Genomic DNA, 236336 nt, shown 5'->3' with positions numbered 1-236336 from the left:
GCAGAAGCTTTTTAATTTGATTTAGTTCCACAGGTTTATGCTTGTTTTAGTCTTCTTTGTAATTGGATTCGTTTCATTGGAAATGTCTTTAAAATTCATGCGGAAAAGAGTTATGCAAATATTTTCCTCTAATCTGATAGTTTGTGATCTAACATCCAAGTCCTTGATCCACTTGGAATTTACTTTTATATTTGATGAAATATAGTGGTTCAGTTTCATTCTTCTGCATGTTTCAACCCATTGTTTCCAACACTATTTGTTGAAGAGACTCTGGTTTCTGCATTTAATGGTCTGGGCCCCTTTGTCAAAGATTAGATGTCCATAGGTGTGGGGGCTTACTTCTGGGCTCTCAGTTCTATTCCACTGGTCAGTATGTCTATTCATGTTCCAGTACCAAGCAGTTTTGATGACAACAGCCCTATAATACAGTTTGAGATCTGGGAGTGTGATGCCTCCGGTTCTGTTTTTTTCCCTCAAGATTGTTTTGGCAATTCTAGGTCTTTTCTGGTTCCAGATAAACATTTGTAGCACTTGTTCTATTCTCCTAAAAAATGTTCTTGGGATCTTGATGGGGATAGCATTAAATGTGTAGATGGCTCTGGGTAATATATTCATTTTGATGATGTTAATTCTTTTTTTTTTTAATTTTATTTATTTATTTTCCCTTTTGTTGCCCTTGTTGTCTTTTTTTAATTGTTGTTGTAGTTATTAAAGTTGTTGTTATTGATGTGGTTGTTATTGGATAGAACAGAGAAATGGAGAGAGGACGGGAAGACAGAGGGGGGAGAGAAAGATAGACACCTGCAGACCTGCTTCACCGCCTTTGAAGTGACTCCCCTGCAGGTGGGGAGCCGGGGGCTCGAACCCGGATCCTTACGCCGGTCCTTGCGCTTTGCGCCACCTGCGCTTAACCCACTGCGCTACCGCCCGACTCCCGATGATGTTAATTCTACCAACCCATGAACATGGAATATCTTTCCACTTCTTTGTGTCTTTTCAATTTCCTTGAGTAGTAACTCATAATTTTTCAGTATACCAGTCTTTCACTTCTTTGGTTAGGTTTATTCCTAGATATTTTTTGTGGTTTTTTTAAATTTTATTTTTATTGGGGAATTAATGTTTTATATTCAACAGTAAGTACAATGGTTTGTATATGCATAACATTCCCCAGTTTCCCATATAACAATACAACCCCCACTAGGACGTCTGCATCCTTCTTGGACCTGTATTCTCCCCACCCACCCACCCCAGAGTCTTTTACTTTGGTGCATACGCCGATTCCATTTCAGGTTCTACTTGTGTTTTCTTTTCTGATCTTGTTTTTCAACTTCTGCCTGAGAGTGAGATCATCCCATATTCAGCCTTGTGTTTCTGACTTATTTCACTCAACATGATTTTTTCAAGGTCCATCCAAGATCGGCTGAAAACGGTGAAGTCACCATTTTTTACAGCTAAGTAGCATTCCATTGTGTATATATACCACAACTTGCTCAGCCACTCATCTGTTGTTGGACACCTGGGTTGCTTCCAGGTTTTGGCTATTACAAATTGTGCTGCCAAGAACATGTGTGTACACAGATCTTTTTGGATGGATATGTTGGGTTCCTTAGGATATATCCCCGGGAGAGGAATTGCAGGATCATAGGGTAGGCCCATTTCTAGTCTTCTGAGAGTTCTCCAGACTGTTCTCCACAGAGGTTGGACCAATTGACATTCCCACCAGCAGTGTAGGAGGGTTCCTTTGACCCCACACCCTCTCCAGCATTTGCTGCTACTACCTTTTCTCTGATGCATGACATTCTCACAGGAGTGAAGTAGTATCTCGTTGTTGTCTTGATTTGCATTTCTCTGACAATCAGAGACTTGGAGCATTTTTTCATGTGTTTCTCAGCCTTTTGGATGTATTCTGTGGTGAATAGTCTGTCCATGTCCTCCCCCCATTTTTGGATGGGGTTATTTGTTGTCTTGTTGTTGAGTTTGGCAAGCTCTTTATATATGTTGGTTATTAAACTCTTGTCTGATGTATGGCATGTAAAGATCTTCTCCCATTCTGTGAGGGGGTCTCTTGGTTTGGGTAGTGGTTTCTTTTGCTGTGAAGAAGATTTTTAATTTAATGTAGTCCCATAGGTTTATACTTGCCTTAGTCTTCTTTGTAATTGGATTCGTTTCATTAAAGATGTCTTTGAAATTTATGCAGAAAAGAGTTCTGCTGATATTTTCTTCTAAGTATCTGATAGTTTCTGGTCTAACATCCAAGTCCTTGATCCACTTGGAATTTCCTTTTGTATTTGGTGAAATATGGTGGTTCAGTTTCATTCTTCTGCATGTTTCAACCCATTCTTTCCAACACCATTTGTTGAAGAGACTCTGGTTTCCCCATTTAATAGTCCAAGCTCCTTTGTTGAACATTAGATGTCCATAGGTGTGGGGGCTCACTTCTGGGCTTTCAATTCTATTCCACTGGTCAGTGTGTCTATTCATGTTCCAGCACCAAGCAGTTTTGATAACAATGGCCCTATAATGACAATGGCAGTTTGAGATCTGGGAGTGTGATGCCTCCGGTTCTGTTTTTTTTTTCTCAAGATTGTTTTGGCAATTCTAGGTCTTTTCTGGTTCCAGATAAACATTTGTAGCATTTGTTCTATTCTCCTGAAAAATGTGCTTGGAATCTTGATGGGGATAGCATTAAATGTGTAGATGGCTCTGGGTAGTATATTCATTTTGATGATGTTAATTCTACCAACCCATGAACATGGAATATCTTTCCACTTCTTTGTGTCTTTTCAATTTCCTTGAGTAGTGACTCATAATTTTCTATATACAAGTCTTTCACTTCTTTGGTTAGGTTTACTCCTAGATATTTTATTGTTTTTGTTGCTATAGTAAAAGGAATTGATTTCTGGATTTCAATTTCTTCTAGCTTAGTGTTTGCATAGAGGAATGCCACTGACTTTTGAATGTCAATTTTGTAGCCTGACACCTTACTGTATTGCCTGATGATTTCCAAAAGCGTCTTGCTGGATTCCTTAGGTTTTTCTGTGTATACTATATTGTTATCTGTAAATAGGGAGAGTTTGACTTCTTCTCTTCCAACCTGTATGCCTTTAATTCCTTGCTCCTGCCTGATTGCTATGGCAAGAACTTCCAACATTATGTTGAATAGTAATGGTGATAGTGGGCAGCCCTGTCTAGTACCTGATCTGAGTGGAAATGCTTCCAGTTTTTCACCATTGAGTATGATGTTGGCGGGAGTCGGGCTGTAGCGCAGCGGGTTAAGCGCAGGTGGCGCAAAGCACAAGGACCGGCATAAGGATACCGGTTCGAACCCTGGCTCCCCACCTGCAGGGGAGTTGCTTCACAGGTGGTGAAGCAGGTCTGCAGGTGTCTATCTTTCTCTCCTCCTCTCTGTCTTCCCCTCCTCTCTCCATTTCTCTCTGTCCTATCCAACAACGACAACAACGATAATAACTACAACAATAAAACAACAAGGGCAACAAAAGGGAATAAATAAAATAAATATTAAAAAAAAGAGTATGATGTTGGCTATAGGTTTGCTATATATAGACTCCACTATCTTCAGGAATTTTCCATCTATTCCCATTTTTTGTAGTGTTTTGATCATAAAGGGATGTTGTATTTTGTCAAAGGCTTTCTCTGCATCTATTGATATGACCATGTGGTTTTTGGTCTTGCTTTTGTCGATGTGGTGGATCACATTGATTGATTTACCTATGTTAAACCAACCTTGCATGCCTGGGATAAACCCCACTTGGTCATGATGAACAATTTTTTTAATATACTGCTGTATCCGGTTGGCTAGAATTTTGTTCAATATTTTAGCATCTATGTTCATCAGCGATATTGGTCTGTAGTTTTCTTTTTTGGTTGTGTCCCTGTCTGCTTTTGGTATCAGAGTGATGTTAGCTTCATAGAAGCTGGCAGGAAGTATTCCAGTGTCTTCAATCTTCTGGAAGACTTTTAAAAGTAGAGGTATTAGTTCTTCTTTGAAGGTTTTGTAGAATTCATTTGTAAAACCATCTGGTCCAGGACTTTTATTTTTGGGGAGATTTTTGATAACTGTTTCAATTTCATTGGCTGTGATGGGCCTGTTCATGTTATCCACTTCCTCTTTACTTAGTTTTGGAAGTTGGTAGGTATCTAAGAAATCGTCCATTTCTTCCAGGTTCTCTAACTTGGTGGCATATAGTTGTGCATAGAAGCCTTGCATGATATGTTGAATTTCTGTGGTGTCTGTTGTGATATCTCCTCTTTCATTTGGTATTCAATTTATTTGGGTCTTCTCCATTTTTTGTTTTGTGAGTCTGGCTAAAGGTTTGTCGATTTTGTTTACTCTTTCGAAGAAACATTTACTTTCATTGATCTTTTGTATGGTTTTCTTATTCTCAGTGTTATTTATTTCTGCTCTAACTTTAGTGATTTCTGTCCTTCTGGTTGCTTTAGGGTTCCTTTGTTCTTCTTCTTCTAGGTCTTTAAGTTGTGCAATCAGGCTATTTATTTGTGCTTTTTCTTGTTTCCTAATGTGTGCTTGTATAGCTATGAACTTTCATCTCAGTACTGCATTAGCTGTGTCCCAAATATTTTGATAGCTTGTGTCTTCATTTTCATTGAAATCTTGAAACATTTTGATTTCTTCCTTGATTTCCTCTTTGACCCAGAGGTTGTTAAGAAGTGTACTGTTGTCTACAGCCATACCACCCTGAACACGTCCGATCTCGTCTGATCTCAAAAGAAGTATACTGTTGAGCTTCCACATTCTGGGACTGTTACTAATCTTTTGTTGATTGTTAAGTGTTAGTTTAGTTCCACTGTGGTCTGAGAATATCCTTGGGATGTTTTCAGTGCTCTTGAATTGGCTGATGCTGTCTTTGTGGCCTAACATATGGTCTTTCCTTGAGAATGACCCATGTGGATTTGAGTAAAATGTGTATCCCAGTTTCTTGGGATGAATGACTCTGAAAATGTCCAATAGTTCTAGTTTATCTATCTCTTCATTTAGCTCCCTTATGTCTTTATTGATTTTCTGCCTGGATGATCTGTCAAGTTGAGATCGTGGGGTGTTGAAGTCCCCTACTATGACTGTGTTGCTGTTAATATATTGCTGTAGCTCTTTCAGTAGATGTTTGATGTATTTAGATGGCTTCTCATTGGGTGCATAGATGTTAATAATTGTTAAGTCCTCTTGATTGACTGATCCTCTGAGCATTAAGTAGTGTCCATTCCTATTTTTTACTCTTATCTATTTTAACGTCTATCATGTCAGATATGAGAATAGCTGTTCCTGCTCTTTTTTGTGGGCCATTGGCTTGTATGACAGTTTTCCATCCTTTAAGTCTCTGTTTGTCTTGTTGAGTCAGGTGGGTTTCCTATAGATGGCATATTGTTGGGTTTTGTTTTCTGATCCATCTTCCTACTCTGTGTCTTTTAGTAAGTGAATTCAGGCCATTGACATTTATTGATATCAAAGATTGAAGATATTTTAGTGCCATTCTTGTAGAGTTTTAGAGTGTTCTGATATATGTCCTATTTATGATGGTCTGACTATTTATAGGAGACCTTTCAGAACTTCTTTCAGGGCAGGCTTGGTGATGGTTGATTCCTTCAACTGTTGCTTGTTTGAGAAGCTTTTTATGTCTCCATCTAGTCTGAATGACAGTCTAACAGGATGCAGTATTCTTGGTTGGAAGCCTTTCTCATTGAGCACTCAATAGATATCTTGCCATTCTCTTCTGGCCTGTAGTGTTTGTGTGGAGAAGTCTGCAGCTAATCTTTTGGGCTTTCCTCTGTAGGTGACTCTTTGTTTTTCTCTTTTCGCCTCCAGGATCCTTGCTTTATCCTTATTCTTTTCCGTTCTAAATATGATGTGTCTTGGTGTCTTTAAGTCTGGGTTAATTCTGTTTGGGATCCTCTGGGCTTCTTGAATCTTTATGTCTTTGATGTTGTCTAGACCAGAGAAGTTTTGAGCTGTTATGGCCTGAAGAATGCTTTCTTCCTCTCCCTCTCTTTCTTCCTCTGGTAAGCCAGTAATGCGTATATTGTTTCTTTTGAAGTCATCCCATAGGACTCTGTTGTTGTTTTCAGTATCTCTTAATCTCTTTTTGAGATCTCTTACTTCTTTTTTAGTTGTCTCTAATTCGTCCTCGATCTTGCTTATTCTGTCTTCAGCCTCATTGATTCTATTCTCTCCCCCCTCTACTGTTTTCTGGAGTTCATCTATTTTGTTACCCTGTTCTGATACTATTTTGGCTTGTTCAGCTAGTTGTGCTCTTAGCTCAGCTATCTGAGCTTTCAGCTCTCTAATAACCTTGAGATAGTTAGTGTTTTCTTCCAGAGTCTCATTTGTTGTTTCTACATTTATGATTATAATTCTTTCAAACTCTTTACTCACTCCTGTGATTATTTCCTTAGCTAGTGTTTGGATGTTGACCTCATTATTTTGTGTTTCACCCTTTGGGGGACTTTTAGCTGGACTCTTGTCCTGGTTCATTTTAACCATTTTATATGTTATGTTAATGAGTTCTCTCTCTCAGTACTTTTCAAATTACTGATCACTATTTCCTGGATTGACTTGTGTCTAAGTAAGGTAATTAAATGGTTCACAGTGGTGGAAGTTAACAGTTGTTTCAATAGTATTTTAACCCCTGATTTGGAGCTCAGTGGCTTAAAAGCCTCTTTTGTGCTTTTTCTTCCCTGTAGGCTATGGGAGCCCAAGGGCTTTTAAACTATAAGTAGGGTTCTTAGCTTTATCACTGACTCCTGACCAAGAGATAAAGCCGGGTGTGGCAGAGATAATCCAGTGGTTATGCCAATGACTTTCACAGCCTCATTGCTATGCTGCAGAGGTATAGGTCTTCTCCTGAGATTCCTGGTTAGATCTCTGTCCCGTGGTGTCCCTCCCTGCTGCTGCTCCAGATTCTGAGGGCAATAGCAATGGAGACTCAGAGTTGCACTTGGTGAGTCACTGGGGAGTCCTCTCCTCCCTTTAGTTGTTCCCTTGTTGGTGGAACATACTGGAGGTGTTGTCTCAACTGATAAACTGCTGGATTGTTACTAGCCACTTAATCTCTCCCTAGGCTCCTCTCTGGCCACCAGCCACATGTGTTTGTACTTATCGGTGATTGTTAGCGAGCATAAATCAAACCACCATCCACTGTAAGGAAGCAAAGATGTTTATTGACGAATTGCAATCCGGGCCGAGATGGTGACTGGTGTTAGTCTACCAAGCTCGGCCCCGAACAGGGCTCAAACCATACAATTTATAGGAATTCAGACTACACTCAGGGAGGGGGAGCACATCACCTTATCAACCTACATCCAATAACAGGCTATAGCAAACACAAGATCCAATCATTTCAAACTTAGCAAAAGCATGATCCATTCAAAGCAAAGCGCGGGCTAGTTTCAAATATAGTAAGATCACACAACCAATAGAATTCAACCAGGCACATCCTCCTGCCATCGGCTATGACCACCCATCCGGTAGACAGCACACCACAAAGTCTGTTCAAAGGTCCTGATAAGGCTTGTCCCCATGTAGGGTCCTTCGAACAATGGGTGGCCTTCACTGATAAGGTCCTGATAAGGCTTGTCCTCAGGCAGGGTCCTTTGAACAATGGGTGGCCTTAACTGATTAGGTCCTGCTTATTCAAGGGGGAAGGGGCAAGGAATTTTCCACCTCATACTACAAGCAACTCATACTAAAAGCACTTAACAAACAACTGCATAAAAAGGGAATTTCAAGGCTACTGCCTTTTACAGTGATTAGGTGGGTTCTTGAAGTCGTTCTAGTCCTGTCTTGTTTCTGTCCCAGGTGGTCTCTTTTGGTATTCCTAGTTGATCCGGGAGAGGAGAGGAGAATTGGCAGAATTCTTTACCCTATTTAATTAATTAATATCAGGTTAATTTTTTCTGTCTATGCTCACTACACCCCCCTAGAGACATGACTAGCTAATGGGGGGCCTGACATTGACTCTGAAGGCTGGATGACTTGCTCCCCTGAGGCTCATACCCACCCTGCTTTCCTGTCAGTAACTTAAGATCTACTCAAGGGCTAGCTCCTTGTGTTGACTGTCACCTTTGTACAGTTCTCATTTTGCAAAGGGACACTGCCCTTAAAGTATGAGCAACCCCAACATTTTTGGAAAGGCCTCAGTATTTGAACTCAGGTCCTAGTTGAGTCCACTTGTACTAAGAGATGGTTCAGTCTGCAGAGGTCTTGGGTCTGGATCTCAGGATGTGAAGTAGAGTCCCCTAGATCTTGGGATTGGGTCCCTTGTAAGTATACCCTAATTATTGAGTCTGAGTCCCAGATATCCTCATTTCTTGGGTTAGAATCCCTTCTACCCCCCTATGGTGGGGGTTATGGTGGTGGGAATCCTGGGTATTAGATTCCAGTACTGAGTAAGTAGCTCCAAGAATTTGAACTTGGTCTCCTGGTTGACCTCTCTCAGTGTTGGGGGTGGGAGGTAGGTCTTGTCTTAACTCACTTCTGCAAAGAGGGGCAAGGGGCAGGGGTACCGCTGGTATTTGATTTCAAATTTATTTTCAGCTTTAGATTCAGAGAGGCAGAGAGGGACTGAAGGAAATGATAGCATCAGAGTTTTCTTCAGTGTAGTGGGGGCAGTACTGGAACCTGCACCATGTACATGGCAAAGCAGTGCACTATCCAATTGAGTTATGTTGGTGACCTAAGGGGGTCCTGTTGTGTGAGCCTGAGCTCCTGCTTGAGGGGAGGGGTGCTGTTTCAGTCTGCCTCTCTGTAGAGAGGGTTTTGGTTCAGGTCCCCAGTCTAGCCTACTTCTCCTAATATGGGCTGTCCTAGTTGGGTCTGAAAGTCTAAAATTTTGGGGCTGTGTTGTTTTCTCCGGGCTGGCTTCACAGGCGGGTAACAGATGACCAGGGACTCATGGTTGAGCTGTAGGCAGTATCTCTTTATTCATGCAGGACGCAGCACAATCTATACCAAGCTAAGCTAAATTAACTACAAACAATCTTGTCCTTATAAATATACTAGCCCAGTAGGGTGGGAACAGGATGCGACGCAGAGAGGGTGGAGAGAAAAGTGACTGGTGAAAATCAGGGTATGACAAGGAGAGGGGGCAGAGCAGGTGAGAATTCTACCACTAAACCACCAATGCCCTGGAGGGAAGGTGGTGCTTGTTAACAGAGGTTATGTAAATAGAATGACGTGGTTATGTAAATAGAATAGTGTTAAGCAGGGGGGTTAAACTAATGAAACAGAAGGGGTTTTTAGAAGCATACCAACAGGGCTGCATGGTGGTGTGCCTGTTTGAATGCACATGTTACCATGCACAGAGACCTGGTTCAATGCCCACCAGCAGGGGAAAAGTTTCATGATTGGTGGAGCAGGGCTACAGGCGTCTCTCTTTCTCCCTCCCTCTCTATCTCTCCCTTCTCAATTTCCCTTTGACTCTATCAACAAAAATAATAAGCAAATAAAATTTTTTTTAAAGTTTAAAATTCTTGTTTTGGCTGGTTGAGTATGACTCATGTTAATAGCTGAGGAATGTGTTAGATGACGGTTCTGACCTCTTCTTCTTTTTTTTTTTGAAATAGTTTACTGATGAATTGGTTTATTTTGATTTTTAAAAATGTTTGTTGTGTGGTCTGGGAGGTGGTGCAGTGATAAGGCTTTGGATTCTCAAGCATGAAGCCCTGAGTTCGATCCCCGGCAGCACATGTACCAGAGTGATGTCTGGTTCTTTCTCTCTCCTATCTTTCTCATTAATAAATAAATAAAATCTTTAAAAAAAGTTTGTTGTGTTGTCTGGGAGGTGGTGTAGTGGGTAGAGCACAGGACTCTCAAGCATGAGGTCCTGTGTTCAATCACTGGCAGCACCTGTACCAGAGTGATGTTTTGTCCTCTCTCTGTGTATCTTCTTCATGAATAAATAAAATATTTAAAAAAAAGATTTGATGTATTTATTACATATGAAGGAAAGTTTCACATGAGACAGAGAGGTGAGGGAGAGAGAGAGAGAGAGAGCACCAGAGCACCACTTTTGGTACCTGTGGTGCTGTGATTGAACCAGAAGTCTCTGGCTTGAAAATTTGAGGTGCTATTAGTCAAGTTATTTCACCAGCTACTGGTGAATTGGTTTGTTTTACAGACCAGCTTGTCTGGTCTGTCTGTCTAACCTAGTGGCATTGGTCTAAGGGCACCCAGTGCTCAGATGTGGGAAAAGATGGCAATGATTCCTTCACCTGTGACAGGTGACAACTCCCTAAACAAGTATTGTGGGTATGACCCACACTTGATGCTGGTTTCCTGGGAAACCAGGCCGCAGAGGCAAGTGGATGACTCTGGGGACCTAGGCTCTCAAGGTCCTACCACGCCATCCAGGGAGAAGGGTGAGTTAGACAATACTGTCCCTTGTGACTCAGGAGGTGGCACAGTGGCTAGAGCTTTGGACTCTCAAGCTGAAGTCCAGCACTGCATGTGCCAGAGTGATGCTCTGGTCTCCACCCCCATTAATAAATAAAACACATCTTCATCAATATCATAATAAAAATAAAGACAATACTGGCCCTCCCAAACCTTGTGGAGGACCATTAGCAATATGTGCTTTCCAACATTTCTAAGCAGGTAGGGCAGGAGAGACAGCATAATTGAGACTCTGAGTCCTAGGTTCAATCCCTTACATCATCATCAGCTAAAACTGAATAGTGCTCTGGTAAACAAAACAAAACAAGATAAAGATTTCCAACCTAGGCTGGTGAAATATGTCACTTGGATAGCATGCTCCTTTGCTATGTGTGCAAACCAAGTTGGAGCCCAGGCCCCACTGCAATGTAGTACTTCACTTCAGTGTTGTGACTTCTTTCACTCTCTCTTTATAACTCTGCTACTCTGGCTATGTTAAAAAAAAAAAAAAGATAGGGGGCCAGGTGGTAGTGCAGTGGGTTAAGTGGACATAGTATGAAGCACAAGGACCCACCCAAGTATCCTGGTATGAGCCCCTGGCTCCCCACCTGCAGGGGGGCTAGCTTCACAAGCGGTGAAGCAGGTCTGCAGGTCATCTGTCTTTCTCCCCCTCCCTTCTGTTTTCCCCTCCTCTCTCGATTTCTCTGTCCTATCCAACAACAACAATAACAATAGCAACAACAACAACGGCAACAAAATGGGAAAAATGGCCTCCAGGAGCAGTGGATTTGTAGTGCAGGCACCGAGCCTTAGTGATAACCCTGGAGGGAAAAAAAAAAATCAAGCTAAGACTCAGATTTCTTTTGCCTTGAGGTGGTCCCATGGGCAGGGAATCCGAAATCTCAGATTTCTCATGAGTTGCTCCAGTCTGAAATCTGAGTCTCCAGCTCTGTTTTTCTGTGTTGTCAATGTGTCCTGTGTTGAGAGAGAACTCCTGTGGATTTCCCGCTGGACTATAATGCAAGCCTACTGGATGAGTTGCTCTTACATTGGAAAATTGTTCTTTTTTTTTTAAAATGAGTAATTCTATTTATTTAAAATTCAAAACTGTCCTAGAATAGTGGCTACTTTGGGAAATGGATAGACTGGGATAAGTCATTAAGAAAACTTCTAAGTGAATTCTCTATTTTATTTATATAGATAGAGACAGAGAGTGAGAAAGACAGAGAAAGAATGAAAGAGTCTGAAGCTTCCTTCAATTTGATAGGGTCTAGGCTCGAGTCTGGGTCATGCACATGGTGCAGCAAGCACTGTCTAAGTGAGTTATTTCTTGGCCCAATTTTTTAAAAAGATTTATTGCTACATGTTTGTAAGAGAGAATTTCATATGAGAGAAAAAGGGAGAGATATAGCATAGTGAGAGCACCACTGTGGGAACTGAACTTTTTAAAAAAAAATTTGACCTGGAGCTAACTAAATGCCAGGAACCATTTCTCTGCTTGATAGATGATAAGCTTTGAAACAATGGAAGCCCTCGAGACAAGTTTTATTTCCCCTCTGGGCAGGCCATTTCCCCTCAGGTAAACCATTTATCAGTAATCAAGTGAGACAACACACAGTTGTGGTAATAAACATGGTTTCGGCCATTGTTTGTTGCAAGGAACATTCCACTTTGAAGTTTGCTCCCCCCCTCCAGCATCTTCCCCCCCTTCCCAAAGCCTTTTAATGCCTGTGAACACAATAAAATTTTGCAGCTTGATCAGAAACCTGTCTTGCTGTCATTCTTTCGTATCTCTTGTCCCTGTCATTCCAGGTATTTAGGTTCCTAGCCCCTGTTCACCGCCCCACTGGTCAGGGCAACTAAATATTTCTTTTATTATCTTTATTTATTTATTGGATAGAGACAGCCAGAAATTGAGAGGAAGGGGAGATAAGGAGGGAGAGAGACAGAGAGACACCTGCAGCCCTGCTTTACCGTTTGTGAAGCTTTCCCACGATAGGGGCTCGAACACGTGCTCATCCATGTGCACCAACACTCAGCCCCCTGAACTTTCAGCCTCTAAGTAACTTTTTTTTCTTTTTAATATTTATTTTAATATTTATTAGAGAGAGAACCAGAGCAGCCTCTGGCACATGCAGTTCTGGGGACTAAACTTAGGACCATGTGCTTGTCCAGTACTTTATACGCTGCACCTCCTCCCAGCTACTGTAAACTAATCTCCCTTCCCTCCCCTCCTCTCCCCTTCCCTTCCCTTGTACTTTACCAGAGCACTGATCAGCTCTGGCTTATGGTGGTGCTGGGCATTGAACCTGGAACCTCTGGTGCCTCAAGCATGAGAGTCTTTTGCAGAACCAATAGGCTATATCCCCTGTCCTCTAAACTAATTCTTGACAATGGGCAACATGACAGTTGTTGACACTGCTTAATGGTTTCTTTTCTTTCTTTTCTTTTTTTTTTTATAGGACAGAGAGAAATGGAAAGAGGAGGGGAAGACAGAGAGGGGGAGAGAAAGACAGACACCTGCAGACCTGCTTCTGCAGGTGGGGAGCTAGGGCTCGAACTGGGATCCTTACTCAGGCCGGCCCTTGAACTTTGCACCACGTGGGTTTAACCCACTGCACCACCTCCCGAACCCTGCTTGATGGTTTCTACAGTCTTGATTTACAGATACCCTCAACTTCAATTTTCAGATAAATTGGAAAAAATATATAAATTTATTATAGGACTTGTGAAAATTTCATTTTATTTTTATTATTAAAATATTCATTTATTAACATGAGGGAAAGAGAATTAAAGCATCATTCTGGCATATGAGATGGGATGCCAGATCAACCTCAGGACCCCATGCTTCCAAGTTCAGTCTTGTACTTACTTACTGCACTACTTCTGCAGGTATCTCTCTGTCTCTTTCCCTTTCTATCTCCCATCTCTCAATTTCTCTCTATCTCTAATAATAAATAAATTAAAGATAAAAAATAAAGGAAGAAAAAAAATCTTAAAAAAAAAGAAAAAAAAAGGCCACTGGGAGCTGTGGATTCACTATGTGGGCACCATGCACTAGTTTTAACCCTGGTGGCAATAAAAAAAAGTTTTATTTATTGATGAGAGAGGGAGAAAGAACCAGAACATCACTTTGACACATGCCATGCTAGGGATCAAACATAGGACTTCATGCTCGAGTCCAGTGCTTTATCCACTGTGCCACCTCCTGAGCCCTTACTCAAATCTTATTTATTTTTAATGAAACAGAGATGCAGAGAGAAAGATACACACACACACACACACACACACACACACACACACACACACACAGACAGAGAGAGAGAGAGAGAGAGAGAGAAAGAGAGAGAGAGAGCTAGAGCACTGCTCAGCTCTGGCATAATATGGTGGTGCTAGGGATTGAACCTGGGACCTCAGAGGCTCAGACATGAAAGTCTTTTTGCAGAACCATTATGCTGTCTTCCTAGCCCCTCTTATTTGAAAAACATATTTTTAATTAATTACATATGAGAGAGAGTGAGAAGTCAGAGTGCTATTCTGGTACATGAGTCATCAGGGATTGAATCGGAAACCTAAGGCACTAATGTCTGATGCTTTCCCAGGTAGTCATTTCCTTAGTCACGTAAGACTTAAATGTTAATACCAGAAAGCCTCTAAGAGTCAGTAGCTGCTAGGGGATTCCTTGAGGTGGATTCCTCATGCAGGCACCAACACTTCATGTTGTGCTTGTAGCCAGTCCCTCTGTGAGGGTCATGGCTTCCCTGGGCAGGTCCATCTTATTGCAGTGGGACTTGTCCATTTGATTATCCAAGTTTCCCATAGCAAAAGGTGTTAAATGAACTAACTGGGAGATGGTGCAGTGGGTGGAGTGCTGGACTGTCACTCATGAAAGTTTCCATTGGGATGTCCAGTATTAATTATGCCAGAGTGATGCTCTGAGTTCTCATGTTATAAAATAAAAAGTTTTTTTTTAAGGTGGAAAGTTATCAATATTAACAAAGTTAAACATGGATATGGAGCTATCTCGAGTCAGACTAGTGCCTGACAGTGAGCAGGTTGTTCAGGCTTGTACAGGTGCGCCTGTTTTTTTAAAATTTATTTTTATTTTAAAAAATTAATTAATTCATTTCCTTTTGTTGCCCTTGTTGTTTTATTGTTGTAATTATTGTTGTTATTGATGTTGTTGTTGGATACTACAGAGAGAAATGGAGAGAGGAGGGGAAGACAGAGAGGGGGAGAGAAAGACACCTGTAGACCTGCTTCACAGCCTGTGAAGCGACTCCCCTGCAGGTGGGAGGTGGGGGGCTCCAACGCGGGTCCTTCAGCTTTGCGCCAAGTGCGCTTAACCTACTGCGCTACCGCCCGACTCCCCTGCTTTTTAAAAATTTATTCCCCTTTGTTGCCCTTGTTTTTTTTTTTATTGTTGTAGTTATTATTGTTGTTGTTATTGATGTCATTGGATAGGACAGAAAGAAATGGAGAGAGGAGGGGAAGACAGGGGAGGAGAGAAAGATAGACACCTGTAGACCTGCTTCACCGCCTGTGAAGCGACTCCCCTGCAGGTGGGGAGCCGGGGGCTCCAACCCGGATCCTTAAGATGGTCCTTGCGCTTTGTGCCACTTGGCGCTTGGCGCTTAACTCGCTGCACTACCACCCGACTTCCGCTTTTTTTTTTTTTTAATTGTTATTTATTTATTGTCATCATCGGGGCCTTTGATGCTCTGGATCAATTTTTTTCACATAGACAAAGAGAAACAGAGACAGGGTAAGACATCACAGTGCTGAAGCCCTCCCCTTTTGCCCCCTGGGATAGGTGCACAATCCAAGTGAGCTATCTTGTTCACCCATGCACCTGACTTTTTTTTTTTTTTTTTTTTTTGCCTCCAGGGTTATCACTGGGGTTGGTGCCTGCACCACGCAGCCACTTCCCCGGGAGGCCATTTTTCCCCTTTTGTTCCCCTTATCATTGTTATTATTATTGTTGTTGTTATTGGGTAGGACAGAGAGAAATAGAGAGAGGAGGGGAAGAGAGAGGGGGGAGAGAAAGACACTTGCAGAACTGCTTCACCGCTCGTGAAGTGACTCCCGTGTAGTTGGGGAGCCGGGGGCTCGAACCAGGATCCTTACACCGGTCCTTGCTCTTCACACCTGTGCGTTTAACCCGTTCTGCTACCGCCCAACCCCCCACCTGGCTTTTTAAAAAAAATTAATTAATTTATTATTGGGTAGTGAGAAATTGAGGGGAGAGGGAGATAGATATGGAGAGAGACCTGCAGCCCTGCTTCACCACTTGTAAAGCTTTCCCCCTACAGGTGGGGACCAGGGGCTTGAACCCAGGTCCTTGCGCACCGTAGTGTGTGCGCTTAACCAGGTGTGCAACCGCTTGGCCCCCACCTGACGTCTTATTCAACTTTACTTATCTTTCCAACTCCAATGTCACTTTACTAAGGAAATTTTGGCTTAAAGGATTGTTGCTGTCACCAGGGTATGATTCCACACTTCCCGAAGATGTGTCATCAGTACTTTTCACCCTCAACCAAACCTAATCTGACCTTGATGTCTCCTCTGCCTAGAGGAAGCCAGGCAGGGCGAGCCAAGGGCCTCCCAGAGTGGGCGGCACAGCGAGGGTGAACTTTCCACCAATCAGAGCCGCACAGGCTGAGCCTTATTTGCATGAGTGCACAGGCAGCTGGGCTTCTGGCAGGAGGAGTGCAATCTCCTTGCCAAATTGTTGGGCGCGCAGCTCAAGCATCGTGTATCAATCCGCGTGGACTGATACTCTGCAGCTCCAGGTAAACACTCAGTTGTAACTTGTGAGCTCTAACAATACCAACAACAATCATTTAAAATATTTATTTTATTTGATAGGACAGGGAGAAATAGGGCAGGGAGGGAAAGGGAGACGGAGAGGGAGAGAGAGAGAGAGAAAAGAGATAAGAGAGAACTGCAACTTCTTCACTGCTTGTGAAGCTTCCTCTCCGCAGGTGGGGTCCGAGGGTTTGAACCAAGGTCTTTGAGAATGGTAATGTGTACACTCAATTCAGTGTATGATTGCCTGGCCCCCTAATAATATTTATTATTGTTTAATTTAATTTAATTTAGTTTTTTACCAGGGCACTGCTTGGCTCTGGTTTATTGTGGTGCTGGGGATTGAATCTAGGACCTTTGGTGCCTCAGGCATGAAAGAATTTTTGCCCAACTTTTATGCTATTTCCTCAGCTCTTATTTATTTATTTTTGCCACTAAAGTTAATCCTGATGGCCATGTATTATTATTGTTATTATTTTTTCCTATAGAGACAGAAATAGAAGGGGTGAGAAAGAGGGAGAGAAAAGGAGAGATGCCTGCAGCACTATTTTGCTGCTCATGAACCGTCCACTTTGCTTGAACCTTGACTGGGTGTGCCACCACCTGGTTCTTATTTTTAATATTATTTTAATATATTTTAATTAATTTATTTTACCAGAGTACTGCTCAGCTCTGGCTTATAGTGGTGCTGGGGACTGAACCTGGTACCCTTGGTTCCTCAGACATGAAAGACTGTTTACAGAACCAGTATGCTATCTTCCCAGCCCTTAGTATTATTTTTAAAATACTTATTGAGAGAGAATGCAATGGCAGGTATAATGTCTGGGGCCACACAAATGCTATCACTGAGCCACCGTCACACTTGCCGAACCTTAGTCAACACTAGATTGTGACAATGACCCATGATGATGGATGTTATTGGGTAGGGATTCTTTTTTTTTTTTTTTTTTTTTTTATCAGAGCACTGTTCAGCTCTGGCTTATGGTGGTTGGGGGACTGAACCAGGGACTTTGTTTTGAAGCCTTAGGCACGAGAGTCTTTTTGCATAATCATAACCATTATGCTATCTACCCCTGGTCCTTGGCGTTTTCCATAGAATACCTCCTATATAGAAATTGAAATCTAAAAATAAAAAGAAATTGAAATCTGTGCCTCTACAGAACCTAGGGTGATTTTAGCTCTAATTTGTGAGTGGCCAGGATTTTGCTAAATTGGCAAAATCCATTCTGCGTTTGGGCCAAGGAGGAAACTGGAAAGTCTGACCTTGAATTCAAATGACTTGTTTACCAACTTGAGTGCAGAAAGGTCTCAGAATAGTGTAGGGTGGGTTTCAGGGTAATGCAGCTATTGTAGACAAGCTTGCTGGCATTGCCTGTGCTGGGAGCCACTGGGTGAAACAAAGTGGAAGAAAAAACTAGTGCCAGGGCATCTGACAGACATGTTGGCCCTTGACCTTGGTGCCAAGTTTCAGAAGCTTCAGTCACACCCTTGGATCAAGAATCTACTAGTGTAAAGCCTTTCTCTCTCCCTTTCTTTCTTTCTTTCTTTCTTTCTTTCTTTCTTTCTTTCTTTCTTTCTTCTTTCCTGCCTTCCTCCCTACCTTCCTTCTTTCCTCTCTCTCTTTCTTTCCCCTTCTGATTTTCTTTTTCTAGTTAGAGGACAGAGAGAGATTGATAGGGGCTGGGAGATAGCAAGGGTGAGAGAAAGACACTGCTTGTGAAACATCTCCCCTGCAGGCGGGGAGTGGGGGCTTGAACTTGGGTCCATGTGCATAGTAGTATGTACACTCAACTGGGTGTGCCACCACCTGGCCCCTTTTTCTTATGATTTATAAAGATTGACTTATTTATTAACATGAGAGGAAGAAGAGAGAACCAGAGTATCACTCTGGTACATGCAGTGTCAAGGATCAAACTCAGGACCCCATGCTGTGGGCTTTGCTTCATTCTCAGTTAGTTGTGGTCACAGCACTCCCTGGCAGTGTCTGAGGCAGGTGATATTGTTCGCATTGTCTACATGATGATGCTGGACTTCAGAAAGGCCCAGTGTGTGGCCTTCTCTAAGGCCATACAGCTGAAAGCAAGCAGGAAATGGTCTGAGCTCATCTTGGCTCATTCATTGCAGTCATGTTGTGTCAGCCATTGTTCTGTGTTGCAAACATCAGAAACCAACTTCTGGTAGATTCTAACAGTGCAGGGATTTGCTGAAGGGATGCTGACTTGCTCACAGAGAGCTGGAGAGCCCAGCATGGGAATTCTGCAGCAAGACCCCGTGCTGCCCTGCTTTTGTCACGCCCCAGACTCCATGGCTGGCATCCTCACCCTCTGGGCTAGACACTGGACTCTGTGGGCACATACCAGCTCCTGTTTCTTCTGGCTGCAACTGCCACTGCTTCCAGATTCCAACATCTTCACTTCTTGGTGTCTCCTCTGGATTCAGAGCTTGCATAGATACCTCTGAGGGACACAGCATGAGTGCATGGACAGCTCCAGAGCCACTAGAGGGGCGGGGACCAGCTTTGATGCTCCTCCATCTGGAAATGGTCTCTGTCACCAAGAGTCAGATAGGAATGAACTTCCCTCATGGGATACACCATTGAATGCCGAACAGCAAGGCGATGGCAGCAAATGGTCACATGGCTGTCTCTCCTGAATAATGAAGGACAGTGTTGGGGTGCAGAGAAAATCATCCTGTACTCCTCCTGTCCTCTAGGCAAGCGAATGATCCAGCAAGCACCTAAGAGTAAAAGTCAGAAAAGTCCATTAAGAACACATACACTTCCTGCATACATGGAAGAGCCCCATTCAACTGAGTAATGCACCCAATGGCTTCTAACACCATGCTTTTTTTTTCTCTTCTTTTCCTTTTTCCTTTTCTCCCCTTCTTTTCCTTTTTCCCTCCTCTTCTTTTTTTTTTTAAAGCATCTTTTAAAAAAGTTTTTCCCCTTTTGCTGCCCATCATTGCTGTTGTTATTGTTGTTGTTGTTGCTGTCGTTGCTGTTGCATAGGACAGAGAGAAATGGAGAGAGGAGGGGAAGACAGAGAGGGGGAGAGAAAGATAGACACCTGCAGACCTGCTTCACCGCCTGTGAAGTGACCGCCCCCCCCCCCCCCATTGCAGGTGGGGAGCCCAGGGCTCGCACCGGGATCCTGATGCTGGTTCGCCATGTGCGCTTAACCCACCGCACACTTGTATCTTTTTTTAAGATAGAAGTAGAATGAGAGAGAGAGATAGAGGGACTGACCACAACACTGAAGTTTCCTTCATTGTAGTGGGGTTTGGGCTCAAACCTGGGTCACACACATAGCAAAACAGGCACTAGCCAAAGAGTCTGGCACCATCTTAAGTAGTTTTGTCAAAACAGAGGATGTTGGGGTGGGGGGTTTGGGGAGAAGGGGAGGTCAGTTATGGTAAATTTCCAGGAAAGGTATAGTAAACTTTATATTTATTTATTATTATTTAGATAAAGAGAGGAGTGGAGAGAGAGAAACAGAGCTCACTTTGGCATATGTGATGCCAGGAACAGGCTCAGAACCTCATCCCTGCAAGTTCCCCTCATTAAACCACCCTCAGTCTTCAAAGGCAGTGTTTCTGGTCACTGCTCTGTTCTGGCTCATGACCCAAACACAGCTGGAGGGCTGGGCTCTGTGGGGATGAAGCTGTGGTACTAATCCCCTCCTTTTTCCACAGGTCACCTGACTTCCCTGAAAACTGTAAGCACACCCTTGGCTGCATAGGGAGAATGAGGCAATCAGTGAAATTCCTCGTTCTCTAGCCTTGGATGGGGGCAGGGATTGTCCTAGAGTTGGGGGCATCTCTGGTCTGTAAGGCAGGGGGAGGGAGTTCCAGGCCCAAGGCTGAGCACCCTGCCCAGTGTCCTGGATCCCAGCCCCTTCTAGTCTGGAAGGGGTGTCTGCAGACATGCACCCTGTGAGCTGAAGAAGCAGAGGCAGCTGCAGCACAGGAGACAGGAGAGGCTGCAGGTCTAGAGAAAGACGGTTAGAGTAGAGGTGGGCTGAGGGGGGCTTGAGGGGGATAGCAGAGAGAATCACGGGGAAGGCCAGGCTAAGCTTTAGTTTAGAAAATCAACTGAAATAGAAGGCCCTGGGGGTGTTGATGGGGTGTTGGCTGTCACATGGTGGTGATGAGTGACACAGCTCTGTTTAACCATTGTTCTTAGGAGGGTTGACATTGAACCAGTAACCACTCACCTCTGAAGCAGCTGCTGTGGTATTTATTTGTTTGTTTTTACTAGATCAATGCTCTACTCTGGCCTATGGTGGCATTGGGGATTGAACCTGAAACCTCAGAGCCTCAGCTATTTCTGCAGCCCCAGGTACCTGTGCTTGTCAAATCCATTTAGTCCAGAGTCCAGAGGTGCAGAAAGCTGGGTCAAAAGCCCTGCTGCCCTTCAGGCATGGACAGAAGGCCAGGGATGTGGTAAGTGGCCTGGGGTCTCTGGAGATGTGCAGGGATTGTGTGTTTGTCCAGTCTAAGGGCTCCCCCTTCAGGTGCTGCTGGGTGCCCCTCTCAACCTCCACCACAAGTCCAGAGCTCTGACACAGGTGTGCTGGCTCTTGGGTCGTCCACCTCTCCTTGTGTCTTTTTCCCCAGGTCCCTTGTTCTGTTCTCCCTTTTGGCAGGGGCTCACGCTGAGCCAACTCTGCACTGCCCCTAACTACCCTCAGGCGTACCCCAATGAGGTAGAGCAATCCTGGGATCTGGAAGTGCCTGAGGGGTATGGGATCCGGCTCTACTTCACACATCTGGACATAGAGCTGTCAGAAGACTGCGTGTATGACTCAGTGAGGGTAGGTTCCTGCTGGTGGGACAGGCTGGAGGTTGGGGAGACTGTAGGTGGGGTTCCCAAAACCACACAGTGAATGGGAATCAGAGTATTAACACTGTGTTTTTCTGTACTCCATAACCAAATATTAACCTTTCCTGGTTTCTTTTTAAAATTTTTCTTTTTTTTTTTTTTTTAGTATTTACTTATTTATTCCCTTTTGTTGCCCTTGTTTTATTGTTGTAGTTATTATTGTCATTGTTATTGATGTCATCATTGTTGGATAGGACAGATAAATGGAGAGAGGAGGGGAAGACAGGGAGGGGGAGAGAAAGACAGGCACCCTGCAGAGCTGTTTCACTGCCTGTGAAGCGACTCCCCCTGCAGGTGGGGAACTGGGGGCTCCAACCAAGATCCTTGCGCTTTGCATCCCCTGCACTAAACCCACTGCACTACCATTTTTTTAATTTAAAAACTCAATATTTAATATATTTGTAGTAATATGAAAAAAATATATATCAAGGCTTGAGTTGTAGAATATACATGGGATACAGAAAAAAGATGTTCTGTTTTTCAAAGGAATGTCCCTCCCTACTCCCCAGGACAAAGAATGAAAAATCAAAAAAAAAAAAAAAAAAGAACGAAAGAAAAATCCAGGTAAGTTTCCTGTTTTCCTGTCTTTTCTATCTTCAAAGCAATTAACTATTACTATTATGGGATCTGGTCCAGTAGTTATATTTTCAGATTTGAAGTCATTGCCATGTCCAAATATTCTTTCTCTCCCTTTCTTTCTTTCTTTCTTTCTTTCTTTCTTTCTTTCTTTCTTTCTTTCTTTCTTTCTTTCTTTCTTTCTTTCCCAATGCTAGTTTTTATTGAGGGAGAGAGGGAGAGAGGGAGAGAGGGAGAAAGGGCAAGGGCACTCTGCTACCCAGCATTTGGAAAGTGATGGAAACAGGAAACAAGTTAGACCCACTTAGCTGTGTACTAGGGGGAGCTCTGTTAGGAAGGGAGTCACCCACCTATGGTTTAATAGCTCTGGGGAGGGGGTAGTGGTGCGGGGAGAAGAGACAGGAAGGAAGCTGGTCAGCAAGACCCAGCATGTTCTGGCAAGATCCTAGGCATCCTGGCAGCTGGACCTCACCATGGAGGTGGAGCCCATCCAGGGCACGGTGTAGATGTGGAAGGAGCAGATGGTTCTCTTTTTCAGCTGAGGCTGGTCATAGAAGCGGCAGTCAGCCAGGTTGGGATGGGACTTGGTACATGTGGTCCCACTGAGCGCCACATCCAAGATGTAGTTCAGCCCAGACACAACCTGCTTGCGGGTGCGCAGCACCTGCACCGAACGACTGTGGTAGGCGTCGTTGCTCGCCTTGTACTCCCTGAGCGCGAAATCCAGCGCCCTCTGCACGCCCTCCTCGTTCACGTCCGATTAGCCACGGGGACTTGGCCAGATGCTGGGCTCTCGGTCATGGCCAGAGCAAGCACCATGGCCAGAGCCAGGGCCAAGGCGGCCAGTGGGAAGTGCGGGAGACCAGACATGACTGCTAGGTAGCGCTCGGAATTGCCCCAATACTCTGTTTCTTTACACAGTTTCACAGTAAAATTGAACTTCATTTGAATTAGAAGACTACAAAGAAATCAGAGCAAATTCATATGAATGAAACCTAGAGGTCCAGAGCTGGGGAGACAGCATAATGTTATGCAAGAAGAGTTCCGTGCCTGAGGCTCCAAGGTCCCAGACTCAAACACCAGCACCACCAGAAGCCAGACAGCTGAATATTAATTTGGCAAAAACAAACACCCCCCCAACCCAGAGGTACAAAGATGTTACTGATTTAGTAGCAGTATCTCCTGGCACAAATGTTTAAAAAATTTTTTTTGTACTATCTTTATTTATTGGACAGAGACAGCTAGAAATCAAGAGGGAAGGGGGGTGATAGAGAGGAAGAGAGTCAGAGAAACACCTGCAGCCCTGCTTCATCACTTGTGAAACTTTCCCCCTGCTGGTGGGGAATGAGGTCTCAAACTTGGGTCCATTGTAACATGTGTGCTCAACCAGGTGCACCACCACCCGGCTCAAATCTTTTTTTTAATTTATTTTATTTTACTTATATATTTTGGATAGAGACAGAGAAATTGAGAGAGGCAGGGGAGATAGAAAGGAAGAGAAAGAGAGAGACACCTGCAGCACTACTTCACTGTTCGTGAAACTTACCCCCTACAGGTGGGGCCCAGGGGTTTGAATCTGAGTCCTTGAACACAGTGATGTGTGTGCTCAAGCAGGTGTGCCAATACTCAGCCCCAGCACAAACCCTCTATTTGTTCACAGAGAAAACATAAAACAAACAAACAAAACAAAAACAAGAACTGCAATACTAAAGAAAAGCTAATGTAATGAAAATGAAGCTCAGATGAAGTCCTCAAATATACCTAAATTGTCTTCAATATAAATATAATGAGTTTTCTAATTATCATCATGAAATCATTTGCTCCGCCCCACATTCCATCTGGTCTCAGAGAAGGTCAGATAATCACTGAGCAGATGCTGGCCCATTTTTTTTCTTTTTTAAAAAAATTTTTATTTATAAAAAGGAAACCTTGACAAAACCATAGGATCAGAGGGGTACAGCTTAGCACAATTCCCACCACCAGACCTCCATATAACATCCCTTCCACTGATAGCTTTCCTTTTCTTTAACCCTCTGGGAGTATGGACCCAAAGTCATTGTAGGTTGTGAAAGTTGAAGGTCTGGCTTCTGTAATTGCTTCCCCAATGAACATGGGTGTTGACAGGTGGATCCATACTCCCAGCCTCTCTCTCTCTTTCCCTAGTAGGGAAGAGCTCTGGGGAGGCGGAGCTCCAAGACACATTGGTGGGGTTGTCTGTCCAGGGAAGTCTGGCTGCATCCTGCTAGCATCTGGAACCTGGTGGCTGAAAAGAGAGTTAACATACAAAGTCAAACAAATTGTTGAACAATCATGGACTTAAAGGCTGGAATAGTACAGATGAAGTGTTGGGGGTGGGTCCTCCATTTTGTAGATAGCTAGTAGGCATATTTTAGTTATATTCAAAGGTCCTGTAGCTATACTAGTGTTTTTTTTTTTTTTTTTTTTTTTGCCTGAGCCTGAAATCTGATATGCAGGTGGATCCTAATTATTGTCTGGGGAGATAATGTCATGGCTGGAAAAAGGACCAGAAAGCTGGGTCAGGGAAGAGAGTAGATCCCTATTATGGGAAAGGGGTATAAATATTGTTGACTGGCTGGCCCATTTTCAACACAATGTCTGTGGGAAACTACTTTAGTGTTTCCCCCCCCTTTTTGACACCTGCAGACCTGCTTCACCGACTGTGAAGCGACTCCCCTGCAGGTGGGGAGCCAGGGTCTCCAACCAGGATCCTTCTGGTCCTTACACTTTGTGCCACATGCGCGTAACCGCTGTGCTACCACCTGACTCCCTCAGTGTCCCCTTTAATCCTGGTATTCTTCCTTCGTATTCTTCCTTCCTTCTTTCCTTCCTTCCTTCCTTCCTTCCTTCCTTCCTTCCTTCCTCTCTGTCTTTTTTGCTACTCTCAACTTCTATAAATATCTTGCCTTTGGGAGTCGGGCTGTAGCGCATCGGGTTAAGCGCATGTGGTGCAAAGTGTAAGCACCAGCATAAGGATCCCGGTTCGAGCCCCCGGCTCCCCACCTGCAGGGGAGTCACTTCACAAGTGGTGAAGCAGGTCTGCAGGTGGCTTTCTCTCCCCATCTCTGTCTTCTCCTCCTCTCTCCATTTCTCTCTGTCCTGTCCAACCACGATGACATCAACAACAACAGCAACTACAACAACAGTAAAAAACAAAAACAAACAAACAAACAAAATATCATGCCTTTATGAGAAAAAGACATATATACAAACCATGACACTTTTTTTAATAAGTGCTACCAGGGTTATCCCAGTGGCCTTTTTTCTCCCTTTCTTTTATTTGATAGGATAGAGAAACATTGAGGGGGAGAGGGAGGTGGGACAGAGAGAGAAAGACACTTAAAACACTGCCTCACCACTAGTGACGCTTCCCCCTGTAGGTGGAGGTAGGGGACTTGAACACAGGACCTTGTGTACTGTAACGTGTGTTCTGCTGACTGCATCATCGCTAGGCCCCCTCTGCCTTTGTTTCTATTACTGGTTTCTGATGTAGCTTTTTAGACCATATCTGAATAGCAAAGGGGGAATCAGAAGATATTTGTATGGTTCCAGCATTTATTTTTGTTGATCCAGATCAGAACTGGAATGCCAATGTAAGGAGTGCGTGCCATTCCCTTAGGCTAGATTTCCTTAACTGTTGATACCATGAGCCTCCAGGCAGTCAGAACTCACACTGCAGCTTGGCTTGTAGCTTCAAAGCCCTGAGACACAGCTGAGCCTGTCCCCCTACCCTTGGTAGCAAGTGTCTGACTCAAAAACTTGTTTTCTCTTAAAAATATTTACTTTCTTATCAGAGAGGGAGAGAGAGGGAGGGGAAGAGAGAGAAACAGAGAGAGAGACAGAGAAAGAGAGAGAGGACCCCAGTGGCTGGGTGGTGGCTCACCTGATAAAGTGCAGGTGTTATAATGTGCAAGGACCTGGGTTCAAGTTCCCGGTTCTCACCTGCATGGGGAAAGCTTTGTAAGTGGTCAGCAGGGTTGCAGGTGACTGTCTTTCTCCCTCGCTATCTCCCCCTCTCTATCTCCCCGTTCCTCTTGGTTTCCAATAAATAAACAAATAAAGATACTGCCCCCAAAATTCTACACTAGAGAGAGGTGGGGTAAAGGACTCTAGAGCATGACTTTGGCATATGGCTGGGAATTGAGTTCAGGACCTAACGCTTGCTAGTTCCACAGCTCTATTTGACGTGCCTCCTTTTGGGCGGCTCTAGTATTTTCTTTTACATATGGAGGATTTTTTTTTTTTTAAAAAGATCTATTTTTTATTTTCCATTAGTGAGAGAGAGGGGAGAGAGAGAGCACCAGAGCATCAGTGCAATGTTGGGGATGGAACTCTGGACTGTATGCTTGTAAGCCCAGTACTTTATGTACTGTGCTACTTCCTGGGCTCCTCTACTTTATTTTTGACATTTCTCTTAGATAACGTCAGGAGGACTTGAAATAGGAAAACTCTGTGGACAGAACCAGCAAGAATCCCAACTGCCCAGTTCTGGAAGAGTTCCTAGTCCCATCCAGTAAACTCCAGATGATCTTTAAGTAGAACTTCTCCAAGGAAGAGAACTTCACTGGGTATGCTGCGTACTATGTGGCTGTAGGTAAGACTATTCTTCTCCATGTGCTTATTGTTGTAGTTCAGAGACTACAAGTAGGACAGAGAGACAGTCAGGAAATGGTTCTCCCCCAGAAAACTAACATTATAATGAAATATTTCAGCAAATCTCAATAGAGCACAGCTGGGATTTCTTCTGGTTAAGAAAAAAACATCACTGGGAGTCGGGCGGTAGTGCAGCCGGTTAAGCGCAGGTGGTGCAAAGTGCAAGGACCAACGTAAGGATCCTGGTAGCAGGTCTGCCGGTGTCTATCTTTCTCTCCCCCTCTGTCTTCCCCATCTCTCCATTTCTCTCTGTCCCATGCAAAAACAACGACATCAATAACAACAACAATAATGACTACAACAATAAAACAACAAGGGCAACAAAAGGGAATAATAAATAAATATTAAAAAAAAGAAAAAAATCATTGTGTGAAAGTTGGTAGTTGTACATGGACAGTGGAAACAGGAGAGGAGAGAGAGAAGCCTCTTGTGGAGACACAGCTTTGCTTTGCCAGTGGGCACCACATCTGCAATTGCTTCAGATCCATGTGATGGATTGAAAGGGCCCACTTAGAACACCCAGGAACCACATGGCTTACGAAAAGTAGCTCTGAATGGCTGTTTAGAACTGTAGTGAACCCAAGGGAGCCATTCAGGAGAACCAGGGACCTGAACATTGTACCTTGTAGCTGTAGGGAAACTGTCCAAACTCTAAGGTGTCTAGCTGCCACAGAAACCCTCGTGCATGGGATCAGCACCCATCCCCCCCAAGACAGGGCTCCATTTAAGAGATATCAGTTGTCATAATACTGTATCACTTCTTCAAAATTCCTCCCTTCTCCTGAAACTCACATACAAAGCAGTACCCAGCACCTCCTGCTGACCAAGAACATAAATTCAAATAGAGGGGCTGAGTTGAGCACATACATTACAATGCACAAGGACCTGGGTTTGAACCCTCTGGTCCCCACCTTCAGGGGGGAAGCATTGCAAGTGGTGGAGCAGGGCTGTAGGTGTCTCTGTTTCCCTCTCTATCTTCCCTTTCGCTCTCGATTTCTGTCTCCATCTAATAAAAATCAAAAGAAATCAAATCTTTTTTTAAAAAGCAAAGCAACCAAAATAGATTAGGAAAATGCTGGTTCTGGAAATTCAACACATTCCACACACATATAAAGATACAGATTCAGAGGACCTCTCAGAGAGAAAATTTAGGACATACACTGCCAGAAAGTTTGAAGAATACAAAGCTTTCAATTTAATATGGAAAAACGAATAAAGGCAGGAAGCCATGATGTCAAAGATTCATCCCACAGGGTACTGAAAAACATGAAAACAGAACTACAATGTGAAAGACACTTTGAACATATTTCCATTTCTAGTAGCAAGTCAAGGAAGCAGAAGAGAGAACATCAGGATTAGAGGACAAAATGACCACAGTGTTTGACTTCAAAGTAGAAAAAAGGTGTAAGAAAAATGAAACAGCTTTGCAAGAGTGAGTCTCCATTAGAAAAAGGGCAATAATCAGAGTAATGGGCATTTCAGGACAGGGGAGAGAGAAGGGAGCAGAAGCCATAATAATAGTAGAAACTTTATAAATCTGGAATTTGGTCAGGATGTAGATATTTAGGAGGAAGAAATGAATAGATACTGGTTAAGCAAAGAATGGTGAGATAAGAACAATTTTAAAAGCACTCTCTTAGTTGTATTTATATAAAATACATATATGGTGGGCCAGGCTTTGAGCTCATCCTCTGTTTCTTCGCTCCTCTTCTTCTCCTCTCCTCTCCTCTCCTCTCCTCTCCTCTCCTCTCCTCTCCTCTCCTCTCCTCTCCTCTCCTCTCCTCTCCTCCCCTCCCCTCCCCTCCCCTCCCCTCCCCTCCCTTCTCCATCTTCCCTCCCCCCTCCCCTGCCCTCCCCTCCCCCATCTTCCTTCCCCTCTCCCCTCCCCTTCCTCCTTTCCTTTCCTTTCTTCTTTCCCTTTATCTTTAGTTCATTCCTTCCTTTTTTTCTTTCTTTCCTTCTTCCTTTCTTCCTTCCTTCCTTTCTCTCTCCCTTTCTTTCTTTCTTTCTATTTGCCTGTACTACGAATCCACTGCTATTTCTTCCCTTTTGTTGCCCTTGTTATCATTGTTGTTATTAATAGTGTTTTCATTGCTGTCATTGTTGTTGGATAGGACAGAGAGAAATTGAGAGTGGAGGAGAAGACAGAGAGTGGAGAGAAAGATAGACACCTGCAGAACTGCTTCACCACTTATGAAGCGACCCCCCTGTAAGTGGGGAGCTGGTGGCTAGAACTGGGATCCTTATGCCAGTCCTTGTTCTTTGTGCCATGTGCACTTAACCCACTGCGCTACTGCCCAACCCTCCTACCTTTAGTTTCTTTCTTTCTTTCTTTCTTTCTTTCTTTCTTTCTTTCTTTCTTTCTTTCTTTTAAAGATTTTATTTATTTATTAATGAGAAAGATAGGAGAGAGAGAGAGAGAAAGAACCAGACATCACTCTGGTACATGTGCCGCTGGGGACTGAACTCAGGACCTCATGTTTGAGAGTCTAGTGCCTTAGTCACTGCGCCACCTATCAGACCACTACCTTTAGTTTCTTATCATCACATTTCTGTTTAGTTCTGGCTTATGGTGGTGCTTAACATTGAACTTGAGACCCTAATGCCTCAGACATGAAAGTTTTTCACGTAATAATTATGCTACCTCCCACCCCTTGACGCTACATTAAAAAAATCTGGGGGACCACAGGTTTGAGTCCCCAGTCCCCACCTGCAAGGGGAAAGCTTTGCAAATGGTGAAACAGGGCTGCAGATATCTCTCTGTCTATCTCCCTTTCTGTCACCCTCTTCCCTCTAGACTTCTGCCTGTCTCTATCTAATAAATAAAGATACTAAAAAAATTAAAAAGAAAATGTGGGGAAGAGGCAAAGAGTTGTCAAGGAGTTTTATCCTTCATCATTTTTTGTTGTTTTTGTTTGTGTGCTCAAGGACTCTTATTACTATAGTTTATATCTGTTATCAAACAATTTGCATTTCTCTGATGTGGGACTATGTGAAAGCTTTGTAGAGTTTAGGGAAGCTCTCCCATCCTTGGATGGAGGTCTGGAAAGACACCCCACTAGTTAGCCTCTCTCCTTAGAGATGAGCCAAGAAGGAAAAGTCTCCCAGACTCAGTTTCTCCTTGTTAGTATCCCAAGCTCACAGAAAGCCTACAGGCCTCTCACACTTAGTTTATCCCTGCTAACAGGCCAAATGGCTGCCTGCTTTAGGGTTCACTCAAAGTTCACACATCCACTTTACCTTTTGATCACAAAGGAGAACACACTCTATCATATACACCTAACACCAGATAGTGAAAAGCCCCCAAAATTTTATTTCCTTGTGTCCTTTGATATCTATGATTTACATCAAGCTTTGTTTTTCTTTTTTTCTACCTCACCTTACAGGTTTAACTCCTATGCTTCTCTCAAATGCCTTTGGATAATTAACCTGCCTGCATCATGGAGAATAATCGTTTTGACCTTTATGTATTGCATCAATTCTTGTCATACCAGCCCCCTACCATAGGGGCAAGTTGACCTTTAAGAAACCTGCAATTTCTGACATATTTTAAAATTGTTCTTTGTTTAACTCTCTATATAAAACTGTACCCATCCCCAAATAAAACGAGTGTTTATATGAGAATACTCCTGAAGTCCTCCTGTCTGGATCGCGCAGACCTTGAGCTGGTGAGGGAGGATCAGTGACTTGCCCCCTGGATGGATCCCCTCCACAGGAGTGCCAGCACTCTGAAAGACAGATAATGGTTGATTTAGCTTCTGTGTACACTTTAAAAACTGAAATACATGAACTTGTGAAAAACGAACAAACTAAACTGAAGTATCGCTAAACTTTTGTGGGATCTCTGGTGGTTATCCTGGGGCTGAGGGTGGGTATGTTTGGTGGTATGTGTAGTGTAGGAGCCATACCCCTGTAGTCCTATAATTTTGTAAGACATTGTCACAAATAAAAAATAAATTAAAAAAGGAACAAGGACAACACTGAACATTGCAGTGAACACAGACTCTTTTTTTTTTTCTTTCTTTTTTCTTTTACCAGAGCACTGTTCTGCTCTGACTTATGGTGGTGTGAGGGATTGAACCTGGGGAATTTGGAGCTTCAGTTGTAAAAGTCTCTTTGTATCACCATTGTAGTATCTACACCTGCCTCACAGACTCTGTTTAAAAAAAAATCTGCCTGGGCTGACAGAATAGCTTACATGGATAGTGTGCTATTTGTTGTGTGCGTGGTCCAGGCTTGAGCTTGGTCCCCACTGAAGGAAGCTTCAGTGATGTGGTCTCTTTTAACTTCTCTGCCTCACTATCTCTATCTAACAAGAACAACAAAGAAATCTGGCCTTTCCCCCACACCTATGGACATCTAATCTTTGACAAAGGGGCCCAGACTATTAAATGGGGAAAGCAGAGTCTCTTCAACAAATGGTGTTGGAAACAACGGGTTGAAACATGCAGAAGAATGAAACTGAACCACAGTATTTCACCAAATACAAAAGTAAATTCCAAGTGATTAAGGACTTGGATGTTAGACCAGAAACTATCAGATACTTAGAAGAAAATATTGGCAAAACTCTTTTCTGCATAAATTTTAAAGACATCTTCAATGAAACGAATCCAATTACAAAGAAGACTAAGGTAAGTATAAACCTATGGGACTACATTAAATTAAAAAGCTTCTGCACAGCAAAAGAAACCACTACCCACACCAAGAGACCCCTCACAGAATGGGAGAAGATCTTTACATGCCATACATAGACAAGAGTTTAATAACCAATATATAAAAAGAGCTTGCCCAACTCAACAACAAGACAACAAATAACCCCATCCAAAAATGGGGGGAGTATATGGACAGAATATTCACCACAGAAGAGATCCAAAAGGCTGAGAAACACATGAAAAAATGCTCCAAGTCTCTGATTGTCAGAGAAATGCAAATAAAGACAACAACGAGATACCACTTCACTCCTGTGAGAATGTCATACATCAGAAAAGGTAACAGCAGCAAATGCTAGAGAGGTTTGGGGTCAAAGGACCCCTCCTACACTGCTGGGTGGAATGTCAATTGGTCCAACCTCTGTGGAGAACAGTCTGGAGAACGCTCAGAAGGCTAGAAATGGACCTACCCTATGATCCTGCAATTCCTCTCCTGGGGATATATCCTAAGGAACCCAACACACCCATCCAAAAAGATCTGTGTGCACATATGTTCTTGGCAGCACAATTTGTAATAGCCAAAACCTGGAAGCAACCCAGGTGTCCAACAACAGATGAGTGGCTGAGCAAGTTGTGGTATATATACACAATGGAATGCTACTCATCTGTAAAAAATGGTTACTTCACCGTTTTCAGCCGATCTTGGATGGAGCCTGAAAAATTCATGTTAAGTGAAATAAGTCAGAAACAGAAGGATGAATATGAGATGATCTTACTCTCAGGCAGAAGTTGAAAAACAAGATCAGAAAAAAAAAAAACAAACAACAAGACACAAGTAGAACCTGAAATGGAATTGGCGTATCGCATCAAAGTAAAAGACTCTGGGGTGGGGGTAGGTGGGTGGGGAGAATACAGGTCCAAGAAGGATGAGAGAGGACCTAGTGGGGCTTGTATTGTTATTTGGGAAACTGGGGAATGTTATGCATGTACAAACTATTGAATTTACTGTTGAATGTAAAACATTAATTCCCCAGTAGAGAGATAATAATAAAAAAAAAAGAAATCTGGCCTTTGTGAATTTCAAACATGTGATCATATCTTAGTTTGATGATGGCAGTAGTAAAACTAAATAATCCAGGGTAATTTACTGAGGACCTCCGTGACCTGGGCGGTGAGCTGGAAATTTTTAAAAATTTATTTATTGGGGGATTAATGTTTTACAGTTGACAGTAAATACAATAGTTTGTACATGCATAACACTTCTCAGTTTTCCACATAACAACACAACCCCCACTAGGTCCTCTGTCATCCTTTTCCAGGACCTGTACTTCCCGCCGCCCCCCATCCAGAGTTTTTTTTTTAAATTTATTTTTTATTTAAGAAAGGATAAATTAACAAAACCATAGGGTAGGAGGGGTACAATTCCATACAGTTCCTACCACCCAATCTCCATATCCCATCCCCTCCCCTGATAGCTTTCCCATTCTCTATCCCTCTGGGAGCATGGACCCAGGGTCGTTGTGGGTTGCAGAAGGTGGAAGGTCTGACTTCTGTAATTGCTTCCCCACTGAACATGGGCGTTGACTGGTCGATCCATACTCCCAGTCTGCCTGTCTCTTTCCCTAGTAGGGTGGGTCTCTGGGGAAGTGGAGCTCCAGGACACATTGGTGGGGTCTTCAGTCCAGAGAAGCCTGGCCTGCATCCTGATGGCATATGGAACCTGGGGCTGAAAAGAGAGTTAACATACAAAGCCAAACAAATTGTTGAGCAATCATGGACCCAAAGGTTGGAATAGTGGAGAGGAAGTGTTGGGGGGGGGGGTGTGTGTGTGCTCACTACACACTCTAGTGTACTTCTGCTTTCAGGTATATATTTTGCAGTAGTTTATGGATACGTGTGAACATAAGCTCTCTCTCACAGAACCTGCTGTATATCTAGGTTTTGGGACTTTCTTAGAAAGTGACCCACCTGGGATGGAATTAGAGAATGATATGAAAGGAAAGGTCTCACCCGAGTAATGAAGCTGAAGGGTTGTCATTCCACACCTGAAGTCTCTGGACACAGTCTGAGCTGAAGCATGTTGAGGTGGCAATCGCTGTGTTGATTAGGTTGCTATCGGCTGATGCAATATTACTTGATATGGATTGGGAGAGGCATGCGGGAAAGTGGGCCCTATCCTAAGGTTCCAGGACTGGGAGAAATATAGGCTCTATAGTGGAGATGTGAGGTTCCTGCCGTCTTAGGGTTCAAAAAGACAATGGATAGTTAATGTTATCATCACATTATTTGGTAATTGGGTTAACTTTGAAAAGTCCTTTTGTTAGGGTTTGCTGTATAGTACCCAGTATCTTGTAAATAGCTTTGCCACTGGTTGCCTCTGATCTACTTGGTCTAGGCTTTTGAGAGAGTCAGCATATCAAATACACAGCCTATATATTAAGAAGACTCAGTTTGTGTTTTAAAAACTTCGAGGCATACAATTAATTTTCCCCCTCTCATATTAATTAACTAGTGATTTATATGACTACACTTTACTAGGAGTGTACATAAACACCATTCCCACGACCAAAAGACTGTGTCCCATCCCACCCACCCACTTCCAGCCCCCACCAGCCCAGGAAGCCACATGTCTACCCCTCACCACAGGGTTTTTACTTTGGTGCTCTACTTTCAATTTAGTCAGAGTTTTTTTACTTTGGTGCAATACACCAATTCCAGTTCAGGCTCTACTTGTGTTTTCTCTTCTGATCTTGATTTTCAACTTCTGCTTGTGAGTGAGATCATCCCACATTCATCCTTATGTTTCTGACTTATTTCTTAACATGATTTATTTTTTTTAATTTATATTTATTTATTCCCTTTTGTTGCCCTTGTTGTTTTATATTGTTGTAGTTATTATTGTTGTTATTGATGTCATTGTTGGATAGGACAGAGAGAAATGGAGAGAGGAGGGGAAGACAGTGATGGGGAGAGAAAGATAGACACCGGCAGACCTGATGCACCACTTGTGAATCAACTCCCTTGCTTCATTTCTTTAAGCTCCATTCAAGATGGGCTGAAAATAGTGAAATCACTATTTTTAATAGGTGAGTAATATTCCATTGTCTATATATACCACAGTTTTCTCAGCCACTCATCTGTTGTTGGATACCTGTGTCGCTTCCAGGTTTTGGCTATTACAAATTGTGCTGCCAAGAGCATATGTGTACACAAATATTTTTGGATGGGTGTGTTGGTTCCTTAGGATATATCCCCAGGAGAGGAATTGCAGGATCACAGGGTAGGTCCATTTCTAGCCTTCTGAGAGTTCTTCTCCAGACTGTTCTCCACAGAGGTTGGACCAAATTACATTCCCACCAGCAGTGCAAGAGAGTTACTTTGATCCCACAACCTCCCCAGCATTTGTTGCTGCTACCTTTTCTCTGATGTATGACATTCTCACAGGAGTGAAGTGGTATCTCATTGTTGTCTTTAATTGCATTTCTCTGACAATCAGAGACTTGGAGCATTTTTTCCTGTGTTTCTCAGCCTTTTAGATCTCTTCTGTGGTGAATATTCTGACCATGTCCTCTCCCCATTTTTGGATGGGGTCATTTGTCTTCTTTTTCTTTTTAAATATTTATTTATTACTTTTTGTTGCCCTTTTAATTGTTGTAGTTAACGTTGTTGTTATTGATGTCATTGTTGGATAGAACTTAGAGAAATGGAGATAGGAGAGGAAGACAGAAAGGGGGAGAAAAAGACAGACCCCTGCAGGTGGGGAGCTGGGGGCTTGGAACAGGATCCTTACTCCAGTCCTTGCACTTTGTGCCACCTAGGCTTAACCTGCTGTGCCACTGCCCGACTCCCATTTGTTTTCTTGTTGTTGAGTTTGGTGAGTTCTTTGTATATTTTGGCTACTAAACTCTTGTCTGATGTATGGCATGAAAAGATCTCCCATTCTTTGAGGGGGCGTCTCTTTGTTTGGGTATTGGTTTCTTTTGCTGTACAGAAGCTTTTAAATTTGATGTAGTCCCATAGGTTTATACTTGCCTTAGTCTTCTTTGTAATTAGATTAGTTTCATTGAAGATGTCTTTAAAATTTATTAGGAATAGCGTTTTGCAAATATTTTCTTCTAAGTATCTGATAGTTTGTGGTCTAACATCCAAGTCCTTGATCCACTTGGAATTTGCTTTTGTATTTGGTGAAATATAGTGGTTCAGTTTCATTCTTCTACATGTTTCAATCCATTTTTTCCAACACCATTTGTTGAAGAGACTCTGCTTTCCCCATTTAATAGTCTGGGCACCTTTGTCAAAGATTAGATGTCCATAGGTTTGGGGGCTTACTTCTGGGCTCTCAATTCTATTCCACTGGTCAGTGTGTCTATTCATGTTCTAGTACCAAGCAATTTTGATGACAACAGCCCTATAATACAATTTGAGATCTGGGAGTGTGATGCCTCCGGTTCTGTTCTTTTTTCTCAAGATTGTTTTGGGAATTTTAGGTCTTTTCTGGTTCCAGATAAACATTTGTAACATTTGTTCTATTCTAAAAATGTGCTTGGGATCTTGATGGGAATAGCATTAAATTTGTAGATGGCTCTGGGTAGTATATTCATTTTGATGATGTTAATTCTTTCAACCCATGAACATGGAATATCTTTCCACTTCTTTGTGTCTTTTTCAATTTCCTTGAGTAGTGACATAATTTTCAGTATACAAGTCTTTTACTCCTTTGGTTAGGTTTATTTCTAGACAGTTTATTGGTTTTGTTGCTATAATAAAAGGAACTGATTTCTGGATTTCTTCTTCTTCTAACTTAGTGTTCGCATAGAGAAATGCCACTGACTTTTGAATGTTAATTTTGTAGCCTGACATCTTACTGTATTGCCTGATGATTTCCAAAAGCTTCTTGCTGGATTCTTTAGGTTTTTCTGTGTATACTATCATGTCATCTGCAAATAGGGAGAGTTTGATTTCTTCTCTTCCAACCTGAATGCCTTTAATTCCTTGCTCCTGCCTGATTGCTATGGCAAGAACTTCCAACACTATGCTGAGTAGTGGTGGTGATAGTGGGCAGCCCTGTCTAGTACCTGATCTGAGGGGAAATGCTTCCAGTTTGCCACCACTGACTATGATGTTGTCTATGGGTTTGTTATATACTGACTCCACTATCTTCAGGAATTTTCCATCTATTCCCCTGTTTTGTAGCGTTTGGATCATAAAGGGATGTTGTATTTTGTCAAAGGCTTTCTCTGCATCTATTGATATGACCATGTGGTTTTTGGTCTTGCTTTTGTTGATGTGGCGGATCACGTTGATTGATATATGTATATTAAACCAACCTTACATCCTTGGGATAAACCCCTCTTGGTTATGATGCACAATCTTTTTAATATACTGCTGTATCTGTTTGGCTAGAATTTTGTTCAATATTTTAGCATCTATGTTCATCAGAGATATTGGTCTGTAGTTTTCTTTTTTTGTTGTATCCTTTCTGCTTTTGGTATCAGAGTGATGTTGTCTTCTTAGAATCTGGAAGAGAGTATTCCTGTGTCTTCAAACTTCTGAAAGACTTTTAAAAGTAGAGGTTTTAACTCTTCCTTGAAGGTTTTGTAAAATTCATTTGTAAAATCATCTGGTCCAGGGCTTTTATTCTTGGGAAGGTTTTTGATAACTATTTCAATTTCATTGGCTGTGATGGGCCTGTTCATATTATCTAGTTCCTCTTTATTTAATTTTGGAAGTTTGTAGGTATCTAGGAAATCGTTAATTTCTTCCAGGATCTCTAGCTTGGTGGCATATAGTTGTTCATAGCAGCCTTGCATGATATGTTGAATTTTTGCGGTGTCTGTTGTGATATCTCCTGTTTAATTTACAATCCAATTTATTTGGGTCTTCTCCCTTTCTTGTTTTGTGAATCTGGCATAAAGGTTTGTCAATCTTGTTCACTCTTTTGAAGAACCAACATTTATTTATTTATCAGTGGGGCTCAGTGCCTTCCCAATGATCCCACTGCTTCCAGCAGCCATTTCTGGGAAAAGATGAAAGATTCATGTGATCTAAAGACCTATGTTTTCACTGATAACATGATCTGTGCTGGAGAGAAGGGCACTGACAGCTGTGGTGGGGATAGTGGAGGGGCTTTTGCTGTACAGCATCCCCATGAAGAGAATCCCAAGTTCTATGTAGCTGGCCTGTTGTCCTGGGGTGCCAAATGTGGAACTTATGGGATCTACATACTAGTGAAGAACTATGTTGACTGGATAGTGCAGACCATGCAAGAAAACAGAACCCCCAGGGAGGACTAGTCCATACACACCTCACCATCCTTGCCAAGGGCTTAGGCCAAACTGTTGCTTTCTGCTTCTCACAATATCTCCACTGTTTCCCAGGACAGGCAGGAATGACTATCTGATTTAAATGGGACCTGATTGTTGGGATATGGACTAGAGGTAGTTTGTGATCATGCTATTGTGTGGGTCATTCAGTGTGGCATGAGCTTGTGGGATTTCTCCTCTGAATCCCTGAGATGGAGACCAGCTCGTGGGAGCTGCCATCTTGTCCTGTCTCACTGGGAGTCCCCTGCCCTGAGGAAGGACTGCTGGTGTTATAGCTCTGACTCTGCAAGTTGATATGGGGCTTGTCCTTCACTTTTTGTTTGCTTCTACCTGTTTAAAGTTCTGTGTACTTTATCATTCTCAGTGTCTACTATCTACTTATAATAAAGCATGTCACTAAACTGGTTCTGGCTGATGTGTCTTAGTCCACATTAAGACCTGAGCACTGTAGAAGGGGCATGTGTTGTGAGGGCTCTTGAGTTATGAAAGTTAGGCTTGTAGCAGCTAAAATATAGTTGTCATGAAAATCTGAAATTCAGCATTCTCTCCTACTTGAGAGTTAAGTAAGACATAACCCAGTCTCATTCAGGAATCTACACATAGTAGTTTGAATGCCTGCTTAAGATCTGAAAGTCCTGTAGCCTGGAGGTGGTGCAGTGGATAAGGAGTTGGATTCTCAAGCAGAAACCTGAGCTGTTTTTTACCCCAGCCCCATTCCCTGGGCCTCTGTGGGTTCAGCCTGGTCAGGCCTTCCCCGCCATCACCGCTTCTAGCTGATCACCTTAGTGTAGAAAGTAGCCTTGGCCTCACTGGCACCCCAGGACATGATGCCGGGGGCCACCTTGTGCTGGCTGCTGGGGTCCTACACCACAAAGGTGCTCCCACAGTTCCCCTGTCCTACGCCCTGCAGCCACAGCCTGTGCCCTGCACAGAACATGGTGTGGGAGAAGATCTCTCTGTGTGTAGACAATACTGGCAGAATCTGATGGTGACTTCTGAGAAAGGGGTGCTACGACCCTGGAGGCCTGAGCGGCCATTAAGAGCTGAATCCTGGGGCCAGGGGTGGGAGTGGTAGGATAGCTGGTAAAGTGCACAAGCTGTCATGTGGCAGGACCAATCTCCACCTGCAGGGGGAAGTTTCACAAACAATGGAAGAAGCTCCACAGGTGTTTCTCCTTCTCTTTGTCTCTCCACTCCCTCTCTGTATATTTCTTCCTGTCTCCAACATAATAAAAAATAATAAACTGGAGAGGAATGCAAAAACTGTTGGATACTCTGGTTTCTCTTCAGATTACATGAATCTTTCATCTTTTCCCAGAAATGGCTGCTGGGAGCAGTGGGATCATTGGGAAGGCACTGAACCCCACTGATAACCATGGTGGCCAAAGAAGAGAAGCAACCACAACCACAATCACAACAACAACAACAACAACAACAACATACTTTATCCTGTGGGGCTGGGTCTGACATACTCTATAGAGGCATACGCTATCATGTGAGAGGAGCTGGGTTCAAGCCCCTAGTCCCTACCTGTAAGGAGGAAGATTCATGAATGATAGAATAGTACTACAGGTGTCTCTCCTTCTCTCTGTCTTTTACCCTCTATTACAAAAGTGGCCACTATGAATGGCTGAGACATGCAAACCACAACCCAAGAAATAAGCCTGGTGGCAAAGAATCCCTTAATCTGGGATTTCTTGCCAAGTTCCCAGCAAAGCAATTTGAACGGCTCTCTCTCTTACTTACTGTGTTTATGCAAAATTGAAGCTTTGTTTATATGAACTAAACTTGATTTGTGAATGATTTGGTTTTACTGTAATTATTTAGTAAATAAAAAAATTTTAGTTCTTCTTGTGTTTTTTTAAAGAGTTTCCTTTGTTTAAACTTTTATCTGTGATCTGAAACTATTTATTTGATAAGAGAGAAATTGAGAGGGAATGGGAGATAAGAGGCTGAAAGAAAGAGAGACATCTGTAGATCTCCTTCTCCTTCAGATCTGCTTGTGAAGCTTCCACGCTGCAGGTGAGGGCTGAGGACTTGAACTCAGGTCCTTGCACATGCTGATGTGTGCTCTTGACCCAGTGTAACACTGCCTGGGCCCCTGGCCCTGAACTTTTTCTTTTTTTGCCTCCAGGGTTATTGCTGGGACTTGGTACCAGCATTATGAACCCACTGCTCCTGGAGGCCATTTTTTTCTAGCTTTGTTGCCCTTGTTGTTACCCTTATTGTTGTCATTATTATTGTTGTTGTCATTGCTGTTGTTGTTGTTAGATAGGACAGAGAGAAATCGAGAGAGGAGGGGAGACAGAGAGGAGGAGAGAAAGATAGATACCTGCAGGTCTGCTTCACCGTCCATGAAGCGACGCCCCCTGCAGGTGGGGAGCTGGGGGTTCGAACCGGGATCCTTACGCGGGTCCTTGCGCTTTGTGCCATGTGTGCTTAACCCGCTACGCTACCGCCCTACCCCCCTGAAATTTTTCTAATGGCTGACTGTGGACTACTAAACTACCATTTCTGGCTTTTCTCATTTTTATTTCTTCCAATGAAGGGGATGGGCTATGGAGTCCTGGTGGTGGGAATTGTACCTCTCTTGTCCCACAATCTGGTCTATCATCATTAAATCACTAATAAAATAAAATTAAAAAAAAAGAACTGAGGCTGCCATGTTTTGGAACGTGGCACACTGGAGTAGGAGAGCTCAGGGTGGACATCAGAGAGACTGGCACACTGACTGTGACACCCAAGGCCCTCACTGCACCCCAGAGAGACTTAACATTGCAACATGCTTTAGCTTGCCACCTGAAAGCCTCTCCACTGACTGCTACTTAAAATTGCAAATGAGGGGGCTGGGCAATAGCACAGAGGGTTAAGCGTAAGGACTGGCATAAGGATCCTGGTTCAAGCCCCTGGTTCCCCACCTGCAGAGGAGTTGCTTCACAAGTGGTGAAGCAGGTCTGCAGGTATCTCTCTGTCTCTCCCCCCTCTGTCTTCCCCTCCTCTCTTGACTTCTCTCTGTCCTATCCAGTAACAACAGCAATAACAACAATAATAATAACAACAAAGATAAACAATAAGGCAATAAAAGGGAAAAAAATGGCCTCCAGGAGCAGTGGATTAGTAGTGCAGGCACAGAGCCCCAGCAATAACCCTGGATGCAAAAAAGAAAGAAAGAAAGAAAGAAATTCCCAATGAATTCTTGGCTTAACTTCCTTTGTCTTCATAAAAATATCTCTAATGAGACATAAGTTTAAGTTTTTAAAGTTATCATCCAAGGTTATTTATTTATGTTACCAGGGGTATTGCTGAGGCTTGGTGACAGCATTATGAATCCAGCACTCCTGGTGGCCATCCCTTCTCTTTTTCTTTCTATTTTTATTTCATAGGAAAGAGAGAAACTGAGTGGGAAGGGAAAGATAAAGAGGGAGAGAGAAAGAGGAACCTTTGCAAACCTGCTTCACCGCTCATGAAGCTTCCTCCCTGTCGGTGGTGAGGGGGGCTGGAACCTAGGTCTTTGCACGTGGTGATGTGCGTGCTCTTCTGGGTTAGATTTTGCAGTATTCTTGTGTTGCATGAACTTAGATCTTTCTGAAAATAAGCTCAGGCACCTGGGAGGTAGCTCAGCAAGTAAACCGGGGGTGTATGAAGTTATCCCTAGCACCGCAAGGCTCAGGGGGATGCTCTGGTGCTATCATTGTCTTGCAAATAAATAAATAAACAAGTAAATAAATAAATAAATAAAATGTTAGGTTCAGGAAATTATCATAAACAAAATTTTATTTATTTATTCTAAAGAGAAGGGGGGAGGGAGAGAGAGAGACACACACACACACACACACAGAGGGAAACAGAGCATCCCTCTGGAACATGTGATGCCAGAGACAGGCTCAGGACCTCATGCAAGTCCCCTTCTCTAGCACTGTGCGATCCTCTTATCTTCAAAGGCAGAGTTTCTAATCACTTCTCTGTTCTGGCTTATGATCCACACACAGCTGGAGGGCTCAGCTATGTGGGGTTGACCCCCCCCCCCACAACATGGTACTACCTCCCTCCTTTTCCACAGGTCACCTGACTTCCCCGAAAACTGTCAACACACCCTTGGCTCCTTGGCTGCACAGGGAGAGTTAGGCAATCAGTGAAATCCCTCATTCACCCCCTTTAGCCTTGGGTGGGGTGGGGGTGGGGACAGCGGAGGCGGGGGATTCTGGCCTAGAGTTGGGAACAGCTCTGGTCTGGAAGGCAGGGGGAGCTCCAGGCCCAAGGCTGATCACCCTGCCCAGTGTCCTGGCTCCCAGCACCCCCTGGTCTGGAAGGGGCGTCTGCCGAAATGCACCCTGTGAGCTAGAGAAGCAGAGACAGCTACAGCACAAGAGGCAGGAGAAGCTGCTGCCAGGGAGAGCCAGGCCGAGCCTCTGGCCCTGCCATCTGCAGGGGCCCCAGCATGTCCACTGTCCGTGGAGAAGGGACCAAGACACTCGCTTCTGCCAGTGCCTGAAGGTACCAGCCATGCAGAGCCCAGCAGAGCCTGGGTGGAAGCAGAGGGGTGTATGGATGTCTGGGCAGAAGTGGGGGGGCTAGGCAGCACAGGACCAGGCAGAAAGCAGAGCCTGGATGGTCCCTGGCTCTCAAGATGACCCTGCTCACTGCCCATCTCTGCTTCCAGGATTAGAAACATACTTGGCAAGACTTTCCTAGAAACTGTGGGAAAGGGGCTGGGTAGTAGAGCACTTAGTTAAAAGCCCATGTTACCACGCACAGAACCAGCATTTAAGCCTACAGTCTCCACCTGCAGGAGGAAGCTTCATAAATGGTGAAGCAGGTATGCAGGTGTCTATCACTCTCTCTCCCTCTCTCTCACCTTTCTTTGTGATAACCAACTAGGGCTATCTCTGGGGCTTGGTGCCAGCATACAGATTCACTGCTCCCAGTGGCCATTTTTTCCTTTCTATTTTACTATTTGATGGGAGAGAGAGAAACTGAGAGAGAGAGAGACCTGTAGACTTGCTTCACTGCTTGTCTCCACCCCCCCCCCCCCCCCCCCCGGTGGAGAGCAGGAGCTCAGACCCAAGTCCTTGAACATAATAATGTGTGCTCTCAACTGGGTGTGCCACTGCCTGTCCCTACCCCGTCTCTTCCTTCCATCCTCGTTTCTCTCTGTCTCTGTCCAGTAAGTGCATTTAAAAAAGAGAGAGAGAGAAGAAAGGAGAAACTGCAGAAAGGTAACTTGCTTGTCTTTTCAGTCAGTGAAAAGGAGGAAACCCTGAAAGTCTGAACGAATGAATGTAGGAGACTGTGTCTTATCATCAGGTGCCCCCAACCCCACCCCCAGCATCGTGCCCAGCTTTCTCTTGGGGGAGGAGACACCCTCACCCCCATTGGTGCTTAGCAGAAATACAGGCAAAAACACACAGTAAGATGAATGGCTCGAAGCAGTCAGGTGGTCTCTGTGTAGCTGGGGGGAAGTATCCTGATGCAGGCTCACAGTGGGGAGAGTCCTGACACTTTGGGTGGAAATGGGGACACATATCCTGCAAGTGCAAAGTGGGACGGTGAGAGTGGGGTGGGTGGGCAGCAAAGGACAACAGAGGAGGAGAGAGCTGGAAGAGGATTTTCTCATTCCTCAGAGAAGCATGGGGAGGGCCAGGCTAAGGTTTAGTTTAGAAAATCAACTGAAGTAGAAGGCCCTGAGGGTGTTGGTGGAGTGCTGGCTGTCACATGGTGGTGATGAGTGACACAGCTCTGTTTAGCCATTGTTCTTAGGAGGGTTGACACTGACCCCTTGCCTCCAAAGTAGCTGCTTGTATTTTTTAATTTTTTTTGTTTTAACCAAAGCACTGCTCAGCTCTGACTTGTGGTGATACTGGAGATTGAACCTGGGACTTCACAGCCTCAGGCATGAAAGTCTTTTGCATCACCACTTTGCTATTTCTGCAGCCCCAGGTACCTGTGCTTGTCAAATCCATTTAGTCCAGAGTCCAGAGGTGCAGAAAGCTGGGTCAAAAGCCCTGCTGCCCTCCAGGGATGGACAGAAGGCCAGAGATGTGGTAAGTGGCCTGGGGTCTCCCAGAGATGTGCAGGGACCGTGTGTTTGTCCGGTCTAAGGGCTCCCCCTTCAGGTGCTGCTGGGTGCCCCTCTCAACCTCCACCACAAGTCCAGAGCTCTGCCACAGGTGTGCTGGCTCCTGGGTCGTCCATCTCTCCTTGTGTCTTTTTCCCCAGGTCCCTTGTCCTGTTCTCCCTTTTGGCAGGGGCTCACGCTGAGCCCACTCTGCATGGGGAGATCCTGTCCCCTAACTACCCTCAGGCATACCCCAATGAGGTAGAGCAATCCTGGGATCTGGAAGTGCCTGAGGGGTATGGGATCCGGCTCTACTTCACACACCTGGACATAGAGCTGTCAGAAGACTGCGCGTATGACTCAGTGAGGGTAGGTTCCTGCTGGTGCAGGAGGTTGAGGGTGTGTGATCAGGACTCGGGGTGGGGAGAGGAGGATGCAGATGGGGCTCCCACACTCACAAAAGAAACTACAGCCACAGAGCCTTCCCGCCTTCCTCCCTTCCTTCCTTCCTTTCTTCTTTTCTTCCTTCATTTCCTAAGTTAAAAAAGCTGTATTTATTCATGTATTTATATTTATTTATTTAAATGAGAGAGACATACACAGAGAGAAGGACCAGAGCTCAGCTCTGGCTAATGGTGGTGCTGGGAATTGAACTTGGGGCCTCAGAGCCTCAGACATGAAAGTCTTTTTGCATAACCAGTATGTTGTCTCTCCAGAATGAGAATCTCTTTACAGAACGATTGTGCTATCACCCTCACGCCATAGTTTCTTTTTATACAGTTGTTTTTCTTTTTAAATATTTACTTGTTTATGGGAGAAATAGAGATAAAGACTGAGCAGGAATGAAAGCAAGTGAACTAGTCCAAGGCATCACTGGCATATGTGATCCTGGGATCAAACCCGAGACCACATGCTTCTAAGTCCAAACACTATGCATTGTACCACCTCTAAGACTTCCCTTTTGGACATTTCTCTTAGATAATATCAGGAGACTTTGAAGAAGGAAAGCTCTGTGGACAGAGGACCAGCAAGAATCCCAACTCTCCAATTGTGGAAGAGTTCCAAGTTCCATCCAATAAACTCCGGGTGACATTTACGTCAGATTTCTCCAACGAAGAGCGCTTCACTGGGTTTGCTGCATACTATGTGGCTGTAGGTAAGCCTCATCCTCTGTGTGTGTATTGTTCCAGCCCAGAGACTGCAAACAGGACGAACACTGAACAAGGCAGTGAACACTGAGTCTGACGACAGCAAAAGTCTCGATTTGGCTTAGGTCTGCGCATGCATTGCTTCTGTTAATCTCAAACACGTGATCCGTAGTTCAATGTCCATAATGATAATCAGCAGAGAATAATTTACTAAGTGCCACTAGGAACTGGGCAGTGAGCTGGCAATTTTCCTGTATTAACTCAGTTCTTCAAGGCATTATCATTTCATTTCTATTTAAAGATATGGAGAATGAATGCTTAAGAAAGTTAAGTGTGAGGGAGTCAGGAAGTAGTGCAGTGGGTTAAGCACAGGTGGCGCAAAGCACAAGGACCGGCATAAGGATCCTGGTTCGACCTCCCGGCTCCCTACCTGCAGGGGGGTTGCTTCACAGGTGGTGAAGCAGGTCCGCAGGTGTCTATCTTTCTCTCCTTCTCTCTGTCTTCCCCTCCTGTCTCCATTTCTCTCTGTCCTATCCAACAACGACAACATCAGTAAAAACTACAACAAGGGCAACAAAAGGGAATAAATAAATAAATATTAAAAAAAAGAAAGTTGGGAGTCGGGTGGTAGCTCAGTGGGTTAAGCGCACGTGGCGCCAAGCGCAAGGACCGGAGGAAGGATCCCGGTTCGAGCCCCCGGCTCCCCACCTGCAGGGGAATCCCTTCACAGGCGGTGAAGCAGGTCTGTGGGTGTCTGTCTTTCTCTCCCCATCTCTGTCTTCCCTTCCTCTCTCCGTTTCTCTCTGTCCTATCCAACAATGACGACATTAATAACTACAACAATAAAACAACAAGGGCAACAAAAGAGAATAAATAAATACTAAAGAAAAGAAAGAAAGTTAAGTGTGGATCCAGGTGGTGGTTCACGTTGTTGAGTGCACAGCCCACAGTGCATAAGGATCCAGGTTCAAGACCTGGTCCCCACCTGCATGAGGGAATCTTCATAAGTGGTGAAGCAGTTTTACAGGGGTCTCTCTCTCCCTCTATATCTTCCCCTTCCCTCTCAACATCTCTGTCTCTATCCAAAATAAATAAAACAAATAAAATTAAAAAAAGAGAGTTAAATGCATTGCCAAGAATCACAAATGCAGTGAATGGCAAGCAATCTCATTCAATGTATGGCATAAACACCTTAAGATTCTGTGTGTCTCTTTCTTTAATTTTAATTATCTTTATTTATTTATTGGATAGAGATAAAGAGAAATTGAGAGGAATGGGAAGATAGATAGATAGATAGATAGATACATAGATAGATAAGAGACATGCAGCACTGCTTCATCACTCGCAAAGTTTTCCCCTGTAGGTGGGGACTGGGGGCTTGAACCTGGGTCTTTGTACATTGTAATGTTTGCTCAACCAGGTGCGCCACCACCCATCTCCCTGTGTTTCTTATTTTATTTTATTTTTTATCATCACAGGTCTTCATCATTTCAGGCTGACAGTTTTTAGACAATCAGAGATAGAGAAACAGAGAGAGAGAGAGAGAGAGAGGTGCACTAGAAACAGAAACTGGGCTGTGTGAATGACAAAGCAGGCCCCTTTCCAGGTTTACTATCTTGCCAGCCAAATCCTCTCTTTTTTATTTAAAAAAAATTTTTTTTCATTATCTTTATTTATTGGCTAGAGACAGCAAGAAGTCAAAAGGGTAGGGAAGACAGAGAGGGAAAGAGAAAGAGAGACACCTGCAGCCCTGTTTCACCACTTGCAAAGCTTTCCCTCTGCAGGTGGGGACTGGGGGTTCGAACCTGGGTCCTTGAGCACTTGTAAAATGTGCGCTCAACCAGGTGTGCCACCACCCGGTCCCCTGTGTTTCTAAGTTATTTAACTTCAGGTAAAAATGAAGAGGAATAGGTGTTTGTTTATATTTTGTGGTGAAGTTTCATCATCCTATTACTCCTAGGCTGACTTTTTAACTCTTTTTATTTAAGACAGAGATAGATAGAGAGTTAGAGAGATAACCCAAAGCTGTTCTACCATCTGTGGAGCTCACTGGTGTCATAGTGTTCCCACGTGGTGCTGGGGTTTGAATCCAGGACTAGGTGTATGGGAAGGTGCACACTCTACCTAGGGAGCATCTCCTGGCCCCTGGAATGAGAGGTTCCCACATGTCATAAAGCCAAACTATTTCATAGATTCGAAAGAACCTCATATAACATAGTAAATGTACTGTTTTCACCTGCGGAAGATATATCATCATGTTTGGCTTGAACAGTGTCTTCTTTGCAGCTGAAATGCTCTGAATGTGAGAAAGATCAAGGGTCTCTGGCACTGAGAGCTCCCTTATAGATGTGCAACTGTAGGGTACAACAACCCTGGTCATATCACAAGGGAGCCATATAGAGCAGTTAGTTCTATGTGTGTCTGTGAAGAACAAGTTCACTGATGGGTTCTAAGCATCAGGTCTTTCCTACTTTTCCTGTTCGTATCATTTTGGGAGTAACCTAATTCTTCCTTTTAGGTCTCTATCTTTATCCTTGACCTTGCTCTTTCTCTACTCTTTGTAGACATAGATGAATGCACAGACTTTGTAGATGTCCCCTGTAGCCACTTCTGCAACAACTTCCTTGGTGGCTACTTCTGCTCCTGTCCTCCAGAATACTTTCTCCATGATGATATGAAGACTTGTGGAGGTGAGCATGGCATCGAGGGTGGGGGTGAATGTTTCCTTGGAGTAGAATAGCTCTATTCATTAAGGTCTTCATCTGCCCTTCTAGTTGATTATCATCAGCCTTAATTTGGTATCTGTTCTTAGTTACTTACTAGGTGAAGGAGACCCATGGAGGCAGGATTTGATTAGAAAAGAGAAATAGATGCCCATAAGTCAATCTGAGGATGTTTGCAACTATGAAATCTTCTATCATAAGCAATGAGATAGGAAATCCACAGACTTTAGTATCTTCATTGATGTGTATTAGGTGTAAATCACTCTACAGGGACTCAGGTTAAGGAACTTCAGGTTGTAAGGCAAGTGATAGAATAGGACAGGCCTGTCAATGGCCATGTTCAGTGGGGAAGCAATTACAGAAGCCAGACCTTAACACCTTCTGCATCCCACAATGACCTTGGATCCATACTCCCAGAGGGATAAAGAATAGGGAAGCTATTGGGGGAGGGGAGAGGATGCTGAGTTCTGGTGGTGGGAATTGTGTGGAGTTGTACCCCTCTTGTCCTATGGTTTTGTCAGTGTTTATTTTTTATAAATAATAAAAAAGAATAGGACAGGCCTTCTTTTGTTTGAACTTATATTTGATTCCACCTTTTTATTTTTTTTATTAGTCAATTGCAGTGGGGAAGTATTTACTGAACTGATTGGGGAGATCACAAGTCCCAATTATCCCAGTCCATATCCAGAGAACTCACGGTGTGAATACCAGATCCTGCTGGAGAAGGGATTCCAAGTGGTGGTGACAATGCGGAGAGAAGACTTTGATGTGGAACCAGCCGACTCTGAGGGCAACTGCCCTGATAGTTTAGTTGTGCGTGATGGACGATAATTTTCCTTCTTACTCACAGAATTCTCCTTGAAACCAAATGATATAGCCTTACACTTTTGCAGCCTACCCCATTTTTTCTTTCTTTCTTGTAAGAACATCTCTTTCATTAATTAATTACTAGTTAGAGACTGAAATTGAAAGGGGAGGAGAAGATAGAAAGATAGACACCTGCAATCTTGTTTCATGGCTTGTGAAGTTTTCCCCTTGCAGGTTGGGACCAAGGGCTTGAACCTGGGCCCTTGCACACTGTAATGTGTGTGTTTAACCAGGTGTGCCATTGCCTGCCCCTCAGCCCGTTTTTCTTCTTTTAGATTTCTTAGCCCCTGTTCTTTTTTCCACAGCCATTTTGCCTTTTACTTTTAGTTCTTTCTCTCTCTTTCTCTTAACTTTGTACTTTTGCTATGTCTTTCAGTTTGTTGCAGGAGACCGGAAGTTTGGTCCTTACTGTGGTAATGGCTTCCCTGGGCCACTGAAAATTGAAACCAAGAGTAACACTCTTGATGTCATTTTCCAAACTGACCACGCAGGGGAACAAAAGGGCTGGAAACTTCGTTACTATGGAGATCGTGAGTCATGTAGACCTTGTTCTTTGGTTGGGACTATGTGGGCAATGTAAAATCAGAGCAGGTAGATGTACTGATATGATAGATGTACAGGGATCCTCTACTTCCTTAGCTAGACCTAAACATGGCAGTGTTTCCTAGAAATGCCTCAACCTCTAGAGATCCTTTAGCTGAACCTGTGATTGTAGAGAATTTGGGGACTGTTAGGTAGTAGCGCTATTTTATTTGAGACAGCTTTATGTTGGAAGGTTTGATAACATTTTTTTCTCTATTCTTTCCAAGCAATTCCTTGTCCTAAAGAAACTGGTGCCCATTCTGTTTGGGAGCCTGACAAGGCAAAATATGTGTTCAAAGATGTAGTGAAGATAACCTGCATGGAAGGGTTTGAAGTTGTACAGGTAAGGTACCGTTGGAGGCTTCTCCATAAGCTTGAGTCGGGATGAGTGTGCAGGGGTGGCTCAGTTGCGAAGCACACATCCGTGCTGGAGCAGGTGTAGAACCTTTTCCATAAGCTGAGCTGTTCAGGCTCTGGTTCTTTGTGAGTCATGGAGAGAGTTGGCCAGTGTGTCATTCTCTTTTTGCCTTCTATTTTCTTTGGCAGGGGCTAGAGTTGTCTCTTAGCTCCACCTCCTGGGTACTTTAGGGGCTTCCTCTAAGATGACCCCGATACCTGCTTCTTAGCGGGTGGTGAAGATTGAGGCCAGAGATTGATTCCACCTTTGAATCTGGATTTCCCACGTAGCTCCTTATAAATTAATAAGATGTATCTTGTTCTCCAGGGAAATGTTGGCTCAACATCTTTCTATTCTACTTGCCAAAACAATGGACAGTGGAGTAATTCCAAACTGAAATGTCAGCGTATGTATCTCTGAGAAAGGAGTCCTTTGCTCCGTCTCCTACCCCATGCCCCTCCTCATAGGGAGCTGAGAGATCTGAGCACCAAGTTCTAGGTGCATGATTTCCTCATAGACATGTGAGAGAGTGGATGGGAGTTTTGAGGGAAGCCAATCATGGTGTTCCAGGATTGATCTGCTCCCAGCCACACTAGCACGTTTCTTCCCAGAGAAGGGGGTATGGGTTTGGTGGAGGTAAGAATGCCACATGGGTTGATTGCTGACATCTGTGTTGGTTTCCACTGATGGCTGAGAACCAAGTTCCTCCTTTCAATAGAATGCCTGAATTGATTGGGCTCAGTGAATGATACTTTTGGGCAAAAAAGCTAGAGAGGGAAGTGTGGGGAGACTTAACTCAGGTGTGCTGATGGTATTGGGGTGCAGGAGGAATGGGAAACATGGCTGAGAGCATTTGGCTGGGAGGAAGTGGCTTTCCTGGACAACACTCTCCTGCCATTGGTTCTCTCATAGCTGTGGACTGTAGCCTTCCAGAATCCATTCCACATGGTAGTTTTGAAGAGCCAGCAAACACTTTGTTTGGGTCTGTGATTCGCTACACCTGTGAAGAGCCCTACTACTCCATGCAGACCGAAGGAGGCGGTACGTGTCTCTAACAGAGAATGAGAAAGCGAGAGAGGGTGTTGGGGGACTTGATGGCCCAGTCTTTGTGAGCTGAAGAGATATGGAGAGGAGTGAAGGAGTTGGGGTGGATGCTGTCCTTCTTGGTCTCAGAAGGATGGTAAGGGGGGGAGGGGATGGGAGGGAGATGGAGAGGAGGGACTCTATGAGCTCAGGTCCCCTTCGTCTGAGGAGAGTTTTCATATGGGAGGTGAGACTCTGATGAATAGGTGGGGGGATGGAAGAGAAATGGCATGGTGATGAGTGTTTCCCCTGCCCCTTGTGCCATTCCAGGAGACTATCGCTGCACTGGCAATGGGAGCTGGGTTAATGAGCTGCTGGGCACAGAGCTGCCTCTGTGTGTTCCAGGTAGAAAGTGGGACTGCAACTGGGGGAGACTGCTGCTGTGGGTGCAGCTGGTGGGGGAGTGGGGGTTGTCTTCTGGAAGTAGCTGCTAATCTCTTGGGAGAGGACTTAACTGTCTTGGCCTGCCAGAATCTAGCTCAGTGAGATGGAGACAACATAAGGCCAAGGGTCTATTGCACCTTGAGGGGGACCCGCCCCCCACCAAAAGTCCAGGGTCAGGTGAATGGCAAGAAATGGGAAAGTCAGCTAGTGACAGATGGTTTGGTCATGCAGGTGAGGAGGATATATAGCTACTAAGAAGGGGATCAGAGGTGGGGAAGCAACACCCCCAAATAAGACTCAGAATACTCTTGCTGTTATATTAAATCAACTTGGCAACAATAAAGAAGAAAGAAAGAGATGAAGGGCTGCAGGCGGATCAGACTTAAGTACAAGAAGACTCAGAGACACAGCCAGAATCATAAGAAACAGTGGTCCTGACAGCACCACCTCTGTTCCTGAGAATATTCCATGCAATATTCTATGGGGAGGGTATTCTTTTTTTTATTTCTTTATTGGGAGATTAATGGTTCACAGTTGACAGTAAAATACAATGGTTTGTACATGTGTAACATTTCCACAGAGCAATACAACCCTCACTAGGTCCTCCTATGTTCCAGGGGTGGGTATTCTTAGTTCCATGTCAGACATGAGTGAATCGAGTGCAAGTGCAGAGTTAGTACAGGCCAGGGGTAGGGTTCAGAGTCAGGTCTGTTTGAAACTAAGGACATGTAGGCTCCACTTAGTGCATCCAGGCAGAGTAGTGTAGGATCAAGGGGTGGCGGTCAGAAGCTTTAGCTTCAGCTTGGTGGGGTGACAGCAGAGCACATAGACCTGGAGTCAGTCTGTGGGCTGAGTGGGGAGATGAGAGGAGGAAGCCTACTTCTTGCATTTCCTAGGCTGGCCTAAGTTCCATGGGGGCATCCAGCTACAGTCAGGATCAGTCAGGTGGGAGATAAACGTTTAATCTGGGCATCAGAAAAAGGCAGAATTCTTGCTTCCTTCCCATCCTTATGAGCAAAGAGTTTCCATGCACTGGCTCCTAGCTGGACCCAGGCCTGTGTGCTGAGCCTGGGGTGCATGTGCCCCAAGTGTGCTGAGAGACACTAGATCCTATGGACTCAGAAACCCACATGCTGCCTGAGTCTATCCAGTCTCTCCCACTGCTCCACTTGTAGCATGGTCTGTGCTTGATCATTGGATAATCCAAGATAGGTTGGGCACCAAGATGATTGGCTAAATAAAGAGTGGCCATATTTGTGGAGAAAAATTGAGAATCCAGCAGGGTTCTGGGTGGATGGAGGGCTTGAAGAAGGTTGCAGTCTAATCCCTGCTCCCTTCCACCTTGTCCTTGCTTCCTCCCAGTCTGTGGCGTCCCCAGTGAGCCTTTTGTAGGAACACAGAGGATATTTGGAGGCTCCCGCACAAAGATCCAGAGTTTCCCTTGGCAAGTCTACTTTCCACCCCCATCGAGAGCTGGTGGGGCACTCATCGATGAGTACTGGGTGCTGACTGCTGCCCACGTGGTGGAGAATAACCCTTATCCAGTGATGTATGCAGGCACCACCTCAGTGGTCACTTCCCACCTGGCAAACGCCCAGCTGCTCACTGCTGAGCAAGTGTTTATTCACCCAGGCTGGGACATGGATTCCAAGGATTCAAGGAAGAATTTTGACAATGACATTGCACTGGTGCGACTGAAAGAGCCAGTGAAAATGGGGCCCATGGTGTCCCCTATCTGTCTGCCAAGTAACTCTGTAGAATTTGAACCCTTAGAGGGAGAACTGGGCCTGATCTCAGGCTGGGGCCGAACAGAGAAAAGGCAGTCGGTCAATCAGCTCATGGGGGCAAAGTTGCCCATAGTTCCTTTAAAGAAGTGCCAGGAGGTGGAAGGAGATGGAGTGAATATAAAGACCTATGTTTTCACTGATAACATGATCTGTGCTGGAGAGAAGGGCACTGACAGCTGTGGTGGGGACAGTGGAGGGGCTTTTGCTGTACAGCATCCCCATGAAGAGAATCCCAAATTCTATGTAGCTGGCCTGGTGTCCTGGGGTGCCAAATGTGGAACTTATGGGATCTACACACGAGTGAAGAACTATGTTGACTGGATAGTGCAGACCATGCAAGAAAACAGCACCCCCAATGAAGACTAGTCCATACACACCTCACCATCCTTGCCAAGGGCTTAGGCCAAACTGTTGCTTTCTGCTTCTCACAATATCTCCACTGTTTCCCAGGATAGGCAGGAATGACTATCTGATTTAAATGGGACCTGATTGTTGGGATATGGACTAGAGGTAGTTTGTGATCATGCTATTGTGTGGGTCATTCAGTGTGGCATGAGCTTGTGGGATTTCTCCTCTGAATCCCTGAGATGGAGACCAGCTCGTGGGAGCTGCCATCTTGCCCTGTCTCACTGGGAGTCCCCTTTCCTGAGGAAGGACTGCTGGTGTTATAGCTCTGACTCTGCAAGTTGATATGGGGCTTGTCCTTCACTTTTTGTTTGCTTCTACCTGTTCAAAGTTCTGTGTACTTTGTCATTCTCAGTGTCTACTACCTACTTATAATAAAGCATGTCAATAAACCGGTTCTGGCTGATGTGTCTTAGTCCACATTAAGACCTGAGCACTGTAGAAGGGGCATGTGTTGTGAGGGCTCTTGTGTTATGAAAATCAGGCTTATAGAAACTAGTATTGATATTATGTTGCCATGAAAATAGGAAATTCAGCTTTTCTCTTCCACTTGAGAGTTAACTAAACATTAAGGATATTATCAACACAATACTCCTTTTGAAACTCATTAGACATTGCTGAGTCTCATTTATTAGTCCACATACAACAGTCTGAATCACTGCTTAAGATCAGGATGTCGAATCAGGTCCTTGGTCTTGCCTGGGCCACTCGGTTCCAGATGCTAACATGATGCCAATTGGACTTGCCTGGACAGATGACCCCACTGATGTGTCCTGGAGCTCCCCTTCCTCAGAGCCCTGCCCCACTAGGGAAACAGAGTCAGGCTGGGAGTATGGATTGACCTGCTAAGGCCCATGTTCAGTGGGGAAGCAATTACTGAAGCCAGACCTTCCAGACCTCCTGCACCCAATAATGACGCTGGGTCCATACTCCCAGAGGGATAAAAATAGGAAAGCTGGGAGTCCGGCAGTAGTGCAGCGGGTTAAGCGCATGTGGTGCAAAGTACAAGGACCAGTGTAATGATCCTGGTTAGAGCCCCTGGTTCCCCACCTGCAGGGAAGTCGCTTCACAATTGGTGAAGCAGGTTTGCAGGTGTCTATCTTTCTCTCCCCCTCTCTGTCTTCCCCTCCTCTCTCCATTTCTCTCTGTCTTATCCAACAACAATGACATCAATAATAACCACAACAATAAAACAACAAGGGCAACAAAAGGGAAAAAAATCAATATTAAAAAAAAGAATAGAAAAGCTATCAGAGGAGGCGATGGAATACGGAGCTCTGGTGGTGGGAATTGTGCCCCTCTTATCCTATGGTCTTGTCGGTGTTTCCATTTTATTAATTAATATTTATATATTTATTTATCATTGAGAAACATAGGAGGAGAGAGAAAGAGCCAGACATCACTCTGGTACATGTGCCACCAGGGATTGAACTCAGGACCTCATGCTTGAGAGTCCGATGCTTTCTCCACTGTGCCACTTCCCAGACCACTCAGTATTTCTATTTTATAAATAAATACATTTTTAAAAAAAGATTAAGATGTCTCATTCTCATTACTTGGCAGGTGGTACAGAGTATTGGATTTTCAAGCATGAGAGCCCTGAGTTCAATCACTGACATTGTAGGTGCCAGAGTGTGGTCTAGTTTTTTCTCTCTCCCTATCCTCATTAACAAGTATTTCTCTAAAAAGAAATCTTTAAGTCTAAATTTTGATGTAGAAGTGGTTCCAATATGTCTCTGGGAAATTCCCTTTATTCCTCATTTATAGAGCACAACATCATGACTTAGTCAAAAAGAAAACAGTCTGGTGTGCTTTCATCTTCTTTATTGGTTTTTTGGTCATTTTCACACAATGTCTTTTTTGCATTAGCCTCTGCAACAGAGTGGTATAGCTGAAAGTCCAAGACACGGTCGATCCAAAGATTCTCCCTTCTATTTTTTTCCCCTCAAGAGAATTCCTTCTTCTAATATGAAAATTATTATTATTGAGTTATTTTATTTCATTTTTTTAAAGTTCTTTATTTCACCACTCCCATGAACAAAGGTCTGTGCCCCCATCCCCATACTGATATCCCCATACTACTATAGTTCTCTCACAGTCTTGAAAATTGGTTGGCATGCTTTTTTTTTTACATTTGTGCGTTTGATTGTTTATATTCAACATATGAGTGTAACCATTCTGTCATTGTCCTTCACCTCCTTACTTGCTTCACTAAGCATAATTTTCTCTAATTTCATCTACTTTACCCAAAAGAATGCAAAATCATTCTTTTTATTGCTGTATAATATTCTGTTGAGTATATGTCCCATAACTCTTTTATCCAGTCATCTGTTTAATGGCATTTGGGTTGTTTCCAGGTTTTTGCTATTGTGAATAAAGCCACTTTGAACTAATGTTATTACCAATATGAAAAATTGTTTACAAAAATTACTGAAAAAGAAACCCAATCATGTAATGCAGAGACTAGTACCCCCCCCTGCACCCCACACTGAGGTTAGCAATTGCCTTTATGGTGTCTTACAAAAGCTGTGGACTGAGTATGAGTTTAGAAGGACTCTGGTCTGCTTGTTGTGACATGACTTTCAGGAAAGAGGTTTTTATTCCAAGCCAAAAGTTGCATATTTGAGTCCCATTAATAAAGTACTTTGATCTCCCACATAACAAATCCAACAATTGATCTTAGATCAGAGATACAACTCAGTGTCACAACTTGGATATCTGAGGCTGCAGAAATCAAAGGTTTAATGCCTGGCACTCTATATGCCAGGGCTAAATGGTACTCTGGTCTCTCTGATTCTCTTATAAAAGTAAAAAAAAAAAAACCCCAAACCTATGTGTGATCCAGGTTTAAACTTACACAGCATTGGAGGAAACTTCAGTGCTATGATCTCTCTGTTTACCTGAAAAAGTTGACCTGGAGTGGTGAAACCCCAGAGATGACAAAAAACAAACAAACAAAAAAAGACTTTAATAAAAGAAGTAATTTTTTTTAAATGACCTTAGTCTGGAGGGTAAACACAGGATGAAGTAATCAGAATTCTAACAGTAAAGTCTAAAGAACCAAAGGGGAATTATCACAGGGAGTCTCTGGAAGGAATGTTCAGTCAGCCAAGCAGGATAAAAGCAGTTAAAGTCCTTTCTTAACTCTTTCCTCTAGAGAGTAAAAAAGGAACCAGAAAATTGTTAGGATTTAAAATATATTACCAGTGTAAAACATTGGGACTTTCAAGCGTGAGGTCTTGCTTTAGTTCTAGGTGTTGCATGTATCAGAGTGAGTGCATGTATCTCTTTCCTCTCTCCCACTAATAATGTCTTTAGAAAATATGATATGTGATATAGGAATTTCTTTTCTTTTCTTTTCTTTTCTTTTTTTTAATGACTAGAGGAGTAGCAACATTGGAATCCTAGTAGTGACAGGAAGAGAATCCGTCCCTTCCAGAACCTTTAGTGCATCTGGGCTCTTGCTGATGGCTGGGGTATCGGGAGATGCTGCAGCCTCATGCAGTAAGATGATCATGGCTTCAGCATGGTTAACAAGATATTTTTTTCAGAGTGAGTGGCAGGGAGGGGCTCTGAATGAATCACTGTTAAAGTCTTCAGGGCTGGGAAGGGCTGGAAAACCACCCCCTGTGGTTTAAAAGCCTCATGAATCAAACAGTCATGCAAACGACTTGGGAACAATGTGTGTGTTAGTGCCTCCTGAAACTCAGGAAAGTGACTGAAAATTTAAGATGAAATTTGCAATTTGCATGGATGGACCCAGAGGGTATTATGCTTAGTGAAAGGAGAAATTCAAATATTCCCTTGTTTATGGTATGTAGGAAAAAACACAGATGGACTAAATAAAACAAAAATAAACTTGTAGACTATAACAGATTAATGACTAACACAAGAGAAGAGGGAGTATTGAATACTGAAGGATAGAGCTCATATGTTGATTTTGAAAAATTTCATCTCTATTTCTCTCTAATCTCTCTCTCTCTGATCTATCTAGATAGCAAGCTACTGGTATCTGTTTGTTTGTAACTAGAGCACTGCTTAGTTCTTGCTTGTGGTGGTGCTGGGGATTGAAGCTGGGACCTTGGTCTGTCAGACATGAAAGTCTTTTTGCATAACCCTTATATCATCCCCTGACCCACAAATGTTTTAACGAAACACACTTGAAACTTACATAATTGAAAAACAAGATCAGAAGAGGAAAACACTAAACAGAACTTGGACTGGAGTTGGTATATAAGAGGACTTAGTGGGGGTTGTATTGTTGTGTGGCAAAATGATAAATGTTATGTATGTACAAACTATTGTATTTACTGTCGACTGTAAAACATTAATCCCGCAATGAAATAAAAAAAGAAAAAAAATAAACTTATATAATGTTACAAAGCAATACTATTAAAAAAAGATCTTTTAGGGGCCAGATGATGACACACCTGGTTAAGCACACACATTATAGTGCACAAGGACCCAGGTTCAAGCCCCCAGCTTCCACCTGAAGAAGGAAAGCTTCACGAGTGATAAGTCAGGGCTGCAGATGTCTTTCTGTCTCTTTCCCTCTCTCTCTCTCTTCCTCCCTTCAATTTATTTCTGTCTTTATCCAATAACAATAAAAAAGACAGCTTTTCAAAATTCAGAGAAAAAGAAGACCATGGCTCCTCACATATACCAGGGATATGTTTTACTGACTAAAAACCTCAAGTTACAGAAAAAGCCGGGGTGGGGGGGCTAGATAGCATAATGGTTATGCAAAGAGATTCTCATGCCAAATGCTTTCTAAGTCCCAGGTAAATCCACTGCACCACCATAAGTCAGAGCTAAATATTGCTCTGGTAAAATAAAAAAAATAAAAAAGAAAGAAAGGAAGAAAGAAAGAAAGAGGTCTTTTTATTTTTGCTTCCAGGGTTATCACTGGTACTTGGTGTGGGCACTAGGAATCCACTGCTCTTGGTGTACATGCTTTTTTTTTTCCTTTTCTGTTTTATTCTCTAGGACAGAGAGAAATTGAGAGGGGAGGTGGAGAGAGAGAGAGAGAAGGAAGAGAGAAAGACAGATACCTGCATACCTGCTTCACCATTTGTGAAGCATCCTTCCTGCAGGTGGGGAGTGAGTGAGGGCTTGAACTCGGATCCTTGTGCATAATCATGTGTGCACTGAACTGGGTGAGTCACTGCTTAGCCCTGAAGGCTTCCTTTTCTCAACATTCTCACCATCACATTGTATCGTGTCTGTTTTGATCATAATCATTCTAGAAAATATAAGGTAATATTTCATCAATGGTTATTTTTTAAGTCTATAACCTATATTTAATTGATCTATTTATCTATTATTGATCTATGATCTATGTATTATCAATCATCCATCTCAAATACTAACCCATCATGTGTTCCTTTCTTTATCAACCTAATGACTAGGTCCTTCGTCAAGACTTAGAAATATGAAATATGGGACCCTTCTTGCCCCAGGAGCCAATTAAATAATGTCTGGCAAAGTCCTCTCACTGTTTCCCACCACCCCCCCAAAAAAAGAAGATAGGAAGGAAGGAAGAAAGAAAATGCAAAAAAAAAACCAAAAAAAAAACCCCACAAAAACCAGTGAAATAGCTTAATTGGGCTGTCATCTGCTTTGTCCTGTATGTAACCCAGCTTAGAACTCCTGGTGAACCACATGAGAGTGTTATGGTCCTGGGGAACCTTTGTACTGTGGTCTCCTTCCCACTCTCTGTTTATTTCCTCTATCTGAAAAAAAAAAGTGCAATGATGAGACACCAGCAAAGTGAAAAAAAAAAAAAGAAAAAAATTGACACTGCAGAAATCCAACATATCATGCGAGGCTGCTATGAACAACTATATGCCACCAAGCTAGAGAACCTGGAAGAAATTAACGATTTCCTAGATACCTACAAACTTCCAAAATTAAATAAAGAGGAACTAGATAATATGAACAGGCCCACCACAGCCAATGAAATTGAAATAGTTATCAAAAACCTTCCCAAGAATAAAAGCCCTGGGCCAGATGATTTTACAAATGAATTCTACAAAACCTTCAAGGAAGAGTTAAAACCTCTACTTTTAAAGGTCTTTCAGAAGTTTGAAGACACAGGAATACTCTCTTCCAGCTTCTAAGAAGCCAACATCACTCTGATACCAAAAGCAGAAAGGATACAACAAAAAAAGAAAACTATAGACCAATATCTCTGATGAACATAGATGCTAAAATATTGAACAAAATTCTAGCCAACCAGATACAGCAGTATATTAAAAAGATTGTGCATCATAACCAAGTGGGGTTTATCCCAGGGATGCAAGGTTGGTTTAATATACATAAATCAATCAACATGATCCACCACATCAACAAAAGCAAGACCAAAAGCCATATGGTCATATCAACAGATGCAGAGAAAGCCTTTGACAAAATACAATATTCCTTTATGATTAAAATGCTACAAAACATGGGAATAGATGGAAACTTCCTGAAGATAACAAACCCATAGACAACATCATAGTCAGTGGTGGCAAACTGGAAGCATTTCCCCTCAGATCAGGTACTAGACTGGGCTGCCCACTATCACCACTACTACTCAACATAGTGTTGGAAGTTCTTGCCATAGCAATCAGGCAGGAGCAAGGAATTAAAGGCATTCAGATCGGAAGAGAAGAAGTCAAACTCTCCCTATTTGCAGATGACATGATAGTATACACAGAAAAACCTAAAGAATCCATCAAGAAGCTTTTGGAAATCATCAGGCAATACAGTAAGATGTCAGGCTACAAAATTAACATTCAAAAGTCAGTGGCATTCCTCTATGCAAACACTAAGCTAGAAGAAATTGAAATCCAGAAATCAGTTCATTTTACTATAGCAACAAAACCAATAAACTATCTAGGAATAAACCTAAATCAGTTCATTTTACTATAGCAACAAAACCAATAAACTATCTAGGAATAAACCTAAATCAGTTCATTTTACTATAGCAACAAAACCAATAAACTATCTAGGAATAAACCTAACAAAAGGAGTGAAAGACTTGTATACTGAAAATTATGAGTCACTACTCAAGGAAATTGAAAGACACAAAGAAGTGGAAAGATATTCCATGTTCATGGGTTGAAAGAATTAACATCATCAAAATGAATATACTACCCAGAGCTATATACAAATTTAATGCTATTCCCATCAAGATCCCAAGCACATTTTTTTTAGGAGAATAGAACAAATGCTACAAATGTTTATCTGGAACCAGAAAAGACCTAGAATTGCCAAAATAATCTTGAGAAGAAAGAACAGAACTGGAGGCATCACACTCCCAGATCTCAAACTGTATTATAGGGCTGTTGTCATAAAAATTGCTTGGTACTGGAACATGAATCGACACACTGACCAGTGGAATAGAATTGAGAGCCCAGAAGTAAGCCCCCAAACCTATGGACATCTAATCTTTGACAAAGGTGCCCAGACTATCAAATGGGGAAAGGGTAGTCTCTTCAACAAATGGTCTTGGAGAAAATGGATTGAAACATGTAGAAGAATGAAACTGAACCACTGTATTTCACCAAATACGAAAGCAAATTCCAAGTGGATCAAGGACTTGGATGTTAGACCAGAAACTAACAGATACTTAGAGGAAAATATTTGCAGAACTCTTTTCCATATAAATTTTAAAGACATCTTCAACGAAACATATCCAATTACAAAGAAAGACTAAGGCAAGTATAAACCTATGGAACTACATCAAATTAAAAAGCTTCTGCACAACAAAAGAAACCAGTACCCAAACAAAGAGACCCCCCCTCACAGAGTGGGAGGAGATCTTTAAATGCCATACATCAGATAAGAATTTAATAAGGAAAATATATAAAGAGCTTGCCAAACTCAACAACAAGAAAACAAATAACACCATTCAAAAATGGGGAGAGGACATGGACAGAACTAGTTGTGGTATATATACACAATGGAATACTACTCAGCTATTAAAAATGGATATTTCACCATTTTCAGCCCATCTTGGTTGGAGCTTGAAGAAATCATGTTAAGAGAAATAAGTCAGAAACAGAGGATGAATATGGGATAATCTCACTCACAGGCAGAAGTTGAAAAACAAGATCAGAAGGGAAAACACTAAGCAGAACTTGGAATGAAGTTGGTGTATTGCACTACAGTAAAAGAAATTGGCAGGTGGTCAGGGATGATGGTTTCGGTCCTGGAGCAGGATGACAGAGGACCTAGTGGGGGTTGTATTGTTAAGTGGAAAACTGGGAAATGTTATGCATGTACAAACTATTGTATTTACTGTTGATTGTAAAACATTAATCCCCCAATAAAGATAAAAAAATAAAATGTTGGATGGATGCTTGGAGAGTCCCTCCTAGTCATCTCTTTTCCTCTCTCTACGCTACTGTGAATAGTCAGATGTTTTTGTGAAGATGTATTCATTTGCTTGATTTCAGGGTGTTACCCTGACTTTTCTGGGAACATTACATAATGGATATCACATTATATTTCTGAAATCTGTAAAAGTTTCAACTATAAAGTCACGTGGCATGTAGAGTGTCAGGGAAAGGAACAGAAGCCTGCATTTGAATTTAACAACTTGTCAGTGCCTGTGAGTGCTTTAAGTCTGCACTGATCTCTTTCAATTGTGTCTGCTCATGTAAAGTTGTTCAAACAAGTCCCAGATAAGTTAGTTGTTTAATAACTTTAGAATAACATTCTTGTTCTTCCTTCCTTCCTCTCTCTCTCTTTCTCTTTTTTTTTTTAAATTTTAGCGGAGTTTATTTATTTATTTATATTATTTTTATTTTATTTATTTATTCCCTTTTGTTGCCCTTGTTGTTTTATTGTTGTAGTTATTATTGTTGTCATTGTTGTTGGATAGGACAGAGAGAAATGGAGAGGGGAGGGGAAGACAGAGAGAGGGAGAGAAAGACAGACACCTGCAGACCTGTTTCACCACTTGTGAAGCGACACCCCTGCAGGTGGGGAGCCAGGGCTTGAACCAGGATCCTTATGCCGGTCCTTGTGCTTAGCGCCACCTGCGCTTAACCCGATGCGCTACAGCCCGACTCCCTCTTTCTTTCTTTCATTGCAACCATGGTTATTGCTGGGGTTCAGTGCTTACACAATGAATCCACTGCCTCTGGTAGTAATTTTCTTTCTTTTATTTGATGGGACAGAGAGAAATTGATAAGGGTGGAAGAACTGGAGAGGGAGGGAGGGAGGAAAGGAGGGAGGAAGAGAGAGTGAGAAAGATTGAACTGCAGCATTGCTCTACTAGTTATGAAGCTTTCCCCCATTCCCCACAGGTGGGGAGTGGGGGCTTGAACCTTGGTCAGTGCACATGGTAACAATTGGGTATATCACCACCTGACCCTCACAATAACATTTTACTATAAAGACTTGTACTATTCACTCTAAGTATTGACTTTCTAATACTCTAAGTATTTACCTTTCAATGAATCTTAAAGACTACATGTTATTTAAAAATATTGTCAATGATTCAAATGGAAAAAAATTCACATCACTTATCTTTATTTATTTATTCTCTTTTGTTGCCCTTGTTTTATTGTTGTAGTTGTTGTTGATCTCATTATTGTTGGATAGGACAGAGAGAAATGGAGAGAGGAGGGGAAGACAAAGAAGGGGAGAGAAAGATAGACACCTGCAGTCCTGTTTCACCGCTTGTGAAGCGATTCCCCTGCAGGTGGGGAGCCGGGGGCTCGAACCAGGATCCTTACACTGGTCCTTGTGCTTAGCACCACCTGCGCTTAACCCGCTGTGCTACCGCCCGACTCCCCACATCACTTATCTTAAAGAATGTTTAGAAATTTGAAGATGAGTTGTTCCTTCTAAAATATTTATTTATTTACATTTATTTATTTATTTTTACAAGAACACTGCTCAGATCTAGCTTATGGTGGTGCAGGGAATTGACCTGGGACTTTGGAGCCTCAGGCATGATAGTCTCTTTGCATAACCATTATGCTATCTACCCCCTGCCCTATATTTGGTTATTTACTACCTGAGAGAAAGAAAACAAGAGGAGAAAAGAGAGAACAGATCAGAGTTAATCTCTTACATGTGCAATACTAGTCATTAAGCTTAGAACCCCATGCATGCAAGGCCAGTGCTTTGTCCACTACACAGCCTTGTGAATCATGAAGGTGAGTTATTAAAAAAGCTGTTACCAGGTGCCTGAGAAGTGGTACAGTGGATCAAGAGTTCAGCTCTTGATCACTAGGTCTCAAGTTCAATCCTTGATATTGCACATGCTAGAGTATGTGATTCTCTGATTCTCTCTCTCTCTCTCTCTCTCTCTCTCTCTCTCTCTCACACACACACACACACTCAACAAACAAAACAAACAAAAAAAAGGACAAGAGCAATGAGCATCTTCAATAGCAGAGTGGTGCTTTAGTCTCTCCCTAAGACTATAAAAGATGTTATATTTGCAACAATATATGTGGGAAAGCCAGGATTTTCTTGATAGTATACAACATTCAGAATGAAATACAGAAATATTGATTCATTACCGGCAACTGTAATTGCAAATGTGTGTATCGACTTGATTGTTCTCATTGCCTTCATAAGTGGATACTTCAGATATGACTAAATGTTTCTGGAATGAGTTCCACTATATATGGGTTTGTTTTTCCCACACAGTCAAGCAAAGCAACTGTTCTCTGACATGAGCTGGCGCCTTATACTTCAGCTCCACTCTGATGCTACTTGCAGGCAGACGGCACCAGATTCTGCTGATGAAAATGGCTCATTCTCCCAAGAGCTCCCTTCACATGGGATAACAATTGCAAGTCCAGGCTATAGTCATTTGGGCTTCTGGCCAATTTGCTCCAAATCAGAAGGTCTCCTTGACACCTCCTTTGGGTCCATTGATTTTCCGTTCTTTTCTTTCTCTCTCTCTCTTTCTTTCTTTCTTTCTTCCTTTTTAAAAATTTTATTTATAAAAAGGAAACACTGACACAGCCATAGGATAAGAGGGGTACAACTCCACACAATTCCCACCACAAGAACTCTGTATCTCATCCCCTCCGCCGATAGCTTTCCTGTTCTTTAACCCTCTGGGAGTATGGACCCAGGGGGTCATTATGGGGTGCAGAAGGTGTTAAGGTCTGGCTTCTGTAATTGCTTCCCCACTGAACATGGGCATTGACAGGTCAATCCATACTCCTAGCCTAACCTTTCTTTCTTTCTTTCTTTCTTTCTTTCTTTCTTTCTTTCTTTCTTTCTTTGCCTCTAGGGTTATTGCTGGGGCTCCGTGCCTGCACTATAAATCCACTGCTCCTGGAGGCCACTTTCTTCCATTTTGTTGCCTCTGTTGTTACCTCTGTTATTGTTGCCATTGCTGCTGTTGTTATTGGACAGGACAGAGAGAAATTGAGAGAGGAAGGGAAGACAGAAAGGGGGAGAGAAAGATAAACACCTGCAGACCTGCTTCACCGCTTCTGAAGTGACCCCCCTATAGGTGGAGAGCTGGGGGCTCGAACCAGGATCCTTGTGCCCGTCCTTGCACTTTGTGCCATGTGCACTTAACCTGCTGTGCTACCACCCAGCCCCCAAGGGTCCATTGATTTTCTGTATTGACTCTCAGAACAAACTGTTTACTCACTAGTGACTAGTTGACTACAAAGCAAGTAGGAACCAGCAGACAGATGAAGAGGTACATAGGACAAGGGCCTGAATGAAGAAATTTTGGGTCTAGCGTGGCAGACATACAAATGTTCTGGTTCCGTACCCTGCAGCTCTTAAATACCTTATTTATTTTATTTATATTATTTATTTATTTTTAGTTGTGTCTCATTTTATTTTGCTTTATTATTATTACTATTATTACCAGAGCACTGCTCAGCTCTGGCTTCTGGTGGTGCTGAGAACTGAGCCTGGGACTTTGGAGACAGGCAGGAAAGTCTTATTGCATAACTATTATGTTATCTCCCCACCTTATTTATTTCATTTTAATAAGATAGGTAGATATCAGAGCCCTGCTAAGCTCTGGTTATGGTGATGCTGGGGATTGAATCTTTTCCATAATCATTATGTTGTCTCCCCAGCCCTAGATATCCCCTTAAGATACATATTTTATATAAAAATCTTATATTAATTTATGTATATTTGGATGGAAGCTTCATTACACAGGCATGGTTGCCTAACTTTGGCCATATGTGATTGGCTCCATCACCAGGTCCTCCTCCCTGGAAGTCAATAGTAGGATGAAAAGTTCCAGTCCTTTGCTTTTGACTGATTCTCCTGACACCCAGCCTGAATCCTTAGGTACTTTCCAAGCATTGCTTTATAACATAAACCTAGTTGTGATGGATGGGGCCTTGTCATCAGTAGGATACCCACTATACCTTCATGGCTCTGAAGCCTTTTTCAGGAGATGAGGTTAGGAGACCATGTGTAATAACAAAAGATGCTCCAGGGTGGGAGAGGTGGCTCAGTGGGTGAAGCACATCCATTGTTTGTGAAGAGTCCTGGTCTATCCCCAGCAATGTAAATAACTTAGCACTGCCTCTCCCTCCCTCCCCACCCCTTTCTCATAGAAATAAGAATAAATAAGCCCTCAAAGATGTTCCCATTGCTCTTACTTCTCAGGAAATTCCATGGGTTTGGTGTGCTGTGAGCCAAGAGGCATGAAGGAAAACCAAACATCCATGAAAAATATAATTTGGCTATTTGAATGGCCAAACATATGTTTCTTATAAAAGCCACACTATCGCAATGACCTTATTTGTGTTTTATATGCTGATTAAATACTTCTTTAACTCATCTTACATGTTGGAATTTCTCATAAAATTTTATGTAGGAAGAATTTTATTTAATTGAATATCAGAGTAAAAGTTGAAAAGGACAATGATAGTGACTGAACTATATCCTCTGTTAAAAAGATGTCATAGGGGGCCAGATGGTGGCACACTTAGTTAAGCACACATGTTATCATATGCAAGGATCCAGGTTTTTAAAAAAAATTTCCTATTATATTTATGTATTGATTGGATAGAGACAGTCAGAAATCGAGAGGAAAGGGAGGACTAGAGAGGGTGAGAGACAGAGAGACACCTGCAGCACTGCTTCACCACTTGTGAAGCTTTCCCCCTGCAGGTGGGGACGGGGGGCTCGAACCGAGGTCCTTGCGCATTATAACAAGTGCGTTCAATCAGGTGTGCCACCACCCGGCCCCCAGGATCCAGGTTTAAGACCACAATCCCTATCTGCTGATGGTGGGGTAGGAGGGTGTGTGGGTGGGCAGGGAGCTTTACAAGTGGCTAAGCAGTGTTACAGGTGTTTCCCATTTTCTATCTCCTGCTTCCTTCTTAATTTCTCCCCGTCCTATCAAATAAAAGAAAGAAAAAAAAAGGGAGGAGGGAGAGAAAAAATGTATGCTAGGAGTGGTGGATTCATTATGTGGACACCACGTCCTAAAAGTAACCCTGGTGTCAATAACAACAAGTTGTAATAGTGTGGTTCAGTGGGTAGTTTTTTTTTTTTTCTTTCTTCCAACCTGAGCCCCTAAATTCAGTCTTTGACATTGAATATGCCACAGTGAAGCTCTAGTCTGTCTTTCTCCTTACTCTTTTAAAGAAGACATGACAGGTCCCAGTGAAATTAGTCCCCAATGGAGTCACCTGTGCTAAGCCCATGCCATCAAACTCAGACTCAATATCTGACTTAATTTCAGTTTCTCTGGCCAGGTAGGATCTTAAACCAGCCCATCTGGTCAGCACCAGGGAGGTGGTCTGCCTGATAGATCCCTGCCTGATAGATCCCCAAGGGGACTTGACTTGAAATCACTCACTATTTGAGAAATTTCTTTCCCTCTTCCCTTGTCTGCTTTTAAAAGACTTTCATTCTGTGCAGCTCTTGGGAGTTCCTTTAAAAAAGTCTATTTTATTTGCTTCACAGGAGATAGATAGAGACAAAGACAGCCCAGAACAAAATTCTGGCATATGTGGTGCTGGATGTTAGTCCTGGTTAGTTAAATCCTGCACTCTACCCATTGAACCTTCTTCATGGATAAGATGCTCTTTTCTTTTTTAGAAGTATGGTGTTGGTGGTGCTGGGGATTGAGTTTGGGACCTCAGAGCCTCAGGCATGAGTCTTTTCTAGAAACATTATGCTATCTGCCCCCATCCAAGAAGTTTGTTCTATGCAGATGGGACAGTGATTCATGAAACATTAAGTAAAGCAAATAAAGCTAACATACACTCCACATAAATTTATTATTACTACTATTACTGTTATTAACAGTGGGGAGGTGCTCTTTGGGTTGTTTCAGGTGAAGAATGTAGGGTGGGATTATTTTATTATTTTTTATAGAGATAGACATACATTGAGAGGAAAAGGGAGAAAGGGCGAGAAAAAGAGAGATACCCACAGCATTGTTCCACAACTTGAGAAGCATCCCGCCTGCATGTGGGGACTAGGGGCTTGAATCCAGGTCCTTGGGTATTGTCATATGTGTGTTCTCTTGGGTGCTCCACCGACCAACCCCGGGGTGAGATTATAGAGAAGGACTGATTTCACACAGTGTCTTTCTGCATGAGTGATTTTTAATATGGATTCCTAGTGGTTGTAAGCAACTAGCCAGGTAGGTGTATTTATTTACTTTCTGGCATGCTGCCTTCTGGATTCTGAGCCCTTGAACTCTGGGTTTAGTTCTCCTCCTCCATCTCCTTCTTGATCCAGTCCACGTAGTTGAGGAGTTTTGTGTAGAAGCCATACCCGTTGCCACACCCGATGCCCCAGGACACGATGCCCGTGGCCACCCAGCGGTCATTGTCCTCATCGTTCACGGCAAAGACCCCTCCGCTATCCCCCTGACAGGCGTCCTGCTTCATGGTCGGGTCCCCGGCACAGAACATGTTCTTGGAAAAAATATCTGTTCTCTGCTTTTGCCGGAGCCATCTCTCACATGTCTGGCGCCTGGCAACGGGCAGGTGGACAAACTTGAGGTCTGGGGAGAGCCTGCTCTTCATGATGCCAAAGCCACTGACGTAGCCCATAAGGCCCTCGTCGTATAGAGTCTGGTTGTCGGGGAGGCAAATGGGGAGCAGGTAGGGACCCAGGGTGACAGGTCGCTCCAGCTCCAGCAGGGCAATGTCGCCCTCGAAGTTGTCTGCCTCCTTCTGCACGTAATCTGGGTGGATGATGACCCTGCGCACAGGGTGGTGGGACAGCTTCTCCAGGTCCTCCACTGTGATGTGGCCCAGGAACACATGCACAGAGGTGTTGTCATGACTCTGGCCGTCTTTGGGGTAGAGGGTGTGGGCGGCTGTGAGGATCCAGCGGTCACCCAGCAAGGCCCCCCCACCCCGGCCGTGGATGTTGGTGAACGCCTGCCAGGGGAAGTTGCCCAGCTCGGCCTTCTTGCCACCAATGATGCGCTGCTTCTGCTCCACCGGGTGGACCGGCTTACCGCACACTGGGGAGAGGGGAGGAGGACAGCGGGCAGGTCAGGGCAGCCAAGTCTCTTGCTGGTCCCTCCCCACCTCATTCCAGTACCCTCCTTCCTATTCTTGTTCTGTGTCTTTCTTTTTCTCCTTTCCAAATAATTTTTGATAAGACAGACAGAAATTGAGAGGGGAGGGAGAGATTAAGAGAGCAAGAGACATTGCAGATCTGCTTTACTGCTTGTCAAGCTTCCCCCCTGTAGGATGGGACTGGGCACTTGAACCCGGCTCCTTGTGCATGGTGATGTGTACTTAATCTGGTACATCACCCCCTGGCTCTTCTTTCTCTTTCCCTTGCTTCCTTCCTCCCTCTATCTCTTGCTCGCTGTTCCTTCCTTTATATTATTATTATTATTATATTGTCTCCAGGGTTATCGCTGGGGCTCAGTATCTGCACTATGAATCCACTGCTCCTGGAGGCTATTTTTTCCCTTTTGTGCCCTTGTTGTTCATCGTCGTTGTTGTTATTATTATTGTTATTATTGCTGTCATTGTTGCTGGATAAGACAGAGAGAAATGAAGAGAGGAAGGGAAGACAGAGGTGGGGGAGAGAAAGACAGACACCTGCAGACCTGCTTCACTGCCTGTGAAGCGACCCCCCTGCAGGTGGGGAGCTGGGGGTTCAAACAGAGATCCTTATGCTGGCCCATATACTTTGTGCGCTTAACCCACTGTGCTACCGCTCCCCCTCCCTTCCTTCCTTCCTTCCTTCCTTTCTTTCTTTCTTTCTTTCTTTCTTTCTTTCTTTCTTTCTTTCTTTCTTTCTTTAAATTTTGGTAGGACAGAGAGAAATTAAGAGAGGAAGAAGACAAAGAGAGGGAGAGAGAGAGACACCTTCAGCTTTGCTTCAATGCTTGTGAAGTTTCCCCTCCTCAGGTAGGAACTGGCAGCTCAAACCCAGATCCTTGTGCATGGTTATGTGTGCATTCAACCGGTTCATCATTCCCTGGCTCCTCTCTCTCTTTCTCTCCTTCCTTCCCTCCCTCCCTTCTTTCCTCCCTTCCCTCCTTCCTCCCTTCACTTCTTTTTCTTTTTCGCCTTCTTTCCTTTCCTTCTTTCTTCCTTTATCTATCTTTATAATATTCTTTTTTTCATTTTTGCACAGCCTGGTGCTTTTTCATACAGCCGAGAGACAGCGATATCACGGCACTGAAGGCCCCCCATGTGGTGCCAGGGCTTTAACCTGGGCTGGGTGCATGGCAATAAATGTCTCTGACCTAGTAGGCTGTCTTTCTGATGGTTAATTAATCTATTTCCACAGTACTGTTTAGCTCAGGCTTATGGTGGTGCCTGGAATTAAACCTAGGACCTGGGAATCTCAGGAATTAAAGTCTTTGTGCATAACCACTATGTTATTTCCCCTAGCCCAATCCTGTGCCTGTTTTATTCCCTGGTTTCCCATCTGCTCAGTGAAAATGCTGTAGTTCTGGTGCTACTGCCAGCCCTCTGTACCCTCTTTCCTGCTCTCCCTTTTCCCTCAGGCCTCCTGTCTTCCTCTGACTTGAAGCTAGAGAGTCTCTCCATTCATGTCCTGCAGGCCCTCAGGTCATCAAGGAGGATCTCACAGGTATCACTCACCAGGCAAACATCGAGGAAGCTTCTCTCCAGTCTTCTCATTTTTCCAGAGGCCTTGGGCAGTGCAGGTGTACAGCCCTGTGGGAAGGAGGGAAGGTGTTGTCAGGCTGGGCATGGTGGGCAGCAGAGCAGAAGGCAGGGGCTGGTGAGCACTGTGTGTGTGGGCAGGAAGGTGGGCATCTGCAGCCACTCTGGGCAAGGACCAAGGGGAGAGCTTCAGATACACAGGATGGATTTCAGTAGAGTCAAGAAGACTCCATACAACTGACTAACAGCTGGAATATACAACTGTATATACACTGCTTGAGAAAGTTGGTAGGAAATCGGGAAACAAAATTTCCAGATGTTACCAGTGGTTGTATCTTTGCAGCAGGCTGCAGAGAAATGGAAGCTCCACTTTCTGGATGCTGACAGTCTGCCTTGCTGGTGGCTGGGCACCTTCTCCACTTTTATTTTTTTTTCCTCCAGGGTTATGGCCCAGTTCCTGCACTAATCCACTGATTCTGGCGGCTCTTTCTTTCTTTCTTTCTTTCTTTCTTTCTTTCTTTCTTTCCTTCTTTCTTTCTTTCTTTTCTTTTCTCTTTTTTAAAGGTTTTATTTATTTATTTATTTATGAGAAAGATAGGAAGAGAGAGAAAGAACCAGACATCACTCTGGCACATGTGCTCCCAGGGATCGAACTCAAGACCTCATGCTTGAAAGTCCAAAGCTTTATCAACTGTGCCACCTCCCAGACCACTCGGCCATTTTTTCCATTCTTTCTTTTTTGTTGTTGTTGATAGGACAGACAGAAATTTAAAGAGGAGGGGAAGATAGAGAAGGGGAGAGAAAGATAGACACTTACAGACCCACTTCACCACTGTGAAGCAACTCCCCTGCAGGTGGGGAGCTCGGAGCTCGAAATGGGATCCTTGTGCGGGTCCTTGTGTTTCGTACTACTTGCACCTAACCTGGTGTGCTACCTGGTGTGCTACCGCCTGGCCCTCCACTTTGTCTTACTGAAGTGCCATTGTGACACTTTCATGATTATGCTTCTTTTACAGATAAGGAAATTGGGCCTGAATAATTTGCACAAGGCTGTAGAGCTTTTTTTTTTCTATATTTATTTATTTATTTATTTTCCCTTCTGTTGCCCTTGTTATTTTTTGTTGTTGTAGTTATTATTGTTGTTACTGGTGTCATTATTGTTGGATAGGACAGAGAGAAATGGAGAGAGGAGGGGAAGACAGAGAGGGAGAGAGAAAGACAGACACCTGCAGACCTGCTTCACCACCTGTAAAGTGACTCCCCTGCAAGTGGGAAGCCGGGGGGGGGGGGGGGGGAGGCTCGAGCCGGGATCCTTACACCGGTCCTTGCACTTTGTGCATGTGCGCTTAACCTGCTGCGCTACCGCCAACTCCCATAGCTTTTTTTGTTGTTGTGTTTTTTGTTTTGTCTTTGAAGCCATGGGGCCTTATATATGTCAGTTTATACCACTCCCGGTGCAATTTTATTTTGGAAATTTATTAGGTAGGTAGGTAGATAGAAGCAGAGCATCACTCTGGTATATTTGGTGTCGGGGATCAAACTCAGGACCTCATGCATGAAAGTCCAGTGCCCTACCATCCACATCTGTGCCTGGCCCAGTGGACCATGCCAACTTTTTTCCATTAATTTTACTTCAGAGAGAGATAGAGAGAGAGAGAGAGAGAGAGAGAGAGAGAGAGAGGGAGAGGGAGAGGGAGAGAGGGAGAGAAACATTGGACCTTCCCCTGGTACTGCAGTAATCTCATGTGATGCTGGGGTTTGAACCTGGGTCTTGGGTATGTACCCTACTAGGTGAGCTACCCCTCAGTTTAAGGTCACATAACTTTTCAGTGTTAGACCAAGATGCAAAGGGATATCTGACTTCAGATCCCAGTTCTTAGATGATTCCAACTATAACCCATATACAAGTATTTCCTTATTTTGCATCTTTCCAAACTAAAGTAGGTAATTGCTTCATTTTTCTTTCTGTTATCATTGAGGCTTCATTGCTATGGAATGACTTTTTCAGCTAGAGATAGACAAAGAGGCAGAGAGAATGAAAGAGACCACAGCCCAAAGCTCTAGAATGTGGTGAAGGCCAGCCTGGAGTGTAGGTCGCAGGCAAAGCAGCACACTATCAAGTGAGCTGTTTCACCAGTGCTCATGTGATTTCTTTTATTAAAAAAAGGTAGGGGTAATGCACCCAGGTCAGCACATATATTATCAGGTTCAAGAGACCAAGTTTGAGCCCCTGATCCCCACCTGTAGGGGGGAAGCTTCAGGAGCAGTGAAGCAGGTCTGCAGGTGTCTCTCTTCTTGCTCCCTCTCTACCCCCCCTCTCAATTTCTCTCTGTCTTATCAAATAAAATAGATAGAAAGAAAAAAAAATAAAGGAAAAAATGGCTTATGGGAGCAGCCTAGTGCAGGCTCCAAGCCCCAGCTATAACTCTGGTGGCAATAAAAAAAATGTTAAAGTGAGATTGAAAGTCATTTAAAAACCTCTCTGTAAAACCACAACATAGCACCATGAGGGTGGTGTGGGTGGGCTACTGGGGTGTCCCACTGCCAGGTCCGTAATGGTGATGGTGGTATTCCTGTTTTCGGTAGCAGGAGTGAATTCAGTGATAGTGGCAGTAGTGGTGCTGCTGGTGGTGAGAGGGCACTCTGACAGTTTATGTAGGGCAAGTCTTTCTTTGTATCAGCTCACATGCCTCCTACAGCCCTGGTGAGATACCCCTTGGCATCCTGCCTCAGACCCTGGAAGCCAGTGCCCTGAGCAGAGAGTCATCCTGGTATTTATTCCTACTGATTCTGTTGGAAGAAGCCTCATCTGTTTAGAGCAGGTGGGAAAGAAGAGACCACCCCCCACTGGTCTCTGCCACAGACCCTTACCTCGCTCTGCCTCGCTGCTGCCCTCTTTGGTCAGCATCTTATAATAGGGCTCATGGCAGTAGTACTGGATCCGTGCCTGGTAGGTGTTCACCCCCTTGGCTGAGGTGTAACTAAAGGCGCCATTTGTCAGCTTCTGGGGTTGGCCACAGTCTTTGACTAGGAGAGAGCACAGGGATACAGGAGGGCTGAGAGTGATGGTGCTGGAACTTCAGTAGGAGGAATGAGAGTTATTTGCTCACGGAATAGGAAGGGACCCTCAGACTAAGGTGAGAACTTCAGAGAGCTAGCATCAGGGACATGCAAAGGACATGAGTTGGGTGGGATGAAATTAGGCCTTGGGGAATACCCCACCCTTCCTGCTGAGCTTTGAAGGATGAGCTGGGGAAGGGGCTCTCATGGAAAGACAGTCCAGAACATTCTGAACGTTGGTCTCCAGGGCTGAGGGAAGGCAGGCCCTGGGAGTGACACACCCCTGAGCTGTGACTTACTCTGGCACCTGGGCATGGCTCGGTGCCATGTGCCATCATGCTGGCAGACAGCTGTGAAGGACAGCAGCACCTGCTTTCCCTGTTTGAGCAGAGGAAGAAGTACCATTAGGACAAGGACACCCTATGGTTTCCTCCTTGCCTAGACCCACATGGGAGCAGAAGGGCTCAAGCTCTCAGGCCTCAGCATCCCATCACATGGCTCTTTTGTCTTCCTCCCTTTTGGTTTCTGTCAGCCCCGAGTATCATATAGACACATGGAATCAGAATGTTAGATTAAAAAATCAGTCCTCTCTCTGGACTCTTTTCTGTTTGCACCAGTGGAACTCTTCAGTTTGTAATTAAGAAAATAACAAGGTTGGGCATTTTCTCTATTGGAACCAAAGGTTTTGCCCTGAAGGAGTCCTCCGTCTCTTTCCATTTGGAGTCCTGCAAGGCTGACCCTGTACCGCCTTCTCTCCCCTAGACCACAGCTCTCTTTTGTTCTTTCTCGCCCTCCTTTCCATCCTTCCTCCCTCCTTTCCTTTTTCTCTCTCCCTCTCTTTACTTTCTTTCCTTATTATTTACTGGGTAGAAACAGAGAGAAATTGAGACAGAAGGGGGAAACATAGAGACACCTGCAGCACTGCTTCACTGCTCACGAAACTTCCCCTCTGCAGGCAGGGATCAGAGACTTGAACCCAAGCCCTTGCACATTGTAACATATGAACTCAACCAGGTGTCCCATTTGCTATGGAGCAAGACACAAGGTACTGTGGTCCTAGTCCCTGCTGTGCACCATCCCTGTGGTACTAAGTGAGAGACTCTTTGCCCTCCACCTCCACCCCTGCATTTGCAGGGAACCACTGGGCTCAGTCAATAGTTCTTAGACTTGGCTGCACACCGGAATCACCCAGTCGCTTTAAGTTAATCTTGATACCCAGACCAAGGGGATCAATCTGGGAGAACCCAGATATCAGCATTTTTTTTTAACTGTGGCTTTCAAAGTGTAGTCAAGTTTGAGAGCTGGTAGACTAGTTGGTCCTTTCAGTTGAGCCATTACTGAGTCCACCTGGGGCTGAGTCTGAACTGACTGTGGGTTGACACCCCTGCCCTAGTTGTGGATATGGGGCTGGTTCTCCTTCCTCAGTCCCAGGCTCTTACCTCCACGAGTTGGTAGCCCTGTGTGCACCTGGCAATGAAGTAATCTCGGAACTCATACTGGGGCTGCAGGTTCTCAATGATGGTGAACTTGTCTAGAGTCTTGGGCTGAGGGCATTTGATGACTGTTGGGGAGAGCAGAGGACATGCTTATTTCAGGGCTGCTCTTGCTTCTTGCCCATCCCACTGAGGACCAGTGAGGGAGGCTCCCTGGGTGACCTCACTTTCAGTGGTATATCGCAGCTTCCAGCCCCGGCTGTCCCCAGAGTCATCTGTGAAGAACAGGAGGTCCACGGCATTGCTACTGGTGTCAATTGCAGACGGCTTTTGCTTTCCACAGAATTCCCCAATATTCTTCCCATTGGCATAGATCTGGGGAGAAGGAGAAAAGGTCACCTCCTCTTTTTAGACACCTTTCTCACTTGGCCAGAACAGGTGGGAGCCTGGCTGTCGTTGTGCTTAGCTAGATAGAGACAGAGATCTCAGGCCTCACTTATATGGAAACGGGCCCAGCCCTGATGTACCACTGACCCAAGGCCCCACCTCTGCCCCTTGCTGGAGAGAGGGGCCACCCCACATGGAGAGGGGGAGGGGGAAGAACTCTCTCCAAGATGACCATACCTGGAGCTGGTCATAGGGGCAGTGGACTTGCTGATGGTCATCAATCTCAAAAGGCTCCAAGAACTTGAGGTGGATATTGAGGCCTCGCTCCACCCGGATGCTGTAGTTGCAGCGCAGTTCGGGAGGGTAAGGCTTGGGGTACTCCAGGCTGGAGATGTAGCCTGAAGGCTCTGTAAACAGTTCGCTGCTGCACTCCACTGTGAACAGAGCCCAGACAGGGGGTTACCAGGAGACCTTCAGGCCAGCGAGCCTGCCCTGACTCACTCCCTGCCACCCTCCTATACCATCCCAGCCTCACCTCGACATGAATGGCCATCCTTTTGGAGCTCATATCCTGGGCGGCAGGAGCAGAAGTAGCCACCAATGTAGTTGTGACAGAAGTGCTGGCAGGGGGGCTGGAGGGTCTCTTCCACTGAGTTGCGCTGAGAAGCACATTCATCGAGGTCTGGAAGGGAGCCAGGGAAGAGGGGTCAGTTCCTGTCAGGGGCTGCTGTGGTGGTGCTAGTTTCAGAGAACCCTCTCAGCAGAGGACTCAAGACCAAGTCCAGGTCACCTGCCCCCCCCCCCCCGGCCTCTAGTATAAGCTAGAAATTTCTCACCCAAGGGCCAGAGAGATAGCACAGGTTCTGCAAATGACTTTCATGCTTATGGCACTGAAGTCCCAGGTTCAATCTCCAGCACCACCATAAATCGAGCTGAGCAGTGCTCTGGTAAAAGAAAGAAAGAAAGAAAGAAAGAAAGAAAGAAAGAAAGAAAGGAAGAAAGAAAGAAGGAAAGAAAGAGAGAAAGAAAGAAAAGATCCTTCTTGCCCAATGAGGGGGTGAGAGCACTTATTGATGGGTCTCTTCTGAAAAACTGGTTTGCTTGAGGGGAAACAGCACGAGAGCCAGGCTTCTCAATTCTTTGGAGTCAAGATTCTGCTTCCCCACCCCCTCCTCACATGCACACTTAACATGCCTGTGGTCAGAAAAAAGGGAAGCCACTCACCCACAGCTTGGTAGTAAGCCAGGAAGCCTTTGTAGAACATGATGGTGCCATTCTCCTCATTGGAGAAGTCTGTGTGGAAGGTCAGCAGCATCTTGTTCCCTTGGGACAGAAACTCCTTATTTCCTGGGGGGTTGCCTAAGGGAGACCCCAGCTGCCCACAGAATCTCCCCAGAGTTTTCTTATCAGCTGAGATCTGGAGGAAGAAAAAGAGGGAGGTAGGAGGAAGCTCTGCTGAGAAGACATTGCCCAGCAGGAATAGTTTCTCTCTCTTTTTTACATTTTTTATTATCTTTATTTATTGGACGGGGACAGCCAGAAATTGAGAGGAGGAGGAGAGATAGAAGGGAGAGAGGTAGAGAGACACCTGCAGCCCTGCTTCATGACTCGCAAATCTTTCCCCCTGCAGGTGACGACTGGGGGCTTGAATCCAGATCCATGTGCACTGTAATATGTGCACTCAACCAGGTGTGCCACCACCTGGCCCTGAGTCTGTTTTCTCTTGTCCCAAAGAGGGGACAGTGCTGGCACAGCCTCCTGTGGGTCTCCCGCTTGCAGGTGGTATCCCCCTAGTGCCCCATCAGACAACTGTTGGCACATCACCCTGTGCCTGGTACATGGCCCCTGCTCTGTTTCTTGTTCCCCAGCATGTTTCTTCAATCCCACCCTCTCCCATGTCCAGACATACTCTGGTTGTCTCCACCAGCCTTCACCATCCCTTCATTTGTAAAGCCAGCTTCATCTGCTTCATTTTTTTTAAAAAAGATTTTATTTGTTTATTAATGAGAAAAATAGGAGGAGAGAATGAAAGAACCAGACATCACTCTGCTACATGTGCTGCCAGGGACTGAACTCAGCACCTCATGCTTGAGAGTCCAGTGCTTTATCTACTACCTTACTTCTAGGACCACCATCTGCTTCATTTTTTTATCTTGTTTTTCCACTGCACCAGGGTTGAATCACCCATATCTAGTCAGGCCTCCTGATGAACATGGCTGAGCATGAGTCTCTGGGGTCTGCCATCTTAGCATTGCCTAATTCCCCATATCTCCTTTCTCACAGATCCTTCAGCTTCTCAGAAAGCAGAAGTCAGTGCAGTGGATAAAGCATTGGACTTTCAAGCATGAGGTCCAAATTTAACACCCAGAAACACACATGCTAGAGTGATACTCTGGTTATCCCTCTCATTACCAAACAAATATCTTTATGCAGACAAAAGCAGAAGTCATTCCCCCATAGCCTGCCCTCTCTTGGCATTCATTCCTTACTTTGCTTACCACCCAGTTCCCATCTCCAGCATTGCCACCTTATCAAGTACTCTGGGCTGGAAAGACCTGTGACTTTGGTGTCACCCTTTCATAACCTGAGGGGAGGGGGAATCTCCTGAGAGCATTGTGGACTGGAAGTGTAGGCTCTCCTTGACTCTGGAGTCTCAGTTTTATTGGTTCCAGAAAGATGGAGGTAGGCAGGGAGGCAGCCTTGGTGATTGTGTGGTAAGAGGACAGAGCCCACTGTCCCTGCTGAGAGCTATGTGGCCACCACACAGGTAGTCTCTCCCCTCCTCCAGGCCAGACAGCCCTGGCCATCTCCTCCACAGAAACCAGGAGACTGGGAGCTGCAGTTTCTCAAACTGGAAGTCAGCAGGTGGGGAAGGTTTTTCTGACTCTGTAGGCCAAATGTTTCCTGAAAGTTGGGTCTAGGCCCTCCCTTCTCTGTGTCCACCACCCCAATCTCCCTGGAGGTCATGGCCCAGGGTTTCAGACCCACAGAAACTCCCTTTAAGGCATCTGATGGCTCTCAGAGCACCCCCACCCCCCAGCCATCAGCTCCTCCAGGACTGGCAGAGTCCATGGAGGGGAGTACTGGGGCTCTAGAGATACCCCTTTTCCATGTCCCTCCTACCTTGACATAGTCATAGAAGCAGTCTTCTGAAGGCTCCAAGTCAAAGTGTCGGAAGACAAGCTTCACCCGGTACCCTGAGGGGACTGTGATCACGGAGGTTGTCTGAAAGTTACTGGGGTAGGGCTTGGGGTACAGGGGGGAGGTCACTTCCCCAAAGAGCTTCTGTGGGATATAGTTGGAGCCTTCTGCCCTGCAGAGCAGGACTGACACCAGCAGCCACAGGAGCCACCTGCCAGAAAGAAAGAGGGTGTTTGGAGGGCTGGGATACCCAGCTCCTTTGTGGTTTGGGGGGCTGTGCCTGGGTGGGGGTGCGATGGCCAGACTGCTGGGCATTTTTCTGCCCTTTTCATTTTCTGCCATGCTGGGAGGAGTGAGGGGGGCAGTGGACAGGCAGTCGCTGTGTTGGATGAGCTCCCCGGGCCAGTGTCCAGTCAAGAGGTCACCAACTTCCTGTCCTCTGTCTCCACCTGCCTCCCCTTCCCAGAGCAAGGCTGGCTGGAGGGGTGCCAGTTATAGTTTATCCAAAGGGTCTCCAGTCATGTGAGCACAGCTGCCTTCCTGGAGGGATCCCAGCAGACCCATTTGGGGTCTGGAGCTATGCAAAGAGAACACCCCTCCTGGGCCAGCAGGACTCCCATTATTGCTACTCCTCAGCTGGGTAAGAGGAGCAAAGGTGGTCACCACCTTCTATATGGCTAAGGTCTCCTTTTATCCTCAGGAGCACAGTTGGAGGGTGTGTCAGCCAGTGACTTGTGTACTGGGATGGATAAGGCTTGGGGTTGGGGGGGGGGTTCCTGGTCTCCCAGAACCTTTGCAGAAGCTTGGTCTTCCCTCTGGCTGTTCCCTCCTGGCCTCCCCTGCCCTCTACCAGCCCCACTCACATTTCTCTGGGCCTGTTTGTGAGTCTTCGGCTCTCCCAGACAGAGTCTGCTTGGCGTTGAGGGAGAGAGCGGTCATGCAGGGGAGGGAGAGGGAGGGGATGACTGTGGGGGGAAGAGGGGGAGCCATTCCCGGAGGAATGCTGCAGAGAACCATCGATTTGCATAAACAACAAAAAAAATTCTTGTTTTGAGTTGAATTCAGTTTTGGTTTTGAACTGGCTGGTAGTGCTGCCACCTGCCTGCCATATGGGGAAGGGCCCGTATTTGCAGGTGTCTATCTTTTTCTCCCTCTCTCTACTTCTCCTATTCTCTCAATTTCTCTCTGTCCTATCCAGTAACAACAATGGCAATAAAATGGAAAAAACTGACCTCTAGGAGCAGTGGATTCATAGTGTAGGCACCGAGTCCCAATGATAACCCTGGAGGCAAAAAAAAAAAAAAGAAAAAGAAAAAAAAAAAGAAAAGAAAAAGCCTTCCTTTCCATCTCTACAAGCTCAGGCCTGTCAATGAATTTGACTCTTAGAGAAGCAAGGGCAAGGGGCCACTCACATGATGGATAGATTTCAACTTTTAGTGTTGATTCAACATAGAAGGTACACATGCTGATTTTTAAAATTATTTATTAATGTGAAAGACTGTGAAAGAGAGAGAGCCAGAGCATCACTCTGGCATATGTTGTGCTGGGGATCAAACTCAGGGACCTTATGCTTGACAGCCCAGTGCTTTCTCCACTGCACCACCTCCCATATCACTAATAATTGATAATGTATACCCAAAGCATATATTATAAGATAACATTACTTTTTTGTTTTCCCCCAGACCACTGCTCAGCTCTGGCTTATGGTGGTGCTAGGGACTGAGTTTAGAAATATTGGTGCCTCAGTCAGGAAAGTGTTTTTTTTTTTTTTTTTTTTTGCCGAGTGATGATGCTACCTTCCCAGCCCAAGGCAATGTTACTACAGCACAAATTTATTTAAGGTGGCTGGAAAGATAGGTCTTCAGGTAGGGTGCCTGCATTACCATGTGCCTGGCCCTGGTTTGAGCCTTGGTACACCATGGGAGGTTCTGTGGTAACAAAGGAAGCTTTGGTGCTATGATGTTTCTCCCTTTCTTTGTTTGTCTCCTTGCCTCTGTCTCATTATCTGAATAAAAAGGTACCTACTGTGATGAAAGTACACATGCACTGGACCCTGGTTCCACACACACACACACACAAAATAGCAGAGGAATAGAAATATCCTTTTTTAAAAAAATACAACAAGAATTAATGACAGGTGACTAAAACAACATAGTGGTGTTACATTAGTATAAGATGTTGACTTTTTTTTTTTTTTGTAAACTTACTTTATAATGGAGAACTTATCCCTCCCTCTCCTTTCTCAGAGTCTTTTTTTTTTTTTTTTAACAATACATGTTGTCGAGTCCATGTTTCACTTTTTTCCCTCCCTCCCTTTCGCCATATAATAAGTCCTACTTTTAAGTGAGATCAGTCAGTATCTGTCTTTGTCCTTTTGGCTTGTCTCGCTTAACATGAAATCTTCAAGTTTCATCCAAGATGACACAAAGATGACTTTATCATTTTTTAAAATTTCTTGTTTTAATTTATTTCTTTTTTTAAATTTTCTTTATTGGGGAATTAACGTTTGACTTTATCATTTTTAACAGCTGAGTAGTATTCCACTGTATATGTACCACAGTTATTTTTCCGCCCTTGAACCAGTCATCTTTCATTGGGTGCTAATCTTAACCAGGATACAAAAGGGTTTCTTCTGGGGTGCAGAATGAAGGCCAGTCAGGAATGCAATGCTTCCTCCACACCAGGCTTCTTCAGTGGCACTTCCATAGTCACTTGTGCTTGAGCTCTTTGTAAGAGCGGCAGTAGTTGAACAGCACCATCGACATCCTAGACATACTGCCTTTCTTCATGTTGACGTACTTATAGTAATGGTGGTAACCTCTTCAAAATGCTCTGGCAATGCCTTTCAAGGCGAAACCATGCATCAATATCTAGCTTGTCAGCTCCCCTAGTTCCACATCTAAGAGCCTCTTCTCTTTCAGCGGTGTGGCTGACCACATCTCAGAATCCTGGGTGTCTGTCTGCTGCTATATCAGTTTTTTTGGTCACTCATCTGACATTGGTCATCTGAGTTGCTTGCAGGTTCTGGTAATTACAGATAGTGTTGCTATGAACACAGGTATATGGAGATCTCTTCTGATTGGTGCTTCTGCTTCCTTTGGGTATATTCCCAGGAGAGGAATTGCTAGGTTGTAGGGTAGGTCCATTTCTAGTGTGCTGAGAAATTTCCAGTCTGCTTTCAAGAATGGTTGGATCATTTTACACTCTCACTAGCAGTGCAGGAGTTTCCCTTTTCCCCCACATACTCTTCAACATTTGTTGGTTTTGTCCTTTACACCTGTGAGAACGTCACACATCAGAAAGGACAGAAATATCTTTTTTTTTTTTTTAACCTGCTTCACCACTTGTGAAGTGACTCCCCTGCAGGTGGGGAGTCAGAAGCTCGAACTGGGATCCTTACACCAGTCTGTGTGCCTTCACGCCATGTATGCGTAGCCCGCTATGCTACTGCCTCCCAGAAATACCCTCTTTTATTCAGCATCTGATCAGGAATTTAGGCCCCTGAGGGTTGCTGCTGCCTGAGGTCAAGCAGTGATACAGTGGACCAGATATGTCCTGGTCTTTTGGGAAGGGAAACCAGTGCTCTGGAGGGACATGAGGCCCTTGTCTCTTCTGTCCCCCAGTGCACAGTGACCTGTTTTGAATGTCTGCTCTCTGCAGCAGCCTTTCTTCATCATTCACAGAGGCTTAGACATGCCGTGTGCACTAGAGACTCGAGGGCTGAGCAGGTGTCCAAGTTCTCAGGCCTTTGTAGTCTTCCTTAATCCTTCCCCGGTTAGTTTCATCCCTCCTCCTCTGCACCCACCCACCCTCCCCCTTCCCTCATGACCTAGTTACTGTGCTGGCTGGAGCCCTCACAGGACACACAAATTCAGGGCACTTCTCCAGGTCAGGACAGGACCAAGAGGCCTGGCTGCAGAGCAGCTGCACCTGAGGATTCAAGGTCAACCAAGGCTCAGAGGGTGCCTGTCGGAGCTGAGGGGCAAACCCAATGCAGGGTGGAACCAGGAGATGGCTGACCATGTGATCTTGTCAGGCCCAGAGAGGACAAGGACCCGTGGATCACAAGACACGGAAGTGGCCACCACCAGCAACACCCCAGACACACTGCCTTTCTTCATGTTGATGTACTTGTAGTTGATGTACAGGTTGTCTAAGAAATTTCACATTAGCATCCTGGTAGCTCTCTCTCTCTCTCTCTGGTTAGTACGGAGGGAGGACAGCAGAGATAACAGATATGAAAGAAAATGAAAAAGAAGTCTTACTTTTAAAGTGATGGTAGGTGTCCCTCTGTGGATTTATCTTTATCTCTAATCTCTGTATTTGTAGGTACAGAGATATAGGCACATATAAGTTTTTGCCTTGACATGGAGGAACATTCTTTCTCCAACAATAAAAATAAAATAGGAACTGGATGGTGGCACCCCTGGCTAAATGCATCTTACCCTGTGCAAGGACCTGGGTTCAAGCCCTCAGTCTCTACCTGCAGAGGGGGAGTCTTTACGAATGCTGAAGCAGTGCTGCAAGTGCCTTTCTCTCTATCTCACCCCCTTCCCTCTCAATTTCTCTCTGTCCTTTTAACATTAATGAAGTTTAAAATATTTAAAATGACCATGTGCTCCTAAAATAAACTCCAGCAAATAAAGAAGAATGAGGGAAAATAAAATTGCTAAAATTATATTACCCAGAGCTCTCTTTGACCAACAGCTTAGAGTAATTTAGTTGTACTATGTGTAAGTTAAAGACAATAGAGCCAACCACCTGTGTGTACTACTGAATCCTGCAGTTTTTCAAAGATTAACTTAACCAGACAGCGAATGGCTTTCAATGCTGCTAGCACATTTGCTCTCTCCTTTGTTTCACAGTGCTCATTTTCTAGTTCTCTTTGAACAGTTGTGTTTTATTCATATCTTCTTTTTTTTTTTTTTTTCCTATAGATACCATTAAGTCCTTACTAAAGCCTAGAGTCCATCTTTTCAGGTGGGACACAGGTGTGTGTGTGTGTGTTTCTGCAGGGATGTGCATACCAGTAGTGGACTCAGCTTGGGATCTACAGGAGAAGGGTTGACAGCTGAGGGAGAGTGGGGCTTCCCAGAGAAGGAAGTTCTGTAAGGCTGAGGCCAGAAGGGAGATAGTGCTGCACCCAGGTGACGAGGAGCCTCTGCAGTCCCACTCAGCTATGGGCCAGGTGCACTGGTTCATCTTCAGTGTCTTCACAGCAGAGGTTGGATGACAGCATGTCCTCGGCAAACTTGGTGTGAAGAGCCAGTGGAGAAACGTATGTGAATTTTCTGGTAGTTAAAAGGCACTGTCACTGCAGCAGGGGTAGTGGGAGAGGGGAGGCTATAGCAGTGCTGTGTATAGGGCAGCGAGAGGGGCTTGTAATGGCTCAGAAATGAAATGTAACCTTTTAAATAAATTAATTTACTTATTGATAGATACAGAGAGAAATATATATGGAAGGGAGAGATAGAGAAGGAGAGAGACAGAGACACCTGCAGCCATATTCCACCACTTAACTTCTCCTCTGCAGTGGGGGCTAGGGGCTTAAACCTGGGTTCTTGTGCATGACAATGTGTGTTCAACCGGGTACACCACCACATGACCCAATTGTTTTTTCTATTTTCATTACCAGGGTTGTCACTGGGGCTTGGCACCTGCACAATGAATCGACTGCTCCCAGCAACATGTATATCAGAAAAACTGAGAGTGAAGGAGGAGATAGAGAGGGAGAAAGAAAGGCGAAGCTCTTGCTTCACCACTTGTATGTGAAGCTTCCCTCCTGCAGGTGTGGACCCAGGTCCTCATACACAGTAATGTGTGTGCTCAACCAGGTGTGCCACCCTGAAGTGAAATGTAATTAAGACAACTCTCTGTACCCCAGCCCCTCATGCTAGCTCATCTGGATAGTGCACCTGCTTTGCCCTGCACCTGACTCACGTTTGAGCCTGACTCCCACTGTGCTGAGGGAAGAGGCTTTGGTGCTAGTGTCATTCTTTCTCCATCCCCTTCCATCCCTGTCTATCTGGAAAAGTTGGCCTAGAGCTGTGAAGACCATAAAATAAATGCAATGAAATAAAAAATAAACTAAAAAGGGGGGCTGAGTGGTTAAGTGCACTTATCACCATGCACAAGGACTCGGGTTCAAGTTCCTACTCCCCACCTGCAGGGGGGAAGCTTCATGAGGCAGTGAAGCAGTTCTGCAGGTGTCTATCTTTTTCTCTCCCTTCCTCCCCTCTCAATTTCTCTCTGTCTTACTCTATAAAATAAAAAAAAAAGAAACGGGGGGAAGGAAAAATGGGAGCAGTGGCACTGAGCCCCAGTGATAACCCTGGTGGCAAAATAAAATAAAGTAAAATAAAATAAAATATAAAATAACCACTGATTCTATCTTCTCTTTCAACGGGGGTGTGGGGTGTGGGGGCGGTGGGGAGAGGAAAGTATCATCCAGAGTCTGCCCCCTTGGGGCTTGGGTGGGCTCAGCTCCCCAGGTCAGGCCTTTCCCGCCATCACTGCCTCGATCCAGTCCAGGTAGTTGAGCACCTTGGTGTAGAAGCCATATCCCTGGCCACAGCCGACACCCCAGGACACGATGCCGGTGGCCACCCAGTGCTGGGCGCTGGGGTCCCACACCACGAAGGCTCCCCCACTGTCCCCCTGGCACACCCCCTGCGGCCACAGCCTGTGCCCGGCGCAGAACATGGTGCGGGAGAAGACCTCAGGCCGTTGCAGCCCTCGCAGCCAGGCTCCGCAGGCCTCCCGGGGGGCCACGGGCAGATGTGAGTACTTAAGCCAGGGTGTCAGTACCCCTTTGTCCACCCCGAATCCGCTCACATAGCCCACCAGGCCGGGGCGATACAGGGCCTGGCGGTGGGGCAGGCAGATGGGCTGCAGGCCGGGGCCCAGGCGCACTGGCCGCTGCAGCTCCAGAAGCGCGATGTCCCCGCTGAAGTCATGCGACAGGTGCGGGCGATAGTCAGGGTGCACCACCACCCGGCGCACGGGGACTGGGCCCGCATCCAGCAAGGCGTCCACCTCCGTGTGGCCCAGGAACACTTGCACGCTGCGGTTCCTTCCTGCAGAGACGCTGTCCTTGGGGTGCACGATGTGGGCAGCTGTGAGCACCCACCTGTCGCCCAGGAGGGCGCCGCCCCCGCGGCCGTAGATGCTGGTCAGGGCCTGCCAGGGGAACTGGCCTGGCAGGGCCCTGGATGAGCCGGAGGCCTCCTGGGCCTGGGTCAGTGGGGTGACTGGCCGGCCACAGACTGCGGGAGAGCAGAGAAAGGGGGGCAGAGTCAGCTTCTGCCTCAAGGTCCAGTTCAGACAGACTTGCTCCTGTCCCTCCTGTCCCTTCAGCCACTACTCAGGCTACTTATCTAGACTTTCAGTGGGTTCGTCCTGAGCAAAGGTGCACAGCCAGCAGAGTCTGTGTTCAGCTTCTCCTGTCTGACCTCTGTGCCACTTTCTTGTTTCTTTCTTTTTTTAAAGCAGGGTGCTGGAAGGAACCCAGGTTCCCTGCACTGAGCAGTCTCCCCAGACTAATTTTTCTTCCTTCCTTCCTTCCTTCCTCTTTCTTTTTCTTTCTTTCTTTCTTTCTCTCTTTTTTTCTTTCTTTCTTTCTCCCTTTCCTTTCTTCCTTTCTGAGAGACAGAGGAGGAGAAGGAAGAGGCAGGAGAGGAAGGGAAGGATAAGGAAGAGGATAAGGACAAGGAGGAGGAGGAAGAGGAGTAACAGGAGGAAGAGGAAGAGGAGGAGGAGGAGGAGAGGAAGGACTGACAGGAGAAACACTAGCACCACTTCACTGTCCACAGAGCTTCCCCAGTGTCATCCACAGCAAGTGTGGGGACATGTGGTGTCAGAGATTGACCCTGGAGCCCCACAGTTGCTAAGGCACCTGCTTAGCCAGTTCTATCATTGTCCCCTCACCACCACCCCCAGCATTTCTTCATGATTAACATCCCCTGTCACTATCTACTCTCCAGCACTCTCCCAAATCACTGACTACACTTGCCTTTGGTGTTTTCTGTAGGTCAGGAATGAAAATGAACATTTGTCCTTGATTGAGTTAGATGAGAGAGATAATGTCTTAGCAAGCAAACAAATGTTTCAATTCTGGTAGTAAATCTAGGCGTCTATAGAATCGGAAAAACCACTCATTTGCAAATCTCAGTGTAGTAATTGATTCAAGCAAAGAATACCCAGGGCTAAAAAAACAAAAACAAAACTAAACAAAACAAACAAAAAAACAAAACCAGTGGGTTTGGGCTGGGGAGACAGCATAATGGTTCTGCAAAAGACTTTCATGCCTGAGGCTCTAAAGTCACAGGTTCAACCCCCAGCACAACTATTAGCCAGAGTTGAGCAGTGCCTAATCTCTCTCTTTGTATCTTTAGTTCTCATTAAAATAAAATATTTTAAAAATTATTGAGTGAAAAGTTGTTAAGGGGCAAGACAGTCGTCAGTGGTGTGAGAGGGAAATATGATGTTTCTCCTCTCTCTCTCTTAGAATGAAAAAAAGGCCTGGAGTGGGGAAATTGCACATTGCATGAGGCACACACACACATATGCATGTGCTAACACAACTCACACATGTGATGTAACAAGACAATGCAGTGCATGATCTCCATTGCAAAATGGGGGCTAGGGGGTTTGTGGTCTTGAACCCTCATATATTATTGATGGGAAGTAAAAATGGTGCAACAACTGTGGAAAACAGTTGGGCAATCTCTAAAAAGGTTAAATTTAGAGTTATAAAAGGACCCAACAGGTTGAAGCATGCAGAAGAATGAAACTGAACCACTATATTTCACCAAATACAAAAGTAAATTTCAAGTGGATCAAGGACTTGGATGTTAGACCAGAAACTATCAGATACTTAGAGGAAAATATTGGCAGAACTCTTTTTCACATAAATTTTAAAGGCATCTTCAATGAAATAAATCCAATTACAAAGAAGATTAAGGCAAGCATAAACCTATGGGATTAAATTAAATTAAAAAGCTTCTGTACAGCAAAAGAAACCACTACCCAAACAAAGAGACCCCCCCATCACAGAATGGGAGAAGATCTTTACATGCCATACATCAGACAAGAGGCTAATAACCAAAATGTATAAAAGGCTTGTCAAACTCAACAATAAGAAAACAAATAACCCATCCAAAAATGGGGAGAGGACATGGACAGAATATTCACCACAGAAGAGATCCAAAAAGCTGAGAAACACATGAAAAATGCCCCAAGTCTCTGATTGTCAGAGAAATGCAAATAAGGACAACAATGAGATACCACTTCACTCCGGTGAGAATGTCATACATCAGAAAAGGTAACAGCAGCAAATGCTGGAGAGGTTGTAGAGTCAAAGGAACCCTCCTGCACTGCTGGTGGGAATGTACATTGGTCCAACCTCTGTGGAAAGCAGTCTGGAGAACTCTCAGAAGGCTAGAAATGGACCTACCCTATAATCCTGCAATTCCTCTCCTGGGGATATATCCTAAGGAATCCAACACACTCATCCAAAAAGATCTGTGTACACATATGTTCTTAGCAGCACAATTTGTAATAGCCAAAACCTGGAAACAGTCCAGGTGTCCAACAACAGATGAGTGGCTGAGCAAGTTGTGGTATATATACAATGGAATACTATTCAGCTATTAAAAATGGTGACTTCACCATTTTCAGCCAATCTTGGATGGACCTTGAAAAATTCATGTTAAGTGAAATAAGTCAGAAACAGATGGATGAATATGAGATGATCTTACTTTCAGGCAGAAGTTGAAAAACAAGATCAGAAAAAAACAACAACACACAAGAAGAACCTGAACTGGAGTTGGTGTATTGCACCAAAGTAAAAGACTCTGGGGTGGGTGGGGAGAATACAGGTCCAAAGAGGATGACAGAGGACCTAGTAGGGATTATATTGTTATATGGAAAACTGGGAAATGTTATGCATGTACAAACTATTGTATTTACTGTTGAATGTAAAACATTAATTACCCAATAAAGAAAATTTTTTTTAAAAAAGGACCCAACAATTATGCTCCCAAGTATCTGCCAAGAGAACTGAAATTATATGTTCAAACAGAAATTTGAATGCTCACATCAACATTACCCATACAAGGTGAAAAATGGAAACAATCCAAAGGCTACCAATTGATGAGTGAATCAACAACTGTGGTGTCTCTAAGCATTGGAATACTATTCAGCCATGAAAAGGAATGGGATACTGATATCCAGTACAATGTGGTTGGACCTTAAAAACATCATGCCAAATGAAAGAGATTGGGCACAAGGGGCCACACAGTGTAGGATTTGGATTATAGGAAATGTTCAGAATATTCAAATCCATAAAGAGAGAAAATAGATTGGTAGTTTCCAGAGGGAGGGCTGAAAAAGTTTCTTTTTGGAGTGTTCAAAATGTTCTGGGATTAGTGGTAATGGTTGCGCAACACTGTAAACATACCCCCAAAAAAAAACAAAAACCACTGAATTGCACAATTTAAAATGGTGAATTTTATGTTGTGTGAATTTCTCTCAATGAAAAACCTTTTGAAAAAATTGATGGATTTCCTGACATTGTAACATTTAGGCCAGGGGACACTTGAGCATTTTGGAGACAGAGAACCTACCTGTGCAACTTTAAAGCATGTCATACTAAAAGAGAGATTTTTTTCTTAATGCTTTAAGGAGGGAGAGGAGGGAGGGAGAGAGAGGGAGAGAGAGGGGGAGAGAGAAAATCAGAGCTCCACTCTGGCACATGTGATGCTGGAGACTGAACTTGGGACTTTATGCCCAAGAGTTCAATGTATTTCTTACTGTGTCATCTCCTAGGGACCTTTAAAACATTTTAATGAACCCAGGACCTTCTATATGGGATACTTCTGAGTGGCCTCCCAAGTTGGTTTTTCATTCTTGACTATATAAGGGAATGTGTATGTTGGGGTTGGGAGGGAGAATACAGAATCAGAGAGAGGAGAGACACCACAGCACTGCTCCACTGTTCACGGAGTTCCCCCAGTGTCATTCCTTGGTACTCCCACGTGGAGCTAGAACTTGAACCAAGGGTCTCACATATAGCAAGGTATGTGTCTCTCCCAGGTAAGCTAGCTTGCTGCTCTGGGACATCCCATTTCAAATCTCTTGCCCATCCTCCTCCTCCACTTTCCTACTTAATTAACTTGCTTCTCTTGATCCTTGAAAAATAAGGGGCAAGTTCCCTGCCTCTCCTTTTCTGGTTCCTCTTGGTTCCCCTCTTCCTCATTTGTGTCTTTACCTCACCCACCCTTCTAGTCTAGAACTTTCCTTTAACTTCCTGTCTTGCTCCTCCTGCAGGCCCACCTCAGCTGAGGAAGGTCTGACAAGTGGCCAAGATGGCAGCCCTGGCAGGCCACTACTCACCAGGTACACATTGAGGAGCCTCCTCTCCAGGCTGGGTGCTCCTCCAGGGGCTCTGGATTGTGCAGGAGAGGGTCTCTGAGGAGTGAGATGAGGGGGACAGTAGGCTCAGAACTGAGAGTTTTGAGGCCAACAGAGTTGGTGCTCAAACAGGTTGCAACCCTCTGTGTGAGACTGAGGCAGGTAGGAGCTAGGTTCCCAGTAGGGGACTCACCAGATAGTACAGTCTGATAATAGGGCTCCGGGCAGTGGTCCAGGATATGGGTAGGTTGGTCTTTGGAAGTGTTGCTGGCCTTAGGGCTCCCTCTGGCCTGGCTGATGGATGCATTGTGGTTCACACCTTCAGGAAAACAGTGCTCATTACCCATGCTGGAATTGCAAATAACAACCCAGGGGACTGATCCTGACAGACAGACTATGACCCACATAGTCAACGACTGCCAACTCTTCAGATTCAAAGGAGGTCTTGAAACTTTACATCAGGCTCAACCTGACACTGTTGAAGAAGGGCAAACGCTAGAAGAAGAAGAAGGCCATACTTTAAGCTGCTCAGTGCTAAAATAATTTGTAGGGGCTGCGTGGTGGTGCACCCCATTGATTGTACTTGTTTCCATGAACAAAGACCTGGGTTCAAGCCTCTGGTCCCCACCTGCAGGGAAAAAGCTTCATGAGTGATGAAGCAGTGCTGCAGGAATCTTTGTTCTTACTCTCTCTCTCTCTCTCTATTTCTCTGGCTCTAATCTCTATCACAAAAGAAAAAAAAAGTTTAAAACAAGATGGACCCCTGAAGATGGTAAAGTAATCATGCAGGCACTGAACCCCTGTGATAACATTGGTGGTAGAAAAAAAAATCTTTTTGCATTATTTTTCTATTATCAGGTTACTGGTATTAGAACACTTAAATTTGTTGGGGGGGGGGGACAAGGACCAGATAGCCCTGCACCCAAGTTCCACCAGGACCCAGATTTTTTTTTTTTTTGATCAGGAACATTTGTTTTTGCCTTTGCCACTGAAAGGGAGGAGAACACCTGAGGGAGCTAGGTCCTCGTTTCCCTTACCTGAAAGAGAAGAGGAAAATCAAAGAACACCCTCAGTCTGAAATAGGTGTAGGTATGATTTGGAAAGGAAGTGAAGGTTGGGTCTTAGAAGTGCATAAAAGGGCCCAGCTTCACTGCCATTTTTCCCAGGCGACTCTCTGTGCTCATGCTTACACTTTTCCTGAATAAAAGCTTAAACTGCCTGAAATCATTATTCCCCCCCCCCCAATTCTTTGTCAATTTTTGTATGACAGACCAGACACCATGAGGGCGAGACTCCTTGGTGCCTCTTTCTCCCTCAGCAAAGTGAATGTGATGTGTAGGGCACGGGGAAAACATTAAGCATGGCTTGTGGGAGTGTATGCTAGCAAAACTCCTCTGGAGGGAAATTCAGCAATGTCAGTATTAAAAATGAAGCCACTTTCTTATCTATTTTTATGTCTAGGGATTTAACTTCTTTTTAAAAATTCTTAAATTTTTTTTTCTTTATTTATCATTGGATAGAGACAGAGATAAATTGAAAAGCATGGTAACACATGAGCTCAACTGGGTGAACCACAGCTCATCCCCAAGAAGGGTTTTTTGTTTGTTTGTTTGTTTTGTTTTTTTTGCCTCCAGGGTTATTACTGGGGCTTGGTTGCCAGCACTACGAATCCACTGCTCCTGGAGGATATTTTTTCCCATTTTTGTTGCCCTTGTTGTGGTTGTTATTATTATTGTTGTCATTGCTGTTATTGTTGTTGGTTAGGACAGAGAGAAATCAAGAGAGGAGGAGACACACCTGCTTCATGGCTTATCACTGATTTTTTTTAATCTTAAAAATTTCTCAGTATTGAGTCATCATTTGAAAATGGAGAATTTCCCTTAAAAATCTTGATTTTATTTATCTAGTTACTTATTTATTTAATATATAGAGGGAGCAAACATGAGAGGTAATGGGGGAAAACAGAGGGTGAGAGGAAGAGAGACACGTCCAACACTGCTTCACTGCTCATGAAGATGTCCCCCTACAGGTGGGGACTAGGGGCTTGAACAAGGGCCCTTGTGCATTGAAAAATCTGAATTTTGTTCTACTCTTAAAAAGTGAGATGATCTATGGCTCAGGAAGTGGCACAGTGATACAGAACTGGTCTCTTTCCAGCATGAGATCCTGAGCTCCTTCCCCAGCATTGCTTGAGCCAGAGTGATGCTCTGGTTCTCTCTCCCTCCCTCTCATTGATTGATGAATTAATAAATCTAAAAAGGAGTGAGATGGTCTGCAGGCACCTGGTTTGCAAATCTGCACAGAAGCCACCACTGGAGCTGAACAGAGACTGATCCTTCCAGCAGGCTGCTGGACCGCAGGTGCAAGGTTGGGGTAGGGATAACAGAAACCCGCAAGGCCAAGGCTGGGCTGGGTGGGCGGGGCTAGGGTTGGCTGAAGAAGCACAAGGACAGAGCTGGGCTGGGCGGGGCTAGGGTTGGGTAGGGCTGGGGTTGCACCCAGGTATCCCAGTGTTCCCAGCCTCAGCAGTCATTGGAGCAGACACCAGTCACCTGAAGAATCAAGGGGCCATGGCTGCTGCTTGGGCGGCGGGGTGAGGGGGAGACTGCTTTCTTGATCACCCAGGCGGGACACTCACCTACAGCTTGGTAGAAGGCGAGGAATCCCTTGTGGAGATGGGTGGTGCTGTTCGCTGAGGAAGCTGGTGCGTGGAAGGTCAACCGCAAAGTTCTCCCTAAAGACACAAACGCCCTCTGGCCTGGCGGGTTGCCCAGCAAGGAGCCCTGCTGCCCACAGAGCCTAACTGGCTCCATCCCACTGGCTGCCACCTGAAAGGGGAGGGGGAGAGGAGGCAGCTGTGGGGTGAATCTGCTGGTGGCCACAGGGTCATGCCTGGACATGGAGAGGTGGAGTTCTGCATAACTGAGCTCAGAAGTTATACCTCCCCCCCGCTTTTCAGGGCTGGTACTTCTTACATGCATGATTCTACTGCTCTGGCCTGCCTATTTTTGCATCCAGGTGGAGAGACACACAGAGAGACAGAGAGAGGAAGAGACATCACAGCATCAGGACATCTTCTGGTACCATAGCATGTCCCCTATGGTGCCAGGGTTCAAACCTGGGCCATGAACATGGCAGGGCAGTGCCCAACCTAGTGAGTTATCTCTCCAGCCTCGCTCCAGTATTGAATCCCAAGTTTCTTCCAGATGTGACCAGCCACTGAGTGCATTTCTTTCTTTCTTTATAAAATATTTATTTATTTATTTATTTATTAGATAAAGGGAAAGAGACCACAGTTTTTTTTCAACCCAGTGGGAGCTAAGCTTGAACCTGTGCACGTTTATAACAAAGCAGCCCATTATCCAAGTGGGCTGTTTCTCTGCTTCTCCTCGCATCTGTTATGTTATGCAACAGAAAGATGGAGAGGGAGGGAGAACAGAGAGCTGATATATCTTATGGGGTTCTGGGGCTCAAACCCAGGTCCTCACATGGCAGGTATACTCTCTACCCACTGAACTACCTTCCTGAGTGCTAGATACCTAGCATGTTTCTTCAGTTTATTGGAATGACCTTACAAAGTCCCTCACATTGAACTTTTCTCTAGAAGCTCCTTGGGAACCCGGGGGTGCCTCCAATACTCCACTGCTTCATAAGGTTTTTATTTATTTATTTCTCCACTAGGGTTATCATTGGGGCTTGGTGCTGGTACCAGGAGTCCATTGCTCCTGGCTGCCATTTTTTCTTTTTCTTTCCTTTATTTCTTTCTATTTTATTTGATAAGACAGAGAGAACTTGAGAGAGGTATGCATAGCCCTTATGCATAGTCCCTTAGCCCACCCTGTGAAGCACACTCCTCCTGGGTGGTGGTGGCAGGAGACCTGAGCCTGAGCCTGAAGCCCTGGACTTGGGGGTCCTCAGCTCACTTGCCAGAGGGATGAAGTTTATTATTATCATATTAGAAAGCTTCTTCACAGCAAAAGAAACCACTACCCAAACCAAGAGACCACTCACAGAATGGGAGAAGATCTTTACATGCCATACATCAGACAAGAGTTTAATAACCGACATATATAAAGAGCTTGCCAAACTCAACAACAAGACAACAAATAACACCATCCAAAAATGGGGGGAGGACATGGACAGAAAATTCACCACAGAAGAGATCCAAAAGGCCGAGAAACACATGAAAAAATGCTCCAAGTCTCTGATTGTCAGAGAAATGCAAATAAAGACAACAATGAGATACCACTTCACTCCTGTGAGAATGTCATGAAAAGATAACAGCAGCAAATGTTGGAGAGGGTGTGGGGTCAAAGGACCCCTCCTACACTGCTGGTTGGAATGTCAATTGGTCCAGCCTCTGTGGAAAACAGTCTGGAGAACTCTCAGAAGGCTAGAAATGGACCTACCCTATGATCCTGCAATTCCTCTCCTGGGGATATATCCTAAGGAACCCAACATATCCATCCAAAAAGATCTGTGTACACATATGTTTTTAGCAGCACAATTTGTAATAGCCAAAACCTGGAAGCAACCCAGGTGTCCAACAACAGATGAGTGGCTGAGCAAGTTGTGGTATATATACACAATGGAATACTACTCATCTGTAAAAAATGGTGACTTCACCGTTTTCAGCTGATCTTGTATGGACCTTGAAAAAATCATGTTGAGTGAAATAAGTCAGAAACAGAAGGATGAATATGGGATGATCTCACTCTCAGGCAGAAGTCGAAAAACAAGATCAGAAAGAAAACACAAGTAGAACCTGAAATGGAATTGGCATATCGCACCAGAGTAAAAGACTCTGGGGTGGGTGGGTGGGGAGAATACAGGTCCAAGAAGGATTCAGACGACCTAGTGGGGGTTGTATTGTTATATGGGAAACTGGGGAATGTTATGCATGTACAAACTATTGTACTTACTGTTGAATGTAAAACATTAATTTCCCAATTAAAAAAAGTCAGAAAAGAAAAATAAATAAAAAAATATATATATAAATAAATAAAGTTCCCTTCATTTTCAAATAAAAAAAAAGAAAACAATGATTATGTAAATAGACCACAGCCTCAAGCAATGTAACAGAAGGGGTCTTAGAAGCAGAATTTAGAAGCATACCAACACTCTCCTCCTTTTTCTTTCATTAATATATTAATATTATAAATAAACAAATGATTTAAAAAACCTAAAAGATAATGTTGAGTACTTAAATTTTTCTTAATTACTTTTTAATAAATATTTATTTATTCCCTTTTGTTGCCCTGGTTGCAGTTATTGTTGTTGTTATTGATGTCATTGTTGTTGGATAGGACAGAGAGAAACGGAGAGAGGGGGGTAAGACAGAGGGAGGAGAGAATGACAGACACTTGCAGACCTGCTTCACCACCCAAGAAGTGACTCCCCTGCAGGTGGGGAGCCGGGGGCTAGAACCGGGATCCTTACACTGGTCCTTGAGCTTTGCACCACGTGCTCTTAACCCGCTGTGCTATCACCTGACTCCCTAAATTACTTTTTAACCAGAGCACTGCTCAGTTCTGGCATATGGTGGTGCAGGAGATTGAACCTGGAACCTCAGAGCTTCAGAATGAAGTCTTTTTTTTTTTTTTTTTTTTATCTTTATTTATTGGATAGACACAGCCAGAAATTGAGAGGGAAGGAAGTTACAGAGAGGGAGAGAGACAGAGAGACACTTGCAGCCCTGATTCACCACTTGTGAAGCTTTCCTCCTGCAGATGGGGGCTGGGGACTCGAACCTGCATCCTTGAGCATTGTAACATGTGTGCTCAACCAGGTGTGCTACCACCGGCCCCAGAATGGAAGTCTTTTAGTTATAACATTATGCTTTCTCCCCTGCCTGTCAAGTACTTTTTTTTTTTTAGTCTGGATAATGCCTTTGCCATAAAAAGTTTGCGGATAGCTCCTAAGGTAAACTCAGACATTAACCTTTTGACATTACTTATATCCATTTTCCTGCCCTGACAGTTTGTGTATGTTTCCACAAATGATGAAATGATGATGAAAAAAATAATTCTTTCTTTTTTTGCCATTAAGGTTATAACTAGGGCTCCATGTCTGCATGAGTTCACTACTCCCTTAGGAAACATTTCTTTATTTTTGGGCGGCTAGGTGGTGGTGCACTGGGTTGAGCGCACATAGTAAGAAAACATTTCTTTATTTTTAAGGTAGAAGGTGAGAGACACAGGAGAGGAGAGGCACTACAGCCCTGCTCCACCACTCGTGAAGTTTTCCCCTGCATGGTGCTCCTGTGTAATAGCTGGGGAGCTCAAACACAGATCTTCCCTCATGGGAAAATGTGCCCTCTATTTGGTGCGCTATCTCCTGGTCCTGGGCTCCAGCCAGGGGCCTCCCCCACCCCAGTCCTTCCCAGACCCCAGCTCACTGTGACAGAATCCCGTTCACAGTCCTCTGCAGCCTCCAGGTCAAAGTCCCAGAAGACGAGGCTCACGGCAAAGCCCTCTGGGGCCTCTATGTCTGTGGTGTTCTCCTGGCCCTTGACATAGGGTTCTGGGTACCCGGGTGATGTCAGCTGCTGGGGCAGCAGCTGGGCCGAGAGCACACAGCCCTGTGTAGAGCCAGCTCGGAGGACTCCCCAGAGGAGCAGCCACCACCTGAATGGAGACAGGCCAGGTGAGGCCACACAGCTGTGGCCTGTGGGGATACAAGGCTGGGGGCAAACACGTTAAGAAAGAGAGGTTCCTGGAGAAGGCACTGGCACCCATTTCCTAAGCCCCTGTGGTGTAGTGTGCTGTGTGTTGTTTACGTGTGTAGTGTGTATGGTGTGTAGTGTGTGGTGTGCATTTGTGAGGTATGCGTGCTGTGTGTTGTGTATGCTTGTAGTATATGTATGTCCTGTGTGGAGTTCTGGGCTCCACTTCCTGGTCCCCCCTTCTCCTTGCCTCCAGGTCTGCCCTTAGGAACACTCACATCTTGCTTGGGCAGCTCATGGAGGGGCTTCCCCTGACACAGCTCCCCCAATCTGAGACCAGGTGTCAGGAACGCGACTTCAGGGACCTGCTGGGACTTGACCCTGGCCAGGAAACAGGAGGTGGGGCTGGGGGAGGGAGAATTTACTGGAAATGAGTTAAGTAACTTGCCTGTTTCCCTTTTGCGAATGCCCTGGCTGGAGCGCCACCTGCTGCCCGACTCAGGAAACGCTCACCGTTCTGAGATGCCATTGACTGGACTTCTTTCAGCAATTTAAAACTCATTTTGCCATGTCCACATACGACACATAGTAGACTGGTTCCTCCTGTGGCATAACTCTCACTCTTCACTAGCCAATTACACTTCCGAAGATGCAAAAATACACCACAGAACAGAATTGTTCTTGTTCATGTCTGTGAGATTGGACCATCTTGATTCACCACCCCCAGTAGAATTAACTCCACACTGCAGAATCACACCTGATTTTCTGCAGATCAAGGGTAACAGGGGATAGATATACTGCTCATCTTACTGAGCTTTGCTTCGTTAGCATTTGTGGGGCTTGCTGATTAAAGATAAGCACCAGTATTTCATAAAGAGACTTTACAGTGGGGGGGTGGTGGGGGGTGCACGGGAGGCTTGAGAAACTTAAAATGTCTTAAAGAAAAGAGAAAGCTAGGTGGTCGGGCGGTAGCACAGCGGGTTAAATGCACGTGGCGTGAAGTGCAAGGACCGGAGTAAGGATCTGGGTTCCAGCCCCCAGCTCCCCACCTGCAAGGGGGTCACCTCACTGCCAATGAAGCACGTCTGCAGGTGTCATTCTCTCCCCCCTCTCTCTTCCCCGCCTCTCTTGATTTCTCTCTGTCCTATCCAACAACAACAGTAATAATAACAATAACAACAAGGACAGCAAGGGCAACAAAAATGTCCTCCAGGAGCAGTGGATTCGTAGTGCACCACTGAGCCCCAGCGATAACCCATTCCCAGCGATAACCCTGGAGGTGAGAGAGAGACAGAGAGACAGAGAGATAGAGAGAGATGGAGAGAGAACAAGTGGGAGATGGGGCGCCTTGTGCTTTTCACCTGCATCTGGGGGGCAGGTCCCATGACTCCAGAGTGAGGTGAGAGGGTTGGGTCCATTTTAATACATGGGACTGTAGATGGGGAAGGTTCTAGAAGCAGAGGGAACAGAACATTGTGAGACAACCAATCTGCTATACCACCTCCTAGGCCACCAGAGAGTTATTATAAACACAGTAATGGTCAGATGGACTTTTGAAGAATTTAAGGTAGACACCATTTGATGTTTGGGACAGAGATAGCAGAGATGTTGGAGACATTTTTCTCTGCCCACATTGAGGCATTGGTATTATGTCCTGGACCAGGAATACTTTTTACCTGTCAATACCCAGACTTCATTTGAAGGGCTGTTCTGTGGAGGCTACACTAACTGTCCATTTATTTTAGACTTTTCTGATTTAAAGACTCTTTACACTTCTTTTTAAAATACCAGTTTTTAAAAATTGTGTTTTTGTGCATATGAGAGAGAAGCAAGAGAAGGAGAGAGAGACAGAGAAAGAGAGAGAGAGAACCAACACACTGCTCCACTGTTTACAATGATCTGTTTTCTTTTGGGCTTAGTCTCAGGTAAACCAGAATAGCCAGTCATTTCTAGCCCCTCCATTATCCAGCCTCCAGGTTGTCCCCCTTCAATTTAGACAAATGAGGAGGACTCCGTGAAGGAAGAGAAGGAAGCAGGCTCAGATTCTAAGCGCACTCTACTCCCAAAGCTAGAAAACAGTCGCACAATAATGTAAAATGACTATGATCATATCAGAGTGTTAGGTTACAGAGGATCAAAAAAAAAAAAAAAAAAAAAGGAAGAGGGGGAAGGTGGACAGTAGTGCACTAAGTGTTAGGACTCCTCAAGGCTCTGGGTTCAAGCCCCTGATGCCTCACCTGCAGAGCAGACATTTCACAAGTGGTGAAACAGGTCTACAGGTGTCTATCTTTCTCTCTCCCTATCTCCCCCTCCTCTCTCACTTTCTCTCTGTCCTACCCAATAAAATGGGGGAAAAATGGCTGCCAGAAGCAGTGGATTCATAGTGTTGGCACCGAGCCCCAGCGATAACCCTGGTGGGGCGGGGGTGTCTTTCTCCCCACCTGCAGGAGGAAGCTTCATGACTAGTGAAGTAAGGCTGCAGGTCCCTCTGTCTCTTTCTGTCTCTCTCCCGTTCTATCTCCCCTTTCTCCTCTCCATTTCACTCTCTTCTATTAAAAAAAATAATAAAGGATTTCTCTCTTTGATGGAAACTAGAATTTTGGTGTTATCTATGGTGTAGTGTTTAAACAACAGTACCGAGCACTCAAAACTTATGTGATATAAACCATTGCTGCCTAAATAAACTTTTAGCACTATTTTAAAATGCCTCTGTAGGGGCTAGGCATTGGTGCACCCAGTTAAGCACACATCAAAATATGCACAAGGACCTGCATAAGAACCTGGGTTTGAGACCCTGCTCCCCACCTGTAGCTGGGACAATTCCCAAGCAATGGAACAGGTCTGCAAGTGTCTATTTCTCTCTCTCCCTCTCTCCCTCCTCCTTCCCTCTCAATTTTTCTCTGTCCTATTAAATAAAATAGAAAAAAAATAGCCACCAGGAGCAGTGGATTCATGCCAGCACCGAGCCCCAGTGATAACCGTGGAGGCTATAAATAATTAAATAGTTGCCCCTCTAAAAAAACAAATAAGAATAATTGCCCCTCTGTTCAATAAAATGTCTGTCATGTTATGACACAACTTTAACAATTATAAAATAAATCTTCACAATGATAACCATGGAGATGTGGGAGGCTAAAGCTTCAGACTTAAAAGCAAGGAGTCCTGGGTTTGATCTTGGCACCACATGTGCCAGAATGATGCTCTGATTTTTTTATACCCCTCTCTCATTAATAAATAAACAAGGGGTTGGGTGGTGGCACATACAGTAGAGTGCACACATGTCTATGTACAAGGAGCTGGGTTCAAGCCCCCTGTCTCCATCTTCAAGGGGGAAGTTTCACAACTAGTGAAGCAGTGCTGTAGATGTCTGTCTCCCTATTCATCTCTCTCTGTTCCCTATCAATCTCTCTCTGTCTCTATGAAAAATTAAAATAAAATAAATGAAGTAGGTAAGTAAGTTGTGATTATGACCAGATGACTATTCCAAAGCTTAAGAAGCAGGATGGGGGTGTGGGCTCAGGAAGGGACACTCACCCTGGCTCTGGGGGCATCTTTAATTCCCATGATAAGTGAAGGAGAACCTTCATCCTTGAGGATGAACCTTGAGGAAGTTATTGTAGAGACAAATTAATTTTCTGTGCATCTCCATGTTTTCACTCTCTGAGCTTGTTCCTGAGTCCACCTGCTTCTGTTTCTCACTGACTGTAGAGAGACAGAGGGTATGACAGAGTGAGGGACCCTTTTTATGCTGTGATGGGAGGGAGGGAGGAGGGGGAGCTCACCAGCTGCAGGCACCAAGAAGTGCAAAGACTGAATTCCCACTGTGGCTTTCTATTTTGGGTTTCATTTTTGACAGTCCTGTTAGTGCTGTCACCTGCTGCCCAGTAGGGGGATGACTGACAGGGGAGGCCTGAGTTTCCCTGTCTGCAGTGATTCTCTGTAGCTTTCGTGTAACCCAAGTATTTAGAGAGGCGTTTGTGCTTTCCTGGAATTCATACTGCTCTGAGAAACCCTGGGCTGAGCAGCTGGATAGTTGCTTGTGTGTGAACTCTCTGCCCTGGTCCAGGACACCTTGGCTTCTAAGCCCAGTGTGTGCTAGGGAGAAAGAGAGACAGCAGTGACCTGCTTGTCTGTCCTTCATGGCCCATAGAGATATAGACAAACCAAAGACTGTCCCCATGACCAAGTCATCTCAGGTCTACAAGCTCTGCTTCAACATCAATGGGATCCCAAAGGAGAGACAGTCTTTCTTCTTGCCCCTCCCTTTCCTGTTCTGCTGTCTGTCTGTGTAAAGGGTCAATCTGCCATGCCCTCGGATCCACAAGATAAAGCTTCAGTCACTTGATTGGCTTGGCATATTCTTCAGTCATAATTCATTCTTTACTAATTTTTATTTCTTTTAATTTTTTTGATAGAGACATAGTGAAATTGAGAGGGAAGGGGGAGGCAGAGAGGGAAGAGAAAGAGAGGCTCCTGTAGCCCTGTTTCCTCTCTTGGAAGCTCCCCTTCTTCCACTGCAGGTGGGAATAAGAACCTTGAACCCTGCTCATTGCACATGGTATTATTGTTCCCTACCAGGTGTACCACTGCCTGGCTTCCTTTTATCTTATATATATATATTTACCAGAGCACTGCTCACTCTGGTTTATGGTGGAACTGGGGATTGAACATGGGACCTTTGGTGCCTCAGGCATTAAAATATTTTTGCATCACCATTATGCTGTCTCCTTTATCTCTTCTTTATTTTCTAAATCATTTTTATGGGGGGGATTTAAGGGTTTACAGTGCAGTCACTGACACATAGATACAACTTCTTATCTTTCTATAGATGCCCCCTTTTTATTCAGGACTCGTTATTTTTTAAAATTAATTTATTTGATAGGATAGAAATTAAGAGGGGGAGGTGTAGGTAGAGTGCAGCCCTGTTTTACTACTTGTTAAGCTTCCCCTCTGTAGGTGGGGACTGGGAGCTTGCACCCTCAACTTTGCACATGATAATGTGTATTCTACTCGGTGCACCATTGCCTAGCCCCCTCTTCATTCATAATTCATTCTTCATTCATAATTTCTAGCCTTACCCTGTGATGCCCCCCCCCATATGTTCCAGCTACATTGAAGATCCTACAGTTTCCCAAACCTTGTCTTACCTTTGCAAGAGTGCTGACTATTCTGGTTCTATGTTCCTTAGGCAGCAGAGACCAAAATCTAGGATAGTTAGGTGCTTAAAGACGTGGGCTCCTAAATCAAAATTACCAGGGCTAAATCCAGATATTGCCACTTAGACATTCTGTGACATGGCCAGCCTGTGTCATTTCTCTGTGCCTCTAAAGTCCCTGTCTATAAAAGAAGGCTGAGGTCCATGATACACATTTGATTAGGGCTGTTGTAAGGAACATGCTCATAAATGAAAATCTTTGGGAGAGTGTCTGGCATCTGGCAAGTCTACCTAGACAGGCAGACTAGAAAAATGGTTAGGTCAGTGGTTCTCAATCAAGAGCAGTTTTACTCTCCAAGGGGCACTTGGCAATGTTGAATGATTTGTGGTTTTAACAGTTGGAATGATGCTATTGACATGTGGTAGAGTGAGACCAGTGCACAGTGTATAAGGCAGTGCCTCCCAAACAGAACATGACCTAGTCTGCAATGCCGCTGTGTCTATATCAACTGTGTTGACGTTGGGAAATCCTGAATTAGGTAGTTATGATTTCCTTGAGCCAGTCTGCTTGGGTTCAAATCCTGGATCAGCCTTTATTTGACAGATGACTTTGGAATCTTAGTTAAATGCTTTGCTTCTTAGTTTCTTTTTATTTTCTTTTTTAATTTTAATTTATTTATAAAAAGGAAACACAAAACCATAGGATAAGAGGGGTACAACTCCACACAATACCCTCCACCAGAACTCCGTATCCCATCTCCTCCCCCAATAGCTTTCCTACTCTTTAACCTTCTGGGAATATGGACCCAGGATCATTGTGGGATGCAGAAGGTGGAAGGTCTGGCTTCTGTAATTGCTTCCCCGCTGAACACGGGTGTTGACAGGTCGATCCACACTCCCAGCCTGTCTCTCTCCTTCCCTAGTGGGGCAGGGTTCTGGGGAATCAGAGCTCCAGGACACATTGGTAGGGTTGTCTATCCAGGGAAGTCTGGTTGGCATCATGCTAGCATCTGGAACCTGGTGGCTGAAAAGAGAGTTAACATATAAAGCCAAACAAATTGTTGACTAATCATAAACCTAAAGGCTGAGAAATTTCATATGAAGAGTTGTGGGGGAGGTCTCCGTTTTGTAGATAGTTATAGTCCAAAGAGCCCATGACTATACTAGGTTTTTTTTTTTCTTCTTTTCCTGAGCCTGACATCTGACATGCAGGTGGATCCAAGTTATTGTCTGGGGAGATGATGTCATGGCTGGAAAAAAGGACCAGAAAGCTGGATCAGGGAAGACAGTAGCTCCCAAACATGGGAACGGTATATAAATATTGTTGACTGTAAACCCCATTGATTTGATGTGATTTGGGTCCCATATTCAGCTTAGGAGCCTATGTGACCTCTGCATCCCTGTAGATCTGAGCTCACATTCTGTGGTCATGAGTAGGAATGTTCCAAGCTGCCCTAATATCAGGACCCATCTTCGTCAGGTGTAGCATAGAGTATGTTGTTCAGCCTCCCTTCGGAAGATGGAACATTCTCTACTTCTTTTTTTTTTCCTTAATAAAGAATTTTTTCCTTGCCATGCAGGCTTTTTATAAAAATATCTTTATTTATTTGATAGAGATAGTCAGAGATTGAGAGGGAAGGGGGCAATAGAGAGGGAGAGACACAGAGAGATACCTGCAGCACTGCTTCACCACTTGTGAAGCTTTCCCCTTGCAGGCAGGGACCGGGGACGTGAACCTAACCTGGGTCCTTGTGCATTGTAACATGTGTGCTCAACCAAAGGCACTATCACCCAGCCTCTGCTTCTTAGTTTCTGTGATGATTAGTTTTCATGTGTCAATTTGAGGAGGCCAAGCAAGACCCATTTGGCTAGTTAGACATTATTCTTTGGTGTATCTGTAAGGGTGTTTCTGGAAAAGAATAGCATTTGGTTTGAGTAGAGAACTGGTCATCCCTAATGTGAATAGACGTCACCCAAATCCATGGAGTATTTGTTGAGGACATAAAGCTGAGGGAGGGAGATTTAGTTGGGATGTTGGTTGTCTCCTGCCTGTGGACTGGGATTTATGTCATTGGCTCTTTGGTTCTCAGGCCTGAGGTTCTCACATGGATGACACCAACAGCTTTCCTGTTGTTTTCGACGGGTTATGTTGTTTTCGCTGGGCTGGCTTCACGGGCGGGTAACAGACGACCAGGGACTCATGGTTGAGCTGTAGGCAGTATCTCTTTATTCATGCAGGACGCAGCACAATCTAAGACGAGCTAAGTTAAACTCAAAGTACAGTACAGTACAACTCACAATGCTGTCTTTATATATACTTGCCAAGTAGGGTGGAAACAGGATGTAACATAGAGAGGGTGGAGAGAAAAGTGACTGGAGAAAATCAGAGTGTGACAAGGAGGGGGTGGAGCAGGCGAGAATCCTATCACTGAACCATAAATGCCCTGGAGGGAGGGTGGTACTTGTTAACAGTGGTTATGTAAATAGAACGAAGTGGTTATGTAAATAGAATAGTGTTAAGCAGGGGGGATTTAAACCAAATGAAACAGAAGGGGTCTCATGCATACCAACACTTTCCCAGGTCCTTAACTTGCAGATGGAAAACCATAGAACTTTTTTTCTTTAAACTAATTTATTTTTAAAATTTATTTTATTTATTAATTTTTTTGGATAGAGACAGAAGCTGAGAAGAAATGGGTAGATAAAGAGGAGAGAAAAAGAGCACTGTTTCACCACTCATGAAGCTTTCTCCCTGCAGGTGGGGACCAGGGGCTTGAACTTGGGTCCTTGCACATGATAACATGCTTACTCTACCAGATGTGTCACTGCCAGACCCTACCATGGAACTTCTGAGTCCTTTGAGCCAAGACATTATAGTAAATCTTTTCATAAAATGCTTTGGTCATGGGGCCCTAGTCAGGGAGTCCTGAGATTCCCAAACAGACATATGGGCATAGATCTCGAATAGATCCTCTCTTCATTGTTACCGGTCATCTCTATCAGGAACAACACAATAGACCTCTTTGTAGGCCCCCATAGGACCTTGCCCTCAATGTAGATCAACAATGGTAGAGAATGTTCCATCCACCGAAGGGAGGCTGAACAACATACTCTATGCTACACCTAATGGAGATGGGTCCTGAAATTGGGGCAGCTTGGAACGTTCCTACTCATGACCACAGAATGTGAGCTCAGATCTACAGGGATGCAGAGGTCACATAGGCTCCTAAGCTGAATATGGGACCCAAATCACATCAAATCAATGGGGTTTACAGTCAACAATATTTATATACCGTTCCCATGTTTGGGAGCTACTGTCTTCCCTGATCCAGCTTTCTGGTCCTTTTTCCAGCCATGACATCATCTCCCCAGACAATAACTTGGATCCACTTGCATATCAGATGTCAGGCTCAGAGGAAAAAAGCTAGTATAGCCACAGGCCCTTTGGACTATAACTAAAATAGGATTACTAACTATCTACAAGATGGAGACACCCCCCAACTCTTCATATGAACTTTTAGGTTTATGATTAGTCAACAATTTGTTTGGCTTTATATGTTAACTCTTTTTTCAGCCACCAGGTTCCATGTGCTAACATGATGCCAACTAGACTTTCCTGGGCAGACAACCCCACCAATGTGTCCTGGAGCTCTGATTCCCCGGAACCCTGCCGCACTAGGGAATGAGAGAGACAGGCTGGGAGTATGGATCAGCCTGTCAACACCCATGTCCAATGGGGAAGCAATTACAGAAGCCAGACCGTCCACCCTGGGTCCATACTCCCTGAGGAATAGGAAAGCTATCAGGGGAGGGGATGGGATGCAGAGTTCTGGTGGTGGGAATTGTATGAAGTTGTACCCATTTTATCCTGTGGTTTTAGTCAGTATTTCCTTTTTATAAATAAAAATTTTAAGAAAACACTTTGGTGAAATATAAGTTTAATATGTTATGACCCAGCAATACCACTCTTAGGCATTTAACCAAAGGACACTCAAGCACTAATTAGAAGGGACATATGCACCCCTATGTTCATTGTGGTGTGTGTGCTATGAATACACAGTACACGCTTAGCACAAAAACAGTACTTGCTCAGCACAGTATTATTCACAATAGTCAAAGATTGGAAGCAGCCTAAGTGCCCATCAGCAGTTGACTGTCTAAAGAAGTTATGGGATATATATTCCATGGAACACTACTCTGCAATAAAAAAAGATATTGTGTCTTTTGGGACAAAATGGATGAGACTGGAGGTGATTATGCTTAGAGAAATAAGTAAAGAGATGAAAGACAACTATGGGATGGTTTCACTCATATGTGGAATCTAGAGAACTGATACACATGAACTTGAAAAACAAACAACAGAAGTAAGAAAACTTTTCTACAGACCAGTGGTGATGGGTGTGGTGGGGGCTTACACTGTAATCTTAAAATCTTGTAACCTTGGAACAACAATGGTAGAGAATGTTCCATCCTCTGAAGTGGGGTTGGATAACATACTCTATCTACCACCTGAAGAAGAGGGGTCCTGAAATTGGTGCAACTCATAATGTTCCTACTGATGACCACAGAATGTGAGCTCAGACCTACAGGGATGTAGAGGTTACATGGGCTCCTATGCTGAATATGGGCCCCAGATCAAATCAATGAGGTTTATAGTTAACAATATTTATACACTTTCCCCATATTTGGGAGCTACTCTCTTTCCTAATCCAGCTTTCTAGCCCTCTTTCCAGCCATGACATCATCTCCCCAGACAATAACTTGGATCCACCTGCATATCAGATGTCAGGCTCAGGAAAAAACTAATAAAGTTATGGGCCCTTTGGAATATACCTAAAATAGGCCTACTAGCTAGCTTCAAAACAGAGACCCAACTCTTCACCTGCAATATTCCAGCGTTTATGTTCATGATTAGCCAACAATTTGTATGGCTTTATATGTTAACTCTTTTTTAGCCACCAGGTTCCAGATGCTACTGTGATGCCAACCAGACTTCCCTGGGCTGATGACCCCACCAAAGTGTCCTGGAACCCCACCTCCCCAGAGCCTGTCAACTCCCATGTTTAGCAGGGAAGCAATTACAGAAGGCAGACGTTCCATGTCTGCACCCCATGATGACCCTGGGTCCATATTCCCAGAGGGATAAAGAATAGGAAAGCTATCAGGGGAGGGGATGGGATATGGAACTCTGGTGGTGGGAATTGTGCCCCTTTTATCCTATGGTCTTGTCAGTGTTTCCATTTTATAAATAAACAAATACATTATAAATAAACAAATACATAAATAAACAAATACATAAATAAATAAATATAAATACATACATAAATAAATATAAATAAATACATAAATAAACAAATAAACAAATACAAATCCCCAAAAGACCATAATTTAATAAAAAAAATAGTGTGTAGAGTTCTTGTATATAAAAGAGAAAGCAAGAAGATAGAGCAGCTCCAGTAAATCTCTTTTAGGTATCTACATACTTAATATATACACGCAATTTGGGTGGGGGTTAGAATGTATAATGGTTATGCAGAGACTCTCATGCCTGAAGCTCCATAGTCTCAGGTTCAGTCTCCAAACCACCATAAATCAGAGCTAAGTAGTGCTCTGATCACACACACACACACACACACACACACACACACACACACACACACACACACACACACTGTATGTATATATACATAAACTACATACACATTTAGTAAGTTGAAGAGTTAATGGTTACCACATATTTAGTAATCCTGCCATACGTGCTGCACCTAGTCCCCTCCTCTGGAAAGCCTTCCTTTACTTAGGGTTTTTGGTTACTTTCTCTGTGCCACCTGGCTGTCTTTCTCACGAGACTCTGGGCTCCTGAAGATTCATCTGTCCTTTAAGTCCAGTATTTCCAACATCGAGCATATGCTGGCATCTTTATTTATGGGATGAGCTCATGGTATGGGGCAGAGAGGGACCACATGGTGCTGGGGCTCACATGGAGTGGCTCCAACCAGGGGGTAAGCCTCCAACCCTCCCTCACTGGCTCTAGAGGCCACGTGAATTCAGAAAGAGACGCCAGGGATCATTCTGGTACAAATATTCATTTATTTGGAGAAGAGTACAGGTCTTTATACTGAGTTAAACAAAGAATATTTTTCACATATGTCAGAAATTGCAGGTTTCTTAAAGGTCAGCTTGCCCCTATGGTCAGGGGCTGGTATGACAAGAATTGATGAGATACATAAAGGTCAAGACAATTAGTCTTCATGATGCAGGCGAGTTAATTATCCAAAGGTATTTGAGAGAAGCATAGGGGTTAAACCAGTCAGGTGAGTTAGAGAAGAAGAAAAACAAAGATTGATGTAAATCACAGATATCAAATGGAACAAGGAAATAGAAGTTGGGGGTTTCATTGCCTGGTATAGGAAGGTGTATGATAGAGTGTGTTCTCCATTAGGATCAAAAGGTGAAGTGGATGTGTGAACTTTGAGTGAACCCTAAAGAAAGCAACCATTTGGCATGCTGCTAGCAGAGGGAACTAAGTGTGAGAGGCTTGTAGGTTTTCTGGGAGCTTGATTGACTAACAAGGAGAAACTGAGTCTGGGAGACTTTTCCCTCTTGGCTCATCTCTATAAGGAGAGAGGCTAACAATTGGGGTATCTTTCCAGACCTCCATCCAAGGATGGGAGAGCTCCCCTAAGCTCGTAAGCTCTACCAAGCTTTCACATAGTCCCACAACATGGGACAGGAGATTTGGTGGAGGGGGGCCGGTGGTAGACCTTGCATGCAAGAGCTGGGGATGCAATGAAGGTATATCACCCACAGAAAGCCACCTTCCCGTTCACCACAGACTGTTCTCTAGGAGAGTCTTATGAGTTTGCCCCCACTATTGAGCACTTGGCCCTTCATGGGCTAGAGCAGACTTGTGGGTCAAACGTGCCCACGGGGATGCTGGTGACTATCCTCTAGTGTCTTACTCTTCAGATTTGCCTACACTGATGTCTGAAAGCCGTCTCTCACTCCTTCCATTTCACCTCTCTGCTCAACAAAGCAACCTCTTGATCCAGCGTTACTGTGCTGGGCCTGAAGAACTGGAAAGGAAATATGCCTATATAATTTTTGGTACTGGGGATCAAACTCATGGTTTCAAACATGCAAAGTCTGTGTTATACTGCTATATCCCTGGCCCAGTACTTTTTTTTTTTTTAATTATTGGATGAGAGAAGCCAGAATACTGTTCTGCCATTTTATATAACACCAAGGAATGAATCTTTCATAAAAGCTAGGTGTGTTCTCCACCACTCAGCCATCTCTCGGGATCATGATAGTCCTTTCTTGGTGAGGTAAAGCTGTCCACCCATCTTATTTCACATGGAGGTCAAAGTGTTAGAAGCAACTAAGATGGGTAGATTTGTTTCGAGGTCTCTCAAACTTCCAACATGAAAGTGTTGGCTGGCTGGGGCTGCAGCCATCTAAAGGCTGGATTGGGGTTGGAGGGCTTGTAACTAAGATGGTGTCGTCACATGGTTATGGAAAGAGGCCTCAGTTTCTGGCCACACAGCTTTTATTTACAGGACACTTGAGTGTACTTGTGACATAGTCACTAGCTATCCCCACAGGGATCTCCCCCAGAGTAGTCCGAGAGATTATTTATTTATTTATTTTTCCTTGAGGGTTATTGCTAGGGCTCGGTGCCTGCACTAGAATCCACTGTTCCTGGAGGCTATTTCCCCCCTTTTTGTTGCCCTTGTTGTTTATCATTGTTGCTGTTATTATTGTTGTTGGATAGGACAGAGAGAAATGGAGAGAGGAGGGAAAGACAGAGAAGGGGAGAGAAAGATAGACACCTGAAGACCTGCTTCACTGATTGTGAAGCAACCCCCCTTGCAGGTGGGGAGCTGGGGGCTTGAACTGGGATCCTTATGCCGATCCTTGCACTTCACACCATTTGCACTTAACTCGCTGTGCTACCACCCAGCCCCCCTCTTTATTTTTTTTTAATTTTACTGAATATGAATACTGAACATGACATCCACCCTCTTAACGTGTCTAGAAAATAGATTCTTTTAAAAATATTATGAGCATTGTCTGTTGATGGGAGTGTAAACTGGTATAGACCTTATGGAAAAACAGTACAAAGAGGCCTTAAACAGACACACATGGAAATACCTTACGATCCGCAATACCACAAGGCATTTATTCAAAGGACACCCAGACACTAGTTCGAAGGAACATATGCACCTCTATGTTCATAGCTGCGTTATTCACAATAGCCAAAGAGTGGAAGCAGCCTGAATGTTCATCGACAGATGACTAGATAAAGAAGTTATGGGATATATACTCCATGGAATACTTCTCTGCAATCAAAAGAGATGATATAGTGTCCTTTGGGACAAAATGGATGGAACTGAAAGTGATTATACTTAGTGAAATAAGTAAAGAGATGAAGACAACTACCAGATAGTTTCACTCATTTGTGGGCACTAGAGAACTGGTACACATGAACTTGCAAAATAAAACAGAAGCAAGCAAACTGTTTCTGAGACTTGTGAGAACTCTGGTGGTTGTCTTTGGGAAGTAGGATGGTGGGGACACAGAACTTTAGTGGTGGGTGTGGTGTGAGACTATACCCTGTAATCTTACAATCTTGTCACCTTCTATCAATCACAAATAATAAAATACAAAGTATGGGCTATATATTTAATGGAAGACTACTCTGCAATTGAACAAAATGATACTATCTCCTTTGGGACAAGATGGATGGAACTGGAGGTGATTATGCTTAGTGAAGGATGTATGGAGGTGAAAGACCAGCTTGATTTTGCTCATATACGGAATGTATACAATTGACACACATGAACTCGCAAAAAAAAAAAGGGGGGGGAGTGGGGTGATAGTGCAGCGGGTTAAGCGCACATGCCACAAAGTGTAAGGACTGGCATGAGGATCCTGGTTCGAGCCCCTGGCTCCCCACCTGTAGGAGAGTAGCTTCACAAGCAGTGAAGCAGGTCTGCAGGTGTCTATCTTTCTCTCCCCCTCTCTGTCTTCCCTTCCCCTCCTCTCTCCATTTCTCTCTGTCCTATCCAACAACAAAGGCATCAATAACAACAACAATAAAAATAAATAAAATATATATAAAAAGAAGTAACCATGGAGGGGAGGTTAGCATAGTGGTTTATGCAAAGGCTCTCATTGGGGAGGTCCCAAAATCCCAGGTACAATACCCCTGTACTATTATAAGCCGGAGCTGAGTAGTAGTGATCCGGTAAAAACAAAACAACAACAGCAACAACAACTATGGTGGTTATAGTTGGTTAGGGGTGAGGAGAGCATGTCCTCGTAATCTTGTAAACCATGATTAAATCACATGTTTAAAAAATAGATCATTTTATGAGAAAGACAAAGAAGAGAGCAAATGCTAAGACCTGGCATATGTGGTGCTGGGGGTTGAAACTGGGACCTTGTACATGCAAGGCCTGTGCTCTACCACTATCTCATCAGCTTTTCACAAGTTTTTAAGTGTATAATCAATATTTCTAATATTGTACAGAAAATCCAAGGTGTCTTTTATTTCTTTTTTTTTTTTTTTTGCTTTATTTCAGTCATTTCATTTGTTAGTATTATTATTACTATTTCTGGACAGAGGCAAAGAGCCAGAGTGTGCTTATGTGTGTAAGAGACCCCAGCACTGAAGCTCCCTTCAATGTAGTGGGTGCTGGGCTCAAACCTGTGCACATGGAAAGGCAGCACACTATCCAAGTGAGCTACTTCACCAGTTTTCAGGATGTCTTTTATTGATACTTTTGGAAGGGACATGACATCATTTCTGTCTGCTGCTGTCAGTGATACAGACCAACACTGACAATGTGTGTGTGTGTGTGTGTGTGTGTGTGTGTGTGTGTGTGTGTACACATGGGGATGGGAGGCTGGGATACCAGGCTCACTGGGAGCCAGCCTGGAGACTGGTATCACAGAAGCAGACATGTTACTTTAGCACAGTGAGCAGGATGTGACCTTTGCTAGGTATTTTAGATGCATTGACCTGAAGCCAGATTGCTTGTGGAGTTCTGACTCTCTCCTCTTTCATCTAAGATCAGAAAAAAACACCTTGCCACCACCTCATCATGTGGAGAGACTGCACAGGTCACAGTACTTACTACCTGCTGGAACTGGAGATGGGACAGAGGAGGTGGGGCAGAGGGGGCAAAAAGGAAGAACTACTGGAAAGGGGAGAGAAGGGGCAGGAAGGAGAAGGCCAGACAGAATGCCTTTTGCAGCCTTGGGAGTCTAATCAGTATGAGAGTGAGATTCTCTGGGCACAGATCTCATGTCATCAGATTATCTAAAGGGAGGAGTTCAGATGCTGGAGATTCCGGTTCTGAGTCTTCTAATCCCAGGGACTCTGTGTGGACTCTGAAGCCTGGAGTCAGGTCCTTTAGTGAAGGCCTCTTTAAACCAGTTGTGTATGTGCTTTGCTTGCTAAAAAACAAGGCAGCGCTACTACAACACGCAGGTCCCTTCCTGCAACTGCCAGAAGTTTCCAGGTGAGGCTGCAGCGTATTCACTGACTTGCAGTTTGTTCTGTGTTGTGTTTCCCTTGTTTTTCCTGCAGGATTTTAATAACCTCAGATTCAAATGGTGCACACTTCTCCTTCCTCACCACTTAGAAAAGAAGGAACAGAGAGCACTCAGAATGGGGGTGGCTGGGGTGGGGGCTCTAGGAAGAAATGCTTTGCAACATGGCTGTCCCTTCCCATGTTGGGGTTCTCTCTCCACTGGGGACCTTGCAGGCTGTCACTACATTAAGGGCAACAATGTCCTTGTAGCCAAGAACAAGGCTTCTCTGGAAACCACCAGGAAAAAGAGACAAGGTGGGAGTGGGTGGGTGGAGGGAAGGCTAGATAGTAGTTCATTCACAGAACATCAAGGTTGGGCTGTGGGGGACCTGAAAAGACTTCTTCAAGGTTACCCAGGAGAGATAACACTGTCTGGCTGGGGTGGGGTGTGGAGTTCTGAGTAAGATGATGCTCATACTCACATCCCAGGAGTTTGGGGGGGCTGGCGCTCACACTTGGACATGGCAGTTGACGTGTAGGCCTATAAGCTCCTGGGCCAGACCTTCTGGTAGGAATCCCTCAAGATGTGTTGGAAAGACATGTAGAGCTTGGAGGATAGTGGAGTGGGGGCTGGGGGGTGGGGAGGCTGTGATGGGACTGTGAGCTCAGAGTGACCGGGATATTGCATTGGCTGGGTGACCTGGGCAGTGGGTGAAAACACAGAGACTTCTTGCTTCTGCTTTGTTGTTACTTGGAAAGGGACAGGGGAGGAGCCAGTAGCCCCTGCACTCAGTGGGAGCACCTGCAGAGGTTGGGCTCTTCCTTTTGCTGTCAGCTCATTCCAGGGAGTATGCTGGGGTCAGCCTTGCAAGCTAGTTCTTCTTGGCAAGAGCCCCAGGGACATTCCTGTAGATATAATGGGGTCAAGTCCTTGCAGGAAGCAAAGTCTGAGGTGGGGGTGGGGGAGAAGTGTTTGTCTCCTGAACACAGGCCAGTGACTTTCCAACTAACCCCTTCCCTCCCTCCAGAGCTCAGCTCTTTGTCCCCTACCTCTACAGAGAGTCCTTTTGCTCTGTCTCTTGCCCCACAGGACTCTTACTCTGAAAGAACCAAGACTTTGAGCTGGGGAGGTGGCCAGAGGCTGGGGCTGACCATAACCCTAGACAGGCTCCACCCTTCTGGGCAGTTGTCCATGACAGGGATTTGGGCACCCTACGAGAGAGGTCTCCTCAGTTCTCCCTCTTGTTCTCTGCCTCCAGTTTGCTGGCATTTATTTATTTATTTGTTTGTTTATTTATTTTCACCAGAGCACTGTTTAGCTCTGGCTTAGGGTGGTGCTGGGGACTGAACCTTGGACCTCAGAGTCTGAGGCTTGAGAGTCTGTTTACATACCCACCATGCTATGTCTCCCACCCTTTCTGGCCTTTAGGAAGCAGAATTTTCCCACAACCAGGCCTGGTGGTCTTCTCACCCCTGCTGCTCAAACATCCCACATGCCTCATTTTCCTGTGCCTCAGCCCTGGAAACTTTACTTCATGTCTTTTTTGGGCCTCTTCTGGCCTTCTCAAAGCAGATGTGAAGGCCAGGTCACTAGTCAGAAGTTTCCCAGCATCCACCCCCCAGCATTGAACAAAAGTCCCCCACCGCCATCTCACCCCTGTCCTACCCCCTCTCCAGACATGTGGCCTCTTCACTCTGTGCTGGGACTGGGCCTTGAGCCTGGCTCTGCTGGGCACACAGGAATAAGGACAGAAAGACAGCTGGGAACTCCTGTTTACTGTCTTAAGCCCCACCCAGTTTCCCCAGAGGTCTTTACTCATCTCCAGAGCTTTAGGGCTTAGCTAGCTCCTTCTTCAGTGGAAAAACAAGAGTCCAAGTGAATTAAAAAGGGTTAAGATGGGTCATTTTTCACAGACCCTTTGGTCTGCCCCCACCTGTCTCTCATCCTGGAAGCCAGACCTTGAATTGGACATGAACATGTGGGCAAGATAACGGTCAGTGGAATGTGGGAGAGAGAGGACTTTGGCCTACAGGCTGTGAGCTGTAGATCAATGTATGTGTGTGTGGGGTGGAGGTGGGGGCATGGCCGTGAGGAGCTCAGTGCCTGGGAAAGGGACAGTGTGGGCTCCCAAGGGTGTCCTGTGCTCCTCCTTTCCAGTTACTTGACCTTCCTGAAGACCTGCTCACACACAGCATCCCGTGCTGTCAGCTCCTGTGGACAGAAGTCAACAGAGAAAGAAGGTTCCTTACAGCAGGGTTCCCTCCTTAAGGTCAGTGAATGCTGCAGGAGACCTAGGCTGGAGCCCAAGATGTTTCAAAGCTTCCACTTTCCAGCCCAGAGGAAGGAAGGCAGCTGGGTCCAGGGACAGAATGCTGTGAGTCTCTCTCTCTCTGATTGTGAAACACAGACATATATCTGACTTGTATCCAGGGCCACTTGGACCAAGATTTTACTTTTTTTCTCCATTCTTCTCAGTGTTTTTATTTTCCTTCGTTCATCACCTTTCTTAAGGAGGAGGCAGCCTTTCTCCACCTCTGAAGGGGACAGGCTTCCCTGGCACATAGCTCCTCACAGAAAGGGTTTGAATCATTAAGTGACGGTGCCAGTTTCCCACCTTCAACAGACCCACATGGCTCAGCAGAGTTGAGGCCTGGGTTGGAGGGAGCAGCCTCCTTACTTGACTTGGGCAGAGGCATAGTGCTCAGCTGAGGTCCCCCTCCCAGCCATCAACCCACTTACCAAATACAGGTTCTCGCCCTCCAGCCAGTGTCTCCAGCCCCGGTTGGGGACCTCTCCTTTCTGCACACACACCAGCTGCTCCTCCTCCCAGGTCACTATAGTCTGGTGCAGGGGGTCGGGGGGAAGAATGATGGAGGCAGGATACCCCAAATGTAGGCAACTCACTCAGACTGGGTTACCCCCTGCCATCACAGTCTGACTGCAGCCCCCTCATTCCATTCAGACCCAGTAGGACTCCCCTCCCCACACTTCTATAGGCCCCTGAGGTTCCACAGCAACCCCTGGGGTAAAACTGGCCTGGAGCTGGGCAACCTGGGTGAGTGTTGGGGCCAGTGGTGACAAAGAGTGGAGACTGTCCTGTGGGTACCTGGGGTTGGGCTGGGCAGGGAACTTTGGGAAAGGAGACAGAATAACTGCAAATTCCACCAGTGCATCTCTCTTCTCTTGTTCAAGTGTATGGAGAGCTAACCCATCCCTGAGGATAAGGGTCCACTCCCCTGAACCAGAACTGGCTGATCCCAGGTGATCTGGAAATTCTATTTTTTTAAAAAAGATTATTCATTTATTATTTATTTATTTGGAAGTTAGGTGGAGAGAGAAAGAACCAGACATCACTCTGGTAATACACTTCCAGGGATTGAACTCAGGACCTTATGCTTGGAAGTCTAATGCTTTATCCACTGTGCCACATCCTGGACTACTCTGGACATTCTAATGAATCAATCAAGCCATATTTATTTATTTACTTAGTTGCTGATATTTATTTAGCCACAAGGGCTTTTTATCTTTTTTTTTTTTCTTTATAGTTATTTTTTTTAACTGGAGAGAGACAGTCATAAATTGACAGGGAAGGAAGAGACAGAGAGGAAGAAAGACAGAGACACCTGCAACACTGCTTCACCATTCACAAAGTTTTCCCCTTGCAGGTGGGGACTGGGGGCTCGAACCTGGGTCCTTGTACACTATAACATATGCCTTCAACCAGGTGTGCCACCACCTGGCCCCACCACCAGGGCTTTCTCCCTGCATGATTCCACCACTCCTTTTTCCTATCCCAAATAGAGGGAGAAACAGAGAGAGAGGAGAGACACTGTAGCAATGCTCCATCACTCATGAAATTTCCCCTTTGCACATTGTTCCTATGTGGGGACTGGGGACTAGAACCTGGATCCTTGCACAAGGTAAAGTGTACAGTCCACCAGATAAACCATCTCCTAGGCCCCCAATTGACATTTAGTGAGCCCCCTCATGGAACAATCCTGTTAAGCAAGCAGCTTCGAGTCTTGAGAATCTGAGGGAGAGGAGCAGGAACTAGGAATCCATGATGTAGGCCTAAGTGCTGGGGCTGGGAGTGGGGAAGAGGAGTTGATTCTTCAAGAAAAGCAGGAGTTAATTAGATTGGAGATTTCCCAGTGAGGAAAGGTATAGCATGGAGTTAAGAAAGAAAGACAAGCCTGTGTGAGTGGCTCCAACATAGAGTGAATGGGGGAAGGTCCTTCACATGCCCACTGAAGGCTATGGATGTTCCCTGGGATGCAGATGGCCACTGAGAGGATTTGATCAAAGAGTGATGTGGTTGCTTTCACATTCAGGGCAGACCCTTGCAGTGACAGCACTCTGGAGAGAATAGATGAGAGCTAAGACTAGGAGTGCTGTGGGGAGGAGACTCAGCAGGTAGAAGGCAGGACTTGCATGCATGGCACCCTGGGTTTGTTCCCTAGCACTGTGGTCTGGGGAGAGAGAGAGGAAGAGATGTGTGTGATTCAGGAGGTGGCATGGTGGCTAGTGCATAAGACTTAAAAGCATGAGGTCCAGAGTTCCATCCCTGGCATTGTATGGCACCACAGCGTTGTATGCTCTGGCTCTCTCTCTCCCTCTCTCTTTCTCTCTCTCCCTCATTAATAAATAAAATAAATCTTTCAAAAACAAGAAGATTGGGGATCAATTTGGGGCACTAGGTGAGAGATGAAGGCTTCATATGGTGGTGGTGAGGGAGACCAGTAAGGAAGAGACTAGAGGCACATAGAGGAGTGAGGTTGAAGAGAAATAGAAGGGGAGAGTGCGGACCTAGTGTAGTGGCTCAGCTGAAGGGCCTTCAGGCAACAGAGTTTCAGGCTCAAAATCCAGTCTCACCAGAAACCAGAGCTTCACCCCTCTGATAAAAAAGGAGGGGGCCAGGTGGTTAAGCACACACATTAGAGTGAGCCAAGGACCCTGGTCCCCACCTGCAGGGGGAAAGCTTCATGAGTGGTAAGGCAGGGCTGCATGTGTCCCTCTCTTTTTTAAAGATTTTATTTATTAATTAATGAGAAAGATAGGAGGAGAGAAAGAGAAAGACAGATATCACTCTGGTACATGTGTTGCTGGGGATTGAACTCAGGACCTCATGCTTGAGAGTCTAGTGTTTTATCAACCACACCACTTGCCAGATCACGGTGTCTCTCTGCCCCTTTTCTTCTTTATCTCTCCCTCCCCTCTCAATATCTCTATCTCTATTCAAAAATAAATAAATAAATAAATAAATATTTAAAAAGAAAAGAAATAAAAGGGGTTGTGAATGCAAGCCACACAAATGTCTAGTAGTCACATTAGGGCAGTAAAAAGAAACTGATGAAATTCAATTTAAGAAAATATTTTATTAACCCAACACGCCCCCAGGAGATTTTGAGCACAAAATATACAAACTTTTGAGATATTTTACCTTCTTTCTTTTTCGGTATTAAGAAAAGTCTAATGTGAATTTATACAGACTAACTACATTGAAAATGTTTTATATTATTTTTATTTGATGGGACAGAGAGAAACTGAAAGGGGAGAGAGAGGGAGAGGGAAAGAGAAAAAGAGACACTTGCAGACCTGCTTCACCACTTGTCAAATGTCCCTCCTGCAGGTGGGGAGTGGGGGTTTGAACCTCGGGTTCCTGAGTATGGTAACATTTGTACTCACCTATGTGTGCCCAGGTGCACCACCGCCCAGCCCACAAGAGCTCTATATTCATATATGGCTAGTAAGTGTTATACTGGACAGAGCAGGAAGGTCATAAAGAATTCTTGAGACTGTGTGTGTGTGTGTGTGTTTTGGAGGTATAGAGGTTAGTCCACAGGAGTCCTTGACTGTGATTCCCAGGTTTTTGGTCTGAGTGATTCTTGAAGACAATTAACTGATGAAGACAGTGGATATAAGATCTGGACTGACTCTGAGGAGGAAGATAATGAATCAGAACTTGGTGCTGGGCGTACAGATGAAAACACCATGCAGACAGCTGACAGGCCAACCCTGGGGCTCAGGAGACAGCGCTGGGCCCAGAACTCACATCAAGGGCACCTGTAGCCAGTAGCTGCAAGTAGAGGTGCTGATGACTTCATCTGTAGATAGTGTGCTGATGACAGAGAAGGTCAAGAGCAAAAGAACGTGGCAGGGGAAAGAGGGTCTTCAAGTAGGCTGCAATGAACATGGGAGAAGCTGAGAAGAAGAAATCAGAGACACAGCCCAGCTGGTAGAAAGTCAGATTTGAGTGCCTGAGATGCCTGGTTCCATCCCTGGTGACCCATGTACCAGAATGGTCCTTTGGTATGTCTCTGTCAACTTTATCTCACGTGAAATAAATAAAATAAATCTTGGGGGGGGGTGGCTAGAGGAGACTAGGGTTATAAAATCTAGGGGGAAAGTGAGACAGGGTCAGAAATGAGCTCCCTGGCTCTAGTAGTGAGAGGGAGGGGTCACTTTGTTTTGCTCCGAGGCCTCGCTGGACCGCACCCCCCAGCCTGAGCACAAGTACCTTGCATTTTCTTCCGTCCACGATCCTTAGGTCCTCCTCGAACTCAGTGCCCACCTGGAATTCCAGGACATAGTTGCGGAAGGTGCTGAGGGTCCTCACGGTCAAGTGGTCCCCCAGGTGCTCAATCTCCTTGTCTGGCTTGAGTAGGAGCGCGATCTTCTGCAGCACCACATGGATGTCTGGGGAAAGGGTTCTCTTAGCTGGGGGAAGGGTGCAGCTTCGGTGGGGGGGATGGGGGGACTGAGGACTGTGGCTTAACTCTCCTGTAGCAGTGAGTGCTTCTGGCTAGAAGTGGATCCCCAATTAAATGCCAGACTCCTGAACCTTTCTAGTGGAGGAGCAGGGAAGGAGAGGGAGGAGAGGGAGCAGGGTTGGTGGTGGGGGGCCATTACTTAGGGCTTGCAGGTAGTCTTCCAGGTTCTTCTGTGAGATGAAGCGGTAGTAGCCACTGAGGTTGGGAGGCATTGTCTGGGCTGGCTGAGAAGGTGCTCAGGAGTTGGGGAGAATACAGGATATAGTACAAAGAGGCGGTTTGGGTTGGGGGCTGTTCGGCAGGAGAGGCTGAGTGACCACAGCCGCCTCCAAAGGCCAAAGACAGGCTTCTGAGAAGCTCTGTGCTGACAAGGGTTTTTTATAGCATGGAGGCCCTGTTGCAATAAGAGTTGCTGCCAGATTCCTCCTCCCCCTACCCATGACGAGTTTGGGCTGGTGTTTGCAGGCTCAGGGAGGGGGCAGGGACTTGGCAAGATTGTGTCTGATCTGGACTTTTCCTGAGGAAGGAACCAGGAGCAGAGGCCAGGTGGCCAGGCAGGCAAAGCTGGAGCCTTCCTGGAGGTCAATGCTGGCCTCCAGCCCATGATGGCAGACCTGGTGGGGAGTTGGAGTGGCAGGACCCAAGTTCTGAGAGGCAACTCTCCTGGGAGAGAGCTGAATGTGGCTGTGAGTGGAGGCTTGTCCTGGCTGAAGAGCTCTTTAAAAAGTTTATTTATTATTTATTTTTTGTAGAGACAGAGGAATAGAGAGGGTAGAGGGAGATAGAGAGGGAAAGAGAGAGAGAGACACCTTCAGACCTGCTCCACTGCTCATGACCACCCCCCCCCACACAGGTGGGGAACAGGGGCTTGGATGTAGGTCCTTGTGCATTGTAACATGTGTGCCCAACTAGGTGCACTACCGCACGACCCCAGGCGATGAATTCTAATGATGCCCTGAGATAGGAGACTGAGTCAGGGATCCTAAAAGACATAAAGGGGAAAGGGTATGAAGAGATGGGGGCAGTCAAGTTGGCCAGGATTTATAGGGTGGAAGCCCCACACTGATGCACCCACAGTTCCCCCAACTCCACTTTACTGAGCTGAGGCCCCAACTTCAGACCTTCTAGATTTATTTATTTATCCCTTTATTTTCCCAGAGCATTGCTCAGCTCTGGCTTATGGTGGTGTTGGGGATTGAATTTGGGACCTCAGAGCTTCAGGAATAAAAGATATTATGCATAACCACGATGCTCTCTCAGTCCCTTCCAAACTAACCATATAGCATAACCATTATGCTATACCCTCAGCAGGAGACTTTTTTTTTTTTTTTTTAACCAGGACACCGGTAACTTCTGGTTTATGGTGGTGCAAGGGATTGTACTTGAGGCTTCAAGGCCTTGGGCATGGCTGTTGTTTATATAACCATTGTGCTATCTTCTCTACCTCTCCCAGACTCTAAGCTAGAGAAGCAGTGGAGGAGTTCAGAGAAGCTAGGCAGGCCTGGTGAGGTGATGAGTCAAAGTCCAGTGCTGGTAGCTGTGAGGGAGAAGGGAGGCATTTGCTTGACTGTCTGCCAGAATTTTATTTATTTATTTTTATTTCCCAGAGGACTGTTTAGCTCTGGCATATGGTGGTGCAAGGGATTGAACCCGGGATTTCGGAAAGCTTTTTTTAAAATTCTGCACAACCTGTATACTGTTCCCCAGCCCCCGCCCCGGGAGAATTTCATGCTTCCACTGAGGGACTCAGACTCAGGGTTTTCCTTCTTCCTTCGGAGTCATCGTGATGCCAGCCCCCAGACTGGCCCCAGAATCACTTCGTGGGCTGGAGGGGTGTGTGCTTAAACCATAGTGTCCGCACTCAGCTGTTCTCATGGACACACCCAGCCTCTGGGTGACAACCAGAGCTTCCTGGCAGGGAGCGAGGTGCTGAGGAAGCTACAGTGTGTGTGTCTGGTGGGGAGAGAACACAGCATTCTGCCGAACCTAACCACACACACACACACACACACACACACACCCTGCGCGCGCACACACACACACACACACACACACACACACACACACACACCCTGCACTCGTACGCGCCCTCTCAAACCTACTTCCAGAACCAGAGGTTGAAGGTGGGCACCTGGGGGTGGGAGTAGGGATTCACCTTGTTGGTGAGATGTCGGGACAGGTGTGTGTGTGTGTGTGTGTGTGTGTGTGTGTGTGCGCGCTCACAGAAGCCTCCAGCAGCCCCATGGTCTCCCCAGAGACCCGCTCTAGGCCCCTGGTGTGGGGATGGGGGAGCTGCAGGCTGTGGGTGCCAGTGGGCTCTGGCCGCGGCTGGGTGCAGGGAGTCGCTGGTGACGCGGGTTAGGAAAAGAGGTTAATGCGGAATTGAGGTGTGTGCGTGTGACGTGAGTACTGCCCCCTCAGGTCTCCGCTGACGGCCCCCCCCCCCCCCCCGCAGCTTCTAGAATCTCCTCTTCCTCCCCTTCCCCCTCTCCACTTTCCTCTCGGCCCCCGCAGATCCCGTGAGCCCCCAAATCGCAGTCAGGGGAAAAAAGCCCAACCCCTGCATTAGGGTCCCCTCCCCTCCCTGCAGCACCTGGCCCCCCGAGTCACCCGATTGGCCGGCGACCCTCCCCAGCGCCCGGCTGCGTTGACGTCACGCTGCAGAGGCCCGGATGGGGTGGGCAGGCGCGAGCCACCTAGGACGCCGGGTCTGCCTTCGCCAGCACCCGACTCGGCCAGAGGACTCGGGGCTGCTCGCCGCGCTTCTGCTTTGCGCCCCCCTCTCCAACTTGGGGAGCCCCTGCCCCTTGCCTCCCCGGGGCATCTCCCAGGGGGCCTGCCCCGCTTGCCCCGCACCATGACCCCCCTGCTGCTGCCCCTCCTTCTGGGGTCTCTGCTGCCCCCCAGCTCCTGCAATAAAGGTGAGTGGGGGGGGGCTTGCGGGGCTCCAGAGGGGGTGTCAGGCCCTGGGTGCGGGGGTAGAGCTGGGCTGGGGCTCCCTGGCACATGACAGGTGTCGCATAGCCCCTCCCTCCACCTTCCCACCAGTGTTCAGACTTGTCCTCTCCTCCTTACACCCCCTCATCCTCTCTAGGCCCCCGACTCAACCCATGCAAGGGTGGTCTTGTTTCCCATCTGGGTTCCCCATCTTCTTCCTGGGAGCTATGTTGCGGCCACCCCAATGTTGCCCTGCTGGAGATCTCTGGGGTCGGGGGAGGGCCTGACCCCCCCCCCCCAGGGGTGATTTCCCCCATCCTCTGTGCTGAGGGGAATGTGTGACATCCATCTGGCTGGGTCCTGCATCCCTGGAGAAGCCAGCCTGGCCGATTAGCCATGCAGCGCACGTCTGCGGTGCATGCTCCTCTGCAGTCAGAGCTCACGCAGGGGGCAGTGGTGAGGGTGTGATTCTAGGAGGTGGATGGTTGTGGGGGGTGGGATCCCAGAGCTTCCCCTCCCCCCAAAAAAAAACCCCAACAGAAATACCAGTTGGGCGAGGTCTGAAGAGGGGGACGGCGGGGGTGGGGTGGGGGCAGAGGCTCAGGTAGACAGGAAGGGGCAGAAGTGGGGTTGCAGGGAACTGGGTGGTGGCGCACCTGGAAGAACGCACATGTTACCATACTCGGTGATCCTGGTTAGAGCCCCTGGTCTCCTACCTGCTAGGGGGAAGAAGCTCCACAGCCTGAAGCAGTACTGCAGGTTTCTCTCTCTCCCTCTCTATCTCTCGCCCTCTATCTCCGTCTTCTCTCTTGATTTCTGTCTCTATCCAACTAGTAACATATGATTAAAACAAAAATATTTTTAAAAAGAAGAAGCAGGGGTGTGGGATGCCAGGGGAGGGGGTGAGGAATGGGAAGGGAAGGGTGGAGGCAAAAAAGGAGGACTGAAAGGGAGATCAAGAAGCAAAGGTGAGGAGGAGGTGGGGCAGGGAGCTTGCAGAGAGTGGAAGGGAGAGCATTGGGGAGACCCAGGGCTGTGAGGGCCAGTGGTGGAGGCTGAGTAAGGTGGAGGGTTCCCAGCTCTGGCCTTGTTGTAGGCCCCCATCTTCAGTCAGTGCCCCCCATCTCTGACCTCAGCTTGACTTTTCAGCCACCTGCCACTTACTCCCTGCTTCTTGGATCCTAGCTGAGAAAGAGTAGGTGTTCAGCTCCCAGAATCTTCTTGGGGTGTGGTTACAGGGAGAAATGGAGTCGGGCTGTCTTGCTCCTCATGACACACTGAGAACGAGTTTCCCTTTGGGGACTTAGTTTCCATTGGCTAAGCATGATGGAGATGGGTGGACTAGGGTTGAAGGTGAAGAGGATGGGGAGAGAACACCCTGTGCCTTCCTCCAGTACCCCTTCTCCCCACAGATACACTGGGGGAAGGTGGTCCCTGGAGGAAACACAGCTGGACTGAGACCAGCAGGAGGTGGGGAGACCCGGGGGTGAGGGACGCCCACAGTAATCCTGGACCAGCTGGTGGAAGAAGAGCAGAGGAACTGAAGACTGACTCATGAGTCTGTTAAAAGTGGAGTTCAAGGAGTGGGGCTTTTGGTAGACTCATGGGGACACAGAAATGTGAAGGTGTGGGAGTTGGCAGCAGGAGGGGATCGGCCGTGTTTCTAGGCCAGCTCAGTAATCCCCCCAGGATGTGGGCTCTGCTGGGTCCAGTTATCTGGCATTAATTCTGCTCCTCCACCCACCTGCCACCCTGTCCTAGACAGTGTTTCTCTTCTCTCTTTTTTTTTTTTTCTCCTTTTCCCTTCGTTCTGGAAAAATGGCCTGAGCTGGGGCTGGGTGGGAGAAGTCCAGAAAAGAGATTAGGATGGAGATAGGATGGTAGTGAAGACTAAAAAAGTTGCGCGCGCACACACACACACACACACACACATGCATATACACACCCACCTCTGGGAACTTCTAGAACTTTGTTTCCTAATCTCAACTCTGCCTCCCCTCTTCCCCAAGGTCTTCTGATCACGCACCATGGCTTCCTGAACTCCCAATCCCTGCTCTTTGGCCCTTGGAACCCCTAAAGAAAAATTCCCCAACCTTTGATCTCCAGGGGAGACAGTGCCCCTTCCAGGCAGTCGCCATGCATACTGCAGGAGGAAGCTGTGACCTCCCCACAGACCTTCTCATTCCTTTCTTGGGGGTTTGCTTTCTTGTCCTGGGCCCTTCTCTTGCAGGTGCTTATGAAGGCAGGGAGAGCAGGAGAGGGGTCTTTTCAGGGCAGGTGGGGGATTTTTCTGTGTCTCCAGAGCTGTGCCAGGTGGAGGGCCAGCTCACAGGTGTGTCCCCCACCCTCCCTTCCTGTGGGACCGCAGCTAACAAGCATAAGCCATGGATTGAGGCGGAGTACCAGGGCATCGTCATGGAGAATGACAACACCGTCTTGCTTAACCCCCCACTCTTTGCCTTGGATAAGGACGCTCCCCTCCACTATGCAGGTCAGCTTGGCATGGGAGTGGGCAGTACCAAGGGTGGGGGAAGAGGAGGGAGAGCAAGGGCAGATGGGGAAAAGTGGACGTCTTTCATGTAAGGGGGAAACGGACTACACTGAGGAGGCGGTTGGTTGGAGGGAGCCAGAGGGCAGGGCAGGCAGAGGTTAAGCACATGGCAGCCCTGCCAGCCTCAGTTCAACAGCTCAGGGAAGCTGGAATTGGAGCTTCTGGTCTGTGACGGACAATTTCACATGTGCATCGCAAGGAGTAGGGTCTGGGAAGGTGAGATGAGGTGAAGACCTGGCATGGGTGGGGGGACTGGACTCATGCCTCACTCCCCCCAGGAGAGATCTGTGGCTTCCGGCTCCACGGGTCTGGCGTGCCCTTTGAAGCTGTGATCCTGGACAAGGCGACCGGGGAGGGGCTGATTCGGGCCAAGGAACCTGTGGACTGTGAGGCCCAGAAGGAGCACACGTTCACCATCCAGGCCTACGACTGCGGCGAGGGCCCTGATGGTGCCAACACCAAGAAGTCCCACAAGTGAGGAAGCCCTTCAAGCTCTCCTCCCTCCAAACCCCATACCCTCTCTGTCCTCTGAACTTGGGGGCTGGGTCCTTTGGGGGCCTTCCATCAAGGTGGCAGAAACGTGCAGGATTGCTCACCTGGGCTCTGTCTTGATTGTCCTCCCATGACCTCAGGTAGTTCACCCAGCCGCTTCCTGTTCTGCAGTGTGGGGAGAACAGTCACACCTGCTTCTTTAGGTTGCTATGAAAAGTGCAGGAGATGGTCTGTGTAAAAATTGTGTGCCACACAGCTGACATGTGGCAAAGGCCACAGCCTTGGGGCTCATAGTGGAGACCAAGCAGGAGCAATGGGGGAGCCCTAGTCTGTTTACTGCGTGCAACACACACACACACACACACACACACACACACACACACACACACACACACAGAGAGAGACACACACAGACACACACACACAGACACACACACACACACACACCTCCAGGGCATGGTGAGAGGGAGATGGCTGCAGTGTGAAAGAAGCTAGGGCCCCTAAAAGTCTGCCAGTAACTCACTTGGATAGTGTGCTGCTTTGCCATGGGCAAGACCCAAGTTCTAGCCTGGCTCCCACTGCATTGAAAGAAGCTTCAATACTGTAGTCTCCTCTTCTTCTTTCTCTTTCTCTCTGAGAAAAATCAGTGGGGAGCAGTGAAACCCCAGAGATGACCAAACTACAAAAAATAATACAAAGCCAAAAAGCATCAAAAACAAAACAAAACAAAAAGCAAAAGAAAAATAGACAAGAAGAAACAGCTAGACTTGGGGTTCCTGTGTCTGCCCCCGAGCCACTTCTCTCTCTCTCTCTCCTCTCTTTCTGAGAATTGGCAAGGGGGAGAGGGTGTGGGGAGTCACTTGGATAGTGTGCTGCTTTGACATGGGCGTGACCCAGGTTTGAGTCCAGCTCCCACACTGAAGGAACTCCTCCCCTCCCCTCCCCTCCCCTCCCCTCCCCTCCCCTCCCCTCCCCTCCCCTCCCCTCCCCTCCCCTCCCTTCCCCTCCCCTCTCCTCTCCTCTTCTCTCCTCTTTTCTTCTTTCTTTCTCTGTCTCTCTGCACCATTCAAATGAACTATTTCACACACACACACTCTCCCCGCCTTCCCCTGCTAATTCTTATTTGAGGATAGAGAAAGATTGGTAGGATTCCTGCACCACTAATGACCTGCCATGATGGATTGCTCTCAGTGACTCAGTTTCCTATTTGGACATAGGACCCTTGCTCATGGGGTCTGGGGGCGGACTCCACTCCAGCTCTTCTTGCTGTGTGTGTGTGTGTGTGGTGTGTGTGTGTGTAGGAGGGGCTGTGGATGAAGAGGAACGGGTCACCCATGCAGTAAGCAGATGACTTCTTTGCACTGCCATATGCCCTCCCATGACTGGCATTGACTCTGCATTTTCTCCCTGATCCCATTGTGTCTGACCGTTGGGAAGGAGCATTTGCTGCTTACAGTTCTCTGCTTGGCCCTGGTGGTGGCACCCCAGGTCTGGGCTTCCTGTGCAGAAATTGGCAACAGCTTCTGGCATCCCTGGGTCATCCCTTGCTCCACTTTTTTTTTTTTTTTTGCCTCCAAAAAAAAAATCACTGAGGCTCGGTGCCTGCACTACAGATCCACTGGTGGCCATTTTTTCCTTAAAAAAATTTTTTTTTATTGAAATTGTGAGATGAAGGGGAAATAGGGAGAAAGATAGACACTTGCAGACCTGCTTCACCACTTGTGAAGCAACCCCCCTGCAGGTGGGGAGCTGGGGAGCTGGGGAGCCAGGGGCCGGAACTCGGACCCTTGTGCAGGTCTCAATGCATTTAACCCACTACACCACCCCTACCCTCCCCCCCTTTTTTTAAATTGCCACTAAGGTACAGTGCCTGCATCATGAATCTATAGTTTCTGGCAGCCATTTTTCCTTACTTGATAGATCAGAGAGAAAGTGAGAAGTGTGTGTGTGTGTGTGTGTGTGTGTGTGTTGGGGGGTTATAGAGGGGGAGAGAGAGAAAGAGACACCTGTAGTACTGTTTCGCTGCTTATGAAGCTTCCCATTTGCAGGTGGGAAACGGGCTCAAAACCTGGTCCTTGAGCATGGTAACATGTGTGCTCAAGCATGTATGCCACTGCCTGTCTCCGTGTCAGTCATTTCCTGAGTGCAGTAGTAGTCTCTCCCTGGGGCTGGGGGATACCCCCCTGATTCTTCCCCACTCCCAGGGCCACCGTGCACGTGCGGGTAAATGACGTGAACGAGTTTGCACCAGTGTTTGTGGAGCGGCTGTACCGCGCTGCCGTGACCGAAGGGAAACTGTACGACCGCATCTTGCGGGTGGAAGCCATCGACGGCGACTGCTCCCCCCAGTACAGCCAGATCTGCTACTACGAGATCCTCACGCCCAACACCCCCTTCCTCATCGACAATGACGGTGAGCCCCCCTCCCCAACCTTATGGCTGTGCTGCCTCTCAGATCCCCATTCCCAGAGATGGCATTCTGCTTCCAGAACCTTCTTACTAGCTTCCTGATGCACCTGATGCCCAGTGAGCCCATGGCTTCTCCCCTTGCCTTCTGCCTATTATTTCAGTGTTTCTATTTGTCTCCCCTTCCCCCTTCAGGGAATGTCTTTATTTTATTTATTTATTTATTTTAATTAAATTAATTAATTAATGTCAGATAGAGACAGAAATTGAGAGGGGTAGGGGAGATACAGAGGGAGAGAGACACCTGCAGCTCTACTTCACCACTCGTGAAGCTTTCCCCCATAGGTGGGGACCAGGGGCTTGAACCTGAGTCCTTGTGCACTGTAATGTGTGCACTTAACCAGGTGCACCACTGCCTGGCCCATATTTGTTTTATTTTAATCAGAAAGATGACAGAGAGAGACCAGAGCACTGTTCATCTCTGGCTGATATTGGTGCTGGGGATTGAATCTAGGACCTCAGAGCCTCAGACATGGGAGTTATTTTGCAGAGCCATTCTACTGTCTCCCTAGCCCTTAATTTATTTATTATTATGGAAAGATACGGAAAGAAAGAAAGATAGATAGACCAGAGCACTGCTCAGCTCTGGCTAATGGTGGTGCAGGGAGGGGACTGAACCTGGGACCTCAGAGCCTCAGACATGAGAATCTGTTTGCATCACCGTTATGCTGTCTCTCTCGCCCTCTAGGGAACATCGAGAACACGGAGAAGCTGCAATACAGTGGCGAGAAGCTCTACAGGTTCACAGTGACGGCCTATGACTGTGGCAAGAAGCGTGCTGCTGATGACGCTGAGGTGGAGATCCAGGTGAAGCCCACCTGTAAGCCCAGCTGGCAAGGTGAGCAGTGCTGCTCTGTGACCAGTCCTTCGCCTGTGTCTCCTTTGTGGTCCCGTCCTGACACTCACAAAGGCTGGGAGGCCACTTGGTGGAGAGGGAGCTGTGATGGTCAGCCAATGTGGCTGGGTGGGACTGCTCTCCCACCCCACTCTCCACTGCCCTTCCTTTCTCTCCCCTGCAGGCTGGAACAAGAGGATAGAGTATGCACCGGGTGCGGGGAGCCTGGCTTTGTTCCCTGGCATCCGCCTGGAGACCTGTGATGAACCCCTGTGGAACATTCAGGCCACCATCGAGCTGCAGACCAGCCACGTGGCCAAGGGCTGTGACCGGGACAACTACTCTGAGCGTGCGCTCCGGAAACTCTGTGGTGGGTGCCCCCCTCCCACCCCATGCCCAGGCTGGCTTCTCCCATGCAGCCTCTCATCACCTGCCCCAGGACCTGCCTCCCCTCCCTTGGTCCACCCACACCTGTATTTATCTACAGGGGTTATAGCGCAGTGGTTAGCTCTTGTGACTTACAGAACAGACATTTTGTAGCTGACAAAATGCAACACAGTCATAGCACAGGGCCGTCACCGAGTGTGGTGTGGACAGAGGTTAGGAGAGATGAACTGGAGAAAGAGATGAACATTTTTTCCTTTTTATTAAAGTTTATATATTTTTTAGTTTGTTTATTGGGTAGAGGTAAAGAGAAATCAAGAGGGAAGGATAAGATAGAGTGATAGAAAGATGGAGAGAGATGCCTGCAGCCCTGCTTCACCACTTGTGAAGTTTCACCCCTGCAGGTGGGGACTGGGTTCCCAAACCTGGGTCCTCGTGCCTGATAATTTGTGTGCTTAACTGAGTGTGCCACCACCCAGCTCTGATTTATATTATTTTAATAATTAATTTTACTAGAGTACCACTCAGCTTTGGCTTATGGTGGTGCTGGGGGTTGAATTTGGGACCTCCTGAGGAGCCTCAGGCATCAAAATCTTTTTGCATAATCATGCTGTCTTCCTCTTCCCTCCTCCCCCCTCCAGGGAATATCAACTATATTTCATTTTAATCAGAGAGATTTATATTATTTTCTTATGAGAGAGACACAGCAGAGCATTGCTCAGTTCTGATTTATGGTGGTGCTGGGGACTGAACCAGGGATTCTGGGACCTCAGGCATGCAGACCCTGTAATGTGACATGCTGAGCTGTCTCCCTGGCGAGTTGTTTACCTAGATGAGAGGCCCATCATCTCTGTCTTTTGAAAGGTCAGCAGAAGTGATGGTATGGAGTCTTTGCCCATCAGTCACTCTCTCCCAAGTTGCTTTCCTATCTGCTTCCTCCAACTCTGACAGGTGTGCTGACAGGTGTGCTGTCTGGGCTTCCCTCACAGGTGCAGCCCCGGGGGAGGTGGACCTGCTGCCCATGCCCGGCCCTAACGCCAACTGGACAGCAGGCCTCTCAGTGCACTACAGCCAGGACAGCAGCCTCATCTACTGGTTCAATGGCACCCAAGCTGTGCAGGTGCCTGTGGGTGGCACCGCCGGCCTGGGTTCTGGGTCCCAGGACAACCTGAGTGATCATTTCACCCTGTCCTTCTGGATGAAGCATGGCGTGACTCCCAACAAGGGCAAGAAGGAGGAGGAGACCATTGTGTGCAACACTGTACAGAACGGTGAGCCCCTCCAGGCCCCAGGTGCTGGTCTCAGCTGGTTACTACCCAGCTGCAGGGGCTGAGGGTGGGCTGCTTCCTTACTATTCATTTGTAAATTGGTGGTGCTGGGTTACTCTCTCTCTCTCTCTCTCTCTCTCTCTCTCCATCTCCCTCTCTCCCTCTCTCGATAGGTTAAGTATGGGAGGTGGCTTTATTTCTTTTTGTATTTATTTATTAACATAAGATGGGGAAAAGGGAGGAAGGGAGGGAGGGGGAGAGAGAGAGAGAGAGAGAGAGAAACTACAGGAAGGCCCTTCTCTAGGAAGGGCTCAGCCCTGGCCTCTTCTACTTCTAAAGCCTGATTTTGGTACATAGGATTTCAGGAATTGAACTGAAACCTCATGCTTCCAAGCCCAGTGCCCTCTCCACTGTGGTGCCTCATGGGCCTGGGAGATGTCTTTCATTTAACGAGAGATTTTGCTGTTCTTATTCAGTCCAGCGGGCCTAGGAAGTACTTCTGGCATTTGAAGATCTTATAACCAGCTAAATCTCAAGTATACATCAGAACATCAAAACATCAAAACTGACACACTTGATCTGTATGAGTTATGTAATGATGGTGAGGATGGTGTCATATTAGCGTTTAGACAACTAAGTGAATCATTCAAAACAAAAGTCTGGAAAAAAATAGGAAACACTGATGATGTTCAACTTTACTCAAGTTCTATCCATCTAGAAGACAGAGATGGTCAGGAGATTCAGCCATGCTTTTGTGTCTAAAGAAATGACCCAATGCAGAAAGCCATCCTTTATAATGTGACTCCTGGGTTTTACACTCTGAAATTCTGTGATTTTGTCTCTACATGACAAGTTGAGGTCCCATTACTCTAAACATGCAGTGGCTGCGTTCAACTTTTCATTTTCCCAACTTTTGGGGCACCCACCACATAGCAGATAACTCCCTAAATTTCCCAAGGCCCTTCCAGTGCCCTTGCCCCATTATCTCCCACCACCCCTACCCTTCCTCCTTCTCCCCCTCTGAGGCTAATGGTGCTCCTCTTCCCCTGACTCTAGGGTGCATCCCTTTAGGAAGGGCTCAGCCCTACCCTCTTCTACTTCCGGCCACTTCTCTGAGGCTCTTTCTCTTGATCCCATTACATGTGTATGAACCAAAGGACCAGTTAAAATCTGTTGAAAGCAGACTGGCTGTGTTCCTCTGTCAATCAAAGTGTTTGAGAAGCCTTAGTTATCATTGGGCTGGTTTCTGAGGGAGGAGAGAGGTGGGAAGAGAAAGTAGAAAATGTGGGAGAAAGAATACATGGAAGAAGAGAAGAGGACCCAGCGTTCTCTCCCTGTTGGCACTTGGAGCCTGTCCTCACCTCAGGCCCCTGTCTGAGCCCTGCCTACTCCCCCCACAGAGGATGGCTTCTCACACTACTCTCTGACGGTCCATGGCTGCCGCATTGCCTTTCTGTACTGGCCCTTGTTGGAGAGTGCCCGCCCCGTCAAGTTCCTCTGGAAGCTGGAGCAGGTGAGGCCTGAGCTGGGTCCTGGAAGAGCTGGGTGAGGGCTACCACTTTCAAGGGAGAGGGGAGGGTGGACTTTCTGGGTTTCCCTGAGCTCTTTCTTTTTTTCCTTGGTGTTGGAGATTAAATCCAGAGTTTCATGCATGTGCACTGCTGCTGAATCACCTACCTCCTTGGTAGTCCTCTCCCCCTGTTTTGTTTATGAGAGTATGTGTGCAAAGCACAATGTGGTGCTGGGGACTGAGCCCAGGGCTTTAGGCAGGCAAGACAGGCCCTCTGCTGCTGAGCCACCTACCCTTTCTTCTTCCTTCAGTTCCTGACCATTTGACTACTAGGTGCTGTTGTTCTCCTTTTCTAAGACTTGTCTCCTGTGGAAAGCACTCCTGGATGAAAAGGAAGTGATGGTGGGGAGGGGCAGCTGGTAGTGCAGCGGGTTAAGTGCACATGGCACAAAGCATGATGACCAGCGTAAAGATCCTGTTTTGAACCCCCAGCTGCCCACCTGCGGGGAGGTTGTTTCACAGGTGGTGAAGCAAGTCTTTAGGTGTCTATCTTTCTCTTCCCTCTCTCTGTCTTCCTCTTCTCTCTCAATTTCTCTGTCCTATCCAGCAACAATGACAGCAGTAACCACAATAACAATAACAACAATAAGGGCAACAAAAAATAAATGGCGAAAATGGCCTTCAGAAGCAGTGGATTCATAGTGCAGGCACTGAGCCCCAGCAATAACCCTGGAAGAAAAAAAAATAGAAGAAGTAGGAACAAGGGAGCTAGCATAATGGCTATGCAAAAAGACTCTTATGCCTGAGGCTCCAAAGCCCAGGTTCAGTCAGTCCCCACACCACTGTAAACCAGAGCTGGATAGTGTTCTGGTAGGAAAAAAAAAAGTGTCTTTTGTAATTTTGCAATCTTGCAAACTGCTATTAAATGCCTGATTAAAAAGAAATAAAGATGGAAGGAAGGAAAGGAAGGAGAAGAAATGAAGGGAGGAAGGAAGAAAGAAAGAGAAGAAGTAGGGTACAGGTTACTCTCAACATTAAACCCAACCAGCCACTGCACCCTGCCTTGCTGCTGGCTTCGGTGTCTCTTCCTTATCTAGACCTGTAACATCACATTCTCGCTGACCTTCAAGCAGTCCATAAGCTGTCACTGAGCACTTAAGCTATTCTGTGGTGGACAGATTGAGTCTGAGTCCTGCCTGGGGAACCTACTGGCCACACTGTCTTGGTTACTAAGTCTAGACCTCAGTTTCTTGGCCTGTTAAATAGGGGTAATAGAAATGCTCTCTCTCCATTTGCTTATAGGCTTAAATGATATGATAGACCTTGTAGACTGAAAAGTCCTCACCATTATTCTCACTAGAGGTTCTGACTATCACTGTTGTTGTCTGCGATTCTGAAGGATCAATGAAAATGGGCAAAACTTGTAAAATTCTCTCTTGGCAACCTTTTTTTTTTTTTTAACCTTATTATTGGATAGAGACAGAAAGAAATTAAGAAGGGAGGAGAGGTAGGGAGGGAAAGAGACGGACATCTGCAGCCCTGCTTCACCATTTGTGAAGCTTTCCTCCTGCAGGTGGGGACCAGGGGCTTAAACCTGGGTCCTTGTTCACTGTAATGTGGGCACACATGACTAATACACCACCGCCTGGCCCCCAGCATCTTTTTAAAAAATATTTTATTTGTTGAATAGAGATAAAGAAATTGAGAAAGTAGAGGGGAAGAAAAAGAGAGACACCTGCAGCAATGCTTCACTGCCTGTGAAGCAGGTGAGGAGTGGGGGCTTGAACCCAGGTCTTTACACATGATAGCATGTGCACTCAACCAAGTGTGCCACAGCTCGGCTCCCCTGCAGACTCTATTCATTCTCCAAGTTGACCACAAGGATCCATGGGGACCAATTTGTGTTTCCATCTTCTGTTTCCATTGCAAGCTTTGGTGTAGTGGCTGAGTAAGCAGGTGTGGGGGTGGGGTGGGGGGGTGGGGGGAGAAGCAGAATGTTGAAGAGAGAGAGCAAGGAAATTAAAGGCCAAGAAAATCTGCAAGCTGGATAGTTGAGGACTGTCTTTAAAAGCTTCTACTTTTTTGTGGCCCTCTTTTTATTTAGTTATTTGTTTTTAAATATTTACTAATTTGAGAGAGGGAGAGAGGGGCCGGTGGAGAGAGGGAGAAAGAGAGGGGGGAGGGCAGGACACCAAAACATCACTTTGGCACATGTAATACTAGGGATCAAACCTGAGGACCTTATGCTTGAAGATCCAGTGCTTTATCTACTGCAGGGTGTGGGCCTCTTTTTGTTTGTTTGTTTTTTTAAATAGTCTGCTTACTGCTTCTTGATATCACCACAGCATTGCTAATATGAGTAGATGATTCTTCCTATTTTTCTTTTATTTGCCTTTATTTATTCAACAAGTACTTGTTGAGCCCTCCTCATCCTCTTCCCCCTCCTCCTTCTCTCTTACTGTCGTCAGAGTTGCTGCTGGGGCTTGGTGTCTGCACTATGAATCCACCACTGCCAGGCACTACTTTTTCTTCTTTTCTTTTTACTTGATTAAACAGAGAAAAATTGAGGTGTGTGTGTGTATGGGGGGGGGGAGAGGACAGAGAGGGAGGAAAACACACACACACATACAGCACTGCTTCACAGCTTATGAAGCTTTCCTCCTGCAGGTGGGGAACAAGAGCTTGAACCTGGGCCTTTGCAGTTGATAGCATATGCGTTCAGTTGGGTGCACCGCCACCCGGCCCCTTAGCAGGTATTTGAACAAATGTTCAACATCAGTGATGTCTCTGTCCTCCTGCTAGGTTCTAGGGGCACAATGGACTATAAGATGGAACAAGATCTTTGCCTTCATTGAGCTCGCATTCTGGTTGGGATATTATATATATTTTTTAAATATATAAATATTTATTTATTCCCTTTTGTTGCCCTTGTTTTTTTATTGTAGTTATTATTGTTGTTGTTATTGATGTCATCATTTAGTTGTTTTAACAGAGCACTGCTAAGCTCTGGTTTATGGTAGTGCAGAAGATTGAACCTGGGACTTCAGAACCTCAGGCATGAGACTCTCTTTTCATAATCCTTATGCTATCTACCCCCCCCACCACCAAGATACACAAATTTAACAAGTTCAATTAAATCCTTCACAAGCTTTCCACCTCCCTCAAAGTCTAAACAAGCCCCATATCACAAGACCCACTGTGCAATGACCCTTCTTGTCAACCTCCAATTCATTCTGCCTTGTTCACTACATTGGAAGCTCGATGGCCCTCTCTCCATGCCTGAAACATGCTGAGTGCTTGGGTGCCTCAGGGCCTTTGCACCTTTCCACATCTACCTGGAATTGTCTCTTTTCATGACAGTTCCTCATCCTTGAATACTAAGCTGATATTCCACCTCAGTTGGGCCTTCCCTGTCTAAAGTGAGGTCTCCTCTTCTTGGCTTCCCTTGTGCTCTACCTCAGGACTTTGCTTGTTCACACAGAGAGCACTGACCACAGTTTACAGTTCCTTCTGAAATGTAATTGGCATATCGCACCAAAGTAAAAGACTCTGGGGTGGGTGGGTGGGGAGAATACAGGTCCATGAAGGACGATAAATGACATAGTAGGGGTTGTATTGTTAAATGGGAAACTGGGGAATGTTATGCATATACAAACTATTGTATTTACTGTTGAATGTAAAACATTAATTCCCCAATTAAGAAATAAATTTAAAAAAAAGAAGAACCCCCCAAAAAGAAATGAAATTAAATAAATTTGCACATTTAAAATTTTTATTTATATTTACTTCTTCATTTTTTGCCACCAGGGTAATTGTTGGGGCTTGACGCTGGCATTACAAATTCACTATTCCCAGCAGCCCTTCAGTCCTCTATTTCCTCCATTCTTTCTTTCCTTCCTTTTTTTTTTCTTTTTCTATTTTTTTTTTATAGGACAGAGAGAAATTGAGAGGGGGTGGGGAGAAGCAAAGAGAAAGAGAGACACCTGCAGAACTGCTTCACTGCTCATGAAGCTTTCTCCCTGCAGGTAGTGAGTGAGGGCTCGAACCCAGATCCTTGTGCTTGGTAATATGTGGGCTCAACTGGGTGTGCCACTGCCCCCCCACCCCCAATTTGTATCTTAACAAGACCTTGCAGACTGGGGAGAGAATACATGGAGGAGACACTCTAAATAGACATGGCTGGCTGTGGCTGGCTCAGCTGTGCTGGGGAGCGGGCAGAGCTTGGCTGCCGTGTGGCCAAAGCAGAAGCTGGACAGAAACCATGTTTATCAGTTCTTGGGGGAACTGGTGCTGACCACCCCCCACTGATGGGGCAGGCGTGTGGAATGAGGGGAAGGGAAACCTGGAGGATACCTCCCAAGGGATGGTGGAGCCCTTACACTGCCAGAAAGAGCTGAAAGGCTGGGAAGTTGCTTCGTCTCACCCAGCCAGGCCTCGATTCATTGCCCTTTGTTTTCTTGCTTTTCACAGACACTCGCTTTTAACAAACTCATGGTTTGTGGCAACCCTGTGTGGAGCCCATCAGTATATTTCAATTTTCCAACTGTTTGGATGCTGGTTAGCATTAAAAGGATGATTGTTTATGAGTAGAGAGAGGGCAGGAGAGGGAGAGGATGAGCAAGGACAACACCAGAGCACTACTCTGGCTCATGCGATGCCAGGGAGGAACTCGGGACCTCAAGCTTGAGAATACAACACTATCCATTGTGCCACCTCCCTGGCCACTGGGTAGCTTTATTTATTTATTTATTTATTTATTTATTTATTTATTTATATTTATTCCCTTTTGTTGCCCTGGTTGTTTTATTGTTGTAGTTATTACTGTTGTTATTGATGTTGTCGTTGTCGGATAGGACAGAGAAAAATGGAAAGAGGAGGGGAAGACAGAGAGGGGGAGAGAAAGACAGACACCTGCAGACCTGCTTCACCACCTGTGAAGCGACTCCCCTTCAGGTGGGGAGCCAGGGGGCTCGAACAGGGTTCCTTACCATGGTCCTTGGGCTTTGCGCCACCTGTGCTTAACCCGCTGCACTACCACCGGACTGCCAACATTATTTATTTTATCATCTCCCCCATCCTTTTTTAAAAAAATAGGACAAAGAGAAATTGAGAGGGAATAGAGAAATAGGGAGAGAGACACCTCGCCCTGCTTCACAGTCTTTGAAGTCTCTTCCTTGCAGGTGGGGGGGACTAGGGGTTTGAACCCAGGAACTTGCCCTTGATAACAAGTGCACTCTCCATTGTGCCATCACCCAGCCCCCTGCATAGCACTGTTTTTTAAAGCAGCAAAGCATTTTTGGTGAAGGTGTGCGTTCGCTTAGTGTTCCCCAGTGACATTTCAGTCAACAGCAAGCTGCTTGCTCCGCCACGGTGAGACTTCCACCAGGCTACACCATGTAGCTAGACAGCTGAGCTTCCTAGTGGGCGGCAGCGTCTAGGTGTGTGCAGTTATGCTCTGTGATGTTGGTGCAGGGGCAGAGGTGCCCAGCGACACATTCCTTGGTGTGTATCCCTGCTGGTAAGTGAGCCGACGCTGGAGTTAATTTGAACTTTTTTTTTTTTTTTTTTGTAAACCAGAGCCCTGCTCAGCTCTGGCTTATGGTAGGTAGTATTGGGGACTGAACCTTGGAACTTCAGTGCCCCAGAACTGAGAGTTTGCTTGCATAACCACTGTGCTATCTGCTTATCCCATGAACCTGATTTTTATTTTATGCACAGAGAGATCTGCTTGTCTGTGTGAATTGGTTTACCGAGAGGTTCACTTTGTGGCAGTGGTCTGGAACTGAACCCCGTCTCTTCCAGGTGTACTAACTACAGAGAACTGTAACACAAGAGGGTGGAGAGCCAGGCACTGGCAGGAGTGGTCTGGGCTACAGAGATGGATTTTGGTGCTAACAACACGAATATGATAGTTGAACTCATGGGATCAGATGAGGTATAATCACTAGGGAGTGAGTGTAGAGAGAAAAGGGTCAAATCAGACTTTGAGAAAGCCTGGCATCTGGCAGCTGTTAAGGCTGAGAACTTTCTGTCCCTGTTCTTAATGGCCAGCCTCTACCCCATCTTGGCTGACCCCATGACTCACAGAAATTTCATAGGAGAGAACATTTATCTCAATGCTTCCAGCTGGTTTGCAGACCTTATCCTAGAGGTCTGATGCCTGTTATACATACATAATGGAGGTTTGGGGCTGGGGAGACAGCATAATGGTTCTGCAAAAAGACTTTCATGCCTGAGGCTGAGGTCCCAGTTTCAGTCTTCAGCACTCCCATAAGCTAGCACCAAGCAGAGCTCTGGCCTCTCTCTGTATCTTTTGGTTTGTATCTCTTTTTATTAAAAAAAACCAAGAAATAATTTTTAAAAGGCTGGGGAAATAGCATAGGGGTTATGCAAAAAGACTCTTATGCCTGGGGTACCAAAGGTCCAATCACAAGCCACCACCATAAGCCATTGCTGAGCAGTGTGCTCCAGTGTGAGAGAAAAAGCTAAGAAATATAATAAGGGTTTGGAGAAGAGGTGCCCACAAGAGTATGTCACTCCTTTTAGGCATTTGTGTGGCTTTCAGCATTCACCTGAAGAGAGCAATCCGGGTACTAGGTTGAAGCTGACAGACTATGGGCAAGGGTTTTATCCTTTAGGCTGGAATAGAGCAGACTGGGACTATGAGGGCATGTCCCCTGTCTCTTGGGAATGGGGCAGTTCCTTGCATTAACTCCTCAGAGATGAGGTGACTCAGAAGCTCTTGTCCATGCTGGTGTCTCCCCAGGTCTGTGATGATGAGTGGCACCACTACGCTTTGAACCTTGAGTTCCCCACCGTTACGCTCTATGCCGACGGCATCTCCTTTGACCCGGCCCTAATCCATGATAACGGTCTCATCCACCCTCCCCGAAGGGAGCCTGCTCTCATGATTGGGGCCTGCTGGACTGGTAAGCCTCAGAACCTCACAGTGAATATACTTCCAGTGGGTGCCCCTAGTGGCCGAGGGCGGGTGAAGGAGCCAGGGCAGCCTAGTCTCAAGCATCTCCCTGCAGGAAGTTCTCCAGTGGAAGGGACCAGTAGTCCCCATAACAGCCACTCATCCAGCTGGTCATCCTATTCTGCCTTGGAGGAATATCCTTCTCCAGCGTCCCAATCTGTAGTGTCAACCATTCCCAGTGTCCCGTTATGATGACTGCATTTCTTATAGCCCAGTCCTCTGTTGGCAGCCAGAAACTCAAGTTTTGAGAATTCTCAGGCTTCCAACTTTTAAGTTATTTCTGTCATTTCTTCCTTCTTGATTTTTTAAATGGTTATTAGTGAGAGAGGAGCAGGAGGAGGAAGGAAAGTGGAAGAGAGAACCCAAGTATCACTTTGGAACATGCAGTACTGGAGATCAAGCTCAGGATCTCATGCTTGAGACTCTAGTGCTTTATCCACTGGGCACTCTCGAGAGTGTACACACGTGTGTGTGTCATTGTCTTTATATTTTCTTGCTTTCTTTTAAAAAATACTTATTTTGAGTAGAGACAGAGAAAAATTGAGAGGGAAGGGGGAGAGAAAGGAAGAAAGAGAGAGACACCTGTAATACTGCTTCACCACTTGTGAAGCTTCCTCCCTGCAGGTGGGAACTGGGGAGGTTTGAACCTGGGTCTTTGCACATTACAACATGTGTGTTCAACCAGGTGCATCACTTCCTGGACCCGCCCTTATATTTTCTGAGTGACAGTTTGTATATGTTTATGACAGAGGCCTGGAAATTAAGATATGCCCAAGGAAGGCTGGGACTTCAGGGCTGGGATACTAGCAGTGTCAGAGCAGGCCAGACAGCTTACTGTCAGTCTCTGTCCCCACAACCCTGAGCTCACCCTCACTCTTTATTCCCTCCAGAGGAGAAGAACAAAGAGAAGGAGAAGGGAGCTGACAATAGCACAGACCCCTCACAAGGTACTGTGTGTAGAAAAACGGAAGGCCAGAAAATTTCACCTTCCCCATTCCAACCCTAGACAGCCTGGCTCTGCACTGCTGAACGCTGCCACCAGGGGGCAGTACCTCCTGGACCTGCTGCAGTGCAGGGGCTTTTTCCCTGGAGAGAGGTAAGGCCAGATGGAGCTTGGCTGGATTTTGGGAGTCCTCTCTTGCCCACTGAGAGAGACAAAGCCCTGCTCTTTGTGGTTTTGCACCAGCAAAGCACAGAAGGCAGGAGGGAGCCACACAGCAGGGGACTGCTGAGCAGGTGTGAAGCTCACACACATCTACTGGGTCTGTCCACAGTCTGTTTTTTCCCTGTGCTCCTCTTGTCCCCTTTGGTCCTGCTCTCCTTCCTCCCACTCTCAAGCTCCCTCTTCCAGTGTCCTCCCCAGAGTCTCTCTTCCTCCATTCTCTCTCTCCCTCCCTCCCCGACTCCCTCTCTCCTCCTTCCAGTTCCTCCTACACATCTCCTGCTTTCTTTCTCCAGGTTCTTGCTCTTTCTCTTCCACTGTCCTCAGAGTCTCTTATTTTCCTCCATCTTCTCTTTCTTTTCCCCCTTCTTCCTTTCCTCCTCCCCCACCTCCCCCCCACCTTTTCCAGTTTCCACACATCCACCTTCTTCCGAAGGGCTCCTGCTCTTACTCTTCCTCCGTCCTCTCCACCTCCTTCCCTCGCCTGTGTCCTGTCTCCTCTTACCTCCTGTCTGCCCCTGTGTTCCTGCCTTAGGAGACCCCTTGCTGATCCACCACTATTTCCACGGCTACCTGGCTGGTTTCAGCGTGCGCTCAGGCCGCCTGGAGAGCCGCGAGGTCATCAAGTGCCTCTATGCATGTCGGGAGGGGCTGGACTATAGGGATTTCGAGAGCCTGGGCAAAGGCATGAAGGTACAGCCCCTCCCTCCAGCCCTGTCCTCCTGGCATGAGCACCATCCTACCCCTACCTCTGTTCCCTTCCTTTCCTGCCTCCTGGTCCTGCTCTCAGCCCTGTCTGTGTCTGGGACCCAGGTCCACGTGAACCCCTCGCAGTCCCTGCTCACCCTGGAGGGGGATGATGTGGAGACCTTCAACCATGCCCTGCAGCACGTGGCTTACATGAACACTCTGCGCTTTGCCACGCCTGGCGTCAGGCCCCTGCGCCTCACCACTGCTGTCAAGTGAGTGCTGGGGGGCCATGGGGGTCCCAGAGCAGGGCCAGGCCAGTCACAGTTCCTGGGCCTTAGATGTCACTAGACCTACATGTCACATGACCCTCATTGTGTGGTGTGGGGAGGCCAGGCCTCTAGAGTGGACCTGCTCCACTGACACAGCCTTCCTGGGAGAAGAGCAAGGACTAGACTCAGATTTCCCCGCAACTGGGCCAGGGTTTTCTGCTTAGCACTCTTCTAGGGCCCCAAGGTTCAAAGCCTTTCTGAGAGCCAAGAGAGTCCTGACTGCAATTCTTTTACTTTTGTGCCAACTTTTCAAGCTGGAGAGACAGATTGGGGCCAACTGGTGGTGCACCTGGTTGAGGGCACATGCTACAATGCACAGACCCAGGTTCAAGTTCCTGGTTCCCACCTGCAGGGCGGAAGCTTCGTAATGGGTGAAGTAGTGTTGCCAGTGTCTCTGCTCTCTTTTTCTTTCTCTACATCTCCCCTTTCCTTCTCAGTTTCTCACTGTATCTATCCAATAAACAAATAAAATAAAAAGAGAGTCAGAGAGAGAGAGAGAGATCACAATACTGAAGCTTCCCTCAGTGTTGTAAATACCTACATTGAGTGTACTGGGGGCTCAAACCTCCGTCTTGCACGTGGCAAAGCAGGAGCCTCCCCCCAAGGTGAGCTGTCTCAATGTTCCCCTGACTTTAATTTTTTTTTACATTTTTTAAGATTTATTTTCTAGTATTTATTTATTTATTCCATTTTGTTGCCCTTGATGTTTCATTATTGTAGTTATTATTGATGTTGTTGTTGGATAGGACAGAGAGAAATGGAGAGAGGAGGGGAAGACAGAGAGGGGGAGAGAAAGATAGACACCTACAGACCTGCTTCACCACTTGTGAAGCAACTCCCCTGCAGGTGGGGAGCCGGGGGCTCGAACCGGGATCCTTCAGCCGGTCCTTGCGCTTTGCGCTACATGCGCTTAACCCGCTGTGCTACGCCCGACTCCCCTGACTTTAATTCTTACTCAATATGAGTTGCATGTGTGATGCTGGGCACATAGCTCTAGTTGTCTGACCTGATTTAATCTCGAGCCATCAAGCTTTTGCGAGGCCAGATAGAATGATGTAGCCCTGGGGGTTGATAACCTATGACAGGTCTGAAATTAGTCTGACTTGCTGCCCTTCTTTCCTTCCTTCCTTTCTCTTTCTCTTTTTATTCTTTTATTTGATAGGACAGAGAGAAATAGAGAGGAAAGGAGGAGATAGAAATGGAGAGAGATACCTGCAGCACTGTTTCACTGCTCTTGAAGCTTCCCCCTGCAAGTGGAGGCCAGGGGCTTGTACCAGTTCTTTATCATGGTAATGAGTGTGCTCAACCGAGTAAACCACTTGACCCTTCTTCTTCTTCGTCTTTGTCTTCTTCTTCTTCTTTTTTGTAAAGAAAGTTTTATTAGATGCCAGCCATGCTCATTCACCTGTATATTGATAAATCGATTGCTTTTCCACTAGGATGACAGGGCTGAGGAGGTGAGACAGAAACCATATAACCCCCAGAGCTGCAGAGTATTTCCATTCTACCCCTTCACAGAAAAAGTGAAGATTTTGAAGTCCCGCAGAGAAAAATTTTAGATTACTTCAAGGTTTAATTGTAATGGGTCTTTAAACATCCAGATTAAGGACACAGAGTCTCTTCTTTGCTAGCTTTCTAGCACAGAGAAAACATAGTAAAGTAAGAAAAAGAATAAAGCTAATTTATGGGATAGTTATGAGAATTAAACAATATCATCCAGAACCCAGACCAAATGCCCTGCTGAGAGAGGATGTATTCTACAAACAGTGGCTTTTATTTATTTTTTTAAAAAAAAAAAAATATATATATATATTTAAAATATTTATTCCCTTTTGTTGCTCTTGTTTTATTGTTGTAGTTATTATTGTTGTTGTTGGATAGGACAGAGAGAAATGGAGAGAGGAGGGGAAGACAGAGAGGGAGAAAGAGAGACACCTGCAGACCTGCTTTACCACTTGTGAAGCAACTCCCCTGCAGGTGGGGAGCCGGGGGCTCTAACTAGGATCCTTATGCCGGTCCTTACACTTTGTGCCACCTGTGCTTAACCCGCTGCTCTACCGCCCGACTCCTGGCTTTAATTTAATTTAATTTAAATTAATTTTGTTGTTTTTTAACCAGAGCACTGTTCAGCCCTGGCTTATGGGATTGGGAACTGAACCTGGGACCCTTGGTGCCTCATGCTTGAAAGTCTTTTTAGCATAACCATTATGCTATCTCCGCAGCTCTTAAGTTGGCTCTCTCTCTCTTAAGTCTCTCACCCGAGTATGTTGTGGGGACAATTTTAGGTGATACTGCTATCTAGTGGGTAGATCGAATAACATCGGAATCAGGATTCCTGAGTGGATCCCTCTCCTGCTATTCTGCCTCAGTTTCTCCATATGTTGGTTGAAGGTGTGCACCTCTGACTTGTCCCAGCCCCAGGAAGGGTGGGTTTAGAGAGGAGAAGGCTCCAAGTTCTGGTCAGCGACTGGGCATGAGAATCCCATGCCACAGAGCAGTGCAGAACAGGGACTTCTGGGGCTCATGGGGTGGAATGAGGTAGGATGAGGGCCCGTGGGTGCAGATCAGAGCTGAGCATGAACCCCACCATGTCCTCCTCGGAACTCCACTTGTTAAAGATCACTCTTCAGTTCAGAAGAGCTGACTCTCTCAGAGACCAGGGAACTAACTCCTCCTCCCCATCTGCCACTGCAGAAAGGAGAGACCAGTGCAGAAGGGGGATAGGGGATGGGGAGGGCTCTGTCTCTTGTCTCAGGATGGATTTCAGCAGTCAGGCCCCACAGGAGTAACTGACATCCTCTTTGCAGTTGGGCTCATCTGAATTCCTTGGAGGGCTTACTTTGGTCCTTTATTAGTGGGAATGGACTTTATTATTTTCTTTATAAGACTGAGAAAGCTAGAGTGTCTATTTCTTCATTTTGCGGGGCTAGAATGTGGTTAATGCTGTTCTCACATTCCCTTGGGGTTGTGGTGTGTGTGTGTGTGTGTGTGTGTGTGTGTGTGTGTGTGTGTGACGGGGGAGGGGACAGAGAACATGCAAGCGCATGTCACATAACAGCAGGCCTCCCTGTCTCTGTTCCATGCTTGGACATCTGTTTTTTATGCCAGATTTATACAAATATTCAGTCAGTGCATGCTTTTCTTAATATATTTATTTATGAAATTTTCTATAGACACGGCAATTTAGAGGGAAGGGGGAGAAAGAGAGATACCTGCAGTACTGATTCACCACTCAGGAAGCATCCCTCCTGCTGTGGGGACTGGGGCCTTGAATCTAGGTCCTTGCATGTGGTAGTGTGTGTGTTCAACCAGGTGCACCACCACCCAGTTCCATATTTATTTATTTATTTATTTATTTATTTTTATATCAACACCTGGGATTAAAAAAAAATTATTGGGGGATTAATGTTTTAAAGTTGACAGTAAATACAGTAGTTTGTACATGCATAACATTTCTCAGTTTTCCACATAACAATACAACCCCCACTAGTTCCTATGTCATCCTTTTTGGACCTGTATTCCTCCCCACCCCACCCCCACACACTCCAGAGTCTTTTACTTTGGTCCAATACAGTTCAGGTTCTACTTGTGTTTTCTTTTCTGATCTTGTTTTTCAACTTCTGCCTGAGAGTGAGACCATCTCATATTCATCCTTCTGTTTCTGACTTATTTCACTTAACATGATTTTTTCAAGGTCTATCCAAGATGGCCTGAAAATGGTGAAATCACCACTTTTAACAGCTGAGTAGTATTCCATTGTGTGTATATACCACAACTTGCTCAGCCCCTCATCTGCTGTTGGACACCTGGGTTGCTTCCAGGTTTTGGCTACTACCAATTATGCTGCTATGAACATAGGTATATACAAATCTTTTAACACCCGTAATTTATTTCAATGTAAGTTTATTTTTTCTCCAAGTGGCAAAAGAGATTTTTTCCCCAGAAAAAGGATATTTTCCCAATATCATGTCAAATAATAATTCTTCCTCCATTAACTCTTTTTTTCTAACTCTTATTTTTTCTTTTTTGAGGTTTTTTTTTTTTTAATTAAAAGTTTTTCCCCCAGGGTTATTGCTGGAGCATGGTGCCTGTACTACTAAGCCACTGATCCTGATGGCCATTCTTTTTTTTTTTTGGATAGAGACAGGGAAATTGAGAGGGAACTGGGATATAGAGAGGAAGAGTGTTGTTTTCGCCAGGCTAGGTTGTTTTCGCCGGGCTGGCTTCACGGGTGGGTAACAGATGACCAGGGACTCATGGTTGAGCTGTAGGCAGTATCTCTTTATTCATGCAGGACGCAGCACAATCGTAAGACGAGCTAAGCTAAACTCAAGGTAAAGTAAAACTCACAATGCTGTCTTTATATATACTTGCCAAGTAGGGTGGAAACAGGATGTGACATAGAGAGGGTGGAGAGAAAAGTGACTGGTGAAAATCAGAGTGTGACAAGGAGGGGGTGGAGCAGGCGAGAATCCTATTACTGAACCACCAATGCCCTGGAGGGAGGGTGGTACTTGTTAACAGTGGTTATGTAAATAGAATGAAGTGGTTATGTAAATAGAATAGTGTTAAACAGGGGAGATTTAAACCAAATGAAACAGAAGGGGTCTCATGCTTACCAACAGAAGAGAAAGAGAGATACCTGCTGCACTACTTCACCACTCATGAAGCTTCCCCCCTGCAGGTGGGAACCAGGGGGCTTGAACCCAGGTCCTTGAGCCCCCTTCCTTAAGTTAGGTGGGGTGGAGAGCATAATGGTTATGCCAAGAGACTCTCATGACTGAGCCTCCACAGTCCTAGGATCACCATATGCCAGAGGTGAGCAGTTCTCCCATCAGCTCATGCCATGCTCCCCTGAACAGGTGGCCACCACATCTGTCTGTCTCTGCTCTCCTGTCACAGCTCTTCAGTGTCACCTGCTTGATACTTACAGGCCCTGTCAGTGCCTCCAGACCAAGAGCTGACGCTGAAATAATGCACCTCAGTGCCCAGACCAGCCCTTCTAGCTCAGCTCTCAGCTCTCAGCTGCTGCAGTGGCGTCTCTGTCCTTGTAACCACCTGGGCTTGAGACCTAAGTCACCTTTGCTTTTTCTCCAACTTTACCCTATGTACCGCCTCTGGGACCCAGTATCTGAAAGCTCCCCCCCACCCCCCATTTATGCAGTTAGGACTCTAATCCAAGGTCTTACTTCTCATCTGGTCTGTTTGCTTTCTAAAGATTTATTTGAGAGAGAACCAGAGCACCACTCTGCTACATGTTTGAAGAGTCTAAGGCTTTATTAACTGAGTCACTTCCAGGCAGCAATCTGGTCTGTTTTCATAACTTTCTAACTAGTTAGAATACTAGACTAATGTCTAGTATTCCAACTTCAGTTCACCTGCACTCATTACTAGTGCTTTGTTACCAGGAACCTTGTGTTTATAGCATCACTGAGAGGGAAGAGAATTTGGAAAACACCAGAGGAAGCCAGACACTGTTTCTTTTTATCTGAGAGAAAAGAGGAAAAAAGGAAAGTCACTTGGAAGTAGTAAAAGGTGTAGGTGTGACTTAAGAAGTAAAGGCAGGGGAATTGTGTGGAATTGCACCCCTCTTATCCTATAGTCTTGCCAATCATTATTAAATCAATAAATCAATTAAAAAAAAGAAGTAAAGGCAAGACCATAGGAAAAAATGGAATACACACACACACACACACACACACACACACACACACACACACACACACAGCTGTAGCTAGACAGTTATAAAATCAGCCCATATCTGTGACCTTGGGAGAACCACTGTAGTTTCCAATGGAGGGAGATGGGGACACAAAATTCTGGTGGTGGAAACAGCATGGAATTATACCCCTATTAACTTATAATTTTGTGAATCAATATTAAATCACCAATAAAATATTTTTTAAAAAAGATGCTGATGGCTTCCCGGGCATAAAATGCCCATTACATAGAATAGGAACCAGACCCCTCAAGCCCTTGGCTTTTTAATTTTAAAATAAATAGTTAGTTTTTTCCCATTTTATTTGGTAGGACAGATAAATTGAGAGGAGAGTGGGAGATAGACACCTGCAGCACTGCATCACCACTTATGAAGCTTTCTCCCTGCGAGTGGGGGTGGAGGGCTTAAACCCATGTCCTTACACACTATAACTTGCTCATTCAACCAGGAGTGCTGCCACCCAACCCTAAGCCTTTGACTTTTGTCTGCCTTTCTCACTTTCCACTCCTTTTAATGTTCTCCTCTGGTCTACTTTAGGGTCAACCTTTGCCCAGGAAAGCCCTACCTTCTTCAAAGACTAGTGCAGTAGCTTTTTTTTTTCTTGTTGAATTTTATCACCCTTCCCAGACATCCCATTCACACCCTAGCTTTTTTCTCTTGTCTTTCTTCCCTCCCTTTCCTCTTCTTCCTGTTTCCCTCTTCTTTTCCTTCTTTTCTTTTCTCTTCTTTTCTTTTCTTCTTTCCTTTTCCTTTCCCTCCGTTCATGTGATGATCAGTCTGTGTTCCACCTCTTAATATTTCCAGCTTATCCATGCATCTGGCCCGGCTGCACTTGGCTGTCCTCCTCCAGATCCTCCTGGCTCACACTTCACAGCACAAGTGTCTGTTGGAACCTGTTTGGGGCTGTATTTCGGGAGACAGGAAAATATGAAGGCCTCTCCCAATGACAGCGCAGATTGCCATGGGCCCTGTTCTGGTGACACAAGCACATCTGCTGGCACCTGTAACTTCAGGCAGGAGTTCTTAGATCCTGCTTGAGCCCCACTGACAGATTGGGTGCTATCAGTGACATCACAGTCCTTCCAGTAAAAGCATCTCCATGAGTACAAACACCCAAACAGTGGTTTCTGCTGCTAAATTACCAACTCTCATATGAAAGCTTTTGCTCAAGGCGGTCCTTCTTTATGAATCAGTCTGACTGGTGCAAGCCCAGGCCCCAGATGGGGGTTGTGGTGTGGTGGGAAGATTGTGGACTTGGCATGAGAAACATCTTTAACTGGGATGCATATTTCTTTTTATTTATTTATTTAAAAAAGGAGACATTAACAAAACCATAGGATATAAGGGATACAACTCCACACAGTTTCCACCACCAGATCTCTATATCCCATCACCTCCCCTGATAGCCTTCCCATTCTCTATCCCTCTGGGAGTATGGACCCAAGGTCATTATGGGTTGCAGAGGGTGGAAGGTCTGGCTTCTGTAATTGCTTCACCACTGAACATGGGTGTTGACTGGTGGATCCATACTCCCAGTCTACCTCTCTCTTTTCCCTAGTAGGGTGGGTCTCTGGGGAAACAGAGCTCCAGGACACATTGGTGGGGTCATCTGTCCAGGGAAGTCTGGTCGGCATCATGCTGGCATCTGTAACCTGGTGGTTGAAAAGAGAGTTAACATACAAAGCCAAACAAATTGTTAAACCATTATGGACCTGACGGCTGGAATAGTGCAGATGAAGTGTTGGGGGGCACTATTGCAGACTATTGTGTACTTCTGCTTTCAGGTATATATTTTGCCCTAGTTTATGGATACATGTGAACATATGCTCTATCTCAGGGGACCTGGTCTGTATCTAGGTTTTGGGACTTTGTTAGGAAGTGAACCACCTGGAATGGGATTAGAGAATACTATGAAAGGAAAGGTCTCACCCGAGTAATGAAGCTGAAGGGTTGTCATTCCACACCTGAAGTCTTCAGACACAATCTGAAGTGAAGCATGCTGGGGTGGCACTCATTGCGTTGACTAGGTTGGGATCAGCGGATGCAATATTATTTGATATGAATTGAGAGAAGCATGAAGGAAAGTGGGCCCCATCCTAAGGTTCCAGGACTGGGGAAAATATAGGCTCTATAGTGGAAATGTGAGGTTCCTGCTGTCTTAGGGTTCAAGAAGACAATGGATAGTTATTGTTATCATCACATTATTTGGCAATTGGGTTAACTTTGAAAAGTCCCTTTGTTAGGGTATGCTGTATAATACCCAGCATCTTGTATATAGCTGTGCCACCGGTTGCTTCTGTTCTCCCTGGTCTAGGCTTTTGAGAGAGTTAACATATCAAAGACTCAGCCTGTGTATTAAAAAGACTCAGTCTGTGTTTTAAAAAGTTTGAGACATACAATCAATTTTCCCCTCTCATATTAATTAGTGATTTATATGACTTTAATTTAATAGGCGCGTACATAAACACCATTCTCACCACCAAAAGATTGTGTCCCATCCCACCCACCCACCCCCGCCCCACCACCGCCCCGTGAAGCCGAATGTCCACCTTCCCCCTCACCACAGGATCTTTACTTTGGTTGCCCTACTCTTAATTTAGTCAGATCCTGCTTTTAGTTTCCCTTTCTGTTCTTCTTTCTCAGCTTCTGTTGATGAGTGGGATCATCCCATACTCATCTTTATCTTTCTGACTTAGCTCACTTAACATAATTCCTTCTAGCTCCATCCAAGATGGGTCAGAGAAGGTGGGTTCATTGTTCTTAATAGCTGCATGGGATGCGTATTTCTCATGTGGCTGAGAGGCTGGATCTGAGAACTTGGATTTGTCCCCTATCCCACAGTGTTACAACTAGGTAAAATGAAATCATCTGGGTAGAATGTTCCTCAGACAGGTGAGAGCTGTGAGACCATGATGAGTTATTCTTATTGAAGGGCAGAGATGCTGGGGAGCGCCTCTCTGAGTGGCTGTGCTGTTGGTTTGTCCTGGATTAGCTCTCCTGGGAAAGTTAGTTCCTGTGATAGGATCAGTTTGGCTTCCTGGGCCCATGAATTCAGGCTCCAAGTGGTCACATTAGCTCTCCCACTAGAGTACATTTCTCTGACATAGAAAGGAATGAGGGTGGAGTGGTGGTGGGTGGTGTAGATAGCGTAATGGTTATGCAAAGAGACTTTCATGTCTGAAGCTCCAAAATCCCGGGTTCAATTCTCCATACCACCATAAGCCAGAGCTGAGCATTGCTCTGGTAAAAAAAAAAAAAAAAAGAAAGAAAGAAAAAGGAATGGGTCAAAAAAAAAAAAAGTAGGTGGGGTGGGTGTGGGCATATGGTAGTGCACCTGGTTAAGGACACTTGCGACCATGTTCACAGACCAGGCTCAAGCCCTCAGTCCCCACTCACAGGGGGAAGCTTTGTGATTGTTGAAGCAGTATCTTTTTCTCCCTTTCTATCTCCCCCCGCATTGATTTCTTTCTATCTCTATTCAATAAATAAATGTTTTTTTAAAAATAGATTTACTAAAAGAATAAATAGAAGACACACCCAGAATTTTTTTTATAAAAGATATTCATTTATTTATTTAGATATAGAGAAGGCAAAGAGAGAGAGAGATAGAAAGAGAGAGAGAAAGAGACACCAGGAAAGACCATAGCACTGAAGCTTCCTTCACTGCAGTAGGGATCTGGTATTTTAGTTTTATGAGCGGTAGAGAGAGGCCAGAGCAGTACTCTGGGATACCAGTGCTGGGGACTGAACTCAGAATGTCATGCCCAGAGCTGTATCACTGCACCGCCTTCCATGCCAGGATGTGCTTTTATAACCCCTCTCTACTCCACTTCTGTTGTTGAAACTTTTTTTTTTTTTGGGGGGGGGCACATATTGAACTGAACAGACTTTCTGGTTTTTTTTTTTGTTTAAAAAATATGTATTCATTTTACCTTTTGTTGCCCTTATTTTTTATTGTGGTTGTAGTTATTATTGTTGTTTTTATTGATGTTGTTGTTGTTGGATAGGACAGAGAGAAATGGAGAGAGGAGGAAAAGACAGAGAGGGGGAGAGAAAGACATCTGCAGACCTGCTTCACCGCCTGTGAAGTGACTCCCCTGCAGGTGGGGAGCCAGGAGCTCGAACCAGGATTCTTTTTTTTTTTTTTTTAAGGTTTTAATTTATTTATGAGAAAGATTGGAGGAGAGAGAAAGAACCAGACATCACTCTGGCAAATGTGCTAGAGGATCGAACTCATGCCTGAGAGTCCAAAGCTTTACCACTGCACCACCTCCCGGACCAGGAACCAGGATTCTTAACAACAGTCCTTGCAATTCGCGCCACGTACGCTTAACCCGCTGTGCTACCGCCCGAATCCCCAGACTTTCTTTTTTAATCTCCTGGGTAAAGAACTGCTATATATATATATATATATATATATATATAAAATACAGTTTGATCAAGGTCCCATAATTTATGGATCAGGGTGCTTGTAATCACCCAGTAATGTCCACCCTTCCCTCCCTGGCCCTTTCCAGCAGCCCTCCAGGACCCTTGCACTGAAAGGGCATCTTCCCTCCAGCTTTGTTTTGGGGTTCAGTGCAGAGAGATGACCTCTTTTTCCTTCCCTCACCTCCCTGGTCTGGGCTGCCCAGCTGTCCAGGCCCAGAGAGACAGAACAGGATTTAGATGGTAAGGGTGGGCTTGCGGACGCATGACAGGCTGTCTCCCTCTTCTCTTCCAGGTGCTTCAGTGAAGAGTCCTGTGTCTCCATCCCCGAAGTGGAGGGCTATGTCGTAGTGCTACAGCCTGATGCCCCCCAGATCCTTCTGAGTGGGACAGCTCATTTTGCCCGCCCAGCTGTGGACTTTGAGGAGCCTGAGGGGGTCCCCTTGTTCCCTGATCTTCAGATCACCTGTTCCATTTCTCACCAGGTGGAGGCCAAAAAGGACGAGAGCTGGCAGGGCACAGGTAAGTACTACCCCCCTGGAATGAGGGCCAGGGAAGGAAGGGCTCTCTGGAGTGAGGGGGTCAGGGGTGGCCCTGAAGAAGGGCTTGGCTAGGACCATTCATCGTGGGGAGGAAGAGGCCAGAGGATACCCTGAGTGTGAGGCAGAGATACTCTTTTTAATTTTTTTCTAATACGGGATTAATAGTTTACAGTTGACAGTAAATACACTAGTTGGCACATGTGTAACATTTCTCAGTTTTCTGCATAACACTCCAACCCCCTCACTCAGGTCCTCCTCTACCATCATGTTCCAGGAACAAAGACACCCCTCCTACCACCAGAGTCCTTTATACAGCAAATCCAATCCAAGTTCTGCTCTGTGTTTCCCCTTCTGTTCTTATTTTTCAACCTCTGTCTATGAGTGAGATCATCCCATATTCATCCTTCTCTTTCTGGCTTATCTCACTTAACGTGATTCCTTCAAGCTCCATCCAAGATGAGGTGAAGAACTCACCATTTTTAATAGCTGAGTAGTATTCTGTTGTGTACATGTACCACAACTTAATCAGCCACTCATTTGTTGTTGGAAAGACACTCTTGTGTGTGAGACTGATTCCTCTAAGGGTGGGGGGGGAGGCTTCAGTTCTGATCTGGGTCCCTGTGCCTTCCACTCAGTGACAGACACACGCATGTCTGACGAGATTGTGCACAACCTGGATGGCTGTGAGATCTCTCTGGTGGGCGATGACCTGGACCCTGAGAGGGAGAGCTTGCTCCTGGATGTGGCAACCCTGCAGCAGCGGGGACTGGAGCTCAGCAACACGTCTGCCTACCTCACCATTTCCGGTCAGTGGGCCCAGGCCTTCCAGGAAGATTCATCATGGCTGGGGGCGGGGGTGGGGGGGGACTGGGGGAGGTGGGGGTATGACTGGCTGATGTCTTGCACTTTCCCAGCCTGGAAGATTCTCTGGCTACCTGCTTCTCTTTAACTCCTGTCTCACCTCCACTGCTGCTTCCTTTCAACTTCCTGACTTCTCTTTCCTTTGTCTCAATCTTCTCTGCCTAGTTCATTCTTTTTTCTTTCTTTCTTTCTTTCTTTCTTTCTTTCTTTCTTTCTTTCTCTTTCTTTCCTTCCTTCCTTTTTCTTTTTTTTTTAATTCTTAAAGAATTTATTTATTAATGAGAAAGATGAGAGAAAGAACCAGACATCACTCTGGTACATGTGCTGCCGGGGATTGAACTCGGGACCTCATGCTTGAGAATCCAATGCTTTATCCACTGCGCCACCTCCCGGACCACTCTTTTATTTATTTATTTTTATGGTTTGCTTATTTAAGAGAGAGAGAAAGAACACACACTGCTCAGTTCTGGCTTATGTTGCTGCAGGGGATAGAACCTGGGACCTCTAGGACTTCAGGCATGTACACCCTGGTGCTCTAACACACTGAGCTGTCTCCCAGGTCCTGACTATCTTCCTAGTCTCTCCTGCTTCTTCTTCTTCTTTTTTTAACAAGTAACTTTATTTATTTATTTATTTATTTATTTTGCCTCCAGGGTTACTGCTAGGGCTAGGTGCCTGCACTATGAATTCATTGCTCCTGGAGGCCATTTTTCCCCTTTTTATTGCCCTTGTTGTTGTAGCCTTGTTGTGGTTATTATTGTTATTGTTGATGTTGTTCATTGTTGGATAGGACAGAGAGAAATGGAGAGAGGAGGGGAAGACAGAGAAGGGGAGAGAAAGATAGACACCTGCAGACCTGCTTCACCGCCTGTGAAGCGACTCCCCTGCAGGTGGGGAGCTGGAGGCTCGAACAGGGATCCTTACACTGGTCCTTGCACTTTGTGCCATGTGGGCCTAACTCGCTGCACTACCGCCTGACCCCCTAAAAATATTTTTATTTACTTTGGGTAGAAATAGAAATTGAGAGAGAAGAGGGTAGAGAGGGAAAAAGGAAGAGAGAGCGCAAGCAAGAGAGACCTATAGCACTGCTTCACTGCTTGTGACGTTTTCCCCTGTCCCTAGAGAGGTAGGAACTGGGGGCTTTTGAATCCTGATCCTTGTGCATGGCAACAAGGTACACCACTGCCTGGCCTCTCTCCACTCCTCTCCCTCACCTCCCACCGCCCCTTCTCTTTCTCCCACTCCCCCTCCCTTCTTTCCCACCTCTTTCTTCAGAACATTGCTTACCTTGGGCTTACGGTAGTGCTGGGGATTGAACCTGGGACCTTGGAGTCTTGGCTATGAAAAATATTTTACAAGACTGGGTGGTGGCACACCTGGTGGAGTGTTTGTGTCAACATGCACAAGGACCTGGTTCAGGCTTCCGCTGGCCATGTGCAGGGGAAGCTTCATGAGTAGTGAAACAGTGCTGCAGATGTCTCTCTCCATCTCTTTCTCCCTTTCAATTTCTCATTGTCCTGTCAAATAAAAAGGAAAAAAGAAAGAGAGGAAGGAAGGAAGGAGTCCTTTGCATAATCATTCTGCTATCTCCCTGCCCTGACCAGCTTTCTAATTGCCTCTCTCTGGAGCACTGGTAGTTGTTTTTGTCTCCTCACTGGCACACACAGAGCTCCCAGAAAAGTTCTCCTCTCCTGGACAGTGGTAATGATTTCATAGCTTTGATGGAAGCCTGCTTTTCTCCAAAGGCCCCTGAACCACCCTGTAGAGTGAGAGAATTGTGTATAACCCTCTCTTTCATCCTCCTCTCTTCCATCCTCACCAGAACCTCTGTGCCTCCTTCTTAACCTCCCCTCCTTCCACCTCTCCCATCTGTCCAGCAGGCATCCTTAGTCCTTCCCTTCCTCCTCTGCCAGAAACTACTGCGCTGTCCCAAGCTTGGCTCTGTGGGGGAGCAGAGGCGGATGGAGTAGGGGATGACACTCTCTCATGCCTGGTCTTTGTGGAGTGCTGGCTGTGAGCCTGGGAGAGGCCCCTCACTGAGCCCCGTTCCCCTCTCCCCCAGGCGTGGAGAGCATCACAGTGTATGAGGACCTGCTGCGCCAGGCCCGCTACCACCTGCGCCAGGGAGCTGCGCTCTATGCCAGGAAGTTCCGCCTCTCCTGCTCCGAGATGAACGGCCGCTACTCCAGCAATGAGTTCATCGTGGAGGTACCCCTAAGCTGTCACTGCCCCCCACTGACTCCACTGGTCAGGAGCCAGTGTGCACTGGACAGCACCCACAGCCAGGGGACACCACAGTCAGGCCTGGTGGCAGGTGGAGGAGTCCTGCCCTGTGGCTATCAGCAGGGCTGGGGCAGCTTACGGGAAGGGGCTTCTGCCCACTGAGTCCCCCTCTCCCCAGGTCAGCGTCCTGCACAGCGTGAACCAGGTGGCCCACCCCAGCCACGTGCTCAACTCCCAGCAGTTCCTGCACCATGGCCACCAGCCGCCCCCTGAGATGGCTGGACACAGCCTGGCTAGTTCCCACCGGAACTCTAGTATGTTGGGGTTGTGGTGGGGGTTGTGGTGGAGGGTCAGGCAGCCAGCCCTCTGGGAGGTGGCAGGGGTTGGGCAGTAGTTTCTGCTCCATGAAACTGGGTCCCAATCCCTCTTTCCACTGGGTCATCCTTCCCTCTCTGGTCATCTTCTTCCCTCTCTCCTTTCCTCTCCTCTCCCTCTCTCTTTTGATTTTTACTAGTGATTTAATATTTATTTACAGAATTATAATGTAATGACTCCATAACGTTCCCACCACCAGAGTTCTGTGGCAACACCAGAATTCTCCATTGCCAACTACAGCAGTTCTTCTAAGGTCACAGTTATAAGCTGACTTTATACTGATAATTATTTATAGCTGTATTTTTTAACCAGTTATCTACATTCCTGCCTTCACTTCCTTTCTAAATCACACCTACACCTATTCTGGGTGTCTTTCCATTTTTCCCTTTTTCTCTTATAAAGGAAATAGTGCCTGGCTTCCTCTGCCATTTTCCAGATTCGCTTCAATTTCTGTGATGGTACACAGACAAGATTCATGTGTCATTCTTTCCTTTTTATTGCATACGTAAAGCTTCATGTATGCACGATTTTACTCCAGGTTGCCTTTTCATTCTGATAAGAGACAGAGAGAGAGATATCACAGCACCTCCCATGTGATGCTAGGACTCAACCCTGGGCTTCAGGCATGGCAAGGCAAGTGTTGAGCTGTCTGTCCCTGGATCATTACTCATCACGTGTGAAAGACGGCAAGACTCCTGTCCTCACCAGGTGAAGCTCATGCCTGGAATTGTAAAGGTAATATGGGGTGCAGGTGTCTTTGTTCCTGCTGTCCCCTCCCCAATTAGCCATGGATCCAGGCAGTGAAGCTGTCAGATGTTTATTAAGCACTTACTGTGTGCCAAGCACCATCATAAAGTGCTGTTGGGAACATAAAGAAATCATAGGACAGACTCAGTCTCTGTCCTCAAGGAGAAAGTTGCTGCTATTGTGCATGTAACTAATTACCTGCTCCATAGAAGGTCATAAGACTGGGCCAGGGGGAGTCGGGCGGTAGCACAGCGGGTTAAGCGCAGGTGGCGCAAAGCACAAGGACCGGCATAAGGATCCCAGTTCGAGCCCCCGGCTCCCCACCTGCAGGGGAGTCGCTTCACAGGCGGTGAAGCAGGTCTGCAGGTGTCTATCTTTCTCTCCTCTCTGTCTTCCCCTCCTCTTTCCATTTCTCTCTGTCCTATCCAACAACGACGACAACAACAATAATAAGTACAACAATAAAACAATAAGGGCAACAAAAGGGAATAAATAAATAAAATTAAAAAAATATATATTAAAAAAAAAAAAAAAAGACTGGGCCAGGGAGGGGACTCAGAGGCAGAGCACATGCCTTGCATGTGTTCAACAAAGACAGAACAACAGAACTCCACCACTGGTGGAATGGTGCTTTGAGCTTTCTCTGTCTCTCTCATAAAATTGCAACTGGGGAAATAGCTCAGCAGGTAGAGCTCAGGACTTCAATGTTGGAGGGCTGCCAGTTCAGTTCCTAGCACTGCATATACCAAAGGACTGCTCTGGCAGCTCTCTCTTTTCTTTCTCTAGTAGGACACCCTCTCTATTTCATATGAAACAAAAAACAAATCTGAAAAAAAGAGATTTTTTTTTTCCACCAGGGTTATCTCTGGTGCTCGGTGCCTGCACAACGAATTCTCTGCTTCACGGGACTATTATCTTTCTTTCCTTCCTTCCTTTTTATTGCCTCCAGGGTTATTGGTGGGACTCAGTGCCTGCACCACGAACCCACTGCTCCTGGAGGCCATTTTTTCCACTTTGTTGCCATTGTTGATGTTGTATAGGACAGATAGAAATTGAGAGGGGAGAGAGAGGAGGAAGAGAAAGACAGACACCCGTAGACATGCTTCACCATTTGTGAAGCGCCCCCCCCCCCCGCAGGTGGGGAGCTGGGGGCTTAAACCTAGATCCTTATGTCAGTTCTTGCACTTCGCACCATATGTGCTTAACCTGCTGTGTTACCTACTGCCTCCTCCATTTCTCTCTTTATTTGAAAGGACAGAGAGAAATTAAGAGAGCTGGGGAAATAGAGGAGAGAGACAGACACCTGCAGTACTTGCTTCACTGCTCTGTGAAGCTTTTCCCTTGCAGGTGCAGAGCAGGGGTTGGAACCTGGGTCCTTGTGCATTTTAATATGTCCACTTAACCAAATGTGCCACTACCTGGCTCCAAGAAAGAGATTTTTCACATCCTGGAAAGTAGCTTATCAGTTGGAGTGCCAAGCTTGGATTCCCAGCATCCCATAAGCCAGAGTGATCCTCTGGTTCTCACTCTTTCTCATGAGCAGTCTTTGAAAAAAGAAACTAAATTGGGCTGGGGACATAACTTAGCAGTAGAGTGTATACATGAGGCCCTGAGTTCAATCTCTGACACCACATCCAAAGAAGAAAGCTGTGGAAGAAAGTCATGTTTCCGAGAGAAAATACTTAATAGGGGATGGCCCTATTAACTAGTGCATCTAGTTAAGCACACATATTACCAAGCACAATGACTTCACAAATGGTAAAGTAGGTTTGCAGGTGTCTACCTTTCTCTCCCCCTCTCTATCTCCCCTCCCATCTCAATTTTTCTCTGTCCTATCTAATACATATATTGGGGAAAAAATGGCTACCAGGAAGACTAGATTCTTAGTGCCTGCACTGCACTCCAGTGATCACTCTGGTGGCAATGAGAAAGAAAAAGAGGAAGGAAGGAAGGGAGGAAGGAAGGAAGCAAGCAAGGAAGGAATGAACTTAGGAAGGAACTTAACTACATCCAGATGGAATGCTGCCCTTCAGAGCAGTCTTGCTCCTTGGCCCTGCTACCACATCAGTGATGCAGTTATTCTGTTGTAGTTGTGAGAAAATCAGACCCCGTGGCTATAAAGAAGAAAGCTCAGTTGCAGTTCCACCACAGAGAGGGAACTATTGTTAATGTGGTATTTTTTTATTCCAGATTTTTTCCTGTTGCTTTCTCTACCTTATTTATTTACTTATTTTTTATTTATAAAATGGAGATATTGGGAAGACCATTGGTTAATAGGGATATAATTATTTGCTTATTTTTACAAAGTTGGGGTCAAATTATTTTGTGGCCTGATATTTATACCTAATATATTTTTTAATTATCTTTATTTATTTATTGGATAAAGACTGCCAGAAATTGAGAGGGAAGGGGGTGATAGAGAGGGAGAGAGACAGAGACACCTGCAGCTCTGCTTTACTGTTTGTGAAGTTTTCCCCTGCAGGTGGGGACTGGGGAACCTGGGTCCTTGTGCACTGTAACATATGTGCTCAACCAGGTATGCCACCACCTGGCCCCTATACCTAATATTTTTAAATGAATCTCCCCCTTTGCCACATTATTAAAAAGCTATATAAAAAGAGTAATTCTGATATTGCTTAAAATGATTTTTGGAATTTCTCTTCAGTATTGCTTTCAGAGCCCGTTCATGGGACACATTTTATTTCTTGTGTTGCCTTTTTTTTTTTCTTTTTACTTTTAGCCCAGTTCAGGATTACCCAATTTCAGTATCCACTTTTGTTAGAGTTGGCTCTGGATGTCATTTTAGGTCTGTCTCTTTCTTTCTTTCTTTCTTTCTTTCTTTCTTTCTTTCCTTCCTTCCTTCCTTCCTTCCTTCTCCTTTTTTTTTTTTTAACAAGCCATTATCAAAGCCACAGATTTGTCACTTAAAAAAATAAGTCAAAAGTTGTAATATAGGCTCCGAAGGCAGTTCTCTAAGGAGCGTCCAGAAGCTGGTTCTTTGCCATTGTTAATTAGTACTCTTTGGTTCTGCAATCTTTTAATTCACTATCTCTTGTAAGCTCCTCCAGTTTGAGAAATACTTCAATTGACAGCTTTTTGGAAGGTTTTTCAGATATGTCTTATGGACAGATAAGGTTTAATTATCTGTATCCCCATAGATAAAAATTGAAGTTTTTTAAGTAAGGCAAATCCATGTAGGACTCTTAGGTTTTGTTACACTTACACTTATTGACTTGGGAAGTATGTTTCAGTTAACAAAATGGCAGAACAGTAAGTACTTGGTAGGCTTTTTAGCAGGTTCTCCCCCCCCCACACACACACACACACTGGCTCTCTTCTACCTTATACTCTCTGAAAGCAACCTTGATGACCTTTTAAGTGTTTTACTGGGATGCATCACAGCAAAGCTGATGAAAAGCATGAGGGGGGAGTAAAAGGCATATTCAATGACCAAGGCTTGAAGAAGCATCACACAGTCTTTAGCTGATGGAAATGTGAGTGAACTAAAACTGGTTTTGTTTAATAGACCCTTGTGAGATCTCTCTCTCTCTCTCTCTCTCTCTCTCTCTCTCCATCCCTCCTTCCCTCTCTCTCCCAGTTCTTTCTTTGGCTCTAATCCCACTGGACCTGGTTTGCTACTCAGGCTCACAGTAGCTGTGGGTAGGCATTGCTTGCTGAGGCCAAGGAGGAGTCACCATTCTCACAACCTCAGATTAGTCCTCCCTGAATGGCTGGGCTGACCTGTTTCTCACCCTCCTCCCCCACAACTGCCCAGGGGTGCTGCTCCTTTGCTCCACCTCTTCCAAGGAAGCCCAGCCCCACCCCACCCCTACGCCCCCAGCCTCCATTCTGAACCCCATTGGGCCAGCCAGCCTTCCTGATACTCCACTGCCAGCTCTAGCCTCCCTTTTGCTTCCCCTTTATTCTGGCCTGAGCAGGAAGCACAACTCTTGGCTCCCTTTGGAGTTTATTTCTCCTGAGCCTCCCCAGCACACACCCCATCAGAGGTTGCCAAAGTCTTTCCTCACTCACCAAAGTGTTGCTTCTCCTTCCCTTCCCTGCCCCCAGGTAGGTGTTACAGAACAACAATGCTGTTGCAGTTTCAGAGGATCCTGAGCTAGGGCGGGCAGTCAAGGATCTGCTTCTGCTCCAGAACACAGGAGGTTCCTTTCTGGGAAAATTCTGTGTCCTCAGAAAGGAGAGATTAGTGTGACCTGGGACAGGCAGGGCAGATTCCAGGTGGAATTTAAGCTCAGACCTTGAAGGGTGGAAGGGCTTTGGACAGATGTGGCGGTGATTGGGGGGGCTACTGAGAATTGGACCTGTGGTGGTGATTGGTTTGGGGTATTTGTGGATTGGGTGGAGAAGGTTGATAAGAAGATAATAGAGGTACAACTCCACACACATACGACATCCTACCTTATGCTTTTGTTCACTAATCCTTTCTTAAATAAAAAATTTAAATAAAAAAAAAAAGAAGATAATAGAGGGAGTCGGGCGGTAGCACAGCGGTTAAGCTCAGGTGGCGCAAAGCACACTGACCGGCGAGAGGATCCCGGTTCAAGCCCCCAACTCCCCACCTGCAAGGGAGTCGTTTCACAAGCGGTGAAGCAGGTCTGCAGGTGTCTATCTTTCTCTTCTCCCTCTATCTCCCCCTCCTCTCTCCATTTCTCTCTGTCCTATCCTACAACGAAGACATCAACAACAACAACAATAATAACTACAACAATAAAACAACAAGGGCAAAAACAAAGGGAAAAATGAATAAATAAATATTTAAAAAAAGAAGATAATAGAGATGACATTTACCCAGGCATCTCAAACTTTTGTGCCCAGAGAATTAGTTACCAGAGAGTTGTGAAAATCATCAGTACCTAAGCTGTATTCCATAACAATTAAATCACAATGTCAGGGTAGGAGTGGGGCAGACTTTAGGTTTTTTTTCTTTTACCACTAGTGTTATTGCTGAGGCTCTCTGCCTGTACCACTCCATCTTTCCTTGAAGCCATTTTTTAAATAGAGGTTGAGATATAAGAGAGGTAGGGAGAGAACATCTGCAGCACTGTTCTTCTGCTGATGAAGCTTTCTCCTTGTAGGGAGGGATCAGGGACTTGAACCTGGGTTCTTGTACATGGTAGCATGTGTTTTTTACCTGGTGAACCACTACTGGGTACCTAGATTTTTTTTTAATGAATTAAAAAAATATATTTATTTATTTATTCCCTTTTGTTGCCCTTGTTTTTTTATTGTTGTTGTAATTGTTGTTGTTATTGATACCATCATTATTAGATAGGACAGAGAGAAATGGAGAGAGGAGGGGAAGACAGAGAGGGAGAGAGAAAGAGAGACACCTGTAGACCTGCTTCACTGCTTGTGAAGCGACTCCCCTGCAGGTGGGGAGCTGGGGGTTCGAACTGGGATCCTCATGTCAGTCCTTGCACTTTGCACCACCTGTGCTTAACCCGCTGCACTACTGCCTGACTCCCGATTTTTTTTTTTTTAATGAGGCACCCAGGGCCTTGCATATGCAAGGCACTACTACTGAGCAGCCTCACAGCCTCTTGTTGTTGTTGTTTTTAATATGTATATTTTAAATTAGTTAATTAATCTTTTTGGTAGAGAGACAGAGACACCTATAGACCTGCTTCACTGCTTGTGAAGCTTTGCCCTACAGGTAGGGCTGGGGGACTTGAACCCCAGTCCTTGCACATTGTAATATGTGCACTCAACCAAGTGTGCCACCACCTGGCCCCTACAGGCTGGTGGTTTTTTTGGTTTGTTTGTTTTAAGATTTATTTATTAACATAAGAGAAGAGAGAACCAGAAAATCACTCTGGGATGTGTGATGCTGAGAATCACATCTGGGATCTCATGCTTGAGACTCTAACATTCTAGCCATCTCCCATATCATATGACTTTTAACCAAATATATATACATATTTGAATTTTAAGTTTTAATTTATTTAGAATAGAGACAGAGGGGGGAGTAGGGTAATAGAGAGGGAGAGAGAAAGAGACAGTGCCCTTCCCCCTGTCATGTGACTTATAAAAATGCTCAAGTGAGGGGGGTCAGGTGGTAGCGCAGCGGGTTAAGAGCAAGTGGCGCAAAGCACAAGGCCTGGCTTAAGGATCCCAGTTCTAGCCCCCGGCTTCCTACCTGCAGGAGGGTCGATTCACAAGCAGTGAAGCAGGTCTGCAGGTGTCTATCTTTCTCTCCCCCTCTGTCTTCCCCTCCTCTCTCCATTTCTCTCTTAGCCAACAATGATGACATCAACAACAATGACAATAATAACTACAACAACAATAAAACAAGGGCAACAAAAAGGGAAAATAAATTTTTTAAAAATTTTAAAATTCTTTAAAATAATGCTCAAGTGATTCCAATGTGCAGGACAGTTTGGGAATCATTTCCCTATTTTCTATGAGGATCTGAGGCTTGACAGGAAGACCTACAGCACAATAGTAAAAAAATTTGTTTGCATTTTTCCCCCAATAGATACTGCTCAGTATATTATTTATAGTGGCACTGGGCATTGAACCTGGGATCTCAGAGCCTCAGGCATGACAGTCGTTGCACCATCATTGTGCTATCTTCCCCGTCTTGCACTTTGCCTTTCCTGGAAGTGAACTTGTCATCTCCTTTCTGGGTACAGAGAGACAGTACACTGGGCTAAGGCACAAAGCAGAACTGTGGGCTTGTCACCATTGTGTCATTAGAAAGAGTTCACTTGCTATGGTAAAGAAGGGGTTTCTCTACTCTTTCTCTAGCCTGGGCATCATTAGTGATGGGGGGCATGTGCTGGTGGGGCCACTGCCCCCTGAATCTTACCCTTTGACCTGGAGGCCTGAGAGGCACTGTGTCCTATAGGTGTCCTGTCTTCCCTCCCATCAATCCCCAGACAGTTGAGAAATGGTGACCCAGCTCTGCTGTGAAGTTGGCGCTCAGGGCTCCTGCCTGCCCAGCTCAGCCCAGTGGGTTAGGGGTCAGACAGGATGAGGACCAGCTTGGCAGAGAGCCAGCAGGGCGGTCTGGGGCGGTGTGAGGGCTGTGTACCAGCCCAGGCAGGCCTTCTCCATACCCCTGGAGGGCCCTTCTGCGTGGAGAGTTAACTGCTGGGGAGCTGGGCTCTGTAGTGGGGTGAATAGGGGCATGCTTTGTGCTTCTCTTCTCTGCCTCTTGACATGTAAGTCTTAGAGATTGTGGGTCAATTTGAGACTGAGAGAGAGAGAGAGAGAAATAGATAAGGGGTTGAATCATAACGTGTACATGTGTGTATGGGGGGGGGGGAGATGGCCTTTCAGTCATACGTTCAGCCCAGGGTCTGAACCTCACAAAGCCTCTGAGACCAGAAGGGGCATACCCATGTGGAGTGTAGTGACCCAGCTTCCTGGGCAGGCCCTGGGCCTGGGGGCGCGTGTGTGGGCTCTGTGCCTATACCTGCTGTGGTTGGGGCTGTGGGTTATTCTGCTATGTCTTCTCATGCCTGCCCGCCTGCTGCAGGTGTGCGTCCGGGAGGGTTGCAGGGCTGTGCACACTGCTGCCTACTTACTGGGTCTCCTTGCTTATACCTGTGGAGTGTCCACCCTCCTCTGGGGGGTGGCCTGGTGTGCACAGTTGTTGGGGAGCTGGGTGGCCCTGCAGCTGAGGCTGTGTGCCGCCTTGCTGGAGGTGTTCCGCTGCTTCCCTCTGCTTGTGCTAGGTGAGCGGGCAGCCCGCTGGCTGGTGCGGGCTAGCGTGTGGGTGGGCATGCAGGCCGGCCGAGGTCTGGAGCAGGTACAGGGGCTGGCCAACCTGGTCCAGCTGTGCGTGCACACGCTTTTCCTGGGTGTCTACCTGTGCATGCATGTATGCTTTGCCGCCGTCAGCTCCAAGGTCCGGGTGCAGGTGCATGCGCCCTTTCAGGTGTCCCTGCCCTTCAGGGTCCATGCCCCCCTGAACCTGGGCATCAGGGTGAGGCTACCTGGCCAGCAGCAGGACCAGCCCAGGGGGAAGGTGGGTGCACAGTCACAGGGAGCAGTGGTAGGGGAGCCGAAGCCCCCAGTGTCCAGAAGCCCTGCGCCCACAAGAAGGGTAGTGCCACCAAGCACAAGCGGACTCAGTCCCTGGGGTAAGTGATTCCTCCCCAGGCCCTGGCTTCACCATAGCACAAGTGCCAGCTTTTCCCAGTAGGCGGGGTCTGCTTCTCTGCCTGGAATGCAGGAGGACGATCTCTGCCCCTCATGCCCCTGTGGCTGCTTCTCTTCTCCTTGCTGGGCACTGAGTATTGCATACTGGCACTTCTCTTCTAGGCTGAGCAGCCCCTGGGGAAAGTGAGATGCCAGTGCCACTGAGACTAGTGCTCCTCAGGCTGGGGAGATAGTGCAATGTGAGAACTCTGGACTTGCATGCTGGAGGCCTCAGAAGCCCTGTCTTGGTTTGATCCCTGGCACAGCCTTATGCCAGAGCTGAGTGGTGTTCAGGGTTCTCTTTCATTCTACACCTCATGAAAAAAAACACATATTAGATGAACACATCTTAGAGAGAGAGAGAAAGAGAAAGAGAGGGAGAGAGAGAGAGAGAGAGAGAGAGAGAGAGATGGATGGATGATGTGTGTGTCTGGGAGAGGCAGCACAGGAAGCCGAAATCAGGACTTGCAAGTATCAGGTTCTGAGTTCAATCCCAACTCCTAGTCTGCCAGAGTGATGCTCCTATTTGTCTGTTTTCTCTCAGTTTCCCTCTCGGAATCATAAGCATTGAAGCACACACATATACACATACATATATGGAGAAAGAGAGGCACAGAATAGGGCTGCAGTGACACTGTTGACCTGGGACCCCTCCTGCCCTGCTCTGCCACCCCCCTTCCATGTCCCTTTGTCCCTGTGTCCCTACCAGTGACCCCCTTCCCCAGCCCTCCCACCCCCACACTTCCCAGTGGGGTTCTGCTTCTCCTCCATCTTGCACAGGGCTAGCCCTTCTTCTGGGCTGTCCCTCATCTCAGGCTGCCCCCACCCTGCTGTCCCCGCAGTGGTCCCCAGTGCAGCCACACTCATCATCGTGGTGTGTGTGGGCTTCCTGGTCCTCATGGTCATCCTGGGCCTGGTGCGTATCCACTCCCTGCACCGCCGGGTCTCTGGGACCAGTGGGCCCCCGGGGGCCTCCAGTGACTCCAAGGACCCCGACCTCTTCTGGGATGACTCTGCTCTCACCATCATCGTGAATCCCATGGAGGTGAGTGGCCTAGGGCCAGGGAGGCCTGCAGACCGCACACACAGAAAGTTCTTGATGGCGTGGGGTGGGGGTGGGTGGGGGTGGGATACAGTAAAGTGGAAAATGGTGGGGTGAGAATGGGGTATGGGCAGGAGGCAGGTTTGGCCTAGCAGGAGGTGAGGGAATGAAGGGAGGTGTCTCCCCCAGATGGGCAGGTCCCTGAACCCCTTTTCTTCTGCCCTCCTCTCAGTCCTACCAGAGTCGGCAGACCTGTGTGGCGGGGGCCCCTGGGGTCCAGCAGGAGGACGAGGACAGCAGTGACTCGGAGGCAGCCGACTCCCCCAGCAGCGATGAGAGGCGCATCATTGAGACCCCTCCTCACCGTTACTAAGGGCCATGCCCCTCTTCACATAGGGGGTAAACTCCGTGTTGGTGGGACAGAGGCATCACCAGAAGAGAAGAGACAAGGACATTGGGAGACATGAGAAATGGAGAGGAAGTCTGTCCTTCCATCTTGAAATCCCACTCCCCTCACCCCCAACCCCCTGCTCATCTCCCTTTTGAGCCTTGGGGCTCTTGATCCCAAACCCAGGTGGGGGAAGACTTCCACTGCCTTTTCTGGGCCCTGAGGCAGCTCCCCACCCCACCCCCAGCTCTTCCATTTCTCTGCCTCTTTCATGCAACACCCCCATCCCGGTCCCAGCAGTACATTCACTGAATTGGGGTACATCAGTAGCAATGGCAAGAGCTGGGGGTGGAGCTTAAGAACTGAACCCCTACTCTGCCCTTTCTACCCTTCAGCCCCCTCTTCCAGGGTCCTGCAGCTGGATCTCCCCTGCTTCTCTAATGACCCCCCATCCCTCTTCCCATTTCACTCTAGGGACCCTTGCTTCTTCCCGTCGCCCACTGCCCTTTCTTGCCCCTCGCCCCTCTCCCCTGGCTGAGGTCCCACAGCCTCCAGAGTGAGCCGATGCCGGCTCCCCCCTACCCCCCGTGTATTATATATGATGTATATTTTTTCATGTCGCCGTGAGCGCAGCCTCTGTGCTGTGTGTGCAGTTCACAGCCTCGTGTGTGCGTGTGGCATCATCATGTCTAGGGCTGGGGTGTGGGTGTGGGTGTGGGTGTGACACTGCACCCAGGGGTTTTCAAATAAAACAACCATCCAAAGCTCTAGGGGCACCTGCTCTGTGGGGCTTCGGAACCATGTGGGGTGCTGGGTGTACAGGGTGACCAGGTGGATGGCTGCCCAGGGTGCTGTCACCCTCCACTCCGAGAATGCCAGGGGAAGTAAGGGGGGCGGGGGCCCTCAGCAACTCTTTGCTCAGTACCCCTGGAGAAGTTCAGGGAATCCAGCAGCTGCTGTGGACCTCTGGGATCAGCAGGGTTGTGCCAGCCCCTCTCTGTCGCTTGGAATATTCCACGGAGCCCAAGGGAGCAAGTGAGTCTTTGCATGGCACTGTAGATTCCCAGGCTGGTTCCACCAAGCCAGGCCTCTAACAGGACCTTGACCTTGGTGTTCCAAGTTGGTTCAGGAGAGTGAGCTGTTTGTCAGGAGAGGTCCTGGTAGCTGCCACCTGGTGCTCTTTCCAGGGGAATACCTGGACTGTGAACCAGAAGAAGAATCAGAGTGAAGGGCCTTAAGTCTTAAAAAAAGCTTTTCCTAATCTTTAAAAAAATAATAATGTGTTGCACTAGAGAGAACACATAATTGTTAAGCAAGACTTCCATGCCTGAGACTCTGAGGTCCGGGTTTAACCTCCAGTACCGCCATAAGCCAGAGCTGAGCAGGGTGCTCTGTGTTCTGGCTCTCCTTCTCCTTCTCTCTCATTAAAATAAAATATTTGAAAATAAAGCTTTATTTAAAAAATAACTTATTTTAGTAAAAGAGAGGAAGGGAGGGAGTCAGAGTACTGTTTATCTCTGGCTTATGGTGATACTAAGTTCAAATCTGGGACCTCAGAGCCTCAGTCATGTAAGCCTGGTCCATTGAGTTATTTCCCTGCCCCCCCCCCCCCCGTACTCATTTCACACATGCCCTTCAGTGCTGAGTCAGCTTCTTGGTCCAATTTAATTTTTTTCACCTTTTCTTTTTTGTTCTTACAGATAGGCAGATAGAAAGAGAGAGGAGGAGGAGGAGGAGGAGGAGACAGAGAGAGAGACCGACCACACCACACCACCAAAAGCTTCCTTCAATGTCATGGGGACTGGGCTTGAACCTGGGTCACATACTTGGCAAAGCAGTGAGCTGCCCAAGTGAGATATTTTGTTGACTCAATTTTTATTGTATTTTATTTCTTTTTGCCAAGGTGCTGGCACTATAAATCCACTGCACCTGGCAACCATTTTTTTCCATTTTACTCAATATGACAGAGAGGGGAGGGGGAGATAAAGAGAGAGAAAGTGGTCTGGGAACTGGTGCAGTGGATAAGGCACTGGACAGTCAACATGAGGTTCTGAGTTCAATCCCCAGCAGCACATGTACCAGAGTAATGTCTGGTTCTTTCTCTCTCTACTCCTGCTTCTCAAATAAATAAATAAACCTTTAAAAAGAGGTGGGGGGGGGGAGTTGGGCGGTAGCACAGTGGGTTAAGTGCAGGTGGCGCAAAGCACAAGGACCAGCATAGGGATTCCGGTTCAAGCCCCCAGCTCCCCACCTGCAGGGGGGTCACTTCACAGGTGGTGAGCAGGTCTGTAGGTGTCTATCTTACCCCCTCTCTGTCTTCTCTTCCTCTCTCCATTTCACTCTGTACTATCCAACAACAATAACTACAACAATAAAACAACAAGGGCAACAAAAGGGAATAAATAAATATAAGAGAGAGAGAAAAAAAGATAGTCACCTGCAGACCTGCTTTACCACTTGTGAAGCTTCCCCCTGTAGGTGGGGAGCGGGGGGGGGGACAGGGGGGCTCAAGCCTGCATCCATTTAGTACCATGTGCACCTAACTGGATGCACCACTGTTCACCTCACCCCCAACTTTTATTTTTCTATGAGAGAGGGAGACTAAAGCACTGCTCCATCATCTCTGGGAGGGGGGGTGCGAGTAAAGCTCACAGACTAACCCACATTCTGGTTGGGGGGGGGGAGGCAGGCAGTGACTTTCGTCTTTAGCTGCCTGTACTTCTACACTTACATCTCCTGCCACACTTCCTCCCTGCAGGCTGTGTGTCTCCTCAGCCTTTGCCCTGTTTCTGCTCGGGTCTGTGGCCTGGCCCTTTCATCTCTTGCCCAATTACCTGAGTCAGAAACCTTGAGGCAGCGGGCTCCTCCCTCCATCTGGACCTCATGCCCAGCTGGTGACTTACCCCAGGACCTTTCTCCCACATGCCATTTTTTTCACCTGCCCATCTTGGAGGCTGCCTTGTTGACACCCTCTTAAGCATGTGCCCATTTGTGCCTCCTCCCTGCCCTCCTGGAACACGTTGCTTCACCCTAGCCTGATACCCATCCCTGTGACTCAGGGTAGCTCCTGCCAGGATGCTCTCCCTCCCTGCCTCCCTGCCATTGCCAGAACTACTTCTCACACCTTGGGAAGAGAGCTCTCCATCTAGCTAGGTCTGGCCTCCCCTCCCTCCCTATCCCCTCTCAGCCTCCACTCCACATGGAGACACTAGTCACACTTAGCACTAGCCATACTCACCCTGCTCATCAGACAGAGGGAGAGAGAGATGGGGTGTGTGGGGGAAGAGGATTAGTACTGGAAAAACGACTCACTTGGTTGGTGTGCTTCTTTGGCTTGTGTGTAATGCAGGTTTGAGTCCAACCCCCATCACATCAAAGGAAGATTCCATTCTGTGATATCTCTCTCTCTCTCCTTTTCTCTGCTTTTGTATCTGTCTACCTATCATCTATCTGACAAAATCATCCTGGAATGGTGAAGCCTTAGTGATGACCAAAAGTATTTTTTAAGAATTTATTTATTTTTAAATTTCTTTATTGAGGGATTAATGTTTTACATTCTACAGTAAATAAAATAGTTTGTACATGCATAACATTTCTCAGTTTTCCATACAACTCCAGTTCAGGTTCTACTTGTGTTTTCTCTTCTGATCTTGTTTTTCAACTTCTGCCTGAGAGTGAGATCATCCCATATTCGTCCTTCTGTTTCTGACTTACTTCACTTGACATGAATTTTTCAAGCTCCATCCAAGATTGGCTGAAAATGGTGAAGTCACCATTTTTAATAGCTAAGTAGTATTCCATTGTGTATATACACCACAACTTGCTCAGCCACTCATCTGTTGTTGGACACCTGGGTTGCTTCCAGGTTTTGGCTATTACAAATTGTACTGCTAAGAACATATATTTACACAGATTTTTTTGGATGAGTGTGTTGGGTTCCTTAAGATATATCCCCAGGAGAGGAATTACAGGATCATAGAGTAGGTCCATTTCTAGCCTTCTGAGAGTTCTCCAGACTGTTCTCCACAGAGGTTGGACCAATTGACATTCCCACCAGCAGTGTAGGAGGGTTCCGTTGATCCCACAACCTCTCCGGCATTTGCTCTTGTTACCTTTTCTGATGTATGACATTCTCACAGGGGTGAAGTGGTATCTCATTGTTGTCTTTATTTGCATTTCTCTGACAATCAGAGACTTGGAGCATTTTTTAATGTGTTTATCAGCCTTTTGGATCTCTTCTCTGGTGAATATTCTGTCCATTTCCTCTCCCCATTTTTGGGTAGTTTTAAAAAATTATTTATTTTTATTTCTTTATTGGGGAATTAATGTTGTACATTCAACAGTAGATACAATAGGCTGTACATGCATAACATTTCTCAGTTTTCCACATAACAATACAACCCCCACTAGGTCCTCTGTCACCCTTTTTGGACCTGTATTCTCGCCCCCCCCCCCCCCAGAGTCTTTTACTTTGGTGCAATATGCCAATTCCAGTTCGGTTCTACTTGTGTTTTCTCTTCTGATCTTGTTTTTCAGCTTCTGCCTGAGTGTTAGATCATCCCATATTCATCCTTCTGTTTCACTTAGCAGGGTTAAAAAATTTATTTATTAACATGAAAGAAGAGAGGGAACCAGAGCATCACTTTGGCACATTCAGTGCTGGGGATTGAGGTCAGCACCTCACACTTTTTAAAGTCTAGGTCTTCAGCAACTGTGCCACTTCCCAGGTTGCACCCAGCCCACTCTTGCCTCTGTATTTGCACTGACTGTTCCCTCTGTCTAGCATGTCCAAAAAAAAATTTCCCTTTTCAGTGCCTGGCCATCTTCTCATTGTCTGTTTGTCTCTGAAACCCCAGTTCCAGTGTTGCATCCTCCTGGAAGTCTTGGAATAGGCGACCCTGTTTGGGCCCCTGGCACTGGGAGGCCTCCCCCTAGCTGTGCAGTGCCCCCCCAACCTCTTTAGAGGGCCTGGAATTTGGTGAGGGCTCCATGACTGACAAAGAGGAAACCTGTGTGACTCACACTGAGATCTGCTGGGTGGGGGAACAGGAGAGCTGCCCTGATGGCATTCTGGCTTGGGAAGTCACCTGCAGAGGACAGAGGTGGCCAAGAAGGTATCCTTCAGCTGCCTTTCTTGCTGGGTGTCTGTAGAAACACCCTGGGGGAGGGGGGAGGAGGAGCCCTGTATGTCCAGCCTGAGACCTCAGAGACTCAGACATTGGCGCAACAGGGTGCACCTTCACTCTTCTTTTCTTCCCCTCTGTTTATCACTAGGACTTTGCTGCTACTGACATTTTCAGACACACACACACACACACACACACACACACACACGAGGCAGTGGGGGTGGGGGTGGGGGAGAATGCTGCCACTCTGCCCCATGCTGTGAGGCCTAGACTTGAAGCTGAATCTCACATATCAAAGCAGGTGCATTCCCAGGTGCACCACTCATCACCATTGCCACTAAGATGATCTCTGAGGCTTGGTGCCTATGTAACAGTTCCACTGCTCTTGGCACCAACTAATCAATCAATTAATTAGTTTAATAGAGATAGAAATGGAGAAAGAGGGCTAGAACAACACCACTCTTGAAGCTCCTCTTCTGCAGGTGGGGACTGGGGACTTGATCCCAGGTCCTAGCTCATAGTAATGTTTGCACTCTACAGGGTGCACCACCACTTGGCTCCTGTTCTTCACTCTTATAGGGGATGTGAGGGAGGTTTTATTGATAGTATGTGACCTTGAATCTCAGTGACTTCACACCCCTCTCCTCCCACCTTGCCAGTCCCTCTTGTCCTCACCCACCCTGCTCCTAGAGAAGTTTCTCATAGTATCTCCTAGAGAGGAGTGGAAACCCAGTGGGCTCTGTGACCCTCAAACAGTGGGATGCTTCTGTGGGCAGGAACTGGGGCTGAAGGGTTCCATTGTGAGGGTACCGGCTCCTGGCACTCCTCCCACAAGTCCCGCTGAGGGCTCAGGGTGGGATCCCTCTGGCTGCCTCTGGGAAGAAGAACAGGAGCAGGGATCCCCAGAGTGGGATGTGGAGTGCATCTGACAGTGAGGAGGGGCTGCTAGGCTTCTCTTACTGGTGTCACCATATTCCCCACAGCACCAGGCTGTCACTCTCTGAGAATGCCCGAGCACTACAGAAAAAGGGCAGACGAGGTTTGAATTTAGCAGCAGTGGGTGGCTAGAGGTGGGGTGGCAGTGCTGCGATGTAGAGGAACTGGATTTAGCCCAGAGGGAGCCAGGGCCCCAGGGTGCCCGGGCCAGCCCACAAGCCTGCAGGGTCTCCAAGACCTGACCCCATTATTGCAGCCCTCTCCTTTCCTCCTCTGATCTGGCCTCTCTCACACAGGTCTGTAGGTGGGAGCGCAGTGTCATATTTCCCTGGGCTGTCTGTGGCTGGTTGGGGGTGGGGGTGGAGGTGATGGCACTTAACAGGCAAAAATGATATTTGAAAAAAAAAAAAAAAAGCTGGTTTTAAAGGCATGAAGGGATGGCAGCACCACCAGTGTCATGACTTTTCAGGGGAGAGACAAGACCTTCTCCTGAAGGACAGCTTTTTCAGAGAGAGAGAGGGAGAGGAGAGAGAGAGAGAGAGAGAGAGAGAGAAAACATACCAGAGACAGAGAAAGAAGGAGAGAGACTATATCAATGAAGCTTCTTCTGTTGCCTCAGGACTTACTCCCATGTGGTTTGTTTTGGGGGCTTGGACTGGGGCTTGAACCCAGGCAGAGTGCAAGGCTAGGCGGGGCAGGGTGGGGCAAGGCGAGGTGAGGCAAGGAAGGCTCTCTCCCAGCTGAACGTCAGTGGGACATTAAAAACATAATATCAGGCTATGGAGACAGTATAATGGTTCTGCTGAAAGCTTTCTTCCTTCCTTCCTTCCTTTCTTTCTTTCTTTTTTTCTCTCCAGGGTTATTGCTGGGGCTCACTTTCATATTGCCTGCACTATGAATCCACTGCTTCTGGAGGCCATTTTTCCCATTTTGTCACTCTTGTTGTTGCCCTTGTTGTTGTTATTGTTATTGTTGTTGTAGCTGTTGTTGTTGCTGGATAGGACAGAGAGGAGTCGAGAGAGGAGGGGGAGGCAGGGGGGAAAGAAAAATAGACACCTGCAGATCTGCTTCACCATTTGTGAAGCGACCCCCCCTTCAGGTGGGGAGCCAGGGGCTTGAACTGGGGTCCTTATGCCGTCCTTGTGCTTTGTGCCTTGTGCACTTAACCTGCTATACTACTACCCAGCCCCTACAGAAAGTTTGTTTTTGTTTTTGTTTTTTTACCTCCAGGGATATTGCTGTGACTCGGTGCCTGCACTACAAATCCACTGCTCCTGGAGGCCATTTTCCCCATTTTGTTGCCCTTGTTGTTACTTTTATTGTTGTCATTGTTATTGTTGTCATTGCTGTTATTGTTGTTGGATAGGACAGAGAAATTGAGAGAGGAGGGGAAAGCAGAGAGGGGGAGGGAAAGATAGACACTTGCAATCCTGCTTTACCACCTGTGAAGTGACCACCATGCATGTGGAGAGCCGGGGGCTTGAACTGGGATCCTTATGCCGGTCCTTGTGCTTTGTACCATGTGCACTTAACTCACTGTGCTACCACCCGACCCACCCCCCAGAAGGCTTTTATACCTGAGGCTCTGAGGCCCCAGATTCAATCCCCAGAACTACCATAAACCAGAGTTGAGCAGTGCTCTGGTGTCTCTTTGTATCTTTCTCTCTTATTACAAAATGAAAATAAATAATTTTTTAAAGGAATGACATTTTGGGGGGACAGCAGGATCCCTAATGTTCCCTCCTCTCAAAACTGAGGCAACATGCATGGGTTGGGGTTTTGAACACTTATTTTAGAGCCAGATGACCTCTTTGAAAAAAAAAAATTTCCTACCCTGGCAACTCACAGAAATTTATTGTGGCTAATGCTCACAGGAGAGTATCTATTTTTATAGCTGCTAGGCTGCTTTAAATAGGCATGGGGTTATTTTTTAAAAAGATCTTATTTATTAATGAATGATATGGGAGAACAGAGAAAGAGGAGCAGGGCATTACTCTGCTCCCAGAGATCAAACTCAGGACCTCGTGCTAAAGAGTCCAATGTTTCATCCACTGTGTCACCCACCCCCCACCATGGCACAAAGTTACTTTTCAGTAGGTGAGGGCTCTAGACACAGAGGCTGCTAGTGACTTAGTGAGCAGATGCTTACAGCCTCTGTGCTGATTCCTGCAGCTTTCTTGAGCTGCATGGGTGACTGTGACCTGGGATAGCAGCGATCAGGCCACCAAACAGATGTCTCCTGGTCTCACCTGAAAATGAGCTCTAGAGGCTTTCTATGAAAGGCCATGGTGGATGGAATAACTGCCTTGCTGTTTCTTTCTTCCTTCCTTCCTTCCTTCCTTCCTTCCTTCCTTCCTTCCTTCCTTCCTTCCTTCCTCTCTTTCTTTCTTTCTTTCTTTCTCCCCATATTTATTTTTTAATTTTTAATTTTTTATTTATAAAAGGAAACATTGACAAAAACCATAGGATAAGAGGGGTACCAGGCCACACAATTCCCACCATCAGAACTCCGTATCCCATTTCCTCTCCATATAGCTTTCCTATTCTTTAACCCTCTGGGAGTATGCACCCAAGGTCATTGTGGGATGCAGAAGGTGGAAGGTCTGGCTTCTGTAATTGCTTCCCCACTGAGCATGGACATTGACAGGTCGATCCATGCTCCCAGCCTGTCTCTCTCTTTCCCTAGTGAGGTGGGGCTCTGGGGAAGTGGAGCTCCAGGACACATTGGTGGGGCTGTCTGTTCAGGGAGGTCTGGTCAGCATCATGCTAGCATCTGGAACCTGGTGGCTGAAAAGAGAGTTAACATACAAAGCCAAACAAATTGTTGAGCAATCATAGACCTAAAGGCTGGAATAGTGCAGATGAAGAGTTGGGGGGGTCCTCCATTTTGTAGATAGCTAGTAGGCATATTTTAGTTAAATTGCAAAGGGCCTGTGGCTATACTAGGTTTTTGTTTTTTCTTTTCTTTTTCTTTTTGCCCCTGAGCCTGAAATCTGATATGACAGTGGATCCAAGTTATTGTCTGGGGAGATGATGTCATGGCTGGTAAAAGGACCAGAAAGCTGGATTAGGGAAGAAAGTGAGCTCCCTAATATGGGGAAGGGGTATAAATATCATTGACTGTAAACTCCATAGATTTGATGTGATCTGGGGCCCATAATTAGCTTAGGAGCCTGTGTGACCTCTGCATCCCTGTAGATCTGAGCTCACATTCTGTGGTCATGAGTAGGAACATTCCAAAGCTGTCCCAATATCGACCCATTTTCCTTAGGTGTAGCATAGAGTATGTTGTCCATCCTCCCTTTGGAGGATGGAACATTCTCTACCATTGTTGATCCAAGGTCCCTATCTTTATTTTTAATAAGGTGACTGACACTGGTTTACATGGTTCAGGAGTGCTTTTTCACAGCTTTTCAAAAGCAAGTTGTCACCCCTTGGTTACCACACCTCCATAGATTAGATACCCCCACCTCCACTCCCGTGCCCCCAAGGCCTTTCTTTCTGACAACTTGGTGCTCAGCTAGGCTTTCAAAATGAGGTTGTTGTTTTTTCTTTCTTTCTTTCTTTCTTTCTTTCTTTCTTTCTTTCTTTCTTTCTTTCTTCTTCTTCTTCCTTCTCTTCTTCCTTCTCCTTCTCCTTCTCCTTCTCCTTCTCCTTCTCCTTCTCCTTCTCCTTCTCCTTCTCCTTCTCCTTCTCCTTCTCCTTCTCCTTCTCCTTCTCCTTCTTCTTCTTCTTCTTCTTCTTCTTCTTCTTCTTCTTCTTTACAAGAGCACTAGTTCTAACTGGGGATCAGAACCCTAGACACAGAAACCATTTGCATAAACATTGTGCTGTCTCCCAGACTTCATGCTGAATCTTAAAGCTCAGGAGAAGTGAAGTTCTACTCCTGGGTCACGTGTGTATGGGAACTGTGTACATTCCACAGAGGCCAGGTGTGCTCAGCCTCTCACTGTCAGTGTGAGTTCTGTCATCGGATGAGAGAACTGTGTGTGTGGGGGGGACCCCTAGCCTAGATCATCAGGATTGTCTACAAACTCCCCAAAGTTGCCACCTACCATCTTAAGGGGGCTTTGGGATGTGACTTTTGTAGGTCAACAGTCCTTGGCCTCACATTTCAGTTGTTAAGACTTTGACAGTAATTTACCATGGGAGTTGTGTTTTTTCCAATGAAGAGGTCAAAAAGAATGGGAAAAATCTTTTTATGTAGGAGAAATATAATTTTCTTGTTAAGAAATAAAAAATTGGTGGGGTAGATTTTCATGCCTGAGACTCCAAAGTTCCCGGGTCCATCCCGCCATATCAAAAGCCAGAGCTGTACAATGATGTGGTAGAATATATATATATATTTGGGGCTGGGAGGTGACTCAGTAGGACAAGCACACACTTTTCTGTACATGAAGCCTCAGGTTCAACCCCCAGCACCATGTGGCACCAGCATGGGCAGTATTAAGGGAGCTATAGTAGTATTGGAATATTGCTTTGATGCCTCTCTGAAATTATAAAATATAAAAATGAATCACAGTGATGTTGAGGGACAGGAGGTATCTGAAGGGCACCACCCAGAAAATGGGAGTGGTGACAGGTGTGGCTTGGATAGGCAGAGGAGGGCTTGGGTGTTAAAAGGTAGACTTGTAGATGTGGCCTGCTCTCTCTGTCCAGGTCATCATGTGAATATTAACTCTGATTTTCTCTCTTTCTCTCTGTCTTTCTCTCTCATGTCCTAACATGGGAATGTTCTCAATTTCCTCGAATAAATTTAAAATTCCTGGATATCATGGTCTTCCCTCAATTCTTTGTTGAGATAATGTGTGACAAACTTTTTAAATGTTGGGGAAACATTTTGTATTGGGGGAGAAGTTTCACTTATCTATTGTTGGGTATGGTGTGTGAGTAGGAGAACTTTACCCAGATTACAAGACCCTGAGAAAGAGCCCAAAAAGATACCATAAAGTACTTAATCAAATATTTTCTACTTAGACCTTCCTCACCTACTTCCTATTTCACTTCCCTCAATCACTCTAAGTCTAACTTTGTCAGATAAAGTAAGGACTACAAAAGCTGTATAAGGGCAAGAAACCAGCACACTTTTCTTTTTGTAGGAATTTTAAACTTTATTTATGAAAATTAAGAACATTTACATGTTAGGCTGAGTGTGTGCCTGGGGAACATGTGTCCCAGCCTTGTGCAGCAGTGTCTGTGTCCTCCCCACCCCAGATACTTCCTGTCACTTCTGCCCTCAACATTTCCCCCTCTGGGAGTATGGACCCAAAATTCTTTTTGGGAGACTGGCACACTTTAATGATAGTCCTTTTGGTCACTATCAGGCTACCCCATCATCTGGGGCCCTAGTCAGGGAATCCTTGGATTCCCACATAGATAGGCCTAGACCTCTAACAGATCCCTCTCTCCACCATCACTGGTCATCTCCATTAGGAACAGCATTATAAACCCTCTTGTGGGCTTCTACAGGACCTTGCCCTCAATGTAGAATAACAATGGTAGAGACCGCCCCACTCTCTGAAGAGAGACATACTCTGCCACTCTTGGAAGACTGGTCCTGAAATTAGTGCAGCCTAGAATGTTCTTAGCTATGACCATGGAATGTGAACTCAGACTTACAGGGTTAGTGGTTACACAGGCTCTTGTGCTAAATATGAATAGACATGGGTCCTAAGTCATATCTAGGGGATATATGCATACATACATATATATATATATATATATATATATATATATATATATATATATATATATACTGCCATATGGGCTTAACCCACTGCGCTACCGCCTGGCCTCCTAAGTCATTATTTATCTAGTAAGACATTAAATAAAAAAAAAACAACACTTGTCTGGAGCATTATGACTCTAAAAATCATGTTTACTCAAGTATTCAAGGAAGAACTGCTAGGAATTGTGTGTGTGTGTGTGTGTGTGTGTGCATTTTTTTCATTTTTCACTCCAGTATCATTTTTCACTCCAGGGACAGGAAAGATGGAAATTAAAAAAAAAGGTGAATATTAAACTTGAGGAAGATATGGATTATGTCAGAAGAGCAGCTTAAGTTTTTAAAGAAAGGTTAAACACAGGAAAAGAGTTTGGTTTCTGAGAGGTCCGGTCAGGCAGGTGTAAACGGAGATGAGAGAGGTTAAGTGGTAAGAGGTAAGATGGTCTATAATTAGAGGAATAGAAAAGAGAGATCAGAGGGTGGTGGGGAGATGGCATAATGGTTATGCAAAAAAAAAAAAAAAGAGAGATTAGGGGCCAGAAGATAGCTTACCCAATAGGATGCATGCTTGACTGTGTTTATGAGCCTGCATTTGAGCTACTGGCTACAACTTAGACGCATCATGCAAAAAGGAAACTTTCTGAGTGGTGGAGTAGTGTGGTGGCATCTCTCCCTCTCTCTCCTGTGTCTCTCCATGTCTCTTACCCTCTGGAAAAAGAAAGAAGAGTCTGCTGGAGGGATGGAGGACGTTGAGAGTCTTAGAGAAGAAAGCAAGACAGGGACGACACAGAGAGAATTTAGGATTCACGTGAGGGAGATTTTCTGTGATCTAGATGGGCAGTGGTAGTAGTGATGCATTGACTTAAGACAGGATGCAGTAGCAGGAAAGCTGCCGGTGTGAACTGGGAAGCTGTGCAGCTGAAAGCCCAGCCCTGCCCTCAGCAGTGAGAGCTCCCTCAGAATGTACAGAAAGCCCACTACTGGGGTCTGTCCTGGCAGCACGGAGACCCAGTGGCCCCTAGAGCTTCTGCCTTGTGTACCAATCTCTCAACTATTTTATTACATTTTGGGGGTGGTACACACCCTTTTACTTTGAGTCTGTGTTTGTCTTAGGTGGGATTCCAGCAGACAACATATGGTTGGGTTGTGTTTTCTGATCCATCTTCCTACTTTGTACCTTTTTTTTAAAATTTTTTTTTATATTTATTTAATTTATTTATTCCCTTTTGTTGCCCTTGTTGTTTTATTGTTGTAGTTATTATTGTTGTTGTCGTTGTTGGATAGGACAGAGAGAAATGGAGAGAGGAGGGGAAGACAGAGAGGAGGAGAGAAAGATAGACACCTGCAGATCTGCTTCACCACCTGTGAAGTGACTCCCCTGCAGGTGGGGAGCCGGGGTTCGAACCGGGATCCTTATGCCGGTCCTTGTGCTTTGCGCCACCTGCGCTTAACCCGCTGTGCTACAGCCCGACTCCCACTTTGTACCTTTTTATAGGTGAATTCAGGCCATTGACATTTATTGATAATATAATACTATTATTCTAGTATTTTAGAGTGTTCTAATATATGACATGTTTATGATGATGTGACTGTTCATAAGGGACCTTTCAAAACTTCTTTCAGGGCAGGTTTGGTGATAGTTGATTCCTTCAACTGTTGCTTATCTGAGAAGGTTTTTATGCCTCCCATCTAGTTTGAATGACAGTCTAGCAGAATACAGTAGTCTTGGTTGAAAGTCTTTCTCATTGAGGGCATGATATATATATATATATATATATATATATATATATATATATATATATATATATCTTGCCATTCTCTTCTGGTCTATAGTGTTTGGAGAAATCTGCTGCTAATTTTATGGATTTTCCTTGGTAGGTGACTCTTTGTTTTTCTCTTGCACCCTTCAAGAAAGGTAGGAGAGAGAGAAAGAACCAGACATCACTGTGGTACATGTGCTGCTGGGGATTGAACTCAGGACCTCATGCTTGAGAGTCCATTGCTTTATCTACTGTGCCGCCTCTAGATCACAAAATCCTTTCTTTATTCTTATTCCTTTTCATTCTAAATATGATGTGTCTTAGTGTCTTTAAGTCTGGGTTAATTCTGTTTGGGACCCTTTGAGCTTCTTGAACCTTTATGTCTTTTATCTTGTCTAGCATATGGAAGTTTTCAGCTATTATGTCCTGTAAAATGCTTTCTTCCCCTCCCTCTCTATTTCTCTGGTAAGCCAATAATGCGTATATTATTTCTTTTGAAGTCATCCCATATGTCTCTGTTGTTGTTTTCAGTATTTCTTAATCTTTTTTGAGATATCTTACTTCTTTCTTAGTTTTCTCTAATTCATCCTCAATCTTGCTAATTTTGTTTTCTGTCTCACTTAATCTATTCTCTCTCCCCTCTGTTGTTTTCTGTAGCTCAGCTATTTTGTTACCCTATTCTGATTCTATATTAGCTTGTTCATCTAGTTGTTCTCTTAGCTCAGCTATTTCAGGTTTCAGCTTTCTAATCACCTCGAGATAGTGTTTTCTTTAGGAGTCTCATTTGCTATTTCTCCATTTCTGCTATTACTTTCAAACTCTTTCCTTATTCCTGTGACTAATACCTCAATTAGTGTTTGGATCTTGCCCTCATTCTTATGTGCTTCTACCTTGGGGGGGGCGGGGCAGTATCTGGGCTTTTGTTCTGGTTCATTTCTCCAATATTTCTTCTTGGTTTAATTATTGTATATGATGTGTTATGAGGTTCTTATCTCAGTACTATTCAATCCACTAATCACACTTGCCTGGATTGACTTGTGTCTATGTAAGGTAATTAAAGGGTTCACAGTTATGACAACAGTTGTTTAAATGTTGCCTCAATTCTTGAGGTGAAGCATGGTGGTTGTTAAAGCCTCTTTTGTTCTTTATCTTCCCCGTAGGCTGTGGTAGCCTGCAGGCTTTTTAAGTATAAATAGATTTTTTTAGCTTGACCTCTCACTCCTGACCAAGAGATAAGGCAGGGTGGGGGAAAGATAGCACAGTGGTTATGCAAAGAGACCCCATGCCCTAAGGGTCCAAAGCCCTAGGCCCACTTCAGCTTCTCTGACAACAGTCAGAGCCAAGAAGGGCAGCAGTCCTTGGCCCTGTGAGTTTCTAAACAAATCCTCTTTGTACTCCGGTGGGTTCTGAGGCAATTATTCAACGTGTTTTCCTTAGTAAAACAATGTGGAAAGGCTGCCACTATACAGCCCCACTTCCAGACCACTGGGAGTGTATATCTTCTCCTGGGTTGTCCCATCAGGTCTCTGCCCCTGATGTCAGCACAGGGCCTCCCTGCTGCTGCTCCAGCCTCCAGGGACAGTAGCAGTGGAGCCTCACAGTTGCATTTGGTGAGCTTTAGGGGATCCTCTCCTGTCAACAGTTTATTTGCTAATAAAACTCTGACCAGAGGTGGTGCCTTAAGTGGCAAACTGCAGAACTGTTATCAGTAGCTTCTGAGTAGATACAGACTTTCAGCCCCAGGAATTTCTCCTTAGGCCCCTCTCTGTCCATGAACCACATGTGTTTGCACTCACCTGTGACTTGGTAGGTTCCCAAAGTATTCAGAGTCTTGTCTGTATCCCTGCCTTGAGAAGTCTTCCAAAATATATTTTTGGATAGAAACAGAAAGAAATTGAGAGGGGCAGGGGAGATAGATAGATAGAGACATAGACATAGAGACACCTGAAACTCTACTTCACCACTTGTGAAGCTTTTCCCCTGTAGGTGTGGACCAGGGGCCTGGTCTTTTTTTTTTTTTTTATTTTAAAAAATATAGTACTTTAATACTGCTGTCAACCTCAGGTATGAACCTGTGGAGTGAGAAACTACCTACTATCTGGCGACACAATGACTTATACAAGAGAATTCTCAGAATTAGAGGGGAGAATCAAACACTCCTTTTTCTTTTTCTTTTTCTTTTTTTTTTTTTATCCCTCTCTCCACTGTTACTGGTCATCTCTATCAGATTTTTTTTTTAATTTTTTTTTTATTTAAGAAAGTATTAATTAACAAAACCATAGGGTAGGAGGGGTACAACTCCACACAATTCCCACCGCCCAATCTCCATATCCCACCCCCTCCCCCGATAGCTTTCCCATTCTCTATCCCTCTGGGAGCATGGACCCAGGGTCATTGTGGGTTGCAGAAGGTAGAAGGTCTGGCTTCTGTAATTGCTTCCCCGCTGAACATGGGCGTTGACTGGTCGGTCCATACTCCCAGTCTGCCTCTCTCTTTCGCTAGTAAGGTGGGTCTCTGGGGAAGCTGAGCTCCAGGACATATTGGTGGGGTCTTCAATCCAGGGAAGTCTGGCCGGCATCCTGATGACACCTGGAACCTGGTGACTGAAAAGAGAGTTAACATACAAAGCCAAACAAATTGTTGAGCAATCATGGACCCAAAGCTTGGAAAAGTGGAGAGGAAGTGTTAGGGAGGTACTCACTGCAAACTCTAGTGTACTTCTGCTTTCTTACTTTGGTGCCATACTCCAAACTCAGTCAATTTCTGCTTTGCGTTTCTACTTCTTTTTTTTTTTTTTTTTTACATGCATAACATTCCCCAGATTCCCATTTAACAATACAACCCCCACTATTTCATTCATCATTTTTCATGGACCTGTATTCTCCCCACCCACCCCCCCACCCCAGAGTCTTTTACTTTGGTGTAATACTCCAATTCCATTTCAGGTTCGACTTGTGTTTTCTTTTCTAATCTTGTTTTTCAACTTCGGCCTGAGAGTGAGATCATCCCGTATTCATCCTTCTGTTTCTGACTTATTTCACTCAACATGATTTTTTCAAGGTCCATCCAAGATCGGCTGAAAACGGTGAAGTCACCATTTTTTACAGCTGAGTAGTATTCCATTGCGTATATATACCACAACTTGCTCTGCCACTCATCTGTTGTTGGACACCTGGGTTGCTTCCAGGTTTTGGCTATTACAAATTGTGCTGCCAAGAACATATGTGTACACAGATCTTTTTGGATGGATGTGTTGGGTTCCTTAGGATATATCCCCAGGAGGGGAATTGCAGGGTCATAGGGTAGGTCCATTTCTAGCCTTCTGAGAGTTCTCCAGACTGTTCTCCACAGAGGTTGGACCAGTTGACATTCCCACCAGCAGTGTAGGAGGGTTCCTTTGACCCCACACCCTCTCTAGTATTTGCTGCTGTTACCTTTTCTGATGTGTGACATTCTCACAGGAGTGAAGTGATATCTCATTGTTGTCTTGATTTGCATTTCTCTGACAATCAGAGACTTGGAGCATTTTTTCATGTGGTTTCTCTGCCTTTTGGATCTCTTCTGTGGTGAATATTCTGTCCAAGTCCTCCCCCCATTTTTGGATGGGGTTATTTGTTGTCTTGTTGTTGAGTCTGGCAAGCTCTTTATATATGTTGGTTATTAAACTCTTATCTGATGTATGGCATGTAAAGATCTTCTCCCATTCTGTGAGGGGCCTGGTCTTTACGCAGTGTAGTGTTTGCACTTATCAGGTATGCCACTGCCTAGCCCCTCTCTTTTCTTTTCTCCATCTTTGTCTCTCTGTCTCCCCCTTCACTCTCAATTTCTGTCTTTGTCAACAAAAGCAAAGAAAAGTAAAAAGGCAAAAAACTGACTCTGAGCAGTGGATTCATTGCTCAGGCACTGAGCCCCAGCAATAACCCTAAAGGCAAAAATAAAACAAAGTAAAATAAGTACAGATGGGCTGGGGAAATATTGAATGTCTGAGGTCCAAGAAGCCCTAGGATTAATCCCTGGCACCACCATATGCTAAAGATGAACAGTGGTTTGGTCTCATGGAAATAAATAATTAAATTAAAAAAAAATGAGGCTAGAGGGAGTTGGGCAGTAGCGCAGGCAAGTTAAGCGCAGGTGGCGCCAAGTGCAAGGACCGGCATAAGGGTCCTGGTTCGAGCCCCCAGCTCCCCACCTGCTTCATAGGCGGTGAAGCAGGTCTGCAGGTGTCTATCTTTCTCTCCTCTTCCCTGTCTTCCCCTCCTCTCTCCATTTCTCTCTGCCTTATCTAATAATGATGACATAAACAACAATAAAAAGCAAGGTCAACAAAATGGAAAATAAATAAATATTAAAAAAAATTTTTTTAAATGAGGCTAGAGACAGTAAAATAGGTCATAATATTTTGGTGTGAAGTTCAAGATAAAAAAAAAAACAGGACCAGGGAGGGGGCTCTGGCAGACAACAAGCTTTGCATATATAAGATCCTATCTCTTGCACTTTCCCTCTCTTTCTCCCTCTCTTTTCCAGTTGAGAAACTCTCTATGAACTTCAGTTAAATTAATCTTTGTGTCTCCAACTTGAAATACTTGTTTGTTTTAGACTAGGACTTCTGATTGGGAGTATGAGAAACTATCTAGTTTATAAACAGTTTTAGAATATTTAAGGCAAATAAAGCACTGAACATGGCAAACAAGGTAACTAGAAATTTTTTGATAGAGACAGAGACCACAGTGTGGTGGCAGCTGACCTAACAGCTACCTGGCTTGTATACTATCCAAGTGTGCTATGTCCCTGGCCCCTGGTAATTAGATTTATAAGAGTTCCTTATGTTATGAGAAAGATTTCATGTGTAAACATTTTAGGTGTATCTTGTCAGGTAACTGATATGCATGAGAAAAAATATATATTAAGCATATTAATACCATCTAAAACAATTATGGAAAATTTACTAAGTTTGTAGATGGGGCTAATTGTTAAGGACATTTATTTATTTATTTATTTATTCTTTAAGTATTTATTTATTCCCTTTAGTTGCCCTTGTTGTTTTATTGTTGTTATTGATGTCATTGTTGTTGGATAGGACAGAGAGAAATGGAGAGAGAAGGGAAGACAGAGAGGGGGAGAGAAAGATAGACACCTGCAGACCTGCTTCACTGTCTGTAAAGCGACTCCCCTGCAGGTGGAGACCTGGGGGCTCAAACCGGGATTCTTATGCCAGTCTTTGCACTTTGCGCCATTTACATTTAACCCGCTGCACTACCACCCAACTCTCTGTTAAGGACATTTAAATCTGTTCATATTGAATTGAATAGCAATCAAAGAATAAGTGAAAGTGATTTTTTTTAAAAAAAAAACCAGTACATTTATAAATTGTATTTCAGGTTTTAGCAGTTAAATTTAAAGACTTCCACAAAGCCAGATTTATACTTAAATTTAAATAAATGGAAGAGTAATTTAAAACTCAGCTAACTCAAAATAGTCTCTTTCATACACATTAGACACTAAAATAGTCGCAATGGTGTGTTATTTGAGGAATTTGGAGCAGTGACTGGATCAGAAAGAGTGGCAGGACCCAAAGAAACCTGAGAAAAGGTGGTCCAGAGAAAACTGCAGGTACCACAAGAAGTTCTAATCCAGGATACAAGTGAGAGGTGATCCTCCAAGGATGCAATAGAATCAACAATTAAGTCTGGAAGATTGAAACAGCCACACCAACATCTTGATTAGAAAATCCTTTCAATGAAGCATCATTTTTCTTTTTATTTCTATTTTATTTGATAGGACAGAGAGAAATTGAGAGGGGGGTGGGAAGAGAGAGAGAGAGAGAGAGGCACCTGCACAGGTGCTTCACCTACAATAAAGCATTTCTCCTGCAGGAGTACAGCTGAACTACATTTCCCATCCCCCTCTGCTCTTGAGGAGAATACCTGAGTAAACATTAACCATTGGGACATTTGATTGGAGAATTCCCTCAATGAGAGTTAAGTCATAGTCATTACCTTAGCCTGATGTTGTAACTAAATTTCCCCCATTGTTAATGTTTCCAGTTACTTCTAAGTCTATAGTCTTTGTCAGGAGAGTTATACACTCTTTTGAATTCTATAAAACCCTGTGTTTTAAAACAAAAAAGTGTCATCAGTAAATCTGATGCTCAAATTGAGTCGGTGACAAAATTTTTTACTACATAGGTGAGGCTATTTATAGATTTTTATCTTAAGGTATATATTAATATATTTTGCAGAAGAATTACTGATGCACTTGGTTTTAGGGTGCTGCCTCCAATCTGTCTGGGGAAGACATCATTTGCATATGCTATTATGTAACACATATACCATATTGCCTCATTAAGTCCCCTAACATTCTAAAGATTGAAACACACCTGGGCTTATGAGCTTAAGACAAGGGACTGTGAACCTGAGGAAATGTAGGTCTGGATTGCATAATGTACTGTCCTAGATTCCAGAAACACTATTATGTTTGGGATAATCACTTCTGAGTTAGAGACCCAGGCTATTTCCATCTGGTGACTGCCATTTGCAAGGTCACTGCACATGGTCAGTCCTGGAAGCAGCCCTTATCAAGCTGCTCAGAGACCATGAACTGAAGCCCAATCATCTGGCACCTTAACAACCAAGGAGGCTAGGAGATGAAACTTACTGTGTGCTCAAGCTAAGGAAGAGTGAGGGTCTGTAAGCAGCAGGAAGCTTGTACAATAGCCCATGCTTCTGGAATTTTTTTAGGCACAATATTTATTTCATTTTTCTTACACAGAGAAATCATAACACCCCACCCACAAGAGACACATTCAGGTCCCACCCAAGGGACTGAGTAGTGGTGCATCTGATTGAGTGCATGTGCTATAATGGGCAAGGACCTGATTTCAAGCTCCTATTTCCCCATGAGCATTAAAGCACTGCTGTAGGTCTCTCTCTTTGTCTCTCCCTCCATATCTCCCTTTCCTTCTTGATTTAGCTCTGTTTATATCAAATAAATAATTTTTTAATATTTATTTATTTTCCCTTTAGTTGCCCTTGTTGTTTTTTATTGTTGTTGTAGTTATTATTGTTGTTGTATAAATGTTTGTTTTCATAAGTCCATCCCCTGATTTGTGGGTGATATATAATTCTGTCTAGGTGACTCCTCCTGGTCTGCTGACCTCTGAGCTAAAAAGACAAATTTTGTAAATACTATCTTCTTTCCACAACTTTTCTATGACTGCACTGTAGTTAAATTTTTGGTTTCCAATTGGAAATAGCATAAGCAATACTGTTCTGGATGCTCTTGATCTACCAACAGGCAGGTGTAAGCATTTCTCCAGGTAAGAGTGGATATAGGCTTGGTCATGCACAATGCTACTAGGTAATGACAGTCTGATTTTTGTCCAATAAATACATTTATTTACCAATGTACCAAGCTATCTTGCACCAAATACCATATTGCTGTCTTGCATTGTATAATAATTTTGTTTTTGAGGCAACTTTGGTTTATAAAAATATATGACTTTTTTTGGTGGCCCTGGGGATTGAACCTGGGACCTCAGAGCCTTGGGTATAAAAGTCTTTTGCATAATTACTATCTCCTTGGTCCTAAATATTTTAGAATTACAATTTCTTCTATCTTTAAATTGGGATACCAGATCAAACTCACCACCAATGTACCAGCATTCCTCCACCAAAGTCCATTATCCAAGACCTCCAGCTTTGCCTCTTCCCCTAATGCCCTTTGATGACCCAATTTTACAATTCAGTAGGAAGACTTCTCTTCACTTGACAAGTTGTTCCATTTATTTATTTATTTATTGCCATATAATCTTCCTTTATTAAAAGTTATTGGGGGATTAATGTTTCACAGTTGATAGTAAATACTATAGTTTGTACATGCATAACATTTCTCATTTTTCCACGCAATACAACCCCCACTAGGTCCTCTATCATCCTGTTCCAGGACCTGAACTCTCCCCACACCCCACCCCAGAGTATTTTACTTTGGTGCAATACACCAACTCCAGTCCAAATTCTGCTTAGTGTTTTCTCTTCTGATCTTGTTTTTCAACTTCTGCCTGTGAATGAGATCATCCCATATTCATCCTTCTGTTTCTGACTTATTTCACTTAACATGAATTCTTCAAGCTCTATCTTTGTTGTGCTGAAAATGATGAAATCACCATTTTTACTCTGAAAATGTCCAATAGTTCTAGTTTATCTATTTATTCATTTATCTCCCTCATTTCTTTAGTGATTTTCTGCCTGGATGATTTGTCAAGTTGAGAAAGTGGGGGTGTAGAAGTCCCCTACTACTACTGTGTTGTTAATGTATTGCTGTAGCTCTTTTAGTAGATGTTTGATGTATTTAGACGGCCTCTCTTTGGTGCATAGATATTGATAATCATTAAGTCTTCTTGATTGATTGATCCTCTGAGCACTAAATAATGTCCATCCCTATCTTTAAAATTTTTATTTATTTTAAGGTCTATCATGTCAGATGTGAGCATAGCTGTTCCTGCCCTATTTTTATGGTCCATTGGCTTGTATGATATTTTTCCATCCTTTCACTTTGAGTCTTTGCTTGTCTTGTTGAATTAAGTAGGATTTCAGCAGACAATAAACGGTTGTGTTGTGTTTTCTGATCCATCTTCCTACTCTGCAACATTTAATAGGTGAATTCAGGCCATTGACATTTACTGGTATTATAGACTGAAGATATTTTAATGCCATTCTTATAGACTTTTAGAGTATTCTAATATATGGCATGTTTATGATGATCTGACTTTTTATAGGAGACCTTTCAGAACTTCTTTCAGGCCAGGCTTGGTGATAGTTGATTCTTTCAACTGTTGCTTGTCTGAGAAGGTTTTTATGCCTCCATCTAGTCTGAATGACTATCTAGTGGGATACAGTAGTCTTGGTTGAAAGCCTTTCTCATTGAACACTTGTAGATATCTTGCCATTCTCTTCTGATCTGTAGTGTTTGTGTTGAGAAATCTGCTGCTAATCTTATGGGTTTTCCTCTGTGACTCTTTGTTTTTCTCTTGCAGCCTTCAGGATCCTTTCTTTATCCATATTCCTTTTTCATTCTAAATATGATGTATCTTTAAGTCTGGGTTAATTCTGTTTGGGACCCTCTGGGCTTCTTGAACCTCTATGTCTTTTATCTTGTCTAGCATATGGAAGTTCTCGTCAATTATATCCTGTAAAATACTTTCTTCTCCTCCCTCTCTTTCTTCCTCTGGTTAGGTCAATAATATGTATATTATTTCTTTTGAAGTCATCCCATATGTCTCTGTTGTTGTTTTCAGTATTTCTTAATCTTTTTTGAGATCTCTTACTTCTTTCTTCATTTTCTCTAATTCATCCTCAATCTTGCTAATTCTGTTTTCTGCCTCATTTATTCTATTCTCTCTCCTCTCTGTTGTTTTCTGTAGCTCAGCTATTTTGTTACCCTGTTCTGATACTATATTAGCTTGTTCAACTAGTTGTGCTCTTAGCTCAGCTATTTCAGCTTTCAGCTCTTTAATTACCTCGGGATTGTTAGTGCTTTCTTTCAGAGTCTCATTTGTTGTTTCTGCATTTCTGATGACAATTCTTGCAAACTCTTTAGTCACTCCTGTGACTAATTCCTCAGCTAGCATTTGGATGTTGATCTCATCCTTCTGTGTTTCAACCTTTGGGGGCTTTTAGCTGGACTTTTGTCCTGATTCATTTCTCCAATGTTTCTCCTTGGTTAAACCATTATTATAGTGTGTTATGAAGTCTTTCTCTCAGTATTTTTCAGTCCACTGATCACTCTTGCTTGGATTGACTTGTGTCTATGTAAGGTGCTTAAAGAGTTCACAGTTGTGGAAATTAACAGTTGTTTCAATGTTGCCTCAATTTGAGGTGAAGCATGGTGGCTGTTAAAGCCTCTTTTGTTCTTTTTCTTCCCTGTAGGCTATGGTAGCCTGAGGGCTTTTTAACTGTAGGTAGTTTTTTTTTAGCTTAACCTCTCAGTCCTGACCAAGAGATAAGGCAGGGTGGGGGAGAGATAGCACAGTGGTTATGCAAAGAGACTCACATACCCCAGGGATCCAAAGCTCCGGGCTCAATTCAGCTGCTCTGTCAAGCTAGGCAGCCCTGCTGGGCCCTGTGAGTTTCTAAATAATTCCCATTTATAGTCTGTAGATTCTGAGGCAATATATTCACCATGTTATCATCAGGAGAACAATGTGGAATGGCTCCCACTATACAGCCCCACTGCTAGCTCACTGGGGTGTAGCTCTTCCCTGAGTTTCCTGGTCAGTTCTCTGCCCCCCAGTGTCAGCATAAGGCCTCCCCCCTGCTGCTCCAGCTCAGAGAGGCAGTAGCAAATTGAGACTCACAGTTGCATTTCGTGAGTCTTAGGGGTGTCCTATGCTCCCTTCAGCAGTCTTTTTCTTGGTAAAACAGACTGGAGGTGGTTCCTCAACAGGCAAACTGCCATTGTTACTAGCCACTTGGGAGTAGATATGGGCTTTAGCCCCAGGAATCTCTCCTTAGGCTCCTCTCTGTCCACAAGCCACATGTGTTTTCACTCACTGGTGACTTGGTGGGTTCCCAAAGTAGTCCCAGTCTCATCTTGTTGCAGTCTCAGGTGATCTTTCATATTCCTTGTTCTTTAGAGAAGTTTCTCAACTAGGTAGAGCTGGAGGACTGGGCAGAGTTTTGGTCTCTGGGTGCTCTGGTGATTTGGTGGGTTCACAAAATAGTACTAGTCTTGACTTATTGCAGTCTCAGCCAGTCTCCCAAAATTTCCTTTTATCTAAGCCCTGTTAGTGTTTTTTTTTTTTTTTTTTTTTTTTACGGGGCTGGCTTAGTGTTAGTGAATTTTTTTTTTTTAGCTGTTGCTTGTTTGGAAAGCTATTCATCACTCCATCAAACCTGATTGATAACCTATCAAAAGTTGGACAGAGGGGCTTGGTGGTGGCACCCCTGGTTAAGTGTACGTTACGATGCACAAGGACTCATGTTCAAACCTCCAGTCTTCACCTGCAGAGAAAAGCTTTGTGAGTGGTAAAGCAATGCAGCAGGTGTCTCTCTGTCTCTTTCCCTCTCTATCTCTCCCTTCCCTCCTAATTTCTGGTTGTCTCTATTCAATAAATAAATAAAGATAAAAAATTTTTTTCAAAAAAGTTAGAAAAGTTGTATAGAATATTCTTGGATAAGTGTCTTTTCCATTAAAACCTTTGTTTGTATCCTGCCAGTCCATTTTATTCTTCAGGATTTCTATTCAGAAATCAACTGGTAGTCTTATGGTGGTATTTCATTACAGGTGATTTTTTTTTCTATCTACTCTTAATAGTGTCTCTTTATTTTTAAAATCTTAGTCACTTTAGTTATTTTGTGCCAGGGTTTTGCTGCTCTGAGCCAAAAAAAAATTTTTTTTTTCAGAAAGACAGAAGGAGAGAGGAAAAGACATCACAGTGCCATAACTGTATCCAGTGTGGTGGGGCTGGACTTGAACCTGGGCTATGTGAATGACAAGCAGACACAGTCTCCAGGTTAATTATCTTGCTGGCTCTGGAGCCTGTTTAAACTTTGTTTTGACTAACCAATTAGGACACTATTCAAAACAGAAGGGACATACCATTTCATTGCTGCCACATGGAGGTAGAAAGCCAAGTTCGCAACACTCCCAGATTTGGCCTCTATTGATTCATGAGGGGCTAAGGGCTTCATTTTACTGGTGGGATGTTTAGTTCCAGTTACCCATACAGTTTTCATGGACACTTTCAGGAGGTGGGGAACAGCCTTTATGGAGTTGGACTTCCCGCTTAGCTTTCCTTGAAATTACCCTAGTGTAGACATTGGGGACTCTCATTACAACTTCACAAAGGTGGAAGAATTCCTAGTCTCCCTCCTGGCCTTTTCAGGTATGGATCTGTGGGGGTCCAGTATTTTTTATTTGGTATTTCAATGAGGCAGAGTGGTTCTTGATTAGAAGCTTCTTTTAAAAATTTCTTTATTGGGGAATTAATGTTACACTCAACAGTAAATACAATAGTTTGTACATGCATAACATTTCCCAGTTTTCCATATAACAATACAACCCATTAGGTCCTCTGTCATCCTTTTTGGACCTGTACCCTCCCCCCCCACCCCAGAGTTTTTTACTTTGGTGCAATACGCCAATTCCAGTTCAGTTTCTACTTCTGTTTTCTTTTCTGATTTTGTTTTTCAACTTCTGCCTGAGAGTGAGATCATCCCATATTCATCCTTCTGTTTCTGACTTATTTCACTTAACACGATTTCTTCAAGCAACATCCAAGATGGGCTGAAAACAGTGAAGTCACCATTTCTTAATAGTTGAGTAGTATCCAGTTGTGTATATATACCACAACTTGCTCAGCCATTCATCTGTTGTTGGACACCTGGGTTGCTTCCAGGTTTTGGCTATTACAAATTGTGCTGCCAAGAACATATGTGTACACAGATCTTTTTGGATGGGTGTGTTGGGTTCCTTAGGATATCCCCAGGAGAGGAATTGCAGGATCATAGGGTTGGTCCACTTCTAGCCTTTTGAGAGTTCTCCAGACTGTTCTCCACAGAGGTTGGACCAATTGACATTCCCACCAGCAGTGTAGGGAGGGTTCCTTTGACCCCACACCCTCTCCAGCATTTGCTGCTGTTATCTTTTCTGATGTATGACATTCTCACAGGAGTGAAGTAGTATCTCATTATTGTCTTTATTTGCATTTCTCTGACAATCAGAGACTTGGAGCATTTTTTCATGTGTTTCTTACTTAGCCTTTTGGATCTCTTCTGTGGTAAATATTCTGTCCATGTCCTCCCCCCATTTTTGGATGGGGTTATTTGTTGTCTTGTTGTTGAGTTTGGCAAGCTCTTTATATATTCTGGTTATTAGCCTCTTGTTTGATGTATGGCATGTAAAGATCTTCTCCCATTCTGTGAAGGGTCTCTTGGTTTGGGTAGTAGTTTCTTTAGCTGTGTAGAAGCTTTTTAATTTGATGTAGTCCCATAGGTTTATGCTTGCCTTAGTCTTCTTTGTAATTGGATTCGTTTCATTGAATATGCCTTTAAAATTTATGTGGAAAAGAGTTCTGCCAATATTTTCTTCTAAGTATCTGATAGTTTGTGGACTAATATCCAAGTCCTTGATCCACTTGGAATTTACTTTTGTATTTGATGAAATATAGTGGTTCAGTTTCATTCTTCTGCATGTTTCTATCCATTGTTTCCAACACCATTTGTTGAAGAGACTCTGCTTTCCCCATTTAATAGTCTGGGCACCTTTGTCCAAGATCAGATGTCCATAGGTGTGGGGGCTTACTTCTGGGCTCTCAAATCTATTCCACTGGTCAGTGTGTCGATTCATGTTCCAGTACCAAGCAGTTTTGATGACAATGGCCCTATAATACAGTTTGAGATCTGGGAGTGTGATGCCTCCGGTTCTGTTTTTTTTTTTTTTCTCAAGATTGTTTTGGCAATTCTAGGTCTTTTCTGGTTCCAGATAAACATTTGTAGCATTTGTTCTATTCTCCTAAAAAATGTGGTTGGCATCTTGATGGGGATAGCATTAAATGTGTAGATGGCTCTGGGTAGTATATTCATTTTGATGATGTTAATTCTTCCAACCCATGAACATGGAATATCTTTCCACTTCTTTGTGTCTTTTTCAATTTCCTTGAGCAGTGACTCATAATTTTCAGTATACAAGTCTTTCACTTCTTTGGCTAGGTTTACTCCTAGATATTTTATTGTTTTTGTTGCGATAGTAAAAGGAATTGATTTCTGGATTTCAATTTCTTCTAACTTAGTGTTTGCATAGAGGAATGCTACTGATTTTTGAATGTTAATTTTGTAGCCTGACATCTTACTGTACTGCCTGATGATATCCAAAAGCTTCTTGCTGGATTCCTTTGGTTTTTCTGTGTATACTATCATGTCATCTGCAAATAGGTAGAGTTTGACTTCTTCTCTTCCAGTCTGTATCCCTTTAATTCTTTGCTCCTGCCTGATTGCTATTAGAAGAACTTCCAACACTATGTTGAATAGTATAGAAGCTTCTGTTTTTATAGGTTTACTCACTTTTTTGTTTGTTTTGTTTTGCTTTTTTGGTTTGAGGAAACAGACTTTTTAAAAAGTATTTTTTTCCCTTTTAAAAATATTTTATCAATTTTATTTGTTGGATAGTGAAGAACTCGAGAGTGAAGTGGGAGATAGAGAGGGAAAGATATCTGTAGCACTGCTTCAATATTTGTGAAGTTCTCCCTATCATCTCTCCCCCTCTACCTACACACACAGGTAGGAGCCAGGGGCTTGAAAGTGGGTCCTTGCATATTGTACTCAACTAGATATGCCACCACTTGGTTCCCAAGAGCAGACTTCCCCACCCCCTTTCTTTTCTGCTTGTGAATATTGGTGTTTCTTGACTGCTGAACTCTCAGTAGCACCCACTTTGGGATATGTGAGGTCAGTAGAAAAAACATGGTACTCACTACCATATTGTTTTTTGAGTCTCCTGAAATTTCTAGTCAGTCAGCCAGCGTTCTTTTTTCTTCTTCTTCATCATTATCATCATCTTCTTCTTCTTCTTCTCCTTCTCCTTCTCCTTCTCCTTCTTCTTCTTCTATATTTGGGGATTTCTCTGTTTTACATATGATGTCCAGGGTTATAATAATTAAAAAAATAAAAGACTTTGGGGGTGTGGCTTGGCGCAGCTATAAACAATCAAGAGTTTATGTGGTCTGGGAAGTAGCACAGTGATAAAGCTTTGGACTCTCAAGCATGAGGTCCTGAGTTCAATCCTAAGCAGCACATGTGCCAGAGTGATGTCTGATTATTTATATCTCCCCTATCTTTCCCATAAATAAATAAAATCTTTTTCAAAAATCAAGAGTTTATTACATCGAGGTGCAGTGGTACAGAGTGGTTATTTAGGTACAGAAAGATAGGCAATTATCGGCAAGTCAGTATGGCCGTAGGGCAGCAGAGATCGACCAGTCAATAAGGCCACAGAGGAAAGTCCTTTAAGCTAAGTTTATTGGAGCTTGGATACACATGTTCAGTCTCTCCTGTGTGAGGCAGCATTGTGGGCAGGTCCTGGGGAGCAGAGCAGGCACCAAGAGCATGGAGGAAAAGAGAGTGCTGCAAAAAGAGAGTGCAGGAAAAGAGGCCTGACTTTAGGCAGCAGTTAAATAACTCCCACACATACCTACAGTCCCTTGTGGGTTTGCACAGTTTCATACTATACTTGTAGGCTGACGTCAGCCATATGGCAATTACATTATTTAACCTCAACTACATGCTAATTACATCCAGAATCCATGCTATGTCACAACATAGGGTTACTAGATTCTGGATTTAGTAGAATAGAAAAGGTATGTTGGAGGCTGGGGGTGTGTGTCACATGTGGTTGAGTGCACACATTACTATGTACAAGGATGTGGGTTCAAGATCCTGGTCCCCACATGTAAGGGGGAAGCCTCATGAGCAGTGAAGTAGTGATGCAGGTGTCTGTTTTGCTCTTTCCCTCTCTATCTTCTCTTTCCCTCTTGATTTCTCTCTATCTCTAACCAAAACCACAAAAAAGTTTCAATTAAAAAAAAAGTATGCCTACTCTTCTCAAAATTAGAAGTCTCCCAACAAACACTTAAATTGTTTATTTGTGCATGCTATAGATATTTAGTGGATAACCCTAAAAGGAAAGCAAAACTACTCATTAGGGGAAAATATTTTCAAGTAAAAACTTTCATTTCTTTTTCTTTTTTTCATTCATTCTATGGATTTCGGCATGGGTAACAAGTCCTGAAATGTTCCTGGATTTCTAACAGTGGTAAGATTATAAAACAAATATTTCCTGCTGTGTGTCCAAGGGATGGATGCTTTGTACCCAAATCTAGTTTGGAACAGCAGGATATATCAGGTTATATCTACAACACTTTCATAACAGATATATACAGGTCTGTTAGACAGGGCCACCTTTGGTATTTGGTACATCATAGTTTTCTTCCTTTGCCATGTTGTCTATTCAAATGTTGTCTACAAAGACCGAAGGAAAGATAGATAAACATGGTTGTGTATGAAGATTGTACTTTGATTTGTGTTGTTTTTGCCAGGCTGGCTTCACGGGCTGGTAACAGACGACCAGGGACTCATGGTTGAGCTGTATGCAGTATCTCTTTATTCATGCAGGACACAGCACAATCTCAGCTGAGCTAGGCTAAACTAAACTACAGACAATCTTGTCCTTATAAATATACTAGCCCAGTAGGGTGGGAACAGGATGCCACGCAGAGAGGGTGGTGAGAAAAGTGACTGGTGAAAATCAGGGTATGACAAGGAGAGGGGGCGGAGCAGGCAAGAATTCTATCACTAAACCACCAATGCCCTGGAGGGAGGGTGGTGCTTGTTAACAGCGGTTATGTAAATAGAATGAAGTGGTTATGTAAATAGAATAGTGTTAAGCAGGGAGGATTAAACCAAATGAAACAGAAGAGGTTTTAGAAGCATACCAACAGATTTGCAATTTTCAGAACATAGAAACTTCCATTATACTATATCTTATGCAATTACACAGAAATTAAAAAATATTAAATCAGATGGAGTGGTTTATAATTCCTCCACCATTTTCAATTCTTCCACCAACACAAAGGAATAGAGAAGTCAAAACTGACAAAATAATTAGTTTACTCAGGGAAGTTGTGAGAGAAATTAGTTACATGTAGTAAAACACCAAATATTAGATGAAATTGTAGCTTGTGAATTGGATATCATTGTAGGAGATAGCCTTTGCAATTCATGACAGAGTAACTCATTGTTAAAAAAGGACTGAGAGCATCTGCTGATCAAAATCTAATCAACACAATGAGTACCACCATAGCATGCTTGTGTCCAGAGACGTCAGGTGTGGAATGTCAACCCTTTAGCCTCATTACTCGGGTGAGACCTTTCCTTTCACTGGATTCTCTAATTCCATTTCAGGTGGTTCACTTCATAACAAAGTCCCAAAACATAGATATAGACCAGGTCCCATGAGATAGAGCATATGTTCACATGTATCCATAAATTAGGGCAAAATATATACCTGAAAGCAAATGTGCACAATAGTCTGCAGTCAGTCAGTATATGCAGCAAGCAAGTAGAAAGACCCAAAAAGACACCATAAAGTTCATAATGAAATAGTGCCTACTTAGACTTAGATACCCTCCTCACCTACTTCCTATTATACTTCTCTCTGTCACTCCAAAGCTAACCTTATCAAAGTAAGGACTACAAATGCTGAATAAGGGCAAGAGACTGGCTTACTTTAATGATGACTCTTTAGTCACTATCAGGCCACCCCATCAGCTGGGGCCCTAGTTGGGGAGTCCTGAGATTCCTAAACAGACATGACCTCGAATAGCTCCCTCTCTCCATTGTTACTGGTCATCTCTATCAGGAACAACAAAACAGACCCCTCTGTGGGCCCCCATAGGACCTTGCCCTCAACATGGATCAACAACGGTAGAGAATGTTTCATCCTCCGAAGGGAGGCTGGACAACATACTCTATCTTCCACCTGAGGAAAATGGGTCCTGATATTGGGGCAGCTTGGAACGTTCCTACTCATGACCACAGAATGTGAGCTCAGATCTATAGGGATGCAGAGGTCACATAGGCTCCTAAGCTGAATATGGCCCCCAGATCAGATCAAATCAATGGGGTTTATAGTCAACAAGATTTATATACCTTTCCCATATTTGGGAGCTACTCTCTTCCCTGATCCAGCTTTCTGTTCCTTTTTCCAGCCATGACATCATCTCTCCAGACAATAACTTGGATCCACCTACATATCAGATGTCAGGCTCAGGAAAAAAAAAAAAAAACTAGTATAGTCATGGGCTCTTTGGAATATAACTAAGATAGGACTACTAACTATCTAAAAAACAGAGACCAGTCCCCTCCCAACTCTTCATCTGAACTATTTCAGCCTTTAGGTTCATGATTAGTGAACAATTTGTTTGGTTCTATATGTTAACTCTTTTTTCAGCCACCAGGTTCCAGATGCTAACATAATGCCAACTGGACTTCCCTGGACAGACAACCCTATCAATGTGTCCTGGAGCCCCACTTCCCCAGAACCCTGCCCCACTAGGGAAAGAGAGAGATAGGCTGGGAGTATGGATCAACCTGTCAATGCCCATGTTCAGCAGGGAAGCAATTACAGAAGCCAGACCTTCTGCCTTCTGCACCCTGTAATCACCCTGAGTCCATACTCACAGAGGGTTAAACAATAGGAAAGCTATCAGGGGAGGGGATGGGATATGGAGTTCTGGTGGTGGGAATTATGTGGAGTTTTACCCCTCTTATCCTGTGGTTTTTGTCAGTGTTTCCTTTTTTATAAATAAAAATTAAAAAAAAAAAAAACTAGACCAGGGCTTTGGAATAGAAGAGGGACATCACCTCTTAGGAACAGAGAAATATGTACTTAGTGAGAATTCTGAGGTCTTCTGCAGTGGAGCTGAACCCCTCTGAGGGTGACAACTCTGTGTTCAGAGTGAGAGAGCAGGCCACCTATGTAAGTACAAGCATTCTCATAAGGAAGGTTGTTGGGACCATGTGTAAGCCTGATAGAGCTTAGGAAGAACCACCCCCATTTTTGGATGGAGGTCTGAGAAGATAACCTCTTGGTAAGTCTCTCTCAACCGAGGTGAGCATAAGGGGGGAAACTCAGACTTGGTTCTTTCCTTCTTGACTCTCAGGCCCACAGATACCCCAGTACTTCCCTCCATTAACCACAGGCCACATGGCCGCAGATTCACTTATTCAAAGTCACCTTCTGATCACAGAAGAACACACCTTATCACACACCTCAGACCCTAGACAAGAGAAATTCCAAACTATATGGCCTTTTGATATTCATCTTCTCTCTGTCTCACCGTACAGGTTTAACCCCTATGCTTCTCTCAAATACCTTTGGATAATTAAGTTGCTTGTGTCATGCAGAATAACTGTCTTGTATCTCATCAATTCCTGTCATACCAGCCCCCTACCTTAGGGGCATGCTGACTGTTAAGAGACCTGTAATTTCTGTCATATTTCAACAATAATTACCTCCATTGCTTTTCTATTTAACTCATGTCCACTTTGCTAATAAACGGACTCTAGGATTCTGGGATTCTAGGACTCAGATTCTAGGCACGCTAAGAGTCCCCTGGTGTCTTTTACTTCATGTCACCCCTGTCGTGAGAGAGAAAGAACCAGCCCGTTACCTTTCCCCTGGAGACCACCCCGCCGGAGAGGGAGAGAGATACCCTGAAAGAAGGTAAGGCTTCATGGAAAATTAGAAACTAGGCCATTAATGCCAGCTATGAATTGGTCAACCTGACAGCCAGATTGATTGGCTGCCCAGCCAAGAGAAGTTGGCCAGAAAGGGGCCATGGTTTATGGCCCAGGGAAAAGCTAACTTAGCCAGGAATCTAAAAGGAGAATGCTTTAACTTCTGGGGTGTGTGTGTGCGTGTGCATGTGTGTGTGCGTGTGATTGTGCAAGTAAATGACTTTCTCTCACTTCAACTCTGTTTCTCCCTTACTGCCACATGAACTCCAACATGTGGAAGTGCCATGTCACGATAGACATGAGACTGGTCACCATGTTTGTTCATCATCTGGAAATTTTGAATTTGTGAAGAATGTTTAAATTTTTTCTCTTTCCTTTTTATTCTTTGGCCCCAACTGTTTTCTTTTCTTTTTGTTTTATGATAAGAATAAACCATTTTGTTAAATGCCACCATGACTTAATACATACTACATAAAATATTACTAGGCTTCATTTGTAATTTTAACAGTTTTAGAAATAATTTAAAATTGTTATCTCTAAGAGCACTCCCTCAGGATAACCTTTTAGTTAAGTGCTCCTAAGCCTTTGTTCTCTTTGTCTGGCTGTGAGCCCTCTGCCAGCTACAACTAAAGGGATGTGTAAAAAAAGCAAAACAGCAAAATCCAAAATAAACAAAGAAACAACCCCTTCCCACAGTTCTAGCACTGTTCCTTTGTGGTAATATCAAGGTAAACATTTATTTGTCAGTGTAGATAAGAACAATGTTTAAAATAGATGTCAAATTCTTTATAATGGTCAAATTCTTTAAAATTGTTTAGCATGTGATAATTCTTTATTCCCAAAACTCTGAAATTCAAATATATATAATGTTTCAAGATATTCTGGAGGGACTCCCAGAAAATTTTGTGAATCCTCTTTGTGGAAAATTAATCCACAGCAAATTTGACTTTTGTCTGACACTGTAAAACTTCTGAGAAGCATTGTTACAAAACATGTGTCTTAAATAAATGTAACTTGAGTTTATTAAAAAAATTTTACGTCTGAAATGTTTACTACCATAAGTTTAATAAATAATTCTATGTGGTTAATTAATTTTATAAGCTTGAACTCTAATCTTAAGTAAAATGCTAAGTCAAAATGTCAATATACTTAAATTTTTAAAAAATTATCTTGATTTATTGGATAGATCACCACCTAACACCATGCACCAAAATTAAATCAAAATGGATCAAAGGTCTGGATATTAGACCTGAAATTATAAAATACATAGACGAATACATCAGTGAAACATTTCAGGACCTTCGTAGTAAAGACTTATTTGGAGATTCTACCCTATGGGGAAGGGAAATAGAAACAAAAACAAAAACGAAAAAATTGGACTATAACAAATTCAAAAGCTTCTACACATCAACAGAAAATTTAAGAATAAACAGGAAATCCAGCAAATAGGTAAAGATACTTGCACACTATACTTCAGACAAGAGGTTGATATCAAGAATCTATAAAGAACTCATGCAGCTCAACAAAAAGAAGAACAGCCCAGTAAAAAAAGTGAGTAGCACATTTCCACTATAGAGCCTATATTTCCCCCAGTCCTGGAACCTTAGGGTGGGGCACACTTTCCTGTATGCTTCTCTGAATTCATACCAAATAATATTGCATCTGCCGATCCCAACCTAATCAACGCAACGATTGCCACCTCAGCATGCTTCACTTCAGACTGTGCCCAGAGACTTCAGGTGTGGAATGACAACCCTTCAGCTTCATTATTTGAGTGAGACCTTTCCTTTCACAGTATTCTCTAATTCCATTCCAGGCGGTTCACTTCCTAACAAAATCCCAAAAGCTAGATATAGACCAGGTCTCATGAGACAGAGCATATACTCACACATATCCATAAACTAGGGCAAAATATATACCTGAAAGCAAAAGTACACAATAGTCTGCACTGAGTACCCCCAACACTTCATCTGCACTATTCTAGCCTTTAGGTCCATGACTGTTCAACAATTTGTTTGGCTTTGTATGTTAACTCTCTTTTCAGCCACCAGGTTCCAGATGCCAGCATGATGCCAACCAGACTTCCCTGGACAGATGACCCCATCAATGTGTCCTGGAGCTCTGCTTCCCCAGAGACCCACCCCACTAGGGAAACAGAGAGGCAGACTGGGAGTATGGATCGACCAGTCAATGCCCATGTTCAGCAGGGAAGCATTACAGAAGCCAGACCTTCCACCTTCTGCATCCCACAATGACCTTGGATCCATACTCCCAGAGGGATAGAGAATGGGAAAGCTAACAGGGGAGGGGATGGGATATGGCGATCTAGTGGTGGGAATTGTGTGGCGTTGCACCCCTCTTATCCTATGGTTTTGTTAATGTCTCCTTTTTTAAATAAATAAAAGAAAATTTAAAAAAAGTGAGTAGAAGATACAAATAGATGATTCTCTAAGAAAGAGATACACATGGCCCAATGACATATGCAAAAATTCTCCAGTTCACTCATCATTAGAGAACTACAAATTAAAATTCCACTGAGATTCCACCTCATACCTGTGAGAATGGGCTCCATCAATAAAACAAGAAAAGTTAAGTGTTGGAAAGGATGTAGAGAGAGAGAGGAAGTCTACTACACTGCTGGTGGGAATGCAGGCATTACAGAGAACAGTATGGAGAATCATTAAACAAATACAAATGGAAATACCTTATGATTCAGCAATTCTACCGAAAGGTAAAATAATACCAATTCAAAGGGATATAGGCACCCCCATTTCTTGATTCAAGGCTAGACTCTGTAAATATACCAAATTAGATTTAAATCCAGCACAGAATAGGTTATGGTTATTTGGTTATTGTATAATAAGTGGCCTTCAAGGCATTAACAACTGGGAGAAAGTTTAAGCTTATTAGATAAGAGGGTAGACTAAGGCAACTGGATGGTGACAGGCTTACCTAGTCATGGTTATTTTGGCCAATGACAGGCCACTTAATCACCTGGGATCCTAGTCATGGAATTTTAAAATTCCTCATATATACAATTCCTCATATATACTACTGTCTGCCATCACTGGTCACTTCCATTGGGTGTGTCCTCACCAGCCTTTTCAGGGCCCTCACTGCAAAGTAACACAGGAAAGGTGTGCCCCACTCTCTGAAAGGAGTCCAGGTCACTCTGCTCTGACAGTGAGGGAAGCTGGTCCGGTAACCTAGGCAGCCCAGCTGAGACCATAGAGTGTGATTTTAAACTGACAGGGACCCAGAGGTCATTTAGGCTCTTTGCTAAATACTAATAGACATGGGCCCCAGGTAAGATTAATGTGGTACACAATTAATTATATATATATATGTGTGTGTGTGTGTGTGTGTGTGTGTGTGTGTGTATGTGTCTTTTCTTTCAATATGGGAGCCACCTTTATGGTAATAACTCTATCAAAGATTGTCATCTTCTAGGAATATTTATGCCTAAAGATGTTTTGTGTATGCCCATAAAATGTTTATAGTTGATATTGCTGTATGCACACAAGACAGTGAGCCTTCATGAGACACTAAGAAACATTAGAGACATTAGAAAGATTGAAGATTTAGGAAGAGACACAGGCATATTAGGAGACACACAAGCGGGAGATATTTGCCAGAACCTTATGGTGCCTGTGTGGGAAACGCTTGATAAAACCTCTTTTCTCTCTACTACTTTTCTTTCTACTACTAATGGTGTGGTGATGTTTATTTCTCAACCCTGAGATGCAAATGAAACTCTGCTCCATGGCATCTAGAGAACTCCAGGAACCTGAGAGGTTTTTTTTTTATTTTTTATTTTTTTAGTAACTGATTTCATTTTGAATGTCATGAAGGTTAAAAGCACAATGCCTAGATTTTTAAGCATTCAATCAGTAACTATTATTACCATTCTCCCATGAGCTGGGCAAATGGCGAGTTATTACTAACCTGTTATTATACTCCTAGGAAACAGAAGTTTATGCAATGCAGGACAGTTTGAACTGTTTTGGGATGTCCTCTCTGCTTGCTTTCATTTTTAAAAAATCATATATATATATATTTTTTTCAGTTAAATAGTGTTGTCTCCAGGGACTTCCCCCCTTTAGTACGAACTTCCCTCCTTGACATACTTTAAATTGTAGTAGATACTAGAATTTTATCCATATATATAGATCTATCTATCTATATATGTCAACTTGTGAAAATGTAGGGCTAAGATGTATCCTCCAGGAGAAAGGGGGTGAGGGTCTCTGAAATACGATGAAAAGGATATATGGGGACCTGGAGGGTACATAGCATAACGGTTATGCAAACAGACTCTCATGCCTGAGGCTCCAAAGTCCCAGGTTCAGTCCCCTGCACCACCATAAGCCAGAACTGAACAGTGCTCTGGTTAAAAAATAAAAAAATAAAAATAAAAATTAGAAAAGGAGATACGCCCAGAATCTTCAAGTATGCCCTGCCATTCTGTTCCCTGGACCTTCCAGAAAGGTTCTTGCCTCTCTGCTTTTTAAATTGTTAAGACAGCAGGAGCAAGTCTGGCTCCAGGGCGCCATCTGCTGTCCACCTGCTTCCTCTTCGGCAAGCCGGGCTGCGATGGCGCTTTTCGTCTTTTTGGCATTAACCCATTCCAGTTCATCCAGTCGCCTCCAGCACTTTTTGCCCTTCTTCCAGACAGGAGGACACCCTTGGTCTTGGAGCCAGGTGAGACAACAGTATTTGTTTCTCAGTGCCCTTGAGTTGGACAGCTGAGCGAAATCTCTGGCAGGTGGCAGGGCCTGAGGCTTAGCCCGTGATCGACATGACTTCTTGCACGACGTCCTGTGACGGCCCGGTCTGGTCGCTGCGGTGACCTTGAGCGGTGCTAAGGGAGGGAGCAGGGGAGGCAGTAACGCACCGAGCACCTTCGCTGCGAGCTACCAGCCTGTGGTCTCCGGATGCCTTGCACCCTACTTTAGCCTGTGGAATTGGTCATCACCCGAGCTCCGTTCCCTCCCCTCCCCGTTACAAGGCCGTGGCTCGGCGGTGGCGTGCGGGTCTGTCTCCATGGAGACTGTGACGCTACCCAGCCAGTGGCCATGTGGACGCGGACTGGACAAACGGCCAGGCTCCGGGGCTGACCTCCGCTAACAGCACGTCACGTCCCGACCTTTCCACACCGGCTTTTGGAAGACTTAGTCAGCCCTGTTGGAGAGAGGGGAAAACTGAGGCCAGGAGGGGGGCAGGAACTCCCCTATGGAAAGAGCCAGGATAACCCCGCGCTCTGGGTTCTCCTCGAAAGCCCAGGACACCTCTTTCGTTTCCATTCTTGGTGCCTCCCAGCAAATACACTCTCCCACCCTTGCCACTCTGAGGTATCGCTCTGATGGGCTTTTTTAGGCGCGCTGCCTCTTTAAGAGGCGGAAGGCCCCGCCCCTCCAAACTACTTCCGCAGGACGGCGGCCGCCGAGGGCGCGCTCGGCTCCTTTAAGCTCAGGCCCCGCCCCCGACATCTCGCCCCGCCCCGCCTCCCCCAGCGCACCGGCGCCCCGGCGGGTCGTGCGGAGGCGCGCGGCGGTGAGTGCTGGGCCCGGGGTGCGCGGACCCTTCCTGGGCCGCCCCTCGCCCGCTCCCCGGCCCCTGGCGACCCGGGCCGGGTCGGGCCGTGTCCCCGCGAGTCTGCGGGCCGGAGCGGGGCGGGGGCTGCTGGGGGCTTGGGAGGCTGGGCCCCGGGCGGCAGACGGGGGACGCAGGTGACCCGGGAGGGGACGGCCCCTCGGGGGCCCGGCCCCTGCGCTCCAGACGGCGCGGCAGAGAGGCCCAGGTGGCGGGCGGTGGCCCTGGAGGGGGCGGCAGCGGGGCTCTGGCCTCCTGGCGGGGCGGGGATGCGGCCGAGCACCCCCGGGGGGACGCGCGTGTGTCCTCCCTGCCCCCAGGTTCGGGCCGCGCTGTGGGTTGGGCCGGGGAGATCACTTCGAACTCTGTCTGCCCATCAGAGAGCTGGCGGTCACCATGGCGATGCGGGAGCTGGTGGAGGCCGAGTGCGGGGGCGCCAACCCGCTCATGAAGCTGGCGGGGCACTTCACCCAGGACAAGGCCCTGCGCCAGGAGGGCTTGAGACCCGGGCCCTGGCCCCCCGGGACCCCGGCCTCTGAGACGGTGAGTGAGTGAGCGAGCGAGCCTGCTGCAGGGGGACGGCCCAGCGGTGGTGGCCTGGCAGGAGAGGTGCTGGACTGGGGAGACAGCATAGAGGGTCTGCAGACATTGCTCATGCCAGAGGCATTAGGTTAAATCCCTAGCACCATAAGCCAGAGCCGAGCTGTACTCAAGTCTCTTAAGAAAATAGAGAGACATTGAGACACTTGGGGAGGACCAGACTGCCACATTGTGTTGCAAGTACTAGTGACCACATACTGGTTCGTTTACTCAGTGCTGCACATCTTTGTGTAGAAGAAGGCTCCCGTTTTATAAATGAAGACAGGCTCTGAGAAGTGTCCGTACTTGCCTAAGTAAGGCAGAGCTGCAGCTTCAGCCCCTGTTGAACCCAGGGGTGTGTCTCTGGCCTTCACCACTGCCTCCACACTGTCTTTTCCTTTTCTGCCCCACAGGTTTCAAAGCCTTTGGGAGTTGCCTGTGAAGATGAGGTAAATATGTCCGTCCATTTGCTTGTCCCTTCTCCCTCTTGCTCATTGAGTTACTATTTTGAACTTGACTCACCCATGTCATTTGTCTGATTAGATGAGTTTTGCTTTAGCCTTCCTGCTGGTTGTTGTATGTGCCCTTGGTCTCTCCCATCTAGTGCCTCTAGGTTCATGCCGTCATCTCTCTTCTGACAGTTGGTGGCTGAATTCCTCCAGGACCAGAATGCACCACTTGTGTCCCGTACCCCTCAGACCTTCAAGATGGATGACCTCTTGGCAGAGATGCAGGAGATTGAACAGTCAAACTTCCGTCAGGCTCCTCAGAGAGGTGGGCTTGGGGCTGGGGAGAGAGGGACTGGGGACTTTTTTTCTGTGTGGACAGGGCTGGGGAAATACAATTGGCATTAGGGAACTGAGATGTAGAAGAAGACAAAAAGAAGAGTTTTCACATGCATTAATATTAATTCTTGTTTTCATTCTCTCTCCTAAGCCCCCGGTGTGGCAGATTTGGCCTTATCGGAGAACTGGGCCCAAGAGTTTCTTGCAGCTGGAGATGCTGTGGATGTAACTCAGGATTATAATGAGACTGACTGGTCCCAGGAATTCATCTCTGAAGTTACAGGTGAGGCTCATCATCTACAATCTAAAATGTCTCCTGTAAGCCAGTCGACAGTCTATACTCTTCCCTCTCATTCACATTAGGATATAGAGTGATTTTGACTGCTCGTGACTTTTCATTTCTGAAGGGTGTTGGAATTCTTTGTCATTAGGAGGTAGTCGAGTATTGAACCATATTAAATAAAGGTCAGGATTTGAACTGGATAGGAGATTTTATACAGAGAGAGAGATGGATTAAGGGAGGATATAGGAACAAGGAGTTAGGTCTAGTTATTCATCTCAAGCATTATTACTGTGTTTTTGTGGAGGATACAGTTATTGGATGAATGACAGTGTTGATCAGGAAGAGAATATTCAGCATGGGTCATGGGATAATGACACTAAGTCATCTTGAATGGATCTGAGACTTTTGGAAGTGGAATTGTGGAGTTCAGGGGCTTGATATTAGAAATTAAAGATCATACCTTGATGATAATAAAAATAGTAATACCTAAAGTCTGCTTTCCATATTTTAGGTTTTTTGTAAACATACTTAAATACATTATATGTTTACTCCTCAGAGAACTGTTGAGGTGATTACTGTTTTCTAGTTGAAAGGTAAGAAAATTTAGGCCTATAGTCTAAGTAACTTGCGTAATATGACACACCTTACTTAGTAAGTGTCAAGTTGGGATTAGACTCTGAGTTGGACTAATTCTAGTCTCTGCTGGCTTAGCCATTACACTTTAGTTTCCAGACCTGCAGCTGAAACTTGCCAAAGTCCCAATGTAATTTTCTCTCTCAGAGCATCGATGCTCACTGCATCCCTTGGGACTGATGCTTTTTCCCCTAAACCTATCTGATTAGGGGTATTGGGAAAAGACATTCTCTTTAACATTCCTCTTGTTTGCTTTCAAAATGTACTGCTATCTTTATTTCTATTTAAGAAAACAAAGGTAAGAAGGTGATAGCAGTAGTGTCTGCCTTGTGTGTGTGAAGTCCTAGGTTTGGTTCTAGCACCACGTAAAAACAGACAAAACCCAGATATCTATAGAATATTATGAATGGCAGAGTGGTGCTCTTATCTCTCTCATAGAGGAAAACTAGCAAGAAGTACAAATAGAAAAAGGTAACAAGGATATAGGCTTTTGGGACACTTGTGATCATAATATCTGAATTCTCCTGAGATAGTTGATGGGATCTACTGGCTTCCCTTCATCGTTTTAAATTAATTGTTTTACCAGAGCGTTCCTCTGCTCTGGCTTATGGTGGTGCTAGGGATTGAACCTGGGACCATGGAGCTTCAGTCATGAAAGTCTTTTTGTTATAACCATTATGCTGTCTCCTCTGCTACCCCTGCATCATTTCTATTCTAAAGACAGGGCTTTCTCCACTTACTAGAGAAGAACCCCAAAGTCTAACAATGAGGGCTCACTTTTAGTAAAAGCTATTGGTCTCTTTTATCATGACATCCGGAGTTTAAGGTTGAACAGTAGGTGCTCTTGGTTTCATTGCTAGTGCTATGCACTTTGTACTCTTAAATTTGTTTGATCTTCACTAGTACAAAGATGTTTCTTTGATAACCTCCCTCATTTTAACTCTTGGGCTCTATCCACTGCCATCAAGAATCTTCTTTGTGTAATTGGCTCAGTTGGAAATCTGAACCATGAGACCAAATTCAGTTTTCTCTTTTAATTTTTTATTTATGAAAAAGAAACATTGACTAAACCATAGGATAAGAGGGGTACAGCTTCACACAGTTCCCACCACCAGAATTCTGCCCATCCCCTCCCCTCCCCTGATAGCTTTCCTATTCTTTATCCCTCTGGGAGTGTGGACCCAAGGTCATTGTGGGATGCAGAAGGTGGAAGGTCTGGCTTCTGTAATTGCTTCCCTGCTGAACATGGGCATTAACAGGTCGATCCATCCAAATTCAGTTTTCATATAACCTTAGACCCAGGTGATTTTTTTTTTTATCACAGAGAGACTTCAGTTATAAGTGTGGGCGTCAGTCATTTCTACTAACTCAGAAAAGCAAAAGATCATTGTTTCAGTGAGCATTGAGATTTGTGAAATTTTTCTTTTTCATTTTTTATTAGTGATTTGCAAAATTATAAAATAACAGATATAATTCTACACCTTTCCCACCACCAGAGTTCTGTGTCCCTATTCTGTCCACTGGAAACTGTATTCTCCCAAGATCACAGATAGGGGTTGACTATTATTTCTATAACTACCTAACTACTATATTTGCCCCCTCCTTTTTTCTGTGATCCTGCCTTTCTTCCTTTCTAAGTCACACCTACTATTTCTGTGCCTCCCCCCCCCCCCCCCCCAGTCCTAATGGAATTGGAGTTTAGAGCCCTCTGGTCATCTTCCCCTAACATTTACCTTTCTGGAAGTATGGACCAAATTTATCAAGTTTTTGTTTGCAGCCAGTGAAATCTTCCATAACCTGTAATGAAAAACTGCTTTAATAAACATGTTGAACCTGCCTTACCTGTTAAATCTTCATTGGGAATCTCTCCTTTGTACATTGTCTTTGTAGCTGTGCCTGCTTTACAGAGGCAGGCATGTGGTTAAATTGGAAAGCTGGAGCCTGTCTTCATAAAAATGTTGTATTGCTTTGTATGCAGTGAACTTCAGTTTGTGTTTATTGAATGAATGGCTGGAGACCTGAGAGAAAGATCTAAAGCAAATTGATTTTCTGGCTTTTCATTTTGTGTTAGATTCAGCATTTGTGCCTGTTGTTACTATAGTAGTTGTAGAGGTTGCTTGTTGCTTTATGGAGAAGCATGTTTCAAAATCTGAGAAGGTCATACCCCTTAAAATACCATTATTCTGATCCTGGGTCCATGCTCCCAGAAGGATAAAGAATAAGAAAGCTTCCAATGGAGGGGATGGGATATGGAACTCTGGTGGTGGGAATTGTGTGGAATTATACCCCTCTTATCCTTTGGTCTTGTCAATCATTATTAAATAAATGGAAAAAAAAAACGGCAGTCAGAACCATAGGGAAAAATTGTCAAAAAAAAAAAAAAAAAAAGAAATACATATATTTATATAGTAATAGAAATAGTAGTCTACTCTTATCTATGACCTTGGGAGAACTATTGCAGTTTCCAGTGGAGGGAGTGGGGACACAGAACTCTGGTGTGAGTTTTACCCCTGTTATGTAAATCAATAAGTCACTAATAAAAAAAAAAAAGTACCATTATTCTGAAGTCAAATTTAAAAGGAGTCTTGAAACTTAGTTAAAAAAAAATGTTTTGTTATGGAATAATTAAGGTTTCACTGGAAGTTGCATAAAAATGTACAGGAAGATTTTTTTAATATCCTTTATCCAGTTTTCTCTTCACAGTCACCTATTTCCTAGCTATTACGTATGTAAAACACCAGAATAGTCCAGAATAGTAATCGGCATGTACAATCCACAGCCTCTTGGATGCCACTAGATTTATCTGCCCTTATTTTGTACCTGCTTATATTAGTTATATGCAATTTTAAGGTGGTAGATTTGTGTAACCACCACAATCACACCTTCACCACATGAAACAGCCTGCTGTTTCTTGATGGAATCTAAACCGCTTGCCCCCAGCTGAAATTTCCTAGGCGAAACGATTCTTTATTTTGTGGTTGCTCAGCTCTAGGGGATGAAACCCATCTTTCAGGGGTTTTGAGTTGAGCTGACATGGCCTATGAAAGATAACTGTGGGAGAGAAACTTGTGCCTTTTAAGGTAAAGCAGTGGGCAGCAGTAGCAGGAGATGATTGGCCGCTGATCTCCCCTGGATGGCAGAGGCAGAAGTTGTGGAATAAAGGGAGTAATATTCTCATTGTCATGGTTTCCACCTTTGACTCGGGCGCCTCAAAGCATAGCTCATGTTCGTTACTGTGTGCTTTCTCTCATTTAGTTTCACAGCAACCTCTGTGAGTTAACTACTGTCATCTCTGTTTTGTAGACAGTAAAACGGAATCTTAGACAGTCAAGTAACTTGTGTTGAGTTCACTGAAGTTGTGTAGTAAATCAAAGTTGGAGTTGGTACTTGAATATGTGTAGGCTGACTCAAGAGCCTAGGTTCCTGGGCTGGGTGGTGGCATGCTCAGTTAAGCACACATATTTACATACATAAGGATCCAGGTTCAAGCCCTTGGTTCCCACCTGCAATCGGGAAGCTTCATAAGCTGTTAAGCAGAGCTAAGGTGTTTCCCCTTCTCTCTCTCCCTCTCCCCATCTCAATTTCTCTCTGTCCTATTAACATAAAAAGAGGGAAAAAAGGGGAAAATAAGACCTGGAGTGGTTTGTCTGGCAGGTACCAAGCTCCAGTAAAGAAACTGGTGGTAATAATAAAAAAAATGTATATCCTACATTTCTTACCACTTTGCTGTCCACCAAACACAAGAAACTTTATGTATAAGGGGTAGGAAGTTCTGAGCTTTAATTTTTAAACCTGGGGTGGGTGTACTTAGAAGGAATGAACACACAGTGAGAAGCCACATGGAGTGATCATTGTAAATTGAGTATTTGGTTCTAACTCCACTAGTCTATGTGGCCTTCTATAGTTTTTAGCTGCTTCAATATCAGAAGCATCCAGATGAATTAGACTTTTATATGAATTTCTCAAAAGAATGTTTTGGAGGTCAAGATATGAGGTAAAGTGTTTTTATTTTGATTCCTTTGTTGGGACAGATCCATAATGCAAAAAAATTGTGATTCTTATGGCAATTATGGGCAGATACCAAAGTACAGGAGTTTGAGCATGATTTCTCACCTCTGGGAATTTTGTTCCTCCCTAGTCTCCCTCATGGCGGTTTTAAATTCTAGCTAGTTTATGTTTTCTTCTGTTGCTTCTTGTCCTTGAGAGGAGCGCTTCACAGAAAAGGTGTTCTTTGTAATTCAAGAACACTCATGGCTGGCATATAGTTATTGCAAAACACTACTTGAGTGAGAGTAAGGAATAAGTGGAGAGGAAGGAGGAGGAACTGACTTTTTCAACAGAACAGGGCAGAGGAGCTGGAAAAGTAAGCTTCTCCTTATTAGGTCACTGTTTTTCAGCCTACAGTCTAGTTGGGGCACAGGGACAGAATGTCTCCCATAAGATCTGTTGAGGGAAATCTGTATATAAGTGTTGAAAGTCCCTATCTTTTATTATACCTGTAATTTTTAGAACATAACTAGGTGTATTCTGAGTGTCCTGGTGCTTTGACCAGATTATGAGTGACCTCAGATGCCGATTTAACTTTGTTGAAATTATTCAGGCAAAGCCAGTTAAATAGGATTGAATGTTCTTTTATACTGATACATTAGTGCTAAAGAGGACAGGCGTCTTGGTATTAAAACCAGTGACGAATCTTCAGACTGGGGACAAAGACCAGATAACCATTTCAGTATCTGGTTTGTTTAGGTTGGGATGCAAAACAGCAGGAAAGAACACTTGTCTGTTTTTCTAGGGCGCCTTTGAATGCTAATCTGTCTCATTACCTTTTTTTTTTTTTTCCCCCTGCCCTCAGAATGGTGAAGGGCAAAGTCCTGGATGTTGAGAAACAGTTCAGCACCCTCATTTGATCTGTTGCCCTGACACTGTTTATGCTGATACTGCAGCAGTGCCCTTTGTCACTAGAGCTTCTCTGCCACTCTCTGGAGCTAGACTTACAAACGAAGCTGATTAAAAGTGGCTTATACTATTCAAGGGGGGTTGGGGCCTGAGGGAGTCTGTAGAGTAAACTGTAAACTTTTTTTTTTTTAAAGCAAAGAATGTAGGTTTATTTAGAAAAGGGCACAACTCTAAAAGGGAGTGTGGGTTTGTGGGATTGATTTTGAGAGATGGGGTAGGATTAGGGGCAGGGAACCTGCCTCCAGTTGGCAGGCTGAATAGAAAATAGATTGAGCTAAAGAAAGGGAAAAGATACTCCAGCCAGCATGGGCTGCATGTGAAGAGAACTTGTGTTTTGTTAAAGGGACAGTACATCCTAGAGAAAGGATGTGTGGCCAGGATGTAGGTCTGCCCTGTGAGCTTACTTTATCTTGACTTGGATGTTGCTTATTTGAATGTATACACACACACACACACAAACACACACACAAACACACACACGAATCAAATAGTATGCTTTAAAATTTTTATTTTATTTACTTTTATAGAGACAGAGAAGTTGAGAGGAAAGGGGGTGGGAGCAGAGAGAGAGAGAAAGAGAGAGCAAGAGTGAGCTGCAGCACTGCTTTACCACTTGTGAAGCTTTCCCCTGTAGGTGGGGAGTGGGGCTTGAACCAGAACACTTGTGCACCGTAACGTGTGTGCTCAGCTAGGTGCACCACCACCTGGTCCCTTCAGGTAGTATGCTTTAAATTTCTCACTTGTATTATTACTCCTGTGCATTATATTATTATTATTATTAATCTGAGCCCTAGCTCGTTCCTCTTCTGTTCTCCTCACAGGTGTAACAAGGTGACCTGTGAGCCTTCTCCTGCTGGCAAGGCGAGCGTTCTGTGGTGGGGGAGGATTGGGAGGTCTGTGGATGGCATTTGGCTGGGAGAAAGAAGCCTTCCTCTTAGCTCCTTTCAGGGTGTGCAGGCCTTGGAGGAAGGAGGAAGCCCTAGTGCCTGCTAGTTCTCACTGAGGGCTCCCATACTGAAGTCAAGGGCTTGCTCCTTAATCCTTCCCTGAGCCTCCTTATCTAGAATCTCCCACCCTAGGTCTTTGGGAGTGTGAGAGCATTGGATGGCACAGTATTTTTTCTCTTGATAAGGTTTTCGCAAGGGATTCAGTCTGCTTTGGCTTATTTGAGAACATCCCCTGAGTCTGTGCAGCATTCTCCTCGTCTCCAGCCGAACCCTGTGTGTCTCCTGACTTTGCTTCTTGCAGACCCTTTGTCTGTGTCCCCCGCCCGCTGGGCTGAGGAGTATCTGGAACAGTCAGAGGAGAAGCTGTGGCTGGGAGAGCCGGAGGGGACAGCCACCGCTGATCACTGGTGAGTCTTCTGAGTAGTGCTCCGTGAAAGGAATACCAGACATTCCTCCCAGCCTTCTAAACCTCTTCCTCCCATGTTGTTGAAACAGCTTGCCATGCCTTTCATTTTCTACTTAAAACTTCTCACTTGTGTTATTACCCCTGTACATTCTTTTTAACCTCAAATATATTGAGTGGAGTGTTCTTACTGTCCAACCAAAAAGTTCATGACTTTGTACAACCAAAAAGAGGTCATAACTCTTTTCACTGTGGAACCTGCTACTATTTTATTGTGCCTCTCCAAAGAGATGTTTGGTTGGAAAAAGGATGTAGCTAGTGTCTTGCCACACCTGCCTGAAGGTCCTTCTGTAACATCAGCTGGGACCTTCTGGTCCTCAGTTAGCTAATGGAGTAGTGCTGCCTCGCTTTCCCTGTGGGAACAGTAACTACAGTGTTGGTGTGCTTCTAAATTCTGCTTCTGAGACCCCTTCTGTTGCATTGCTTGATGTTGTAGTCTATTTACATAATCATTGTTTTCATTGGTTTAATCCCCACTGGTTTTCCTTCTCCCCACCCCCTATCCTACGTACTTCCTCTTCCTGACACTTCCGCCTCAAGAGAGTTATATATAGGACAGGATTGTGATTAGAGCTAGCTAGATCAAACTGCATCCCTGCTCATCAATAAAGATTGAACTGCGTTCCCAGCTCAGCCATGAGTCCCTGGTCCTCTGTCTCCCACCCGTGAAGCTAGCATGGCAAATGGCGCCCTGAACAGGGACTGGCACTACTGCCCTGGGCCAGCAGTGGGGAGTTGTATGGGGAGGGCGGTGGCAGACAAGGCTATGAATGGAGTCTGTCCTTACCTGTTTCAGGTATGATGAGTATCACCCTGAGGAGGATCTGCAGCACACGGCCAGTGACTTTGTGGCCAAGGTGGATGACCCCAAACTGGCTAACTCTGAGGTGAGACACGTCCCACTGCTGTGTTGCCCAGAAGAACTGGCCTGGGAAATCCAGAGTATTCTAGAGTCTTACTGCATCCCCCCCCCCCCCCCCATTTAGTTTAAGCAGGAGATGAGATCCTGGGTCTGCTGCTCCTTGCCTGGAGAAGGAAGAATAAGATCTGCCTTCTCTTCCCAGCCAACATTCTCTCCCTCATCTCCTTGCCCACAAACCCTTTCTCTGTTGTGTACCTTCTTAAGTCTTTGGAGCCAGAAAGCTCTTTTTTTCTTGCTCTTTCCTTTTTTCAGGGCCTTGAGTGTATCTTGGCTGCTGCTAGGGATGGTCAGGGGAGGGACAGACGCAGGGTCCTCTTGGGCATGGTTGAGAGTGCACACCCAGAGGTCCTCTCCCAAGTGGCCCACGTGTGTCTCTGTGCCCCAGTTCCTGAAATTCGTGCGGCAGATTGGCGAGGGGCAGGTGTCCCTGGAGTCCGGTGCAGGGTCTGGTCGAGCTCAGGCAGAACAGTGGGCAGCAGAGTTTATACAGCAGCAGGTAGGACACTGTCACTTCCTAGTCCCACTTTAGATCCAGCTGGCGCTCCAGGCCTTGGGTTCAGTGTCTAGGGGTCCCAGGTGGGGAAGGGATTTATTGGCAGCTTATCTTGGTAGCACCTGGGTCTTGTGTGGGTGTGGAAAGAGTTCTGGGAAAGCTCTCAATAGTGTCCTGGGGTTACTTAGTTGATGTTCAGTGGGTGGAAAGTTGGTCCTAGTTTGATTGTCCTTCTTTATCACAGGGAACGTCAGAAGCCTGGGTTGACCAGTTTACAAGACCAGTGAACACATCTGCTCTTGACATGGAGTTTGAACGAGCCAAGTCAGCTATAGAGGTGAGAGAGAGTAGATAATGGCAGGGACACACTCCCCCCCAAGGGAAAAGGTATATCAGCATCCGGGACAATGAGCATTGTATTTCTCAGTTGTTAGAGGAGAAGCACTGGCAGGGGGACACCTATCAGAAATGGGCATTTCTTGGGCCCTGGGGGTGGCACACCTGTTTAAGTGCACATATTCAGGTTCAAGGCCCCGCTCCCTACCTGCAGGAGGGAAGTTTTATGAGTGGTAAAACAGGCCTGCAGGTCTCTCTCTCCCCAACTCTCTGTCTCCTCTCCCCTATCAAGTATAGTAGAAAGAAAAGAAAAGAAAAAAAAAATAAATAGGAAAAAAACGGGGGGAGGGGGAGGGAATGGCCGCTAGGACGCGGGGGTTTATAGTCTCAGCAATAACCCTGGTGGCAATAAAAAATAAAGGAAAAAAGAAATGTGCATTTCTGGACATTACTTCAGATTATTGAATCTGAATTTCAGGGTAAGATCTCGGAATCTTATGTTTTTAAAGTCTTCAGATGACTCTTAAGTATCTTTGAGCCTAAGACAGTTCCTGCCCATGGGGATCCACCCTAGTGTCAAGGGTGGGCAGGTGGCCATGCCAGATCTTCTCTTTCTATCTGCCTTCCCTTCCTTACAGTCTGATGTCGATTTCTGGGACAAGTTGCAGGCAGAGCTGGAGGAGATGGCGAAACGGGACGCTGAGGTGCACCCCTGGCTTTCAGACTATGATGACCTCACATCCACATCCTATGACAAGGTAACAGCTGGCTTTTCACACTGCTGGGTTCCTTGTCCCACCTTTAACCCTACACTGGAAAGGCACTTACAGTTATCAGATTCTTGCCTCGAGCCCCTTCCCACAAAAGGTGGTCTCAATAATCCCCTTGCCCCAGCTTTCCTAACAGGAAAGAGCATGTACTTTATTCTTGGGATATAAAAGTTCATGACAGAAGGCTTATGGAAGTGTGCACTTGCTGTGTTAGGGAGCTCTGCTCTGAAGCTGACTAGGGCATCTTGAGAGAGATTGGTAGTTGGTAGACTATTTCTCTGCATCCACACCTTTTTATCTTTTTACCTTTTATTAATTTATTTTTTTTTACATTTATTTATTTTCCCTTTTGTTGCCCATTTTTTATTGTTGTTGTAGTTATTGTTGTTATTGATGTTGTCATTGTTGGATAGGACAGAGAGAAATGGAGAGAGGAGGGGAAGACAGGGAGAGAAAGAGAAAGGGTCGCTGTGAAGCGACCCCCTGCAGGTGGGGAGCCGGGGGCTCGAACCGGGATCCTTATGCCAGTCTCTTCACCTTTTTAACCACAAGTTACTCTTTTATTCTAAGTACTTGCTTCAGCTCAGTGTACTTTCAAGAATTATATTAAATAAAAATTAGTTTGATAATTTGCTACTTCAAAGCTCAAAGAAAAAAAAAGTTTTTTTTTTTTCAGGTAGATAGGTAGATAGATATGCCATAGCTTCAGTGCTGATGAGGGACTGGGCTAGAACCTGAGTTGCTCACATGACAGAGTAGTGCACTATCTAAATGAGCTATTTTACTGGCCCAAGTATTAGCATTTTCAGCAGATTGCTTGATTGGGGAAATGTTGATTTACAAGACTGCTGTTGTCACAGAAATGTTAGGATTTTTTTTTTTTTTTTTTTGCAAATAGTATATACTGTTTATTCAGACTCATGATATTTCATTTATATATAGTGGAAAAATGGCTTGCGGTTGTAGTGCATTTGGGTTGTAGTGCATATAGTAGATAAATGAGCTTCTTGGGCTTGGGTTGAATCATGTGGTTAGAGGGAGAGAAATGCCCTGGTTTTGAAAAAGGCAAAACAGGAATTGGGGATTGAGTATTGATATCATTTTTCACCACTCAAATCCCAGCTGGAAATGATTCTGAGGTTTGATCAGAACTCCCAAAGTAAAATGAGATGCTGGAACTACTGGATTCGGTGTAAGACAAGATAACTTTGAAGGACTAGGATTTGAAATGCAGAGAAAAGCGTAGAACCAGGAAAAGTATGGTTTTGTTCATGACTCCAGCCTGATTTCCTGAGTGTTAGCTTGTGATCTGATTGGAAAACAGCTTGCTTCTTTGGACCTCGCCCTGCATTTTGCCATAGTGATACTGGTTGCAAGGTGAGAGAGCACAGACTTCTTGCACTGTCTGCTGAGGAAAACTGTTTTTTTTGTGTGTGTGTGTCTGTGTCCCCAGCAAGTAAGTCTCATTTGATGCTCTCAATAGCTCTGAGAGACAGAAGTCATGTTTATTTATTTTTTTAAAGATTTAAAAAAAATATTTATTTCCTTTTTGTTGCCCTTGTTGTTTTTATTATTGTAGTTATTATTGTTGATGTCGTTGTTGTTGGATAGGACAGAGAGAAATGGAGAGAAGGGGAAGGCAGGGGGAGAGAAAAAGACACCTGTAGACCTGCTTCACTGCCTGTGAAGCGACTCCCCTGTAGGTGGGGAGGGGTCATGTTTATTGAGAACCTGTGTTGTAGATGGCAGTCATTTCATTTCCCATAGGAGGCTTGAAACATGGTGGATGGTCATTGAGGTTGTGTGCTATAGGATTAATTTGTGCAACTCCATTTTGAGTGATTGAAAAAACAAAGACAAACAATAGTCTTTGTTGTAGAAATAATGTAAAATTTCACTTTTCAGTTCCCATAAATAAAGCTTTATTGGAATACAGTCTTGCTTACAGGTTCTCTGTGGCCACGCTCTCACTGTGGTGGTAGGGCTGAGTAATGGTGGCAGAATATACATTTTTTCCACATTTCTCCCAAATTCATATCTATGTCTCGCTTCTTAAACTTTCCTTGCAAGCAATTTTTTTAAAAAAGATTTTTCTCTTTATTTATTTATTGGATAGAGAGCCAGAAATTAAGAAGGAAGGGGGTAATAGGAAGAAAAAAAAAAAGGCCACTAGGAGCAGTGGATTCATAGTGTTGACACCAAGCCCCAGTGATAACCCTGGAGGCAATTTAAAAAAAGAAAAAAAAGAATTAAATTATCTTTATTTATTTATGGATAGAGAAAGCCAGAAATTGAGAGGGCAGGGTATAATAGAGAGGAAGGGAGACAGACATCTGCAGCCCTGCTTTGCCGCTTGTGAAGCTTTTCCCCTGCAGATGGGGGCCAGTGGGCCTTGAATCCAGGTCCTTGTGCATTATAACCTGCACTCAACCAGGTGCACCACCACCTGGCCCCCTCAATTAGTTTTTATTCATTACAAATGCTTTATTATTTATTATTATTATTTAACAAATAATCTATTACTTGTAATGAGTTAACATAATGTTAGGTTTAAAGCTTTGCAGGTTAAGATTTAAGTGTTTCTGGTTCTTCAGCAGTTGCACAAGAATATTCTTGTTACGTATGGTCTTAACTTGGTCTTTAACTACATTTTGATAGAGATTAATTGTAGGGACTGAGGGATGGCTCACTTGGGAGGGCCCGTGCCTTGCCATGTTTGTGGTTTGGGTTCAAGCCTCAAGGGTACCTGGGGCTGCCAGCACACTGTCGGAAGGAAGTTCTAGTGCTCTGGTATCTCTCCCTCTATCCAAAGTCAAAGGAATGAAGTAAGTTGATCTGGGAGCCCTGAAATCACATATGCATGAGGATCTGCAAAAAAAAAAGAGAAAAGATTAATTTTACTTAGTTCATATCAGAGAGTTGGGGGCAGGAGAGGGGTGGGTAGTTCAGTGCACTGCTCTGATATATACAGCACTGGAGGTCAAACCAGGAGCCTTAGGCATGTAATTCCTGTGCTCTGTATACTAACTGAGCTATTTCCCTTGGTTTGCTTTATTTTTCCTTCCTCCCTCCCTTCCTTCCTTCCTTCCCTCCCTCCCTCCTTCCTTCCTTCCTTCCTTCCTTCCTTCCTTCCTTCCTTCCTTCCTTCCTTCCTTCCTTCCTGTCATTTATTTGTAAATATCATGAGGGAAAGGGAGGGCCAGAGCACTACTCAGCTCTGGCATAAGGTTGTGCTGGGGACTGAGACTTCAGGTATGCAAGTTTAACTGTCTACCCTGCCTTGGCTACATTTTTCATTCCTTTTTTTTCTTTTTTCTTTTTTTCTCTTCCATGTTTTTAACTTGTTTTGTAATAGTCACCATTTAGTTTCCCTAAAAGGGAGATTTTATTTGCTGTTTGCGAGTCATAGACTCACCGTGGCTTCCTTTCTGCCTTGTGAGCAGCAGACAGAGCTTTGAATGGAACAGCACCCTGACTTCCCCCACTGCAAAGCCTTAGCCAGAGGACAATAGTGTCTTCCCTCAGGATTTTGGAGTCTAGCTTTCATTTTACTATTGGACTGAGGGTCTTACCTATAACTATTATGTATAAAATCAGGGGCTAAGTTAAAAATTTCAGTGTGCACTGAGTGGGCACAGTCACCCCTGAAGAGCTTTGGAACACTTAAACTTGTCCAGTGGGGCCTCTGACCCCAAACTGCATTCATTTCCTTTATCCACTGTCACACTTTTGCTGGATAATGAGGAATTCCATGGGAACAGTTAAGGAGAGCTTATCTCATTACTGTACACAGACCCTGCTAGACATTTTGTTCTGCTTAGTGGTGAGAAATCACAAGTGTGAAAATGCAGGCCAGTGACTTCCTGTTTGCCACATGGATGAGTTATGGAACAGGAGAGACTAATGCGTTAGTGATGCTGAATGATTTCTCTCTTTATAGAAATGACTGTCTTACTGTTGACATTAGAATTTCCTTTTCTTTCTTTTTTTTTTTCTGAAGAAATGTTTGGGTTTTTTTTTTTTTTAGATTTATTTTTCTTTAAATCATGAGAAAGTTTCATATGAAGGAGAGCATGAAAGAAAACAAACACACACTACACTGCTCAGGGGCCCCTGCTGGTTGCTCACCTGATAAGAGTGCACATATTACCATGTTTGAGAATCTACGTTCAAGGCTCCAGTCCCCACCTGTAGGGGGAGCTTTGAGAGGGACGTAGCAGTGCTACAGGTGTCTCCCTCCTCACTCCTCTCTTATCAAAGGAGAAGGAGAAGGAGAAGGAGAAGGAGAAGGAGAAGGAGAAAAAGCCATCAGAATCATGCAGAACTGAGCCCCAGTGATAGCCTTTGTGGTTAAAAAAAAGATACTGCTGTGATATATACAGCAACAAGGTTTGGACCCACACACCTCAGGCATGCAAGTCCTGTGCTTCCTAGCTGAGCTGTTTTCCCCTGGCTGTGGTCTCCTCTAGTGTGAAAGACTTGCCAACATTTCATTTCTTCCTGGAGGTGCCACCACCTTTCCCACTTCTGTCTTGGTGACTGTCACCCATTCCTGCTGCTCTGACTGATAGCTTCCATAGTAATTAAAAAAAATAAAAAGCTTCATTCGGCCTTTGTCTGGGGTCTAAAAAAAATGGGAGGTTTACTACATTGCAGGTTATTTAGGTACAGTGAAATAGGCAAAGGGGTCAGAGATCAGCTAGTCATGATGGTGGGAGCCATGAGTCTTTAAGGTAGTTACCAGGTCCCAGGGAGAAAGAGCAGGCAAGGGCAGCAGGAACAGAAGGCAGGAACAGAGCCTGATTTCTGCCAGACACTCAAATACTTAAATAACTTCTTACGTAGCCATAGTGCCTTGGGGTCCCTTGTATGCTTGTCAGACTGTATGACAAGCTTCCTTAGCTGGCTCCTCACATGGCTTCTTGTCCTTGTAGGGCTACCAGTTTGAAGAGGAGAACCCCCTGCGTGACCACCCCCAGGCTTTTGAGGAAGGAATGCGGCGACTCCAGGAAGGAGACTTGCCAAATGCCGTGCTGTTGTTTGAGGCAGCCGTGCAGCAGGACCCCCAGCACATGGAGGTAAGTGGGGGGTCCATCCTTCTGATCTCATTTTAGAGATGCTTCCACCAGCTGTGAGGGAGACCCCACAGGAGAGCAGGTAGGTTAGGGCTTGGCAGTGGCCGAGGTGGAGGGTGGTGAGAAAAGATTGTGAGAGAAGCCAGATGAAGGGACACTGGTCCAAGGGTGATGGAATCTCTCAACTTCCTTTCAGGCTTGGCAGTATCTGGGCACTACACAGGCAGAGAATGAACAGGAACTGTTAGCCATCAGCGCATTGCGGAAGTGAGTACATGGAAAGGAGGTGAGGTCGCACCTCATTAAGCACAGAGATCACCATGCATAAGGATCCCGGTTCGAGCCCCCATTCCCCACCTGCAGGGAGGAAGCTTCACGAGAGGTTAAGCAGGTGTCTTTCTGTCTCTCTTCCTCTCTATCTCCCTCTGCCCTCTCAATTTTTTTTTTGTCCTATCAAAAAAAAAAAAAAAGCCACTGGGAGGAGTGGATTTGTCATGCCAGGTACCAAACCCCAGTGATAACCCTGGTAGCAATAAATAAAAACAAAAAAAAAAATTAAGAAAGAAAGAAAGAAAAGAGGCAAGGTGGGTGTTCAGGGCACTACAGACTGCTGTTAGACTGAGGGGAGCTCAGATTGGACCCCTGTCTTCTTTTTGGATATTCACAAGAGTATTTCCTTATACTGGAATTCTTAAGATTTGAAGTGACTTGAAGATAACTGGTTTGACTCCTTAATCAGCTTTTGTTTTAAATTATAAGATCCTGGCTGGTTATCTCAGATCCGTAACTGTTAGTGACTTATATGTAGAGGACTTTTTCAAAAAAAATATTTGTGGGAGTTGGGTGGTAGAGCAGTGGGTTAAGCGCACGTGGCGCAAAGTGCAAGGACTGGCTTAAGGATCCCGGTTTGAGCCCCCAGCTCCCCACCTGCAGGGGAGTCGATTCACAGGAGGTAAAGCAGGTCTGCAGGTGTCTATCTTTCTCTCTCCCTCTCTGTCTTCCCCTCCTCTCTCCATTTCTCTCTGTCCTATGGCAATGACATCAACAACAACAACAATAACTATAATAATAAAAAACAAGGGCAACAAAAGGAAATAAATAAATATTTAAAAAAAAAATATTTGTTACCATGACAGAGAAAGTCAGAGAGAACCATAGCATCACTCTGACACATTTGATGTCTGGGATTGAACTTGGGACCTCATGCTTTTAGGTCCAGGACTTTCTCCACTGTGCCGCCTCATGGGCCACACCTTTATGTTTGTGAATCTGAAGGTGTAAAGATAGGACTATAGTGTCTCAGCATTCTGAAGCTTGGCTTATTTTTTTATTTATTTCTAATTGCCACAAGGGTTATAGCTGGTGCTCAGCTCTGGCACTATGAGTCCATTACTCACAGTGGCCATTTTTTTTTTAATTTCTTTATTGGGGAATTAATATTTTACATTTGACAGTAAATACAATAGTTTCTACATAGATAACATTTGCCAGTTTTCCATATAACAATACAATCCCCACTAGGTCCTTTATCATCCTTTTTGGACCTGTATTCTCCCCCCCCCCAAAAAAAAAAACAACAACCCAGAGTCTTTTACTTTGGTGCAATATGCCAATTCCAGTTCAGGTTCTACTTGTGTTTTCTCTTCTGATCTTGTTTTTCATCTTCTGCCTGAGAGTGAGATCATCCCATATTCATCCTTCTGTTTCTGACTTATTTCCCTTACCATGAATTTTTCAAAGTCCATTCAAGATCAGCTGAAAATGGTAAAGTCACCATTTTTTATAGCTGACTAATATTCCATTGTGTATATATACCACAACTTGCTCAGCCACTTATCTGTTGTTGGACACCTGGGTTGCTTCCAGGTTTTGGCTATTACAAATTGTGTTGCCAAGAACATATGTGTACACAGATCTTTTTGGATGTGTGTGTTGGGTTCCTTAGTTTATATCCCCAGGAGAGGAATTGCAGGATCATAGGGTAGGTCCATTTCTAGCCTTCTGAGAGTTCTCCAGACTGTTCTCAGCGGACATTTTTTTCCTTTATTTTTCTTATTTTTATTTATTCATTTTTTTGAAAGGACAGAGAAATTGAGAGGAAGGGGAAATAGAGATGGAGAAAGACACCTGCAAATTTGCTTCATTGCTTTTGAAGTTTTCCCCCTGCAGGAGGGGACGAGGGACTTGAACCCAGGTGCATGTATACCCAACTGGGTGCACCACTGCTTGGCATCCTGAAGCTTGGCTTTTGCCCTGGGGTATTGGTGGGTGCCATTGTCACTATGGGTACCATCTCTACCTGTTTCCGTCTGCATAGGTGTCTGGAGCTAAAGCCAGATAACTGCACGGCACTGATGGCACTGGCTGTGAGCTTCACCAACGAGTCCCTGCAGCGCCAGGCTTGCGACACCCTGAGGGACTGGCTGCGCTACACACCCGCCTATGCCCACCTTGTGGTACCTACTGAAGAAGGGGCGGGCCTAGGCCCTAGCAAGCGCCTCCTGGGGTCTCTGCTGTTGGAGTGAGTATGCGCATGGTGACTTGTACCCTGAGTGCTACAGGAGGAGGGCCAAGACTTGGGGGGATTGGACAGGCCGACATTGATGGTCTAAGAGGGGGCTTAGGGGTAGGGACCCAGGAATGTAAAGGGGGTCTGCATTCTAGAGAGCTGGGTGAGGCGGGAACACATGTCATCTGAGTTGGAACTTGGGAGTAGGAAGGGTGGCGTAGGAAGGTGGTGATAGACTGACATTCCTTCAAGGGTGGGAGCCATTGCTTTCTTAACTTTGGAGGGTTAGCAATGTAGACTCACTCAACTACCTTGTGTTTCACTTTTTTTTTTTTTTTTTTTGCTTCATACCCAGCTCCCAGTTTCTTGAGGTGAAAGAGCTCTTCCTGGCAGCTGTACGCCTGGACCCCTCATCCATCGACCCGGATGTGCAGTGTGGCCTGGGCGTCCTCTTCAACCTGAGTGGGGAGTACGACAAGGCCGTGGACTGTTTCACGGCTGCCCTCAGTGTCCGTCCCAATGTGAGCTTTAGGGGGCCTGGGGGAGGGAGGACCATCATGGGCCATAACTTATACCTGAGAGAAGAGTCCCCTGTTGTGACCTTTGGAGTTGGGACATTTTACCTGAGAGCTCTGTGGACTGATGGCCGCGGAGAGTTAGGGAAGGGGGCTCCCTGGGTGTAAAGGAGCCTGCAGACAGTGAGGGATGGTACACAGCAGCCACACAAGGAGCAGTGAGGAGACAGGAGCGGCACGGCAGTAGATGAGCTAAGCAGAGTGGTGAAGACAAGGGTGGGACCACATCTGAGCCCAGCACACGTTCCTAGCCCTGCTCCACCCCCACCCCAGGACTATCTGCTGTGGAATAAGCTCGGGGCCACCCTGGCCAACGGAAACCAGAGTGAAGAGGCTGTGGCTGCATACCGCCGGGCCCTGGAGCTGCAGCCTGGCTACATCCGGTCCCGCTATAACTTGGGTATCAGCTGCATCAACCTTGGGGCTCACCGGTAAGAGTGCCTATTGAGTAATGAGGGAATGGTCCCTTTCTCCTGGCCTTCTGATTCCTTTTCTTGCCTCGCTGTCCTTACCTTTCTTCCTTGCCGACTAGCTGTTTCTCTTCCCTGTAGGGAAGCTGTGGAACACTTTCTGGAGGCCCTGAACATGCAGAGGAAAAGCCGGGGCCCTCGGGGTGAAGGGGGCGCCATGTCAGAGAACATCTGGAGCACCCTGCGCTTGGCCTTGTCCATGTTAGGTCAGAGTGATGCTTATGGGGCAGCAGATGCCCGGGACCTGCCTGCCCTGCTCAGCATGTTCGGCCTGCCCCAGTGACAGTGGGACGGGCTGCCCTGTGAGTGTCCGCCTGGAGGGGTCCCCGCCTCGGATGTGACTCCCTCTCCCCCAAATGGGTCTGCTGCCAAGGGGGTGGGCTGATGACCACAAGCATGCGGCCTCTCGGGGGCGGCCTCCATGTGGCACCTGGCCATCTGTGTCCTAGTTCCTACAGAATCGTTGGAAAACCAGCTGCGTCGTCCCATAGCCCCTCAGTAATTCAAGGGCAGTGCACCTAGCTACCAATTTCTCTGCTCAGTTGTGCCCTTTATTGGTGCTGCTTTTTGAGTAGGACCCAAAGATGGGGGGGTAACTGTCGGCCTCAGCTGCCATTTCTGATAGGGTCCATTACATTTGTAATGTCTGTCCTGCCTTCCACTGGGCACCCCTGTGAAGAGCTTACCCAAAGGAGGTGGGGGGGCTGCTAGGAGTTTCCCTGTTTAGTTTCACTGCTGGTCTCACTCAGGAGAGCTGAGTTTTGATCGGGGTGTTCAGCGTTCTGCCACTCTGGGGCTCCTGGCCACTGCCACTCGGGTCCCTAGAGTCAGATGCCACATGTAGCAGTGCTGGCCTCATGACCGAAGAGCCTCAGGAACAGCTGGGACACTTGCCACACAGAGGGTTGGTTTGGGATGCGGTAGGATGGAGGCTTGCTTGTGGAATGAGTCTGCACAGGACCAGACCCGGGGCTCTGTTCTCCTTGGCAGGAGGACAGAGCAAGAGGCAGAGGGGTAAGGTAAGCACACCCAGCCCTCCTCCTCTTAGAAAGACCTGCGAGTAGAGATTGAGCCGAGTCTTGCAGACAAAGTCCAGGAGTTGTAATGTTGCCATATTCCTAGCAGAAGCCTTGCTGTATTTCTTGGAATGTCTCTAGAGGAGTGTTGAAAGTCCGTACCCTACCCCCGCCCCTGCACCCACAAAGCCTCTACCAGGTGAAGATGGAGGGAAGATGAGGGGCAACTTGGGTTCCTCTGTGAGGGGAGATGTACTTGCCTCCAGAAATGACCATGGAGCCTCCCTTTTGCCTTGTCTTCAGTAGCTGATGATCAGAGGTTTTTTTTAATTACCATGGTCCCAAAGTTCCATCCTGAAATTTATTTTTCTTTGTATGAAAATGTGTAAATGATTTAAAAATAAAATTGTAAAGTATTTGTATGAAGAATAAATGGAGCTGACATGTGTAAGACCCGTGAAGGTGTGAAGTGAGGGTGATGTGAGCGGGCTGGTTGGTGTTTGGAAGACTGGCACTTCACAGCTTTTTTTAAAAAAAATATTTAATTCGCTTTTGTTGCCCTTGTAGTTTTATTGTTGTAGTTATTATTGTTGTTATTGATGTCATTGTTGTTGGATAGGACAGAGAGAAATGGAAAGAGAAGGGGAAGACAGAGGGGGCGAGAAAGACAGACACCTGCAGACCTGTGTGAAGTGACTTCCCTGCAGGTGGGGAGCCGGGCCTCAAACCAGGATCCTTATGCTGGTCCTTGCGCTATGTGCTACATGCGTTTAGCCTGTTGCGCTACTGCCAGACTCCCAGCAGCTGCTTCTTTATACTGAGTAGCTAGCCTGGCCAGTAGATTGAGCACCTTCCATGCTGGGTCTTGTGACTAAGGTGGACAAAGTCCTTTTGCTTGTGGAGCTTATGGTTTAGTACGAGAGACAGATGTTAGTCAGATGCATTTAAATAAAAAAAAAAACACACTTTTGTAACTAACAGTGGAAAATATGGAATGCTATAGAATTGTCTGGCATTTTATTATGAGTCTCACTGGAGGGTTTTTTTTTTCCTTTTTTTTCAATGCTTAGGGCTTTGCAAGATTTCCGTCTGGCTCTTTCAGATTTTATGAGTAACAATTTTCAGAGACATATTAGGAAATAAGACATAATATTTTCCAAATATTTATGTTGGGAAATAACTATTCACGACTGTGTTAGCATTAAAAAAGAAAGCCAGAACTGAGTCCATAAACTATTCAACTGTTCACTTATGCAACACTTTCCAGTAGAAACTGCTAGGAATATAATCAGAAAGAAAAGGCTAATAAACTGTCTACAGGTTAACTCAAGGAAAAAAGAGTCAACAAGAGAACAAAGATATAATGCCCCAATGTACTAAAGGTGTGAACATCATGATTTTTAAAAACAATTTTAAACATTGAAGTTTATTTTTTGAGATTGAATTCCATATGGAAGAGAGGGAAACCAGCACAGCATGCAGTGGTGTGCGGGCTGATGCTCTGGGTCCCCCGGCCCCCTGGCCACAGGTGGTGAGGGTCGAAGCGGCCCCCGGGAGTCCTGGGGTAACTGCATGTCAGGGGCAATGTGCACGGAGAGACGAGAATTACAGACTCATTCAGCTCTGGGAGAGGCCTGGGAAAAGTGGCCTACTAGTTTATTGAAGGAAAAAGCAGGCAGATAATACTCCTAGCTGGGTGTGTGTGTGTGTGTTGGGGGGAGGTTGAGGTAACCATTAGCCCAAACACAGAGTAAGACCATGCATAGTTACATTTTGACCTACAGGCTATTTGATCACAAGTAAAAGGTTACCACACAAGGTTTAGTTACAAGTTTTACAATGTACATTTTTCCGAGGTAGATAGCAGGTACTTTAGGGCAGTAGGAGGGGCAGGGGAGGCAGCTGAGCAATCAGGATGTTTGCTGGCAGTTTATAATCCATGATTTTTAATTAAAGAAGGAAAAGGGGGAGGTGGCATGTGTAGAAAGGCACCCATGTCCGGGGGTCCAGCTGTCATAAGTTCCAGAGGTCAAGGGGGGACCTGCCATATCTCAACCCTTGGGGAAGAGTGGGGGAGGGTGGGTCTGAGGTCGGATCCACTCAGACCTCATGGAAACTGTGGCCTGAACTTTCTCGGATGGTGGTGGGTGGAGATAATACCATTTAAAAAAAAAAATTCAAGTTTTGAATAGAAGCTCCTTACAGCCCCTACACCAGATTCAGCCAGTCTTATGACTGCATTTGGTTGTAGATCTGTAGCCTTTTATTTATTATTTAATATTGTAAATCTTTTCGGCCCAAAATTGAGAGGTAAAGGGAGATAGGAAGAAAGACAGAGACACCTACAACAAAGCTTTCCCCTTGCAGGTGGAAACTGGGGCCTTGAGCCCGGGTCCTTGTGCATTGTAATGTGCACTCAACCAACTGTGCCGCCACCCAGCCCCACATCTCTAGCCTTTTAAATCTAGAGTAATCTCGCCACACTTAAAAAAAAAAAAAATACTGGGTTTTAAAATTCTGGACAGATAGTATAATAGTTGTTCAAATGACTTTCATGCCTGAGACTCCAAGGTCCCAAGTTCAGTCCCCAGCACCACTTTGAGCCAGAGCTGAGCAGTGCTGTATGCTCTTAGAAAAAATAAAATATTAAAAAACAAAAAGTTAAGACAGTTGTAAAAAGGCCCACACTCTGGCTGTGGTTGTTACTTTATCCTGTCCTTTAGCAGGAGATTATGCTTTCCCTGTTTCCAGATTCTCTTAGTGCGTGCACAATAGAAGAGAAAGCACTGTGGGGCAGGAGGCAGAAGTGGCATTTATTCTACTGTTTGGGTGTTCTGAGCTCTGCAGAATGGACAGTCCAATGCTACAGGACTGTATTTATCTATGTATTTGCCTCCAGGGCAATTGCTGGGGTTTGGTGCCTGCACTATGAATTTACTGCTCCTCAAGGCCATCTTTTTTCCATTGTTGTTGCTGCTACGGTTACTATTGGATAGGACAGAGAGAAATTGAGAGAGGAGGGGAGATAGAAAAGGGGGAGAGAAAGAGAGACGCCTGCAGACCTGCTTCACCACTTGTGAAGCGACCCCCCTCCAGGTAGGGATTATTACTATTTAAGTTTTTAAAAGAGTTATCTTTATTGGATAGAGACAGCCAGAAATCAAGAGGCAAGGGGAGATAGGGAGAGAGAGAGGGTGGGGTTGGGGGAGAGAGAGAGAGACCTGTAGCACTGCTTCAGCACTAGGCAGAGCTTTCCTCCTGCAGGTGGGAACCAGGGGCACGAACCTGGGTCCTTGCATATTATAATGTGCGCTCATGCAGGTGCCTACCACCCAGCCCCACCGAGGCAGCACTTTCTATAGTATGTTGATACAGGAAGGGAACATGTCTGGCTGATGAAATGACTTGATAGGTGAGCTGCCTTCTGGTTTAAGGCAAATGTCAAAGCTTGTCTGCTTTGACTGCTTTTGGAGGCATGAAAGCATCTAGGGATACTTTTCTTGGCAAACTAGGGCCTAGTGCTTCTACTGAGCTTAAAGCACATTCAGCCCCTAGCATCTGCCAGGTGCTGGTTAGGCCCTCCTCGGGGATCAACGCACAGAGACCAGGTCCTACTCCCATGGCTTCCAGGCTAGTGGAGGGAGAGACAGAATAACAGAATAACAGGCTGAGAAAATGTCACTTATGTGTGCTATGAAGAACTGACAGTGGCATTGTACTCGGGAGTGTAAGGGAGGGTTTGTGGGAGCATGTGGGAGCATGTTAGGCATGATAGCGAGGGAGGAGCCAGGATGGGGAGTCCTGGTTCAGGCCAGCCTCTGCTGAGGCCAGAAGAGTTCAGCCCTCATACGCAGAGGGGAGGCTTCCATGAGGGAAGTGCTACAGGTATGTCTCTTCCCTTCCCATGCCACCCTCCCTTCTCACTTTTCATCTTTATTCAAAACTGAAATAAAGTTTCTGGTGGTGGAGGGGGTGGGGTGGAGAACAGTCAGAGGTCACAGCAGGTAGTCAGGTTTTTGTTGATTACAGTGAAGAATTTGCACTTTATTCTCACTTCTACAGGAAATCACTGGAGAGCATTTAGCAGAAAAATGGTGTGATGTGGTTTAGTTGCAGACCAGAGATCAAATAAAGGATTCTTAAGAAAAAATACTTAAGTTACAGCTCAAAACAAACAAACAAAAATCCTATTAAAAAGTGGGCAGAAAGGAAGAAAAAGCATACCAAGTGTTTTCACTCAGAGATGGGACTTAAAAAACAAAGCAAAGGACAATAGAGGGTGAAATGTTAAAAATCTGTAGACTATTTCAGCATTTCCAAGGACCTAAAGTGGATGGAGCGAGAGGAGAGGTTTGAGAATGGCTTGGGGACGCTATTCTGTGGTGGCGGGAGATGATAAATTGATTTTTGGGAAAGTATGTTGACACTTCTCTTGAGAAGAAGTAAAACTACCCCTATGACAAAATCAGTCTAGTAAATCAACATTTTCCCTATATAAAGTGACTTGGGGATAGGAGAAAGGACAGAGAATCTAAGGGATTTCACCAAAGAATGGCTGTAATATTTTACATTCCTACTAGCAGTGAGAGCTTTTATTTGTTCCTTATCACTCTCAGCATTTGGTATTATTAAGTGCTTTTGGATTTTTGCCATTCTGATAGGTTTACCGTGAGTTTTCACTTTTAATTTGCATTTTCCCAAAGACATAATACAGGACATCTTTTCACATGTTTATTTGCTATCTGTATCTTCTATGCTTTCTTAACTATCAATTCCTCATAATGGCTATGTATTTTTACAGACACTTTCTGTAAAACTTTAGACCAGGTTTCATATTACTCTGTCGGGTTCCTCAGGAGAACGGGCCAGCCTGGCTCCCACTTCACTGTCTGTTCTGTTGGCCACTGGAGACAGACGGAGAGCAGGGAATCTCGGGCCAGCAGCAGCAGGAGTGAGCTCACTGAGCAGTCTTCCAGTGTACCGTGGCAGCGGACGTACAACAAATTACCTCAGGGCACCGTGGCAGTGGATGGAACACTATTGTTTCAGTTACAAGTTTATAAAGGGGTAGCTGTGTAAGGGAAGGCAACCAAGCTGGCCAATGAGACCAATATCTCCTTATAAGGAAAAAGAGCAAGGCATTGAGAAGGTATAGATGGTGATGCTGGAACAGGGAAATAGAAACATAAAGAAGGCGAAGTCTATGGGGGGGGGGGTGAAGTGATGCTGCGTGACTGATAGGTTGATTGGAATGCCCTACGTACTCTGGCCCATCATGCTCAACTACAATGGCTGGCATGCCAGTGGGAGACTGACAGCCAGACTTCCGGGGAGTCAACCGTCCATGCTCAAACACATTAGACTCAAATTATTCATTGTGCCTAGGACCAATGAAGTTCCTTTTTGTATTTAGAAACTCTACTTGGAGGGCCCCTCCTTAAACCCTTCTATTCTCTTAGAAAATTACTGAGGATTGAGGCAGAATAATTTGAGTGGGGAATGGGATGGGATACGTAGTTCTGGTTGTGGGGTTACCTTGTGCTGCTTTACAACTTGGTCTTCTCAGGATGCTACTCGCCTGGCCTTTATTTCCTCCTTCCTTCCTGGCCTCTCCCCCTTTTAAAAAATTTTTATTTATAAAAAGGAAACACTGAAAAAAAACCATAGGATAAGAGGGCTACAACTCCATATAATTCCCACAACCAGAACTCCGTATCCCATCCCATTCCCTGATAGCTTTCCTATTCTTTATGGGAGTATGGACCCAGGATCATTATTGGGTACAGAAGGTAGAAGGTCTGGCTTTTGTAATTGCTTCCCTGCTGAACATGGGCATTGGCAGGTCGATCCATACTCCCAGCCTGCCTCTCTTTCCCTAGTGGGGTGGGGCTCTGGGGAAGCAGATCTCCTGGACACATTGGTGGAGTTGTCTGCCCAGGGAAGTCCGGTTGACATCATGTTAGCATCTGGAACCTGGTGGCTGAAAAAAGAGTTAACATAGAGCCAAACAAATTGTTGACTAATCATGAACCTAAAGGCTGGAGTAGTTCAGATGAAGAGTTGGCGGGGGGGGGGGGGGTGTCTCTGTTTTGTAGATAGCTAGTAGTCCTATTTTAGTTATTTTCCAAAGGGCCCATGATTATACTAGTTTTTTTTTTTTCTTTTCTTTCTTTCCTGAGCCTGACATCTGGTATGCAGGTGGATTCAAATTATTGTCTGGGGAGATGATGTCATGGCTGGAAAAAGGACCAGAAAGCTGGATCAGGGAAGAGAGTAGCTCCCAAATATGGGAAAGGTGTATAAATATTGTTGACTGTAACTCCATTGATTTGATCTGATCTGGGGCTCATATTCAGCTTAGGAGGCTTTGTAACCTTTGCATCCCTGTAGGTCTGAGCTCACATTCTATAGTCATGAGTAGGAACATTCCAAGCTGCCCCAATTTCAGGACCCATCTTCCTCAGGCGGAAGATAGAGTATGTTGTCTAGCCTCCCTTCGGAGGATGGAACATTCTCTGCCGTTGTTGATTCACATTGAGGGCAAGGTCCTATGGGGGCCCACAAAGGGGTCCACTGTTTTGTTTCTGATACAGATGATCAGTAACAATGGAGAGAGGGATCTATTCGAGGTCTAGGCCCGTCATGTCTGTTTGGGAATCTCCGGACTCCCTGACTAGGGCCCTACCTGATGGAGTGGCCTGATAGCGACTAAAGAGTCATTGTTAAAATATGCCTGGCTCCCTACTTTAATTAAGCATGCTCAACTATTTCTCATCTTTATCCAAACTGAGTTGATCACTGACCAGTGAACCAAATAAAACAACCCTTTCTTAGCCATAAAGCCCCCAGCCCACCACACCCCTTGTTCCTCACAGCCATGCTCCTTGAATGAGGACAAGCACTTGCAGCATGCTCAATGCCTAGGCTGAGATGCCCGTCTCCTGTCATATCACCCATGGCCCTACTTCCTGTCCTCACGACATGCCACTGACCCTGCTTAGCTGAGGTCACCAGTGACTTCTGTGTATTGCTGTGATAATGAGCACACTGACTTCTGATATATTTCTAAAGTATTTTACTAAAAATATTTTATTTTTTAATTTTTCTCCTTTGTTGCCCCTGTTGTTATTGTTGTTATTGATGTTGTTGTTGGATAGGACAGAGAGAAATGGAGAGAGGAGGGAAGTCGGGGAGAGAAAGACACCTGCAGACCTGCTTCAGTGCTTGTGAAGTGACCCCCCTTGCAGGTGGGGACCTGGGGGCTGGTCTTTGTGCTTAGCGCTTAACCCACTGTGCTACTGCCCGACTCCCTAAAAACATTTAAATGAGAGAGAAATGGGAAGATACAGAGAGGGAGAGAGAGAGAGAGACCAGAGCACTGTTCAGCTCTGGCTAGTGGTGGTGCTGGAGATTGAACTTGGGACCTCAGAAGCTCAGGCATGCAAGCCTTTTGGTATTACCATTATATTGTTTCCCCAACCCCTAAAATCTTCATTAATGAGAGCAATAGAAGGAAGGAGAATCATTTCAATCCCTGGCAACACATATACCAGAGTAATCTCTCGAAATGTGCTGCCGAGAACTGAACTCGGGACTGTCGCTTTGCAGCGGTGGGACGCGGAGGAGATAAAATCCAAGTGAAGAGGGAACACAATCCTGTATTGGGTCAGAGCGCAGTGGTTCAGGGCACGTGGAGCTAGCCAAAAAATGGCCGTCCCTGATATGTGCACCACCCTTCCATCACCGAGGTAAAAAAAACTGGGTGGGGGAGAGAGAGGGAGAGAGAGAGGAAGTAGGAGGGCTATTTATAGGGCAACAGCCAGGAATGACGTGTCGGGACAGGATTGGTTGGGAAAATCACTTGGAGATACCGTATTGACTCGTGGAAAGTGGCACTAGCCTGAGGGCACATCTGCACAGCACAGGACCTCATGCTTGCAGAGTCCAACGCCTTATCTTCTGCACCACTTCCCAGATTATGACCTCTATCCTACTTGATTTACCTGGAATTCAATCTGGAGGCAGCTCTGCCCCACCTGGGTGTGCAGATGGCACACTGCACAAGTCTGGTGGTAGAAGTGAGGGCCCCTAACATTGTCTCTGTGGTAGGGTGCCCTGCTACTGTGCAGAGCAGTCTCCGGGGCTGGGCTCAGTGGCCTTGCCTCAATGGCTGCTCCCTCAAATCCTCTTCTTATGCTTGTTACTTCTTTCCTCCATAGACTCTCTCCAGTCCCCATTACCCCCTTTTCTACCTGCCTCCTAAACTCTGGTATTCCTCTGAGATCTGATCTAACCCTGCTTTTCTTGCTTTCCAGATTCTCAGGTGGCTTCCTCTCACCCTGGTGGCTATAACTATCATTTTGGTGCGGATAAGAGCACAACCTAGATCTCTGCTCCACACCTTGGACATACCCACACATAGGCCTGTCCCCTCCACTTAGATGCCCTCAGCCACCTTGAACTCAACAGATACAGAATAAGAGCTTCCTTCCCCAAATCACTCATTTTGTACCCTCTTGAAGATATCTTAGGAGAACAGTGGGAGGACCTGGTCACTTCTAACTCCCCTCACTGTACTCACCAGTCCTGCTGTTCTAACTCCTCAGTGGGCTCATGAGGCTTCTCTGCTCTCTGTGCTGTCTTTTGTCACTTCATCTAGGGGCAGACTGTTTCCCTTGGCTCATGGTGATAGTTTCTTGATTTTCCCAATTCCATTCATTCCCAAGCTCTCTTCACTGAAACTAAAGTATCGGCATGATACTTTACTCTGGTTTCTCACATCTGCCCGTGACATATGGAAGCTTAATCAGTGTCTGTTGAATAAACTTCTTTTTAAATTTCTTTATGGGGGGATTAATGTTTTACAGTTGACAGTAAAATACAATAGTTTGTACATGCATAACATTTCCACATAACAATACAACCCCCACTAGGCCCTCCTCTGCCAGTCTGTTGTGTAAACTTAGTGCACACTGGGAGCTTGGGCTCTGGACACCAGAGGAGCTAATCTGCATGTGGACATGATTTTTTTTTTTGGTTGAGGGAGATGAACTGATATTAGTGGTTCAGAGACTGAGACAATGGGGTGGTATTTTTCTGGAGGGCTCTGCTAAAGAGAAACCCAGCCAGGCTGGGGAGGCAGCGTAATGGTTATGGAAAGACTCATGCCTGACACAGCAAGGTCCCAGTTTCAATCTTCAGCACCACAAGCCAGAGCTGAGTGGTGCTCTGGTAAACACACATCTCTCTCTCTCTCTTTTTTTCTCTCTCTCTCCCCCCTTCTCTCCTCCCTCTCCCTCCCTCTCCCTACTGTCCTTTACCACAAAGCCATGGATGGAAACAGAGACCTCCTTCAACTGAGGGAGAGGGATCCATTCTGCAGAGGACCCTCAGAGCACGGGGCTGAGGGGCTGGCAGTTCTGAGAATAAAGCATTATTGTGAGCTGTGGCTCTGCATGCTGCAGGGAGGTGACAGGACTGATGACTAATTCCCAAGGGATGTCAGGTGTCAGAGTAGAGAGCAGGTGCTGGAGATGGGAATTCCGTGAGCTAGACCGAACATCAGGTGTCAGAGTAGAGAGCAGGTGACGGAGATGGGAATTCCGTGAGCTAGACTGAGCATTGGTGGTGCTTGACTGCCAATGGCATTACAGAGCTCGCTGACATCAGGATGAAGTGACATTCTGGTGCCTGGAGTGCCACACTTGTGGCCCAACTGATGATAATAAAGTAACAGAAGAGGGGCCAGGCGGTGGCGCACGTATTTAGTGCACATAGTACTGTGCACAAGGACCACACAAGGATGCAGCTTTGAATCCCTGCTCCCTACCTGACGGGAGGATGCTTTACAATCAGTGAAACATGTCTGTAGGTGTCTATCTTCCTCTCTTTCTCCTTTCCCTCAATTCTCTCTGTCCTATCGAATAAAGTAAAATGGGGGGGGGGGAGGAAGAAAGACAAAACAACAACAACAAAAAACAAGCAAAAAAAAGCCACTGGGAGCAGACTTCTCATGTGCAGTGCTGGCACTGAGCCCTGTTGATAACCCTGGAGGCAAAAAAAAGACCTTAAACTAACAACACACATGCACGCAGGCACGCACACGCGCACACACGCGCGTGCCTGTCTCAATATTCCCAAGAAAATGCCAGTAGCACACAAAGAGTCTTCTTTAGAACCAATAACTATGATTTTCTAAGTAAAAGTGTAACAACAACTAAAGAAGGATAGTCACTGCTGAGAACCAGAGAAATGGTTTGAAAAATAAAGCAAAGTTATAGAAATGTATAGAAACAAATAAAAATGAGAAAACAAGGAGTTTTAAGAGAAATATATTTTAGTTTTGTTAATATGAGAGGGAAAGGAGAGAGAACCAGAGCATCACTACCACATTGAATATGAGGGACTGAATTTAGAACCTCAGGCTTATTAGTCCAGTGATTAAACTGAGCAGGAGTCACTTTATTAGTCAAAGCAAATCATTTATTTTACAATTAAAAAAATTTTTATTTATTTTTGAGACACAGAGAGACAGAAACACCAGAGCACTGCTCAGCTCTTGCTTATGGTGGCACGGGGAATTGAACCTGGGACTTTGGAGCCTCAGGCATGAGAGTCTCTTTCCATAACCATTATGCTTATTTTATGGATTTTTAAGTCCAATATAGAACAAAGGATGATAGGAAAATAAATGGGAAATATTATTGAAGACTATTATAGTGATCGACAGTAGCCTTTAAGATAGAAATCCACTGCAATTGAGACAGTTCTTGACTTTAAATTTAAGAATATTCCAGAAGCAGGCAAACTAATTTAGAACAAAGTTTCCTTTGATGAAAACTTTTTAAAAAGGTTTCTTTGTCACTTTTTAAAAATCGTTATTTGATAGAGACAGCCAGAAATTGAGAAGAAGGGGGAGACAGAGAAGGAGACAGAGAGACACCTGCAGCACTGCTTCACCACTTGTGAAGCTTTCCCCCTGCAGGTGCAGACCAGGGGCTTGAACTGGCCCTTGTGCACTGTAACGTGCACTCAACCAGGTGTGCCACCACCCGGCCCTGAAAACTAACTTTTTATTCAATTTACCCAATTAGAAAAATAGAGAGGCTGGGACTTTGCACAGGCAAAATTTCACTGCTCCAGGCTGCTTTTTATTCTGAGAGAGAGTGAAGATAATAGCACCAGAGCTTCCTAGCATCTGTGCTAAGATCTGAGCCTGGTTACATGGCATGGCACCTTACTCCATGAGCTATGTCTCTCATCCATATCTACAGCTTTTCTCCAGAAAAAAATGGAGTTCCTGCACATTCTGCTTCTGAATCTGAAGGCTGGGATTACCCTAGACTCCTGGAGTCATCTGGGCTCTACTCACTGTCTTTCAGTGTTCTTGGGCATTCATGTAGGAAAACAAACCCTCATTTGTTCAAACAATGAATGAAAAGTATTAAAGTTTGGTCACAACAGACTATATTGATGGCAGCCTTGTGCTTTCAAGTAAAGCAAAGGTCAAATTAGGTGAAAACAAGTCACAATAAAATGTTTAAGCTGCTTGCCCCCATTTCTAGCAAACCTCACACTATCTGGACCCTTGAAGGCAGTGGCCCCTTTGTTCTGAGGAAGGGCTGCTCCCCATACAGCTGCAATCTTTTGTTCTTCTCTAAACTGTGCTCTGAAGTTTTCTGAAGCCTTTATCTTAAGTGTCACAAAAGAGAGAAATATTGTCTCAAGTTGGCCTAATAGCTATCATAATAAACATTTCAAGTAAGGAAATGTTCTTTCCATGAGAACATTTTCTCTTTAAGTGTCTGGCAGCCACTCCACAGAACAAAAGTTCCTACTACTGCCACCACTATTTATCTAGAGTTCCCTGTCTTTCTCATGGACTGAAAGCCAAAGCATTTCTAACATTGTTTGGATCATCTTCTAGGCAGGTACAAGTCAGACAGGTACTGAGCTCTTTTAGACTCATCATTCTTCACCTTTTACTTCTCCTAATTGTTTCAGTCAGTTCAAGGGTCTACTTTTTAGTCTAACTGAATAGTCTCAATCTCTGAACAAAGACTCCAACAGAAGAAGAAAGCCTATAAATAGAAGATACCAATAGTAGGGAATCCCAACTATTTGGAATGGCCAATTGGGAGTGAACAGCAGATGGCGCCAACAGACCTTAATATTAAGTTTTCACTCTTCCCTTGTTCTCTGCACTCTATGTCCCCATTGCTAGCAGCAGTATGGTATTTGCAAGCTGAGTGGCACCTAGTCCTGTGATGTTGCCATTTCTCTTTTATCCCAGGTATAGGCTTCATAGAGAACTTTCTACACTCAGTTGGCCAAAAAAGGAAAAAAGGTGCAATTTACAGGTGCTTCTGATATCAAGTTGGCACCACCTGAAAGTGAATGAGGGCAGTTTTATGAACTCTTTCATGGGTTGTCTTGAAAGGATGAGGAAGAGAAAGTGATCTTTTCAGTGGATGAAACTTTGAACAGTGCATTAAATTATCTAATCTGTCAGAAGGAAAAGAGGGTCCAATGTCATGAATCTATACTTATTGAGTGGCTAATGGTTTGGCTGGACATTCAGGGACTTGGACCAAAAGGCTAGGCAGTGGCTCACCCTGTAGAAGGTATGTATCACCATGT

At 45.2% G+C, this 236336-nt stretch overlaps 6 protein-coding genes, 2 long non-coding RNA genes and 2 pseudogenes across 23 annotated transcripts; 4 read left to right on the top strand and 6 right to left on the bottom strand.

Moving 5' to 3' along the window:
* Positions 1 to 16075: 16075 nt before the first annotated feature.
* Positions 16076 to 30581, top strand: LOC107523310 (uncharacterized). 7 transcript variants are annotated; one of them, XR_009549537.1, is made up of 6 exons: positions 16076 to 16194; positions 19901 to 19923; positions 20466 to 20650; positions 20825 to 21021; positions 21599 to 21653; positions 29723 to 30581. It is a non-coding gene; the product is annotated as an uncharacterized LOC107523310 (long non-coding RNA). The 7 variants fall into 7 exon arrangements; XR_009549541.1 differs by lacking the exon at positions 16076 to 16194 and adding an exon at positions 16329 to 16386; XR_009549542.1 differs by lacking the exon at positions 16076 to 16194 and adding an exon at positions 16329 to 16424.
* On the bottom strand, positions 22104 to 22535 carry LOC103125095 (cystatin-C-like; annotated as a pseudogene).
* A 10969-nt stretch (positions 30582 to 41550) lies between the features above and the next one.
* On the top strand, positions 41551 to 53133 carry C1S (complement C1s). Its single transcript, XM_007535853.3, has 12 exons — positions 41551 to 41802; positions 43240 to 43349; positions 43525 to 43732; positions 44342 to 44519; positions 47076 to 47201; positions 47848 to 48047; positions 48478 to 48631; positions 48911 to 49026; positions 49408 to 49486; positions 49993 to 50121; positions 50434 to 50508; positions 51910 to 53133. Exons 2-12 carry the CDS (start codon positions 43327 to 43329, stop codon positions 52698 to 52700), a joined length of 2079 nt encoding a protein of 692 aa, XP_007535915.2. The 5' UTR covers positions 41551 to 41802; positions 43240 to 43326; the 3' UTR covers positions 52701 to 53133.
* A 13817-nt stretch (positions 53134 to 66950) lies between these two features.
* On the bottom strand, positions 66951 to 78830 carry C1R (complement C1r). The gene is made up of 11 exons (XM_016193762.2): positions 78684 to 78830; positions 77803 to 78031; positions 75904 to 76096; positions 75215 to 75361; positions 74917 to 75113; positions 74520 to 74667; positions 74299 to 74420; positions 73159 to 73237; positions 72671 to 72826; positions 69776 to 69850; positions 66951 to 68169 (listed from the first exon to the last, which is right to left on the bottom strand). Coding segments are annotated over exons 1-11 (2118 nt in total). The 5' UTR covers positions 78686 to 78830; the 3' UTR covers positions 66951 to 67399.
* Positions 78831 to 79286: 456 nt separating this feature from the next.
* LOC132538125 (ATP synthase subunit f, mitochondrial-like) lies at positions 79287 to 81609 on the bottom strand (annotated as a pseudogene).
* A 1821-nt stretch (positions 81610 to 83430) lies between these two features.
* On the bottom strand, positions 83431 to 96314 carry C1RL (complement C1r subcomponent like). Its single transcript, XM_016193758.2, has 6 exons — positions 96175 to 96314; positions 95630 to 95858; positions 91871 to 92060; positions 89426 to 89551; positions 89215 to 89289; positions 83431 to 85085 (listed from the first exon to the last, which is right to left on the bottom strand). Exons 1-6 carry the CDS (start codon positions 96192 to 96194, stop codon positions 84313 to 84315), a joined length of 1413 nt encoding a protein of 470 aa, XP_016049244.1. The 5' UTR covers positions 96195 to 96314; the 3' UTR covers positions 83431 to 84312.
* A 10807-nt stretch (positions 96315 to 107121) lies between these two features.
* Positions 107122 to 118725, bottom strand: RBP5 (retinol binding protein 5). 2 transcript variants are annotated; one of them, XM_016193763.2, is made up of 4 exons: positions 118503 to 118725; positions 118165 to 118289; positions 114333 to 114434; positions 107122 to 113804 (listed from the first exon to the last, which is right to left on the bottom strand). In XM_016193763.2, exons 1-4 carry the CDS (start codon positions 118573 to 118575, stop codon positions 113751 to 113753), a joined length of 354 nt encoding a protein of 117 aa, XP_016049249.1. In that variant the 5' UTR covers positions 118576 to 118725; the 3' UTR covers positions 107122 to 113750. The 2 variants fall into 2 exon arrangements, with proteins under 2 accessions (XP_016049249.1, XP_007535914.1); XM_007535852.3 differs by having other exon boundaries at positions 118111 to 118289; positions 118503 to 118724.
* Positions 113844 to 165225, top strand: CLSTN3 (calsyntenin 3). 3 transcript variants are annotated; one of them, XM_060190133.1, is made up of 18 exons: positions 113844 to 113862; positions 123669 to 123791; positions 124130 to 124325; positions 126548 to 126756; positions 127498 to 127647; positions 127829 to 128014; positions 129018 to 129299; positions 130697 to 130809; positions 137573 to 137735; positions 138676 to 138732; positions 139483 to 139640; positions 139761 to 139909; positions 150409 to 150635; positions 151291 to 151461; positions 153579 to 153724; positions 153918 to 154053; positions 163870 to 164072; positions 164302 to 165225. In XM_060190133.1, the coding sequence occupies exons 2-18, from the start codon at positions 123716 to 123718 to the stop codon at positions 164440 to 164442; spliced, it is 2763 nt and encodes a 920-aa protein (XP_060046116.1). In that variant the 5' UTR covers positions 113844 to 113862; positions 123669 to 123715; the 3' UTR covers positions 164443 to 165225. The 3 variants fall into 3 exon arrangements, with proteins under 3 accessions (XP_060046116.1, XP_007535913.1, XP_060046115.1); XM_007535851.3 differs by lacking the exon at positions 113844 to 113862 and adding an exon at positions 120859 to 121284; XM_060190132.1 differs by lacking the exon at positions 113844 to 113862 and adding an exon at positions 121594 to 121756.
* Positions 165226 to 201737: 36512 nt separating this feature from the next.
* On the bottom strand, positions 201738 to 202679 carry LOC132538124 (uncharacterized). The gene is made up of 2 exons (XR_009549536.1): positions 202450 to 202679; positions 201738 to 202154 (listed from the first exon to the last, which is right to left on the bottom strand). It is a non-coding gene; the product is annotated as an uncharacterized LOC132538124 (long non-coding RNA).
* Positions 202680 to 202730: 51 nt separating this feature from the next.
* PEX5 (peroxisomal biogenesis factor 5) lies at positions 202731 to 224150 on the top strand. 7 transcript variants are annotated; one of them, XM_060190122.1, is made up of 16 exons: positions 202731 to 202846; positions 203266 to 203428; positions 203878 to 203913; positions 204106 to 204238; positions 204401 to 204532; positions 211370 to 211475; positions 212328 to 212418; positions 212839 to 212949; positions 213191 to 213283; positions 213951 to 214040; positions 218987 to 219130; positions 219324 to 219394; positions 221445 to 221648; positions 221992 to 222157; positions 222485 to 222642; positions 222763 to 224150. In XM_060190122.1, the coding sequence occupies exons 2-16, from the start codon at positions 203282 to 203284 to the stop codon at positions 222962 to 222964; spliced, it is 1884 nt and encodes a 627-aa protein (XP_060046105.1). In that variant the 5' UTR covers positions 202731 to 202846; positions 203266 to 203281; the 3' UTR covers positions 222965 to 224150. The 7 variants fall into 7 exon arrangements, with proteins under 7 accessions (XP_060046105.1, XP_007535911.1, XP_016049246.1 ...); XM_007535849.3 differs by having other exon boundaries at positions 213945 to 214040; XM_016193760.2 differs by having other exon boundaries at positions 213921 to 214040.
* Positions 224151 to 236336: the final 12186 nt, after the last annotated feature.

Source organism: Erinaceus europaeus, chromosome 4 (genome assembly GCF_950295315.1).
Source record: "Erinaceus europaeus chromosome 4, mEriEur2.1, whole genome shotgun sequence".
Lineage (NCBI taxonomy): Eukaryota > Metazoa > Chordata > Mammalia > Eulipotyphla > Erinaceidae > Erinaceus > Erinaceus europaeus.
Note: the sequence above shows the minus strand (reverse complement) of the source record. Positions and strands in the feature narration are given on the sequence as shown.

Excerpts from the sequence above, each read along its gene's own strand:
- PEX5 (XM_016193760.2), top strand. The coding sequence starts at position 203,282 with ATGGCGATGCGGGAGCTGGTGGAGGCCGAGTGCGGGGGCGCCAACCCG. Across the intron at positions 212,419-212,838 it reads CCAAACTGGCTAACTCTGAG|TTCCTGAAATTCGTGCGGCA; the intron begins GTGAGACACGTC and ends TCTGTGCCCCAG. Across the intron at positions 214,041-218,986 it reads CATCCACATCCTATGACAAG|GGCTACCAGTTTGAAGAGGA; the intron begins GTAACAGCTGGC and ends TTGTCCTTGTAG.
- C1S (XM_007535853.3), top strand. The coding sequence starts at position 43,327 with ATGGACAGAAGGCCAGAGATGTG. Across the intron at positions 44,520-47,075 it reads TGCATACTATGTGGCTGTAG|ACATAGATGAATGCACAGAC; the intron begins GTAAGCCTCATC and ends TACTCTTTGTAG. Across the intron at positions 47,202-47,847 it reads TGATATGAAGACTTGTGGAG|TCAATTGCAGTGGGGAAGTA; the intron begins GTGAGCATGGCA and ends TTTTTTTATTAG.
- RBP5 (XM_007535852.3), bottom strand. The coding sequence starts at position 118,575 with ATGCCTCCCAACCTCAGTGGCTACTACCGCTTCATCTCACAGAAGAAC. Across the intron at positions 118,290-118,502 it reads AGACTACCTGCAAGCCCTAA|ACATCCATGTGGTGCTGCAG; the intron begins GTAATGGCCCCC and ends CCCTTTCCCCAG. Across the intron at positions 114,435-118,110 it reads TGGACGGAAGAAAATGCAAG|ACTATAGTGACCTGGGAGGA; the intron begins GTACTTGTGCTC and ends CCCCTGCACCAG.
- CLSTN3 (XM_007535851.3), top strand. The coding sequence starts at position 121,221 with ATGACCCCCCTGCTGCTGCCCCTCCTTCTGGGGTCTCTGCTGCCCCCC. Across the intron at positions 124,326-126,547 it reads AACACCAAGAAGTCCCACAA|GGCCACCGTGCACGTGCGGG; the intron begins GTGAGGAAGCCC and ends CCCCACTCCCAG. Across the intron at positions 151,462-153,578 it reads TGCCTACCTCACCATTTCCG|GCGTGGAGAGCATCACAGTG; the intron begins GTCAGTGGGCCC and ends CCTCTCCCCCAG.
- C1RL (XM_016193758.2), bottom strand. The coding sequence starts at position 96,194 with ATGAGCTGCCCAAGCAAGAT. Across the intron at positions 95,859-96,174 it reads ATGAGCTGCCCAAGCAAGAT|GTGGTGGCTGCTCCTCTGGG; the intron begins GTGAGTGTTCCT and ends GTCTCCATTCAG. Across the intron at positions 89,552-91,870 it reads CGCCTTCTACCAAGCTGTAG|GTGTGAACCACAATGCATCC; the intron begins GTGAGTGTCCCG and ends GTTTTCCTGAAG.
- C1R (XM_016193762.2), bottom strand. Across the intron at positions 76,097-77,802 it reads GCTTCTATGACTATGTCAAG|ATCTCAGCTGATAAGAAAAC; the intron begins GTAGGAGGGACA and ends TTCTTCCTCCAG. Across the intron at positions 68,170-69,775 it reads GCTTCCTCGATGTTTGCCTG|TGTGCGGTAAGCCGGTCCAC; the intron begins GTGAGTGATACC and ends CCCTCTCCCCAG.